General features: G+C 37.8%; 1 protein-coding gene, 1 non-coding gene and 1 pseudogene across 14 annotated transcripts; 1 reads left to right on the top strand and 2 right to left on the bottom strand.

Annotated features, from left to right (window-relative positions):
• The first annotated feature begins 49,621 nt into the window (after positions 1-49,621).
• Positions 49,622-218,681, top strand: Tbl1xr1 (TBL1X/Y related 1). Of its 13 annotated transcripts, XM_063227189.1 has the most exons (18): positions 50,517-50,594; positions 105,432-105,500; positions 130,827-130,895; positions 142,106-142,150; positions 170,171-170,273; positions 180,808-180,953; positions 186,829-187,051; positions 187,724-187,856; positions 188,211-188,352; positions 190,767-190,830; positions 190,917-191,014; positions 192,055-192,115; positions 204,165-204,286; positions 204,389-204,463; positions 206,898-207,025; positions 208,053-208,218; positions 213,038-213,139; positions 213,959-218,681. In XM_063227189.1, the coding sequence occupies exons 5-18, from the start codon at positions 170,216-170,218 to the stop codon at positions 213,983-213,985; spliced, it is 1,545 nt and encodes a 514-aa protein (XP_063083259.1). In that variant the 5' UTR covers positions 50,517-50,594; positions 105,432-105,500; positions 130,827-130,895; positions 142,106-142,150; positions 170,171-170,215; the 3' UTR covers positions 213,986-218,681. The 13 variants fall into 13 exon arrangements, with proteins under 13 accessions (XP_063083266.1, XP_063083263.1, XP_063083257.1 ...); XM_063227185.1 differs by lacking the exon at positions 142,106-142,150; XM_063227188.1 differs by lacking the exons at positions 50,517-50,594; positions 105,432-105,500 and adding an exon at positions 51,228-51,367.
• LOC111756118 (U6 spliceosomal RNA) lies at positions 88,737-88,854 on the bottom strand (annotated as a pseudogene).
• Positions 218,682-255,198: 36,517 nt separating the features above from the next.
• LOC111756120 (small nucleolar RNA SNORA2/SNORA34 family) lies at positions 255,199-255,334 on the bottom strand. The gene has a single exon (XR_002790610.1). It is a non-coding gene; the product is annotated as a small nucleolar RNA SNORA2/SNORA34 family (small nucleolar RNA).
• Between the last annotated feature and the right edge of the window lie 159 nt (positions 255,335-255,493).

Genomic DNA, 255,493 nt, shown 5'->3' with positions numbered 1-255,493 from the left:
GTGGTTATATCAAATGGGAGAGCCGGTTTGCAATCCCAGCTCTCTGGAGGCTGAGGTGGAAGGATCCTGCAAGTTCAAGACCAACCTGAACTGCACACTGAGATCATTTCAAACAGTCAAATAAAAGAGAGAGAGAGAGAGAGAGAGAGAGAGAGAGAGAGAGAGAGAGAGAGAACATGTGGGAAAAAGCCTGCAGATTAGCTTAGAAGTATTTACTGTTGATGAAAATGGCAAGTGTGATGATTAACTTTATGTGTCATCTTGGCTAGGCTACAGTCCCCATACTTGGTCAAATGTTAGTCTGGATGTTGCTGTGAAAGTGTTTTTGGATGAGATTAACATTTAAATTAGTTGACTTTGAGTGAGAAAGATGGGTGGCATTCAATTAGTTGAAGATTTTAAAAAAGGAAGACTGGTCTCATGGAAGCAGTGACTATCAGTAAACTGTCTGCAGAGCCGCAGTGTCAACCGCTTTCTGAGTCTCCAGCCTGTGGCCTGCCCTAGAGAGTCAGGCTCGCCAGGCCTCACCATCTCATGAGTCAGCTTCTTCACAATCTCCCTCCCTATTTCCCACTCTCAGAAAAACAGAACTGTAACACAGACAGGCCTAATGTTTAACCATAATATGGATTAAGTTGTAGAACTATATGTGTCCTAAAAAGAACACCTTGCCTAATTTGGCCGCAGGACTATCACAACGGAAAACATAACACACTGTGCTGTCCTACAGGTCACTGAGTTTATTTCACTGCCTCATCACCTTTCTAATTACTTCCCAGTAAACAGAATGGGACAAATGGGAGGAGTCTGATGATTCATAGGACTCCAGACTCCAATATTTTACTGAGCTGTCCCAGGCTGGCAAAAGCAGCTCTTCCTGATATGCCTGAAGAGACAATGCTTGCCTTTCTTGAATTTCATGTAATGACCTACATGGAGCAATTAGCTTGCAAGGGAAATACACGTCTCCTCAAGCCCCTTCCTTGAAAGTCATCACTATCTACAAGTCTATAATGAAAAATTTCCAGAACCCTATTTCCAAATCAAAACACGGAGACAGCTCACACATATGCATATACGCAATGTGCGTGTACATACACAAGCGAAATATTATAAAGTACATCAGCAAAAACCTGGGGAACGCAAGTGGGAACTATTTGAAGGGAAGGCATTAAGTAGTATTTTTCAGTGAAGGTAGAACAGTATCTCCCATCCCATATGCTTCTCTTTTATAGTCCTCTCTTCAAGAGCGAAGGTCTATTTCTCCTTCTTTGGAGTGGGCCTGGGGCTGGCTTTGAGTCAGGGCCATAAAAGAGAACACAGTTCCCACCTGCCTCTCATCTAGATGTTCACCTTTGACTCCAACCACATTGCTGCTGGAAGTCCAGGCAAGCACATGAAAAGCTTTATTGGGCAGAATTTAAATAGTGCACCCTCAGAGAGAGTAAGGTTCAGGCCTTCAGGACAGAGGTACTTTATGGTCAGGGATGAGGATTTTATGTGGCCTCGGGGGTGTTCTTAAGATGGGTGGCTCAGGACGTGTGTGCCTGTGTCTCAGGTGACCCATCTGTGGGCTGTGTTAAAATACAAACCGTTTACACATGTTTGAAGCTGAAATATACTTCCTACTTCCTGTGGGAGGAAGCATAATTTATAGGTGAAAAGCACACGCCCAAGATTATCGTGTCTTTGACCCTCAGGAATCTTTTTTAGAGTGAGTTTCCTAGGAGGAAAAAAGTTACTTGGGTAAATTATGTGTCCTGAAGCCTCAGTTTTTCTTAAAAGTACAACTTTAAAATCATGATTTTTCCCTTTCTACTTTCTGTCTTTATTTTTTGTACCCTACTCCACTACTGTTGTCCTTTTTGTTATTAAAAGAATCAAAAATAAACAGCAAAAAAGTAATAAAAATCTCTAGGTCTCAAGAACAAAGACATGAGATCTGACAAAGTCTGACAACAAACTCCAAAGCCTGAGTCAGTTGACAGACCACAAAACTCATCAATGAAGTAGGAGATCCAGAAAACCCTTGAGGGAAAACCTGGCAATGAACTTGCATGTAAGTGCTGTATAAATCTTTCTCTGGCCTTCACCAGTGAGATATGCAGTCATTTTGCCAGGGTGACTGTATATTGTGAAAACAAGCAAAACACTGTTTTGGGCTTACTGAACATTGCCTCTCAGCCACTGTTTATCCTTGTGAACCTAGAAAGTTACCGTGGTTCACTGGCTACAGTGGGAGTTAATGGAAGCCGAGTGATAAGTCAGTTTTGAAGACTTAGTTTTCGAATGGGCCCAGCGCTCCCAGAAAACCACTTTGTTGATACTTTCTCTGTTTTCGAAATGGAGTTTGAATAGATAACACTCAAAAACTGCCCAAATCACATTAGACACTGGACCTCAGATTAAAAGTTATTATGGCAGAAACGGCTAGCTGGAAGCCCCTGGAGCTATCCTCCCTACCAAATGTTTAATCAGAATCAGTACCATATACCTGGAGTAATCACAGAAACTAGTGCCACATTAAATACTTAAAAGATACATAACTAGTGATTACTATCATGCTATCATCTAATTTATCTGCCTGGCCTTTCCAGAAAAGGGATTGCTCTTGCAGCAATGCATTATTTTAAATTTAATCAGGTTGCCATATCATGCATGCATCAAACATCATATCACAAAGATATTGTCATTTAAGAGAACATAAATCTAGCATCGGGAGATAGTTATTGATTCGATTCCTTCTCACCGGGTACATTTTGTCTTCCACCTGGCAGGGAGAGAGGAACACTTCACTGGTTTTCCTGCTGAAGAACAACACGAACTCTCTGCTTCTACCATAATTTAGTCCCCAGAACAGCGCAGTGGTTTATAAACTGATATTATACTAACACATCGCTAGACAGGAAGAGTACGTACCTAGATACTTTCACAAAACACACACCTACCAAACAGTAGGAGGCATGAAAAACATAGTCCCGTCACTTTGGTTAAATTTCTGGCAGGCCAGTGGTTTCAGCTTCTCCAAATGTCTCCTCCAACTTAAAAGAACAATGTTGCACCATGGATTTCCTGTCACCAAGAAAAGGAAACAATGCTTGCTTGGATTTTTTTAGTGTTTTGGAGACAGCTTGAGTGACATTTGGCTGTGCTTCTCCAAATAACTGAACAAGTCACCTGAAAGTCTTCCAGTTTTGCACATGGCATAAACAGAACAGGACACTCTAACAGATCTAGGCCATAGAGTGCCTCCAAGTTTTAAAGAACCCTATCCTTTTCAGTAAGTAATCATAGCAGTCTCCTTTTGAGAAACCTTAGGCTTGAAATTGGATCCTAGTAGAGACTGAATATGCATTACACCGTGTGACTATGGAGATTAAACTCCCACAAAACCATGAGTTATGTAATTTACTGAGTTAGACAATTCTTGCAAAATTCCACTCCCCCTTTAAAATTACTTATATATGAACAGGCTTAAAGTAGCTCCTGGAAACACAGGTTACAAGAGCAGGTGGCATCCGTTCCTGCAATGCTGCCATTGCTGTCTGGCTAAATCCCCAGAAGTATTGTATTATTTTTTTAATGCTGCTTTCAATCACTCCACTTGCAGAGGTGGGCTGCTGCAGTATGAAAATCCTACTCAGAGATAGCCTGAGGGTCAGTGTAGGAAAATAAATATCCTTAATAATAAATATCCCTAGTAGGCATTTTATATAGTACACTTCCCGATACCCTCATCTACATCAACTTATGGGTAATAGTCAATTTTAGCAAGTCAAGGACTTGAGAGGTATAAGGTTACAAGAATGGTGATAATGAGGAGTGGGGCAAAAATCTCTCAGCCTAAATGTAAACTCTGAGAATACTTGCATCCCATGTGAATAATTAAACAGACTGGACAGCTTTTAATCGAAGACTGGTCAAGATGATCGGCTTGACAATTTAGTCTCTTTTTACAGTCATTCTGGTAATTATCACGTGGCCTCATTCACAAAGTGGTCATCACTCCAGAAAGAGTTTGTGCTTGGACTTAGCCTTTCTTTTTCTGTTGCTCACACAATTTAAAGGCAGCAGTGGACAACCATGTGTCCTGTCATATGTCCGATATCCCAAAAGGAATAGCTAGCCCCCCGACGGCAGGTTAATTATACAAGGCCTCCTCCAACCTGGAGAGACTTGGAATCTGTCTGCTCTGAAATTGACACATTCTTGACAAGGATTTGTTACCTAGTCTACCAAGTTTCTGCCAGGAACACCATCTGTGAACTTATCAAATGTCACTTTAATTCATATCACACTGCTTCTGATAATGAATATTATTTTCTAGCAAAATGATTAGGCTATTGGATTGATTCATCTAGGATGCACTAAGATTTCTAACCAGAAGCAGCAGCTTTGGTGCCTATTGGGAGAGATTCTTCAAATTTGGATGCTTTCCTGCAGAATACAGTCTATGGTACACAACAAGCAATATAAGATATTTTTTTCCTTCTGTGGCTAGCACACAATGAGCTTAGGAAGCAAAGAGAGAAAACACGAGTGGTATTTCTCAGTATTTCCTCAATGGCTCACTAGTGACAGTTTTATCTGTGGCTGAGTTTAGCTCAGTGGAAGAGTACTTTGCCTAGCAGCATGAGACCCTAGTTTTAAACCCTGGCGTCTCACTAAATTTTTTATTTCACACTCTGTAAAACACCATGTGAACACAGAAAAATAGTTTTTATAATACTTTTTTTAAAAAAAAAATTTGTACCAGGAATTGAACTCTTGGCCTCACAGTTGCCAGCAGGCTCTGTGCCTCTGAGCTAGATCCCAGCCCAATACTAGCATTTTTATTGCATGCTTCTTGGTACCACCATGCTTGCTTGTGAGTGTAGATGGAAGACCTCACCCAGCCAAAACTACTAGAGATTCAAACCCCACGGAATGAAAGTTTGAGTTACTCCACTCCAACAAATGCCAACTAACTGAGTCAATATTGATTTGAAAATAAAAATAATATAGCAGGGTTAGTTAATGAAGAAACTTACAAACATCAACCAAAGGCCATTCACAGAAAACACAATTGATTTTCTATTTTGCCCTTACTTATTTAATATGCTTAATGGCATTTACCATATCATTTGGTCTACATATCATAAAATGTCAGGGCAGAAGTGCAGAAACATAATCATCATTCCATATATCAGACTTAGAAACAATTTTTACTAAATAAGATTCTTAGAATCTCTTTGCTTGGGGAGAGGGTGTTGTTGGGTTTTTTTTGTCAAGTAGGAGGTTACTTTGTTAAATGGGAGCAGAGTTTTTGGTGCTATTTATAAATTTGGAAAATGGATATATGTCCACACAAGGAGGAAATTGTAACAGACATCCTTTTTGTAATATCCCAAAATATTTTAAATACTGATCCTGCCTTCAGTTGCTTTTTATTATCTTATTTTCTTGAGTTAGAATTCCAAAAATTACATTTTTACAGATCTTTTTTAAAAATAATGAAGTAAAAACAAAATTGGTTTTTGCTATGCGGGAAAATGGGGTCTGCATAGGGAATTCATTTTTTGATGATATGAATGGCCCCAGAGACAGGGGAGTGACAGTAGCTTCCTCTTACCTCAGTGCTAAAATACAGTTTCAGAGTCATGTGGAGGGTTCTGGAGTCAGGAGTAGTGAGTGACAAATGACAGCTCTCTCATTAGCCCGGGTCTGTCCTGTGCCTCAGGGTGTTGTTCCTGGAAGCTTAATCTGTTTCCCCACCTCTCTCAATGAGCCTGTGTGTTATGACCTATACTTCATCACTTGACTAAAACTTATTTGAAAGTGAAAGGAATTCTATTAACAATTTCAAGGGTGAACCAGGATTGTACTGAGCAATAGGGTGCATAGTAATCCTGATAATGTAATTTACTCAATTATCGATTTATTCAATATCTGTCACTGCTTAACTTTAAACAGAATTAGCCAGGCAAGTTGGCACAGGCTTGCAATTGCCGTACTTGGGAGGATGAGACAGGAGGATCACTGTGAATTTGAAGCCATGTTGGCCTACATAGCAAACCGTGTCTCAAAAACAAAACAAAACACAGAAACAAAACACAGAATTAACTTATTTTTAATTAAGATCCCTAACCAAAATATTATCGAATTTTTAGGATTATAAATTTGGTCATCGGAATGTACTCTGTGTACTATATTGTACCTATCACATAGGTGAGCAGATTCTATATATGTATAAAGCAAATATAGACGAATCCTAATTTATAGAATCAATTGTAGTGATATTAACTGACTTATAGCCATATGCTTGCTGCCTAAAGAATACACTGACTTTAACCTAGGAAATGAAAATAATACATGTCATCATAGGGTTTTTATAGGCCGTGATTCACTGACACATAGGTAAGTTGAGGTTTATTAAATAGAATATTACTAGAAAAACTCTATACTTCAAGAAATTTATGTCTACTAAAATTGTCATAATCTAGTTTCTATGTTATAAATATGTTGTCATTCGGTTCTACATATATATAGCTATGTGTGTGTTCTATGCTATGAATATAAGTATTTGTTCCATAGTGCAAAAAGAATAAAATGCCAGTCTCATTCATCATTCCAATGTCTACTAAACATTAACTGGCACATTTTCATTCAACAATTCATATGGGCACTATGCCAACAATCTGAAAAAACAGTAAGTAAAATAGGATCCTTGGGAATGATTATGAATCTCAGAAAAGATGCATTAATCGAATGACAGTACAGATGAATGCCATGGAGAGCTTGAAGCTGAAGCTGAGGGTATGGGACGAATGAAGGAAGATCTTTTTGCAGAAGTGGTATTAGAACTGAGACTAAAAATGACTAAGCAATAACTAAATATGGGAGCGTATGGAAGAGACTGCACTAGACACAGAGAAAAACATGTAGAAGGACATGAAGCAAAACTGGGCACGGATTTCAGTGCATGGCTTTGAAAGGAAACCACGCCAGTGGAGCCAAGAGGAAGGGAAAGTGGGCCCAAGGGCAGCTGCCACCGCAGCCTGGCTCTGCGGGGAGAACAGGAAGGAGCCGGTGCCCAGATCCTCCCCCCGGCCTGGTGAACTGGCAGATCAGTAATGACGCTCAACACAATGCCCAGAGCAGAAACAAGTTCTGCGGTGGTAGCTAATATGACAATTCCACCAAAAATAGTAAAAAGCAGGGAACCTGGTGAGAGAAACTCAGGCCAATGTCCTTGTAGAAAAGGAAAATTAGGAGTCCAGGTGCCAAAATATAAAAACAAAGACAAAGATGAAGTTTAAAGCAAGGTGTCAGACTGAATACATGTAGCTATCTTTATCTCCCAAGTCCCTTTAGCCTACAATTTTGAAAAACTTCCTATTGTAAAGAGTAACTTTGGTGAAAATCAAAAGTAACATATCATCATCTGACCAGAAATTTAAAGAAAAAATAAAATGGCTCAAAAGTGAAGGGAAATAGCCAACATACTAAAAACAAAACAAACAAACATACAATGCACCTAGCCTAAAACACAAACGAGAGAAGAACAGTCCGATAAATTTGTATTTTCTAAGTGAAAATTGTTTAAAATCAGATTACTATTTACAGGGGATTTATATTCACTGTACTCTTGTACATACGAATGTTGTGCATTCTGCGTGTGTTACTGGGCATGGGTTCAGGAAGCCTGGGGCTGCCAGAGGTGAGTACACCTGCAAACACAGCCCCAGGCGATTGATCTCCAATTCACATCTTCTTACAACAAGCATTCAAGAATGTGTTGGGGTGGCAGGAGTTGCTCCGCAGCTGGTGAACACTAGAAACAAAACCTAAGTCTCCCAAACAATTGAAAGTGATTAAGAGGCAAAGCCTCTGGAAAAAGTGCAAAAAGAATTCTTCAAGACCCTGAAGCATTCCTTCCATTAACAGGTAGTGCCACCAGCAGCACACACCTCGGCACCTCACAGATGATGACAGCCAGGTAAGTTTTCCCTCTGACCTGGACACTGCTGGTGTGCCTTTTGCCCCAGATAGCTATCTGGATGGAGCAACTTACATCTTTTCTACTTCCGCTCAAGGTATTTGTGTTATTGACCTGAAACTTTGTTGTCTTGCAACCAATACAATCACTTCCATGAAAACTGCATAATTACCTGGTTTTTGTTTGTTTGTTTGTTTTGTCTTTTTCCTTTTTATCGGTACCGGGGATCGAACTCACGACTGCCTGCTTGCAAGGCAGGCACTTATGCTGCTGAGCTAAATCCCCAGCCCCTGTAATTACCTGTTTTTAAAAATAAGTAAATAAATAGAAACTATCTTGGAATAGCTCTTAAGAGAAACAAGCCGGATTTCACACCACTGCATCTGTCAAGTACAGCACAACCGCCTGTTTCTCAGCGTTGGATCTCGGTATTTCTTTGGTCGAACGATGCAACCCTTTGTTTACATTTAGAAGCCACGCTGTCAGCACAAATCATTTCTATCATACGAACTAGGGTGAACGTATTTACTAGAAGAGACACGTTGGATTGAGAGCACAGTAGATTTACATTTCCCACCCAAGATTTGCTCATTTTAGGACAAAATTTGTTGAAAGGAATGACAGGCGAAATCATCTATGATATTTGAACATTTGCTTTTCTTTATTTTTATCCTGACAGTGAATTTAGGACAATTAAATATAGTAGTATTTCACCACAAAAGTAAAAATCATTCCAGATATAATTCCAAGGCTATAGGCAACAAGAATAATAATAATAACAAAATAGTAGCGTGGATACAAAGCTTTGAGACTCACACAGAGAAGATATGTGGGTCGGAGTTTTCCTTTTCCTCTGCAATTCAGAAAGGGGACGCACTACCGCTTTGCCCTCCAAAGTGAATAATCTGCCTGGAATATAAACGTGATGAATGTTGGTGCTGGAGAAAGAACAGCATCCAAGTCACTCCAAAGTTCTGTCGTCACCGAGGGAGAGAAAGAAAGCAGAGAGGGAAGAGATAGACCTGACCATTGGCCCCAGGAGAAAAGCTTAAGGCAGCATGTTCTAAAGACATCTATATGGTACAGGAGGATCTAACTGGAACCAGACAAGCCATGAAGAATGCCAGAATATTTAAAATACCAAAGACGGTCGAGAACCTACCTTCACATCCAAAATCATGCTATTCATAGACCCTACCTAGACACTTGTGCTACACAGTTCTCAAAGAACACTGAGAACCACTAAGGCTTTGGGAACAAATACTAAAATTAACCTAAGGAAACATTACTAGGCAAATGAGAAACCTTCTAAGTCAAAAATATGTCTCTGGGGACACATCGCTATTATTGTATAACCAACTATGATCATTTTATTAGACCTTACCAGTGTTTTGGTTGGGGAATTAGGCATATCCGTTGGGTGACTTTTTTCTATTCCTTATGGCATTGAGGTCACTGGATTTTGCACAGCTGAGGAATGAGCCGGCCTTTTGGGCCCCAAATGGATTTCTTCACGTAGTTGGTATCTTGAGGGCAATGAATGAAAGAACGGATTTGCAACTGTCAACTAGCATGTCTACACATTGTTTTCAGGGTGGCACTCTCAGGGTAATCAATTTTTTATTTATTTCTTTATATTTGAGACAGGATCTTACTATTAGCTCAGGATAACTCCGAACTTGAAGTGATCCTCCTGCCTTAGCCTCCTTAGTGCTGGAATGACGGGTATGCACCACTACATTTTTTCCCCCAAATTTGTTATATAATAGCTGGCTGCCCCAGAGCAAAGATTAGAAAAGTCAAAGATTCCAAAAATCTTCGAATCATCCTGTGTCCAACTGGTCAAGCAAAACTAAGCCAACACCAGATTCAAAGGACAGGACTTAAGAGTCCATTTCTCAATGTGAGAAATAGGAAAGAACTTGTGACTATCTTGAATGGCTCAGAGATAGATGGTTTCCACTTCTAACCATGATAGAATAACTAGTACTAGAAAAAAAAAAACTTACTGTAGTGAACAACTAGATAACAGGAAAGATGTTTGTAAGTTGATATAAACAACTATTTTCAGACACTGAGAAAGTGCAGCGGAAGATTACAATCTCTGAGAAAAGGGATACAAGTAAGGTGAACCAAACAATTACCTGGTGCTCTCACCAGCGGAACTTCCCAAAAAGCGCTTTGGAAAGGTGGAATCTAAGCAGGGCAAATGGTGTTGATGAGCAGAGAAGGCAGAGACTGAACTTCAGGGAGACTGCAGTCACTGCAAATCACAGAGAGGAGGAAATGATGCAGAGAGAGAATCTAGAAATATGAGTAAGGGCTCCGTGGAACATTATTATAAAGCTCCACGGGGTAGGAACCCACCATACTGGGTAAGTGAGAGTAAGACAGAAGAGACTTACAGATGAACAACCATAGGAGCAGGCTGATAAGGTGGAGGTAATAATTTTGTGTGCCAGGAGATGTCTACTCTGCATGGATGCCGTGCTGGGGATTGAACTGAGGAAGTTTTGTTATTATTTATTCAGTTGTTCAATTGTTTGTTTGAGATGAGGTCTTGCAAGATTGTCCAAGGTGGTCTCCTACTGCTGGACTCAAGGGGTTCACCTGCTTTCGTATCCTTCCTGAGTGCTGGAACTATAGGTATATACCACCACACCTGACTCAGGAAAGCTACTTTAGATGTGACTGAAGTATAAAACAAGCTTCAAACAGGCCAAGCTGATATATATGCAAATACACAAACTAGGAAAAAAGTGTCAATGTTCTTTAAAAGAAACAACAAAATTAAAGGAAAACAAAGTTCAATTAGTTTGGAAGCATAATCACAATGTCTAACATCAAATTAAAAATGTTCTAAACATGCAAGAAGCAAGAAAATTTCAACAGAAAACAGCCTACAAAGGGGTTAAGGATGTAGCTGAGTGGTAGAGAGCTTCCTTAGTGTGTGCAAGGGCCTGAATTCAACCCTCAGCTCTTGAGAAAAAAAGTGTACAGAAAGAAACCGGAGATGACGGAGACTGTAGGCAGATAATTTAAGATGGGTATGAGTATTTCAGGACATAAAGGAAAATCTGAATCTAATGAAGAGAGAAATCAAATACAAATAAACCTTGATAGCAAAAAGGTGTATTTAGCTAAGGTGAAAATTACAGAAGAAATTCTTAAAAGGGAAGAAACTTCAAAACCCTCTGCCTACTCACAACTTCAGTGTACTCCTGAGAGACGGTAAAGAAGACTTAAGTATATGAAGAGATATAATATGTTCCTGAGTCAAGAAATCCAGTGTTGCTATGATGTAAATTCTCTCCAAGTTGGGTTTATTGATCCAGAGAAACTTCAATCATAATACCAGCAGGCTATTTTTCCTTTAGAAATTGACAGACTGATTGTAAAATTTACGATGAATTGCAAAAATCTAAAAGAGTACAGGGAATTCAAAAAGAACAAAGTGAGAGAACAAATTCTACCTGATTTGAAGGCTTATTATAAAACTATAGTAATAAAACATTTTTATGGTATAAAAATAGACAAATAGATCACTAGAGCAGAACATAGTTCAGGAACAGATCCATACATCCACAGGCAAATTATTTTTTATAAAAGTGCAAAGACACTTCAACATAGAAAGGACAATCTGCCCAATAAACTATGTGAAAACAAGCAGGTATCTATAAAGTATGACAAAAATAAGGTGACTACTTAAATTTTTAGGTATTACAGTGAGAAACACATTGCCATTAACTCTCTTAAAAAAACTCCCCCTCACTTTAAACACATCTACCCCAACATTTTTGCCACTTTCTTAAGCAGTTCTGGAAGTCCTCTCTAATAATGGTCTTTTTTTTTTTTGCACGATCATCTTTAGTTGCCCTGTCATGGCTGACTCTGTATTCTGAATTGGTTCAAAATGTTTATCTCTCATGGTCATTTTGACTTTGGGGAAGAACCAGAAGTCAGATGGTGCAAGATCTGGTAAATAAGGTGGATGACGATACACACACACACACACACACACACACACACACACACGTTTTGTTTTTGAGACAGGTTTTTGCTGTGTAGTTCAAGCTGACCTTAAATCCATCAAGACTGGCCTCGAAATCATGGCAATCCTCCTGCCTCAGCTCCTGAGTGTTGGGATTACAGAACACACCATCATATTTTTATGAGCCTGTCTTTCTTTTGGATGGCACTCAGGAATAGCATTGACAGCATGTTGATCATACCCCATAAAGACACTGACAAAAGAGAACTTCCATAATAGCTTCAAAATTTGCAAGAATGGTGGGATAAATGTGTCGAAGTGGGAGGGTACCTTGAGGGAGATTAATGGAAGATTATTTTATCAAAATAAAAATTTTTAATTTAATTATTTATCATCATTTTTATCACCCATTTACAAACTAACTTTATACTTCATACTATATATAAACACTAACTCAAAATGGATTACAAACAAATGTAAAACTCAAAAGCCTGAAACTTTTACAATAAACCATATTTGAATTAACAGATGTTATTTATAAATGACATCAAAAGTATAATCCACATAATTAAAAATTTGTGAATAGAATTTCTTCAAAAATTCAATGCTTCAACAAGTGTGTAGGACTGATAACCATATTACTAAGTCTTCGTTAGATCATTGAGCAGAGCTGTTGGCAATGTCACTATTTGTATGTCACTTTACATGCTTTGGTTTTGTAACCTGAACAACTGTTTCTAGGATGACAGTGTGTAGCTTGTCAACTGGTGATTTCTTACCATTTGTTTTTCTGTAATTCTGTATTGTTTCTACCCTTTTTTTCCTCCATGTATTTTTCTGTGTGTGTTTCTTTCTTTTTAAATAAATAAAAAAAATTTTATGCTTTGGGACTGGGGATTTAGCTCAGTGGCATAAGCACCTGCCTGGCAAGCGTGAGGTCGTGAGTTCAATTCCCGGTATGGAAAAAAAAGAGGTATTTGCAAAATTCAACACTTCTGTTCTTTAAAAGACACTTTCAATGAACAGATAACCTGAAGGTGGGGAGAAATAATTGAAATTCAAATATCTGAGCAAAGTCTTGAATCCAGAGACTTTGAAGTTTTAATATGTGCAAAGAAAATAAATAATTCAGTCAAAAGTTAGGCAAAAGATTTGAACAGACTCTTCATCAATGAAAATACATGGGTGAAAAATCAGCACATGAAAAGAAGCTCAATATTATAATTATCAGGGAAATGCAGATTAAATTATAATAATGCAAACCTATTAATGTAGATAAAAGTAATAGAAGTAACATTACCTAGTGTTGTTGAGAATTTGGACAAATCACAACTTCAGGATATTGAGGATAGACTGTAACATAATACAATCACTTCGGAAAATAGTCTGAAGGCTTGTTAAAAGTTAAACACACACCTGCCATATGATCCAGCCATTCCACTCATTAGTACTCACTCATGAGAAATGTATAAAATGTATCTATGTATAAAAGACTTGTACACAAGTTTCACAACAGTTTTACTCCTACTACTGGTAACAACCAAATTTGGAAACAACTCAGTGCTCCATACCATAAAATACTTCCCAGCAAGAAAAAGTGATGAACTTTGTATGTATGCAAAAGCACGGATAAATCTCAAAATAATTTTTTGAGTAAAGATAAAAACATATCACCCATATGATTTGTAAGGCTAGTGACTTTTCATCAAAAGATATTGGAAGCCAGTAGACAATGAAACAACTTCTCTAAAACTATCTAAAAGAAAAAAACTAATATCAAACTAGAATTCTATGTTCAGTGAAAATAATGGAGGCAACATAAAGACCTGTTCAGAAAAATAGAAGAGAAGCAGTATGTGGTGGAGCATGCCTGTAATCCCAACACTTAGGAGGCTAAGGCAGAGGATCGTTGCAAGTTTGAGACCAGCCCAGACTGCAAAGTGAGCTCAAGGCCATCCTGAACTGCACAGTGAGACTGTCTCAAAAAGACGAAAACGAAAAAGAAGAAGAAGAAGAAGAAGAAGAAGAAGAAGAAGAAGAAGAAGAAGAAGAAGAAGAAGAAGAAGAAGAGGCGATAATTTTCCACCAGCAGACCTATAGACTCACACTACAGAAAATCATAAAGAGCCAAATATGGTGGCACACGCTCATGTTCCAGCACTCAGGAAGCTAAGGTGGGAGGATCAAGAGTCTGACAGTAAAATCTGCTCTCCAAACACAAAAAAACCCAGAAGTTCTTTTGCTGGAAAGAAAATTATTTCAGACAGAAAAACACAAAGAGTGATAGAAATTATAAATATCAAGGTACATAGAAAATTTGTTTTCTTCTCATTTTTATTTCTTTAGATGACAATGAAAAAGTACAGCTAAAGTAATAACAATGTATTCTAGTGTTTAAAAACCTATGTAAAATGTGTCACAACAGTAACAAAAAGAATGAGAGAAAAATAACATTTTTACAGTATGTGATAGCCAGTTTTCAAACTGCCTTCCAATTACCTTCATCTTCTAGTATTTACGCAGTTGTGTAGTACCCTGTGTCACCAAATCTGGTACTATATAGCCAAAAGACTTCTAAGAAATGAATTTGAGCTACTTTGAAATTATGGAAGGTATTATGTTTTTCACTTGCTTTGCAGGACTATGTGCTCTAGGAATATAGGCTTCCCTCTATCATGAGGAAGAGGCCTATCTCCCTAGCCTTGTGAGTGTGGTACCTCAGAAACCTTCCCGATAACCCCTGAGAATACACAATTTCACAATAACTCCCATGAAAAATTCTCAGTTAACCCAATTGCAATTTTCTAAGCCACAAAAACTGAAATTATTTCTAAAGCCTCTTGTTTATGCCACTAAATTTTGTCATAATTTGTTACACAGCAGCAGGTAACTAATACAACTTTTGAACTCTACAATTTAATATGGGGAAATAATTTAAAAGTGATGTGGCAGTTAGCTAATAATCCCTATAAGGCTATTGTCTTTAGGTCTGGTATGGAACTTGACACCTCAGAAAGGCAGCTGAGAAAAATATAGGGAGTAAAAACTAATAGCAGCCACAAGTATAAGCTGGATGAACTAAACATTGCTGCAATCTTCTCCCCATCTCTAAATTTAATGCAACATTTTCTGAAAGGAAGGCGGGTACAGTTAGCAGAGAGTTAAACCCAAAGTTGACCAAGAGTGAGAACAGTTGAAGGGGATTGGAGCAGAGGAAGGAGCAGCTGCAGGTCTGGCTGTCACCTTCACCAGCAAAGTGAGCCAGCAGGTGAGAGACAGAACACAGCAGCCCCAGCTAGCCGGTGTCCCTACTCTGCTTTCTGCAGATAGAAGCAATACAGCTGCTGACCACCCTCTGCCTCCCACATCTCACTGCAAGGATCTTTCAGGGTACACTGGTGCCAGAAACAAACAGGGGAAACCGTTCAGCCTGGCCAATCCCGGGCATTGCAAAATCATTACATACAGCACAAGGAGGAATATATTATTTAAAGGTAGCCCATGAGGAGATTCATAGGGCAAGCCTCAGAACAAATTTTATAAAAATAAAGCAAAGAAGAAAGAAATAAAACAAGCCAGAAGAGAGGAAGTGGGAAATTAAAAACAAAACAAAGATTCAAAGTGAAACAAAATATCTCAGTTCACAAGAAGATAGGAAAAGAAGGAAAAAAGAAAGGAAATCACCAGGCTATGCTTAACTCCTGTTACTGATCATATTGTGACCTGTATGTTTACTTAAATTTACAGTGAATGCATTTTATACAGCTATCATTAAACATACATTTGCATAATTAGTTGCTTGGTGTCTTTTTCCCAGTGGATAGTAAGCTCCATAAAGATGTAGTTGCATGCTACCTATAGTTGATGCTGTCTGTCTGTCCAGGGGATTGGTTTTCCAGTCCTCTGGTGACAGCTGGTTTACCAGTCTCTCCTGGTTATACAGAAACCTGGCTGATGAGGTCTGAGTGGAATCGTGTACAGCTGTGGGTTGTGCTCTTAACGGAAACAGGTTTGAGCTTCACTTCTGCATTTCCTCTTCCTGATAGCTAGTAAACCAGCACACATCTCACTGAGGTTTAAGACAGAACACCAAGGCAGGAACAAACATCACTTTCACCAAGGTGCAACCTCAAGCCTGCCTTACTCTGTTTATTTGTGTTATGTGTGTTACTCTCTATCTCTTCTTGGATTAGTACATGATTTTAAAAAAACCCCACAGATCAAACTGCTGGGCAAGACTCTCTCCTGAAAAATACTACCCATCCTCCCAAAGAAAGAATTCTAGAATTGCCTTTCATTTCACTTAGGGTTGCTTATATGCTTTTTCATTTCACTCATGGGTTCCATAAATATTTATTATATTCAGTGATCTATTTATATAACCTTTCAATTTTTTATTATCCAGTTATCTGGATGTCCTCTATAGGACTCGCTCCTTCCACATTATCAACCTTAAATTATAATGCAGAAAGAGCACAGCTGTAGAATAACATCTTATGAATTATATTTGGAGTCTAAATGTGTCCTCATCTCAAGGAGAGATCGGATGTCCATGCTGAAGTAAGCAAAACTGAAACAGGATGGAAAGGTCTTCCTGTATTTTGGGCTTCAAGGTGGGTTAGCAAAGACAGCTTGACACGTAGACCTGGAAGGTGTATAAATTTAAGTAGGTGTAGACAACGGTAGTGCGGTCTTAACTTACCTATTTCCGCCAGGAATCTCTCAAATCTATCTCCAGAAAGATCTTTCTGAAGTGGTGCTGGGAACTGAACCAGGCCTTGTGCTCACTAAGCAGACACTCTACCACTCGGCTACAGTATACCTCAAACCCTAAAATAATCTGATTAAGTCTCTCCCTCTGCTTTAAGTCTTTCACTGTATTCCCACTGTTCCTGGGATAAGCACCGAAGTCCTCACTGTGGCTTATGATCTCTTTCTGGTCCTCTTCTTTGGCTTTCTCATACTTCTCCTTTTCTCTAGTCAGAGTATAGGTCTTTCCCTATTAATAGGCTTTACAAAGGTCCTTTTGTTTGGAATAGTCTTTCCTCTCCATGGCTCCCTCAACATACTTAATTCCTACTGAAATGTCACATTCTTAGGGAAGAAAGTCTTGCATTCTCAAATATACAAATTCATATTATTATACATTTTCATAAAACTCACAGTTATAGCTATGTATTGTAAGCTCACATGATTTACGTATGTCTTCTTCATTGGTCACAAGTCTCATGACAGCAAAGACCATGTATTTCTCATGTTTCATAGGAGGAATTAACTATTCTTTTTATTTTTTTAACTTTTAATTTTCATTTATTTTATTTACTTATTTTTTGAGACAAGTTCTTAAGTGTATTGTTCAGGCTGCTCTGGAACTAACTATGTAGCCCAGACTGGCCTCCAACTTGCAACAGTCCTCCTGCCTCAGCTTCCCACACGCTGGGATTATGGGTGTGCACCACCACACCTAGCACAAGTATTCTTGAAATAACATGAATGAAATTCAGGGGCTGTGGTATGAATCTGATATCTCAGCTACTCAGCTGAAGCAGGAAGGTCACCAATTCAAGGCTAGCCTGAGCTATAGAGGAAGTTCAAGGTTGCCCCATACTACAGAGCAAGACTGCCTCAAAAAACAAAAAGTAAAACAAAACAAAATAAATTTAAAATGATAATAACTTTTTCAGTGAACAAGGAGTGATCTGTAAGGTAAGGATAAGCAACAATCCTATGTATCTTTTCTACTGGTTTGTTCTCAGAGTCTGGAATTCTCTTTATTGATTTAATCTAATGAAACAACACAGATTAAGATATTTATAAAGGGCTTCTGAAATTTGACTCAGGATCCATTTCCATTTGTAAATACTGATTAGGACAATATGAAAGGTCAGTGCTTCTGGGGAGATTTTAGGCGAAGTCCTCCTCATGTATGTAATGTTTTGAGAGCAAAGTCAAGTGTGGAAAGGGAGGGTGAGACAGCGTGGTGTGGAGGTTACAAACGGACTCTCAGAACCAACTCTGGTTTTGAATCCTCCCCCGTCACTGATGAGCTATTACTCATAGGTGGTTTCCTGCCTCCTCTGTGCCTCAGTTTTCTCAACCGTAACACAAAGCTAAGAAGCATGAGAATTGTAGGCTTACGCAGATGCAGTTAGTATTGGTGAGTTGCTTGGAAGATTGCCTGACTGTGCCATAAGTGCTTGGTAAATAGATAAAACATGTTTCATGGGGGATGCTGTTCCCAGGAAAGTAAGAATATATTGCTAGTCACAGTGGCCAAGTATTACATAAATGTAACTTCAGAAGATATGGGTCAGGCCCACCCTCTTCCCACTATCTCCAACACATTGTTTTGGTTTAAGGAATTGTGTCTCTGAGAGTTTTTTGTTACACGCTGACGTCTTCTAGGAGCTATAACCAGGGAACTATTTTACCAGAGTCTCAGCAAGGTCCAAGTACAAGGTCTTGGATGATTCATTTTAATGAAAAACAGTGAGACAGAAACAGCTGATTTTTAGTCTAGTGAATATTTACTGAGAATGGCAGAGACTGGCCGGCTGGTCCCCTCCGCCTGTCTCCTTGCCATCCTTGGCACACTGCTGCCCTGCGCTGCCCAGGCCCTGGCATTGAGAAAGGCAGTGTGAGGAGCTCTTCCCAGCACACTGCGAGCAGAGCCAGGGGAGGCCTTGTTAAGCCATGCAGGTAACAGGTGTGCTGTTATATGCTTGCTCTCCTTCATCCCTCTTCTGAGTCAGAGCTGATGTCCTGAGTGCTGCAAAAGCCTCAGACAGAGGTCTCTAAATGACTGTACAGAGGAGTTTCCACCTCCCCTAATTCCGATCTGAGGTTTCTCTTTGTTATGTGGGATTAAATAGGAGCATAAGAGTTATTTTAATGGGGTTTCATTACTCAGAAGCTTGATAAATGGTTTTATATTGAAAGCTAGCTTTGCTGTTGAAGCTACAGGTTTGCGTGAGATTGTTATGTGGGCAAGACGTGAACTTTTGTTGTGTTCCAGCCACCGAGACGTGGAGGCCACTTTTGAGAACAGCCTATCCTGAAGAACATGCTGAGCACCTTCGACCCAGGGACTGGGTCAGGCCCCTGAATACTTCCTGTGACTCAGTTGCAACTGAGGTCTCCTCATCTATTCAATCCAGATACACTGTTCAAGTCAAATACCCTCCCTTGCGATTACTGAGGTATATTTGTGTGCTCACCTTCAGCACTGACCTCGTGGGGCTACAGAATTAGAATCACCTTAATACTCACGCCATTTCTCGAGCATGTTCTCTGCTCCTAGTAGCTTCAGCCAAACATGAAATGCAACCTCTACTCAATTGCCACCTCCCTCTCCCCTCTAAATGCCGCTTTCACAAGCTATTTTTTAATATGGTTGACTTTCCTGAATGTGGCAGTGTAGTCAGATGATAAAACACTCACCTTGTACAATCCAAGATGCCTGAAGAAGAACCCCAGGCCTCTTTTTTTTTTTCCACCTTAGGAATTATTTAACTCTAATACCCAGAGAAACTACCAGAGGGAATCTTCAGTTTCATGACTGGAATCCTTTTTTTCCCTGTTGGTTCTCCATCTCAGCCTAGCTGTGATTTAAGAACATCGAGTTTTCTACCTGTACATTAAATTCACTTGTACACCCAAGCTCACTTCTAGGCTCACTTTTTACCATGTCAAACGCACTAAGCCCACCTCCAGTATGAGAGGGTATGCTCAGGGTCCTCTTTGCAAAGATACAACAAGTAGATTGTTGCACATCACTAACCCGACCAGTTCTCTCCCATCCCACAGGATTCTGAGAGAAGGAGCCAAGCTGATAGTAGTATTCGTTTGCACTCCATTTACTCCACAAAACTCTGAATGTTGGAGGAATTGAAAAAGATTTGCTTTCACGCAAAGGGAAAGGATTTTGATCTGCAGTTCAGCTTTTTTAAGTTTCATGAAAATCTTCTTTTTCCCCATAAAGAGAAAAATTCTACTTCTCCACTCTAAACATTCAAATAGTAAATTGAGGTCATAAAGACAATTTTAAATCAAGGCTTTTTTGTTCTGAGAGCTTAAACTGGAGCTTGCACCACACTTTGCTGAGCAGAATTATGAATGGTTTTGTACTTAAAACTAGCTTTGTTATTGAAGCTATAGATAAATGCCTTGTGGTAATTCTGGTGTTTCCATTCTGTAATGCTACATTTTAAATAAAGTACAATGTACAAACCAATTCAGCACCTTAAAAGTCTTGACTTTATCCAGTTGCTAATTCTGAGCCAAACTGGGTCAGATGGTACAAATTAAAATCAGACTGCAGAGGAGAATATTGTACTGTTATAATCATCCAGTACCTGGTTGATATTTGACAGAAAATGTGAATTCATTTTCATTGTTGGTTATCCACTAAAAGTGCAAATATTACAGTAATATTACCTCTAAGTCAAAGGCTCAGATTTTTATTTGAATGTCATGGACAAATATTTCATAATAAATTGATAAAACTTTTAATTTGAAATGTTTTTAGACCAGGAGTGGTGGTACATGCCTATAATCTCAGTACTCTGGAGACTGAGGCAGGAGGATTGGCATGAGTTTGAGGCCAGCCTAGTTTATATAGTGAGTTCAAGATCAGCCTGACCTACACTGTGAGACCCCGTCTCTTAAAAAAAAAAAAAAAAGTTTTTAGATCTCAAAATCCTTGTGTGTTCTTTTGGCTTTTAATCATCAGTAGTTTTTTTTTTTTTTATCTTACTGTAATTATAAAATTTTATCATTACTTTAAAAGTAAAACACAAATTCTAAGTTTCTACTCTGAATCTTTGACTTTACATATATTTCTTTCAAGAAATGAAAAATATAGACTGGGAAGCTGAGGTGAGTTAGAAATATTTTATTTGCTATTTAAGAATGAAAAATGAAACTGCTACATATGCCTTTTCTATTAACTTCATTCATCAGATATTCAAAAACAGCTGAAAACACAAGATCTTAGATAAACCTTGTGTTCTAAATTATTATTGCTTGAATGACTATACCTGTGAATCAGTATATTATGCTTCATTCTTCCAGAAATAGCTGTATTTCAATAAATCTTTCATATTAGCATGTTCCCCACAGGGATAGAGTTGGACCTGTCAAGTGTGTGTATATTTTTCTAGCATCTATAAGATTATCTGAAATAAAATCACACATTTTAGGAACTGCAAAGGACTTCAGACCCTCGGTTGTAATCTAGACAGCCTATTTGCCATTTGTCTCCTGCTTCAACACCAGGAGAAATCTCAATGAGGCTTTCAAAAGAATGAAATGTAAGTTTTACAAAATCAGCACTGTATTAAACTGAGCAACAGATAAGGCAAAAGAATTAGTAGAAGTGAGATTATTTTATTATCTTGGCTTTAAATTGTTTTTTAAAAATGATTCAAGAGGACGGAGGATGTAGCTCAATGGTACATCCTCAGTGTATGCCTGGGGTGCATGCTGGGTTCAGTTCCTTCTACAGCCAAAAAAAAGGTGGGGGGGGGGATGTGTGTGTTGGGGTGGAATTCAAGAGAGTCCTTTTTTTATTTTTAAAAAAAGGGTAAAACTAAACAGAACAAAACAGAACAAAGCAGATCAGAAGCAAAACAATATAAGTGACACAGATTTCAAAGCAAGACAACAGGAGATCATCACTGGCTACTATAATATCTCTTGTTTTCTTCTAAATAGTTGTCTATATCCATATATAATGAATTCATATGAATCAAAATTATATAAAACTGATTAGAACAGAGTAATGAGGGGCTAGGGATTTAGCTTAGTGATATAAGCACCTGCCTTGCAAGCAGGTGGTTGTGAGTTCGATCCCCGGTACCGATAAAAAAAAAAAAAAAAAAAAAAAGAACAGAGTAATGAAGGTGTTACAGGCCTTCAAAACCAGACAATATGAAAATTGACAATGGCTGCCATACTGTCTCTTGTTCTCTTCAAAATAGCTGTCCATACCTTCATGTATGTTGAAATTAAACAATATAAAACAGACTAAAATCATTCTGAACAAAGAATAGAAGCATTACTGGATTTCACAGCATGATGACAGGGAATCAGCAATGGATATCATGTCTGTTTTTCTTCAAAATAGCTGTTCATTTCATATTATAGTCAATTCTCATAAATTGTTTAGGAGAATTTCTAGGCATGTATAAGCCTCTGCATATACCTATCCTTTCCGCAGTAGAGGGAAAAACAAAAACAACTAAACAAAACAATTAAAACAGATTACTAGAAAAATAAGAAACAAAAAAGACAAATAAATAACAATAGCAAAGAGTCCAAAACAATGATGATACAGGCTTTCAAAACATGGTGGTAGGAACAGAACTAGGGTTGATATTTTACATAGTGATCTTCAAGAGTTCCTCAGGTCACCTGACACAAACATGCAGAATTGTCCCAATCCTAAGAATATTAACTGCTTTATTCTACAAACTTATAGAACGTGTACCACAATCATCTCAGCTATCCTAAGTGTGTTTATACAAATTTAGATATTTTTTCTTTCCCCTTCTTGTTTTCCTCCTTTTCCCTGAGATATTATTTTTCCCCCCTTTGAGCAGATTCATACCCTTTCACTGCATTTTCAAGAGAGTCTTATTTTTAAATTAGTGCATTATTTTAAACTCTGTTTTTCCTATATCATTACATAAAAACTGGCTAGGCTACAAAGAAGAATGTTGAAAGCTAAAAGGATAAAAGGGTGGCAGGAAACTCAGGGCCTTGGGAGGTAACTGGTATCATGGCTTGGATGGAAGATGTCCCCCAAAAGGCTCACGTGTTCAGAGGTCGTGCTGTTGGAAGTAATCAGATCAGAATCCCACATCTGTGTGTGCACCCATCTGTGTGAGTTCACAGCTGAACAGGCTATTAGGAGGCGGTGCCTGTTGAGAGAGTTTGCCACGGGGCTGTCCTTTGGAGGATTATATCTTGTCCCTGGTCCTTTCCTCTAGGGCACTCTTTATGCTTCCCAGCTGCCACCAGGTGAGCAGTCTTCCTATGCTACCCTCTTCTGCCATGAGATTTAAGTGTTGTCTCATATACAAAGCAATGAGCAAGTCCAAATAAGCGTTTCTTCCTTTAAATTGTGTATGTCAGGTACTTTGTCACAGTCACCTAACACATCTGATCTAGTGTGTCCCAGCCTACAATGTAGTGGGAGATCAGGGAGTTTTTGAAAATTTAGGTTCCTAAGTCTTGTGCTAGAAATTTAAAGTTATAGATGTACTCAAGACAGAGGAACCCATGTTAACTTTCTCAGGTAATTCTAGTGAATAGCCAACTTGTCCATTATAACCCAGTTTCCCTATTTTAGAGAGTAAATAATTGGAGTTGGCTTTCACAAAATTAATTAGTAATCAGAACTGAGATTTAAATTCAACTATATCCCATGGACACTTAGTAAATGCTCTAGTTAGTAATCAGAATGGAGATTAGAATTCAAGTAACTATATCCCATGTGTTCCCGTAACCATACCTGACGGTTACCAAGGTTACCATACCTGACCAAAAGAAGGATAAAGGGACAGAGGGCGGGATGTGCAGATAGACAAAGGACCTAGTAAATGCTTTTACTTATGACAGTTCTGCTAACCCGTTCTGAACAATTTGACTCATTAATTCTGCTATATTTGTGATAATTAAAATTGAAAACAACTTAATTGACCAACAATGGCATATTTAATATATGAACTATAACACATAGTTATGACACAAAGGAAAAATATATGACCTTTAACAGTGATAACACCAATGTCACAATATATATACATAGGCACAGAAAAAAATTCTAGAATTTATACATCAAAATAATTTAATGGAATTCTCTGGATAGTGAGATCATAGAAAGGTTTTTAGGGTTATAATCACACTGAATCTCACGTATTTTGACACCCATCTCATATTAGTTATAAACCACACATACACAAAACACATTCACAAACAACTTCAAACTTTATAGCACTGGCAACAATTTGTTATAGTTCAGCAATTCTCTTTTGACCTAAACTTTAGCCAAAACAAAAATAGAAATAATGAGAAGGTTATAGGTCTTTCCCTAGATACACTTTTCTACGGGCTGTTTCGCATGTGTGACACATATATTTGAGTAAATTGTGTATTTGTTGAAAGTCTATGTCATGTCCAGATTCTCCCTAGCATATAAATGTAAGTTTTACAATAAAGTTAGTTTTCTTATCCTTTTGGAATTTGATTGTTGAGGTTTAAGAAGATGATTTAGCAGGGTTTACAGTTGGGTGTGGTGGCTCATGCCTGTAATCCCAGCACTCAGAAGGCTGAGGCAGGAGGATCATTGTGAGTTCAAGACCAGCCTCCGCTACAAAGTGACCTCAAGGCCAGCCTGAACTGCATGGCGACCTTGTCTCAAAAAGACAAAAAAAAAAAAAGAAAAAAAAAAAAAAAAGAAAAAAGAAGGACTTACAATAATAAAAATATTTAGCACTTTATATGAAGAAAAGAGTGAGATTTTGTAATTGATCCAATATTAGATCTATAGTTCTACTAAAGATTTTGTCTTCTACTATGTTTATTAATACTTTAGCTGCAGTGGTGCACAAAGGAAGTGGTTTGCATTTACAGAGAAAATATTGAAACCTCCATTGACGATAAGGTTATATGGTCTTGCAATAAAACTGCATGCATGTGTAATATATCACTACTTTTTCCGTGTTGACCACAGCTCTAGTAAGTCAAAGGCAGTTATTTTTTCTATGAGACAGAGTTGTGATGAAAGGAACACTTGTTGATTCTAATCTTGTTTCCGCTACTGAGTAGCGCTGTGACCTTGCATAGCAGTAAATGTAAAGCACAGAGCTGAAAATAAATCTAGCACATTCTATTGAAAGTGCTCCATTTATGTGTGCATATCTACATGGTTTTAGGTATTATAAACATGCAATATTTATCCATAAGCTTAATGAACAAAGTTCTTATATTTTTAAAGTAATAATTTCAGTTCATGACATTTTTATAGGTCATCTAAAAATACATTACTTTTAGTCAGATTCCTTGGATTGTTAAAAATTAAACATTAAAAGTATATGGGTGACAGAACAAAGGACCTTTTATGATATCACCTTCTCCGTGCCTTAGAACTATTTTTGCTAGCTATCTAATGCTAAGTATACCATTCTGAGGCAAAAGGTAATTTGGTAGCCTTAGGGTGTGACTTGATAGTGTTGGCTTTATGTTTTGAGAGTGTAGTTTATATGCTTCTGTGTATATTCTAGGCCTGTGGTCCCCAAAATAAGGAATACTTGTCGAGTGCTTAGTATCGTTTATCAAGTTCTAAATATTTCACATGTCTTAACTCACTTTTAAACATACCGATGATGCAATTAGGTTTTGAGAGGTTAACTAAGTGGTTTAAAGTTACTCAACAAGTAGGAGGCAGAGTCATCTGTCTGCAAAGCCACTCCTTAACAACGGCCCCTCCACCACCTCCTCTATGGGACAAGAGAGGCTGTGGATCAGTTATTCACTGAATCTGGTTCTGGGTGTGTGGTCAGTAAATAATGAATAAATAACATTGGTATTCTTCAAATCAATTGCAAAATATTTTGCTTTATCATATGCTCCACATGATAAAGTATCAAAGATTGCAAAACATCAACTTTAAAAAATTAAAAAAAAAAACTTTTTTTTTTTTTTTTTTTTATTTAAGAGGAAAAAGAGAAAAACACAAAACAAACCAAAGCGGTGTAAGGGTACACGTAATACAGAACTACAAAACAAAACAAAAAAAACAAAACAAACAAACAAAAAAAAAACATAACAGTAAGAAATCACCTGTTAGTATATTACATATTATCATCTTGAAAATAGTTCCTCAAATCACAGTATCAAAGAATACAAGGTGGACATTCAAACAGGTAGACTGCAAACAGCTGTGTTCAATGATCCAAAAACATTGATACAGTCAGCTATTTAACACCCCTAAACACACTTGCTGTTATATCCGTTAGAGCTCTTTTTTTTTTTCCCCTCTCTTTTTTACAACAAAATTCACACACTTTAGATTTCATTACTCCTTAGTGCTTATTACTTTTTAAAAAAAAAAAACTTTAAAAAATAAAATAGAGCAGAATCAAAGTTGCCTGGAAAATACACCATACTTTACTCATTTGCCTTCTGATGTGGTTTAAAAAAAACCAAGCCCAATTGTTGTATTTTAGTGGGCTTAACATGTTAGAGTTCATCTTTTACTGACACCAAATCCTCTGTAGGCTGAGCAAGTCAGCAAGGCAGCCATTCTCTGTACGATGCCTCTGTTACAGGGCCCATCACCCCAACTCAAAGACTCAGAAACCATAAAACTATCCAAGGGCCTGCATGTCAGCCATGCACATAACACATCCATTCACTCAGAAGTTACTGATTTGAATTAGTTACAGGGTCCCAGCTAGCCTTGTGGGACCTGAGAAATGCAGTCTTTCCTGTGCCCAGTTCTAAGAATGGCTTTCATGGAGAAAAAGGAATGGGTATTTATTTCTTTATTTATTGTTGGTACTGGGGATCAAACTCATGACCTTGTGCTTGCCAGGCAGGTGCTTATGCCACTGAGCTAAATCCCTGGCCCAGGAATGGATATTTAGTAGGCACTAAAATTGCTCATGACATTAGAAAGGCCTAGGAAATGTATCACACACAGACCAGGATTGCCTCTGGACTGGCAGAGGGGCATGAAAGAGCAAGAGGGATAATTTAAAACGCTTAGGAGGGCTGGGGCTTTAGCTTAGCAGTGCAAGTGCCTGCCTGGCAAATGTGACGTTGAGTTCAATCCTTGGTACCAAAATTTTAAAAAATTAAAATAAATAATAAATATGGCGGTGATCTTAGCCCTCTGAGAGGCTGAGACAGGAAGATCACAAGTTGGAGCATAGCTTGAGGAGCAAGTTAACAGGGCACTGTCTCAAAATAAAAAACTAAAGGGGTTGTGGTAGTGGTGGTGATGGTGTGTGTGTGTGTGTGTGTGTGGGCGCGCGCGCGCGTGCATGCACATGTGCCAGGGAGGTAGCTCAGTGCAAAGATCCTGGGTTCAATCTTCAGAACAAAAAAAGGGATCCGAAGCCAAGTGCAGTAGCACATGCTGATGATCCCAGCTTCCCCAAACACTGAGGCAGGAGGATCACACATTAAGACTCTGTCTCTAAATTAAAAAGAAAAAAAAATTTAAGGGTCAGGGATGTAGTTCATTTCAAGGTCTTGGGATCAACCCCCAATCCCACAAAAACATAAATAAAATAAAATGTGCCAGAGTTGTTACAATGTTGTCTTTCAGTTATGAGTTGGAAAATTTGTAATGTGTTGTACATACACGTAGACTGAAAACTACCTCAGTATCTATATAAACATCCTATTTACAGGGGGCAAAGAACCAAATATAAAGAGAAATCTGAAAAAGTATTTTCAAGCATAGGAGAGCATGGTTATTACCTTCAGCTAGAGAAGTCTATGTCATGCAAGATACCATGCAAAATTTACAAAGGAAAAAGACTGGCTTTTTAACTACCTGAAAATTAATGCTTCACTTTGACAAAAAACACCACAAAGTTGAAAGACAATGGATATACTAGGTGACTATATGTGCAACGTATTTAAGAAAAAAGAATTAAAATTTGTTATACACGAAGAATCCTAAACATAACTGAATTTTTGAAAAATAAAAAAAAAATGCATTGGAGATGAAATACCAAGTACTAATAAAGCTTATGAAAAGGAAAGTAATAATCAAGGAAAGCAAAATAAGACAATAATAATATAGCAAAAATTAAATGATTAAAGAAAGCCTTAGAAACAGTACACTTACACCTGTCCAAACAGTGCTGATGGGAATGCGAGGATGGCTCTCAGAATGTATTTGGCAGTAGTTATTAAAATACTCATCCTCAGTCAAGTAAGTCTACCCTTAGATTTCTATCTTATAGAAATTTTTATGTATACAAAATACATGAGCAAAACGTTAAGTGAAGCACTACTGATACAGAAAAAAAAGGAAAACAATCTAAATGTTCAACACTACTATAGTGTGAAATAAATTATAGTGCATCTATGTTGTAGATGCTTACACAGCAGAAGAAACAAAATGAGACAGAGGTAATTAGCAACTCTAGGAAAAATAAAACTCCATAACTCCATGTATGATGCTAATATTTTTAAAGATATCATGATCTTAAGCAGCTGGTAGAATGGACAGAAAGAATGTTCTAGTTTTAAAGAATATTCCAGTGTTGTCACCCTGGAAAGGTAGGTAAGCAAATACATCCAGTTGTTTTCTTGGCAATGAATAATATTTATAAAGTCATGATAATATAAGTTCTGTTCATTATTCTTCATCTCTTAGAATGTAGGAAAGTATTAAAGTTTTAAGGTTAGAAAACATTTAAAGATTTAAAATGTTATAAACAAATATTGTCACCAACCATGACAATATTATGATAAAAGAAACACCAGTCTCCTGTTAGTGACAGCAAGGGGCTGGGGGGACTCACCCTGTAAAGGGATTTTTACTTAAGCTTTGTTGTTTCAAATAACAGTAATATGAATGTGTACTCACAGTGGGTTTTGCAGTGTGTGCTATGTACGTACTTAAATTTTCATTTCTTAAGAAAAATATAAATTTGATTTTTTTGTGGTACTGGCATTGAACTCAGAGGTGCTTTATCACCTCTATTTTCTACTTTGAGACAAAGTCTCACTGAGCAGACTAAGTGGAATTAGAACTTGCGATCCTTCTACTGCAGCCTTTCACTGCTGGGAGCACAGGTGTGTCCACCACAAATGGCTAAGCATAATTTTTTAAAAGCCCTCTATACCTAGTTAAATACTACAATGTACCCATGAATGCATATTTTTATTTTAATTATCTGGAAAATTCTATCATCAGTATGGGCAGGTAGAGCAGAATCACTCCTTCATTTTTTCCTTTCTCGGGGGGTGAAGGGTCTGGGGACCAAACCCAGGATTGTTGCTCTACCAATGAGCTACATCCTCCGTCCTTTTCACTTTACTTTGAGACAAGGTGTTACCACACTACCCAGGCTGGCCTCAGACTCGGATCCTCTTCCCTTGCTCCCCTGAGTAGCCGGGATTATTGGCATGTACCAACACACTGAACCTAGAGTGGACTCATTATCAAATATACTTTTCAAGTATATCAATATAAAGAATCCAGAATGCCTCTCTGTAATTTCTCTATTCAGATCAATAGTAAGTAAAATGTGTAAAATTCCTATATTTCATACGATTTTTTTTTTTTTTTTTTTGGTACTGGGGATTGAACTCATAACATCGCACTTGCCAACCAGGTGCATGGGCCACTGAGCTAAATCTCTGGCCCTACTATGATTTTTAAATATTTATTTATCAAGTAAAATTATCTCTTAAGCTTATATTATACCATTTTACTTATAGAAAACCCAGTGATCCTGGGTCATAGATAAAAGAACATAAAGTTGGTAATGCTAATATCAGTTGTAAATACTAGCATTTAAAAACAACTCTGGGTTTGATAGCCAACTACTTATTTACTATTTAGAAACACCTTGGTCTCCTCCAAATTCCTGTGCTATGTTCTGCTATGTTCTTCCAATCTCATATTAAAAAGAAAGGGAAGGTTGGCATGTAAAAACATGTTAATGAGAGATTGTTTCTATTCTGACTTACTATTTGCTCTCTCTAGCCTCCCTGGTGAGCGGGGTGGTGCCGACATATCCTTACACAGAACATCAAAGCACTTCTGGCTTCCAGAGTCTGGAAGCTGCTGGAAACCTGCTGACTTTAAGAGTCGCCCACAACCACTAACAAAAAAAAGCCAAGGATGGTTGCTGGCTCTCTTCTGCCTTCCAAATCTCTCACTAATATAGTTACTTGGAGTTCAAGTGTGTCTGAAATCCTGCTAGAAAGAGAAAGTGAGAACTGTTCCCAGGTTTCTAGCCCTTACAAAACTGGGGAGACTCACGACAGATACTTGTTGACAGCATCTGACCCACTTGTGTATTAACAAATTAAACAAAATGCAGTGGGACCTCAGTTCATGAACTTCATTCTTCTCACAATCTTGGTTGCAAAGCAAATTGGATGAGAACTGGAGTAAATTTCCCCATAAGGTCAGCATTGGCCTTAACTGTTGAATATGATTTGATTGTTATCCAATTTAGGTGGTGACCAGAGACATGGAAATAATAAAGTTCGTGAACCAGGACACCACCGTCGCACTGACTAGAATAGAAGCATTAAATAGAGAAACTGATTACTGATAGGAGAAAGTTCATCCTAAAGCCGAGTAGATTAAATAGCTATTTAGTAGGGACACATTTTAGTTCTTAAACAGGGAAGTTGAATCATTAAAACATGGACTGTGTGATATGAGAATAGAAAGAAAAGAGGAAGGTAGAGACTAAAACTATGGAAACCTTTTGAGGAGCAATTTTAGGAATTGTGATTATAAGATTACGGAGACAACAGATCTCTGTAAAAATGGTGAGAATGAAGACCAAAGGGTATATGTGAGACATGTGACTCCACAGGCCCAGAAATATAACCTTGTCATTCAGAATATTCTAATGTCCATCATATGTAGCCACAGCACTGGACAGATGCATTGCTCCAGCACGACTGCTCCAAGGGGGCAGTAAGCCAACTGTGAAAAGCCAATAATGCTCAAATTTCAGTGATAAGAAAAATGGTGTGTTTTAATATTTTTTATAAATTCCTATTCTTCTTCTAGGACAACTCAATCAATTTGTTCTGGAGGAAAAATCCAAGAAATTTGTATTTTTGTTTAATATGTATTCCAAGAGACTCCTTTGATCTGGCAAGTTTGGCTAACATAGTTTGGCAAACCCAATGGCAATGGGCACCAGATTTCACTGTTTGTAATACTTTCTGGTTTTGAAAAGAATCATGAGTAACAGTGGTCTAGGTCTAGAATAATGCCAGCAAAACAGGTGTATGTCAAGTCCCTGACAGCTGATATTTGGAAGTTGTGGCAGAAGTACTGTCTGACTGGCAAAGAGTCCTTACAGACTTTCTTGCTGTGTTTCATTATAACAGCTGAAAAAAGCTAAACTTTTCCTAATATCCTTGCTGCAAGGCAGATTCATGTGACACATAATGGTCAATTAGAAGTAAGGGAAGGTTTCCTAGGGGCTCCTGGGAATGCTTTTGTTCCCTTGGTATAAAAGATAGACAAGTTAAGGGATATAGCTCAGTGGCACAGCGCCTGCCTGGCAAGTGCAAGGTCATGAGCTCAATTCCCAGTTTAAAAAACAAAACAAAACAAAAAAATAAAAATAAAAAAACAGAGAAAAGCCACCCATGGTGACACATACCTGTAATCCCAGCACTTGGGAAGCTGAGGCAGGAGGACTGCTGTGAATTTGAATCTAGCCTGGGTTACATAAGCAAGTTCAAGGCTAGCCTGTACTGCTCAGTGAGACCCTATCTTAAAAAAACAAAAATAAAAACATACAAAGACACAACTAGTTTTACTTGATGCTTTCCTCCTGGCTTGAAGGCAGGTTATGATTCCTTTCTAACCAAGCAGCCTTCTTGAGATAGAAGGTAACAAATCCAAAGGAAAAGCCAGAAGAGACAATGACTCTACTCTGGTAGATATCAATTGCTTATTGCTGAAGAAGAGTAAGAGTAACTATAATCAAAACAAGTACTGCTTAAAATCCATTTAAAAGTTGGTTTTTTATTACTTGCAACTGAAAATACACCTAAGTCAGTCAAAGGGAAAAACAGGCTGAGCCGGGTCCTGAGGCTTGTCTTTGAAATAATTGGCTTTGTTTTTCATGAGCAGATGAATGAGGGCAAGAATGCAACGATACTGAATCTTAAAATCTGAGGAAGAGTTCTGAAAAAGAAAGAGAACAGACAAAGTTGATACTTCAGACCTGCGCTGGCCTATTGGAAAATCTGTCTTCACGGGATATATCTTACAACTTCTCATTCCCTTAACAAAATGCAAAATTGAAACAAGGAAGACACGGTAGGAAAAGAGACTTGTGCTAGGAGGGTATCTGTTAGAGGTCTCACAGGAAAAGCAAGCCATCCAACCAACCAGTAACTCACAAGCAAGCTGTCTGCACATATGGTAGAGGAAACAACCAGAAAGCTGCTACTTAGAATTGGTTAGAATTTAATTCTAACCAAAAAAAAGGGGGGGGGGGACTAGTTATTCAATGGTGTGAGGAGAAAGTGCCTTAGATACGGGGATCTCTAACAATATAAAAAGTGCATTGACACCAGGAAAAAGAAAAAAGACACCAGGAAACTAGATTTTGAGGGGAAAAAATCAGATAAAATGCCTAAACTCTAAAGAAAAGATTATTTTTAAAATCTTTCAAAAAGGAAAATTTCGTCGGGCGTGGTAGCACATGCCTGTCATCTCAATACTGGAGGAGCTGAGGCTGGAGGACTGCCATGAGTTCGAGGTCAACCTGGACTACACAGCGAGTTCAAGGCCTTCCTACACTACACGCAAGTCCCTGTCTCCAAAAGGAAAAGAAAAAAAATTTTTTTCAATTCAAGAAATATATATTGACTACAAGCAAGAGGGCATAAACCCATAGTGGGGGCTGTAATTCTTACTCCAAGGAATTTAAAATCTTTGGAAGGAGCAAAATCCAGCTAACCATTTATTAAACATCTACTGTCAAAACCAATATGATTAATAATTTATATTAGAGTGATAGTATTTACAAATACTTTGCAAGGTAGATCTTATGCTTAGATAGTAAACAAAGAGGCTGCATGTTTAGACAGATTAAATAAATTGTTCACAAACTAAAAGCTCAGATGGAAATCGGAGGCCTAGCCCCTTTCCTCTGCACTTGCTGAGTCAGCCTGGTCCCAGCGGCTTGCGGTAGCCAAAGGAAGCCTTGCTCTGTATGTCCCAGCACAACAAGGGTTCACTTGTGTGCATTTGTCTCTTAAAACCGGAACCATTAACAGCTGACTGGGAAGGAATACAATGAGTCCATTTCTGAAATTGGGAATAACTACTAAACACCTGGCAGGAGAGTCCATGCATTATCCACTCTCTTATATTTAAATCCCCTAACACTATCAGAAACTTTGGAAAAATCATTCCTTAAAGTATAGCTGTCTAGGGGCTGGGCATTTAGCTCAGCGGCATAAGCGCCTGCCTTGCAAGTAGGCAGTCGTGAGTTCGATCCCTGGTACCGATAAAAAGGAAAAAGACAAAAAAAAAAAAAAAAAAAAAAAGTATAGCTGTCTAGGGACCGGGGATTTAGCTCAGCAGTGTAAATGCCTGCCCGACAAGCAGAGATCATGAGTTTGATCCTCGGTACCAAAAAAAAACCAAAAATGATAGAGGTTAAATGGCAAATTATGCAAAACTAACTTTTATCTCCTAAAACAAATTATTTTTTTCCTTTGATTTTGAAACAAGATTTCACTACATAGTTCAGGTTGGCCACAAACTCACAGCAATCCTCCTGTCTCAGCCTCCTGAGTAGTAGGATTACAGGCATGTACTACCACGCCTGGTGAGAAATGATATATTTAAAAAATAGATCAGTCATTTAGTGATGAAAGTAATTCAGTTGTATAATTGATTGGAAGCCTAAAATGTTAACTACTAGATAAAACTATAATATTTTTTTTGAGACAGATTTTTGCTGTATAGTACACCATCCCAGGCTGGCCTCGAGCTCATGGTGATCCTCCTGCATCAACCTCCTGAGTGCTGGGATTACAGACATGCACCACCATGCCTGGCAATCAAGTTATAATTTATTTTATTTTTTTGGTACCGGGGATCAAACTTATGACCTTGTGCTTGCCATACAGGCGCTTATGTCACTGAGCTAAATCCCCCACCCTTAAGTTATAATTTAACAGTCTTACTTTAAATGTTTACTAGGTCATATAGGAGATTAAAATAAATGGCTAAAAAAAGCAGAATACTTGATCAATTATATACTGATCAATCTGGAACTATATATGTACAAGACTTTATATTTGTATATTCATCTTGAGTGAAACAAGCTAAACATCTTCCTTCTTTGCAGTAGTTAACTGACTGAATTATTAGAAAATTAAATATACATTCCACATTTGTTTGCTTAAGTAAATTAAGTATGTTTTAGTTAAAAACAAGCTGCGTTATGTACATGGACCAATTCCCTTTGATAAATGTAATTACTACATTGAAAACTTGTTTAAATAAAATTTAAATTTTTAAAAAATGTGGCAGAAAATTATAAAGCCCATGAAGTGAGTAGACAGGAATGGTCCAGGAATTAGTCCACAATAATTCACTCTTCTCATACATAAGACAGCAGCAGAAAGATATTTCAGTCCAAGAATTGCATTGCATTAAAAAAGCCACCTCACTAGCTACCTGTGAATGCCTAGGAAAGGAAAACACCCAATAAACCAAACGTTACAGTAACTTCTCATGTACACAACAGCAGCTTTCCTGAAAGTAACTGAAAAGTTGCCGGGAGTTTTCTTTTCATGGCAAAGTCATGCGAGAAACTCACAAAGCACATTTCACCAGTTCATTTTATACAGAGATGTGCGTAGAATGCTCTGTGCCTCCCATGGCCCATGGGCTGTCTTGTTAGATGGCCTGGTACAGTGAGGTAGGCTGCAATGTAGCGTCCTCCCTTTTTCGAGACCTGTACCTGGTGCGGCAGTGGTCCAAGTGAGTCCTTGTTCCCACTGGCTACACGGAATGGCACAGAGGACATGTGAGCTGGCTGCGCCTCTCCACGGCACTGCAGTGCTGAGTGAAAAGGATCAAGGAGGTAGCTGAGAGAAGACTTTCTTATGAGGGCATGAAACCAAGTATTAGTATCTATTCAACGTGGCCTTTCTAGATTCCCTGTTTTAGACAGTGCAGACCTGAAAATGATAGCACGTGGGGCCACAGCATGTGCTTTGCTCAGATAGTGGGTTGAGTACGACCCAGTTCTAACGATGCAAGCCCATAATCATGCACTTGTCAGCCAGGAGCACTTCTGTGGTACTGCTGGCTCTCAAAGAACAGAACCTCATTTGTTTACCAAAAACCTGGCCTCAAATAGACTCCTGGTCAATATTGCACGGCTCTGATGGGGAAAGTATTCAATACTTTGCTTCCTTCCCACCTCCTTGCAGTCTTCCTTTTTCCTTTGACATTAATTACTCCCTGACCTAGAATCCCAGGGTGTTAGAAAGTAAAGGACCCTTTGAGACCAAACCCAGCAGCCTCTCGCTTTCTGCATGATAGAACTGAGGCCAATGTGTGCTTTCTGCCCCACTTAATTCTTTTGATATCTGCTTGCATTCTGCATCATTCACAAGCTCCTGGAAAGTGCAGACTAAAAGGATGCTCACTGAAATCTTGCTTTGTGTAGCTTCAACCAAAGGAGTAAGAGAGGTAAAAGGAAACAAGAAACCCACAGGATCTGAGAAATTAAGGCACTGTTGACATTCATAATTTTATTTGTATGCCATAAAATGCTTTTATTTCATTAGGCAAAAACTTATTTGAGTGTAGGGGCTTTATTTTTAAAATCATCTTTTAATATATATGGAATCTGGGACAGTATCATGAATGCCCAGGAGTTTAATAAATATTATGTGTGGATGATGAGCTAGTCTATCCCCTGGCCTACCAGCAGTATCCTACATAATCATCCCAGACAGATGAGAATTCATTTTGCTTTTAAAGACCTCGAGGGAGTAAGAATCTAAGCCTCCTTCCATCGCTCATCTCCGTATCTAATAAGCCTTAGTGTCTGCTAGAAGATTCTTTCTAAGACACTAGCATTTAGAGGTGCTGCATTGTGAAATCTGGATTTCCTCTGAAGGGACTGGAACCAATCATGTGAGTTACCAGGAACTACCCTCTGATATGGGATAAGTGCAGAACCCTGGAGAAGGCGTCATAGTGGGGAGACAGTCATACACAGAAGAAAAGAGGTAGAAAGTAGGTTTCTTTTTTCGCTCACAGGAAGTGGCATTATAAAAACTTGTTGATAGAACTGTGCATCACTGATAGGATTTGAGATGGGTAACAGGAAGTTTTAGAGTTGGGGAGAATTCTTTGTTGGTGGAAAGCAAGCCTGCCATTGGTTACCCAACTTTTGACACCCTACCTGGAGCAGAATCTCTTAGCAGATAAACTTACTGTTACTATCCCTCATTATTAACCTGTGCACATTAGGTCCTGTCAATAGAAAAGGAATCTGCATATCTGAGCCATGTAAAAAGTGATTGGAATACTTCCTCTGCAATGTGTATGTGGGTACAATCTTGAGTGTGCATTTGTGTGTGAGGATGTTGGGGAGGGTGCAGAGCTACAGTGACAAGAGGCAAATGAAAAAAGCATTAATAGGCAACTAACAACCTTTTGGGCCAAAACAGATTCAAAGGATCTAGATTAAAGCTGAAAATCAGAGCTGATGACAAAACAAACTGAAAGTACAGTAGAAGCCTTGTAGAAAAAGAGGGAAGTCAGCGTTAGTGAGATAACGAAGACTGATCCTAGGAAGAGAAAAATCAGAGAAAGTAGTGCTGTCCAGATATCTATAAAAGGCAGATTTGTCCCCAGGAATGGGGTCAGCAAGATGCAGTTCAAAAGTAGGTCTTACTTTTTGGACAGGATGCAGGTCAGGGCGTCCCTCACCCTATGACCATGTCTTGGGCTTCAGAAAGGGCAACACAAATGCTACGATCAGGGAATAGAAGCAAAACATAACACATATGTGGCTTGGCTCCCTACAAAGGGGTGTAAGTTGCCACCGGATAGATTTTTAGGAAATACTCAGATAGGGAACAAACAAGGCAGTTTCCGTCTGTGTTGAGCACTGATTAGAGGAAAGAATATGACCTTCACTGAGCTGGAAGCTTACTTTTGGGTAGCTCACAGCAGGGTAGGCATGCATAAAACAGGCATTAGTGCTTTGGTAGCATCTAAGCCACGCCTGACTTAGGAGAATGAGGTCAGTTTGGGTGAACAATGTCCTGGTCCGCCAAGTCTCAGCCCATCTTTTTCAAGGTCCCTACAAACAGAGAAAGCATTTGATTGAAAAACAGTGGGAAGCAGTGGATTTAAAAAGCTAGGGTAATGCAAGAAGTCCTAGTGAAATTAAGAGCTTGAAAGGAGTGGGTGGAAGGCTATGAGTCATAAATAGTGATCTGTGAGCCTTCTAAAGCCTGTCAGTTCTTTGGAATAGAACAAAGCCTCCGTACACTTGTTCCATCCTCTTTCATATTAGCCCCCACAAGTCATTTTTTAAAGCTCCGCAGGAATATGCTGTTATTTTGCTCAAATTGTAAATAATTGTTTTATGAATGCTGAACACAAGACTATGGTTGAAGAAAATAATCTCCACATAAAAGAAACAAATCCCTAAACTCTATTCTCCTCCCTCACGTGTGTGTGCATGTGCATTAATTGAGATGTCTGTTCCAGTTACCAGCATTTTTTTTTTCTTTTTACAGCACTAGTTTTGAGAAGGTTTTAGTTAAAAAACTTGAACTCAAATTCAAAGTTGGCCAGAGCCCTGGATACCATTCCTCCTTTGCTTGGCACTGTCAATTCTCTCTCATTCCTGTGGGGGGAAAAATGAAAGACTGTTCATTAAACTTTTTGGTTATTATGAATCCTTTGTAAGCATTTGCTTACATGGTATTATGTATCTGTTTTAAATTAAATCAAGCTGGAGCAGCTCATTTAAGGTGTTTACCAAAGCTGGTTGGCCATGGCTAATACACTGATGTATATCAGATGTGTATGTATTTATTCGAGATTTTCTACTTTAGCAAGTATTTTACTGCATGTTGACTCAGGGTGAAGAAATTGTTAAGGAATGGAGATGGATCTTATTGGTAGTAGTCTAATCTCACATATTAAAAAAGATTATATAGAGAAAGGATCCTTCCATATTTGGAATATGCTTTTATAATGTTCTCTTTTAAGCACTTCTTAATATTGCAGTACATTGGGTTACCCGCAGTGCTGGCATGCATGCTCTTGGAGGCTGACCAGGGCGAGGCAAGGGGATAGAGAGTCTGATGAGTATTCCCTAAATGTTTGGCCCATACCACAAAAATTGTTTTAAATTTCTCTTTTGTTTTAAAACTCCATGGTGTTTTCTTATGTTATAAAAATACTTCACCAAATATCCCCTCCCCCACAATAATCTAAGAGTAAACTGACTCTTCCAAGCAATATACAGTGTTTATCCAATAGCTTTGTTTTTCATTTTTCTAGCAATTTAGCAGACTGAGGAGCTTGCATCATGTGTACACACTGGTTAGTTGTATTTTTTTGTCAATTATATAAAGTAAGCTTATAGATAACATTCTCAGCAATTCCAAATGAAAAGCTGACCTGCTGTTCCAGTAAACATCATAATAGTAAGCGCACTTTGAAAGATTACTCTGCACCATACATTCCCGAATAAAAGGAGCATAATCTTTGTCATCAAGAAGTTCATGGTCTAGTGGACGAGATAAGATTATAAATCAAGTAATCAGACAAATACATGCCGAAGAGCTGCTGTGTAGAACTGTTTTTAGCATGGACAAGGAGCAGAACACATGAATCATAGAGAAATCAGGCCAGGTCAAAAAGTGGTCAGCGCAGACTTCCCACAGAAGTGGTGCTGGGACTAGGAGACCTGGAGGAGGAATGAAAGTACAGGGTTAACTGAAGAGGCTATGAGACCAATGAGGGGGAGGAGAGTGTCCCAGGCCATGGCTACTCCCAAGGCCCAGGCTTGGCGGAGGGAGGGAGCTTAGTGCTTGACGGACTGGAAGAAGCTCATGGGGGCAGAGTGTGTGCCTGATGAGATCAAGGGCTGGGTGGTGGCCAAGCACATGACTTCAGTGCAGCGAGGGCATTACCGGTTTGAACGCTGCCTTGTGCACATGATTTGGAGGAAATCCAGAAAGAATTCAGAGACATAGAGGAGGTTACTGGAGATGGCAGACACTGCAGAATTAATTTCCTTATATGTGTATTTGTGATCAATTCACTGGACTAGCAATTTCCAAGATAAAAATTAGTTCAAAGTTCCAGGTATGAATTTTCCAGCATACCCCAAGTAGATAGCCTCTTATTATCCAAATACTCCAGAAAACATAATCCTAAAATTTATTGTGGTGCAATTCTTTTTTTACTGTCTGAAGCATAGTAGACATGCTTTGGTCAATACAGTAGCCTTTATCAGAGAAATCTCAAAAGGCTGCTGGTCAAAGGGCAGGGGAACAGGCTCAGCAGGTGCCTCCCCAGAAAGCCTTCAGGCAGACTCCAGGCAATGGGTGGATAGGTGAAACTGTTCCCAAGGTTTTTTCCGTGCCAGGTCACTAAGCTACAGGAGATCCAAGCTTCTCCCCTGAGAATTTGTCTGCATTCCTCTTTTTTCTTCCTAATCTTCATGCTCCTATTAAAAACGCTTCTGTCTTTAGCCTCATATCAAAAACCTTCCTTCATTTCATTATAAGCAGTCACTTGGACACAATAACTCAAGTTAAATGCTTTGGAAAGCTCTAACAATTATTTGAAAGTCATGACTTTCTATCAGTTTTCAGTAAAAACATTTTTAAAGAAACACTCTCCCCGCCACCTCTCTATCTTAAAAGCACTCACGCGTGTAGAATTGTGGTAATTAGTGAGTAACTATTATCCCAGCACTCTGGGAAGCTGAAGCAGGAGGACTCCAAGTTTGAACACAGCCAGAATAACTTGGCAAGACCTTGTTTCTTTTTTTTTTTTTCGTCTTTTTCATTTTTATCGGTACCAGGGATTGAACTCACGACTGCCTGCTTGCAAGACAGGTGCTTATGCCGCTGAGCTAAATCCCCAGCCTCTTAAGACCCTGTTCAAAATGAAAAATTTTAAAAAGGGCTGGGGATGTTACTCAGTGCAGAAACTCTGGGTTCAACCCCCAGTTCCAACGCAGGGTGGGAGAGGCAGTGATTAGCACTCACTTTCAAGAGCAAAGTGAAGACTGTTTTATGGCTGGGCGTGGCACAGAGTTTTGGACCGAGTTGCTGGTCCTAATAGCTGTGCTTTCTCATTGCAAACCTGGGGTCTTTTAAAGGGGATATTGCAACTGGAAGTTAATTTACTACGAGGTACATTGTCTTCATTCGAGCTCTTCCAAAAACCTCGTGACATTCAGGCACTGAGAAGGAAACGTTGCTACTCCATTTTCCCGCCTGTAGAGTAATGCTGAGTTTCATTGCTCTGTGATGTTGTCTTGGGCACTGGTTCCCAAATGGAATGTGGCATGAAACATAATTCTTGCAGAGTTGTTCATGTGTGCAGCTGTGCATGGCATAAAAATCTCCAAAGCAAACCTCTGGGTTGCCAAACAGAGTTAGTCCTGAAGCGCCTCAGTGGAACATACCGTGGGTTTCACGAAGCAGCACCACAGTCAGCTTTCACGGCCTTTTCCTCATCCGAGAACCTCTCTCTAATAAATGATAGTGTCTCCCTAAATCCAGTAAGCAGTCAACACTGATTCGGGCTTACAAATCTTTACAGCACAAATCAGCAGAATCTAACCCATAGAACCAATCTAGCTCCTTAAAAATGGAAAGGACAAAGGGGGGCAACAAAGAAACACAAGTCCCCCCAAATCTAAAATAGTTGACATCACACAGGACAATTTGGCTAACCCCAGTTTCAGAGGTTCTTACTGGCCTTTCTCTGCCGTGGTCTATCTTCCACCCTTCTTCACCCTCTCTAGAAAGGACAGACTGCCCTGGTCTCTGCTCCAGGGTCATTTCCTCAACAAGCAGAGTAAAGTTCATCAGACTGAGTGCTATTTCCCAGCTAAAAGGAAGAATCACTGATTGTTCCCCTCCCATTTTCTCCAGGAACCTTCTCCTGGCTTCTATCACGTGGCTAAGAACAGAGCTGCCTGTCCCCAGGCTGTGGGTACCCACGTCCTCACCGTCTGGATCAAGGGTTCCCATCTGCCAGGAGCTTCCGGAGCTCAGGACCTTGTGTGTTCTCTGCAGCAACAGCAAGAAAGGTCTGCTCTTTGGGACCCCTTTGAGCTATGACATTTGTGGTCCCTGTGAGGCTTTGTGCAATCTCTGTGCTCAGCTTGGTGATCCACAATGCCCTCTGGCTGCCAGCACCCCATCAGCTTTTCCCCACCCTCGTGCCAACACTGGATCTGTCTGTTGTGTGTACTGGTGGTTACAGGCAGGAGCTTCACCTGGATGAAAATTCCATTCTCATGTTTACTAGCTGGGGGACCTTGGCCACTTACTTGACCTAAGGTTTGGTTTCCTCGTGTGTAGAGACGGGCTAATAACAGCTCTTACTTCACCAGGCTGTAGTAACAATTCAATGAGTTAATCTACATAAAGTTGCTTTGAACAAGGCCTAATACCTGCTTAGTACTCTGTAAAATGCTGTTGACGTTCTGATGTTAAACAGTGTCTGGCTGGTCTCTGCCTGGACCTCTACTTCCTTATAAACAGCCCAAGGCGGAGGCTGCTCCTAAGTTCCACTAGGCTACTGCCCCAGGGTGGGCAAAGCTGCACAACTAGTGAAATGGGCCTAAGAGGCTTCTCACCTTCTTTGTGCTTTATGTCTTTTCGTACATAGGATAATAAACTGACTAAAACAATTTTGTATGGAGGTTATGATCTAATTTGACAAACATTTAGTTTAATGCACACAACAGTCCTATGAAACAACTGGCTGAGAGTAGGCATCAGTAAATGTGGACTAAATGAGGGACACCAACTATGAGGTGGCCACTTAGCAGCACGGTCTGGCATGCTATACCTGCTATGCATTCTGTTGGGCTGGTGCCACACAGAACTGGTTGATGAATATTTTGAGTATCCTCTCTGGAACAATGAAGTCTCAGTTTTATCAATAAGAGAAACTTGGCTTCTGAGTTGTTCGAAGCCTTGCCTAAGAACTCACAATGAGGGAGAGGATGACCTAGGATCCAATTTCTCTGCTCTCTCACCTGTCGCTGAGACTGTTGTATCTGCTGCTAAATATGTGTAAGACCAAATGGGTTTTGTTTATGACAGGAGACTCAGCACTGGCACAGTCTTCCTGGCTAGTTGCTTTTAGAACTCTTACAGTGACAGAATGCCATCCACAGAGGTCAGTGCCCTCCTGTCCCCCCGCAGTGCTTCGCTGACTTTGCATTGTTTTTTTTTTCCCCAAAAGAAGGGAGTACAAGGTGTTAGTGACGTTACAGTCACTTTTTGGAGAGGCCTTGTCTTGGGACATAGCACACTCTTGCTCTTTACCCCCGGGGGAGGAGTCTCCCCTGCTGGGAAGCTCTAACTACTCAGTTCTGCTGATGGCTGCACAGGAGAAGTTGCATGATGGAGAACACTTCAGAGCTTTCAGTGACACAACCAGCCCACTGTTGCACATATCCTGAAGGCTCACCACCACTGGACTTTAGGGGACTAAAATATTCCTAAAATATTAGGAAGCCCATTTGATTGCATATCTGAACCTTGATTTTAAAAAAATAACATAAATAATAAATGACCAAGAATTAAAAACATGCAGTGTGGTGGTGCACACCTGTAATTCCAGCATTTGGGAGGCTGAGGCAGGAGGATCATTATGAGTTCAAGGCCGGCTTGTACCACATAGAGAATTCAAGGCCAGCAGGGACTACATAGTAAGACCCTGACTCAAAAACAAACAAATGAACAAAACACAACACCAACCAAACAAATTCTCATGTCAAAGATGACGGTGGTGGTGGGGGTGGGGCTTTGGGAGTTCTCATGAGTAGATTAGTGGCCTTATTAGAGTCACGTGAGAGAAGCTGGTGTGCCCTAAGCAGGAAATGGTCCCTCATTAGACTGCAAGTCTCCCAGCTCCTTGGTCTTGGACTTTCCATGCTCCAGAACTATGAAAAATTAATCTCTGTAGTTTATAATCACCCACCTTATATATTGTGTGATAGCACCTTGAACTGTGATAATACCCCAATTCACCTGAGCCACAAGAATTAATAAAACCTAAGTTTCTTTTGGATTTGGAAAAGCACAAAGCTAATGAAAGCAATAAAACAAATTAATGTTTACAAATATCTGTGCAAATTTGTAGTTGGCATTTTAACCCTTTGTAATCTTTAAGAAAATTTAACATTTCAAAATGACTAATGGATTATCCTTGTGATACCAGATTGAAACATCTAACTTAGAAATAATTGATTTAGATTTGTGATTTTAAGTGAAAGGATATGAAATTTGTAAACATTTTTGAGATGTTCAAGAGATTTTAAGATTTACATTTTATATTTATGAGCATTACTTAACTACTTACAATTCTTTTGTTGAACAAGTATTTTTAAAAGGAGATTGAATGCGTTGAATGTATAAATGCAGTTTAATAATTCAAGGGAATTTAATTAACCAAATTGTAAACATCCTCTTAAAATAGAGTTAGAATTGCAGCTTGAGTTTCTAAAGAAAAACTAGGTTTTCAAACTTGTTAACAAATGAAACTGAATTGCTGTATACTGTCTTCTTGCTGCAAAACCTTTCTTCAAAGGCACATCACACCCCAGTTGTCACAGAGGCACAGGTTAGCAGTGAGAGGTGGGGCTGAATGAACAAAGATCTTCTTTCCTATTCAGCAGGTACACTAGTCATCTCCAGAAGGGCATCGGAGGAAATCTGATTGGTTACAGCCACATCTGCGTTCAGTTAATATTTTTAAGATGCTAATTTAGGAAATGTGGGCCACATAAATGTGATTATGATGTGGTTCTTCCCCTCAAGCAGTTCCTTTTTTTTTTTTTTTTTTTCCTGCTTTGCATTTCTCTGCTCTCCTTTAGAAGTACTTTTTGGCAAACACTTCCACTTTCTTGCCTTGACCTGCTTAATTCCACTCAGTGGAAAAGCAGACAATGCATTCAGAAAGTTTGAGTTCAAGTATTTATTTTGCCATTTGCAGCATGACTTTAGACAAAGTATTTGATCTTAACACTTCAGTTTCTTTACAAATCAAGCCAAGATAATATAATTTACTTGTTTTTGTTCCCCGAGTTCATATGCTGAAACCTTAAACCCCAATGGTATGGTATTAGGACATGTAGTCTTTGGGACATAATTAGGTCAGAAGGGTGTAGATGTTATAATAGGTTTAATTTCCTTATAAGAAGAGACAGGAACATATGCCTGTATTCCCAGCACTCAGAAGGCTGAGGCAGGAGGATTGCCAGGAGACTGGCCTGACTACAGGAAAGCACTTTCTTTCTTTCTTCCTTCCTTCCTTTCTTCCTTTTCTTCCTTCCTTCCTTTCTTCCTTTTCTTTCTTTCTTTCTTTCTTTTTCTTCCTTTCTTTCTTTCTCTCTCTCTCTCTCTCTCTCTGATATTGCCTTTCTAGGTTGCTGAAAAAAATCAGAGATGATAAACAAAACACCTTGGAAAGTACTTGGCAACATGTTCAATAAATGGTAGCAATTAATATTTTCTATGTTGCCATCAACATCCTTGCAGTTAGAATGTTACTTTGTGTTGACCTACAGTGTGATAAAATACATTTAGGCTTTTGATTATATTGAGAGAGGAACACTGGTTGTAAAATACTTGGGGCCAGAGACAACTGGAGTTAACAAGTAACTCAAAGTTTTACCAACACTTACACTCCAGTTTATTGTATCTAGGTCCATGTCTTCAAACATTATTACTTTAGTAATGAATCTCAAATTTGTATCTCCAGTTCCAACTTCCTCTGACACTAGATTTGCATATCCAGCTGTCTCTTCAACGTTCCTTGGGATATTTCATAGGTTCCTCAAACTGCAAAACAAAACTCTTCATTTCTCCCTCATAAACTTTTCCCATCTCAGTAAAGACAAACTTTATCCTTCCATTTTCTTGGTCTAAAATCTTGGAATCACCTTTTACTCTTGTTTTTCTGTAACAGCTTCCAAAATATATCCCACCTCTTTCTGGTAAAAGGTACACAGAGCCTCACTCTTGCTCAGTTCCTGCAAACATCTCCCTGCCACCCATCTCACTGGGCCTCTTGCACTGGTCCCCTAACCAGCCCTGCTCACCCTGGGTGTCATGTACAACAGCAGTCAGCAGCCTTCTCTTGATACAGAAGGTGAACCAAGTTGCTTGTTTGTTCAAAACCCTCCAACGGCTTTCCATGTCACCAAAGGAAAAGGCCCTTTCCATCTGATCCCTGACCCTCCTCTTCCACTCCTGTGAGTCATACCAGTCAACTGATACTTTGTCATTTCTAGGAGACAACACATTTGCTTTTACCTCTGTTCCTTTGCACTAATTCATCTGCCTGGAATATTCTTTTGCTGATAGCTGCACTCCCCTACTTCATTTTCTTGACTAAGCAGACTTCTGCTACTCTCTAAAAATAACACAGGTCCCAGTCAGCTCCCCAGTTTATTTAAGCTTATCACTCACCTGACTTACTAAGCTAGGAAATGCAATCATCTGACAAATCTTCTGGCCACTCAGCTAAGAGTAATACATGCAACTGGCAGGTCAGGTATTCTGAATGGGAAGACATAGCCCTCTATCTATCTTCTTTTTGTCCCATCAACTAGGATTTGCATATGATGGCAGGAGCCAGGAGACTCATCTTAGACTACCAGATAGAAGATTCGTGTTGACATATGGAGCAAGATGGATTTTAGGCACTTTACTCTGGAACGCTTGCATTGGAACATCAGCAATACAAACAAAAACCAAAACAAACTTTTATCTGATTTGGACTATTTTAAATGGTCTTTGTGAGATCAGTCAAACAATAATTAATACAGATACTTTCACTTTTTGAACGTCTGTCCATTCTAATCCCCACTCAACACGAGACTGTGCTGTAAATTCTGCGAAGAGTAGAGCCGCATTAGCTCATGTAAACAGTTTCCTGGGCCAGGGGTATAGTTTACTGGTACTTTCCTAGCATGTGTGAAGCCCTGTGTCTCATCCCTAGCACAGCAACTACAACAGCAACAATAAACACAGCTTTCTCAACAGAGACTTGCACAAGAAACACTCAACAAACGTTTGCTGGGTTTATGAATGAACAGCAGCACCATCAGCACAATACGAGTGCTTGAGTGCTGCCTGAAGAAATACTTGCCTGGTCAATGTAAGTAAGTGATTGATGGGGAAATCTTTTGTGTATGCGGTTGGTTTTTCTGTTCTGACTAAAAGACAAACACAGGATACAACTTGCTATTTCCATATTTTGAGAGACACAGATATGCATAAGATAGTTATGCTGGGTGTGACCATGCTTTCCTATGATTCCAGCACTCTGAGAAGCTGAGACCGGAAGGTCACAAGTTTGAGCATAATCTGGGCAATTTGGTGACTCTGTAATACTGTTTCAAAATAAATAATAAAAAAGGGCTAGGGATATAGCTTAGTGTGAAGACCCTGGGTTCATCCCTACTACCACAATAACAAAACCGTAAAACATAGTTGTGTGGGGGTTTTGTGGCTAATTTTTTTCTTTTTGAGATAGGGTCCCACTATGTAGTTCAGGCTGGTCTTGAGCTCACTTTGTAGCCCAGGCTGGTCTCAAATTTGCAAAAATCCTCCTGCCTCAGCCTACCCAGTACTGAGATTACAGACATATGCCACCAAGCCTGGCTTCCTTTGTTTTTTTAGACAGTGCCTAACTATGTAATTTAGGCTCGCCTTCAGTTCTCTTGCCTCAGTCTTTGAGTGCTGGGATTATAGGCATCGGTCACCACACTGGCTGTTTTATAATTTAAATGAAGACTCCCAAGGAAAGTTTACGATTGTAATGAAATCAGGTCATAGAGGTGTGGAAAACTGTGCCAAGGCTCACAATGATGAGGAAAGGTAAAAATTACTGTGCTCTGCACAGATGGAGAAGAGGAGCTCCTGTGCTAAGATCTAGACTTCATGTGGCCAACAAGCATGTCAGTCAGGATGGCAAAAGTTGAGAGCCAGAAGAACCACAGATGAAGAAACGCACAAGTCAAAATGAAACAGAAACATGTAACAGGGTATCAGCAAGTTGCCTGGGAGTAAACACCACAGACATTAAACTCCTGAGTTCCAGGGTGAGTAGACAGTATAAAATAAGTTGCAGTACTAGTAACTCTTGTTACTGGATATTTGTGGTATCATATGTCTTTTCATTCTTTTTGTTTTTTTGAAGATTTATGTCAGTTAGTGTAAACAATATAAAATATCATGGTGGTTTAAAATATACATGATCTTATAGGTCTGGGATTAAGCCATTGTTAACTTTTAAATGTTCTGTCTTGAGTGAATGAAACTGTGTAGATGAAATCTTGTCCAGCGTGTAAGATTACTGTAGCAAAAGAAAGTAGGATTTGTTTGTAGCCACTTTACAGCACACAAATAATTTCTGCTAACAGTTACTGGTAAGAGGTCTCTTATTGTCGTGATTAGCTACAAAGTTCAAGAGAACTTCCTTAACATTGTGTCTCATTGCTAGAGAATTTCTTTGTAACAGTAATTTCTCCTTTCTAGAAACATATTAACATTTAAACTGAAAACACAATGACAGTTTTTAGATTAGGACAAAGCACTGAAAATTAGTAACAATAGTTAATTCTTTGTCCGTATCTCCCACAGTGGGCCTAACTTTTGCTTGAAGTTTGGTGCAGCCTCTGTCTGATCTTGTGTGCTGGATACTTTGGAATGACTGGGGGCTGGGGGTGGTGAAGTAAAAGCACATGTGACCTTTGTAAGGCAGCTCATTTATTCTAGTATTTTATCCAAGTATTTACTGTCCAAGTCACACAGTTGTTTCACATGGGTTCTAGAATATAAACTGGTCAAAGTATGATCTCATTCATTTAGTTGAAGGAATCATAATTATCATAATTAGGATTTTGTCAAAAAGTACTACGGGTCTCCAGTGAGCGTGATTTAATAATAGTGAAGTATGCTTTATTGGAAAAAAAGTTTTGGAACAAGTCCTCAACATCAGGAATTTTTATCATGATATTCAAATGAAATGATTCCCATGTAGAAACAGCTTACAAACCACAAATATGTAAACAAATCCACGGATTATTATCATCACTGTGATAAATTTCAACAGACAATGAACAAGTTCAGGAAGTAGCTTGGTATGTGGGGTAAGAACTTTAGCCTGGAAGCCTTGACCGGATGAACCTCAGGAAGATGGGTCCTCTGTTGCGGCAGCAAAGATCTGGGGGCCGTTCAGGGTGAGAATAAGTCTGTGGCCACAGATGTGGAGAAGACCTGGTTGGGTATCGTTTGGGGTTGGCCAGTCTTTAGGCACCGGAAGAGTGGTTTGAGTTTTCAACAAATAATTGTTGTCTGGAGAAGACCCATCTGCAGCAACAAGGGGCTCCCCTGTGAAACTTCTAAAAACAATCTAGGCCAGGAGCTCAGGAGCAAGCTCAGGGGTTCAGCGTTTGTCTAGCCTGTGCAAGGCCCTACATGGGGACCCTTAGCCCTACAAAAAACAAACCAAACAGAGGCAACAGAAACAACAATCTAGGGCAATAGCTTAGTTTCTTTGGGTGGCTCTGATAAGGAAGTCTACCTACCTAGATTATTTACTGAGGAATGTTGTTAGCGATACACAAATGTCATTAGTCAATCCTTGAAAGTACTTAAAAAATAATATGCTGTTTTTTGCGTTTGAAATAAAATCACCATGAAGGTTCTAGGTTGCAGTAAATAAACACCTGCTTTAGGACCCTACTGCAGCACAAAACTTGCTTTCTGTGTGCTGTTTTCCCTGAATACACTGCACAGTGTTTTGGAAACCTGCAGTAATCTAAATTCCCATCAGCTGACATTCATTCCCTCTTTCATTTATGAAAATAACTCTAGGGACACACCACTGAGACACTTGCTTTGAACTCTCTTTCTGGTGCTTGGAAGGGAGTTTCCAGGCCCTCTTCCTTCTCTCTAATGTTTTCCTGCCCCTGCCCACCCCTCCTGTGTCAGGAAAAGGCCTCTGGCTGCTCCAGCCGCCGCCCTGGGCCAAAATAGCTCTGTTTATTAGGGGGCCCGGTGTCCTAACCGGTGAAAGTTACTTCAAATACCGTGTGTGTGAGAGAGCAAATGTAGGTTTCTGACCCTGAAAGGAAAGGGCCATTGCTTTTCCACGATGACTATTTCCAAATACCCTGATGACACTATGAAGACGGCCTCTCACCTAAGCAGGGATCCAGAATATTATTTACTTCTAAGGCAGTGATACTTGCAAATAAAAACTAAAGTTTCAGGTAAACCTAAGATGCAGCTTAAAATGCAGCGTGCCTCCCCTTTAGTCCTGGAATTACACGAGGATCTGAGAAGTGCCCTTCAGCCCAGCTCGCCAGGCGCCTCCGACAGAGGGGCACATTTTGCTTTAAACACTGCCTCCGTTTTCAAAAACCACCCTCGGCCTCGGCCCCGCCGTGCGCTCATCAGTCACTGAAGTTACACTTTACACCGCCTCGGTGAGCGCACTCGGGCAGGAAGTACCGAGTGGGTAAACTTCCACCGTCGAGCCGCCTCCGAGGGATTTAGTAAACATTCGGTGACTTTATTTCTGCGGGGACTGATCGGCAGACCTTCCCGCACACCCACCGGGTAATAAACAGCACCATCCGTCCCTGCCGCACGCTCAGGCAGAAGCAGCTCGCGCCGGGCCGCCGCGCCCCAGCCCCCCGCGCGCCGGTCTCTCCACCGCTCCTGCGCTCCGGGGCACGCGGGCGAGCCGCCGAGCCCAGCCGGAGCACCTCGCCAGGTACGCTTCCCAGAGCGACCCGCGTGTTCGCGCGCCGAGATGTGCGCCGCCGCGGCGCGAACACGCGTCCCCACGGCCGGCGGCGCGCTCGCTCCCGCCACGCGCGGCCCGCGGAAGTTCGGCGGCGGCTCCACGCGGCTCCCCTCCCCCGCGCCCGGCCGCGCGGCGGGGGAGGGGCGGGAGGCGGTGGGGGCGGGGCGGGGCGCGGCGCGGCGGGGGAGGGGCCGCTCTCGCGCCGCCGGGCCGCTGGCTTTTTAAAAGAATGCGCCGCGCAAGCCCAGCCCCCAGCGCCGCCGCCCCCCCGCCGTGCGGCTGCCCGCGCCCCTCCCCCGCCCGCCGCCCCTCCCCCGCCCGCCCGCCCGCCCGCCCGGCGCAGGCCGCTCGGGTTTGTTTTGCTGCGCGGCCGCCGCCGCCGCGGGCCCGCGAGCTCATTTGTGCCTGGCTGGTCCCCATTCCTCTCTCCCCAGTGTTGAGTGTCTGAGCCGTTGGCTGCTCCGAACCGTTTGGCTCTTTCCCTTAGTAACAGCTTTTACCTTCTGCCTCAATTCCTCTCCGCGCTCGCGCCTCCCCCGCGCCCCCCCGCCGGCCGCGCGCCCCCGCCCCTCCCCCGCGGAGCACCTCGCTCGCCACCTGGGGACCGCGCCGCCCGCCCCCGCCCCCGCCCCCGCCGCCCGCGCCCATCCCCCGCGCCCGCGCTCCCGGGGTTATAATTGCCTCGCACCCCCCGGAGGGGTTATTTTGGGGGTGGTTGGAGGCGGCGGCGGCGGCGGCGAGGAGGGGAGTTTCCTCGTGCTCCATTCCCGGGAGGGGGGAGCGGAGTCGCAGGCCGCCGTGTCCAGGTAAGCGCAGGGGGCCGACCCCGGGTGGGGGCGCCGGGCGGCCGGGTGGGGGTGCGGGCTGAGGGGGAGGGGCGCGCGTGGAGCTGCGTGGCCCGACTCGGCCGTCTGGGGGGAGCCGGGGCGCGGGTGGGGGAGGGGCGGGCGGGCGTCTCGGGCGCCCCCATCCCCCTTTTTCTCGGGTGGCTTTGAAACGCTCACGTGCCTGCCCACTCCTCCCCATCCCCCGCTCCCTGCTCCTGGGTCTGGGGGGATCCTCACCCTAATCATGTTGTCTCCCGAAAATGTGCATCTCGGCCTTGTCCCCCTCTTGCACCCTTCGTGCCTTGACACCCCCCCTTTTTGTGCGTTGTGGATGTGAGGCGGGGAAGCTTTCGGGAAAGAATTCGCAGCAAATTGAATCAAGGAGCCATCATGAGGCCGACTCCTTTATAGCCTATTTTTAGCCGAGGAGAAAGCTCCTCTCGGTGCACGCGATTTTCCCTGAGCCCCGGGCGGCGATGCAGACGCGCTCCCCCGTCCTCCCGTCCCCGCCCCGCAGGGCGCGTCCCCAGCGCGGCGACCCCGGCGGGCCACCGGGCGCGGGCGGCTGTTGGGGGCCGCGCGGGGCGGGGCGGGTGGGGGCGGGGAGGGCGGCCGGGCCGGGCCGGGCCGGGCCGAGCCGGGACGCGCCTGGGTGCGACCGGGCGCCCGTGTCCGCGGCGGAGGCGGTGGGCAGAGCTCTTTGAAGTTGGGTTCAGAAGTGTAGAATTGGCAAAGTTACTACCAGCTTCCTGGTAAGTTTTGGGTGGCACACGGTCGCATTATTTTCTGACAGTGAAAAGGCCACGTTGTGAGAGGGTGGTTTCTCCGTAACTTCCTCTTTGCAACCGATGTCAAGTTCTTTTTATTTTTTACATTTTCTTGCTTTTGAGCAGGAGCAGAGTTTTATTTAAGTGAAAGAGTCATCGGTGGCAGCTCCAGGGAGGCCATGCGTGTGTTAACGTGTTGAGTATTTTTGGAAGTTCTTAATGTGCTAAAATACCCGTGTCTCTGCCGTAGCGGAGGGCAAAAGATTTAGGTTGTGCAATGGTGTGTTTTGTGTCGAATTTGCGTTGTATTGGCTGGAGAGAAAGCTGTTAGGTTACCTAACGCTGAAATTAATTTTGATGATTATACAGGGAAAGTGCTTGAACCTAGTGAAATTAGATTTCTTCATTGTCCAGAGTTACCAGGGATGGGCAGTTTCAGTACCTCTGTGATTTACGGTTGATTTAGGGAAGTTTACTGTTGACTTTCTTGTTTTCCAGTCGAGAACCTTGTGCTCTTCCAAACATTTTGTTAATAAAATATGGTGGGTGAAACGATGTGTTATTTTTAGCCTGACTCTTCGGTCTGAAAGCACCCCTCCCCCCAATATAATTATCTTTCCTTTTCCCCTTAAAGACTCCTTCACTAGTTTGACTAATATAAGGTCACATCATGGTGTTTTTATCCACTTACCCAAAATATTACCCAATAAATATTCCTGTTACACACTGAAGACAGCCAGTGACTTTTTGAGTTTCCAAGCGTTGATTTTTCTTAAGTAAAACCCATAGTCTTTCAGTCATCCTGACTTCTTCGGACTGTAGGTGCTCACTTTTTTTATGGCGTGTGGAAGTAGGGCAGCTTTGTCTGCATGAAGAAAACATGCTTGTTGGATTGTCTTCTGGGAGTGGATGGCAGGGCTCCCAATTATTGAGGGTACTAGAAATAGTTTGCCTTTACCTGTGGGGGAGGGGTTGCAGAAAGTATGCAAGAGAGTGGTTAAACATGTGATGTGTGTTTATGTTTTGCTTTTCTGTCGAGGTTTTCCTGCTTACGTGGATATAGGGGGGTGCCTTTTGTTTTTCATTTCTGCTGTACATAGTCACAATCATTAAATCAATAATTGGCTTTTTGCCATGTGCACGGTTAGATTCAGACCTGATACAGGACAAAATACAAAGTATGGGGGATGAGAACAGTATATGACTGAAAAAAGTTTCTTACCTTGAAGGAAGATAATTAAGGACTTACAAATGGCTTAAAATTGTTCAGAGCTCACCAGGAGTTTGACATTTTTGTTCTAACATACCAACTTTGGTTCTTAATATGGAAAATTCAGTTGGTAAGTTGAATGACTCCTTGCAGAGACTGTAGTTTTGTATTACTTGTGTCAACAAAGTGTTAAACATTTCAGTAACTTTTTATATGCGATATGTTCAGGAATCTTTTTGAGACTTGTGTTCTCACAACCAAATTAAGGCTTTATCATGATTACCATGATACCTGTCTACCAAGAAATGACTGCTGTTACTGTAAGCCTTTCAAGCAAATGAGGGGAAAGGCAGTAAACAGAGGGAGGGGTTACTGATAAAAGGGGATGTGATTAATAAACCTCTAGAACATCAACCTGTTGAGAAATATATTGGTTCATATAGTAATGTAGAAATTAGTGCAGCCTGGTCAGAAGAGTAGCTGACAAAGAATCCCCTTTCCACAGCTTATGGTAGGACTACTAAGAATTTCTGACTCAGCACATTTAGATGGAGTGATGTGAAAAATGTGTTGTTTATTCAATGCTGGAATTATTTATATAAAAAATACCTAAGAACATGAATTGGAAGTTGAGGGAAGATATGGCAGAAATATCACCCTTTCTGGGACTTAATATTTTTCTAGAGCATGTGAATTAGACTCTTCAAGTAATATTTACAGCATTAAAGCACTGAAATGTAAAAAAAGCAGCTTACATGAGACATTTACATTTTGTACTCAAACATTTCCATGGTAGAGAAGGGTTGGGACCCCACAGCCGTATGTATAGTAAAGAAATGATTGTTCACTCTGCAGAGCACTCTGGCACCAACTGTACCTTACAGTTAAAAAGCAGAGCACAGCAACTGTCCGTGAGAGCTGGAGATCTGGCTGCTTACTGCCTCTGGGATTCTGTTCAGTAAGACTACAATGAATAGAGCCAGAAGAAAGGGATCTGGCTGGGCTGCCCTGTAGGTGGTGTGAGGTGCTTTTTATGTCACTTACACCACAGGCTAATCCTTTGAGGTCAGTAATGCTGAGCTTTGTTTGTGGCTGATGAAACAGAAGTGCAAAGAGTTTAATTCACTTGTTCATGGACACAAAATGATTATGGAGGATGTGTCAGGATACAGACGTAGGTCTGGCTGACCCCTAGTCCATGTTCTTTCTAGATGAGCATATTTGTGACGTTGTCAGTGTTGGCACGTAGGTGGCCTTACAGAAACCTCATGTGTTAGTCAAGTTTGTGTTTCTGTAGTTGGGCCTTTCTGCTAACTAGGTCAAATGAGTGTATGGATAAATGAAATTCCTAAGATTCATATCACTGCGCTTAACTCCTCCCTAGCACTATTTAACAAGATGCAATCTTGTTGTAAGCTGGTGTATTTCCTACCTTAAGATTGGTAAGGTTGAAAGAAGCCTCTACGAAATACTGGTAAAAAATATTCCATGCGTTAAATTAAGGTGGAAAATCAAATAAGCATGCACTTAATTATCCTGAGAGTATGTATTCCTGAACACTTGTGTAAGAAAAGTCATTTTTTTATCTTTTTTTGGGGGGGAGCGGGTATTGGGTATTGAACTCACAACCTGCACTTGCCAGACAGGCCCTTGTGCCACTGAGCTAAATCCTCAACCCTGAAAGTCATTAAAGTTTTTGTGTTGTGCAGTGACAGGCTGTATTCCTGAGTCCCTGTGTGACCTTGAAGTGATTCCTGCTTTGTCCTGGTTTCTTTACTTGTGCAATGGAGTCAGTCTACTTCATTGATACATTTAAGTGAGTAAATATGTGTGTGAGTTGAATAGATGAGCATCTTAGAGCAGTTATATAGTGCAGATGAGTTTGATTTTGAAGTTTCTTTGTATTTTAGTTGGTACTAGTTTTAGTGGAGGCCTAATGTCATAGAAAACATTGGACAGTTTCTTGAGTTTTGGGGCAACATACTTGAAATAAAGTTAGCGTGATTTATTTACTGTGAAAAGTTGTGATTTTAGACTTACATACGTAGTGAAGAATTAGATGGATGTTATTGCTGGGGATTGAATGTAGCTACTTGATGGATGGTGGTGTATTGGTGACTCTTGCGTGCTTTTGTCGCTGCTGTGTAAGGTTTGGATTTTTAAAAATTACTGCATTTGAAACATTTTTGAATTCTTTAGATTAAAAGAGAGCTCAATATGATTTGCCTTTTTTAAAAATTTAATTTGTCTTTTTTGAGACAGGGTTTTACTGTGTAGTACAGTCTGACCTTCACCTCACTTTGTAGCCCAGGCTGGCCTGTAACTTGCAGGAATCTTCCTGCCTCAGCTCCTGGTGCTGGGCTTCCCGGTCTGTGCCACCATGCTGGGCTTTGATCTGCTTCTTAGGCTGGACTGATCACTTTCAGGAGGTCTGTCTTTCTCACCCTCCCGCTCTTCTTTCCTTTCTCCTTCTCTGCTTTCCCATTTTCCTCCCTCTCACTCTGGCCCTGGCCCTCCCCATCTCTGTGTCTGGAATTGAACCTGGGGATATCACATTGAGTGAACCTTCTGCTCCCTAAATAGAGGTTGTTTTAGGGAAGGGTCTCCCTAAATTGCCTAGGCGAATCTTGAATTTGGAGATCTCTGGCTTTAGCCTCCCAAGTAGCAGGAATTCGGTGGCATTTGCCACCGAACCTGATGCACTTGAGTTCTTATTCCATGTTTTCCAACTCAGTTAATATCTTTTGTCTAAAGTATCTGTGAAACTTGGTTTATTTTTCACTTCTTAGTCTTTTTAAAAAGATGTTTGTTTTAAAAGGAAGAAAACAAAATGAAATAAAAATGATAAGACAGTAGAAAATCCATAATGGTTACTGTATTGCATAATGTTAACCTCTAAATAGTTGATCAGATTGCTGGCTTTGGGTTTGCAAAGTCAGTCAAATAATGCAAGCATTAGGTTGTTTCTTCAGTTGTATCATCTCAGCCTGTGTTCCTCTGAATCAGCCCGTTGCTCATGGAGTGGGGGTGGTGACTCCCTTCTTGGTTCTCCCTGGCCACCATGGCCACCACTGGCGCAGGGGTGGGACGGCGCTGTGTAGCTTCCTTCCTGATTTCTCTCTCGCTGGCGTAAATTTTTTTTTGTCCAGTAATATTTGCTACTGGTGGAGTTTTTTTCATCAGGGCTGTACTGGGCCTTTAACAAGTACTCGTGACAATCTCAACAGCTGATATTCTCAGTTTAACAGTGAAGTAAAGGGGCAAGGACAGGGATTTAGGCCCAGCTTGGCTGAGTGACCCAGCAGTCTGCTGTCCTCAGTGAATGAAGAACAAGTGAGTGGTTTTAGGTTTTGGTTATTGCGTTAATTTTCTAGTTGGTTGTCCTAAGCAACCTTTTTTTTTTTTTTTCTTTCCTGTCTTCCATAACTACTGACAGTGTAATTTCTTTAAAATACTGGCTTCATCATGTCAGCTTCCCTGCTGGAGAACCCATAATGGATTCCTTTGCCAACTGGATTGAGTTCATGTGCTCAACTCTGGCTTTTAAAGCTGCCTTCTACCTAGTCAGCTGTGTTTCCTGCCCTTCCCTAGCTGGGATGGATTCTTGCCTGTCTCATATTGTGCAGCTTTTCCATGCTCATTACTTCTCTGATTTTGTTCATGCAGTTCTTCCCTTTGTCCTTTTTGTAGCTTACTTTCAGCCCTGCTTCTTTTATGAAGCCTTTTGTGGTATTTTGACACCGGTTACTTCTGAGATTCTGTTACATTTAACGAGTAGAGCAAATCCCAAATCTCATCATTCTTTCCTGGGTCTGTGTCATGTTGCCTCAACTACATGTTATGCTTCTTAAAGAAAGAGAATATTTCTCTTATTAGTATTTGGCAGAGTTCTTGCCAAGTACTTTTGGTTTTTGTATCAAGGTCTCTGTACACTTTTCATGTGCAAGGGCTTACATTAGCACAGTTTATGTTAACATGAGAGCAGTGATAGCCCTGTTCCACATTGATGGTAAGACAGAATTTATCTTTCAGACTTTGAAAGTTTAGGTGTATTACTCCCATGTAATTGTTTACTTCCATTGTGATGATGTCAGAGTTGACAAGGAAGAAAGAGAAAAGAAGTGCTGGAGTTAAATGAAAATGAATAATTTGTCATTTTGATTCTAACACAGTGTACAGTAGTACTGGTTTTGAAGCCAAACCTAGTTAGGAGTCATGTCACAGTAGGTTGACTTCAGTTGTGGTGAACCTGCGGTACACATCGTTCTTTTACGACAAAAGATGTTGACATGAGTTGTTTTTTTCTGAAACCTAAAGATTCAGGTTTAATTGCGGTTTTTGTTTTTTTTCACTTCACAAAAACAAATGGGTTTGGGTTGCAGTTTGGGCACCCCTAAATGTTCCCCATCACTGACTTAACTGGTTGTAGAGGTTGGTTATTCCTTACCAGAAAGACGTGGGACCCAGAAGCATTTAGAATTTTTGATTGTGTCAATTTTATGGTGTGCTCTCTTTGGAAGAAAACTCAAAACAAATGTGAAAGTTACGTTTTGTGTATGCATTGTGCAAATAGCCTGAAATAATTTTATATAGCGTTTGTATTGCATCTTGTGAGATGCCCCGTGTGGAGTTTTCCACTTGTTGGATCATGTTGACAGAATGTTGTGGATTTTGGAGTGTTTCGGATTTCCAGATTAGGGACGCTCAACCTGTTTGTGTGCTTGGCGTTTGCATTTCCTTTTCGTCTTTACAGCTGTTTCCTTAGTAGTATAAATGAGGCTGGACTTTTTGTTTTTATTTTTTATGTTTTTCAAGTTCAAATCTAGGGCCTCAAGCATGCTAGGCAAGCACTCTACCACTAAGTTATACTCCCAGTCCTTTTTAAATTGTATTTTGAGCCAGAGTCTGGCTCATTTAGGCAGGTTGACTTCAAATTTGTGATCTTCCTGTGTCAGTCTCCTGTGTAACTGGGATTGTAAACATTCACCACAGTGTCTGGCTAAGATTGTGTTTTTACTCTGTTATCACTTTGTGTGTGTGTGTGTGTGTTTCTTTTTATCGGTACCAGGGATTGTTACCACTTTCTGTTCACATTGGAATCTCATTTGAGCCATTACTCTTAATTTGCTAACAGTTAGTTTGGGGTGTCTGTATTACACAATGTAAATAGGTTTAATCTGTCAGAAGAATGTCATTTTACCATCTTCTTCAGTAGGGGTTTTTTTTTTTGGAATGGGGATCTAACTCAGCGACCTTTCTCTCGCCAGGCAAGCACTTGTGCCGCTGAGCTGAATCTCCAGCCCTCTCAGTAGCAGGTTTTTATTGTAGGGCTGTACCATATTAATTCCGACCAACTAGGGTAATTGACTCTAAAGGCAACTAATTTGATGCTACAGCCCTTCAAAATTTTTAATACTTAGTTTTAAAATGAAATTTTCCAGCATTATTTTGAGTTGTATAGAATGAGTTAGGTGCTACCTTCCTTTCTGAGTTTAAGTGTATAACTCCAAATTGATAAAAACCAGTTTCAGTTCTGTAAGAGTCATAAAACCAAGTTTCTGTAAATGGGAGAGAATACCTAGATTAAGGAAAAGTGTAGGTGACATGGATGTCAGAAGGATGAGGGAGGAAGAATGGGTATTGTGTTTAAACTAGAAAATTTGCTCTTTCCCTGTCTACTGAAGGCTTCCCTCGGTGGGTGTTTGAAAACCAGAAAGAAACTTGTTGTTCAAAGAACAGAGATGGTCATTTCTTAATAGAAATAGTCATATGCAATTGGGTTCTGGGTGTTTTTTTTTTTTTTTTTTTTTTCTTTAAAGGCAGAATGTTGGTGTGTAACTCAGGGTCACTCATACCTCACTATGTAGCTTGAAGATTACAGGTGTGCACTTCCAGATCGCCTTGTGGGGGCAGGAGGAGGGGCTAGGGACTGAGTCCCGAGCCTTGGACATGCTAGGCAAGCAGGGATACCACTGAGCTATCCCTCCAGCCTAACGCTTTTAATTACTTTAATACAGTGAAGCTTCTTAGAAATAAGATACCAATCCATTTGATATTTTTGTTTTGTATGAGATCAAAGGTATCAAATTAGCACTTATTTCTTTGTCCTTTTTCGCTCTCTAAACGGTAGAACTTGGTAAGAAGGCAATCAATGACTCAGTTAAATGTGATGTTTTGTGTTTTTTGTTCTTAGCATGTATTTGTTAGAAGGGCGGGTAGTGTTCTAACATGGATCCAGTAGTAGTAAGTCATCAGATAATTTTTTTTGGTGGTACCAGGGATGGAACTCATGACTTCACACTTGCCAGGCAGGTGTTTTTGGCCACTGAGCTTAAATCGTTGGCCCCAGACAATTTCAAAATAATTTTTTGCAAAGCCATGCATGTGCAGGGAAATCACTTAGCTTCTGTAAGGTGTATGTATTGAGATGATAAAATGAGTCGTGTACAATAGTTCAGACTATAATCCCAGCTGTTTGGAATTATAAACAAGTTTCAGGTCAGCCTGGGCAAGTGAGACTTTGAAAGATAAATTAAGAAAGATTGGAGATGAAGCTCTGAGGAGTGCTTGAATGAGGATTTGAGTTCAGTCTTCGGCACCGCCAAAAAAAAGTTCTTAAATTTGTTTTAGAATGACTATATTCAGTATTTCATGTACTGTATGAAAATTGTAAGAATTTGCTATTTGTATGATTTTTGGTCGAGAATATCTAAAAATCTACAGGTTAGAGTAATAATACAGAAATCACTTGACATTAACAGTAACAGACATCTTGCCCAGATGTGTAGTAACTGTATTTTGGTGGTTATTTTCAACTATATGTAGAACACAGCCTATGGACTAGGCTGGGTTTTATGTTTTTCTTTTAATTTGAACAGACCAGTTGGGCAGAGTATATACTAATCTTGCTCCATTTCAGTGTAGTGGCCGTGTCATGTCATTAACACATAGTGGAAGGCACATGGGTCATCTGCTTTGAGTTTCTGAAATAAGGTAATGGGAATAGGTAATAAATTTCCTTAGTAGTTTTCCTGTTTCTTGTTTTTGTTTTTTTGATGTTTCTGAGACAGGATCTGGCTTTGCAGTTCAAGCTGGCCTTCAATTCACTTTGTAGCCCAGGTTGGTCTTGAACTCGCCATGATCCTGCTACCTCAGTCTCCCTGGTACTAGGATTACAGGTGTGCCCCACCATACCCAGCTAATAGTTTTTTCCTTGCATTTTTATGGAATGGAATTTATAAAAATTTATAAAAATATGTATGAACTTTAACATATTACTGATAGCTTTAGCAATGTACTTCAATATTTTTCATATAAAGTATATAGTACATAATGGTTTCTTCACAGTAAATGGTGAATTTTCTTTGAATTGTCCTTGCACTGTACAGTCTGTACAGTATGCAGGTGGGGTTAGGAGTACTGTATAAGCATTTTTTTTTACATTTAGGAAGTAGGGTTTTCTTATTCTGTGCAAAAACAAAACTAACAACAAAATAGACCCTCATCGGGATTAAATTTTGACTTTAGATTTCTTGAAGTCCTGCCAGTGGAGGTCACCAGCTTTGACCGCTGGTGAGAAATGTTTTGCTGTGAATTGTTGTGTTATAGACTAGTCTATGTTTAGTGCTTGTGACTTTCTTGGCACTACTTTTAAAAACTTAACATAGATGTGTGGAAACACCAAAGTAAAAGGACAGGAAAAAAATCCTGCTCTCATTTTATTTAAAAAGGGGAGGACAGTGGGAAGGAGGGTATGCAGGGAGTAGGTTTATGTGGATATGCTGAAATTTACCCTGGAAAGACCCCTAAGAGACCAGCGCTGGCGGCTGGGTTAGTCAGATCATTGTGTCACACGTGGGGAGACTTACTTTCATGTAGAATGTTTGAACTGTTTGGGTATGTCCCCTCTCTGCTCCGTGCGACGTGGATATGCATCTTTACTTTTGTGTTTCTCAGTTTTCTTTCTTTCCCTTTTGGAGACACTCTCACAGTGTACTTTAGGCTGGTCTTGAACTCCGCTTCCCCTGCCCCAGCCTCCCGAGTGCTCCATTACCTTGCCTGGCCAATTTTTACTTTTTATTAGTGTGTGCTTATAGTGGTACGTGGCAAGTACACCATGTGGAAAAAGTGATTGTGAACAAGTGAAGCAGCTAGTCAAGAATTTTTATTCTTTCAGCTTCAACAGTGAAAAGATGGGAAAGGTGTGTTAGTTTCTCTATGCTTTTAGTTATTAAAGAACTGAATCTTGAACATTTTTGGTATTGCTTAGTCTCAGATTTCTGCATTTAGTTTCAGATTTCTTGACAGAATTTGAATACTTACATAATTAAATAGTGTTGGTTCCTTTTTGATACTGGGTCTTCGGAAAAGTAAACTGGTGATTTTTGAGTCTTTTCTAAGCTTCATAATTAGAAGTAATTCAGTGAAAACCCTAAAAGGGGGATTTTGATTTCTTATTTTAAAGCTTTCCTAGGAGTTTTGGAATCAGGTGAAAATTGAGGTTCTCACAATTTAATAGCTTCTTTTAATAATCATGACAGTTTTCGGTAAAATGGGATTTGTTCAACTATGCATTTTGTTATCAAATGGATCCTACTATAACTTGTCAACTTTGTTATTGACTCCAGTCAGATTCCAATTCTATTTTTGGTTCAGTTGGTTCCACTTGCAATCTCATTGACTGTTTAGTTTACCACTAACGGGACATCCCTTCCAGTTGTGCTCATCATTTACAACTTCAGCTGCAGCAGCTGCAGAGAAAAGTGCCACCTGTTTTTGTGCGTTAGGTCTGCTGCCCTGTGAGTCAACACCTAGCCTTCCCTGAGGCAGTGACCCTCTCAGCAGTAACAGGATCTGTCTGATCTAGCAGGAAACTCACTGTAGGATGTTACTGTGCCGAAGAGCTGCAGCCAGATATATCTGGTTGAATCTTGTCACTTCCACTTACTGTGTGTATGACAGAATTTATATAATCGTTCCAGTTGGTTTCCACTTCTGAAAAATGGGAGTAAAAGTTAATTTCCTTCACTGAGCAGTGACTTGGGACTTGCATGTAAAGTGGCATGGGGAATACTCTGTAAATGCTAGCTGCTTCCGCTGCTGCTCGCTATAGTAGCAACAGCTCTAGAGAGGGGCGAAACTAATACCTCTTAAGGGTATTCTGTGAACTTGCTGTGGCTGCTGTGGCAGCTACGATTAGCATAGTTAGAATTTCCAATCAGAGGACTGGGCCTGAGTTTGCTAACTGAGCTCTCCTTACTCTAGAATGAGATTATGTACAATGAGTAGGCTTTGTTATTTGTCTGATACATATGTTAAGTAGTATATTGAATTTTGTCACACTTTGATAAGATGTCTAGTGAAATATGGTTGCTACTTTTCTTAAAAAAAGAATGTGTTCCTTTTCTCCAGTCCCTAACTCGCATACAGTTGATTTCGTGGTCCTGCTTGGGTCAGTCATTTCAAATTTGTAATTTAAATTTTTTTTTTAAAATGATAACATGAGATTTTAATAAAAATATGCATGACATAACAGAAAATGCATATTGCAAAAATAAAAGTAACTTTTTAAGAGTAGATACTTATTTAGCTCAGCGGCATAAGTGCCTACCTTGCAAGCAGGCAGTCATGAGTTCGATCTCTGGTACCCATAAAAATGAAAAAGACCAAAAAAAAAAAAAAAAGTGGATACTTTGGGGTGGAGACTGTAATTTGGTAGAGCCTTCCCCTAGCATGTGCAAGGCCCTACATTTAATCCCTGCCGCCCCCAAAAAGAGTTGACTTTAAATCCTGATATGTTCTCATGTGCTCTTCTATTTTTCATTAGAAACATGCTTTTATAAACCTGTACATTGATTTTATTTAAAAATAATGATTTTATTCAATGAATTAAAAAATATACTTAGAAGAGTACAGAGTTGTTTTTTGATACTAGGGATCGAACCTCGTGCCTGGCAGGTGCTTCTGCCACTGAGCTAAATCCCTAGCCCTTCCTTGCTTTGTTGTTTTGTTTGAGACAGTTTTACTGTGTAGTTCAGGCTGGCCCAAACTTGTGGCGATCCTCCTCCCCTCAGTCTCCCAAGTGGTAGGATTACAGGAATGGGGCAGTAGGCCCAGCTCTGTAATTCTTTTACAGGTTAGAGGCAGTATTAGCAATGAGAAACTTGTTGAAATACTGCATGACAGAACATACGTAAGTCACATTAATTGTTATGTGTTTGAGTAGTGTTATGAGACTACACTGTATTAGGATGCTGAAGTTCAGATGCTCAGTTTTATAAGGTGTATTTTATAATGGTTATTTTAATTGATGTTCAATGTAAAGTGTAAGACTGAGAGAAAATCCACATGCAGCTCTAGATTATGGACCTTGCGCTTTTCATAAAGGACAGTAATTAACAGTAATGAACATTAAACTAAGTATTTTATATCCTATTAAAATAAAAAGTTTGGATAAGTATTTTATTGTTTTAAGCATGTTATATAACATGTAGGCCGCATGACGCTGCACTGCTTGACAGTTGAGTCTCTGTGTGTGATGGTACTAAACTGACATTCTGATCTATGCCTGTGTCACCTGTTTCTGGCACAGATCTCTTCTTGATCAAGAATTATTTGTTAACTTGTATCTACTAATCAGGAGTCTTTGTCTTCACCCATCTTTATCCCTTGATAGAGTGTCTGGCACACTGTAGGTGTGCCATTCATGTTGAGTTGAATGCATGAAGCTAATTGTCCTGAGTTTCCTAGTACAGTAGAGCCTTTCCTTTCTGAAGGTGACTCATACATAAAAATAGAAAAGCAGACATCCACATTGAAACATGCATTGCCTCTTTGACTGGTTTATATGGTAGAAATTGTGAGGATCTGCTTTGATAAACTAGTTTTCTGCTCTGCAATTTTTGGCATGTGTACAATCTTGCAAACTTCATAGCTACAATAGGAGACACAAGAATTATTCTCGACTTCCGGGAGAACATGGCGGACAGATAACAGCAACTACCGGAGGCTCTCTGAAAAACTAGGCTCAGAAGCCAGGTATGGTGCGGACTAAAGAGACATAAGCAGGTGGAGTTATGCTCTGCTGACTCAGGAACGAACTCGGCTGAGAGAAACCAACTTGCAATGCAGTCCTAGTGCTAAAACAGGAACAGAAAAGTCTCGCTGCTGAGGCTGGACCCTGCGCCATTGGAAGCCGCGATTTGGGTTTCCCACCGCGCGGTGGCTGGCTGCCTCTACATCGGCTCGTCAAGGAGAGAGACGCGCGGAAACTCTGAGAACGGGAGTCTGAGAACGGAGTCGAAAACAGGACAGGCAGGGAGGCGTGCACTGACTTGTGGCGAGGTGAGTGAGAGAAACTGACACTCCACTACAGTTTGACTCCAGCGGACTTTCAGGGCCCGAGCAGTCCTGCGGGAGCAGGGCGCAGTGGTGACTCCAGCGACACATTCCCCTCTCGGGCGGGATTGGTGAAAAGTGCCTGGCCTGCGTGACGCTGCCGGCGGACCCCGTAGGCTGGCCCAACCCAGATCCCAGAGCCTGACGGACGCCGGGAGGGGCGGGCCCCGCGTAGGCTGCCTGGTGCGCAGTGGTGAGTGGGAACACCTAACCGGCGCAATTCGATCAGACTGTGGCTGACAGGGAGAGAAGCTGGGCCTCTCATATAAGCTTGCATATATAAGGAACAGAGAATATGGGAAGAGGCAGCAACAAGAAAGGCTCCTCGGCCCCCAATTCTGAGAAACAGGCAATAGCGGACACCGCACCAATACACATAAAGCACCATATAGAGAGCCTCATAGACCAATTCAGGAATGAAGTTATCAACGACCTGAAGCTAGAAGTATGCAAAATAGTTAGAGAAATGCTAAGCCCCACCCAAGAAAAAACAGATGGTGGAATGGAAGAACAGAAAAAGAGGGGAGAATTGTTTGATGGAGAAAACAGGGAAAGCATAGAATACGTGAAGCAGGTTCAAAGGGACTACCAAGATACTAAGAAGTCTATCGAAGACTGGCATAACAGCTTGAAAGAAACTAAGGACAGACTATCTGAACTGGAGGGCAGAATTGTAATATGGGAGAATGAAATGAAAAACTTCTTAAAAATAACAAAGAAACAAACAGCAATAATACAAAGACAAGAAGATGATAAGAGGATCCATAACTTAAGGATTAAGAACATAGAAGAAGTAGGGACACAAACAAACAAATGAACTACAAAAGCTACTCACAGAAATAATCCAGGAGAATTTTCCTAATTTAGCAAAAGGTAAAGATACTCAGATGTATGAGGCATACAGGACCCCAGCTACCTACAACCCAAACAGAGCCACACCCAGGCATATAATAATAAAAATTCCAGAAATTCAATACAAGAACAGAATATTAAAAGCTGTCAGAGACAAGAAACAGACCACTTACAAGGGAGCACCCATCAGAATTACAGCAGATTTCTCTGCACAAACCATCAAATCACGAAGAGCGTGGGGGGAAATAATTCAAGCTTTGAAAGATAATAATCTCCAGCCAAGATTGAGATATCCTGCACAACTGTCCCTGGAAATTGATGGAAAAACAAGGTGCTTCCAGGATAAAGAGGAACTGGGGGAATTTGCAACCACCAATTCAACCCTACAGAGAGTATTGCAGGATATTCTAAAAAAAGAAAAATACAAAGAATCCAGAAATAGTGGAGGCCACAACTAATGGAGCAGAGAACAAAGTGAAGAAGACAAACTGACAGCAACTGACAGAATAAGAGCTCAACAGAAATGAGACAGAGAAGATTGGATGATAGGAAAAGCTATTTTGGAGAAAATGACATCTTAATAGGTAATACTGATTTAGTATCATCTTGTTTTGAAGTCTCATCTAGCTTTTGTCCTTCTGTCTCCAATGGTCTAAATAGGTTGTATCTTACTGCATTTTATTATGTACGATAGTATAAGCAAAAACCTTTTAAAGACAAGGAGATTATACAGAAACCATTATTCATTTTCTGTTAGTCGATTCTAAATACTCTGTAATGCTGTCATTCTCTTAAATGGTTTTACATTGTTTTGATATACTTAATGCTACAGTATACGAAGTTGTACTCAAGGATTTCAAGGAAAGAGACAATATGGTAACTACTTTTAGGTCAGGATTATCTGGTGGTGAAACACTATTCTGCTTAAATGGTTATGTTTTGATCTGTGCTGTTTCGTTGTTATGCCCTCTTTTATCTCAATCTCCACTCCATTATTTACTTTTTTAATACTTTTTAAAAAATTTTTATCCTTTTAATTAAAGGAAAAAAATAGCAGGATATATTATAGTAACCCACTTTGACTTTCCATTACCTCGATTTAAAGCCCTGTATTACTCTCACCATCTGGTTTTTAACTGATGTTCCCCTATTCTGTTTTGCTGGATAGTATCAGGTTCGAAAATTTAGGCATCAGCTGTGAAGATAATGAGATTCATTATAACGCCCATTCTCGTTGACTTTTCTCTACTTTTGAAGACCTACAATGTCTCCAATGGTTTGGTTTTGTCGGTTTTGTTCTTTACTGTTTTGTTCAATTGTATTAAAACTAATGGTATAGGCAATTCTATTAGAGATAGCGGGAGGCATTATGGTAACCATTATTGATCACCTTGTATTATGTTTTCACATTATCTATTATGTCCACCCTTTTGCCTTGACCGATTCTGTTCTGTTATGTCACATTTGGTTTTACTCTCTTCCAAAAAAGTAATAAGAACCGTGAGAGCAATGAAACCCAAAATGTGTAATAGTCATTGTACAAAAGAGAGGAAAAGAAAGTGCTCTAAACTATATAACTGCATGTATATTTAAGTGTATAAGATAGAATATGATATCACAGAGTTTTATTGGATCATTGAACAGAACTGTTTGCAGTATCATTGATGGAATGTCCACTTTACAAGCTTTAATTTTGTGACTTGAACAATTATTTCTAAGATGACAATATGTAATCCATTAACTAGTGATTTCCTACTGTTCATTTTTTTTCTGCAAATCTGTATAACTTGTACCCTTTCTCTGCTTTTTTTTTTCTTTTCTCCTTAAATAAAATTAATAAAAAAAAAAAAAAAAAGAATTATTCTCAAAATCTGCATAGAAGAAACAAAGTGTTACCTGAACATTAACAGTTGGGTCTGAATTGGGATATTGTTTGAATTTTGTCCACTTGTTTCCTGTACTCTTGTATATACTCTTTGGAATTTATTCCACCTTGCTCTTTTTCCCCTTCCCCACTTTAAAGCAATTTAAAGCTTGACCTGATATGATCTGCTTATGTTCAGTGGCTGTAATTCTGGGTTTTTGGATCACAGTATGAATTTTTAGTCCACACACCTATTGATCCCTTTCTCACAGGTTTCAAGTATCTGTTCACTCTATATTTTTTGTTGTGTTAAACCAAACTTTGGTTCATAAGTGATTCTGTGGCTCAGATTGGCTCTTAGTTCTAAGTTGTTCTTTTCCTGATCTGCTACCCAGTCTATCATGGAAATAACTTGTACTTTCTGTGTTTCTACTTTTAAATGTAGAATGCAGTAGCATTAGATTTTCATTTGATAATGTTGAATAGCAACAAGAACAGAATTGGAGAGGCTGGGGGTTTCGCTCAGTGGCTCAAGTGCCTGCCTGGCAAGCATAAGGTCACAAGTTCAATCCCTAGTACTGGCCCCCGCCCCCCAGTGCCCTCAGTTGGAATTGGAGTGGGTGCTTGTGATACCAAGTTGTCATGGTGAGCTGGGGAACACTCTTTCTTGTTAATGATGAAAATATGCAAGAGAATTGAGACATGCGGTGTTTAGGTAAAGGGTGTTGGATTAAGAGGTATGGGTTGATTTGATTGCATTATCATTTGGAGCCTTCCCAGATTCCCTGTGTGAGAAGGGAGATAGTTGAGCTGCTCAATGGAAACTAGAATTTTTGGCTTAAAACTGAACTAGTAAGGATTACTACTCTATTTTGTACTATATTAAAAGACTACTTAAAAATGAGTTTTGTTTTTTTCTACCTTTTATTGATAGTCTCCCCCCCAATCCATTTATTTCATTTCAAAGAAAAAAAAAAAAACCCAAAATTTCAAAACACATCATGGGGCAATCATGGTACATACATTGGGCATTGTCATTCCCAAACTGTTCATGCAGAACACAAAATATCTTCATTCAATTGTCTGAACAATACCAGCATAAATATTTCTCTTTAGTGGACTTCTCAGTAGTGTAACTATGTTATTTTTTAAATATACATGTATATATACATATGCATATGATGTTTCTTTCAGCTTCTCACACTAGTGAGACAATCCTATATTTACACATATGTGTCATATTTCACTTAAGAGTGTGGGCTTAAGTTGTATCCATTATAAATGAGTTTTAAAAATCCATCAGTAAATTTACCTTTTTTTTTTTTGTACCAGGGATTGAACTCACAAGCTTGTGCTTGCCAGGTAGATGCTGTGCCACTGAGCTATATCCCCGGCAATTCATCCGTGAATTTAAAATCATCAAGGATACTACATCTAAGAGATTAGCGTTTCAACTTTCCTCTGAATGTTAAGGCATACCAAGTGTTTCAAAATGGGAATATGTTCATCTTACAGGCCTTTCCTGCTCTTATCTTTTATTTACTTATAGGATGAGGTAGATAACTGTGTGTGTGTGAGTGTGTGTGTGTGTGAGTGTGTGTGTGTGTGTGTGTGTGTGTGCGCGCGCATGTGGTGTCTGTAGGCACATTACTGCCATTGCTTTCCTGCCTCCTGTTTGTACCTGTTTTGGTCACACACTTTTAAGAATCCGGTTGCTTTGTTTCTTCTAGCCTGCATGCCCGCATTTTCTTCCAGGTGACTCTCAGCTGTTTTACTGGTGGATACCTTGGTTGGTTGGTTCCTTTGGTCTGGCAAAACAGCAATCCAAGTGAACTTTGTAGAAGTGAGAACTGGTAGTGACAGGAAAAGTGGCTTATAAAAACTGTAATAGCATACTAATGATCTTTTGAAAAATATGATGAATTAACATGGTATAAATTAAAGGCTGTGGTTTGAAATCTTTTCAAGAATAGATCTCACTGTGAATAGTCTGGAAAAAATCTGGTTAGTAATAAACTCTGCGTCTTTTGAATACATTTTATTTGCCTCTGGAGTTTGAGGTAAGTTTCAGTCCTCTTAGTTACAAAAAGTCAAACTAAATAAAAAGATTTAATTAGAATGGAAGAGATAATGTCAGTTAAAGGGAATTCCTACTTGGTTATGCTCCAACCAGTATGTGTCTGTGTCCTGAGTGGGCTTTTATTTGGTGATAAGTAGGGGGGTTTATGTCAGTCTAACAAGGAAGTTGCTCTGGTTCTTACAATGTTTACCCCAGCATATTCACATTTTTGCACCGAGTAAAAAGAGCTGAGCTCAATGTTCATTAAGCGCTGACCACAACAAGTCGTAAGGGTCACCTAAGTTCTTCCTTTTGACCTAGTTTGGCCATGTTTTCAGTATTGAAAGTTACTAATCACAGCTCTCCCTAATCTTTTTGCCTGAGTTAATTGTGAAGCCTTAAGTATTCTTTAATCAGTTGCCCAATGTGGTGGCTCACAGCTATAATCCCAACCCTCTTGGGAGGCAGAGACAGGAGGATCCTTGTTGAGTTCGAGACCAGCCTGGGCTACAAAGTGAACTCAAGGCCTGCCCGAATTGCATAGAGAGACTCTGTCTCAAAAAGACAAAAAAAAAAAAAAAGTATTCTTCAATCCTCTTATTTTATGTCTCCCTTGCACCTTATTTCCTCATAATGCGTTGTTACTTTTTTAAATTTTTTTTATTTTTTATTTTTTTATTGCATTGTTACTTTTAATGTGACTGCATGAAGTAAAATTGCCACAAATGCATTTATGTCTTATAAAATGTGTACCAGAAATATTTATGTGTATTTTGTCTAGCACAAAAAAGTGCTTAGGAAGTGTCAGTGTACTTTTCTTTCCTCTTCATCAAAAAGGGTTCCATCATACTAAGTGTGAAATTCGAAGGTCCTTCCTTAGCCTAGGATCCCTCTTTCACGCTGCCCTTCCTTCCCCTGCCATGTGACCTGTCCCGGTCTCCTCAGAAGCCTCACTGAACATTTTCACAGTACCTTGCCCTGGCTCGTGTTCTCGCCACACCTGCCGAGCACGCTGGGTCCCGGCTCCTCATTGTAATTGCTTTGTTCTTGGCTTACTCTGTGCTGAGATTGTTGTGTGGGTTAGGCTTTTTTGTTGAGATGTCAGTTTCAGTACTACCACCTTAGAGTTCCATTGAAGTAGCTTCCAGCCCCCAGCCATTTCAATCACAAGAGCCTCTTCCCCCGGTAGTATTTCTCTTTTCCTTTATATTTGTGCTTTGTTCTTTTGGGGGGAGGGGAAGACTGGGTTCAGCCTGGCCTTGAACTTGCAGCTGACATCCTTGTGTCAGCCTCCCTTTACAGCCTCCCTGTCACCCTCTCTTTAAAACAGCTATGATCTTTGGGGTTTTTGTTTGTTTGTTTTGCTTTGCTTTTTTTTATTTTGTCTTTTTTCTTCTCTGCAGAATTTAAACTTTACGAGAACAAGAATAATCTGTCTTGTTATCTCCAGTGCATAGAACAAGACCTGAGAGGTGCTTACTATTTGAATGAATTAATATCTTAGGAATTTTTTTTGTAATTAACAGAAAGCCTTATTAAGTTGGGTCATCCTTTCAGTAGAATATGGGAAATAATTTATTAAAAGGTTAGCATGTAGAGGAGGGTTAGAAGAGATTTTAGTAAAGCTTAGTGACATGTGAGTGTTTTCTGCTTTTCTTCAAAGAATGTGCTTACAAATGATATTTTAATCAGTCTGGGAAAAACAGGTAATGGAATAATTGATAAACCCAATCTTAAAATGTGATTTGTGCTAATCATAAGTGTTAGACTTTCAGAAGTTAACATTTTGTTTTTCTTCAATTGAAGGTACATATTCCATCATTGAAGTAACATGACAAGAGGTAGATACCACCACACATACCATTTATGTTTAAGGTGGAGGTTCAAAAGATTTTGTTGTTTGTTTTTAGCTGTGTTTACCTTGATGGTTATTTCCATTAATGGTACTGAATTGATTTTTGGCTTATTTTTTAAATTTTTTGTCTTTTTGTTTTTTATCAGTACCAGGGATCGAACTCATGACCACACACTTGCCAGGCAGGCACTTATGCCGCTGAGCTAAATCCCCAGCCCCAATTTTTGGTTTGTTTAAGAACAGGCAATCATTGGCTGCATGTGGGCATATGGAATACAGACATGGGTTGAATAACTCAATAATGGGAGGAGCATTAAGTCAGCTGGACTTCACTTACAGTCAGCATCAGACCTATTTGAATGCTACCAGGAATCTATCAGCAGTTCTGCTATTTTAATAGTTTGATTTCATTTTTTCCTAGTAGATTGACTTTCTTTGTATGGTAGAAACATTACTTGACAATGCCTGAATTTTTGTTTTCCCCTTTGTAGTGACTACTTATTTATTTCATTTGGAAAAAATTCTCAAAGGACTTTGCCCCACTTGATTTGAGAAGATGCCTACCGTAGCCATAGAAAAATTGGTTGCTTCCAAGTATTTGGAGGGAGTGGGAAGGGCAGTGGGCACGAGAACTGCTAGGGAGACATACTTCTTCCTCCACTGGAATATGTGTCCTTGTATAGTTAGGAAGGTGGGGCCTTTAAACATGGCAAATACAACTTAAGTTTTTCTGTCACCTGAAAGTGACACATGTTTTGATTTATGGTTCCATGTCTTATCTTTTTTTTTTTTTTTTTTATTGGTACTGGGGATCGAACTCATGACCACGTGCTTGCAAGGCAGGGCGCTTATGCCGCTGAGCTAAATCCCCAGCCCCTCCATGTCTTTTCTGAAAGAGAGAACTTATTCCAAGGACATGGAGAGAAGTCCATGACCGTGCCATCTACCTGAACATGGGTTATGGGATATACATACAACCTCTGACGGGGGCTGGGGGTGGGGTGGGGTGGCGCTCAGCGTGGGCATTGCTTACGCTTGAGGAACGGATTGGAATTTTCTTCACACACAAACAGGAAGGGGAGTTACAGGTAAGGCTGAGGAAGAACCTGAAGTGGTAGGTGTTGCCACATTGGCTTTGCGCCACGTTAGACCACCCCTATAACCCTGCAGTAATGTGTACTAGGGCAAGAACCTTCCATTTGCAAGTAAAGAAACCATTTTTAAAAGAAAGGATCTCATGTCATAATTTTATATACTCTGTCTGTGACCAGCAGGGGAGTTCAGATGAATTGTCTTCTTAAAATGAAACACAGTAAAAAATACATTGCTGCATATTTTGATTTTTCTTTTATTGTTTGTGGTTTTGGTTTTGTGAGGCAGACAGGTTAGGCTCTCAGTCTGGCCTCCTGTCACCTAGGCTGGCCTCTTGGCTCAGCTTCCTGCGTGTTGTGATCATGTGTGTGCTACCTCACCTCCCTGTTTTGGTTTTGTTTGTAGTATTACTTCTAATTTAATAGTTTAGTGAAGCTGATGTTTGAAGATGCTTGGATAATTGTCAGCTGCTCCTTGTACTTTTAATCTTTGAGGAAGATAACCATCTTTATCCTAACCAGACATTGAAATAATTTTAATGTTTGACAAAATTAAATTAAAGATACTTTACTAGCTCACCAAAATAATAAAATAAGTAGCCATGTAGAAGAAGTCTTTTGTGCTCTGCTAGGTATTTTGAAGATTATTTGCTTCATCTGTAACACAATGGACTGGGTCTCTGGGGTACCTTTTGGTTCTGGTGCACACTGACGTGTGATTACCTGTATAATTTAATTGTCTTGAGCCAAGTAACAAGGAAAAGTAGAGTGATAATGTCTGCTTGTATGGATTTTTCTTAAAATAATTCCATTTTTCAGACATCTTAATTAAAATTGGCTTCAAAGAAAACGTGTTTTAGATATTTTAAGAAGAAACTTGTATTCATTAATATGTGTTCAGGTACATTAGTTACATCCCATTACATTGTAAAAGGAATTAAAATAATTACCATAATTCTGAATACTTTTTCTATTTAATACTCTGATTTTCCTGGAATGATTTCAGAAAGTAAGAACAAGTTTTGTCAATAGTTGAAGTTTTTGTTTGCTGTCAGTGCTGGTTTTTGAGGTAGTCTGCTTTTGTAGTTCAGGCCAGCCTTGGACTCAGGCAGTCCTTGTTCCTCAGGGCTGGGATTGTGAATGTGGGCCACCTTGCCCCGGAGCAGTTAAGATTTTATCTTGCTCTGTGTCCTACACATTTTAGAAATTGTGTACTAAAAGTGTATTTGTTGAATACTTTGAGGAAATGTTCACATTTATAACTTTACTAGAGTTTCAAGAGTATCTGCATATGTTAAAGTAATTTAAACTAAAAATTAGATTCATGAGTTTTAACGGGGAAAGGATAACAAGACATAGAGTCCTCAGACTGTCTCTTCTGATATATTGGTTTGTGGATAGCATGAGGTTTGTAAGTTAGAAACAGACCAGAATTAGGAAAGGTAAGGTGGAACTTTGCTATGCTGAGGTTAGACATTTATTTGACAGGCGAACTAGTGAAGGATTTCAAGCAAAACATGAATGTTTCAGCTGTAAATGCAGTGCGTGTAAAGAATGCGAAAAGGGTCTGTGAGGGAAGAATGCTTTAACTCTGTGCAGGAAAAAGTTGAGCTGGTAGGTATGAATGGTGTCACCTATTTCTGGCAATATTGGAAAATGGTCATCTTTTGCTAAAAAATGGTTGGAAATTAGAGAATGATGTTGAAAAGCACTAAGCATCTCCGCTTTTTTCTGTCTGATTTTCATCTCCCTGGCTTGCTACTGATCCTCCATTTAGGGAAGCAGAATGTGCAGATTGGGAGTTTATGGGGATGGAGAATTGATTCGCTATCTGAATAGCTAATTAACCGAAGCAAAAGCCAGCGACTGAGGAATGGGAAATTGCTGTTTGAGAGTAAAGAATCAATCTCCTTTACTTTAACCGAGAGACAATTAAATTAGATGCATATTTGAAAATACACACAAGAAAAATTGGTGTAGTGCTAAGATTCTAGTGGATTTTTTTTATTAAAGTTGAGTTTAATGACTTTTCTATGTGTTAGATTTTTTGGGCACTGTTGAGACAGAGAGACACAGAGGCCTTTGTTGAGGCACGTACAAGACTCCTCAGAAAGGGGAGCTAGGAAATGGTTTTTATGGAGTTGGACTAGGAGTGGAATGCTTGGGTGATTGTGGAGTCTTGGGATTGGAGAGGGCTCAGTGCACACGCTAAAATGGAGCAGGAGGGGTTCTGTTTGTTTGTTTGTTTCTGTTTTTAATGGAACTAGAACCTCACAGAAGTTACTTTTGGAGACATAAATTGTTTCTCAGGGCTGGTGCCCAGCCAAGTTCCAGGCTTCAAAATCTCATCACTATGTATTTTTCAAAACTTTATGAAGGTTTTTACATTAATATAAAAGTTACCATAATCTGTTTGATGACTTAGTCAACCTGTGATGTATAATTATATAAAATGATTACTTTTGCATTTATATACTTGTGAAATAATTTATATTTTTTATTTTAAAGAATAAAAGCAAAACAACAAAGCAGAGCAGAGTAAAACAATGCAAATAACAGGATTTTAGAAGAAGACAGAAAGTAAACAGTGGCTGTGTCTCTTGTTTTCTTCGAACACTCATGAAATAATTTAATTAATTTTTTTTGAAGCAAAGGTCTCATTATGTATTCCATACTGGTCTTGAATCACTTTATTCCACAGGCTGCCCATGATGGCCTAATTTGCTTTGAACTCACAGTAATCCTGCCATCTCAGCTTCCCAAGTACAGGGATTGTTGGAATTTGCAGGCCTGCGCCACCATGCCCGGTATTGTGAAAGAATTTTAGACGTGGAGAAAGAGGGCTTGCAAAGGTAATGCTAAGTTTACCTGTCCCTGGAGCTACCCTAACCTGTCAAGCTAGATTAAAACATTATGTAAGGGTACTTGTATTTAGTAAACTACACTGGATCTTCTCCGTTTACCTTTCCAGTTTCTTTTTTTCTTTTTCCTTTTTATCGGTACCGGGGATCAAACTCACGACTGCCTGCTCACAAGGCAGGTGCTTATGCCGCTGAGCTAAATCCCCAGCCCCTTTCTTTTTTTCTTTCGCTTTCCCAGTACAGGATCCTAATGTTCCATTCAGTTGCTTTTTTAGTCTCCTCTGATCTACAGTAATTCTTGCTTTTCCTGATTTTTATAACCTTATCAGTAATTTATTATTGAATCTTGTCTGGAGCAAGGGTTATTGTGTTTTTATTTTTTATATTTATTTTTTGACATCCTGGGAATTGAATCCAGGACCTTCACACTGAGCTACGTAGCACTTTATTTTTTAAAAAATTTTTATGTATGTATGTATATATGTATGTATTTATTTATTTTGAGCCAGTGTCTCGGTAAGTTTCTAGGTTCAAAGTTTCATTTCTCCTGCCTCAGCCTACCAAAGTCCTGGAACTACAACTGGGAGCCACTATTCCAGGGTTGTGATTTATTTTCAATTTTGTGATGCTTATGATCTCCAACCCAGGCCTTGGGCCTAAGAGCGAGAGTCTGTCTACCACTGAGCTATAACCCAACCCAATTATTGTTTCCCACTGGGTATTTTCTTGTTCCTTTGTTTTGCTTGGAGCTCACATTTTCCCAGGTTCATTCTTTTCTGTTTGCTGTGTTTTGTTTTGGTTTGCTGGGGGTAGACTCTGGGGTCTTGCATGTTCTGGGTAAGTAAGCACTCTACCACTGAACTACATCTCCAGACCCTCTCCTCCTTATGTTTTTGTTTTCAAACGGATTCCCTTGTCGGTATGGACCTGGAGTATTTATTTTGTTCTCTGGGTTATAATGTAATATTATCACTACTTAACTTTGTTGTTCTACCTTATCTACCTTATCCTAGCTTTGGCCACTGAAAACTCAGATTCTCTTTCAACATGCTGTGTTTTGTGATTTTTTTTTTTAAGGGAGCTTTCTTTCCGACCCAGGTTGTTGAAGATTTATCATATAGTTTTATCTTGCCCAACCCTAGATTCAGTCTTTTCCCAAAAAGTCTTTTTATTGACATTACAGAAAACTTTTATTCTGTATCAGGAAATAATATTTTTGTATAGATTTTTACGAGGTCTTTATTGGTTTTGTGAGACTACAATAGCTCTAATTAGTTAATTGATTACTTATTACTTATATAATGGTGCTGAGGATCAAATCCAGAGCCTTGCACGTGCATGCTAATAAGCAAGTGCTCTGTTTCTCAGCTGTATCCCCAGTCCTACAACATCTTATTTAGGCTTCTAAAGGAGTTATTCATTCAACTTTTAAACTTCTAAAAGGTACTTGTTCTGAGTTAGCATTGTTAGACACTAGAAATTTAGGGGCAGAAAGGAAATGACCATTGATGAGGACTTTAAAATTTCAGTATGAGAAAGGTCTTTTTTTGTGTTTTTATCCCATTTCTCAATTACATTTTATCTAGTCTCTGTTATGTACTAGGCAGTGTGCACCAAGTCAGCAGAAGGTATAGTAGGGAAGAGCTGGATAGCACAGCAGGGGTGGCTGACGGAGCCCATGGGAGGGGTTACTTAACTGTTTTTCCAGATCAGAAGCAAATCTTGTGGGATTGAATGGGGAGGTGGTGGGTAAGGGTAGAAGAAAGGATATTCCAAGAAGTAGTGGAGGAATAGGAAGACATAATGGCAGTATCCAAATCAGGAGAGTCCTTTGGCTAGGCCAGGGCATTGGAACGTTGGGAGACCCTTTGGAAGAATTTGAATAGGGAAATAATATAAACCAAGCGTCCTGGCAGCACCCTGGTTGATACATTGGATCAAGAGGCTGTTGTCATGACAGTGGTAAGGAATGAAGGTTTAACCAAGAACCATGACAGTGGTTCTTAGGTTTTAGTGTGGATTGAAAGCACCCAAGAGGCTTGTTAAAATAGATGCTTGGTGGGTCATGGTGGCACAAACATGACTGTAATCCTAACCATGCAGGAGACTAAGGTAGTTACAAACTTTAGACCAGCTTAGGCAATTTAATGAGATCCTGGCTCAAAATAAAGGCTTTTGGGTATATAGCTCAGTGAGTGGTAAGATAGTGGCCTGTTCAATTTCTGGTACCATGAGCGAAAACCCAAAACCAGCTCATTCAGCCTCCTACCCCTCCAGTTTCTGAGAATTTGTGTTTCCAGTAAATTCAGGTGGTGCTCATACTGGTACTGCTGGTTTGGGGACTATACTCTTGAAGACATTGGAGAGAAGTGAATTAGGTGGAGGGATTTATATAACTGGTCAGTGGTGATGGATTTCTCTTGATCTCCAATTTTTTTTTTTCTTAAATGTACCTGTGCTTATTGGTCTTAGTCTCATATAAAGGCTTTAGAACTGCTGGTTTTTGTTTGTTTGCTTTTTTAGACTAGAGAAGAAAGAATGGGTATTAGTTTTTGGAAATACTCACTTGGATACGTGTACAGTTTTGTGTATTAGCAGTGCAAAATTTATACCATGACTTACTGAAAGCTTTTTCATTTCTCTATTGTGCTCCAGTTATATGGTTTTACAGTGACTTTACCTAGTATACATGTGTACATGTGGTACATAATTTCTAAATTGTTTAAACATTCTTAATTATTTCGAATAGTTAATTCATGATGTTTGTTTTGTTTTATTTTGAGACAGGGTCTCAGGACTCATGTATTCCAGGCTGGCCTAAAACTCATGGTGATGCTCTTTTGTCAGCTTCCCAACTGCAGGTATTCTAGACATGCTCCACCAAGTGCAGCTATAACATTCATTTTACTCGTTACATCTCTTTAATGTTTTCTGGAACCCTTGATATAGTGACTGAAATGTGAATTTGATTTTTTGTCTCTGTATCTGAACAAAATGAAGTATAGTACTTTCTGTTTCTTGAGGTACCATACATTGACCCAAGTCCTTTGCTCTGAGGTGCTTCCCCAGAGCTCCCCTTTATTTTTGCTTTTGACACAGGGTTTTGCTGAGTGGCCTAGCCTGGGCTCACATTTGGAATCCTCTTGTTCCGGTCTCTCAGAGTGCTGGACTTACAGGTGTGCACCACCAGAAGTAATATTTTTATAGAGTACAAATAATTATGAAATTTGAAGTTATAGCTGTGTATAGGTGGTTGTAATTGCTGCTATTTCTTTAGACTAATGACTACATGTGGTATAGTTTTTAGACTTTAAAGATTTTGAAGAAATTTTTGAAGTTTAGTTTCTACAAACATGAAGTATTGGGTATTGATTAATGAATAGTTTTATTCAAGCAGATAATAAAATGCACTCACTGTCAACTGATTTGACAACTAGCATTTTCATTTCATTGAAAAGGAGATACGTATGTATGTTTGTATGTAATATAAATGTGTAGTTAAGTTTGAGGGATTCAGGGATCCTAAAATAAGTTTAGAAGACAGAATGAAAAGCTGTTCGATTACTTTTAAGATTTTTGGCTGGTTGGGATACGGGTTAAGGTAGAGGCATAGGACTCGGGATATAGCTCAGTGGCATAAGTGTCTGCCTGGTAAGCACAAGGTGGTGAGTTCTATTGAGGTTACGTGGTGGGGGGCTTAGCCTTTCCATAGAACAAACAATAAAGTGGCTAACGATTTCAATACAGTGAATTGTTAAACAAATAATGGAGATGTTAGGTTTAATAAGTAATGTTATTTATAAGTAATTGGCTCTTTTTAATTGTAAACATTTTAAAAGTATATATTGGTACTATATTATTTAAATGTGTTAGCATCTAGAAAATAGCTTGCACTTTAGTTTTCTTTCATTTTGATGCATTTTCAATTTTTTTCCTGTACATTTTCCTGAGTAAGATGCATTTTCAATTAAAATATTATATTTCTTAGAACATTGTGCAGATAGGTGAACATTTTTAGTATGATTTTTAAAAAGGAATTCACATGCTGTTAATTTACCTGTGGTAGAATACTGGTTTCAAAAAAAAAAAAAAAAACAAAGACTGGGCTGGGAATCTAGGTTAGTGGCATAAGCACCTGGCTGGCAAACACAAGGTCATGAGTTCAATCCCCGGTACTGCCAAAAAAAAAAAGAATACTGGTTTTCATTATGTAGCATGCCTGATTTCTAATCATCTAAGTAGTTTAACTGAAACATATTGCAAGTTACTTTACATTTTTAAATTTTTTTAAAAATTTTTGGTCTGTTTTGAGACAGGGTTTCACTCTGTCAGGCTGGCCTTGAACTCATGGTGATCTTCCTGCCTTAGCTTCCTGAGTGCTGGGATTACAGGTGTGATCAGTACACCCAGCCCTTTTTTTGATTTATAGTGCCATAAATTAGTGTGCCCATAATTTACTTATTTTCTTTCTGTGTGATACTGGGGTTGGATGCACTTTTTCTTTTGGAAACATATGTTACACCAATATGACCACTAGGGAAAGCAAGATCCATAGTATTTTCTCCCTTCCCACAGCCTCCCCACTTCCCTCCTAGTCGGTGTCTTTCCCATCAGAGGTCATCCCTATGTGAAATGTCGTCAAAGATACGGTGAATGTTTAAGTTTAAAACCTTATTACAGTGAAAACACATTGCCATATTCCCCAGCAGAATACTTCTCCAAGCATTGAACACACATCCTGTCATGCTTAACCACTTTCTGAAGCACTTGTGAAGTCCTCTCGAGTGTCTCTGCTGTCATTGCTGCCTCAGCGTCGTAAGTCATTTCAAAATGCTTACTGTTCACAGTCACTTAGACTTTGGGTGCGAGGTCCAGTTAAGATGGGCGAGAATACACTGTAATGCTTTTCCACTGGATGCCACCCAGCAGCAGCAAACACCGCACAGAAGAGCATTTCTGGAACTGCTTCAGAAGATGTCAGGAGTGAAAGATTAAAGTGCATTTTTTACTGTAATAATTTTCTTTTAAATTTTGTATATTCCTCATATATTTTTGATACCTTGTACTGACCTGTGTTTGTTACAGAGTTCTTGGGTAAGTATTTTATCAGTGGTTTTTTCATGTTGTGCAGGCTGGTCTCAAACTCTGGAGCTCAAGCAGTCCTCTTGCCCCAGCCTCTAGTTTAGCAGGGACTGCGTGCATCATCTGTGTTGCATCAAGCAATACTTTGCATTTTTCTTAAGTCTCTTAATCATGCGTGTGTGTGGGTGTTTGTGTACACATATAAAAATAGTAACACTCTTTTAGGGTTAAGGAACATTTTAGTTTTCAAGGGCATTCTACATAAAATTGCTGTGAACATTTTAAATTGCGTACATATTTTTATGTATTAGAATGGAATTGATGGATAATTGAATGAAGTATATAACTGTTTAAGATTAGCAAATGCTAACCTAGTAAAACAAAAATGGTTGTATCAGATTGGAGTTAAGCTATCAATGTATGAAAGTTCAGATTGTTTCATATCTTGGTTGATACATAGTGTATGTTAGTCCTTTTTCAGCTATTTGAATGGAAGTTTACTGGCATTTCATTGTGGTTATAATCTGGATTTCTTTGGTGACTAGTGATTGTAATTTTTTATTAAAATGTTTGCTGTATTTTTCCTGAGGAACGATACATATTTACATCATGATCTTTTTTACTTTACCTCCTTCCCTCCTGCCCATCTCTTCTCCGTCACTAGCTCCTTTGTCCATTTCTGCAGATTCTGTCTCTCTGTTCCTATCATTTTCTTTCATTTTGCTCTTCATGTTTTGGATTTCTCATGTAAGAGAACAAAAAATGTTGATAATCTTTTCATGTGTGTGTTGCTACATGGTTCTGACGTGGGTGGTGAGTTTTAGGTTTTTTTTGGGTTTTGATTGAATTGGATTTGACATGGTCTCATAATTGTAGTGCAGACTGGCCTGGAGCTCATGACAGTGCTGCCTCAGCCTGGGATTACACATGTGTACTGCCACGTCCAATTGAGTGAACTGGGTGGACTGCGTGATGAAGTTTAAAATGATTTCTTTCATCTATAAAATGCTTTATAGATGAGAGAAATTGAGTTTTTTGTGATACAAGCCTACAAATATATTTTTTAAAGTTTTATTTATTTATTTATTTTAGTGGTAGTGCAGAGTTTTATTAAAAGAAGGAAAAGAAATGGGCTGTGCAGAGCAAGTTTGGACCAAGTAAAAGCAGAGAAAAGGTGCACCCTATGGTGTGAGAATGGTCCAGCCTGCAAGAAAGAACATGGTGGCCTATGTGTTTTTAATGTGTTTTTTTTTGACTGGTGAACTCACAGTTTCAGGATTTAAACAAATTTTGTCAAAATTGCCATTCTTTCTAAATTACTTATTTTTGTGATAGCACATTTGAAAAGCCTCTAACCCATTTTGAGAGTATCATACTTTCATGAATCTAATGTACCATCACATATATTTTGTTATTTTGTATATCCTTATGAGATAGGAAAAATGACTTCATTTTCTTCTCACTTAGAATCTGAATTTTATGCTTTTAGGTTTAGTATTTTCTGCCACACAATATATATGTGACAGGGAAAATATTAGTGAAATAAATTGGTTAAAGTGTTTCCTCTGTTTGACTCCCAAGTTTGTGTTTTTTCATGAGTACCATTGTTAACTGCTGATGGGAGGCTATTTCTTTAAAAATTTGGAGAGCTAGAAGTCATTGGTGCTCTACCATTAACCTGACTTTGCATTGTGGGATTAGCTTATTTTTAAATTCTAGGCTTAGGAATTTTGATAAACATTCATGGTTTTCCAGCTCAAACCATCTCTCCTTAACCACTTAAAATAAGTAAGGTTAGGAGGATAGACCACTGTTGTTGGGATTGTTTCCAAAATGACTTCCCATTTGTAAATGTGGATTCTGTTTGCCTATTTACAAATGTGATGTGATACTAGTTGGCCAATATTAATTGTAAAATCAGTCTTCGTTTTAGATTATGTCTCAAAGTCAATGATACAGTATGAAATAAAAGTGATGTATTTTTTCCAGATTGTTGTATTTGAAGTAGTATTGCCCTAGCTTAAAGAAATCAGAATATTTATCCATTTCAATAACTGTAGTTTTGTGTATTAAATTTTAGTTGAGAAAAATAAAATGTAAGTCATCATATGTAGTCATACTGTGTAGTATCTTCTAAATATTTATGACTTAGGCATGTTATCTTCATTTATGTAGGGTTTTACGGACTTCTGAGTTAAGAATCTTTTACTTTGTTAATTTGTTAAAACCTAACTGGCTCATAATATGCATAAAAATGTGAGACCAGCATGGGAAATAATTGGTTTACTTACTGCTTGTAAAAAATCTTTTTTTAGATAAAGTTTTGGGGGAAAATGTTAAAGGATGTATAAACTAGCCAAAACAGCCTCATGAAAAGTGAGGATGGCAAGAATTTGCTAAAAAGTTATTCAAGATAATGGGTAAAATCATCAGAAAAACTGGAAAGTATATATAATAAGACTATGAAAGAGAATTGTGAAAAAAACCTAAGTGTGTTTGTGTTAATTTATGTTAACTGGCTAATATTAACTGGCTTTAGTTGTGTAGTGTATTTAATATGTACTTTTTTTTTTTTTTTTCTTTTTTTCCAGTATTGGGGGTCGAACTCACGATCGCCTGCTTGCAGGGCAGGTGCTTATGCCGCTGAGCTAAACCCCCAGCCCAGTGTATTTAATATGAACATTAAACTTTGAAAAAGTGTTTGTGAAGAAAGTTTTAGGTCTTTAAATATGTTTTACGATTTAGGATGCTGACTTTCAAATTCAAATTTCTCAGCTTGGTCAGGAAGAACTCATTGGAAAGTATTTAATGAACATTGGAAACAGAGTGCATTCTGAAATTGGGAACAAAAATGGAAATTAGGGACCCCACCCTCGTGGAACCAAATAGAAGAAGTATCCAGTATGCAGAAGAGAGACTGTGAGAAGAGCAGGAACTTTTTTTAATTTCTGCAGTGAAAAGGGTGTTCCTTTACTTGTGTGGTACTTAGCTGATTTAGTAATGTACTTACCTGGTTCTCTAGCCATGCTATATTCAGTTAAGTTATATTTAAACTGTGAGATTAGATATATTAATGTGGTGATATCAATGAATTTCAACAGCGTTTCCAATTTTTTAAAATAAACATGCTAAAATTTACTGATACAAGCAAAATATGGGGTCTTTTGTAAAGCCAGTATCTTGAAATGTGGGGGCCAGTATAGCATGTCTTAAAGATAGAAAGAGTCATTATCTGTCTTGGGCGAGCCCTGTGCTGCACACAGGTGGCAGCAGTTACTTGCCTAGAGACCTTTTCCAGCCCAAGGGAGCTGTTTGCACCCTGCCCCATTTGTTATACAGGTTAATGGGCTTCATGTTGGCAGACTTTGCATGCACATAATACGCTTTGATCTTTCTCATGCCCTACCCCATCAGCCCTCTTGTCACACCCCCACCCCCTGTTGTCACACTTTGCTCCTCTTCATCTACTAGGAGCTGGTACAGCTGACAGTTACCACTGAATATTTACTTATTTTGGTGACTTTTCATCACTAGATTAGTAAGTACTGATGCATCTGTAGTGATTGAAAAGGGCACTATAATGCTTCCTTTTCATGCTGCTATAAATTTGAGAATTTTATGTCTTGGTATTTTTAACTAGTTACTTCTATAAGACTATCAGTTTTACATGTGTAAATTATGTGCATTGACTTAGCATTTTAAAATAAATCATGCAATCTTAGATCATTGGACATTTCTATTTTAAAAAGTATGTACTTCAGATTGTGTTATAAATCACTATTTACTGCTTTTGAGGTAATCTTTCTAGCATTAGAAAATTACGTATTTTCAAGAAATTAGTATACAGTATTCAATTTTGTAAGTGACTTATGTATTTGCCTCAGCAGCATCAGGCTCTTCAGTATTTTAAACTAAGATGTGAGCTGACGCTTTCCTTTGCCCTTTGAAAGATTCAGCTAAGTACCACAGAGTAAAAATCCTTCTCACTGGGGAGTTAAAAAAAATTTTCCTGCTCTTCTCACACTTTAGAGCAGGAGATTTAAAACTTACTAACTTTTTATCTCTCAGTATAAACCATGTGTCTTTTTACAGGCAGTAGTAGTTTAAGTGTGGTCCACAAGGATGAAAGTTCCTATACTTGACTTATTTTCAGTTATTTGTAGAAGAGTATTTAGGGAAGTTTTTCCTGAGTTTAAATATCCTTAAGGTTGTCAGTGGTTTTCAAGGTAGTGATGATCAGTTAGGGTGTTTGAAGCACCACAGACGATTTCCTAAACACATCAGTCTAGGACTTTGTGGCTTCTCACCCTCTTATACTTTTTCTGGACTGTCTCTTAGGCACAGTGTCATAGCGACAGAATTTCTTTCTGTAATGTATAATATGAAATTCAGGATTGTGTTGTAAAGATGAATGACTCCTCTGCTAGGATATTTGCCTTGTTCTGTGGTCCTGTATTTACACTGGAATTTGCATTTTGTAGTTTTACTGCATTTGCCTTCTTCTGTTCTTATTTGTATTATGTGTTAGCTTTAATTAAGTATTATGTTGTGTGTTCTTATATATCTCTCTAAATTTACTTTTGAAATAAGTGTTGATATTTTAGATAAGATGAATTCTTGGTTGGAAAAGAATTAGACTTATTTTCTATTAAATCTTGGCCTGTCTTATAGGTCAATCACTGCTTTTTTTTTAATCTGTCAAAGGTAATGATACTGGCATATATCTTGATTATAAACTGTACTTCAAGCTGTGTAGTTCCTTTGGGACTGTAAGAATGTGAGAGGAAATGAAGGGCTAAAGAGGCTGTGTGAAAAAAATGAGAGATGGAAAACAATAGTAATTCCATTTGTGCTAATAGAGAACAAAGTAAATGGTATATCAAGTTGAAGGAAACTAGAATGATAGAGAAAATTTTATAGAAAGTAAAAGAGAAATACATAAAAATGTATACAATCCTGGGTCATATCCAATAGGTAAGGGAAACAGACATGAAATGACAACTTCCTGCAAAAGATAAGACACGTGGATCAGGGGACCAGAGAGAGGAGAAACGGATAGTGCCCTATACAAAGCATAGGGTAGAGTAATGTAACAACTTAAAAAAGGTACTATAGACTGAAGAAGAGAGGTCACAGCTAGGACTGTGAAGCAATTTTTCTACACAGCTAGACCAAACGAACTATAAATTTGCTATAATTTTGTTTAATGTGTTCCTGAATTCCTTCACACTGTTACCTATTTGAATAAACTTAGAACAAGTTGGGTTTAGCAGTATTTAGGACAAGAGTTCAGTCTCTCATGGGAAAGCCCCTTTACTCGCGGGTCCTGAAAGATTATTCTAGATTTCACAGTAGTTAAGACAGGAAATACACTGCAGATGTTCTGGGTACAGCTGGCTTCACACTCGGCTTGTTTGCTGCATTATTATGTAAACCATCAACTAACAGAGTCAGATGCAGCTGTTTATTAATACAGCTGCGCAGACATACTGGTAAATTTATACTGAGACATACATACTTAAAAATGTAATTCATAATAGAGATGGCTCAATCTGGAAAATGTGTGGCTGTACCATAGATCTGGCTCCTTCCCAGCTCTGGTTTTACATGCCCCTGTGATTCTGGGCAAGCGATCCAACCTTCTCCTCTCTACAGCTGTTACTGTAAAAATAAAGGAAACATCTTTAAATTGTCTTCTGTTTCTGTGATCTTGTGAGTTTTGCTGTTCTTTATTGTTCATTATTACTAGCATTTCTGATGAACTACCTTACGAATAATTATATCATACACAACCTTATTTCCAGAAAAGAATGTGTTTTAAATTCTGAACAGCCAGCTCACATTCCAAAATAGTGAGGTCAAAGCTCATAAATTCTCACAGGTGGTTCTAATTTGATCTTGATTTGGGGGAAAAAAGTAAAATGAAAAACATTGTGACTATTTTTCTTTACAAATTAATACCATCATTAGTTAATTTGCAGCCTTTAAAGTAGGATTTATGTCAAAATGTCTGTAGGTGATTACTTTGTTGCCTTCTCTACTGCAGAGCACTTGAACAAAGGCTTTTATTTTTACCCACAGGAAGTCACTCTGGGATTGGGGAGTGGTCAGATAGAGCTGGAAGTACTGCTAACTAAGGACAGGGGAAAAACAACACTTGAATAAAAGAGACAGGAGTAAGCTTTGATAAATACCCTATAGGGTATTTATGGTAACTATAGCTAATCTCTGAATTTTGATATGTGTTTAAGGCTTCCTTTGACATGACACCGTTTGCTCCTCTCTCAAATCTTGTTCTGTACCCCTCTTTAAAAACTCAGTGCCATTTACTTCATTTCTTGTAGAAGTCTGATTTACTGCTGGCCTTACCATTTTCTAAGGAATTCTAGGAAATAAAGATGCATTTGGCTCTTGGTTTCCAGCTTGCGATTGTTTAGAAGACAGTTCTTCTTGTCACTACCTCCTAGTTTCCTATGTCTTCCTTTGCTGTGGAAGCAGAAAAAAGAAAAGAAGAAAAACAAAAACAAAGTTAATAAACCTTTTGTGGATTAACTTCATTGTAATTAATTCATTAATTAATTCATGTATGGTTTTTTGTTTAAGGACACAGTCTCATTATGTAGTTTAGGTGGGCCTTGAACTCACTGTGTAGCCCAGACTGGCCTTGAACTTGTAGCAATCCTCCTGGCTCAGCCTCTTCAGTGCTGGAGCTTCAGACATGTGCCACCATGCCTGGCTGCTTTGACGTGGTTATTGATTAAATTGTGTGGCATGTTGTATACTGTATGTTATAAGTAGAGAACGAGGGTGGCACAGCTATCCATACTGTACGCATATACTTTTGTTTCTGTGAGCACTTCTTAACAGCACACTGTTTAAAGCTGACGCCAAAGGTAAAATACAGAAATCTGCTATTGGAGTGGGATCATAGACCATAGTTAAATGAATAAAAATGGCTGTCTCAGAATCAAATTTTATTGTGTCAGATACTAAGATTGAAATCTGATGATGGTCACTCAGAAAAACCTGAGAAACTATTCTTAGCTTATGTGCTGAATTAAAGCAGGTTGTATTGGACCCATGCACGGACTTGTCATTTGCCAACTCACATTTTAGAGTAATGATGATAAATTTCAGTTACTTTCCCAGTACTATTTAAGTAATTGTAGAATTGGTGTAATGTAAATAAAACAGATCTTGAAACCTTAGAAATTGCTTAGCATTTTAAAGCTCAATTTTATTATATAAAAAGAGAATGATAGTCACTACAAATTATAGTTCATTATAAACAACAAAAGTCACTCAGCCTATTGTGATAGAGTAAGGATTTATTAAAAATAGTAGGCATTCTCAGAGTCATAGGGGAGTGCTAGAGATACAGACTGAAATCCGAGCTTCTCGGAACATTCCCAAAACCATACTGCAGATCAAGGCTTGGGAAAGCAGCTGATAACTGGTTCTGTTGCAGATGCTGCTCTGCTGGCTCTAGTGTTTCATGTATAGGCACTCCGCAATTTCAGCTGCTGGGGAACGGCTGGCACTGCTGCTGCCACCATCCAAAACCACATTGCTTTGCTTAGTTGGAGATTTCTTTTAGGGACTAATTAATATGCTGTGTCCTTAGCTGTGAGAGAAGTTTAAAGAGTTTTGAATTCCAGTATCTTTGTTAAGTCATAGATATCACTAGCTAATGGAAATAACAGGAAAATTCAAAGGTCTTTTCAAACTTTAGCAGTGATAAATAGGATGGATGTCCACAACAGTAGTTCTTAACTACTGTTTAAAAAAGAGATAAATATATTTAATAAATATATATAACTTTAAAATTAAACTTTAAAGTTTAAAAATAAACTTTAAAATTAAAATTAAATTGTGACTTGCAGACTACAACTTATGAAAAATTTGAGTTCCAAGTTGATGTGTGAGTTGGTTATTTGAGACCTAAAACTCATTCTTCACTAAAAAAATTGTAAGTGATGGACTTGTTTCCACAGCAGTCAGAATAAGATTATTTACAAAGTCAAGTGTCTTATTTCATAGAGAAAAGTTTCTTAGAGATAGATCCTGAGTATTATCTTACCAGCAGATGGCTGCTTGTGCTCTGTAAAATATGATTCTGTTTGGTGTGAAGATGAAAACTTGTTAATTATTGCTTATCATAGATGGTATTATTCAGAAGTATTTCCTTCTCTTCTTTCCTGGGGTTCTCCCAGAGGGCCTCCTGTGGTGAGTACTTCACTTTTCCCATTGGCATTGAACTTGGCCATGGAACTTGCTGTGGCCAGTGGTAAGTGAGTAGAATGCATATACATGTACCTAAGCAGAAACTTCAGGAGCCATTGTTTAAAGTGATATTTGCTATAAGAAAAACAAGTGCCTGATAAAATCTATTCTTTTACCAGATTCCAGAGTGAAGAAAATTCCTGTAGCTAACCAAAATTTGACATTAAAAAAAAGATGTCTAGTTTTGTCTTAGTTTTAGAGTTAACTGAACATTACTAAGTGTTTTCTTTTTTTTTTTCTTTTTATCGGTACCAGGGATCGAACTCGCGACTGCCTGCTTGTAAGGCAGGTGCTTATGCCGCTGAGCTAAATCCCCAGCCCCACTAAGTGTTTTCTTTTTTACTGTGTTGACAGTTGTACTGTGGTTCAAAAGTGGTTCAAAAAGTTGTAGCCATTTCATACTGTTGGTCCTTACTGTCATCACTTACTTATTGTAAAACAGTGTTTTGCTTAAGAATTTTCTTGTTGAAGCATTAAAAAGTTACTATTTTAAAAACTCTGTGAGTATTTATCTTTTTACCAGTCTTTGTGATTAAACAGGACTTGTTCATAAGACCTGTAAGTGCAGAAACATGATGGCTGTCACACAGAACTGCTCTTGTGCAAGTGAGTTATGAGCTGGACTGAGCTGTTTTCATTCTCACTTGAACTGACTCTGACTGTCCTGACGTGAGTATCTCATAGATGCGTTCTTAAGTGAGTGAAGTGAGCCTTTGCTTTTAAGGAAAACAGCTTGACAGTGTGTACTTGTTGATCATGATAAAATCTGAAATTTCAAGTGAAAATTGAGATTTTTTTGGAAAATTATCAGTTGCTGTGAGCCTCTGCTTCAACCCTTTTAATGTCATTCTTGTACAGGGGCCATTGCTAATCCCTGTATCATTTCAGTTTTAGTACATGTGCTGCTGAAGTGAGCACAGGCCTTTCTACAATGAATTCGCTAGTGATCGCGAATTTTTGTTGTTGTTTTTGTTATTGTGTAGGCTGGCTTCAAAATCAGTATGTAGCCCTGGCTGGCCTCAAACTCAGGGCGGTCCTCCTACATTAGCTTTCTAGGAGCTGAGATTACAGGCATCTGCTACTCTGTGTGGCTAGTGATAGTGAATATGTTAAATTTTGGCTTCTGTACAGTGAAATGCCAACATTTTGTAGACCTGCCTGAGTGAGTGTACTTTTCTAATTAAGGTCCTCCTGTTTCAGCCTGCCAGAATTTTGGAATTATAACTGTGCACCACCACGCCTGGCTTGGACCAGTGAATCTTAATGTGGCAATATGAAAAGTTCTTTGATAAGGTTTAGGATTTCACATTGTGATGAACTGTTAAGAAAATTATTACTTGCTGAGTTTTGCAATAGTGTCAGAATAATCGTAGTTATCTAAAACAGCGGTTTGACAGTAGTGTAGTGTCTTATTTTCAGTGAAATGTCTAAAGAAGGCAAAAGCAAGTGCTATTGGTTAGGTGCCTTGTTAAAAAGTTGCACATTTGCACAAAAAAAGATTCACAGAGCCAAGAAATGATGGTGATTCCATTAGTAAAGTGAAAGTTGTCCTGCACAGTGACCCTCCTCTTTTCTCCCTCACACCAGCCATGAATGTTTCCCAAGATAAATGCAAGTTAATTTGTTTCTTTTTGTTTATGTTTTTTATTCTCATTATTTTGTGTGACAGTTTGGTAATCAATTGTATATGAATATTTTGGGGTTGTGGAACAAATCACCTCAGTTTCCATTATTATGGGAAATTTGCTTTGAAATACAAATTTTTGCTTTGGATCACAAACTTTTTTCTTTTTTACAAACATGTGTTTGTAATGAATTATACTAAGATTTTACTTGTTTCTTTTTTTAGGACCTGAACTGGAAATCATGATTAGTACCTGTTTAATATGTTTGTGCCTCACTTTCCCCTGCTTGTTAGTGTAGACTATGATATATACTTCTTAGTGGGAGGATTTTTTTTTTCTTTTTTTTTTTAACTTTTAGGTACCTGGCCTGCATGTGCCCATAATCCCAGCACTCTGGGAGGCTGAGATAGAATCACAAGTTTGAGTCCAGCTTAGGCAACTGAGGAACTTAGGAGATCCTTTCTAAAAAAAAAAAAAAATTTTTTTTTTTAAAGGCCTGAGAATGTATCTCAGTTCAGGGACCCTACATTTACAATCTTGTATTATTGCCAAAACAAAACAAAAACACCTTGAGATGGTTGAAGGAACCAGTGTCTATATATGGTACTGTTGTATAATGCAGAATCATCTGTGATTGTAGCTCATAGTTTTTCCTTCTCACTTAGCAAATCACGGAGAATCCCCATGTAGTCAGTCATAAGCCTTAGTTGAGGAAGAAAAAGTAGTTTTATCAGGAGTAGTCACTGAAAATGTGAACCATCTGCTTATGCTTCACAATCAGTGAATGAATACTGTCCTGTGTATACCATTACCATGTAATAATAGAGTGTTCCTGTCAGATAGACTATAACTTGATCAGGTGATAATTCCTGAAGGGCAGTTGAGGTTTTATAGACACCTTTGGTTAGATTTCCATTCTTTACCAGTGTGAGTACAAAGCTGCCAAAACTTTTTCCAAAAAAGAGTCTTGCTTTGGCAAAGCAGAACATGACTTTGCCCTTCTAAGGGATCTTGGTTGTGATTCTTCTTGCCAGTGGTTCCTTATTGATACTCAGAGCACAGTTCAGTCATAGGGTCATTATGGTCTAGTGACAGAGACACTATAGTGACTGGGACACATTTCTCTCCCTTAGGGACACATTTAATAATCGCAGAATTTTAGAGGACTCAATGAATAGAACAGAGCAGCATGGACAGATTGGTATATTTTGTTTCCAGTGTCCAAAGACACTCAGCGAGCTGTTTGCTTCTTAAGTATAGTGATATAAGAGTAAAATGACTTTCCTTTCACCGTGGAGAGTATACCCTGACACTGCGCAGTCCATTGGTCCCTAGAAGTTCATTACTAGTGGTAGGCCACTTTTCTCTCCTGGTATTTACTTTTTCTTTTCTGGCAGCATGTCTTACCACAAAGTCCAGTGGCTTAATATTATCAGTGCAGTGAAACGCTGGTGCCTAATGCTGTGTTGTGGTAAAGTAATAAAAAATTATGAAAGTTGAATTAATCCAATACAACATGGTGAATATGTACTACTGTTTCTGGCAAATGAAAACCAATTGTTTCTAGAGTTCTCTTTGTAGAGAGAATCCTATTTGTCAGAACTATAGCCGCATGCAGGGTGAGATACTAAATAGATCAAATTTGAGTGCCAGCTTATTGCTACCACCCGCCCTTGGTATGTTGAACCAGGCTGTCACTGTACAGTCCAGACTGTCTTTGAACTCAGCATGTGGCACAGCGTGGCCTCAAGCTAGCAATCCTCCTGTCACAGCTTTCCAAGTACTGGATTACAAGCGTGCTCGCCATTAGAGCAGCTCAACTGTACTAATAGATTTTACATTTAAATTGTCATTTTAAAAGAAATTAGACAATGTTCCACATTAGACAAAGAGTTGTATTAAGTATATGTCTATTAGGGATTGCAGCTCTCTGAGCTGTACATTGATTCTTTGATAATTTCCCCAGAATTAAATATTTAGAGGAACATTTCTGAGGTCTCTCATGTCACCTTTTCTGATAACTACTGTACCTGTCATGGTATCAGTGTGGGATTTTGTCAGCTGGTGGTAATCTGAGACTCCCTTTTACAGTTAAACATTCAACATTCTGGGGAAATAACCATTAAATGGAAGGTTTTGATCTACTCTGATAAATATACTCAAGGTCAAGCATCAAATATTATCTGTCCACTGTTTTCCCTTGTCTGACAAATATGCCATAGTGGTGGTAGCTAGATCTTCAGGGATTAGTGTAAGAGATTTTATAGTCCCAGAAAGGTCTGGTGATTTCACATTCTAAGTGCATGGTTAATCAGAGAAGTAACTGTTCATCTTTTGTGAAAGCCAAGAAGAAAATCTTAGCACTTGTGACATAATTGTAGAGTCTTACATGAAAGATCTTTGTTTTACCTTTATTCTGGAAGTTCTGGGTCTGAGAATTTTGAGGAGTTGTGATTTTTGTCTCTTGGAGGCTTTCATTCCTTTGTCAGACCTGTTTTTGTGCCAGATGTAGTCGTCTATTTATGCAGACCAGCATAAATAGAGGCCAGCAGACCTTTTGCATACACGGTCACTGATAAAACTACCCAAAGCTGCCATTGGAGTGCGAAAGCAGCCATATACAGTACGTGAATGAGCATGTCTGTGTTTCAGTGAAACCATTTACAGAAACAGAATGGTTAGATTGGCCATGAGTTGTATGGAAATACCTCTGGTATGGATCATGTGGCGTTATAGAAGAATGTCCTTATGTTGTTGGATAACCAGTTGGATAACAAGGTTCCGGTTACTTTAACCTTAGTAATATAATGAAACAATAAGCAAAATCAGACAGTGCATTTGATTTTTGGCTTTGGAAGCTTAGACCAGCTGTTGACAAACTATAGTCTGCAGGCCAAATGTGGCCTGTCATCAGCTATATTTTACTCAATATTTTTAAATCATTGGGGGAGGGGAGAAACAGCTGGGCTGTAATCTCAGCGGTTGCAAGGCTGAGGCAGGAGGATTGCTGTGAGTCCAAGCGAGCCTGGAATCCACAGCAAACACCCTTCCTCAAAACCAAACAACACCAGATAATGTTACATTTCAAGTGAAAATTCAAATTTTCTCATACAAAATTTTATTGACAAAGCTACATTAAATGACTTACCTCTTAAACTGTAGCTGCTTTCATTTCAGAAGACAGTTGGGCACTTACAGCAGAGACCCATTGGCTGTGTGTGGCCTGTTACAGAAAAAGGTTTTCTGATGCTTGCTCTAGAGCAGTGATGGTGAACTGTTCAGAGGCAAGCGCCCAGACTGCAGCCCAGAACTCACTCATTTGTTGCAAAGTGCCAGCACTGCACTGAAACCTGAACACTGAGGTTTAGTTCAGAAAAAACCACTCCTACACTGGCATTCTTTGTAGTAAAAGAAAAACAACACATTTGCTGTAGGTTTGCTGCTCTAGAGGCTGGAGATTGTTTCATGTCATAGTAACTGCTTTTTTTGTTTGTTTGTTTTTTGGTCAGTGCTTTGAGTCGAGAATTTATACTGTGACTCTGTTACTTTTCTCTGACTCTCTTCAGTGCTACTCGAAGCTGTTGTCTTACTCCACTGTGCTTGTATAGCTGTGTCATGCTGTTTGTAGCCTTCTCCAGCAGTCCTTCTGGTGCTGAAAAACTTGTTTTCAGGATGTGCTTCATTACAGATGACCTCAATCGATAATTTTATTATATCTTGAATTAATTATGAGAGATCCATCTTTAACTGTGTCTTCATTGCATTTCAGCCTTACCAGTTAGATAGCATCATCATATTTCCACTGTGTTGAAGGTTTGCTCATTGACCTGCTTCACTGATTGATTGCAGGAATTTAGTGGGATAAATAATGATACTGTATAATGTGCAGGCTCTGGGCCAGGTGCTTTACACAGCATGAAATAGTGAAAATGCAGAGCACAGCGTTTGCCACGTAACTCTGTTCAGTAGAGTTGAGTGCAGGTAGTTGTTAGTTTGTCCTTTATCATCACTTCAGGTGCTATACAAACTTCGTTAGCATTAAAAGTTTCAGTGTCGCAGGGTAGAAGAGGTTGAAATAAATTAACACCTTGGCCTATAGTATTCTTTTTTGTGTGGTGGTGGCTGGGGGAGAATGTAGATTAAAAACAGTCCTGTGCTGCAGAGTTACTGCGGAAGCCAAACTGGCAGAGCATGTGTCCTTGCTGTTGGGACAAGTACAAAAGATTAAGGCTTCTGTGAACTCGTGGCTGTATTTCTGTCAGCTGGCCAATAGTGACCTTGTTTCCTGTGTTTCTGCTTAAAGACACTTTAATATATATTCTTGACTCATTAATACTGCACTCAATGTCAGCAACTCTGTATCTGATGTCTGAATGAAGCTTACCAATTACAAATGATTTCATAAAGCACAGCACATTCTTTTACCTACATACATGAGACACCGTTGCAGCGCTGTGGTTAGGAGCTATTTTTTAATCAACTGTTTATTGATACATTTTAGATATGCATACTGATCACATTCATCATAGGGAATTTGTGCCAGTATATAATACATCATGATTCTTTTTTTCCCCTCCCCACTCCTTTCAACCCCTCTTCCTCCACATTCACAAAAGCTTTGTTTCCATTTTTCCCTTCTTTTCTTTTCCTTTCCCTACCCTGTCCCCTTCCCATTTGAATATTTCCTTCCTATTTCACAATATCTAGTTTACATGTTGGTTCTTGTTTACACTTTTGGTTAGTCATACCAGAGAAACAGTGTGGGTTTAAACATGTGTGTCTGATTTATTTCATGTAAGAGTATGGTCTCAAAGTGCATCTATTTAACTAGAAATGGCTCAAGTTTATCCTTGTTTATGGCTGAGTAGTACTCTACTGAAGAAAACTGCATATCTTTTGGTTGATGAGCATTTGTGTTGTTTCCAAGATTGAGCTATTACAAACTGTGCTGCTATAAGCATGGGTGTGTATGTATATTGCTGTAGTATAGTGCCCGTAATTCTTGTAGGAATTAAAAGGGAAATAGATGGATCAAATGGAACTTCCAGCTTCAGTTTTTTGAGGAATCTTCACTCTTGATTTCCACAGTGATCACACCAGTTTACAATCGATAAACAGAAAAGGGTTCCATTTTTTTTAGGGACTGGTTTTTTCCGGGGGGGGGTGTTTATCAGAAATCAAACTTACGATATAGTTGTGAGCCTGGCATTGTGCTGCTAAGCTATATCCTGGCCTTTGGAGCTGTTTTAAATAGTGAACAAGTGATACAGCACATAAGAATGTGGGCCTAAATACACCATGTAAGAGAAATTTTTTTATAGTGCCATAGCTGAAACAAATGTGAACATTGTTAACATTGTCATGCCACAGTGTAGCTATTAGCTTTGCTTGAACTCAAGTGGGCAAGTGTGTGCAGTGGACAACTCAGGTTTTTTCTTTTTCTTTCTCATTTTGTCCATATCTGCTCATTACCTTAAAGTGTCACAAATTTTAATTTTGGGTACATACAGAGTTCAGAGAACAAATTTGCAAATATGAAATCCATGTATTAGGGATTGTCTGTGTTTCCTTTAATGCCACTAGGTTGTCATTTTATCTTTAAAGTTTTAGTTGTAAAATGTACCTAAACAGTTTATCATCTTAACTGCTTAAAATGTACAGTTCAGTAGTGCTAAGTATGCTGTTATGCAACCAGTCTCCATAGTTCTTTTCACCTTGGAAAACTAAATCTACACCCAGTAAAGAATAAGTTGTTATTCCTACTGTGTCCTAGCCACTGGCAACCAATTTTATTTTCTTCGTGAATTTGACTGCTCTGGAAATAAAATCATACAATGTCAGTTTATAAACTGCTTTATTTCATGTAGGCATATTATCAATATAGTGTGTGCTAGAGCTTCCTTTTTAAAAGCTGAATAGTGTTCCATTGGGCATGGATGTTTTCTGAATTCATTCATTCGTTGATGGATACTTGGGTTGAGTAATGCTGTAATGAATATAGATACACAAAAATACCGCTTTTTTTTTTGGTCTTTTTCGTTTTTATTGGTACCAGGGATCGAACTCACCACTGCCTGCTTGCAAGGCAGGCGCTTACGCTGCTGAGCTGAATCTCCAGCCCCAAAAATACCGCTTTTGAGATCCTATCGTTTTCCTATCAACAGTATATCTTTTCATGCCATATATGCATGTCTTATTCATGAGCCAGCCAACCAAAAGGACCAGACGCATACTGTAAAATGATGTACAAAACAATTTGGGGGCTGGGGATTTAGCTCAGTGGCATAAGTACCTGCCTTGCAAGGACACAGTTGTGAGTTCGATTCCTGGTAACCCTCTCCCCCCAAATACTCAATTTGAGGTCATTCTGTTCACCAAGGACACCTATTAGGAATTTGATGTTTAACCTTCCACAAATGTGTTTTTGTGCACCTTTAGGTATATATAAAAGGTGAAAAGTATTTAAAAGAACTGAGAACATAAGCATAGTTTTTATTTACTAACAATATATTGTAACAGTTATTTCAGGTAAATCCAGTTATATATCTTGACTGCTGTAGAATGTTTAATTTCTTTGTGTACTGTAAGTTTTTTAAGTATAAAGATAGAAGCGTACATGTGGTTGAAAAACCTCCAAAGAGTAGAGTAGTATGAAGAAGTCTGTCTTTATATCCCCCTCACCATACGCTTTCTAGGGGCAACTACTGCTACCATGACTACTTCTTTGTTCTATTTTAATTATATTAAAGATTTCTTAATATATTAAACATGGGGCGCGTCCACGAATGTGTTGAAATTGCTATGCTTACTGTGCCTTACATTATCTTTCCAATTTTAAAAGATCCATTATTTTTGTAAGTTTAAATTTTGCAACAACTTACTTTTGTACTTTTCCCCTGTGGGATGATTTATAAAAACTGAAAAACAGAATTACCAATTGTCCTTATTCTTACTTATTATGGAGTATTGGTTTTGTTTGTTTGTTTTTTTTTTTTTTTTTTGAGACAAAGTCTCACGCTGTAGTCCAGACTGGCCTTGAATTCACCATGTAACCCAGGCTGGCCTTCAACTTTTGGCAATCCTCCTGCCTCAGCCTCTTGAGTGCTGGGATTATAGGCAGGCATGTACCATCATGCTTGGCTTGTAGCAGTATTTTTAATGTCTGAAGTTGTCTATTTTGACTCAGTGGTTTATCTCACTTTTGAGAGCTTTGTGACCTAAGACCTTTATGACTTTATGAGCTTACATCCATGGTAGATGATCCACTTAGGGTAGAAGCTGCTTACTGCAGGCTGGTGACCCATTTGTAGCTTGCTTATTGGGGAAGCAATGGGTCACAAGAGTCTAGTTCAGAGTATTCCTCACTTAGAACATGAGTCATACTCCAGTATTGTCTTTTAGAACTGAAATTTTCTGAAAATGTGAATAATAATAATAATAATAGTTTCTGTCTGGAAGCTTTCTTGGCATTTTGAAGTTTCATGAACTCTTGATACCAGTTATGGGTCTTGTAAAATTTGATTTTCATGGTTACTTCTGTCTTCTCCGCGTGACAACTGAATTTTCAGTTTGTCACTTGATCATAGCCAAAAGACTTAGCAATTCTGCCACTTTTCAAGTTTAACTTGCTCCCTCTTCTCATTTAAATGAATTTTAGTCCATCTCTGTTTTCTATTTGGTGTTTTATTTAAGTAGATACTGGACTTCTGGGTCATCACATTTTGATTTTTCTTTTGGCCTTATTGTCTGGGAAACTACCTCAACCTTTTCTTACAATAAATAACTTGGTGCTTAGTCATGTCCATTTTATTTCTGACCTGTATTTACTTATTTACTATTTTATGCATTAATAATTTTGGTAGCCATTACTAATACTTCCTGACATTTGTCCTCATTGATCTTGCAGTGTTCTCTGCAGTCTCTCTAAGGATATTTGACTCAGTGGAGAATTCAAATGCAGTTTTCACTTGCGTGGTGTTCTGTTCTCCTTTCATCTTGTTGTTTCTCTTTTTATTAGGGTTTCAGCAGTATTTGGTGGGTCTTAGTTAATGATTGGCAGTTGATTTGTGGGAGAGTAGTTCTTTAGCCGTGGGCAGCGGGATCAGGTGTGGAGCATTCCTGCTTCTCCTGGGGAGAGTGTGTGGACAGCAAGCAGAGTGGCACATGGTTCACTTCAGAGCCTGTGTCTTTTAGAAGAGCAGCGCTTTAGTATATTTTGTTTGCACAGCACTGTGAGATCCCCCTTTCCCTTCTAGCCCCTTTGATTTCTTATTTTCTCTTGTTTTTCCTCTCTTCTACCCATCTTAAGGGTCCTAGGTTCCCTCTATCTTTAGTTCGTCTCATATCTGACTGCTCTCAGGACAGACTGACCTAGGCAGAAATGGCTTACACTGAATAGAGAGTGACTCTGACCATCCTGATGGCAGAACCTGCCGCAGCAGCATTTCTGTTTCCAAGGTGAGAGGTCAGGGTCTTTTGTCTAGGTCAGTAGCAATGTTGTGGTCTTCTGAAGATACTTCTAAATATTTCTTCCTCCCTATACTTGCGATTATTTTATTTTTTGATTAGTTTAAATTATAACTTGAAACTTTTCTACTTCTTTTCTCCCTTTTATTTGCCCAGAATTGTTTAAAATTTATGAACATTCAGTGTTATCTCACTTTGTATCAGTAGTGTAACTTCATTTTAACTTAAATCTTTTTCCTGCCATTTTGATGAGACCTTGGGAAGGGAAAGAGGTAAGTTTATTTAGTCTGCAGCCTTGGAACATAGTAAACTAATTTGTGGCTGATTGGAAAGTACCCCAAACACATCTATTAATATGCGTTCTTTCTTCTGGCCCAGTCTTAGAACAACTCATAAGCTGCTCCCTCACCCCAACAAGGAGATTCACTGTCCATGCTGTAGTGCTCCTTGTATTTCTGGACATTTGGCCTCAATAAAACATGCATTGCCATAATTTTACTGCTTGCCATTACTTGCTGGTTTTTTAAAGTATATAGTTGCTTTCCAGATCATTGCATTGATTGTCTATCATCTCAGATACCATTTGTGTCGGGAATGTTCATAATCCTCTCAGCTTTGAGATCTCTAGTGCTTTGTTACAAGCTGTGTGAGTGTTCTTTCTGCATACCAGATTCTGCAGTGAGTGAAGTGACTGTTTTCAAAGGTTAGTTTATTTCTGTGTGTTTAGGACCATAGTGGCAAACCTATGGCATGTGTATTACTGTTTTTCTTTGAAGACAAAAGATGTTAATTTATGAGTTTTTTAAAGAACTATTACCTCGGTATTCAAATTAATTGTAGTGTTGGCACTTTGCAATAAGTTAAGTGGGTTTTGGGTAGCAGTTTGGGCACTCGGCTCTAAAAGGTTTGCTGTCACTGATTTTTAGGACACTGAATAGAGAATTTCCCTGTCCAAATGCTGTTAAATCCAGGCTTATGGTGAAAAAGATTTGTTGGTGCATACAACAGTAAAAAAGACAATGCATGGGTTTCACACCTTTTTATTTTTAATACATTTAACATTGACATTGTGTGTGTGTATAAAACTGAAATTAGACTTGCATGAAACAGTATTTACACTTGTGATGTAGTCATTATTTGATTTAAAAGGAGATGTGACTCATTAAGCTTTCATTTTGTGATCTACAAGTTGACTGTGGCCTGCAGCACGAAAACCCCCGAATTAGATGGTCTTTTGGAATAATGAGAAAGTGGGAGAGATTTGGATTCAGCTACCTATAGCTTCTTCTAGCATAATGGCCTTGAATAATTTTTCTCTTTGAGTCTGTTTTTACCATTGTAAACTAAGACTAGTAACATTTTTTGTAGTTTGCTAGGATTAAAAATACAAAGCGCCTAGAATGAGTAGGAATGATATATTTAATAATTAGACACTATTTATTGTTAATTTGTTGTATGCCAGCTATCATATTAACTAGGCACTGAGATACAAACATTTTTGCTTTTTTTTTTTTTTAAGCAAAGTAACACTTCTATTATTATAGAACATGCAGCTGTCATAATGGGTGAGAAGAATATTAGTAGCCCATAAAAGAGGCACACAAACCTCAAGGGAAAAGTCAGAGGTAGAATTACAAATGTGGCCCTTCATCATCTTCCTTAAAGTGTTAAGGAATAGGATCTCTCAAATTACTCTAGCTAAATGGGATTTTTTTTTTGAAGGAGATATCATGGGAGATAAAGAAAAGTAGGAATTATTTTAAAACTGCAAAGCCAGGTGTTGAAGAGATTTCGCCGTAACTGGTTGTTTTGACTCTCTGGCTCCATTGATGATTGGCGTGTGTTCTAGAATGGAATACAGTGGCAAGGACTGAACTATCAGGTATCCTCTCAGGAGCAGCAGTCCTAGCTCGAAGGTCTTGCATTCTGCCATTAAAGCTCAGTTCTGGGGGCTGGGGATTTAGCTCAGCGGCATAAGCGCCTGCCTTGCAAGCAGGCAGTCGTGAGTTCGATCCCTGGTACCGATAAAAACGAAAAAGACAAAAAAAAAAAAAAAAGCTCAGTTCTGTTCCCAGTAGACCAGACTCTTTTCTGCTGCGTTGTGCCTTCTGCTGATCTGTCACACTATTAGTTTTTTAGCTGTTTTTCTTTTTGTTTGCAAGTAACACGAAGAGTCTTTAACTCGTGAATAAAGAGAAGTCATGCAATGGCTTACTCAAATATTAAGAGCAAAGAATTTAAGTTGTTGGTGTCAGTGAACTGATTGTAGTTAAGAATCCATTTCAGTGTTGTTCTTTATGGTTTCTCTCTTTACATCCACATATTTAGGAGCCTGTTTGATTTGCCCTGCCTGAGTTAGGTTTCCATGTTTTGGATAGGGGAGGAAAGGGCACTGCTATTGAAAATCTCAGACTATGGTAGAGATTGTGTAGTTCCTCTAAAGCAAAAAAAAAAAAATCAGACATAAAAGCAGCAGACCAGTACAGTGTTCCTCTGTATTTGTATGTACTTTTTGAAAGTTCAGACCCCAGAGAGAAGATACGTTTAATTCTCAGTGATTATCCTGTGTGGAGCATGTTTGTTGGGCACAGGTCTGGTGGAAAGGTGGCAGAACTTTGGGGTATTATGAGACTAGAGTTTATGGAGTATATATTTATGCTTATGGCTTGAAGGCTGGGAGATAGTAAAGAGAATATTGACCCAGGAATTTGGATTCATTTAGCTTCCGCTGTGAAATTTTCTCAGACCCTTCACTTTAAAGGCATTAAAAATGGAGTTTAGGACACAGGACTGAACAGATAGGGGCAGCAAGAACAAAAGAAAGCCATTGAGTTCATTGCAATCCATGTTTTGAAGGCCTCTGATCTGGCCCCACTTAGCTTTTTGATGTAATTTTCTTAGCAGTGTCTAACGTTCCTTTGCTTGGGTAGCACTTGTTCCCTAACCTCACAGTGCATATGAACTTGCTGTGGTTCTCTACTTGGAATCTCTTCCCTTGGTTTTCATATGCTTGGATTCTCATCATTTGAACCTCAGTTCATATGTGCCCTCCTTTTCTGACTCTTCTCTAATCCCATTGCTTCTGTGTTTTGCACTGTTATTTCATTTTGTTTTATTTGTTTCTATTAACAGTGGCAGTGAGGTAAAATGTGGTTGTTAGAGAGGGCTCACATGTTGAAAAAACAAGGCTCACAAGACCCTAAAATGGCAGTGTTTAAGATACCTGTTCTTTATTGCTGGGAAAGCAGCTGCTTTAAAAAGTAAGGCACGTGACAACCGAAGGCTGCCTCACAGCAGTGGAGTGAAGAGGCTGATCTTCAGGACCTTAGGGACATCTTCCCCTCTCAGACCATAATCCCTGCTGTGTTCACAGGCATCTTAGAACTAGGGAGCCTGCAGGGGAATCTCAATATGGGGCTCTACACGGTGACCCAGCCTCCAAGGGTCTCACCAAAACCAGGTGCAGTATTATTAACAATAAGCAGTGCTGACAGACTAGTGCAAAACATCATTGGACCTATGGTTTCAAAACCAAGTTTTGAATCGGTATGTTTTGTGCTTTGATCAGGTGTCAGTACCTTGCTTGTACAGTACTTTTCCCTTGTTTCAAGTGTATACTCAGGCCAGTTCCAGGCCTTCTGGATTATCCCTCGGTGTCTCCTGTTCACATGATGGCACTATGTTTTTACTCTTTACCTTCCACTAGAATGTTAATGGAGAAGGGTTTTTCCTATGTTTAAGAATTTTTTTTTTTGGTCTTTTTCGTTTTTATCGGTACCAGGGATCGAACTCACGATTGCTTGTTGCCACCCACACTGAGGTGGGGACTTGCAAGTGCTTACAAGGCAGGCGCTTATGCCGCTGAGCTAAATCCCCAGCCCCTTACAGTTTAAGATTTGACAAAGGGTATTCAGAATGACCCACAAAACTTTTACATTGAGAGTTATTTTTACTTTCTTCCAAATTGTAGTTGTGGGACTAAAGTATTTTTGGGAGGCCAAGCACTCTATGTAGTGTCGATTAGAAGGCAGTGAATGACAAATAAGGAAGGAACGGATGTTAAGAAGTGTGGTTCTCTCCCTGATTGGTCTTGCTCAGGTGTTTATGATTAGACAAATAAGGTAGTTTCACTTTTTAATAAGTAAACATGTAAAATATTCTCTGAAGAATCTCCTACCAAAAGAATTCTATCTTATGCAGGCTGAGCAGTGAAAAAGAGCTATCATTTCCTCAGTGTTTTGTTTTTTTTTTTTCCTCACCAAACAAGTAGTAAGTTTTTTTTAAAGTAAATACCTAATTCGTATGAATTTAAAATAAGTCCTAGTTGTTATACCACCAAGTGGATAGTAATATTCCCACTTTACATAGGTATACTCTTGAGGCTCAAAAATTAAGTACTGTGTTCAAGGATGTGCTTAGTGATTACTTGGCAAAAGTAGATTTGGCCTTACATTTTTCTGGTTCCAAAGCCATTCTTTTCAGTGTCATGTAATACATGATTATCCAGCATTTTGCTTTGTCTGGCCAAATTGAGTGAAGAGAAATTGTTTTGGGCCACATATAAATATACAGTGTTGTTAATGCATACAAGTAAAGAAACTTGCTTTTTATATTTTAGCTTAATATTTTATGATATTTAACACAAGCTCAAATTGAGTAGTTAAATAAGCAAATTAAATGTCTGCTTACCTTTACATGCATCACAGACCATGTGTAGGTAGATTGAAATGCTGTTAATTGCTGTGTTTTACTCTCCCAACTCACAGAAGTGCATGCAATGTCTAATATGTGTGAATTTTGATTTCATTGTATGTGGCAAGTGCTAAAGGTGGAGTTGGCACCGCATCGTTCCTTCTCCTGTATGGCATTCTTTTGTCACTAGTGCATCTGCTCCAGCACTGTGCAATCAAGTCATGAAAATATTGCTAAAAATCACATAATAATATTAAAAATGCATGATCTTGTGGAGCTGAATTGCCGTATAGGGCCACAGGTGGATATACCTGATCTAGTAGAAGATGGCAAGAACCTCATAGCAAATGCTAGTATAGCCTTTCAGTCTGTATAAAAGAGTTCTGTCCCTTACAGTTTGTGGGTTCCAGAATAACAATGATTTCTGGGTCTTTGCCTTGTTTATTCCTCTCAGTTTCTACTTTTAACACATCAGAATTCTTTGTCATCTATTGCTGAGATTACATCATATAGTTGTCATAAGATACTTTGAAATGGATGCCATTTGCTGAAGTCCTCCTTATTCTCTGAAATTTCTTACCATTGTGGTACTCTTTAGCTTAGTAAGTCTCCATAATTTGTTCACATTACATCTAAATCCAGATATGATGGCTGTCGGCCTTCTTTTCTTATTCCAGAGACTAAATACCCAGCACCTAAAGTTGGAGGAGGAGAGGTTTACATTACAGTTTGTTTACCTCACAGTTTGTAGAGGTTTCAGTCCGTAGTTAGCTGGCTGTAAGGCCCATCGTGGCAAGCAGAAGACAGCGATGATGCAGTACTCTGCCTCCTTTTGTGTCTCTGTTCCATTCAGGCTACAATCATATTGCTTGTTGCCACCCACACTCAGGTGGGGACTTGTATTATCACCACTCCAGAGCTGTGTTAGTTCTAGTGAGTGGACTAAGTACCATACACCATTAATCAGGGGATCACACGTCCTGCCATGAGGCTTTGCGGGGACGTCTAGATGCAAGCCGTAACAATGGCCTTTTCTTTCAAACTATGGTTAGATGGCTCTTTTCTGAGGAGTCATCAACAATTAGTTTAGTCTGTAGTCATTTCTTTATGGGTTTCTAGTGTTGCTTCTCTCACAGGTGCTTATTTTAAAACATTTGAGTATTTTATGTGGTTGAACTTGTGGTTCTTCCTGTTTCTGCCTCCCAAGTAGCTGTGACTGCAGACAAGTGCCTCCATGCCCAGCTCTAATTTTTCTGAATTATAAGTGAATATTAGTTTCACAATATTTTTATTTTTGTGTACATTTATAACTGACAGAGTTTATGCTATTTTGGCAAAATTGTATAGATTACAGAACAGTTCTTACACTGTGTTTACTTTCTGTGATTTGAACTTATATAATGACTTTTTTACAGTTTCCCACTACCGTCCAAAAAATGTGTAAACAAAAAACCAATTCCTTAATTTGACTGTTTCCTGCAGTGATCCTTTTTTTGGTCTGTTATAGCCTTGGAAGCCATTGTTGTAGACTAAATAGGAACTACAGATTTGTGATGTTTTTCTTGTACGTAGGATTTGAGTTTGTGAAGCTTCTCTGAATCTCATTTTCTTTTACTTTTCTAGATCTTACATAGACAGTAATTGTCTCATGGATTGTATGAGGAAGTCTGCAAGATCACAACAGCAGTGTTTTATTGTTTTGGTTTTTTTTTTTAAATTTTAGTACTGTATATGTTTGTAGCACATAACATTTATAATCTTATGTGAAGGTAAATGACACATCTTAATTCCTTTTTTAACCCTTTTTCTCTTCTCTTTCCATCTTTTTATTGTTTCCCTGTTTAATTTCCTATTCTCTTTTATTTTACTCTTTATTTTTACTCTGGGTTTCTTATGTAAGGGAAATAATGATATTTAATCTTGTATGCTTGATTTATTTCACTTGAAATGGTCTGTGTCCATTTTCCTACAAATAATGCGTGTGTCTTTACAGTAGTACTTCATTGTATGCGAACATATTTTCTTTATATGTTCACATATAGGCAGCTCCTAAGATTTAACCATTATGAATTGTGCTCCATAAACATGGGTGTGGATGTATCTATGTAATATGATATCTTTAACTCTTTTAGGAAGATACTTAGAAGGGAAATAGCTAGTGAAATGGAATTTCTAGTTATAGTCTTCTACTTTCTGATTTCCAAAGTGGTTGTACTACTACCTTAAATTTCTAACAACAGGTTAGAAGGGTTTTCTAAACCTCAACCCTAGCACCATCACACCCTTGCTTGTTATTATTTGATTTTTTAATGATGGCCATTCTTTCTGGGTAAGGCAGGGTCTCGTTGTTTTAATTGCATTTCTCTAACAACAAGCGATGTTAAAAATTCCTTCATATGTTTATCCTTTTGTACTGCTCTGTAGTGTCTATTCATTTCTTTTGCCCGGTTTTTTGATTTGATCTTTGATATTGGGTGATTTAAGTTCTTTATATTAGTCCTCTGAGGAATTGCTGGCAAATTGTTTGTGCCATTCTGCATGTAAGTTGTGTTTTCTTTCTATTGGCTGTTTCTTTTGCTATGCAGGAACTTTTTAATTTGATATGATACCATTTGTTGATTCTCAGTACTGTTTCTTGAGCAACCAAGGTTCTTTTCAGAAAGTCCTGGCCTGTGCCTATGACTGAGAAATTTTACCTATTTTGTCTTCCAGCAGATTAAATGTTCCTGATTTGTGTGGTTCATTGAATCCATTTTGATTTTATTTAATACCTGCTGAAAGGTAGGAGTCTTAATTTAATCTTCTGCATGTGGATAGCCAGTTCTCTGAGCACCATTTGTTAAAGAAGTTAACTTTCATCCAGTGTAATAGCAAGTGTTTTGTGTATTTCTATACTATGTACTTTATACCAGGCATTGTCTTAGAGGTTATAATATATATAGATAAGTAACAGTACTGCACGTTTTTCCTCCCTTCGTAGCATGGTTTTAGTTTGCTATGGAGCATATCAGATAATTTAAACATTTAAAATGTCTTGCAGAATTTTTTTTGATGGTGTATAATACCGGTAATAAAAGCATGATTCTTGTTTTCAGGGGAATCAATGGGAACTATAAACACAAGCTGATCTTTATATAAATCAAGTAGTAGCCATTCAAAATAACATGCCAAAACAGAGATATTTTTAATGTAACTGAGTAATTAGGGAGAGAATTTTACTTGGTGTCAGGTCCCATGGTAGATGAATTTTTAATTTTTATTATTAGTTTTGTTTGTTTTTGAGACAGAGTCTTCCCATGTAGTCCAGGCTAGCCTTGAACTCAATGTGTGTATTCTAGGCTGTCCTCACAATGTGGCAGTCCACTTGACTCAGCCTCTTGCATGCTGTAAATACAGGTGTGTGCCATCATACCTTGCTATGTCTATGGCAGATTAATCTTTAAAAAGTAATGGTCTAACTTGAGAACGATTGGTTGATTAAAGAATTATAGTATGCATCACTTTTTTTTTTAAAAAATAAAGTTTATTGAAAAGCAATTGTACTTCTACTTCATGGTGGCACAGACAGTTACTGTTGAAGGTAGGTTTGAACATTTTATTCTGTTGTCCTTATTCCTAAATCTAAATGGTTAAATATAATTTAACATAATGTATAGTGCTATGACGAGGATTTGATTTAGGCTTTTTTCTGTTAAAGCCTGACTCTTACGTCTTCTTTTTTGTTCTAGCATGAAGTCAACAATATATTTATTTAACTATACTCTTCAATGCATATTTATTCAGTATTTATGAAGAAGCTGTGCTCAGAATTCTAAGGGATATGAAAATGCCTGGCAGCAAGCTACCATGGAAATTAGCTTATTCAGTGAGATGAATCTTGTTATGAAGAGCCGAACGAACAGTATGGGTTGGCAGTCAGTGTCCTGGAAGTGTTAGAGGGAAGAGATTAGTGAGGCTCAGAGGAGTTGGCAGGGACGTCTGGCTTGGGAATTCCTGGATGCAAGACCTCAGCAGCATCTCAAGGTTGTGTTAGTGTGTGCTCCAATCGGAGCAAACCTTACTGAGGAAGTTTTAGTGATAGAAAAGCTACTCTGTCTTTATTTTCTAACCTTGTAATTTTATTTCTTCCCTTGGCAACTGAAGTTTCATACATTCATAGTGATTGTTGGGTCTTTAAGACTACTGTTTTTGTTCTCATAAGATATACTGTTAGATAATTCAAGATAGCAGTGCAGTTTTTAGAGTACGGTTCTGGCAGCATTGAGATCTCTGGGGAAATAGTTAGAAATGCAAATTTTTGGGTAAACTCTAAATATGGCATTGAATCAGAATGTCTGGGGGTGGAACCCAGCAATCTGCTTTAACAACTCTTGTTTTTGTCTTTTTGAGGCCCAGTTTCACTATGCAGTTCAGGCTGGCCTTGAACTCACATTGTAGTTCAGACCAGCCTCAAATTTGCAGGGATCTTCCTGTCTCAGTCTCCTGAGTGCTAGGATTACTCAGTGTGCCACATACCCCGCCTAACAGTTCTATTGTTTGTAGAGGAGGAGCTATTTCTAGTCCAGTGATAGTCTAATGTAAAATGTGGTATTTGTATCAACTTTATTAAGCTGATTATTAGCCCATTCCATTTGATTAAAGGTCATTACTCTTCTGCCACTATTTCTGTATATACTTTTATCAGTTAGAAAGGTAATTGTTTTACTTACTAGATTTAAAAATCTAGACATTGAATAATCTAGAGCTATTGCATTTGTCTTGCAGTTAATTATAAAAGAAAATTGCCGGCACTTTTTCCTTGGCACATCAAGTACACCGGCTGTTTCATTGCCACCTAGAATTAATAAATGAATTAATGTGGGAATTGTTAACACACACACAAACATGTCCCAATGTGTTTTCATATTCTTGTGAAATTTTGTCAGTTTTATACTAAATATTTTTGAAATTCTAATACTCATTACTTTTAATTCTAAAAATTGAGGAGCTGCCAAAGTTTTCCAGTGTGACAGCATCATTTTATATTTCCATCAGCAAGATACAAATATTTTAATTTCTCATATGCTCACTAATATTTATTACTCTTTTTTTATTGATAGCCATTGTAGTGGGTGTCGCGGCTATTGGTATAAACGTATAATATACAACTGCCAATTAATCCAAATAATATAAAGGAACTGTTAAAACTGTCAACCTGCTAGATGTGAGAAGCTCTCAGTTCATGTTCTCTGAAATCGAGGAATGAGTTCTAGGAACAAGGAAGGTTAGGGGTAGAAGGAATTTATTGAGATAAAGCTGGCTAACAGGGATAGAAAGAGCCCCTGGGAAATGGGGTACCCACTGACTCCACTTCTTAGGGGTGTTTTATTCAGCAAAGCCACAAGGTGAGGCAGGTTCAAGGTAGGACAGAACTATAATCTCTAAATGAGATTATGAGTGTAGATGCTTAGGTAATATTGATCTAGTGGAAAAAGTCACAGAACGAATGTGAGGTGGGAAAAACTATGGTCAAGCAATAAGATCACCACAAGTGTGTTTCTATAATACAAACTGGGAGGTCACAGAGCCAGCACACATGGGAAGGACTGGGACTCTTGGTAGGGGGGGTGTTTAGGAGGTTTTGTCCTTCATCCTGGGGGTGATTGATGCCTGTTTAGAATATCAATCACTGCTGCTCTTCCCTAGGGGAAGCACATATGTGTAGGTGTTCCTCTTTCCTAGAAATCTGGCCTTGTATGAGTGATCCCCCTCCGCAGTTGTCTTTTGTTTGGACATTTGAAGGCCCAGCCTGTCTAGCTTCCAACATTATTTCTAAATAACTTCCACTGTTTGTAATAATATCTTATTGTGATTTTGTATTGGATCTTTCTGTGACTGGTGATGTCAAACATATTTTCATGTGTTCCTTGGCCACAGATACATTTCTCTTTGACGTATTTGCTTAGATTTTAATTAATTAATTAATTTTTATCTTTTTGAGACAGGGTCTCTCTGTGCAGTTCAGGCTGGTCTCAAACTTTGAATGATCTTCCAGCCTCCTGATCGCTGGAATCACTTAGATTTTAAAATTGGTTTCTTTTTGATTACAGTATTTCGTCATGTGCTTCAGACAGGTCCCTCATGAAGTGATTTACAGAATTTTCGAGGTTGTCTTTAAAGTTTTTATGATGTTGGTTTACCTTTTTTTCTTCTGTTGCTTGTGTTTATTGTTTGGGTGTCTTTTGTTGGCACATGACTGTGATCCTGGCACTGCACTCAAGAGACTGACATATGGAAGCTGAGGCTAAAGGATCACCTTGAGTTCAAGGCCAACCTACACTATATAAAGTATTTTTGTCTGAAAAGTACCAAAACAGAACAAAAAACATTGCCTAATCCAAGATTGTAAAGGTTTATTGTGAGAGTTTCGAGTCTTACGGATCCGTTTTGTATGTGTTTTTAGTGTGGTATGCAGCAGGCTTCCCACTTCATACCCCTGCATGAGGGTATCCCAGCTGTCCTAGCACCATTTATGTGTCTCAGTTACGATGGCAACTTTTCATGAATTTTTACCTGGACTTTCTAGATTTTCTTATTAACAGTTGAATAGTTTGAATTTTACTGCACCTCATTGCACAAAGTAAGAGAATAAGCTGTAAGTTTTCCGAGATGTGAAAAAAATGTGAATCGTGTTGATTTTAAGGATCACATGAACTAGAGCAGGGTTATATTGCTAAGCTTTAAATTTTTGAAATGTTGAATAGGATATATATTTTGGGATAAGAGACATGGAAAAAAGACTTTTCAGTAGTTTGAGGCAGAGGTTAGCTTGTTTTCTGGAGGTTGCAGAGCCCGTAAGTGGAAGTTGCAGGTAGATTTTGATTCCCAGGGCAGAAGGAACTTAAAGTGAGAGTATAGAATAAAATGGGCTCCCCACACAGGAGCACTCATTGAAGGAACTGTAGTGCATTTGTCAATGACAGGTTGTCAGTAAAAGTACACGTTAGAGTTTTTGAGCACAATAAAGTGAAAAGTAAAAAAAAGAAAAACCGATTTATTGAGGATGTGGAAAGGAGCACACAACCCTGTGACAGCTGGGCTGTCTCCTTCAACTGGATACAGAGAAGCAGAGGTTTATATGACCTCTGATTGGAAGTGGCACATGGGGCAGATATTAATGACTTGTGAGGAACCGATTGGAATTCTCTTTGCAGGCGAACAGGAAAGGGAGTTGCAGTTAGGGCTAGAGAAGAAAGAGGAAGTGGTAAGCATTCCCACTTTGGCCTTCTATCATGTTAGACTACTGCCATAAATTTATAGTAATTTATACTGGGGCAAAAACCTTTCAGTATAGAAACGATTTCTGCACTGGAGCAAAAGTTTTAAGAGTTGTGCGGTTGCAGGTTATTCAATCAGGCGACTGTTAGAAGGTGTTATGGAGAGGGAAAGGAAAAAGGATGCGAAAAAGGAGTTAAGATGTGTTATGTACGTGTTGCAGTTCCTCACAAGGAGTGTAAGCATTAGGTGCTACAAGCATATGCTAATAAAAATATATTTGTAAAAAAGCTCAATTTCCATTTGCCAATGGTAGTTTACTTTCAAATTTGTGAAGCTTTTCTTTCAAATTTGTGAAGCTTTTCTTTCTCAGGCTTCTGTCAGTCAGTAGAAAGAGGAGGGAAAAGCAGATTGTTGTCTTGAAGGATTAAACTGTAGCAGTACTCCAGTTTTTCATTAACTGATATTGTTACACATTACCATGAAAGTTAATCTTTTTGCTTGAACTAGTTTTTTTTTTTTTTTTTTTTTTGGCTTCTCAATATTCTCTTAAGTAATGCAAAGAACAATGGAGATGGAGCATTGTGGTACCAGTGAACACTGAGATGGGAACTAGAAATTAAAGTGTTAGTCTAATATTAAATTGTTGCATGGTTGTGATTTGTAGCTTACAAACTGAAGAAAGCATTTACAAATTTCAGGAAAATTTAAATTGCGATGTTATAAATGGAATTTTATTGTCATCCTTTTAGGAAAATCAGAAAGTCACCTTTACTGATTCAGAATATGCTGTTTTAAAATGATCCATTAAAAGTATTCAAAACATACACACAAGTGTGTATTTGTACTTTTGATGGGTCCATTTGAATCATATTTTGAGGCGTAGAGAACCCTAATGATCATGTGATCTGATGAGCTATATGAACAAATTTAAACACCTGGCTTTCAGACAGAATAATTTAAGGATATTTTGGTTCTAAGGCTTTCTAAGTACTGTTGCTCAAAATAGATTCGAAAATAGATTTGGGAGCATGAAAAAATTAAATGTTGTTTTCTTTGAAGTAAGCCTTTTAAGATAATCTTTTAAATAGGGAAAACTTTCTGAACTTAGCCTGTTCCATGTTTTAAAAATTTATCCTATTTGCTCAATTCTTGGGGCTTTTCTTTGTTTTAACTATTTCAGATTCCTCTTTGTAGCCTAAAAGTTCTTGGCTGGGAACAATAATGCGTCAAAGGGAACCTTCCTGCAGTGTTGGTGTGGATGTGCCCCCGTATGCACTAGTCTAAAACAAGTCAGCCAATGTGACTCTTTAGGACTTAAATTTAAATTGTTGTTTTCATGTGTATGAATTAAATATGTACAAATTTATGATAAGTTTTTAAAACTATTCAATGTATGTTAAAATTTATATATAATTTATATATATATATATATTTATTTTTTGCTTTTTTGGGAGACAGGATCTTGTTAGTTTAGACTGATCTTGATCTCACATAGTAGCTAATTTTGACTTTGCTGGTGCCATCATGCCTGTTCCTTTCCCTGCTTTTAAATGGGTCACCTAAAGATTGTTACTGTGTGCAGATTTTTTTCCATGATCCCACCAGTAGATAAAAGACGTCATTCACCCCCTCTCAGTTACAAACACAAGACAACAGAAGGTAGGGGAAATGCTGCACATGTTGTTTTCCTGGGGCGTCTTTTGCTCATGATGGTTAAACAGTCCTACAACTTGAATTTGGAAAGAGTACCCACACACATTCAACTATAATAAGCTGTTTTGAATTTGTAAAATTTTATGGGGTTGAGAAGTAAAGATGTTAGTGACACTTGTTTGCTATTTATGGATGATAAACTTGCAAAAGCTAATATTTGGTCACTGGTCTGTTCTGCATATAAGTAATGATCTCTTCTTGATTTGCAGCTATGACCACTATTTAAAGAATTCTGTTGCAGTTTGCGGCTGCCTTATTTAGCCTTGTCTGCCAAAAGCCATTCATAGAAGATCTCTGCTTTTCTTCACAGTAGACTGCAATAACTATATGAAAGCCAGTTCAGCAAAATTAAGTTTCCAACAGTGTGGCTCCAGTGTTGATGGACTTGAGGTGGAACATTTTATTTTCTCCAAGATATTTACTTGTATCCAAATTTGACATTCCTCTTGAGGCAACTTAAGATATGTTAGGGACCAAACTGAGGGTTATTTCTAACTTTGCAGCAGAGGATATGCTGAACCTCTCAAAATTTGCTTTGTTGATTCTGTTGTATCACCTTCTCTGTTATACCAGCTTGGAATGATGTTCTTCTCCAAATTTCTAGAGGCTTTAACACAGGCTTACATCTTATATTTTAGAGTAGTAAATAATACTAATTTTTTAAACTTGTAGCACTTAACAGAATATATTTCACTTAGTAAACATTGTCTTATAGAAAAAGTGACTTAGAAATATATTACAGAATAAAATTTTGCTTTAAAATTCCAACTCTTAGTGATTTTTACCTTTACACTAATTAAAATGCTAGAATTATTATAATTTTTTCTTCTGTGGAATTGGGGTGTTAGGATTCTTTGTTGCATTTCCTTCAAGCCTTGTCTCACTAGATCTTTTGATGATTATAGGTTTTTGATAATTAATGACTTTGTTGCAGCTTTTGTAAATTGTGTATCATTAGTTAAGAACATTTTAAGCCACTTGTAAAATGTAAAAATATGTTAGGCATGAAGGCAGTTGAACAGAATCAGACTTGCTTTCCTTATATCTCACGAAGAACAGGATCGGTGGGATTGTGAGAATTTATTTCCCATGTGCTAAAGAGAGCCAGGGTTTTAACATCAATGACAAAAGTCTTACACAATCCCATTGCACCACAAAATTTATGTTAGTCACCGGAAAGACCCTTCCCCCTTTCCCCTCAGTTTTTAAGACAGTTGATGTATGTATATGTAATTTATGTATGAATTCTGTCTGGTTTAAAACTCGGACATTATTTTGAAAGAAGTGTGAAGTTGCATTGGGACTTCAGGAAGAGGTAGGCTGTGGAAGGGAAGAGATTGACACCTAGCAAGGTTTCTTTCAACAAAGATTTTAAATATTATAGGGAATTTGCAAATACATAAAACAGTAAAATCTCAGGTTTCTCCTTCTTATTTTCAGCAGTTACCAGCATGTGAAATTAGTTGCCATGTTTCTTTAACCTTCAGCGTGACATAGTTCCACAGCCATTCTGTTTTATGACATTGTTTATGGGTGTATGTTTTAGTTTCGTAGGGCTAAATTCAGATTATATTCATTCTGGTTTTAACATCAATATATAGGATTCTATAACAAGAAACTAGAGTATATAATAAAATTCTGGAGCAAGAACCATATCAGCAATCTTGATATTTAGTTCTTAGAGTTTGGTAGTAGTACCTCAACTCTTTAGAGTAACTATTGTAAATAATTGTATAATTGAGCAAATCGCTTAACATCTTAGGGTCATTGGCAAAATGTGGCTAATTTCTGCTCCTTATGTTGGTTTTGGAACAAAATGAGATAATACAAAGTACAAAGTTGGTACAGTATATGATATCAGCATAAATTTGGAAGCGGAAAAAAATATGAGTTAGGACTATCAAAAAATTTTTGGGTTGAGAAGATTGCAGTTGACTTGGAAATTGAAGAATATGTTGAATTTTGATAACTTAGGTGTGAAGACTCCACTGGAAATTTTTGTATATGAGGCGATACGGTCAGGTTAGTGTAGGCAATAATGTTCAACTAATGAAGTTAAAAGAACACATAAAGTTTTTATTTGAAGATCCTGATTATAGTTCAGCCTTTGCCATTAGTTGTTTTTATGATTTGGAGGAGGTTATTTACTTTGCCTGGACTCTGCTATCTAGCACTGTATAGTGACTAATATATTAACTGGCATTCTTTTTTTTTTTTTTTTTAATTTTATTTAAGGAGAAAAAAAAAGCAGAAAAAGGGTACAAGTTATACAGAATTTCGAAAAAATAGTAGAAAATCACTAGTTAATAGATGACATTGTCATCTCAGAAATAGTTGTTCAAGTTACAAAATTAAAGCATATAAAGTGGACATTCAAACAGTGAGACTGCAAACAGTTCTGTTCAATGATCCAATAAAACTCAGTAATATGGTTATCTATCTTATACACTTAAATATACATGCAGTTATATCCTTTAAAGCACTTTCTTTTCCTCTTTTGTACAATGACAATTACACATTTTGGGTTTTATTACTCCCACAGTTCTTATTACTTTTTTTTTTGAAGAGAGTAAAACCAAATGTGACATAACAGAACAGAGTCAGTCAAATCAAGAGGATGGACATAATACATAATATAAAAACATAATGCAAGGTGATCAGCAATGGTTACCATAATGCCTCTTGCTATCTTAAAAAGAATTGCCCATATCATCAGTTATAATAAAATTGAACAAAACAATAAAGAACAAAACCAATAAACCCAAAACATTGGAGACATTACAGGTCTTCAAAACAAGACAGTCAACCAGAATGTGGATGAATCTTATTGTCTTCACAGTTGTTGCCTATACTTTCAAACTTGGTACTATCAAGCAAAACAGAATAGAGGAAAATCAGTCAAAACAAGATGGTGAGAGCAATACATGGTTTCAAATCAAGTTAATAGGAAATCAAAGTGGGTTACTATAATATATCCTGCTATTTTTTATTTTTCCCTTAATTAAAAGGATAAAAATAAAAAAGTAAATAATAAAAAAAGGAGATTGAGATAAAAGAAGGCATAACAAGACAACATAGGTCAAAACATAACCATTTAAGCAAAATAGTGTTTCACCACAAGATATCCCGACATAAAGTAGTTACCATAGTGTCTCTTTCCTTGAAATCTTTGAGTATAACTTCGTATACTGTAGCATCAAACATATCAGACAGTGTAAAACCGTTCAAGGGAATGACAATATTACAGGGTATTTAGAACCAACTAACAGAAAATGAACAATGGTTTCTGTATAATCTCCTTGTCTATAAAAGTTTTTATGTTATCACATATAATAAAATCCAATAAGATACAACATGTTAAGACCTATGGAGACAGAAGAACAAAAGCTTGATGAGACTTCAGAACTAGATGATATTAAATCAGCACTATCTATTATGATGTCTTGTTTTCTCCAAAATAGCTGTTCCTATCATCTAACCTTCTCTGCTTCATTTCTGTTGAGCTCTTTTTCTGTCATTAGTTGTCAGTTTGTCTTCTTCATTTCGCTTTCTGCTCCATTCGTTGTGGCCTCTCTGCCACTGTTTCTGGAATCTTGGTATTTTTCTTTTTTAGAATATCCTTTAGTATTCTCTGTAGAGTCAAACTGGTGGTTGCAAATTCCCCCAGTTCCTCTTTATCCTGGAAGCACCTGGTTTTTCCATCAATTTCTAGGGACAGTTGTCAGGATATATCAATCTTGGCTGGAGGTTATTGTCTTTCAAAGCTTGAATTATTTCCTCCCACACTCTTCGTGATTTGATGGTTTGTGCTGAGAAGTCTACTGTAATTCTGATGGGTGTTCCCTTGTAAGTGACTGTTTCTTGTTTCTGACGGCTTTTAATATTCTGTTCTTATGTTGGGTTTCTGGTATTTTGATTATTATATGGCTGGGTGTAGCTCTGTTTGGGTTGTAGGTGGCTGGTGTCCTGTATGCCTCATACATCTGAATATCTTTACCTTTTGCTAAATTAGGGAGATTCTCCTGGATTATTTCTGTGAATAGCTTTTGTATTCATTTGTTTGTGTCCCTACTTCTTTTATGTTCTTAATTCTTAAGTTATAGATCCTCTTCTAGTCTTGTATTATTGCTGTTTGTTTCTTAGTTATTTTTAAGAAGTTTTTCATTTCATGCTCGCACCTTACAAATTTGTCCTCCAGTTCTGATAATCTATCCTTAGTTTCTTTCAAGCTGTTATGCCAGCTTTCAATAGAGTTTTTAGTTTCCTGGTAATCTCTTTGAACCTGCTTCACGTATTCTATGTTTTGTCTATTTTCTCCATCAAACAATTCTCCCTTTTTTTTCTGTTTCCCCACCATCTGTTTTTCTTGGGCGGTGCTTAGCATTTCTCTAACTGTTCTACTTATATCTTGCTTTATTTCTTTAAATACTTCACTTTTGAACTCGTCTATGAGGCTCCGGAGATATTGCTTTATGTCTATTGGTGCCATGGCTGATACTGCATGTTTTCTGTTCTCATTCTCCTTTGCTTTTACCTTTCCTGGATCAGTGTTCTCAGGATTGGGGATTGAGGACCCTTTCTTGTTGCTCCCTCTTCCCATACTTTTTGTTCCTTGGGTACAAGCGTATATAGGAGGCCCAGTTTCTGTCTTTGTGGGTTACAGTTTGTTTGAATCTGCGGGCTAGGTGTTTCCGTCCATTGTAGTGTACTAGGGAGACATAGACCTGGGCAGTCTCTGCTGGGCCCGCCCCTCCAGGTCAATCAACCTACTGAAGGCTTCACTCCTAGGGTGCACCGCCAGGCCCTGGGACCTGGTTTGGGCTAGCCTACTGGGTCTTAGTCCTTGGCGTCACCCAGGTCAGGTGCTCCCCACCAATCCCGCTTGAGAGGGGAATATGTGATTAAAGTCACTGCAGCGTCCTGTTTCGGCTTGTCTGCCAGGTCCCAGAATGTCCTCTGTTGGAGCCTCCTAGTATATGGAAGAGTCCCCATTCCTCTCACTGGCCACAGGTCGATGCAGCCCCCCCCCCCGCCCATCTCACTCTCAACTCTGTTTTCCAGTTCTTGCTCTCAGAGCTTTCCCGCGTCTCTCTCTCCCTGCTGTGCCGATTCAGACGCAGCAGCAGCAGCAGCAGCAGCAGCAGCAGCAGCAGCAGCAGCAGCAGCAGCAGGAAATTCAAATCGCGGTTTCCAGAGGCACGGGTTCCAGCTTCTGTGCTGAGAGTTTATCTGTTCCTGTTATAGCACTGGGATTGCATTTCCAGTTGGTTTCTCTCAGCTTAGTTTGTTCCTGGGTCTGCAGGGTATATCTCCCCTTGCTTAGGACTCCTCACACTGCACCATTGCTGGATTCTAAGCTGGCTGTCTCAGAGAGCCTCCGTAGCTGTTGTTATCTGTCTGCCATGTTCTCCCGGAAGTCCATATTACTGGCATTCTTCAGAGGGTTTTGCAGGAAAGAGTTGGATGCTGATGTTGAAAAATGTCTAGATAGGTCTAGATGGGGGACAGGAACATGGAAAACCATTAGAACAAACATACTGAAATAAATAAGGTACCACTGGAAGTAGTCCTGTCATATCATAGTTTAGGAAGGATACATGTTGGAGAGTAATGAGAAATTAAAATTACTGATTTTGTATTCTATAAATTGAGTCTTTATGGATTACATTGAATTGCTTCTGGAAAATGGCCTTCATAGTTACTTAAATAAAGGTTGATGAAGTACCTGTTGGTCTGGATTCATTTTCTATTGCATTTTGGGATCACACTTTGCGCATTCTGTTAGGAAATTCCAGCTGTCTTCTTCCTGAAATCTGGTGTAAGAGTAGAAAAGCATAGAGGAAGAAAAGAGTAATGACAGCACTGCAGTAAAATGACTTTAAGTAGTTGAAGTTGAAATACAGATTGACAGATGGACCCAAGAGTTTTTTGGAATGTAATTCTGGAGCTTCTAGAACCCAACCATCCAAGCATGTTACTGATTCTAGAGCAACAATATATGGTCGTAAAATGGTCTGCAAAATTGGAGCCAGTGCTGTTAATCTCCACCATTTGTATACCTCCAGTGCAGTACCTTGTTCTTGCCAGTTTAGAGCAGTTACAATAGTGTTATTGTGTGGTGTTTCATAAATAGTGTACCAATAATCATTTTTTGAATGTTGCTTTGCTTCAGGTTTGATAATCTTCCTTTCTGTAGTCATTATCTATTTAAAATCAAATCAAGTCAAATCAAGAGTAGACCTAAATATATAGGAATCCATTCTTTCACTGGAAAGTAAGGGAAGCAGGACCACCGCATTTAACCATAAGCTGTTGAGTTTCTGGGAGAAAACTTACTTGGGTAGTATATAAATATTTCTGGACATACGGACTATTGTAGTTTCTTTTCTCTCAAAACCTACTCATCCAGGTTTTATGCTGTTTTTTGAGTTTATACTTTCAATAAGTCCTGATTTTTTTTATAGTTGTTGCCTGTTGTTGCTATCTTGTGATTATAGTCAGTGTATCCAAATGGTTACAAACATAAGTATCTCTTGAAGTTCAGTTTAAGAAATACAGTGTATGTATATTGTTAGTCCTCCTTTATCTGAACATAAATCTCAAGAACTTTTCTTAACCGGGCCTGATGTTACAGGCTCCTAATCAGTGATTGAGGAGGCTGAGGCAGATCACAAGTTTAAGCTCAGTTTAGAGAACTTAGTGAGGCCTTGTATCAAAAATAAGAAATAAATAATGGGCTGGGGACTTAGCTCAGTACAAAGCCCTGGGGTTATGAAGGAATCTGACTTAAAAATACTCCAGACTTACTCTGCCTATTATCTCTAATGATTCCTAACAAATAGTAAGCACTCAGTAAATAATGAATGAGCAGTTCAGGTACTCGCAGCCTAGTGTGATTAATTGAGTCTATTAAAAATTCACAAATGGATGCTTTTCAAAGTCTTTCTAGTCCTCTTACTCCCTTTACCTCTCTTTTATGATCTTTGTTTTGAACTAGAAATGGTATGACAATCCATATCTTAATTTTATGTAGAAATCTAGTTATCTGGATTATCTAGTTAGGACTTTTACTTAAAACCCTTTAGGAAGGACTTCACTAGATCATTTATGATTTATTAGACTGTTAAGGATATCTGGTGATGGAAATGTTTACAAGAAAAGACAAAGTTTTGTCTCTGTAAAAGATGTGCATTTCTTGGCACTTGATGCTTTTAAAAATAGAAACTTTGGTGCCTCTTTGTGTTGTTCAATACTATGTTGTTTGAGTGCGTATAATGAATGCATGAAACAATGAGTTCTATTTTAACTGTACTTATTACTTGTGATATAGCAGTGTTAAAAACTTGTACTGTATAGCAGTGTTAAAAACTTTTTGTAGTTAATATTTGTGTCTTCAAGATTTCAGTGTTAGTATTCATGTACTTTCAACTTAAATAAAATGTGTTTGATAATGTCTTAGGAGCACTTTTCCATATATAATCTCTGTGGTTGTAACTGGGCTGTTCTCTCTTCCATTAGATTGTAGAATTCTTACTCATCCTTAAATAAGTTTGCATGAGTGAATGAATGAATGTGTGTGTGTTCAAGAAGATTGTAGATTTTATGATATTGAGTGATTTGGGAAGAACCTAATTTGAGATCCGAAACTTCTCTGTTGGCTTGGAATGAAACTACTGTAGTATAGTTAAGGTAGTTACCTCCTGAACATTCTACAAGTAAGTATTGAATTCTGGCTGGCAATTTTAGATAGAAAAGTAACCTCAAAGTATACACTATCAAGAAATCTATAAACGGCCATTGGCCCTAGACTCTTTTCAAATTGCTTACTACCTTGCATACTGTGAAAAATAATACTAAGATGATGAGCTTGAATGCCCAGTGGTTTTGGTTGATGTTCCTTTATTTTCTTCCAGGGAATCAGTTCTTGTCCTCAGTACTGTTCTTCTGCCTTTTGTCAGAAATAGTCAATTTTTACTTTATATTTCTCCCAATCAATGACATGCAAATAAAGTAGAATGAATTAAAGCTCTAAGTGGGACTTGCTGACTTCTCTCAAATGAGAAAGTCACTCACTGTACTAATGAGATTTAAAGTTAGACTGAATCAAACTGTAACATCTTTGTTACTGCATTAGGTAAGATGCAGGGTGATAGAATTTGTAGAGTGCATTAAATTATCCCAGGTAGCCAAACATCTGGAGAAATTGAAAAGGAACTACATTGGCAGGGGAGGGGGATCTGCAAGTTATTTCTTACTACTATTTTCAAGTTGTTTTGATATCATATCTAGAAGAAAATGTCACACTATTTGTATAGTAACCTATATAACTGTCAAAACCAAAATAAAGATACTATTTTTAAATACTGTGTAATTATGAGGAAGGGTTAGTAAAGCCTTTAAATTTGATGTCATTGAAAATATCTTCCCTAGGAATTCAGTGTTTATGATTTAGGAAATATTTCCATTTGCTTCTCAGGTACTACTGTATTTGGAAGCCAGGGGAAAGGAATAATAATATTGGACTGGCACTTGTTTTAAAAAATGGACATTTGAGTAACACAGTACTCATTATAAATGTTTGCTTGTGGTGCTAATTTAAAATTTAGAGAATTGTTTTTTATAGACCCAAACCTAAAATTATTCTTTTTTTATTACTATTATTTTTTAAGAAACAGATTTTGGCCACATTGCTCAGATTATCCCTGAATTCTTGGGCTCAGCCAGTCCTCCTGCTTTAATCTCTTTGAGTATTTGGGAATACATGTGCATACCCTTGAGCAAGCCTAGGGCCATAACTTGGATCCACTCCTAGTTTTCACTGCAGTAATCTTCATCACTTCTGTTTTTTAATCCAGTGTGTAATCTAGAAATGATATCCCCTTATCAGAATACTTATACCAGTGTTTAGAATCAGTGTCACATTTTTGTTTTCATAAAATAAACTGCTTAAAGTTCAATTTGATGTATAGATTGACAGTTTGTTATAGCAAATCCACAATTCTCCATAAAGCATCACTTGGTGTTTTCAATTACATACTAAAGTCCAGGAAAACCAGTGACTGCTACCATTTAGGTGCTTTTTAATTCCCAAATAGTATTACATGATATGCATTATCTTATTTAGTTCTCATATAATAACACCCTTTATTACAATTTCATTTTACAGAGGAGTAGACAAGTTTAGAACACCGAGGTAACCATGCTAATGTTTCATTCTCAGTAAGTAGTAGTCATTGTTTGTTTGGAGTTCTGTTGTAGGCCTTTGAATAATTTTTGTCTGCCTTAAAGAATGGATGAATCTGTGAAATGAAAGGGAGTACAAGTATTATTAAATAAGTGAATATGTACATGAAAAATTGTCATTTCTGTTTTGTATTTTGTAAAAGATTTACAGATGAAATGGTCTGACCTTAAAAAGGAGTTAGGGAAGGAACAAAGAATTTAGTTTAGTTCGAAAAAGGACATAAAATGTTAAGATTATTAGGAGAGGGAAATTAAAAAACAAGTATATGCAATAGAAGGAATGAGATAGGGATGTAATTATGAACTCTGTTGGGTTCTGTGTCATGTTAGCTACCAATAAACCTAAGACTTGACAATATTTAGCTGTATTCATTATGTAAGTGTCTGAGAGGCATTCACATTCTTTCAGAGTTTACTTGTTGTTGGCATGCCAGCAGACCAAATACGTCTTTCAAGTTAGACACTTTTTTTTTTTTTTTTTTTGGTACCTGAGATGGAACTCATGAACTCTCGCTTGCCAGGCAAGGGCTTACGCCGCTGAGCTAAATGCCCAGCTCCAAAATATGTCTTTCTTCCTGGGACCTTGGGGTTAGAGATTCATGGTAAAAGGAGACCCTGTGTGTGCAAAGCTATCTGACTGCTACAGTAGTCTGCCCAGTTTCCCTTCAGTCTCCTTGACATTAAAACTGTGAAAAAGAGCAGTAAACCTTGTATTATTTACAGTGAACTTCAGGCTGATTGTTAAATCCTGTATGTACTTTTGTCTTTCCACTTATTCTACTGTGACCTGAAATAATCATCAAGATCAAAATCAAAACATAAACTCTGAAAGGGCAAAGTTAGGGAATGTCTGCTAATAGTAATAGTTGTTTTTACATTTTAATATTCACACTTGCTACAGCAGCAGTGAATTAAAATGGTTTTATAATATTTTACCAAGGTGTTAATGATTAGTGTAACTTTAGGTAATACATATTTTACAGCTAAATGTGTCGGTTTAATAGTTGGTCATAGTTCTCATTCTTAACTTTTGGTACAAAAATTTTAATCCTGTTGTTATGAATTAGACATATGATTTGAATCAGTAACATCCTAATTCTTCCTGAAATTGATTTTGTAAGGGAATGAAAACAGTCCAACAAATGAAATTGATAGTTTGTTTTGTTTTTGTTGGTTTTTGAGACAGGGTCTTGCTCTGTTCAGGCTAGTCTTGAACTCACTGTGTAGCACAGGCTGGCCTTGAATGCGTAGCAGTCCTCATACAAACTACCTCCCGAGTGCTGGGATTGCATGTGTATGCCACCACGCCTGGCAAGTCATTGCTGTTTGTAGTACTACTTGTAGAGTTAAAAGTTTTCATTTTAATCCCTAACCCTTGTGGGAAGGGTACAGTTTAACATAGTCTGTTTGAAGCATCTTTCGGGATACATACCTTCCAGTGAAGAGAGACAAGCATATGTATAAAGAGAGTACTCACATTAGTTGTAAAGCTTAGATAGGGTGAGAGTGATCTAAACCTTAGCTATAGCTTACAGCATATCCTTAGAGCCATTGAAATATCAGTAGTTTGAAGAACTAAAAATAAATGTGCAATAGCATCTTAGAAATAGGAACTAACGGTGTTTGGTGATTGATAGCCATAGGAAATGAGGAAGGAAACCAAAGCTATATGCAGAGGTAGAATTATGAAAAAAAGTACAGGTTTAGGGAGGGAGATGAATGACATTTATACATGGTAGTTTTGAAATGCTTTGGGACAGAGAAATGATGTGTGGTTGGTTTCAGGTAACTAAAAGGCTGTTAAACAAGAACTGAAGGATCTAATTTGCTCGTTAGATTCAATTAAAGTTATAGAACGAGGAATGAGGAGTACAGGTGGACTGAGACTCAAGAGAGTCCTAGGTATCTAGAGGTCCTTAGGTTTGATAAAATCTGGTAATTGGTGTGGCAGATAGGGGAAGCAGGAAAGAGAGATGGATGACTTTCAGACTTTAGGGCCAGAGGGCAGGTATTAAGTAGTGAGACTGCAAATTAGTTTGTCCTTTCTAAGACTTTCTGGTAAACATTAAAGGAGGAGGATATGTATTTTATTTAGTTTTTATCTGAAATTCGTTTTATTCAAGGATAGAAAAGAAAAACTACAGCAAAATTTCAAAACACATCAGTCAGGGAGCAACAGTGGTACATTGTGCTTTGTCACACCCAAGTCAGGTATGTACTTTAAAATTTCAATCTCTTGAATGCTGGTTATATAAATTACATTTAATTTATGCATTATGCATATCTGATTTCTATATGTATCATTTTTAAGCAAACAAATAATGTTTTACAAACTAGTCACATAAAACACAATAGGCCCAATGAATTTGGAAACTTGCGTGAATGGTAAGAAAATAACATTTATTGGTTGATGTAATCATTTCATCCTCCGTTGGGTGCCCAGGATCCTAATGTACCTAGACCTCCTCCTCCTCAGTAAAATGATACTTCCCGCAAGAGTCTTTTAGCCGTGTGTGTGTGTGTGTGTGTGTGTGTGTGTGTGTGTGTGTGTGTGTGTGTGTGAGAGAGAGAGAGAGAGAGAGAGAGAGAGAGAGAGAGAGAGAATAGGACAGTTGGATGGAGGCTCAGGATGTGAAGAGGAGAATGGTCATGAACTTAAAGAGTTAGTGCTTGATGTCTCTTTTTGCCTGTTACTTGCATTGGTAGGAACTCCTCGGTTAACTTGTTTTGAAACAAAACCAGTAATAATTCCTGTAAAATTTGAGATTTGAACATACCAAGTGTACAAGCAATGTACAGCTGAATATTTTGTTTCTTGGTGGGAACAAGAACTCAGTCTGAAAGGCACTGAGCTAAGCTGCTCTTATTCCAGCATTCACATAATCAAAACAGGGTTTCTATGCTATTTATAATTTTAGCTTGTTGGTTTGTTTTTATTTCTGTGCTGTTTCTCAGAGGACAGGAGATATTTTATTTTGAGCATCTGGTTTTTTGTTTTTTTTTTTTTTTTTTTGTGAGCCTAGTTATTTTTTAGAAGGCTTCAAAGAGTCTAAGGTATCAGTCAGTCAGACCCAGTCTTTCTTTAGGGAAGTGAGTCAGTACCATGAAAGCTTAAGTTCTAAGCCCCAAGGGCATGGACATCCTAGAAGGCCGGGTTAGGATGAGAACCCAGTTTTCTTGTGAGAAAGAATTCACACCCCTCTTGTCTCTATGGTCAGATGACTGTAGCTTACCTTTTTTGAAGCTCAGATGCATTTGAAACATAGAAGCGAACTTTCAGCAGTATTCCCAGCCACTCTGGGGTGTGTAATGAGATGGTCTCTGAACGCAGACTCCTGCTGGGAAAGTGGGTACCTTCTTATAACTGAACATGTTGGTGGGTGAGGTTCCTTAGAAGCTTTGCTGATGAAATACTTGTAAGATGGTAGTGATTCTTAGTGGAGCTTGGAGTTTTTAAACCAGAGTTTGGTTTTGGGCAAGGGACCTTCTGCTTTCTTGTACCTGAACAGGTCGCATGGTGATGGTGGTGGTAGCATGGAGGAACACAAAAATGATAGCCCTTAGCTATCTGACTGACACTGCTTTGCCAGCCGCCTTGTTCTGTGTCCCTTGCCACAAACAGTGCCAGGTGTGGTCTACTTAGGTTTGTGCATTTGTCTGGCTTATTCTGAGTCATCATAGTACTTCAGCTGATGGATTAAATTAGACATGAGATCAAGGGGTCAGTGAAATATGACACACGGTAGAATTTTAATCTCTTTGCAGGAAAGCTATCTTTTGAACCTTATCTGGAAGACTTTCTCAAACAATATTTAGCTTTTTTTCCTTCTCATGAGGAAAAGGAAGCATTTTGTTGTCAAATTTTGCTAGTTTCAGAAATAGCCTTCCCTTCCCATTAAGCTCAGATCTCTCTTCTCTACCATCTTTTACTAGAATCCCAAATTGTGTTTTAAATATTAGAGTGGGTACAAGTTGCAGAGGATACTCTCATAATTATTCCAGAGAATTTACGGTTGAAAATGTTGAAAAAGTCCAGCCAGTCTCCTTATAATTCTAGCTGTGTGTTCTCAAAGTAGTCTCTTCGGCCATCTCTTTATTTTTCTTCTACTGAAGAATATTGAATACCGCAGGTATTGTCTTAGTTACTTTTTACTCTTTACTGAGACAAAATACCTGAAGCCCAAAGTTGGGAAAGGAAAGGTTTATTTCTTACGGTTTTTGGAAGTTTCAGTCCACACTTATTTGGCTCCAAGACAGGCGGGCATGGCTGGGCTGCAAACAGCAAGCAGGAACCAGCAAAGAGCAAGACCACCTTCTTCCTGCCATTACATCGCATCCTGACTCCACCCCTATGTGGGGGAGCACTGACACCATCATTTCAAGCACTAGACAGTGAACCATCACAAATGCACAATGCAAATGCATGAGTCCTGGGGGCCACAGACATAAACCATGACAAGTATTAAAAAACACATGACATAAAACCAGGAGAGGACTCCTTCAGTGTTTCAAGAAGCTTTAGTGATAGAGTATCTTTCTCATTCATTCGTTTGTTCAACCGAGTAAGGTATTTGAAGTAGTAATCGTGAAAGTAAGCACTTAATAGGCCCCCTGTAAGTGTTTGTTGGTACTAAAAAAATTGAGTCTGCCATCTGAACTGTAACAGAGCTTAAGATGATTGGACTATTTCAGTGACTTTTTGTTTTTAGCCTCCAATATCATGTCTTTGAAAAGTTTAGAGTTTTTTGAGTGCTTGTTTGAAACATAATTGGACTGAGAAGACTGTACAACATTCATCTTATGAAAAGTACTCTGATTCTCCATCTCTTTCCTTGAGCATTTGGTAACTTTATGATGGCCTTCCTCATATTCTAAATATTTAGATAAACCTATAATTTATAATGCCTACTATCCTTAGAATTGAAACTTTATAATACATAGAAAGTACAAAAAAAGGTATTTCAGAGACAAGCTTACAGTGACTGTAACCAAGTTTTGAACATAAATGTTCTAGCTGTGATTTCTAGCACTAAACCAATAACATCACAATAAGGTGCATTTTCGTACAGATTGTCTACAACAGAATGTAGGGCATAGGGTAGGTAACTTGCTCTCTTAGGATATTTGCTTTGGTTCTGACCATCCATCTTAAGATTGCAGCTAGATACCTTTTCAAAATAAAGAGGCTGTGAGTGCACAGGCACAAAGGTTTAAATAGCGGAAACTGAGGCAGCAGCCTCCAAAATCAATTCAGTTGCTACCTTAATTGAATTATGCAGATTGATCCTTCTGCATGTCATTCTCCCCGCATTTTTCAAACTGCTTTTTCCCCAACCTGGCTAGCCAGCTCAGGTTACTCACAGAGTTCCCACCATCCTCACTATGGCTCATCCTCGAACTACTCCCTTCTTCACAAGGTAAATAATTCTGAAAGAGGCCTTAGATTGGAGGCCTTTATCCACACATCCTCTCTTGGATTGGGTTTAGGACCGCTTGGCTGTGCTTTACTTTGAATACGTCTTGGTGTCTTTACTCTCAACGTGGTTGCATTGGAGGTGGTAGATTGGAATTAACTTGCTGAGATTCCAATAACGTCTCAGTGAGATTACAAATACAATTTTTTGGATTGTGAGAAAGACTGGAAAAGAGATTACAACACTCAACACTTGGTTTCACAGTACTGTTTGACATTTTTGTTTGTTTGTTTTCTTGGGGCATTTTGTTTGTGGTTTTGTTGTTATTTTGTTTTTTGAGATAATTTTTTTTTTTTTGAGATAATATAGTCCTATGTAGTTCAGGCTGGCCTTGAACTTTGTCCTCTTCCTGCCTCAGCCTCCCTACTGCTGGGATTAGAGGTGTGCATCAACAAGCCTGGCAGCTTTTTCTGTTTTCATGGCACTCGTCATCTAACATTACATGAAATTCCAGATTTCTTCAGAAATAAGGTTTGTAAGGGCAGAGATCTTAGTATTTTTTTTCAGCTGATGTGTTTTAGTAGGTTTCACTTCAATATTATTTGTACATAAGTACATAAGTAACTTCATGGGAATGGTTAGTGTGATGTTACCAATGTTTAGTAGAAAAATAAATTAAAACTTTCTTTCCTTGTTAAAAGAAATCTCCCTTCCCTTCTCCTCCTCTTCCTCCTCCTTTCCTCTCATCAATTCTGTTGCCTGTTGCAAAATAAATAAGTAATTCAAAAACATACATTTAAATTTTTAAAATCTGTCATTTAATTTTGCTTGACTATAAATACAGGCTTTAAATTATTTTTCTTACTAATCTCCTGGAGAGTAGTTTTAGTTTGTAGTGGTCATTTTCTTGAGTAACATGCATTATTAGCAGAGAGTTCAGTTATACAGATGCTTTTTTCTTGATGGAATCTTTAACTGTTTTGATAAGAGAATTTTGAAATTGGCAATTTTAAATGTAATTATCTGAAACTGATCTTATGAACTTGTTTTTAAAACTAATACAATTTACCTGCCTCTTCTCATGTTTACCTCTGGTGTGCGTAATAGTGTAGAAAATGTGAAAAGAGCTGGGTGTGATGGAAAAGTGAGGAGTAACATGAGCCAAGAGGATCACAAATTCAAGGCCACACTGAGCTCCATATTGAATTCAGGACCAGTTTAACACCAGGGAGACATTCTCTCCGGGCCAAGGTAGCACAGAGGCAAAGAGAGCACTGTTGGCAGTAACATTTACACCTAACCTTTGTAGAAGGCTTTTCTCCAGAAAGCTGAGGCATGCTTGTTTCCTCTTAGTTTGAAAAACACTGAGGCCAGGCCTGGTAGTGCGCATCTGCAATCCCAGCTCTCTGGAAGGCTGAGGCAGGAGGATCACCATGAGTTCAAGACCAGCCTACACTACTACATGTAGAGAGACCTGTTCCCTAAAAAGTAAAAATTCACTGACATTTCTTCTCACACTCTGCTTTGGTGAGCATTGGCTACTGTTGGCAAAGCTCACAGGCACTGTTTACTTTTGCTACCGTTTGCTCTCATCAGTAGGGGTCATTTTTAAAGTCATTGTGTTTCTTCATTTTTATTCCTTTGCTGTTTGTACTTTTAAAAATACTTCCATTGATTTTATAAAAATTTCATGGTAAGTCATCCCTCAGATTTCTTTTGGGTTTAGGGTCTAGTTTTTTGTTGTTATTGTCTTCATACACTGACCTTCTCTTTACCCTCATGTGCTTTTACCTATGTAAATAGCTATACTAAGTTGCTGTTTGTTAATATTCTGTGTGAGATATCTTTAGGGGTTTAAATTATAGTTTATTCCTATTTAATTTTTTAAAATTTAATAAAATTTTATTTAAATTTTAATTGCAGTTTATCCCCATTTAAATTTTTTTTTTTATGTTTTTAAGAGTTGCTGATTGCCAGTGCTAGCCTTGAACTTGTGGTCCTGCCTCAGCCCTTCCAGGTCTGGGATGTTTGCAGCTGTGCCTGGCTCTGTAGTTGTTTGTTAAGTTTGGTTGGTTTGTTGTCGTAGTTGTTGTTCTTTGTATAGTAAGCCAAACTGTTTCAAGTTTGTCTTCCAGGTATGTAAAGCATCATCTCAAAGTGTAGGATTACATAATAACTTCACTTTTTTCAGATGACAACACTGAGGACATGTTTATATGATTATGTATGAAAGACCTGATTTTTTTTTTTTTAAAGATAAAAAGTACAGGAAATCCTTTATTGTTTCCATCTATACTTAACTGCCTTTTAAGTTTCCGGTGAGCCAGAAGAATATTGAAGTTTTAAGATTAGTGTTAACGTAATACCTTACCTCTAGAGAGAGTGGTGAGAGACTCATTGACCACAGTAAAGCCAGGGAGAGGAGGAAGACAATTGGAATGATCTAATTTAATATTTTTGAAAGATAAGTATGTGTTGTATATGTATACATGGATGAAAAGAAGTATCTCTGTAGAGTATATTAGTGTCTGTGTTTGTTTTTGATTAGTTTCTAATATGTGATATGCACCCTCACTTGGCCTTATCAGAGCCATGTCTAACAAAGGCTGCAGTGTTGCTTGGAGGAGAGTTGGGGTCCCCCAGGGCACCAGTGGCAATCCTGTTTGATCATTTCCTGTCCTGGAATTGCCATTGTTTCAGCTTACTGCTATTCAGTTTACTTATGACTGATTACTTTGTGAATTATAGTATCTAGCTTTAACCAAGTCTCACTAAAAGATTCTTGCAAAGAAAGTCCATGTAAAAGCCACAGTAGGAAAAGTAAGACAGTGCTAGAGCTGATGCGGAATAAACTCTTTATCTGCTATGAAATATTCTAATAATTTTAGAGGATGTCAGAGTATCAAGAAAATTGTTCGAAACGTAGACCTATTCACTCTTATTACTGCTGAGTCTTTTTCTAACAGTAGATTATGCCCTAAGACACAAGTTAATAATCAGAATGTCATAAGGAAAAAAAAAAGGACTGTAGCCTATGGGAACAAATAAGACATTTATCTTTTATGTACTTTTGTTTGGTATCTATCCGTCTATTTTAGTGGCATACATTCATTATTTATGAATAAACAGTACATATTATAAAAAACTTTCTGATCATAGTACTTTTGGAATACAAGCAGCATTATGTAACTTTAGCACAAAATTATGAAAAATTTATGGTAAAATACATGATTTTCATGAACACTAATGCTGAATTAGATTCTCGTGCTATCTTGTGTTTGTTTGAAATTAAGTCATGATGTCTACAGAGCATTTTGCCAGTGGGTGTTAAAAGAATCCACCATTTAGCTCCTCATGTCAATAAGTATCTCATGCCCAAAAACCTTGCAACTCAGGGTTGGTAGGTTACTGTGTCTTAACATATCCATCTATAATTTCAATAAGCATGTGATAACATTTAGGAAATGTTACTTTAATCCCTGGATGTCCTTATGACTCAACTCCTTGAAAGTAGTGTAGATAGCACTGAAGTTAGTTAGGTTGGCCGTGGAGTCAGTCTTCAGAACTCATGTATATTTCAGTAAAAGATAAATGGGGAGGTTGTAGAATCAAGCTGTAGGGGATTTAAAATATTTTTGTCAGAAGCTGAGACCCAGGATCTTGAGTAGATGACTGATCTTGGTAATATGGTGAGATATCATCTTAAAACAACAAAAACCAAAACAGTTCCTTTCCCCAAATCAAACAGTTCTGCAGTTATTCAGAATATTTTAGAATTACCTTTTTAGTGTTTACTTAGTTGATTGACCACTTTCGTATAGGACAGAAAGGAGGGTTAACTCTCCTTTCTGTGGCATCAGCTTGAAAAATCCATCATTCTTGGAAAAAATTGTACCTCACTGTAGCACAGGGTAGAACATGTGGCATTCCACCTGAGAATCCCCTCTCTGAAACAGTATGTGAAGCATTAACTTTCACATTCTCATAAAGGGTAAATGGAGGGTAATGTACTGTCTTACTAGCTGAGAATGGTGAGATAAACCCTGTAAAAATGTAAACTCTGAAGAGATTACAGATTAACAAATTCTGATAGTGTTTTAAATGAGTTATAGTTTTATTAATCAAAATACATAGGATGCAAGATTACATCATTTTGTATCACTTGTGGTCATACATTATGACCACAACGGTAGTATATTGATCCCCTAATGCAATAATACTTACGTGAGTTGAGTTAATTGGGTTGGGAGCACCCTGTGTGCAAATTATCTCCGAGTCTCATTTGGTTCACTTCTTACATACTAAGCACTTAGTTGTTCCTGTTTTTTATGATAGCAGTTTTGCTTGGGGAAAGATTTTCACTGGTCAGGATATTCATGGCATAAAGATTATTTCAAACCCATAAAATTTGGTGTGAAAAATCTTAAACTGAATTTGTTCTAGGGTACACTGAATATTTTCCTTTCTTTATTCTCATCAGCAACTGCAGCTTGTGATTGGCCGTACCGGATACTGAGTTGCACATCCCCACATCAATGCACTGCCAATGGTAAGACTCCCTCCACCTCCCATGGCCAGAGTGTTTTCATAGCTATTTGTTATTCTTGTTTTTCTTGGGTCTTAAATTTTTTTTTTCAAATTTCCGTAACATTTTGACAAAATACAGGTTTTAAATATGTAATTCAAACTAATTAAAATGACTTGAACATTAAGCAAAAGAAACCCCTACTTTGAAATTTTCCATTATCTGTACTTTTTATGACTTCTTAGCTATGATTGTCTTGTTAAAAAGTACTCAGTGGTGATCTTGTGTTTTGTCAAATAAACTATTTTGTAAAAAAGTCTTGCTAAAAAATATAGTAGCTCTTCTGTTTTTGTTCATTTTATTAAGTTTTTGGGTATTGTGTTTATTCTGGTATTTTTACTCAGTGCATAGCTAAATGGCTAAAATTCTGCTTATTTTTATTTAATGAATAAGAGAGCCTTGTTTATCTTTAAAAAATTTTTTTTAAAAATCTTTCATTGTGGAGTATAAACTTCATATGATGAAGTAGAAAAACTACTGGTCTATAGTACCAGTACTGTAATTTACTTTATTTTCTGATTGTGGTAAGAATCTGTGATGACTTTTGATAAGTATTCCTGTAAAAAGTTCCTGTAAAAATTCCACTAGATAATGGAATTGGTCTGAAATTCTGAAGTATATTCTAGCTGTAGATGAAGTGAGGTTGCCCCTTTACTAGAATTGACAATGAGTTTCCCTTGTAAAAAAGTGACTATTTACTTAAATAGTAATGGTATGGATTTGGGAAGGGCTCACTAAGCAGGAGAATGAGGTTTTTTTTTTTTTTTTTTTTTTTTTTTTTATTTAAAGAAAAGGAAACGAAAAAAAAAATACATGGAGATTAAAGAAAAAAAGGGTAGAAAAATAATACTAAATTACAGACAAACAAAAGGTAAGAAATTGCCAGTTGATAAGTTACAAATTGTCTTCTTCGAAATGGCTGTTTAGGTTATAGAATTAAAGTATTTAGAATGACATTCAAAAAAGTGACCCTACAAACCATTCTGCTCTATGGCCGAACAAAAGCTCCGTAATATGATTATCAGTCCCACCTATTTGTTTTACATCTCTAAGAGGATAAGGTTAATCATATCAAAACAGAACAGAACATTAAAAAAAAAATAAAAAACAATTTAAAGAAACACAGATTTCAAAGCAAGTCCACCGGAGATCTACCTTATCCAACTGTCTCTAGCCTCTTACAAATAGTTGTCCCTAACTTCACCCACTTTCTATACTTATTGCATATTATAGAACTAATCAAATCATTACAGGATGATGGAGTCTCTTTAGGTCCTCAAGTTCCAAATTAGGGAAGACATTTCCAACTACTTTCGCATCTCTCATTCTCTTTGTGATAGCCGTCCCCATCTCTGCATATGCTGAAGAAACCAGTCCAGAGTCATTTTAATCAGCAAGCAATAGGTTGCTAGAATTTATATTATAATGCTACAAAATAAGCCTCGGGTTTTTCAGGTCTCTTCCTCAGAGTATTTGTTCCTATCCTCTCTGTATTATAGGGAAAACCAAGTCATAACAAGACAGCGAAACAATTTCCTAGATAAACATGCAATGGATAAGACTTACAAAACTATAATATAAATGATCTTCCGTAGCTACTATGTTTTCTCTTGTTATTTTCAATAGATTTGTCAGCAACACTGGCTTATTATAGTTAAATATACTATCACCTATTTTTATAAAAACTTATCTTTGACTGCATTGTAGTATTTGAGAGCTGTTACTGATTCATACCAGTATGGATATCCTTTACATCCTGTCATGCTCAGAGTAGTTTCCTCTACTTTTAGGGTTGATTCTAACACGCATACGGATTTCAAATAGGATCAGTCAAGGCCAACCAATAGTCTTATGATTCAGATACAATTAAGATCAGTCATAGTAAGACAATGTAAGTAATACAGGATTTCAGCTTAAGTCAATAGGAAAGTAAGGATGGTTACCATGGTATAACCTGCTATTTTTGGTTCTAGAGGTCTGTGTCCTCAAATCTGATATGAGTGGACAGACCAGAACAAATTTAATTCAATCTAAATATGGCACTAGGACTACTGTGTCTTTTAAATCGTTATACACCATTAGCAGTGACCTCTGCTTTTTTTTTTTTTTAAATATAGTTTCAGAGCTGTCTCTACCAAAGATTAGCTTACCGTCTCTGCCTCACGTCTGCTACTCCACTTTTCTGCTATAATTTGTCCACCTTATTCCCTCATTCCATGGTCTGCCCCGTACACTGAGGCCTCTCTGCCACTGTAGCTGTAATCCTGATATCTCTTCTTCTCTTTCTCTGTAATGTCCTTCAGCGCTCTCTGTAGGGTTGGATTGGTGGCCATGAACTCCCACAGTTCCTCCTTGTCTTGAAAGTATCTTATTTCTTCATTAATTTTTAGAGAGAGTTTTGATGGATATATGAACTTAGGTTGCATATTTTTTTCCTTCAGGACTTGGAATATTTCTCCCCACTCCCTTCTTGACTTAAGAGTTTGTGTTGATAAGTCTGCTGTTATTTTGATAGATTTCCCGTTATAGGTAACCTGCATCTTTTCTCTGGCTGCTTTTAATATTCTGTTTTTTTGGTGGATTTCTGGGATCTCGATTATTATATGCCTAGGCGTAGATCTGTTTTGGTTGTAGGTAGCTGGCGTTCTGTATGCTTCTTTTATCTGGATATCATTTCTTTTTGCTATACATGGGAAATTTTGCTTTAATATCTCTGTGAATATTTTTTGTATTTCATTTTTGGATGTTCCTGCTTCCTCACTCACATTCTTTATTCTTAGGTTATGCATCTTTTTATCATCTTCCAGTTTTAGAATTGCTTCTTTCTGGTTCCTTGTTATTTTTAAGAGGCTTTTTCTTTCACGTTCATAAGCCCTAAATCTCTCTTCAAGTTTCAGAAGGTTGTCTTTAGTTTCTGTCAAGGCATTTTGCCAATATTCAATGGAGTTTTTAATTTCCTGATTTTCTCTTTGGATCTGTTTCATGTATTCTAAGTTATGCTTAAATTCTTCAGATGCTTCTCTTTCTTTTCTGATTTCCTCAGTTCTTCCATCTGTGTTCTCTTGGGCAGGGCTTGTCATTTCTTTAATTAATCTCTTTATATCTTGCCTCACTTGGATCAGGAGTACATCTTTAAATTCCTCTATGAGATCATGTAAATACTTTTTAATTTCGGCTGATGCTGAGTCGAGCAATGGATGGTTACTGTGCTTGTTCTCTTCAGTGTTTAGTTCTCTTGGGTTTAATTTCTCCTGTTGAACAGCTGGAGATTTTTTTTTATTTTTATCTCTTGTCATGTTTCTGGTTTCTTTCAGACTGTCCTGGAGTTCTCTGGCCCTCTCCGAATTGCTTAGGGCCTTTCAGAAGCGTGCTGGCTTGAGTTTTTGCTGTCCTCCCCAATTTGCAGTTATCTGGGGTAGGCTGGGATGCAGGGGCGGTACAGTCTAGTCTCTAGCCTCTGTGTCAGTTAGTTCATAAATTAGGCTGTACTTTCTGGTTGTCACTGAGTTGTGACCATTCTGCATCCGCCCATTGGGCCCCAAGCAGAGGCCTGATCTAGCCCCAACAGCTCCTGCCAGTTCTCCCTGAATCAGAAGCAGCTGGGTAATGGCACAGGATTCTGCCCAGGTCCCAGCCGTTCTCTTCCAAACCTCTCTCGGAGAATGAGTTTTTAATCTGTTTTACTTTTTTGGTGTTCAGTACTGAAACTAGTGCCTTGTACATATTAATTGCACACTATCTACTGAGCCATAGCCTAGCCCTAATTTTTACATTTTTAAAAAGTTACTTTAAAAAATATTCTCTTCTGTTTAAAAATGTTTTCTGTAGTATATTACCAAAATGTTTAATCATTTTTACTTAATCAAATTTTAGTTTTAAGTGTTAAATCAGAGAGTTATATTAATCAATTAGTTTTTAGAGTGTTGAGAAATGAAAATATATCAGTATGAAATAAAAACCATTAAAAATTAGCAAGAGTTAGGATAAGTAAGATATCTATGAAAATATTCTTAGAAAAATGGTTCATTTTAAAGATGGACTGGTGTTAGGGATTAAAAATTGGAGGTGAGCTTAACACCAGCTGAATTAAATCAGCATGGTGCTGAGTGTAGATGGCCCACCTGAGGAAAGTTGCCAACATGAATAGAGATGTGGAGAAGAAGAAGCTAGGCATTGTAGGTTTCTCTAAGTACTCTTGGGGTTCTCAGGGGCAGTCTGTAAGGGTTGAATTGAATGGCTCTGGTCAAGAACAAATGAACTTAGCTAAGAAGTTTAAAGAGGTAGGGCCCTGTATAAATTAAAAACTGATGGTCAACTTTACACTAGCTGAATTAAATCAGCATGGTGCTGAGCATAGATGTTCCACCTGAGGAAAGTTGCCAGCATAAATAGAGACGTTGGGGAAGGAGAAGCAAAGCATTGTGGGTTTCTCTAAGTGTTGCTGTTTGAGCCATTGGTTCTGGAGGAGCTGTCATAACTAGCTTCCCTAGTGTGATTTTGACCATTGTTATCGGAGGAGCTGGGGACCTTGTTGGTGAGAGTGCCTGTGGTTCACTTTAGGGGAGCTCTGGCCCTTACATTGAGCATCACTTCCTGGCTCCAGAGGGGAAGACATGTGCCACTTAATCTCCAGGACAGACTTGTCATGCTGACTTTCTGGCATGTCCTCGACTGTTCTTATCATCAGAGGAGCTTGGGACCACTTGAGCCATCACTGAGGATGGCTGTGGGGCTTTTCAGGACAGCCCTGATCTTTATTGTGAGTGTGACTTCTCGGCTCCAGTGTAGAACCCTCAACCTGCCAGCACAGCTCCTTCACCCTGCTGGCATAGACTTCCTAGCTCCACTGCTGACCTTGGGCCTTCCCAGCAGGGATCCGTAAAACAGACTGGCATGAGTCCTTGTTGTGGGCTCTAGGCCTCCAGCTGGACCCGTGGGAGGCACTGTCATGGGCTCTAGGTCTTCATCTGGACTCATGCAGGACAGTGCTGTGGGATCCAGGCCCTTGGCTGAATAATCCGGGTCTTTAGTGTTGTGGACAGACTTCCTGCACTTTCTTGTGTTAACTCTGGGTCACTATCATAAAATAATACTGTAAATTTTGTGTCCTGATTGTAATTCTTCTCCTCACAACCCCTGACTACCACAACTTGTAAGAATGTTGGGTGGGGAGAATTTCCCTGGACTCAAGTTTATCTAATGAGTTCTTATTGGGAAAAGTGGACCCTTTCTTTACTGCCTGAGGCACTTCTCTGTGCTTTCTCTCCTTCCTTCCTCTTAACTCTTCCCACACTTCAGCAGTTGATAGAGGAAATAAAGTAAATTTTAAAGTATTTTTTCTTGGCTTTATGTAGCAGTAAAGATGATTTGGATTTTTCATTAATTTGTGAAATACGGTTTTTTAGATTGATTGGGTGACTCATTATCATGAAATCTGCTCTTTGCTCAGTTAGTATCACAGAACTTGTCATATAAGAAGCACCTGCATGCATAATACAATCAGTTTTGGCTATGGAGTGTCTGTTCTTGGCTTTTTCAAGTTCATACTCGAAAGCTGTTAATTTTCTTGATTCTTGGAGTCTTACTGTTTGTGTCATGTCCTCCCTGGAAGGTAGTCACAGAGGCCTGTTAGCTGTCCAAATTGTAGTAGATGCTATGTAACCATTTACTGTATCTCTTTTCTTTAATGAATTGTTGAAATGTATTACTCTGATAGACGGTCTGTCTCTCTTTCTGTCTGTCTTTCTTTCTGTCTCTATCTGTCTTTGGTTCGTTTGTTTGTTCTTTCTTTGTGCCAGGAATGGAACTCAGAACTTTGTGCTTGCCAGGGAGGCACTAAGCTATATCCCTGGCCCGCTGATAAACTATCTTGATTGTTTTGTTTCGGGACAGTTCAGAGACTGTTTGAAATTAGATCATCCCAAACACAATTACCAATTTGTTGAAAATCTGTGAAGTCATTTTTATATCACAGTCACAGAAATTTAAGCTTGTTAGGTGCTAATTAGTTAGTTTTAAGAGATGAAGAAGAACAAGGTTAAAACAAACATGCTTGTATTCTCACGGAGAACCCTGAAGTCATTTCTACATGTTTGTACAATGTGCTAGTAAGTGTATAGATACCGACTGAAAATGCTGCTTTTCCTAGGAATCTCAGAAATGCCTGCACATTCCAGGTTAAATCTGTGCTGCCTAATGCAGTGGTTTACCTTCATCCAGACTTTCACTTTCTGAGGTTTTGCTTATCTTTGGTCAGTCAGTCCCAGAAATAAACACTTCATGAGTGAACATGTTGTGCAAATACTCTTTGAGATTGTGGTTTTAATTCATTTGCAATTCTTTTTAAAATCCAGTAGGTGAATCTTAGGACGACATGGTAATTTTAGTATTTTTTTGTTTTTGTTTTGAAACAGGGTCTCACTGTGTAGTTCATGCTGAACTTGAATTCACTGTGTAGCCCAGACTGGCCTCGAATTTGCAGAGTCTCCTGCCTCAGCCTCCCTAGTGCTGGCATTACAGGCGTGAACCACCATGCTTAGCTAATTTATTTTTTGACAAATTTCCATAAGACTTTCTATAGCTGCTGCATTATTTACATTCCCATCAAAATAGTGCACCAGGATTCTAGTTTCTTCACATCCTGGATAATACTTAAAATTTTTCTTTTTCTTTTAACAGTGGTTATCCTAGTAGATGTGTGGTATTGACAAAAATTTGTTAATACTACCACTTTAATGTCCATTTAGTTGTTTATCTGAACTGCTCTTAAAACAGTGTCAACAAAAATCCGTACTTTATTTAGTTGCTTTGTATGTGTTCCTATTTATATAATATTTTTATCTTGTAGTAGATTGTTCTTTTTGTTTTTATTTTGTGCAGTTTTTTGCAAATCAGTAGTTAGATCTAACGGCTTAAACTAATTCAGCCACACCCATCCCCATTATTTGTTACTGTGAGTTTTTTGGATTTGAACATTTGATGTTTTATTGCATTGTGGCATTTATGCTTACCGATGACAGATTGTCTTGGCCAGAGGAGCCTTTTCCATGTTGACTCCTTGGTCATTTGGATGTGATTCCAGTAGCTTTTGATAATACTCTTGCTGTCTCACAAGATGTTCTTAATTTCATCTCATGCATGCTGTTCCTTAATCTAAAAGTCCTGTTTTTGTGGCTGTTACTTGTTTTATTTTGTTATTTATAATTTGTTTTTAGTGAAGAGTAGTCTTTAGAACTATGGTCCAGTGCTATTGGTGTTTATTGCTTTTGGTTGGAAGAAACAGTGTTTATGTAGGATGCTATTTCTGATGTAATTTGGGATTTTTATCTTTAGTTCCATATTTTCACTTCTCATGATGGAAAAACTCAACGGTATTTACATGAACATTTATTTTATATGTATGGGATATATAATATACATATTATATAAATTATAAATTAGGAAATACTTAAATATGAACTTTTAAAGAAATACAAGTGTATAAAACTTATTTATATTAATTTACATTAATATTAATTTAAACATCAAATATATAATTAAATAGATGCAATTACTTTACATACTGTGTTTTTTAGTATATTTAAACTAGCATTCCCAGTATTGTAACTGAAAACAGTTTTTGTTTTGTTTTGTTTTTTCCTGTGTTCCAATGGGATCTACTGTTGAAAGTGCTGTGTTCTAATGTACTTAAATTCTCATGTGTGTGCTCTCTGGCCCTCTACTTGACGTGTTGTTGAACCATTTGTTTCACTTTTAGTAACTAAGACTTTAAAATTTCAGTTTAATTTTGTTTTCTAAGTTAAGTATCTATACCACTTCAGATTGAGATACATTCTTTTTCTCCTGTAGGTAGTTATGTTGTTTTTTCTTTAAAAATGATGTTTATCTTATTATTTTAAAAATATAAGCAAATATAGTTATATAATTAATATTTGGGAGATCAGCTGATACCATCATGTAGAGGTAGTCCTTGCTCCTTTTTCAAGTTGCATAATATTCCATTGCCTATATATCCCATTGCTGTTTTAAGAGCTGTTGTATAAGAAAACATAAATGTGCATGTAATTTTCACTCTTTTTGCAATATTGTTCCAGGTAGTATATTAATGATTTTGAATTCCAGCAGTTTTTCCCATTCACTGTACAGTGATTTTTATACATCTGATAGATGAGAGAAATATCATGTCACTATAGGTCTAATTTACATCTTTTCAGTCTCTTTCCTTATTTTCTGATTCTGTAGTTGTCCCACAACTTCTAAAAAATCAATTACCAGGTTAGGTTTTGTGGTATTGAACTCTGTATTGTAACTATTTTGTTTGAAAGATGAAGTCAGAAACATGTGATTGGTGGTGGAGATTGAGAAGTGAGAAAGAAGCTAAAGAGAATAATAAAGGGTACCTTAAAGAGCAGGCTGTGGTCATAGGCAGTTGGGCCTCCAGCATGTGAGGGAGTCCCAAGGGACAGTATAGACCGTGTCTGGGAGTCGTTTATTCAAGGGGCAAGTAAGCTGGGGTATTGTCTACCAGGCTTGCTGGTTGTTAGTGGAGTGATGATGTTTTCAGGAGGAGCAAGTTGTCAGCTCCTTGCCACTTCCTCCCCTATGTGATCTGTGACAGAGAAGGCCTTCAGATGCTTTGTGGTAAGGCACTGTGTGTCTGCTCAGGACAGCTGATTGCTGAAGGTTTGTGCTGAGGAACTTACTGTTCTGCACCAGTAACCATTCTGTTCGTTCAGCTGAATTCCCTAGTATCAGTTGGTAAATCACCCCTTTCATTTGTAAGCTGCTCTGCTATGTTTTTAAGAATCATTTCTTCCCAAACTTGATTAACTTAAAAGTACAGGTAAAAATAATGTATGGTTTGTCAGACTTAAGACTTTATAGAATTGTCTCTATAAAGGGGTAGGTACCAAGAAACAATCTATTTTGTATTGAAGAACCAATGAATTGTTGCTGTCTGTTTCTAGAGTATAACAGCTATAAATTAATTCACTCTTCAGTTAATTGCCATTTTTATCATTTACTATTATGTGATTTTAGTGTGGTATTAACTGCAGAGAATGAATGACATTGCCATATGAACAAGACTATGTGAAGTATTCATTTCAATGTAGGCCTCTGGAGAACTGATTTTTCAAATCAGCAGTAAAAGGATCACATTAAAAAACTTTCTGTCTTAGGATTTTCTTTTTTAAAATTTTAAACAAATGTTAAAAAGCAGTGCACACACAAAACAGGATTTATTTAATGATACCCTGTATCTTTGTTGTTACATAACTATTATGTGATCTGCAACTGAAATAACATAATCTAAAATAGAACCTGAGTTATTGTAGTGTCACTTGAAAGAAAAAGACACTTTGGTTACTTACATGAATTTAATACTCATTGAATGCAACTTATAGGGCTTGTGATAAATTACTATTATTATTTAAAAATTGATTCTTCATGCTTCAGATAAATTTTGTGTCTGTTTCTTTTAAGTTCTTAGCATAGGCATTTTCATCTAGGAATAATACAGTTTTCCCCTTATTATCTCAAGGAACACAGAATTCTGTGAGAGCAAGCACATACATCATCTGTAAAGGGGGAGAATGTTTAGTGGAGTTAATGTTCGATGTTAAAGCAAAAGATATTATCACTGAATACAGTATGGCTTATTTTTAAGTTTCTCAACTCTCAACTCTATACTATACTGGCTTCTGACCATTTAGGGTGGATTTGTTGTTCTAATTAATATAACCATGGAACTTGCTTATTTCATATATGTAACAAAGACATTTGAAAGCTGCTTTTCTGTTCTTTCTTTTATCTATCCTCCCAGTGGGTAATATTGCATGCTTTTAAATTTTTGCTGCAAGAGAAGTTGGAATATTAGTGTTTAAAGGGGATTTCCAGTTTTATATGTCCTTATTTGTTTGCTTCCTTAAGTTCTGCCCTTTTACTTAATTGTAGTCATGTCTTCATTGGAACCTAGATTGTGCACCAAGCCTGTTTTGTTTTCTTTTATTCCTTTTGAGTATCTCCTCTAAGAAAAATCTTCTATTTTTTAATTTTTTATTTGTTTATTTTTATTTTATTTTAAAGAGGATAAAACAGTAAAACCAATCAAAACAGAGTGTAAAAGATACAGGACTTCAAAACATTATGAAATCAACAATAGTTACCATAATGCCTTTTGATGTCTTCAAAATAGCTGCAGATAACTTCGGACATAGTAAAACTCAAACAGGACAGAATAGAATAGAAACAATTAAAAGAAAAAACAATGAATGCAGTAAAGGACTTCAAAACAAGCCAATAGTAAATCCAAAATGGCTACCATAATATATCTTGCTATCTTTGAAACAGCTGCTCCAGCCTTCAGATTTGACATAATCAAACAAAACAAAAGAGAATAAAACCCAACTCAACAAAACAATGGAAACACCATAGGACTTCCAAAACAAGACCATAGGGAATCAATGATGGCTGCACCCCTGAGAAGGAGATCCCTCCTAGATGCCACACTGCGCACTCCTATTCTCTGAATCAGACCACTGGCCCTAGCCCTGCAGTGCTAGGGAAACACCAAAGCACCACAGGCATCCAATTGCATTTCACCCCCATAGCTATCATCACAGCCTGTGCTTCTTAGGATAAAAAGCCTTTTGCTTACTGTGGGAATGGGGTGAGGTGGAGTTGGGTTGGTACCTGTTTGCCAGCCCATGTGCTGGAAGGGGCTAGGGGCTGGCCGTTCCTAGTCTGGCAGTGGCCCACACGTGGCACTGATTCCCATACTGGGCTTGCTTCTTAGGGTGGCCTTGTTCTCTCTAGAAGAATCTTTTAAAAAAGAGATTGAAGTGCTGAAATTCTTACTTCATAAACATATGGTATTTTATTTCCTATTAAATTTTGATGGGATCAGCTTCTATACTCCCTGATATTTTTTTAAAAATGAGCATAAAAGTTTGTGCATTTGATAAGAGTTTCATAGAATCTAAATTTGATAAAAATGGTTTAAATGTGGAAACATCAAAAGGTATTTTTGGTAAATGAAAAAATAAAAGACTGAAAATGAAAAGGTTAGTATATGTTCTGTGATAGAATAAATATCTTAACTATTTAAAGTTGTTGTTATCCATACTTTATTGATGAGAAAACATTGTACTGCTTTAACTATGTCTTTTCCACAGGTCTGCCTACTTTCCTAAAACTGACCTCTGTTCCAGTATAAAGAGGTAGGCGCTGTGATGTTTGGAACTAGAATGAGATGCCAGATTCTCAGAGATGAGTTATTGATCTGTGTGTTACTTTGTTTGACAATTAGGAAAAAACTATCATAGCCTTCATGAAACAATTCAGTGAATTTAAAGAGAGGGTTCAGTGTTTGCCAATGTAAGCTTTTGATTGTTTCCTTTGAAGGAAGAAATTTTGTATTTTGGCTTACAAGAACTACCTTTTTCAGTTGCAGATAGAATAGAATAAGTTACTGTTTCCCTAAAAATAAATACTTGTTAATTCATTATTTTTAAACAATACCTATACATTTATCTACCATTAAAAAAAATTGTGGACTCTGGCCACTGAATTTGATGGACGTTTATTTCAGAAACAAACTTTCTGTGGTCTGGCCTCATCCATGTAACCAAAGCAGAAGCCTTTATTACGATCGGCAACATGTAGTTTTCTGTGTCTTTAGGTGAATATAAGGTGGTGGGCTGCGCATATCTACACACTGCTGGCTCTTTGCTTTGGGCTCTTCACTCTTTGACCTCTGACATCTGTGTGTGCTCTGTTCAGTGTGGTAGCATGCTAGCAATGCTAGGTAGCCATTGAGCACTTTAGAAATACGTATGATTAGTCAAAATTTATATGTGTTGTAACTGTAAAGCATGTTTGCTCTTGAAGACTTAATTTTAAAACACGTAAAACATGTCAGTTTAAAAATAATAGATTATAGGTCCCTTCCCCACTCCCTTGTATTGTAGAGGATGTGTTCTAAGATATTCCACAGTGCCTGAAACTGGATGATACCATCTCCTGTGTATACATTTACTATGTTTTTCTATATATACTTGCTTATGATAAAGTTTAATTTATAAATTTGGTACAGTAAGAGGTTTAACAATAACTAGTAATAAAACTGTTACAGGTATCCTATCTGTAAAAGTTATTCAAAATTTAATGGATTGAATTTTTTTTTTTTCCATTTAGTACTTTGAAACCTTGGTTGACTGTAAGAGAAGCTGCAGGCCGGGAAAACTACTATTTAAGAAAAGATAATATCCCATATATATTGTATTGAATGAATCCTACCAGGTTCTATCCCATCTTCTTGTTTTAGACTTACATGGTTGCTGTAAAGGTTAGAGGTGAAACTTTCAGGGACCCAGGAGGAGGTCTAGAATGTTAGGAATAAAAGCTCTGGGACTGTTTTTCCTGGTGACAAGTCTAGGACTTTATTTTCCATTACTGTTAAAAACTAAACACAGAGAATGTTACTTCATTAGATTTTCCTTTTCTTACATTAAAACATAAAATGTTGTTCTCATCTATTTGTATTCTCACTCAGAGAGAACCTGTGCTTTTCTTTTTATGTTTTATATTGTCTAATAATTTTCTTTCTTTGCACTTACCAAGCAAGTGCTTGAACCGCTAAGCTAAATCCCTGACCCTCCATTTGGTTCTTTTTCATAGTTTCTACTCCTGAGAACATCTCTTTCCTGCTGTTTTAAGTATCTGATAATCTCACCTCTGAATATTGTCAGGATTGGAATTGGTTATTGTTTTTTTTTTTTTGCTTTGAGTATTTTCCTGAGTCTTTGTACTTGGATTGTATCCTCTCTCTGTTAAAACGTTAATTTTCTTATTCTTAATTTTAAAAAAAATTGAAGTAGGTCATAATGATGGCCAGGCCCAGACTTAGGTTTTGGTTTCACCTGTCAGTACAAAGTTTGATATCATTTTAAAGCCTTTGTTGTGCTGAAATTGTTAGCCAATTGGAAATACTTGATTTTGTCTGCTAAATGAGTTTTGTGGTAAAAAGCAGTCAGTCACACTTCTGTGGTTTAAACATAGTGCTATTAAAACATTTCTATAATGAATTTTGGTATTACTTTATTCTTAAGAAAGCTGTTTTGATAGACTGGACTTTCAAATTATCAAATTGATATTTTAAGGGCTTTTCTGTTTTGTAACCCAAAGTAGTCAGATTTGGGCTTTTTTGGGTGGTCTTTTCATTGCTCCAAATGTATTACAGTAATTAACAAAAAATCACTATTTCTAGATGTTACATCCTTTTCAAAGTAAATGCGTTGGTATGTTATGTACAACTCTAACCATTTATATTGTCCCAAGAATTCTATATTACTAGTATCAAAATGAGGTATTTCTGTATTTCAGAAAATTATGCTATATACTGACCTTTGGGGGATGGTAGAAAGAGTAACAAATATGTGTTTATTCCCTACAGACAGACTTTGGTGGGGAGTTGGGGTGTAGCTGAGTTGTAGAGCACTTGTATAGGATGAGTGAGGCCCTGGGACCCAGGATGTTCATCTCTATCCCAAAATTAGTGGAGGATGTGTCACACAGCATACCATCTAGTTAGTTACTAGTTTCAGTTTTATCTATTAATTTTCATAACAGTACCTTCCTACAGGAATGTATTTTACCCAAGACAATCTTTCAGTCATTCTTTGATTTTTGGCAGGAGCTATTTTATCTGTCATATTGCCTAAAGATAGTGCCTTTAAAAATTAAAAAAAAGATAGTACCTTTAAAATTAAATATCTTGCAAATAAATATGTGAAAAAAGTGTTCAACACCACTGGTCATTCAAAAAGACGCAAATTAAAACAACATTGAGGTTTCACCTCACTCCAGAAAGAATGGCCAATATTAAGAAATAAAATAAGAACAAATGCTGGAGGGGCTGTGGGGAAAAAGGAATACTACTCCACTGTTGGTGGGAATGCAGACTCGAGCAAATGCTGTGGAAATCAGTGCAGAGATTCCTCAAAATCTAGGGTTGGAGATCTCATTCGACTTAGCTAATTCCTCTTCTGGGTATCTTTCCAAAAGAATTAAAAACATCATTCCACAGTGATATATGTGCACCCATGTTTATAGCAACACAGTTTATAATAGCCAGATGTTGGAAACAACATAAAATGCCCATTGACTGAGGAATGGATAAAAAAGATGTGGTATTTCTATACAATGGAATACTACTCAGCAATAAAAGAATGATAAACTGGAGACTTTTGTAGGTAAATGGATATGCCTTGAGAACATGCTTATTAGTGAAATAAGACACACATGTCATCATTGTATTGTTTTATTAGTGTGATAAGATGAAAGAAAAACGTATGTATATGTGTATGTATATAAAAATAGTTACGATGGTTTAAAAAAATAAGCGTATTGGCCTCCTTTGTCTTCCACGTGGCCTGTTCAGAAGCAAATTTAGTGCCTCCCTCCACTGAACACCTCTGTGGTTCTGCCTCCCTCCTACATCTTGTCCCAGTCTTTTTAAGGGTACCAGGGATTTAATTCACGACTTCACACTTGCAAGGCAGGTGCTCATGCCTCTGAGCTAAATCCCCAGGCCCCCTTGTCCCAGACTTTATGGCCCAAAGAGAATGACCTCAGCCAAAGCAATAACTCAGGTCACACCTGTCTCTGCTTTAACCCCTGTGAACCATTTTGAGATGACTTGGACGTCTTGAGAAATTTTTGATGTGCTGTAATAAAAGGTTGTTCCAGTATATTTATTGAAGGTTCGACCCTTATCCGCTTAATTGCTTTTGTGTCTTTGCCAGAAATCAACTGTCTGTTATGTGGGTGTCTATTTTGGGACTTTGTTTTGGTACCTTGGTGATTTGTCTACCTTGGTATCAATGCCATTTTGTCATGATTGGTGTAACTTTGATAAGTTGTGGGATTGGGGAGGGTTTAAGCTCTAATTTTGTTCCTTTGTCAAGTTTTTTAGACTATTCTAAGTCTTTTGTATTTCTACAGAAATATAAAAATTAAAATGTTAATTTTTATGAAAAATCATATTGGCATTTTGACAAGGGATTGTATTTTTTGATTTTATTATTTTCTTTTGTTTTCTGTTTTATTCCATCTTATTTCTAATTTCTTAAGGAAAGATATAAGAATATTTTATAACTTTTTAAAAATCTTCAAATGTGATTTTTATTTAAAGAAAAAAGCAAAACAAAAAATGTAGAAATAATACAGAATTTCAAAAAAATTAATGCTAGGAAATCACTAGTTTATAAATTACATATTGTCATCTAATAAATGTACTTGGTGTTAATAAAGTTGTTTAAGATATTTAATTTTTTTATAGAAGACTAAAGCTTTGTCTCTAAAAAGATGAGGGAGGAGGTGAGGTCGATGGAGAAAACTGCAGAAAACAGCCCCTGATCCAATTTGAGCCTTAAAGTGTTGTTTCCATTATTTGCCATTATGTATGTTTTATAACCAGCTTGTTTGGATTGCAAGTTATAATACCAAATTAAAATGGGAACTATATTATGTATAAGTAAAACAATTTTTTAGAAGAAATTACTATCTCAGGATCACTTGGCCATGAGAAGCCTTTTAAGATTAGCCGAGAACAAATTTCAATCTCATCAGTTGATTGCTTTATTTTTGCCTTTGTTTTTACTGAGAGAAATTTTATTAGTAATTCTAAATATTGCAATACCATGTATTGCCAACATGAATACTGAAATGACTGAGAAATGGAATTGTGTGTGTGTGCCAAGCTATTTTAAAAACACTTTAATTTCATTGAACATGTTTTGCAAAACAGTCTTCTTTTCATTGAATGTTTCATTATATCTTTACAGCTTCTAGAAGAAATTCTGATTAAGTTGCTTGTCAGATTTTTGGTAGCAGTATTACATTCATTGATTGTAAGACTGTTGGAGTTGGGGCTGGGGATTTAGCTCAGTGGCATAAGCACCTGCCTTGCAAGCAGGCAGTCATGAGTTCAATCCCTGGTACCGATAAAAAGGAAAAAGAAAAAAAAAAAAGACTGTTGGAGTTTAAGCATAGCATGTAACTTTAGCATCAGTGTAAGCAACATGTAAATAAATATAAAATAGAACATCAGTTTATTTTTGAATTTAAAGCTAGTAAAATTTATTAGACCCTGGAGGACAAGTTAGAACAAGTTAACTACATTTAGGAGATTACAGTTAGAAAACTACCAGAATTTGAAGAACTGGAGTCATTTGTTACACAGAAGCTTGACTTTCAATATGGGAAACTGAAGCACAAAGATGCTTTAAAAAGAAAAGTTCATGTCCCCGCCACTTAAGTAGATATATTTTTTTTGTTTTGTTTTTAGTTAGCCTTGTCATAAACAAAAGCTAGGTTCTATGTTTTGGGAGAAGAAAATGTTAGGCATAGGCAGAATAATTCATTAACACCAAAGGCTATCAATTATAAACCATAATTATTGTTATACTACATATTAGCCTTAAATAGTTGTCTAAAAGACTCTTACCATTTTCTTATTTTATTTTTTACCCAGATTCTTAAATGAGGATAGTTATGAAGTACTTTATCATTTAAATAGCAGTCCAAAAGTGTGTTCTACTTTGCTGTAGATGTATTGTACTTGTGTATTCTGCCTGGTCAAAGTGAATGTCTTTTTAGCTCATAATGTGGTCACTACTAATTCTGCCTCGATAATAATGTTAATAAGAATATTATGTCTGTAAAGTGTTTCAGCAGTTAAAGGTTACAAAGCAGTTGCTTTTTTAAAAAATTTTATTTTAAAGAGGGTAAAACTAAACATAACAAAATAGAACAAAGCCAATCAGAAGAAAGCAATGTTTCAAAGCAAGACAACAGCAGATCATCACTGGCTACCATAATGTCTCTTGTTTTCTTCTAAATAGTTCTCCATATCTTCACACACAATGAATTCATACAAAACAAAATAGTATTAAAATGATGAAAACAGAGTGATGAAGGCATAATAGGCCTTCAAAACCAGACGCTAGGGAAATAACAATGGCTGCCATAATGTCTCTCATTCTCTTCAAATTAGCTGTCCATACCTTCATGTATGTTGGAATTAAATAATACAAAGCAAGCTAAAACTACTCTTAAAGAATAATGACACTACTGGGTTTCACGGCATGATGATATGGAATCAGCAGTGGATACCGTAGTGTCTGTTTTTCTTCACAGTAGCTGTTCACTTCATCGTATGTTATATAAGTCTCTACATGTATATGTATCTTTTCTGTGTTAGAGGGAAAACAAAACTAAGCAAAACAGAACAAATTACTAAAAAACAAAACATGAAACAAAAAAAGACAAGTAACAATAGCAGAAAGCCCAAAACACTGACAATACAGGCCTTCCAAACAAGATGGTAGGAGCTTAGCGGGGGTTGTTATTTTGCATAATGATCTTCAAGAGTTCCTCAGATCACCAGACACTAACATACAAAATTGTTCCAATCCTATGAATGTTAACTGTTTTGTTCCAAGAACTTACAGATTTATAGCACAATCATTTTAGCTGTCCCAAGTGTGTTTAGGTATTTTTTTCTTTTCTTTTCCTTTTTCTTTTTCCCTGAGGTATTATTTTTTCCCCTGTTAAGCAGATTCTTATTCTTTCACTGTATTTCTTGAGGATTTTGTATCTTATGTACTCTTACCATATCTTACACTAGGGAGACTATACGTTATTTACACATTGAGTTTGATTTATTTCACTTATGAGTATGGTCTCAAGTTGCATCCATTTATTTATAAATATCTCAATGTGATCATTCTTTATAGCTGAGTAGTACTCCATTGTATAAAATACCACAACTTTTTATCCATTCCTCAGTTGATGGGCAAAGAGTTGCTTTTTGCAGTTTAAAATTTTGTGTCCCTTTTATAATTTGAAAATTGTTTTCATCCCTCCTGCTGTTTCCATAGTTTACAGTTATACATAGTAGCTAGCAAATATAGTGCTTTTCATAAATCTTTAGAATCATTCCGTGTACAGGAACCTTCCCTCTATCCATAGCAATACTACATCTCAAGACCTCCAGTGGGTTTCTGAAACTCAGATAATACATTACTAGTTACTATGCTATGTTTTCCTCCATGCAAATATGCCTTGAAAATGTTTAACTTGTAACATGGAAACCATAAACAACAAATTTAAAAGTAGATAATTATAGCAAAATATGGTAATAAATTTACTTAAAATGTATGAATTGTTTACTTCTGAAATTTTTCCATTTAGTATTTTTGAATTGTGGTTGACTATGGAAAACAAACTGTGGAGAGGGAAATACAGATAAGAGAGGGCTGGGGTATATAATTCAGAGCCTCGTTTTACAGATGAGGAAATTGACGTCTTAGACTAGCACAGAGGCCTCCTGACTTGGTCCAGGACGCTTTTTACATCATGCTGGTTGGTGTTTGTCTTTATGGAATTCAGCACCATCGAATACAGGGTGAGTGTTTTTTTTTTAAATAAATGACCACACAGAAGTAATTTGCTGATCTCGCCAACTGCTCTTCCTCATTTCTAACATTCATTTTCCTTTTTAAAAAATACAGGATTTTAATCCATTATGCCTTCCAATGACTTGATTTTAGATGTCTAAAGTTTTTATTTAAGATTTCGGATACGAGCTGGACATGGAGTGCAATAGTTAAGAGTACTTGCTAGCTAGTGTACATGAGGTCCTACGTTTTATCCTCAGCACTAGAAAAATTTTAAGGTTTTGGGTACTTTTTTATTTTGATACCACTTCTAGAGTGTGATGCCACTTCTACTACTTTTAAGGGTTGACCTTTTAGTAAGATGGTTTCTTGTCATTAGCTACTACAGCTTTGTCAAGGACCATAACAACAGCATACTAAAATCTATAACAGGGATGATTTGTAGAATTTTAACTTTAGATATATGAAGTGAATTATAAGTACGTAAGTACAAGAGTGTGGATGAGTTTTGAGATTAGATGTGATAAGTTTTTGTGAAATAACCAAAATACAGTCAGCCAACAGTGTGACATAATCGGAATAAAAATCAGCCTATCCCGTGAACACAGTAACTTAAACTTCTGTGTTTAAGATTGAATCTTCCATCTTGATGCTCAGATTGGTATCAAGTTGGCTCTTTGTGTCCTTGCACTTTTGGATCACTCACTTGTTCTGTGATTTGACAGGATATTGCAGTGTTAAATGGTTCTCAAGGGAACTCTAGGATCGTTTCTTTAAGGTTCTTTAAATCTGCTCTAGAGTTACTAAGCTTGGTTTCTATTCTGGCAGGTACTTGAGAAATTATTTCTGGTTTGATTTTTATTTTTCCAATTCATTCAATCATGTTGCTACCACTTCAGAGAGGCCATGTGGGTGGGTTTTGGATTGTCCCACCTGACGGTCCCCTGCATTTGCCTTTGATGAAATGGATTATTTTGGTTGCATCTGAAGTCTCTCTTTCCTCCCTTCTCCTCCACTCCCCACTATTCCCTCCTTGTCTCTTCTCTTCTCTACTTTAATTCTTGAATTGATGCTTGTAAATTGCTTATGGTGAGTTGCTTTATTGCTAGTATTTAGAACCCTTAGGCAATGACTATGTCTTTGAAGTGTCTTCCAGGTGTAGCTGGTTTTGGGGTTTTGACTGTTGTAAGATCCTACCTCTTTAATTTGTTAAGGGTGAGAAATTGCTTCCTGCTTGGCCCAGCCCTTGGTTCTTTGGCACTGTGTCACAGTATTTTTATGACTCTCAGTCAGTTTCAGTCTTAGAATATCAGGAATAACTGCTAGTTAGAACAGTTATGTCACTTTTGGCTAAAATACCATCAACAATAACAATAACATCAAATACAAATGAGAAACTGAAGTAACTGTTAATTTGCCACCTTTAACCGTATAACTACATTTGTGGTTATATAACAAAACCAAAAAATTATATGCAGTATGTAAGTCCTTAATATGTCAATTTTAGCTCTAGGGGTTAGGGAATAAAGTAGAGAAGCAAAAGAAGAGGAAGAGACTAGAAGTTAGGCTGGAACAAAGGGAGGGCTTGTGAACTTTGAGAAACTGGTACACAAGCCAGGAGAAAAAGAGAGAAGGAAGAAATACAGGGAAGAGCAAAGCAGAACCATCACCACGAAGGCTAGAAATCATGTTCACATTCATATATGAACAATATCAAACAGTGAAGGAGAAAAAAACAGACAACCAAAACCACAATACAAAACAAAACTAACAACAATAACAAATAAAAACCAAGAGAAGTCACTTCCATGTTTGTCTGTCTGTCTGTCACTGACAGACTGTGTGTGGAAACAAACAGTCCAGATCTGTGTTGGTTTATCCCGGCAAGCCAGCAGTAGCTGTGTGGCAGGGTAGTGGATGATCTCAGCAAGCCTGCCTCTCTATTTCCCCTGAAGTCAGGCTGTAATGTGGTTGTGGGGACTGAGACCAGACCCTGTTAGTGTGAAGTAGTAGTCTCTGCACCTTTTGTGGGCTTGAACTCAGCTGGGAGCTGCAAGATGGACCCAGCAGATTATTTTGAGTTCTGAGCTCAGCTAGCCACTCTCCAAGATGGCTCCTGGGCAGGTGCTGTCTCCCACTGGATGAATGGTGCTCGCGGTACTCACCACTCACTGCCAGCCAGTGCAGTCTTCCACTGCGTGTCTCTGCAAAGCCTCTGGCGTCTGGGCAGTCACTGTGTGTGCACAGGTGTGGACCGCTCCTCCAGCACAGTGAGTCCCAGCGCAGAGAGAAGGCTCCACCTGCTATCTCCTCCCTTGTAGGTGTTTATCTTGCACGAGAGAGAGAGAGAGAGAGAGAGAGAGAGAGAGAGAGAGAGAGAGAGATCCATCAAGGAATCCACTTTCACCTTGCCATATTCCAGTGTCTGCACAGCAACTGGCAGTTTCTTTCTTTCTTCCTCTGCTGCTTGCCACTCTGCCATCTTCCCAGAAGTCCTCTTAAAAATTCTCTTACCTGTGGGGTATGTGGGTTGCATTTTATTAGTTTTCATAGTGAAGAAACTGAGTTCAGAAAAGTAAAAGTGATTGGATTTAATGTCAAGAGCCCATAGCATTCTAAAGAAAATTTCAGTTTTCTGATTTGTGGTCCAAACATTTTTATTACTGTCTAGCTTTGAAATGATTAATAGGTGATAGGATCCCAGCATCCCCAATGGTAGGATTTGAATAGACAGTGTGACGTTTGAAGAATAGAACAATTTCAAAGTTGTAGTTGAAACAGAGCTAAAAACGTAGGAAAGGGACATTTGTGGGAACTGTAAGAATGATACCGATATGTTCGCCTGCAGCGTTAAGTACATTAAAGAGGATAACATATGGCTATCTAGGTTGTTTGAGACCGCAGGATGGAGAAGTGAGATGCTTCATTAAAGATTTTAGAGTGAAGGAGGAAGCTAATCCGTAGCTGTAAACATGTATGACATAGAGTTACATTTTATACCTATGTGTCAGAAATAGAGACTTAGAAGACTGGGGATTTTACGATAATGTTATAGGTACCAAAGAAAGAACAATATGACTGCAAGAAGAATTTTATAAGTTCCAGAAGATAAAATTTAAAGGATTGCAGGGACAGCAGAATGACGAAGTTGAATCCAACATGTTTCTAAAGTTTAAAAGCCTGCTAAAGTTAGTGTCAGTGATAACAGAGTTGGTAGGAAAACAAGAATTTTGGAAATGTTGAGCAGAAATTATCTCAGTGCCTAGTTTATGAGATTCCAAAAAGTTTTCAAGATTCCAAAATACAGTTACATATCATGCAGCTGAAAATGAAATGCCGGAGTAGGAAAGATCATAGGATGTGTTGATAGAGTCACGCATAAGATAGTAATTTTCTAATTCTTCAGAGTGGGTGGGATTCCGGAGTCAGATAAAGCCAAGAACAGGGGTTAAAAAACAAAACAAAAAAACAGCTGTCTGTCTGTCTAAGCCTGGATGAAGAATTAGTGGAGGAGATAAGAAGGGAGAGCCAGGAAATCACATGTTGAAAATTTAGAGACTTTCAGATTTTTAGTACACTTGATCTTCTAAATTCATAGATTCTTTATCCTTGGATTTAATAAGTCTTGGATAAGAAATTTGGGGAGAAAAATGCTTCTGTACTGAATGTATTCAGGTGTTTTTCTTGTTATTTTCTAAGCAATATAGTATAGCAGTGTTTATACTACATTACTTATTAAAAGTAATCTACAGATAATTTAAAGAATGTGGTAGAACTGAATACGGTATATGTAAACACAGTACTGCATGCATCCCTGGGATTTTTTATGTGTTGCCATCCTGAAATTGATCCCTTGCTCAAAGGGATGGATATTGAGGGACTTTTGTATTCTTAAATGCTGAGAATAGTAAGTGGTATGGGGTCAAGGAATATGAAGACTTGTTGAGTTTGGAGGTGATTAGATTGGTAAGTTATTTAGAGATATAAAGATAAAAAAATGTTTTACGGCAAAAAAGTCTTGTTCTGTTTTATAGTTGCACATTTATGTTTTACTTAAATGGACAAAATGATTGTGGTTTTCGTTGTGTACTTTTTCTCACACATTGGTTTATTTTTGGTGACTGATTACTGGTCAAAGGTGTGAATTACCATAATTTATTTTGTTGTTTCTTTTAGTGGACATTTACATTATTACTCCCGTCTTCCACCATTAAAAATAAAGCATTTCTAAAATGAGCGTTCTTGCAAACTTCTTTTATTTCTTTATATAACTTAAACATATGTGATATGTTTTATTTTTTAAACGGGTAATTTTTATGTGAGTCTTGTTTTTAATTTTAGTAAAAGTTGCCCAGAAGTCATATTGCACTTTAACCTTACATTCTTGTCAGCAATTAGCATAATAGGTATTTAAATGTTTACTCATTTTATGGGACTTTAAATTTTTTATTTTTTTTATTGATTTATTTTGAGATAGTCTCACTATATAGTTCAGATTGGCTTTCACGTAATTGTTAGCCTAGGCTGGCCTCAAACTCAAGGTGATCCTCCTGCATCATCAGCCTTCTGAGTGCTGAGATTACAGGCACCCTTATCCATTTTAATGAATACTAGTTTTCCTCTGTGTTCCTTGGAGAGTGATTTCCTTATTAACTAACTTGCTGGAGGACTTTGTTTTTATTTGCTGAACTTGTGGTTGAATGCAGGGCCTTTTTACTGCACTGCCCTGTAACCCCCATTTAATTTAAGACGGGCTCTCACTAAGTTACTTCAGGTATCTTAGGATAGGCTCAAGTTTGCAGTCTTTTGCCTCATTTCCCAGAAACCTGGAATTACAGGCATGTGCCACCACACTGGCTAGCAGTCAGTCATTATATACTCAGGTACCTATCTTTTCTTACATGGTTCTTGAATTTCCAATCGTGGTTTAAAAGGTTTAGCTTTCTAGATTGGAATGGTAGACTGGTATTTTGGTAGGAAATGTATCAATGACATGTGTATATGTACATAGTATAGATACACATATGTGTACCTATTTGAAGTATTGCTAAATCCATCTGGACTTTACCGTGATGGTAAATATATGGACCCACTTTTCTTTTGAAGTGACTGGATTCTTGTAGCAGCACCAATCTGTATAACCACCTATGCTATTCCCCCTGAATCCAAGCCCTCTAAGCCTGTATTAAATGTATCTCTCCTTCACTGCTTCTTCTGATGTTTTTCTTGGCTATTTCCAGTCATTTATTTTTCTATATGATTAAGTATCCAGGTATAAAACTTTTTTTAGTATAGTTATTATTTTTAAGGAATTATGTTTATGAATGCCTCTTTTTTTGCTCTTATAAAGTATCTTCTCCTTTGTATTTATAGGTAACTAAACACCGTAGTAGAGAAAAGTTGTGGTTTTTGTTTGCCACTGCCTTTTTTTTTTGTAGATGGCTAATTTGTTAATGATTTAGTATTTTCAGAAGATCTAACATTTATAGTACAGTTTGTTTTCTTTTATATCAGTTACTTTTTCAAAGAGTAGGCACAAAATAGGATAAGGAAAAATAAAGATCCTTGAGGTGAACAGAATATGGAGGCAGTTCTAATATGTAACCAGAGATCTCATTTGAGACAGAGGGGCTGTTAATTAGATGAGATCCTTGAAGACACATGTTGGAAAACTTAGTAAGAATGTAGTAAAATAATTGCCAAATGATTCACAGAGGCCGAGTGATTTTAGATACTGTGCTGCTTATCTTTTGGGTATAAGAGCACTTGGGCAGACTGGCAAGGCTGCTTCAGCTGAAGGGTAGGATCACAGCATTTAATTCTGAACATTCTCATTGGCAGGTGAAAATGGAAAGAAAGGAGTTACATTCCAAAAGAGTAGTATAGATTGGAGGAGTAACTTGAGGTGATTCTTAGGAATGTATCAAAGATACACTGTACAGTAAAAGAGTTTGTTGGTTATTTTAAATTTGTTTGTTTTTTGAGACTGTCTCACTGTGTAGTTCAAGCTGATCCTGAATTCACTGTGTAGCCTCGGCTGGCCTTGAACTCATCTGCCTCCGCCTCCTGAGTGCTGGGATTACAGGTGTATGTCTCCACACCTAGCCAAGAGTTTTCCTTTTGAACCAGATTTAAAGATGAAGTTTTGAAGAGTAGCATGATGAAAGCTCTGTTTTGTGTAACTTGAGGAATTTACTACTTGCTTGGGTTATACTTGTGTCTTGCTAAGTTTATGAAGAATTTTAGAATGGTCACAAAGTTTATGGCATTATTTTCAGAAAACTACCCTAGGTGACTTTAACAACATCTTTAAAACAACAACTTTACCAACATCGCTGTATAGAAAAACCACTAGAGGGGTAGAAACTGGAGTGTGGTTCTTTTTTCTTTCTTCTTACTCAATGTTAGAAAAAAATGAAGATAGAAGTTATTGAAATTGGGGGTGTAACAATGCTCAGTATAGGAACAGAAGACAAGAAACATTGAGTTTTATTCATTGAGGATTGTGTTTTGGTGTTTTGAACACTATTGGCTAGTAAAAAGAGCTATATTTATTTACTTTCAACAAATAATTGTTTCTGTAGTTATGCCGCATTCCCAGGCACAATGACAGTAGTAAATAAGAGGTAAGTATTTGCTCTCACATGGCTTTTATGTTTTTTTCCTAAGGGAGGGTATGTTGGCATCCTCAGAGTCTTGTTAATTGAGTCAACCCAATGTTTGAAAAACTCTCAAACCCTATGTGTTGAATGATCTCGTATTGTCTTTGGAGATGTAGAATATATAGCTAAAAAAGTAATTTTAAAAATGAATGCTTTTATTTGTTGTACTTAAGGTTCACTTCCTTTTATTGTTGTTAAGTATGGCCCTGCAAACTTCCTTTTCCACTAATGGACTGACAAAGAAAGAGGTGAGCCCATTGCCGTTACATGATGGTAAAGGAAGAACTTTCTTTTAGAGTTCTCTGCTGGTTCTTGAGTTTAGCACAGTAAGCTTCTTGAAGTACAGACCACTGAAAGGGAAATCATGGGTTCTTTCATACTGGCCATGAATAGATCAGAACCCTTCAGTTTATTAGATAATCCTGGAATCTGATCAGGTAACCATTGGAAACAGTAGAGGAGTAGAAGTCCTTCTTTGTTTTATATTCTTGTTTTTACTTTTCCAAACTAAATTCTTTTGATAAATTTCGAAAATAGAATAAATGCTTTGTAGCCAACAGAGTTTTGCATGATACTATTGCCATGAATCATTTTGTTTGGTTTGGTGCCCCCTTTCCTCTTAATTTTAAAGAGGGTGATTGTACATTTACTTTGAACTTTTGATTAAGCAACGTAGGACAGGAGAAAGCTTTATTACTAATTCTATAATATTCCGGAAATTAATTCAGAAGTTTTTGTACTTTAGTAGATAAGATACTGCTTCATCTCTCAGCACCTTTGTTCCTCTCTAGCAAAGACATGATGTTGAGAGCATTGAAAAGAAAAGCAGTCTGTATTCTGCCTCAGGGGTTAGCCTGATGCATCTGCTGTGATTGGAACACTTAATCTGCTTTCATATTTACGTTGACAGGAAGGGACTTCTCTGATACAGTATGTGTATTTAAAGAACAGTAAGTAATATGCAGTTTGATATTAAATGATATATTTCTGGTGAAAATGTGAATATGTCTAGATAAACCCAGCTAATCATCTTCTTCGGAGTTGTTAGTTTGAAGAGAAAACAGCTAGAATTTTTGCATTCAAATCAGAATCTTCAACTATTTAGGCAAAGCAAGGATTAGAAGACTGGCATACGTGCTGACTATGAAATGATAGGCTCGCTATCCTTATTTTCATACTTTTCCTACCCTCCATGAACATAGAGAAAAGGGTTAGATTTCGTATGTTCCAGTGGCCCAGGAAAGAAGCAAGGTCCGTGAAAAATTGGAAGAGGTAAAGGAATTAAATGATGCTGATGACTGATTCGTGGGTTCAAGTGGTGTTAGTCTACTATGTCTGCTGGGTCTGAATTCATCTGGTCCTTTAAAACACATGTGCTGCAGTCTGTCCCACATGTGTGGTTATTAAGAGGTGAACATTTTAGGAAGTGCCTGAGTCCAGGTCCAGGGTAAGCTCCTTTACTGCTGTTTTGCTCTTTTGTCACATGAAGATATGGTGACAAGGTGCCATCTGTTAAGTAGAGAGCTCTCACACACCAGTTCTGTTGAGAGCTTGGTCTTAGATGTCTCATCTACAAAAGTTTGAACTGTTGTTTATCACTTTTCAAGTCTAAGGTATTTTTTGTTATAGCAGTCCAAACAGACTAAATACAATCCATTATAAAATTCCGTATCATAAACCATTCGTGATTGTTTGTAGATCTGTTTTCTTAGAGATAACAAGATAGTTTTGTGTTTATATTATTATGCCTACTTTGTTTAGCTAGAATTCTATAAAGGACTCTGCTTAATGAGTATTGAGATATCCTGAAACAGCTGGTTTGGGGTAAAACCATGCCTGACTTACCGAGCACCAATTTTTAGGAAATGAATTGCCATTTTGTAATTAGCTCTCTAGGGGACAAGAGATACTACTTTTAATTTTTATAATGTTTAATATTATGTTTTATAATGCTAATAACTATGTTTAATTTGTATTAATTTACTGTAGTATTTTTTTGTGTGTGTGTTTTACTCAAATTGGCACATCTTTGACAGGTGAGTTTCCAAATTAGCTCTTCCTTTGATGTGACACCAGTGGTCTCTGGTAGTTTTATTCCCCCCCCCCCCCCTTTGTTTTTTCTTTATGTGACAGACACGGTGTCTCAGGCTTTCTGCTTCAGTCTTGAAAATTGATCATTTCTCCAAGGAGTTCTTGTTTCTCTTAGTAGAATATATTTATTTAGGAGGCCACATATCTTGCCATGGGGTGCTCATTACTATTTAATTGTCATTAATTGGTTTTAGGCTTTTTAGAACCTGATTTTGCATACTTTTAGTAAGAAAAGTAAATCACTAGTTTTTATGTACATTTTAGTTCAACTTAAGATAGCAGTGGCGTTTGAGAGCTTTGTATCATATAATAGTGGGTCAGGTGCCATGGAGGACATAACTCATTCTCATGGCGGAAGAAAAGAAAAGGAAAGCTGGTGTACACTCTAATCCTTAAATTTTGTGGTTGGATATAATATCTATCATTCCACTGGACAAAGCATGTCAGTTGCATGTCTCAGGTTATTGGGCAGGGACAAATAATTCTGCAGAAAAGGATGTTTAAAATTTGAGTAGTGATACAATTAGTGTCCCCTTGTATGCAGTTTTGTTTTCTGTGTTTTTAGTTACTCAGCGTCAATCACAAAGTAAAAATAGAAAATTCCAGAAATAAGTCATAAATTTTAAATTGTGCTGTTTTGAGGAGTGTGATGAAATCTTGAGCTTCCTTCTTTCCAGGTGTGACTCATCTTTTTGTCTAGGGTAGCCACTACCAATAATGTGCTGCTCTCCTGACAGTCACTTAGTAGTGGCAAGTCTGAGTCTTCAGATGAGCTCTGAGTTGCTCAAGGCTTGTGGTCAGGTGACCCTTATTTTTATTAACTAATGGATTTGGAGTCGAAGTGTAATGATGCTGGTAACTTTGTTTTGGTATATATTGTTAGAATTTTTCTCTGAAACTTCATCATAGATAGAGCTGTATAGGGAAAGAGGTAGTATAAGGTTTGCTCCTGTCTGCTGTTCAGGGATCTAGTGTGGATCTCATGGGATCTTGGAATGTGTCCCAGCAGATAAGAGGATACTGCCCTGTACTCCACCACATAGAGTGACTTAAAGTGTTTGTTCCCGTGTGTTTATGTCATTGTAGTTACCATAGTTAATGTTAATTTTGATTGTGTTTTAAAGGGATTATCTGAAAGCCAAATTGACAGCTTCCTGAAGGGAAGGAGAAGAAAGCTTTTGTTAGGCTTGTCTGAACCTTTTGTCTGCAGTATGAGAGGAGCAAAATGGTGGTACCTGTATCACCAATCCTGGGCTGCTCAGCTTGGTAGCTGTTGTGGATTGAACTGGGTCCCGAAGCTCCCCCTTATTTAAATAAAGGAGTCCTAATCTCTAGCACCTTTAGAAGTACAGTTATTATACTGGTATTTATGTTAAAATGAGGTCAGTAGGATAGGCCCTAATACAATATGACTGGCATCCTTATTAAAAAAAGCTATGTGAACAAGATAGCGGGAAAACAATGTGAAGAAATGGAGAACATGTCAGCATGGCTGGAGTAAGTACATCTGAAAGCCAAGCGCTGTGTAGAGTGAACGTGCCCTCCAAAATTCAGGCTTCAACAGAGTTCCCATTGGGCTGAGATTTAGAAGTGTGTCGGTCCTTTTGAAATGTGGTCGAAAGGAAATCAGCACTCTTAAATAAATGGGGGGGAAAGGGACTCCCTGACCCGCGTACCAGGTGGAGGCACTGTCCGCGAAGCAGCAGTCCCTCTCCGGACTGCAGATCTGCCAGCATCTGAAGCTTTGTAGAACTGTAAGAAATTTAAAGTTTCTGTTGTTTAATAAATCCATAAGTTGGAGGCACTTCCGCCTTCCCCCCTCCCAGTGTCCCTAAGGCCTGAGGCCACTGAGGAAGCCAGGAGGCAGGGTAGACTCGGAGAAGCCACCAGGTTAAGGCTTGGCTTAGTGGAGTAATTCCCCACCTCACTTGTACTCACAACAGTTTTTTCATTAAGCTTTCATGAGCTTCCACACTCACTTCAACTCATGTATGCGTTGGCCTTTTTGTTTTGTAAGTTGTTGTATTTTTTTCTTTTCTATTCTTGGCCAGCCTAGCTAGATATATGACATATATAAGATAAATTAATCTTAATATATAATGAATTTTTTCAATGAAATTACATCAGACGTTTCTAAGTCGTATGTTTATATCTGTTTTGGAAGAATTGAATTGCTAGGGTTATATATGTTGTAAGTGAATGAAGCTCTAATGTACATTGTTACTAAAATACATTTTTTCACCCAGTGTACTACAGTATGAGCATTGAAGTCATTATAATCATTTTCTTGTAAAATTAGGAATGATAAATTGAAAAACACAAAAATGCCTCCTTTCTCAACCTTGTTTTTATCTTCAGGTTTCTCACTTTATTTCACTTTTCCACCATTGTTAGGTCAACAAAGCAAGTGACAATCAACAATTGTAGATGTAGTTTGAATGAAGAGTTTCTCCACGAGAAATGCTAAGTTGTGGGGTATTTTCCTGGGGGGGGGCATATGGTAGTATAAAAATAAATGATTGGTATCTCAATAGATGGATGGATGTAGTGCATTTTGGATCATTTGGGTGACCATTGTAACAAAGTACAGGTATTTTTGATTTTATAGTTGACAATAAACACCAAAAACCTTGGTATTGATGCATAATTAATTTTACTTGTATTTTGTCACAGTTTAGTACCATAAGAAATATGTCTAGTTTTCACAATAAATTTTGATAAAATATGTAGTTTATTTTAAAAGAGACTGTTTTTCAAGCTTGAAACATTGAGCTAAGGAAATGTATTTATGTTTTTGCTGTAATATAATTTTGTTCCTTGGAAAGCAGAGCATTAAGCTGTTACTCATTAACGTTTTGTTATTTCAGGTTGTCTGACTTGTCATCTACCTGACTTTAACAGATGAAATGTATTTCTTGATGAGGAGGGCAGAAGATGTAGAAAACCTGAAATGTAGTACTATTTGAAAAAGGCAGTAGATTCAATTACTGTATTCGAGTTGAGTGGGGCTCTCTTGGAGTTCAAGAGAAGGTAGAGGAAGAAACTGTCGAGTGAGACGGTTTCATGAGTAGAAGGGGCTACCTATGAGGTATTTGGTGGGTGTACTAGATTATTGCTAGGAAGTCGTAGAAAGAGTTGTTTACTCACTTTGCTTCTGCTTGGGCTCAGGTTTCCCAAATGGCAAAAAGGCAAGGCAATAATAGAATTGGGGGGGGGGGTGTTAAAAAATAAAAAGCAAAATCCCCTTATATTTGGTTACCTTGTATCTTATCTATGACAGTTACTGATGTGGATTAGCAGTGTGTATGCACAAGACCAACCCTTTTTTGCCGTTATTAAGCACACATCCCTCCACGTTCGTAGGTCTCACTGCGCTGCACCTTTGCTGTTCCTTGTCTTCAGGATACATAGGAGCTGTTACGGACACTGCTGCTATAAATGATCTTCTGTGTTACTCAGCACCCTCTCTTTCTCAAGTAACTAATAGATTATTAGGCTAATTAATTCTCCAGTGCCACAGGGCTGTAGTCTTTATTGCCATATGTGTGGTAGCTACAGATACTTGCTTTTACAGTAGAGTTTATAATACTGTGTGGCATATGGTGGTGAACCCTACTCTTTAGGTTATCATTCTTTTGTGATCACAGATATATATATTTTCTGTTTTCAAGGCCTAGAACAACAACAGGCATACAGTGTAGAACTCAGTAACATAGAAGCTAAATGCAATGCTTTAAAAAACTTAAATTGCAGGAGAATCACTGACTCACTGGATGTATCTGGAAAGAATTCCATGTACAGAGGTGGTAGTCTCAGAAAATTTACAATTTTCACTTTTGTGATGTGATTCAAAGTTGGTAACATTTTAAAATCAAAACTAGAATTTTGATATGCTAATATTTGTGTTTTAGATACCTGTTTTGTTTATTAAATATAAATTTATTGTATACCTAATGTCTATTCATTCCAGCATGGACATGCACCAAACTAAAGATTCAGGTCACATTACATCTGAATATATTGTGGTCTGATGAGCCTCTTTCCCCAGGGAAAAGCTTAACTTTGACAAAAAGATGACCAATATTGCTAAAGACCTTTTGTTGATGTGGATTATAGTATTGATACTTACTGCATCAGACAATAAAACTAAAATTTTACATTTACCAACTTCATACATGTTAATACAATTCATGTATTTTTACGAAAAATAAGAATTTTCTAAGACACTTTAATGAAACTAGGATTGCTTTTACATTTTTTGTAAACCTTTTGTTCATCTCTAGTTTATTGAAAGACAACTGGGTTTTTATATCTTCTGCATTCATGAGTGGAGATTTGTTGTGATTTTAAAGCTTAGCCTTATAAAGATAATATAGTTGGAAATTTTAAAAATCACAATAGTTATTTTTGAAATACATCTGGGTAGTTTTTCTTTTCTTTTCTTTTGGCGCTGGCCATTGAACTCACAACCCGGCATTTGTCAGGCAGGGACTTATGCTGCTGAGCTAAATCCCCGAGCCCTGTATAGTCAGCTAGTGAATAACGTGTGTGTGTGTGTGTGTGTGTGTGTGTGTGTGTGTGTGTACTTTTTTATGGGGTTAGTTTCACTTTGCAATCTGAAACTATATTGATGAGTTTGTTTGTTTATGGAAGTTAAAGAGCCACTTGTCTTTTTCAAACTTCAGTGCACCTTTTACTTGTGCATAAGGTAGTGCTGGACGTTGGAAGTGACTCGCAGTTGAGTTAGGAAGTCACCTGTGTGTTCCTTGTACAGAGCATTAATGTTACCACTGGTCTCTCATTCGAGAGATTTTTATGTATTGGGAAGCCTTCAAGCTCATGACAATTTTGCAGAGTTGTAGTTTTTACTTAAAGCTTAAGTTTTATCCTTCTCAAAAAATATTGTTAATTATTTTCTTTGAAATCACAGTTTCATTTCATTCATTTGCAAGAAAATATCTGTCAAACTTGCAACCTGAATAGCCAGACTATTATTTGCTCTTTGAAGAATAAATGATATTCATGAAAAAAGTGGTTGGTTCAGATTGTGATTCTAACAGTGATTTTTCTTTGTGACAACCATTATTTTAATATACAACAGAAGTGCTTTATGTGGGCTCAATAGTTTGTTACATAAGATTTTTGGTTTTTTGAGATGGGATCTCTCTGTGGAGCCCAGGCTGGTCTTGTACTCATTGTGGGGGCTCAGGTTGGCCTCAGTCAACAATCCTCCTGCCTCATCCTCCCAAGTGTGGCATTATAGGCATGTGCCACCATGCCCAGCTGTTAACTAAGATATTAGAAAAACACATTAGATGATGAAGAATTTAATGAAGTTGATAATTGATGCTGCCTCATTCAAGAATATTCTTTAGGGAAGATACTTTTTTAATGCATAGTGATGAAAAAATGCACTGAATTAGTAGTGTGATAAGGTGCTTATGTCTTGATTTATACTAGGGAAGTTGTGAGTAGTTTTGTTTGTTCTGTTTTTGGTATTGGAGATCAAAGCCCTGGGCTTGTATGTGTTTAGGCAAGTGGTCTATCACTGCTTAACTGTATCCCTAACTGATGGATATGAGTAGTTTTAACCACTATTGGTTTGTAATATTGGTGTAAATGTCAATTTGGTGAAAAAGGTAAATAACACTATTTTAAAAATCCTATAACCTTATAGGTCTCTTAAAATTTCCAGAAGTATAGAGACCTTACTTTCAAGAACCAGTTCTATACTAACTAAAAAGTTGATCAAATTTGTCTTGAGCATGGCAAAAATACTGATCGTTAAAATTTGAGCACTTGAATAGAGTTAACAGCAAAGTACATTTATGGTGTGCAGCTGTAGTGTCTTTCCTGAGACAGTGTTGTGCAGAAAATGTGTGTGTGCAGGCGGACATGTGTAGAGTGATTGGTAGGATTCTTTACCAAAAAAATAGGGCCTCAGTGTGGTTATGAAGTGATGCATTTGTTGTGTTCCTCTGTGGTCTTTTTTGTTTGCTGCATGATTTTTAAACAAAATGTTATGGGAATAATGCTGACAACTGTTTATTCTTTTCCTGTGAAATTGCCCTGTGAGACTTTCGTGGTAGATTTCCCCCTCCCCACTGTTTTCAATGAAATTTGATAGTGTGCTCCAGTTTATACGTGTCACCAGTCTCTTACTCCAATTTCCTATATATTTTGTATTTGAGGTTTACTGATATCTGGAGATGGGGGAGGATTGTCTGTCTGTCAATCTGTTATCTGATTACTAAGCTTGACTAAAATCTTCTTCACATAATTTAAAAGTTTATTGACAATTGGGGTGAATGTTCGTCTTTGCTTCATAGTTTTCTTTAACTATGGATGTTTAATCTTTCAATTGTGTATTTTATTGCCAGGACAATATTTTGTGCATTTCTTACTCTTTTCCCTCCCGAAAAATTTACTGCATGAACCAATCCATTGACACTTGTTCTGATTCACTTATGTCCTGGTATGTAGTCTTAATTTTGTTTACTTAGGTTCCTTCACCCACTTCTTTGGGAAACAAAGAATAACCTCATCTGCTTATCTAGTAGACTGTTTCATGAATATTGTTAGAAACAGTATTTATTACTCTCTCAAGTAGTTGCAGCTAGTACCCTTTCTTTACTTGTGAGTCAACTTTCTGCCCAGGCAGGTTGCTCAATGTCATCTTAAGCTTCAGTGTGCCATCCCAGTCTTAACGTTCCTCGTAAAACATCTGTTCCAGAGCTAGTGCAATACATTAGTTTGTTTTAATTGAGAAAGTTTCATTAGCTTTCTAACACTGATTTCCATTCAAAGTAATTTGAATTTTTTGTTCAGTGAATGGGGACTGACTAGATTGTTATTTTCGTACTTGACCTTGTCTGTTTATTCCCGGTTGACAGTCATTGAAAATCTCTACCAGAAATAGTGTATCTTCACTTCCCTTAGACATTTTATTTCTCCTCCTTTATTCCTCATCTCTATATCTTGACTATAATGTTATTCAACATATCTTCAGTTCTTTTCAGAATAATGCAGTTTTATATTTTAAAAGGATGTTCAATATCTCTGTTAACAACCAGTCTTTTATATTAAGTTTTGCAAATTGAAGTCAACATCCATGGACAGGTCTTTTGGATACAAAGAGAATTAAGACTGTAACTAATACCAGTTGCATTTAAAGTTACATCATTACAATATGGGAACTGATTTACTGTTCCCAATCTAGAGATTTTGCTCAGACCCTTTAAAATTGCTTGAGATTTCACAAATTAGTGTCTCCTATCATTGAATCAGTGGAAATGTTGTGCTTGTTTTTTAAGTGTTATGTAAAAATTCTTACCAGTCTAAAAATAGGCTGTATAAAAATAGATAACATGTTGGATTTGAGATGTAGGCTGTAGTTTGCAAATCTACATTTGATGTTGAGTATAAATGAATTGACACCAGCAGTCTCAGTTAATAATGAGTAACTATTTTGTTACACCATATTCCTATTTAAAAAAATAAGTTCTATTAAGATTCTTGTACAATAGATACTTAAAATTCCTTAATGAGGTAGGGTCGTTTTCCATTTTCTTAATTCCTGCAGCTATCCACTTTAGGTCTGACCATTAAAATACACTTCTTAGTGTATTTTCATAACCTTTAAAAACACTTTAATAAAAAATATTGGTATTCTTTGGTATGATCTGGGTTCTTTTTGGTGGTCTGTAAGGCTCATGCATAGTACCTTTTGACTTGTACCAGCTCAAATCATTGAAGTTTGCGGGGGAAGAAACTATAAATTGCCTTTTCTCTTTATCAACAAGAAAACAGGCCCAGCAGTTTACATCACTTGCCTTAGATCACTCAGGCTACTTGAAGCCTTACTTTTCTTTCATGTTATTGATAATTTATATCTGAGACCATTAGTAAGAAGGAATAGGAAAATAAAAATAATTTAGAAAAGTTGACCTTAAGTTATTAATATGCTTTGGCTCTTAAAATTCATCAGTTGTGCAACTGTGCTAACCATTAATCAGCTAATAGAACCACAACAGCTGCCCTCCCACAAAAGAACCCTCACAGCACAAACATTGCCTCTTAAAAAAAGAAAAAGTACCCTTTAAGAAAAAAGGTACACATTGCCAAGCATACTGTTAAGAAATTTAAAGAGGCTTATATGTCAAAATGGGCAGGTAAAAATTAATGCTGGTAATGCTGATTTGCATTAATATACTATCTTGTCTGCCTGTTTTTTTAAACCTGCACTGGTTTTTCTGGAGAGATGAAAACACCTGAAGACTTCTTACTCAGACACTATATTCAAATTATTACAAAATATGTTGTAAAGAATGTACAGAAGAATAAGATCTTTTGAGGAAATATGCACTTCTCTTTGAGTTTAATATAGTAAGCATCCACAAGAAGATGACTTTAAATGTCTTCAGATAAACTGTAGTTGCAATTTTCAGTGCCAGTACACTAAAAAGTAAATAACACTGTCCCTGATGTTTTAAGAAGTTAGTCATATGGTTTGATTTTGTTGTAATTTTTTTAGTTTACTTTTATTGGATTACTTAATGTATTAAAATAAGTGAAATACACTTCACTTAGAACTTATTTCTTCTTGAGATTGTCTCATTGTATATGAAATTTTACTGTTGCATTTGATTTACAGCTAACAAATGTATTTTATTTAATGTCTGTCACATTTTACACTGTCTTTCAAAAGATGTTAATGGTCAGTCTTAAAATTTATGTTCTGTCAGTGTACCCTGTTTTATACACACAAAGTTGGTGTTACCTAATGTGACTTTTTAGTAAGGTAGGAATTTGAGAGAAGTGCATTTTGGGTGCTGTTCTTGAGTGTTACACTGCTTGGCAGAGCATAGATGTTAACATATCACGATTATTTCATCATCTTCAGCAATTTCTCATGCGTGGAATAGGTTCGTAAAGGTAAGAGTCAGTTTCCTGAAAGGCACATTCTGGCAGTTGGGAGTTTAACTTACATAGAAAGAAAGTTTTATAGAATTTGTGGTGATAAAGCCAGCCACAGTGGTACTGAGGCAGGACAATCACTTGAGTGCATAAGTTCATACGAGTCATATAGTGAGACCCACTCTCCAAAAGAAAAAAATTCTGAGGATAGGTATTGTCAAAAACAACAGGCTAGTGGGCGTGATTACCAAAGCCTGTTCTCCTGCAGGCTTGACAGCTGTGTATTCAAGGTGTCCACAGGGTTGGTTTCTTCTGAGGACTGTCTTGTTGGATCAGAGATGGGGGTCTCTTCCCATTGTGTGCATATGTCTCTTATATCTCTTCTTAATAAGGGCACCCATCATATTGGATTAGCAGGGGCACAAAACTATGGCACAAGTGCTGTAGTGGGCTGTTACTGAAAGCTCTAAAGGGTTCACCATTACTGGATTAGGCTATACCCAGGTGGCCTCATTTTAACAGACTGACCTCTTTAACGACTCATTCTCCAAACCAGTCACATGCGGAGGTAACTTGTCTCCTACGTGCACGCATACTTTTTGTTGGTTATAATAATATGAGTTTGTAGTTAAAAGGTATAATAGCTCCACCATACTGGGGAAGCAGTAGTGTCACAGTGTGCACTGGTTCCAACAAGACAATTTGACAGGAATTTGCTGTCATAATTCAGTAGGCTTCATGGTGAACTGTTATGTGGCTTCACAGTAGGTTGAAAACACATACTCAACCGACAGAATAATTTTAGATGAGTCTGTGTTTAAGAACTGTTATTTGATGGGAGTTGTCATAGTCTGTGTGTGACAGCAAGGTCTGGTTGATCATGGGATGTCACTGATAATACTACGATGTACAGTGATAGCTTGCACTGTTCCTGGGCACTTGACAACATATGACTTGAAATTAGTAACAGGATCTGCTTGTGCTGAGAATCCTTTATACTCATTTTAATTTTTCCCTTCCACTAATAGAAGTCATTAGAGTTTAGTATTTAAATAAAAATTTCTGAATACATCAATATGTATAGAAATGTTCTCATGTCAGTATTGTTGCCTTAAAATGACATTATCCTGAAGAAAGTAAATTGTGTATAAAAGGGCTACCTCTGTACAGTTATGTAGTAAGTACTCTATAGATGGGAATAATCTTCTCCTTCATTTGTCTTAAACATATCGATGAGTAACGTACACATAGACAGAACAAAGATAATTGGTTATACTTCAGACATTTTGAATTAAAAATAAAATTAGCTCTGCCAGCACTGTACTTACTACAGAAGTGTACTTCTACCCTCAGCTGTAGGCCGTATGTGCCTCTTAATTTTCTTTTTTTTTTTTTTTTGTCTTTTTCTTTTTTATCGGTACCAGGGATCGAACTCACGACCACAAACTTGCAAGGCAGGCGCTTATGCTGCTGAGCTAAATCCTCAGCCCCATAATTTTCTTTTTCTTATCCAAGTTTTAATTACCAAATGCCTTTCTCCTCAACCAACTTTTGAGGTCTGGCTGTAGTCTCTTTATTCATATCTGCCTTGATTATATGGATACTATTTGAAATGCTCAACCGTAGTTCTGAGTACATACAGTAACTTGATCAGCAATTGGTGCTGTAGTACCATTTTTGGTTTTTTGGGGGGTGGGGGTAGTGTTTCCTATTCACTTGTCACCTAACCTTAATTCAGCACTCCACATTAATTCAAGGAACTGAAAATTTGAATTTGGTAGGGCAGCACAACCAGAAATGCCACTCGTCCCACATCGTGCCAGCTAGTGTTTCATTACTCTGGAGCACCTGTGCAGGCATGGTTTCTCTTTATCTCTGCTTCAGCATTTATAAAGCATGACTCTGGAGCACTGTGCATCACAGACTGTACCAAGGCAGGACATCAGGCTGGGTCTGCAATGCTAGGTGTTCCTTAACACTGCGTGGGTCCCTTCTCCATTCTCTCTCCTGCCTCTGCCTTGTGCTAGGGACTCACCTCATAACCTACTCACGGAGCCACTTTCCCAATTTTTTTTGGAAAAATTTTATTTGTAGGACAGAGTCTTGCTAAATTACCCAGCCTGTAATCTTCCTGCTTTGCTCTCTTTAGAGTGCTGGGATAATAGGCACATCACCATTCCTGTCTAGTATATCATTTGAAGGCAGATACATACAGCTTTTCTAAGCAGATCAATAAACTACATTTCTGGGCCACAGGAAAAAAAAGCTTTTTACAGTTTTTAAGTGCTTGGGGGAAATGAAAGAAAGCAAAAATCTGTGACAGTAATTACAAAGTTGTTGTTTCACTATATAAATAAAATGTTACTGATGCTTAGCAGCACTCATTGGGTGACATTTCACTGCTTTGGTACCACACAGAGGACTGTGGTGCGTGAGGCCTAAAGTATATACTACCTGGTTCTTCACAGAAAAGTCTACTGACCTCTTTAAGTTGTTTTGTATAAGGATAAATGAGTGTAACTAGATACATGTAGGTTCTGTTTGTTTTCTTTTTCCCTTTTGTGTTCAGGGATTAAGTCTGTTCAATGAAAGTTTCATTGAATTTTGAGAACTGTAGGCCATCTTCTGTGTCTTAACCATAAATATAGAGTTTTTAAGTCTTAGCATTGCACATTAGATTTGAGTAGATAAGTCAAATATTCCAAATTATGTAAATGAGCAGATGACTTGTGGTTCTTCTCATTGAATGTTCTAAAAACCATTTTCCCTTAACTAATATTATTGATTTTAAAAATCCATTATGTTTTCTAGTTAAGGAGAATAAAGGAAACAGCTATATACTATTTCATGTAATTGTGAAAATACAATGCTGAAGCCCTCATAGCTTTGATTTTTGCCACATACTACCTTGCAGAACAATGGCACCGGCCGTGTTGTGGTTATATAATCATTTTACTGACTATGAAAGTGACTTTGTTAGGGCTTATTACTAAGCAACAAAAAATCTTCATTTTAAATCATTTAGTAAATTCAATGCTTTTACAACATTGTTTACATTATGTTTAAAAATATTTTACTGAGAAAATAATTAACTTTGTTTTATTTTTAGGGTTATATCCTGTGTTGTGACCTCATGGTTTAAGTGGGAATAAAGATGAGTATAAGCAGTGATGAGGTCAACTTCTTGGTATATAGATACTTGCAAGAGTCAGGTGAGTACTTCTATAAAGTAAATAGGCCTCAAATTACTTTAATATTCTCAAAATAATCTCTTATGTATTTGAAATTTGTATCAGTCCAAACTGTTGAACTTTGTATGTTTCCCTAATGTCTGGACTGCTATTTTAAAGCTGTTTTACTGCATGGTTTAACTCTCTGACTCTTTCAAATATGTTGGATTCATCTCAGGCAAATACTTGTTAACGCTTTCTTTCACTGTCCAAAAGCCATTTATTATGTTATTGAGTGAGCTTATAACACTTGTTTAGAAGGAACATATAAACCTCTTAGATACTATCAGTTTGATAATGTATATTAGTATCCTCATTTATTGTTATTGGTCCATTTTACTGTTAGCATTTTAGAAAGCTAAATTAACAGTGTTTTTCCAGAATGTTTTCGTAAGTTATCCCAGTTGATGAAATGAATCAGAATTCTGATTAATGTATTTGGGGTGATTATAAATATAGATCATTGAAAGTCTTGAAGTTAATAGATGTAACTCAGTGATCATTCAAGTTTTTAGATAAGAAGTAATGAAATAGAAGATCTGCCTATGATAAGGGAAAATGTAAATGAAATAGGAAAAAAATACAAAAATAGAAGGAAACCTGGGTACTGTAGGAAGGTGAAAAAGTTGGACTGCGTTCTCTGTGCAGTCAAGGTAGAATCATTTGGTGGTTGAAAATTATCAACTGAAATTTAGAGACTAAGTTTTAGAAATTATACCTTAAAATTGTTATACAGATTTAGTACCAAATTTGAGATGTGCTGTGAAAAAAGATAATTTTGTTAGTGCATATGAAAGAAGACAAAAGAAACAGAAGAAAAACCCATATTTATAGAGCGTTGAGCTCTCAATTTATGGTTTTGAAACTTGAATCAGGACTTAGCTACTGTCCTTTCCTTCACTGGAAACATAAATGTGGCTGTAGACCGTAGTTGTCATTGCTTGCCGAGATGTTCTCTGCTGTCCTCCAGTTCTGAGTCTTTTTTCTTGGGGTGTGCATTGCTTATTTCCAAGAACCGTCACTGCTACTCTGAATAGCTGAGATGATGTCCAACAAGATAGGAAAGAAAATGAAAGGAAACAAGAAGCTAAACCAACAGAGAAAAATTTTGTTACACGCTTTGAGATTAGTAGGTCTTGTTGGTTAACTGATAGGAAAGGCAGATTGAAAGAGGACTTCCAAAGACTGTTTTAAGTAAGATAAGATGTAGTCATCTTAAAGTGAAAAACTAAGGCCCAGGAATTGTTACATGTGTAATATATAAACTTGCTTACTTTTTGCCAAAATAGAACGTTGCTGGTCAAAATACTGCTGCTGTGGTGGCAAATGCCTGTAACCCCAGCACTGGGGAGTTGGAGGCAAGAGGATCAGATTCACTCCAAGTTCAAGGCCAGGTTGCATAGTGAGTTCAAGGCCAACCTGAACTGCATAAAGAGACACTGAAAAAAACAAAAGCAAAACAAAACTATGCTTCCTTCTTTTAAGTCTGTCTGTCTTTTTAACCAGAATTTTAAACTATTGGACAGGTAAAAGTATTGTGAAGGATTAGGTAAATTGGAAATAACAAAAGTTTACTGGTCTATTAGAAAACCAACTATTTAGGTTGAACCGTATGAAATTACTAGCTTTGGAGATCATGTATAGACAGTGGAACAATTCACCACTGTCCTGTCATTCATTCAGCATGTGGTCAGGGGAAATACAGCAAGGTGAGGTCAGAGTGTTAGTGCTAAAATTTTCCTCTTTCCAAACAAAATCTACAAATTTATGTTTTATGTTCTCACAATAAAATACATTAAAAGGAGTAGTAAAATGAAATTCTTGATTAATCCTGAAAAACTAATAATACCTTGTTATTCAACATTATCAAATCTCGGTAAAGTTCCTTATGTTCTCAGAAAAAACATTTTTAAATTTCATGTTTATATGATTTACAGTAAAAGAGAATTGTAATAATTATAATTGTATTCTTTTTTTAGAAAATTGCACGTTAGACTGTGTTTTATGTAAGTCCTTTATTGCTTACAACATTATTAGATATGCTTTTCGTATTTCTTAGGATTTTTTTTTAATACTTTTTAGTGTAATGGTGATGAAGTGTGACATTGTTACCTCTCTAAAAAAAGGAAACACTGGTCCCTTAGTAAATATTGTAGTTTCCTATATGTCTTTTGATTTGTGAGGAAAAAGGAGACACTACTGATGACACTTTTACTTATGGCAGTTTTTCTAGAAATCCAGATTGCCATAAATTCAAGAACTGCCTATATGAGAGTTCAAAAGTCTGATCTTCTGACCACCTGTGTAAGAATCACACAGCAAACAATTGAGTGTTTCGGAAATCTGTGTTTTCCAAATGCCCCTGGTGATTCGTAGACTTATGTAAAGTTTGAAAACCAAGGGTCAGGGATTTAGCTCAGTGGTGTAAGTACCTGCCTGACAAGTGTTAGATTGTGAGTTCGATTCCTGGTACCCCACCCACCAAAGTTTGAAAACCACTGATCTGTCTTAGTTGTAGGATGATTAGAATTTGACAAGAAAGTTGACACTAGATGTATAGAATTTTTGTAATATCTTGTAAGAAAAGCTGTAGTTAGTAACTATTCAAGGTAAAATACAAAGCATGAAACACACTCTGAGATTTGGAGTGTGAAAATACTAATGAGGAACTGCCACTTAAAGTCATGTATTTGTGTTTGTATTTATATTTGAGGGCAAGGATTAAGCAAGAAGTGATGAGACATTTTTCTCATAAGGGATACTAAGAGACATTCATTTGAAATAACATCTAGAAATAGGACATAGCAGAGTTTTATGAATTTTATTGTTCTCTGAACTGAAGACAGACTAAAGATAGAACCCAGAATTTCAAATGTAACCAATTCCCAGAGCAGTTGTAAATTTGGACACTTGCACTGTATTCTACAAGCTCTTTCTTGGTTCTGATCTCTAATTACATATTTAAAAAGCCAGTTTTGCAGTTGATTTTAATTTGAATTCCCCTGATCTGGGTTTCTTCTCTGGGTTTTCCTGGGGATTCAGTGTTTTCAGCACCATAACTTACAAGGGATACTTGTTGAGCATGTCATTAAATACTTAAGAAATACAGTTTTAGGTTGTAACTGTTTCTTAAAGGATTTAAGCAATGGGAAAGAAACTGTAATGTACTACTGCGTTTATGAAAAAGCACTGAATTCAAGTGAAAGATTTTAGTTGAGCAGAGAAGGAGCTGAGAAAGGGTATGTGCAAAGATATCCAAAGATCTGACTTATGAAGCCTTACCTAGGAAAATAAACTTTCCTGTCTGTGTAAAGGCTCTCAGAATGCTCAAGAGCAACCTTCTGAAAGTATTGTTCTGTTTTGATAGGTATATATGGTGCAGAAGTAGTATTTTTCAGGAAGTTACTTTTAATATTGTGTTTTGGCTATAGTTCATTTTGATTGCACTACGGAATCCAGAGGGAATAAAATTAGTTGAATTGTTTTAAATCTTACATATTTTATACTATTATCAATTCTAGAAGATTCTGTTTGCTTAAGATCTCTTTCCTTCCCCTAAATCACATTTTCAACAACTCATTTTTCCCCATCTGTAAAATATGTTCCTTGTTGAAAGGGATTACATTGTGTTATTCAGCCTCTAATGTTTAACAAACTTACTGTTTCAAAGAAGCCATCCTCTGGTACATCAGAACCAGTTAAGAGAAAAGTGTCTTTATCACTGGGTTTTTTATTAATTGTTGGTTTTTTTTTTCCTTAATTTTGTCTCTAGAAAGTCACCCTAGGCAAGTTACTTTTATCTTCACCATTCTGCACTTTATGAAGTAGACTCATTCAACAAATACTTCTTAGGGAATAAAATTATTTTTTTTCCTTTTGAGTAGATCACTGAGTTTGATGAGTAATACTTTTAACAATTGAGTTAATTCACTAACCTCCGTTTAATTAGTGTTCACCCAAGGGCATTAATTTGATTGTCGTAATAACTCATTTGAGCAACTATATGCTGGTAAGTACTTTGTGGTACTAAGTTACAATAGTAGCACCTAGTAGTTGTAGAGAGCTTGTTGGGCCTTCTAAATTTCCCGCTTCCTTAACTCCTTTTTCCTGTTTGGTACATCACCTTTGGCTCCTGTAGTCATTCGGTTTTAGCTTTTTTCCGAAGAAATAGTTCTTGGTAGTTATTTATAAACATTCTGGTCCTTGTCCTTTTGCTTTGTGTAAGATTTTATTTTCCTAAAATTGTGTTTGATTTGTATACTTGGTAGACTTTACTGTCATCTGTACATGTTTAAGAGCTCTAGAACTTCTTTCTTCTTACATATTTGACTGTTGAAAGCCATGAAGCCATTACATCTTATAGTTGAAAGACTAAATGGAAGTTGCCTGACAAATGCTCCTTGCTACTAAAATGAATTATATTCTCAGTTGTCATTGTAAATACCATCATATTAAAAAGTCTTTACAGTTTCAGAACAAAAATTCAACTTACATACAGTCATCATTTATTTGCAGATGGTATCATAGAGGCTTAAAGTGATTGGTTGGTGAAAGATAATCTCATCTCCTTCTGCCCACAGTCCTCCACTGTTTACTTTTCTAACCTTTACAAAGAGATACGAAGTCTTTCTGAATTTAGGCTTACTCCACACCAAATTTTCTGAGATGGCCTTTATTACTTGAAATGCTGTGTAAATTGAGCATCTCTAATCTGAAAATCTGAAATGTAAGGTGGTCAGAAGTCTGAAACTGTCAGTATGATGCAAGTAGAAAATTCTGTGCTTCGCCTCACTGAAAATGCAAGGACACTAAAATACTGTATAAAATTATCCCCAAATGATGTATGTAAGATATGTATGAAAAATACAAATGAATTTAGTACTGGTCCCATCCCCAGGCTATCTCAAGTATATGCAAATATCCCAAAATACAAAGTCTGAAACACATCTAGTTCCAGACATTTCAGATAAGGAATTCTTAACCCTCTCCAGTACAAAAAACCTTCAAAATCATGATGATAATGGACCCCCCCCAAAAAATTCCAAATACCTATAATATTAGGGTTCTGAACTACAGTATCATATAACTCATTTATTTGCTTTTTTCTTTAATTATCTGTTAAGACTATTTTGATGATTAAAATATCAGCAATCAAATGAAAGTACAGTTTCTCTTTACTCAAATGAAAGATAGCTGGGTTGGGTAACCATTCTTTCCTAGATATCTCACTTCTGGTGCTGTTTAAATGGACTAACAGTGAATTAGTTGGATGGAGTCAGATGAACCTGGCAATTAGTAGTTGCCTTGAGCGATGAAGAACAGAAGTAAGGGAAGCTCAGAATTTGATGTGTTCACCTTGTCTGCTTATAATTTTTAAGAGTAGGTGATGGCCACAAAAGAGCTAGTGGGAGCATAATTTTGTTTTATAAAAGGATGTGTGGAATAACTAGAGTTTAATACATATAGTTGTATACTTGATCAATTAACAGTAAGCAGCAAGCAGTTGTCAAACACTCATAATTAACTATAGTTACAGTTCTAAATCAGTGTTTCTTCTCATTTAATAAACTCAGTAACCATTTTTTGCTAACAGATTTCCTTCTCCACACTTGTACACATTCCTTCCATCACAGATATACAGAACAAAGCTCTTTTTTAAGAGTTGCCAAAGGAGCCAAGTGTGGTGATGCTTGTAATTCCAGCACTGAGGCGGCTAAAGCAGGAAGAGCATCATAATTTTGAGGCCAGCCTGGACTACTTAGCAATACCCTATCTCAGGAAACCCAAAAGGCAGATGGGGAGTTGCCAAAAGAGAAAACTTAATTAGTAATGTTGTTTTCTTTTTTTCTTTTAGGGATAGTGAGGGTATAAACAACATATATAAATTGCCAGTGACAAATTTGCATAATTTTTTAAAACACAATTTAGTAATCATAAACTTTTAAAATGTTCATGTCCCCTTTTCCTTTGAGGGAATCTTTTCTAAGGAGGAAATATATAGCAAATGATCATTCATTCAAATTGGAAGTAAGATTCTTGTAAAATAGCAAACATTTGAAATATCTAAAACATGAAAGTATGGTATAAATAATTACTGACCAAATACATTTATTGACTTCATATAATGGTAGTATTGAAATCATTTTAGAAAAATAAAATTTAAATAAAAAATTCTTTTCCATTTCCAGTGTTTAAACCCAAGACCTCTCATATATTAGGCAAATATTCTCCCACTAAGCCACTTCACACCTCATTTATTTTTAAGGCAAAATAGTGTAAGTGCCGGGTCTTATTCTTCAGTGCCCAAGATCTGCTGTAGCAGTGATCCTGACAGCCACTACCGCCCATGGGACACAAGATTCGCCACCACTGCTCTGTAACATTTCCCCCTGATCTCTGGTTTTTCTAAAATCTAAATCTGAAGGCCAACATTGGAAATAGACTTGGGAATAAGATAGTGTCTAAATTTGTGAACAGGAATAAAGTTTTCTGCACTTTTTGACCAGAAGCTTAAATAAGACCTTGAATAAATCAGTCTTCCATCCCACCCTTCATTTTCTTGCTCCTGTTTTCTCTGTTTGTGAAGTGAAGTTGGCAGGTGCTGGAGAACATGATCCCTGATACCCCAAAGGAAGGTGCTCTAGGCACACACACATATCACATATTCACACCCCTCCCACTGTGGGTCTTAATCATGGATTCCTGCCTACTGAACTTGATGGTTTTCAGCCTTATGCCTCTCTAGGACCTCTCTCCTCCTCCTCCAATCTTTAATCACTCTAGTGACTATTACAGAAGTACTGTTCATTTCAGATTTGCTTACTCCTGAACAGAATGATTGCTGTTTTAGGCAGTCATACTGGGTTTCAGCTGTTCACAGAGTTAGATGATCTTTTTTACCTTCTATGTAAATCAAACTTGTTCCTGAAAAAATACTTCCTGAAAAAGTATTTACAGATAAATGAGACTTTTCTTTTGGTATAAACTTGGTTCAAGTTTTAGATAGTTTTTCTAGGAAGGTTAAGTTGCATGCTTTTTGAAGTGACAGACCACGATATTCCAAAGTTTTTTTACAGTACAGTTGCATTCTAGCTTGACAAATATTTACTGAGGTGCTTGATAGTTTGTCAGAGTTAAAGTGTTGTTACTCAACTGTTTCCTTAGGCAGTGGAGTATATTAGATATACACAGGTTTAAACCATTTAGGGTCATAATTACCATATGCACAAAAATCGTTGGATCAGAAAAGAAAAGACTTAATCTACTGGTTAGTGCGCAAGGTGGTTACCCCTCCATTCTGGTAGGAGAAAAGAGCATGAGGATGGAGATAGAAGGCTCAGAAATGTGGTAGAGAGTAGTGTGTTCGTGGTGTTACATGTGATTTGCTGTCACTTCAACTTAATGTATAGTGGGAACAACCCTGGATATGTGGAATTGAGAGGGGTTGAGAAATGTGTAGGACCAGAATACAAGAATAGCAGGCACAGTGCTTAGGAATTTAGCCTTAACTGTGCAGATCAAAAAGACCATTAAAAGTATTGAAGGAAGAAGTGATACACTATACGATGAGCTTTAGTGTTCTGCATACTATGTTAGCAGCAGTGTGGATCAGTGCCCTGAACTTGAAGGGAGGAAAGGGGCCCTGTTGTAGTAAGTCTTAAGCAGAGGACGGCGAGGACTACACTCAGGGATGCAGAAAGGAATAGGTGATTGGGAGAATCTAAGGAAATGTGAAGAGGATAGAATGTGGAGGTAGAATGATAGGATTTGGCAAATGGTCGAATGCCAGGGATCAACAGAGATAAGTTAGTATGACTGTGACTTGTAGGTGTAATGAAATGAGGTCAAGTTTGTTTTGTTTGGCTTTTTTTTTTGAAGTCTTGAAACAAAGTTTTGAAACAAAATAGTTTTAGTGGAAGGAGGAAGAAGTAGATTTGAGACCATGATTTTAAGCTGACAGGCAGTGCTATGACTAGAAATAAAACACAGTTAAACTGTATTTATTTAAAAGGTGTGGAGGTTCTCGAGGGTTAACATTAATGAGAAGTGGCAAAACAGTGCTAATGGTACTTCAGGATTGTTTGGTTGCTATTCTGAGTACATCTGCAGTACCTTGAGATGCATGGAAAACCTGGTATTGCTTCTCTCCAGGTCTGGCAGAACGAACTCAAGACATGTATAGTGTTATGGCCAGAAATTCATAGGATATTCTTGGGCATATTACTCTGGGCTTAACCTCTGTAAGTGATTTAAATAGAGTATGTATGTAACTTTTTTTGACTTTTAAATTATACTCATGAACAGAGTATATAAAAAGTATGGATTTTACATAATTTATAAGTCTTACGTGAGCACCTAACTTTAAAAAACTCTTAATGCCGGGGGCTGGGGATTTAGCTCAGTGGCATAAGCGCCTGCCTTGCAAGCAGGCAGTCGTGAGTTCGATCCCTGGTACCGATAAAAAGGAAAAAGACAAAAAAAAAAAAAAAAAAAAAAACCTCTTAATGCCAAATGTGGCTGTTAAGGTGCCAGAATGTTTCCTGCATGTGTGCAGGAAGATCCTTAGTCGGAAGGAGAAGAGTGACGGACTCTTGGCCTAGCTGTCAGGAAGAGGGTGCTCACTCTCCACCTTAACTGTACCATGTTTTGACTTTTCAAGAGGAGGAGTAGGGGATATCTTGAAGTGATATGAAATCTTTTTTACTTAGTGGCTGGGATTTCACATCTGTTAATGCAAATTAAAGCATAATAAAATATGTGTAGAGTGTTCTTAAGTGCTCTCTTCTATCTCAGAGTGTTTACAGATCTCTGAACCACTTGGGTGTTAAACGTTTTTAAATCCTATTTATGATTTCTTACTGAGGGAGCAGTATGCAATTAAAAACAAGAGATTTCATGGATTTCATTGTTGTACCTTACGTCATTTCTCCCCATCACTGCCAGTCCTTAGTTTTACCTTTTCAGTTGTAGAGGGTTTTTTTGGTTTGGGTTGATTGGGCTTTTTTTTGTTTTTCTTTTGTTTTGTTTTGTTGTTTGTACCAGGAATTGAACTCATGATCTTGTGCTTGCCAGGCAGGCACTGTATCACTGAGCTATATCCCTGGCCCTAGTTGTAGGTTTCTTGTAGGGACTATTTACACATATCCCCCAGCCCCACTCCATTGATATTTTTCTCAGCCATCTTTGTGAGCTCAGGTTAAGATGAAACCTGTACATGTGTTCAATAGTGATCTTGCCTGTGAGCAAAATCAGAATGTTAAAATCAACATCTTAAAAGCAACAGCTTTTCGTTTCTTCCTTTCCCACTGTGGGTACAGGTAAGAAATGGTTTTATGTTCTAAAGAAGAAAGATGGAAAATCAATTTAGGTATATTTTTATTATCTATAACCAATAAAATAATTCCAAACTATATGTTATTTGTGAGCCTGAGGTACTTTATCATAGACAGTCTTAAGTGCCACAAGCTGTCTTAAGAGTTGGGAGCACGGCAAATAAAAAGACATGTTGTAGGGCTGGGGATGTAGCTCAGTGGCTCACTTATCTCGTAAGTGCAAGGTTGTGAGTTCAATCCCTGTTATATATATATCTCCCCTACGCACTACAAAACTAGGATGTAAAAGGCTGGGCAAAAGAATTGTTATGTAGATTATATCAATTTATCCAAGAATCAAGCTCATGCTCATTTACTTAAGTCTAAAAATTCCTAACATTCTGTATGACACTTGCAATTTGAATTGTTTTTAAATATAGCAATTACTGTGAGAAAGAGAATACTACCCTTGGGGGGTCTTTCAGTTTATTAAAATTTTACTTTTGAATTTGAACTAGGTTTTCATAGAAAACAAGGCCAACATACAGAGATTTTTATTATGTGAGTGTGTGGCTTTAATTATTTCAAGTTAAACAATTATTGGTGGTGGTCTAGAAATTGGAAAAAAGTTTTTCATTTACTAAAGTTTATTTAAAGTGAATTACTACTGAGTGGTGAAGAATTAGTTTCATTTTAAACAACTCACACATTCAAATGGGATTAAATTGTTAGGATATCTTTTGTTAAATTTTTCTCTTACAGTTACCTTTTGTTTCTTAATGTGAAAAAGTGCAAAATACTGAAGGCAATCATTTGTGTGCAGAAATTTAAATATGTCAAAAAACCAATGTCCTTTTATCTTGGACTCAATTATCTTGAGTGAAGCAGTTGAATCACATGATTTCCAAAGACTTTTTCAACTTAAGATTGATGTTTTTCATTGAGGAAAGTTAACTGTTACTGGAATTTTAAAGCCATGTAATCAAGTGTATGCAAGAAACTTTAAACAGAAGATTAAGAAGAAAGAAAAAAATATAAAGGCTAACATGTTTAGGTTTTCATATTCTTTAAGGACATACTTGGCTGCCATTCTAGGATTTTACATGATGGAATGTGATTTTTGAAAGGTTGTAGAGATTTATTTATATGACTTAGCATGTTTCTGCTAGGAAAATAAATCCTCCTATCTTTTCTTTTGCTTTTAGGATTTTCTCATTCAGCATTTACCTTTGGTATAGAAAGCCATATAAGTCAGTCTAACATAAATGGTGCACTTGTCCCACCTGCTGCATTGATCTCTATCATCCAGAAAGGTCTACAGTATGTAGAGGCAGAAGTTAGTATCAATGAGGTAAGGCTGGCTTGCTTTAAATATTAACCTGTACTCGTATGTGTGTGGTTAATTAGTTGTCTTATTTGCTTATTTGGTATCTGCCTTTAGCTTCACAAGATTAAAAATTAAGAGTATTAGATCACACAGGCAAGGCACATGATGACTTACAATTCCAGGCAACATTATCCGTAGTGTATGTCCCTTATTGTGTTTTTATAAGTAAACACTAGGAAGTAATTTTTCTGAATACAGCATCATGAGGCCAGATTTAGGTGTAATATTGGAAACTCAATGTTACTTGCATATACCCTAAGTTGCCAGTTTATAATTGAGTGAATCTACCTCTTAACACTATTGCCTGTCTAATATAGCTTATTTCAGGTGTTATATTTACCCTGTTAGTAAGTCTGTATTTACATGACAATACTAATGACTCACCAAACACATGCCTATCATATAGTAAATCCAAGCCCCTGACCACTTACAGGGACATTAGCTACTCTTGCTCACATCGGGCAGTACACTGTGGTACGTGCATGAAGCAAATCCTACGAGCTCCCTCATTTTGTAAACTTGATTGGAACACAACCACAGTCATTTACATATTGTCTCTATGGCCACTCATGGCAGAATTGAGTAGTTGTGACACAGACCTTCTCTGGGAAAATTGATATATGGCTTTCTGTAGAAGTAGTTTGTAAATTTCTGGTCTAACTTAAATTTACCATGTATGACCAGGATGCAGGACATGTAGAGCTTTCTCTTACTTTCATTTAAAAGATTAACATCTTTGCCTCTGGCAAGAATTTTAACTGAAACACTTGTGGTGCTTGTGTCTATGTTACAATAAGTATATAGTGTACTAAAATAGATTTCTTTCTGATTTCCTTTCTGCGACTGAAAAACTCCCAGTACTAAGTTAATTATGTCTTGATAGTCTTATACTTTGTCTTTTTTTTTTTTTTTTTTAATTTTTATTTAAGGAGAAAAGAAAAGAAAAAAAAACAGTGAAGGGTACAAGTTATACAGATTTACAGAAGAAAAAAAATGCGCAGTAGGAAATCACTAGTTAATAGATTACATATTGCCATCTTAGAAATAATTGTTCAAGTCACAGAATTAAAGTTTATAGGGTGGACATTCCAGCAATGATACTGCAAACAGTTCTGTTCAATGATCCATTAGAACTCTGTGATATCATTTTCTGTCTTATACATTTAAATATACATGCAGTTATATAGTTTAGAGCATTTTCTTTTCCTCTCTTTTGTACAGTGACTATTACACATTTTGGGTTTCATTGCTCCCACTGTTCTTATTGCTTTTTTGGAAGAGAGTAAAACCAAATGTGACATGACAGAACAGAATCGGTCAAGTCAAAAGGGTGGATATAATAGATAATATAAAAACATAATACAAGGTGATCAACAATGGTTACCCTAATGCCTCCCGCTATTTCTAATAGAATTGCCTATATCGTTAGTTGTAATACTATTGAACAAAACCGTAAAGGATAAAACCGACAAAACCAAAACATTGGAGATATTGTAGGTCTTCAAAAGTAGATAGAAGTCAACGAGAATGGGCGTTATAATGAATCTCATTATCTTCTCAGCTGATGCCTAAACTTTCGAACCTGATACTATTCAGCAAAACAGAATAGAGGAACCTCAGTCAAAAACAAGATGGTGAGAGTAATACAGGGCTTCAAATCGAGAAAATAGAAAGTCAAAGTGGGTTACTATATTATATCCTGCTATATTTTTCCCTTTAATTAAATGGATAACAATAAAAAAGTATATAATGGAGTGGAGATTGAGAAAAAGAAAAAGAGGGCATAACAGCGAAACAGGGCAGATCAAAACATAACCTTTTAAGCAGAATAGTGTTTCACCACCAGATATTTCCGACTTAAAAATAGTTACCATATTGACTCCCTCCCTGAAGTCCTTGAGTACAACTTCATATACTGTAGCATTAAGTATATCAAAACAATGTAAAACCATTTAAGAGAATGACAGCATTATAGAGTATTTGGAATTGACTAACAGAAAATGAACAATGGTCTCTGTATAATCTCCTTGTCTTTAAAAGGTTTTTGCTTATACTAACGTACATAACAAAATCCAATAAGATACAACCTGGTTAGACCATTGGAGACAGAAGAACAAAAGCTAGATGAGACTTCAAAACAAGATGGTACTGAATCAGCATTACCTATTAAGATGTCATTTTCTCAAAAATAGCTGTTCCTATCATCCAATCTTCTCTGTCTCATTTCTGTTGAGCTCTTTTTCTGTCAGTAGCTGTCAGTTTGTCTTCTTCATTTTGTTCTCTGCTCCATTCGTTGTGGCCTCCCTGCCACTATTTCTGGGTTCTTTGTATTTTTCTTTTTTTAGAATATCCTGCAATACTTTCTGTAGAGTTGAATTGGTGGTTGCAAATTCCCCCAGTTCCTCTTTATCCTGGAAGCACCTCGTTTTTCCATCAATTTCCAGGGACAGTTGTGCAGGATATCTCAATCTTGGCTGGAGATTATTATCTTTCAAAGCTTGAATTATTTCCCCCCATGCTCTTCGTGATTTGATGGTTTGTGAAGAGAAATCTGCTGTAATTCTGATGGGTGTTCCTTTGTAAGTGATCTGTTTCTTGTCTCTTACAGCTTTTAATATTCTGTTCTTGTATTGAATTTCTGGGATTTTTATTATTATATGCCTGGGTGTTTCTCTGTTAGGGTTGTAGGTAGCTGGGGTCCTGTATGCCTCATACAGCTGAGTATCTTTACCTTTTGCTAAATTAGGAAAATTCTCCTGGATTATTTCTGTGAGTAGCTTTTGTAATTCATTTGTTTGTGTCCCTACTTCTTCTTCTATGTTCTTAATCCTTAAGTGGTGGCTCCTCTTATCATCTTCTTGTCTTTGTATTATTGCTGTTTGTTTCTTTGTTATTTTTAAGAAGTTTTTCATTTCATTCTCCCATATTTCAAGTCTGCCCTCCAGTTCAGATAGTCTGTCCTTAGTTTCTTTCAAGCTGTTATGCCAGTCTTGTATAGACTTATTAATTTCTTGATAGTCCCTTTGAACCTGCTTCACATACTCAATGCTTTCTCTGTTTTCTCCATCAAGCAATTCTCCCCTCTTTTTCTGTTCTTCCATTCCACCATCTGTTTTTTCCTGGGTGGTGTTTAGCATTTCTCTAACTATTCTGCATACTTCTAGCTTCAGATCATTGATAACTTCATTCCTGAATTGGTCTATGAGGCTCTCAATATGGTGCTTAATGTATACTGGTGCGGCGTCCATTATTGCCTGTTTCTCAGGATTGGGGGCCGAGGAGCTTTTTTTGTTGCTTCCCTTCCCCATATTTTTTGTTCCTTATAAAATGCAATCTTACAAAGGAGGCCCGGCTTCCCTGCCTGTCAGCCACAGCCTGATCAAATTGCGCTGGCTAGTTGTTCCCGCCCACCGCTGCGCACCAGGGAGTCGGAGGAGGCAGCCTACGCGGAAGTCAGTCGCTCCTCCGGGCCATCGTCCGGCTCTGGGATCTGGGTTAGGCTAGTCTAGCCTAGAGAGTCCGCCAGCAGCGTCACTCAGGCCAGGCACTTTTCTCCAATCCCGTCCGAGAGGGGAATGGCGCCCAGAGAGATCTCCGCTAGAGTCAAACTGTGGTGGGGGGTCAGATTCTCACTCACCTCGCCACCAGTCAGTTTTCGTGTACACCTCTGTCCGTCCTTTTTTTTCGACTCCGTTCTCCCGTTCCCAGAGCTCGGCGCTCCCAGAGCTCGGCGCGTCTCTCCTTGCTGAGCCGCTGTGGAGATAGCCGGCCGCCGCACGGCGGGAAATCCAAACCGGTTTCCGATGGCGCGGAGTCGAGCCTCCACACCGAGATTTTTCTGTTCCTATTTTAGCGCCAGGACTGTATTCCAAGTTGGATTCTCTCAGCCCAGTTCGTTCCTGAGTCAGCAGAGCATATCTCTACTGATTCGTGTCTCCCTAGTCCGCATTATTTCTGGCCTCTGAGCCGAACCTTTCAGAGAGCCTCTGGTAGTTGCTGTTGTCTGTCCGCCATGTTCTCTGGTCTCTATACTTTGTCTTTCAAAGTATGCTTTTTAGGTTCTGCCATTGGCTAGAGGTGATCTCATTTGGGGGAAAACACGTTGTCTAAATTAAACGTAATAGGTCAACAACGTATCTCTGTGGTTTTACTTACAATTTATTTTCTCCTGTTTCTTTAATACTCTAATTGTTAATTAAGAAAGGTGTGTTGTAATTTCATAATTCAGCACACTCTATCAAGACACTGTAGAATATCAAGAGTGTAAATTCACCAACTTAAGTGAACCACCATTTACACATTCTTGGCTAATTTGAATTGATCGTATTTCTGGCTTGTTCTGTGCTTATAGCACTTTTCTATGCTCACTGGAGATTTTGTTTTTACATTAATGATGAGCTTCATAATGTCAATAAATGGAACTTTGGAAAATTTAGCAGTTTCACAACATGTAAAAGCAATAGCACTCCCGTGTTAGCTAATAGGCTTCTGAATGTATCCTCCACAGAGAAGGCTGGAGAAGGTAGCAAGGAGATGCTGTACCAGCCGCTACAGCCTAAAAACAAAGTTGGTGTCTCTTTGAACTTTAAACTTGTTCCTATGCAGCTTATTTTATTTTTGTTTATTCAAATAAACAGGAGGGGTTTTCCATGGGGGGGGAAATAAAAAGCGATAGTTGCCTTGTGATGGTACTTCTCAAACATAACTGTAGGTAAGACTCATATACGCAGCTTGATGAACACTGGTTCCTGAGCCTCCCTTCAGATTCCATAGGTTTGAACCCTTCACACTTGTGCTAGAGATGAAACACAGGGGTGGTTGCTAGGCAAGTGATACACCACTGAGCTGCACCCAGTTCCTTAATCTGCATTATAATTCACAAGGGGCAGCCTTGCTGCTGGTTCCGGGTTCATACTTGGAATGGCACTGACATGCCATTCAGTAGCGCACATGCAGTACTATCACACGCAGCTACTATCTGTGTATCAAATCTTTAAACCTTATTTACTAATGTCATTTCATCGTTAGTGAAACAAGATGATTATAATGGCACAATAATTAAAGTGTATTTCTTCTTTTAATAATTTAATCAAATCTCTAGAAAATTTGAGTCCAGCAAAACTTTTGTAAAAGTTTCGGTATTTCAAAGAAATACAGCACCTTCTTGGTGTCCTTGAAGATTATTTCCATGAGCCCCACAAAAACCATTTTCTGCTAATGCTTATTTATTTGAAATAACATAATGTTTGTATGTGTTACACACATCCTTCCTTGCAGTTGAAATTATCACTAAATTACTCATAATACATAGTGTGATATAAATGCTATGCAAGTAATTGTTATTATGTATCATTTGTGAGATAATGACAAGAAAAAAGTGTACAGAGGGTTTTTTTCCCCTTCAAATATTTTTAATCTGCAGTTACTTGAATTTATAGATTCATACAGAGAGCAAACTATATTTATGATGCAGGGACAGACTTCTTGTTCTATTCCCTGGCCTATTTCTCTTGAGTTGTGTTTTTTGCCTGACAGAATTTCAAAACTAATAAATTTTATCATGTGGTGAGTCTGTGTGTTATCCTCTTGTTTTTAACAGTGACCTTTCAGCTATATGCGTGCAGCATTTAACCACATGAACTAAGTGAAGGGCAAAGTTTAAATAGCCATTTATAGTTAAATAGTCTGTTAGTTTCCTCCTTTTTCTCCTTTTATGAATTTAGAAAGTTAACTACAAACAGCTTTTTTGAAATGAAGATTTTCACTTCTGCTGTTCACTGAATTCAAGTAACCCTAAATGCTGTCTTTGATTTGTCTTCCTATGATTTTCCAAATCCAGGATGGTACCTTGTTTGATGGTCGACCCATAGAGTCTTTGTCCCTGATAGATGCCGTAATGCCTGATGTAGTACAGACGAGACAGCAAGCTTACCGAGATAAGCTTGCACAGCAACAGGCGGCAGCTGCTGCAGCTGCTGCAGCTGCAACCAACCAACAGGGATCTGCAAAAAATGGAGAAAATACAGCAAATGGAGAGGAGAATGGAGCACACACCATAGCAAGTGAGCTAAGAATTTTTAAAAGCCCCCTTTTAGGAGAATTTTTGCTTTGCTGAAGCATCCTATCTTCAAGCTGAAATAACTTCATTTGCACTAAGTTTTTTTCCTAACTTGTATTACACGGTTCCAGATTTTTATTCCTAAAGCTGCAGAAAGCTAGATTTACTTTATTAACTATTTCATTTAAAAATACTTAGCCCTTTTCTATTTTTAAATGAATTTTTGTATCTGTGCTTTATCTCCAAATAAAATTCAAAACATTTATTATTAGCAAATACGGTAGAGCTCTGATGTTGAGATAGAAGGTGACTGTAATGTAATATGAATGATACCAGCAGCCCCTACTGGCAGAAACTCAGAATAGTATCGCTGCACATCAAATTTAATTCAAACCATTTTATCACTTTGCTCATGTGTAGGTCTAACCTTTTGAAGCCCTTCTCTTCCTAACCCTCACCCCTGTATCCCTTTGATGTGTACGTCTAAAGATAATACACTCATACTTCAGTTTAGAATTTATTTTCCATGTGATACTATGTAGTCATGTTCATATTATCCTGTTAGTGGTCTTTTAAAGTTATATTATGTATTATAAAGGAAAATTAATTGCCAAGGTCTCTGCTCTTGTTACAGTATTACCTAACTGGAGTTTCTCACTTGTTTTTCATGATGTAGATAATCATACTGATATGATGGAAGTAGATGGGGATGTTGAAATCCCTCCTAATAAAGCAGTTGTGTTACGGGGCCATGAATCTGAAGTTTTTATCTGTGCCTGGAACCCTGTTAGTGATCTCTTGGCATCGGGGTATGTTTCTCAAAGTGATTCTAATGTGGCTTTTTAAAATAGTTTGCTGAACTGTTATACATTCTGTTAACATATTATTTCTATTTCTCTGGAGTTTGTGTTGTTTTCTTGTGTTATGTTGCCTCAGGAGATCTTTACTCCTTCATGAAATAGTTTTAGAACTTTCAATTAAACCTATACTTGAAGAATGTTTTGAGTGTCCCAAAATGCAAAATGGGGGAAAATATTAGAAATGGAAATCCCTGCTAGTTTATTTTCTGTTTACCTTTTTAGTGATGATACAAATGTGTTGCTTTGAGTTTTGAGATACTTGAGAGTGTGATGAAGATTCAAAATGTATTGCATACTTTGTAGGTCAGGAGACTCAACAGCAAGAATATGGAATCTTAGTGAAAATAGCACGAGTGGTTCCACACAGCTAGTACTTAGACATTGCATACGAGAAGGAGGACAAGATGTTCCAAGCAACAAGGATGTAACATCCCTAGATTGGAATGTGAGTATCATTCTGCTGTCCACTAGTATATGTGGTTCCTTGGAGCTAAAACTGATAGTGGGACTTTCCTATTCTGAGTTTTTTAGATTTCACTAATAACAAACCAAGAGTCTCCATCTCCAAATGTGATGTTAAAAGCCAGGGCTGATCCTAGAGTAATCACACTTAGTGTTTCAGATTCCAGCCTTTGGGTTATCTAGCAGTATAACCTTGGTATAATTATTACTTAACCATTCAATGTTTTATTTTCCCTATGTGTAAAATGGAAATATGGAAGTGGTACCTATGTAAATGAGGCAGTAGGTAGAAAATGTCAGCATAATAATAGGTAACATACTAAAACCTTAACAGTCCTTTCTTGGGGGTTATGAGATACATGTAAAATTTTCTCATTTTGCTGGTTATGTCATGAACTACCCAAAGTTCATTGCCAACTACTCTTTAGAGATTATTAATTAGCTTGCATCCAAGATTTATTGTAGCAATAAGAATCTGCCTATCAAAAATTTGATATTATTGGTATATCTTGACCATTTTAATTTCAAATACACCTCATACTTGTACAGCCCCTCCCACTCCCCACTCCCCCATGCCAAAAACCTCTTAGACTGTTTAATCATTGCAAAGAATACCGAGGGTCATGTGTCTTTTCCTCAGCAAAGGAACTTGCTGTCCTTTGCTGGCCAACAACTTTTTTGTTTCAAGTCTTACTCTGAGGAATGAAATCAGTCTTTTAAGATGATTATTCTAGATGAGGTTCTTAGTTCATTTGAGATCCTTCCAGAATTCATAGCAGGATCTTTATACTTCCAAAATTTCCAGTAATGCATTTGTCCTTCCTGTCAAAGTACATACTGGCAATTATATTATTATTATTTTGGTTGTAAGATTAGGACTGAGAATTAGCTTCTTATTATGGACACTTGTTTCTTAGGTCAAAAGACCCTAGAGTTTTTTTACACTGATTGTCTCAGTGACTATATTTAATGAAATTTATAGTTTACATTACAAATGATAGTTAATTAAAGATCATTGGTTTGTTGAGTTTGGTGATTCACAATTGCAAATTACAGTTTTGAACAGTGGGGTTTTCAGAAATGTATTATTCAATTGTGAACTTGAATGTCTTACCGAAAGGGGAAAGCCTTATCCTTAATTAATGGTTCTTTTTTTTTATTATTGAGGTAAGGCCCCATGAGATGTCTCTTTAAAGTATTTTTTTGTTAGTTGAGTGGCTCATGAATGAAAACTTTGAAACTAGTTTAAAGGAAACGACATTGCATAGATTCTGAAAATAAGAACTTGATTTTGGTTTCAACAAACTCCATTTTAGACAGAATTATAAGGGATTTTCTGTATCCCAAGCAGGGCTTTGTCCTGTAGTCCTTGCCTGTATAGCTGAATGGCTTATGAGGTTGGAAGTAGGTGATCTTATTTTGAATGCCCTTATCAGAAGCATTAAGAAGGCACAAAGTGAAGCAGGGTTTACCTACCCCAGCAGCAGTCTATTTAAGATGTTGTTCTGTAATGTACTTGTTACAGTAAGGCATAGGAAGGAAATAGTTTAGACGAATTTATATGGAATTTTCCTCATGGTAAAATCATTAACTACAGGCTGCCTGTCCTCTTTTTTTTGGCCCTTCTTTTTGTTGCTCCTTTTATTGGTAAATGTGACATAGTTGGGAAGTCCTCAGTGTTGAAGAATCTGTTGATCTGAAATAGTATTGCTTGAAATATACACACTTTGTCTAGACAGTAAAGGATTTAGAAGAAAGGCCTTGACAGCCAGAGGCTTAGCTCAGTGGCACAAGCATCTGCCTGGCAAGCGCTAAGTCTTGACTTCAATCCCTGCTTACTCCTCCCCACCACAAAAAAAACCACACACACAAAATAAGAAGGGCCATATCACAAGATCCAGCTATATTTAAATGTTTTAGAAGGATTTTTCTTTTATTAAATCATTTTAAAATTATGATATTAATAGCCTTCCCAGTCCACTACCTGTGTCCATCCTTAGGTGTATCTCTGAGGATAGAAGGCTGCTGGACATGCTGGAGAATTTTATTATTTTTTTATATCTTTTTTTTTTTTTATTGGTACCGGGGATCGAACTCGCGACTGCCTGCTTGTAAGGTAGGCGCTTATGCCACTGAGCTAAATCCCCAGCCCCGAGAATTTTATTATTGATGGTGCCCACAGAGCAAGTACTATCATTGTTGGGTAAGAAGCTTCCCCAAAACACCACCTTTTTTTCAGCAGTGTAGGTCTTTCCTAGCGTTTATAGGTAAAAGAGGTAGGTTTTGAAGTGAAGAAAATGTGGTCTACTGTGCTTTGGGATTTAAACATGAAGTATTTAAATAATAATTAAATGGGATTTTTGTGTATTGTAATGAAAAAACTGTGTTTTTCAACAGAGTGAAGGCACACTTCTAGCAACTGGTTCGTATGATGGATTTGCCAGAATATGGACTAAAGATGGTAAATGAAGCATTTTCCTTTTTACTTTGTGGTTGATCTGATTTTTAAAGTTTGAAGAAATTTGTAAGTCTCTCTTTGAATTTCAGGTAATCTTGCTAGCACCTTAGGGCAGCATAAAGGCCCTATATTTGCATTAAAATGGAATAAGAAAGGAAATTTCATCCTAAGTGCTGGAGTAGATAAGGTAAATGGACATTATTCTAAGTTCTGTAAAGGTTCATGTATTACAGAGTGTAATTGAAAGTAAATTTTTTTCCTTTCCTAGCAATCATGTAAACAGAACATTAACATTTGAGAATTTCACATACAAATTTATGATCATAATAGAATGCTTTCTGTCTATCTGCTCATTCAGGAATGTGCTCACTTGATCTTTCATGTTTGTGAACTATGCTGAAATGTCATATTCCTGTATTTTTTGATTCCCTACTTTTCACAAGAATGAATCTGGCTCTGGAATGACTCCTTGGAAAATCTTTGAGCCAGTTTGTTGGTAGAATCCATAGTAATTAATTGAAACTAAGAAATGCAGGAATACACTAGCTTTTATCACCTAAGCAGTCTGAGAATATAGTAAAAATAGAGTTTTGTCCCCTCTACAACAGTCTTCCAAAATAATTAAGGGTGTATGATTTTTTTTAATGTAGGGAAAGTTATGCTAATAATTGACTGTGCTATGAGGGAAATGGAGAGAAAACTGGTTCAAACTTTATATTCATTAAGTACAAAAAGTAAGAAAAATGAAGGTTGGGGACGGAGACACAAAAGCCCTGATAATAGTCACTGCCGTGAATCATCAGTTAGGTTCCTGTTTCAAGTATTGTCAGCTGCCTGTGTCTGGTGTAAGCTTTACTCAGTATTAAGAACTAGCTAAATTCACAGTCAATCAAATGTTTGTCACCTTATAACAAAATACCTACAGAGTCTTAATATTAAATGCATAAGTTCAGTAAAGTTTGTGCGACAATCTAATATAAACATTTTGTTGTCGGTTAATTATTGTTATTTGAAGTAAAATAACTGAAAAATCATTAGGGAAAAATTGAACTGTGTCATAATTTCCTCCAAAAATGGAGTATAGCTTGTACAGTTTGCAATAAAATAAATGTTTAAAGTTATTTCTACTCTGACTTACATACTGCTTTAATGAATTTAGACACCCAATTTATGATAAACTCCATTTTACTTCACAGCAACTTACTATTCTTTTCCTTTTAATCTCAGACTACAATTATTTGGGATGCACATACTGGTGAAGCCAAGCAACAGTTTCCTTTTCATTCAGGTAAATCTTTACAGTTTACACAAAACTGGAGCTTTTCTGTTTTTCTAATTAAACCTTTAGAAGCATACATAGCTCACATAAAATCTTGAAATACCAAACCTTGGTCTTATTAGTATTGCTTTCAGGATTTGATATTCCATGCCATTCACATTGTTGTTTGTCAGAGGTGTTCTCTTTAAAGTGTATGATACTGAAAGCATTTTCAGCCTGGCACAATTAAAAATGCTATTAAAGGTGGTATTATTTAATGGAAAGAACACAGATGTTCGAATTAGATCTGGCATCAACGATTCCATTTTATTTAAGCTTGAAGACTGAACAAGTCACTTAACCTTTCTGGGGCTCATTTTTTAAAATCTGTAATTGAAGGATAAACCTATTTGTGAGGGCAGTAAAAGTAAATGACATGTATGAAAAAATTGTATAAACTCTTACAAAATTAGATATTGCCATTTTTTTCAGATGGGTATGTCATTCCTCCTATGTCCATAAAGTAGAAAACAGGCTTTCCCAGTGTTACTGGAATTTTGTATCTCAGATGAATTTCTCTTTTAAGAAGTACCAGTACCCCTTCCACAGCCAGGTTCCAGTGCACACAGCTTGCAAAGAGGCAACCAAGTTATTACCCTCACTCATTTCCAGCCTTATCTTTGTGTCTGTTTTGAGTTTCCTGACTGCAGTAACCAAATGCTGGTAACTGTAATAAAATGCCTACACGTAGATTTTTGTTTGTTTTTTAGACAGTATCTCATTAAGTTACCCAGGCCAGGTAAGAATTTGTGATCCTCCTGACTCAACTTTCCAGTGTGCTAAGGCAATACTGTGTACCTGTAAAAATAGACCAGTAGTTTTAGTACTACAAGTTTAGGTTGCTTCTTTCAGGGTAATCTTGTGGTTAGAAACAGTTTTGGTTTGAAAACTGAGTAACGTCGGTTATTTGCAAGTCCCTGATAAACCTGGTTATTTGCGGATCTTCGGTGACATCGTTTTACAAAGAGACTGTGGCACATCACCTTTAAATAATACTGGCTTGCCACATCAGAGACTTTGGTTTTTCAGCCTTTGTCATTTAGTGTTGCTAAATAAGCCAGATATTAGAATGTAGCAAAACTTAAGTTTGCAAACATTATATTCTAAAACATTGATTATAACATACCATCTTAGTAAACATTTATTCCTCAGGTTTTGCTTGCCTATTTTATTTCCTTTTTACCTTCTCTTCCATTCCACCACCAGATAGAATTTTAATTCTGACTATTCCTTCTACAGGTTTCTATTATATTCCTAGGAGTGATACAAAGTTGCAAAAAATGTTTTATACATATGTGTAACCACCTTACTAGCTATTATGTAATGAGTATCACTGCATTATAGATGGTCCTTGTTGTGTCCTGACTAGAACCTGACTGAATTTCCATGTACACCATTGAAATTCCTACCACATTAAAGAATTACATCTTCAAAAATTTCCACCTGTCCCTTTGCAATATCATACCCCCTGGTGACCACTACATAGTTTATATTGTACAAATGGAATCACTGTGCATACTTCAGACTGAGCTCTGGCTGCTCTCACTTTGCATGATTTTAAAATCTTTCATGTTGTAATAAATAGGAATGCTACATTTCTTTTATTACTGATAACAGTCTTTTATGGGGCTGTACCACAATTTATTTATTTACCTACTTTTGCTATTGAAATAAATTTGTGTTGCTTCTAGTTTGGGACAATTACAGATACAGTTGTTAAAAACATTCATACCCAAAGTCCTTACCAAGGCATGTATTTTAATTTCTTTTGTGCAGATTACTGCTAGAATAGCTATATCATTTGGTAGATGTACAGTTTACTAAGAAACTGCCAAACTGTTTTCAACATGGTTTGCTTTCTCACCAGCAGAGGATATTCCAGCCCTTCTGTCATCTTTCTAGTAGTTGGTGTATGTTCATTCTTCACTGTAGGCCTCTGTGATAATCTGATTTTAATTTGTATTGTCTACTGACCCATGATAATGAGTATCTTTTCATATACTTATATGCCGTGTATGTATCTTTTTGTTGAAGTACTTGCTTAGGATCTGTTATTTGATTGGATTATTTTCCTACTGGTGAATGTTTACAAATCATATATCCTGGATACAAGTTCTTTATCAGGTATACTTTGGAAATATTTTGTTCCAGTCTGTGGCTGATACTTATTTTTCTTGTGTCCATCAAAGACCTGAAGTTCTTAATTTTGATGAATTCCATAATTTATTAATTTGCTGTTTAATATATTGTGCTTTGAGCATGAATCTAATTTGTTCTTTTTCTATTTTCTTGAAGTGGACACATGTTCATTTTTTTTTAGTACTTCCTAATATGATGTTCAATACTATAAATTTATATTTAATTACTATTTAATGAAGTATTTACATTTTTTTATTAATTTAAGACTTGATTTTTAAAAAATTTGGAGAGGGGCTTCAGTGTTTATTTTACGTGGTTTCTGAGTATCTGGGGAATTTTCTGAAGGTCTTTTTGATACTGATTTCTAATTTAACTCCTGTTTTTCTTATTTTATTTTTTATTTTATTTTCTATTTTGAAGAGAATAAAACCAAGTGAGACCTAACAAAATGGAATCAGTCAAAACAAAAGAATAGTATCAGACTTGATACTATCAAGCAAAACATTTTTAAAAAACAGTCAAAACAAGACAGTGAAAGTAATACAGGGCTTCAAATTAATAGGAAATCAGAAATGGTTACCATAGTGTATCCTATCTTTGGAATATCCATCCATGCCATCAAAACTAATATAAGTAGACAAACTGGAACAGAATAATAACCAAACTAAACAGCGATAAAAACAATATGGGTTTCAAATCAAGATTAACAATAACCACTGCCTTCCCTTTGTGTGTGTGTGTGTGTGTGTGTGTGTTTCTTTTTTACCGGTACCAGGGATCGAACTCACAACTGCCTGCTTACAAGGCAGGCGCTTATGCCGCTGAGCTAAATCCCCAGCCCCAAATGCCTTCCCTTTTTAGAGAATCTTTTTAGGGAATCTTTTTAGACAATTCCTCTCCTTTCACTTTTCCAGGGTGCATTGTGTATTTTGCATCCCACTAACTCCTTTAGTTTTTAGATTAGGGAGGCAACCCACTATTCACCCAAGTGGTTCAAAACCTTTTTAACCCTGAACTTGATCTCAAGTTGGTATCCATTTACCTACAAGAGCCTCAAGGTTTTCCTTCCTTGCAGCTAAGTAGTTCTCCATTGTATAAAAGTGTTATGTCTTTCCAACCAATCTGCAGCTGATGGGTGAGCTACTCCCACTTTTTTCTGGTTCCCTGTCACAGAGAGCATTGTTTTTTCATCTTTGACTTTTATTCTCTAAACCCTCTTTCCGGTTAATTATATTTCTTAAGAGCATCTTGATGGACCCTGTCTCCTGATCCACTCTGTCTGTGTTTCTCTTTATTAGCGTATCGAGGCCATCTATATTAGTGATTATGGCCAACATTCTCTGCCTCATCTCTGCCATGCTATTTTTCTGCCACTGGTTGCCTACTTTTCCCCTTCATTCCACTGTCTGCCCCGTTCAGTGAGCCCCCTCTGTCGCTGTTCCTGAAACCATGGTCTTTTTTTCCTCTCTCTCTCTAGAATGTCTTTAAGTATTTTTTGTAGGGTTGGTTTGGTGGTTCTGAACTCCCTTAGTTCCTCTTTGTCATGGGAGCATCTTGCTTCTCTATTAATTTTTAGAGATAGTTTTGTAGGTTACATCAGTCTGGGTTGGAGGTTATTTTATTTATTTATTTTTTAAATTTTTTTGGCCTTTTTCATTTTTTATCGGTACCAGGGATCAAAATCACGACACGACTGCCTGCTTGCAAGGCAGACGCTTATGCCGCTGAGCTAAATCTCCAGCCCCAGAGGTTATTTTCTTTCAGAATTTAGAATACCTTACTCTAAGCTCTTCCTGATTTGATGGTTTGTGTTAAGAAGTCTGTTGTGATTCTGATGGGTTTTCTTTTATAGGTGATCTGTTTCTTTTCTCTGACAGCTTTTAATATTCTGTTCTTGTGTTGAATTTCTGGGATCTTGATTATTATATGTCTGAGTGTAGATCTATTTTTGTTGTAGCTGACTGGAATTCTGTATCCTCATTTATCTGAATTTCATTTCCTTTTCCTATGCTTGGGAAGTTTTCTTTATTTCTGTAAATAGCGTTTGTGTTTCATTTGTGTTTACTCCTGCTTCTTCCCTCACAGTTTTTATTCTTAAGTTATAGATCCTCATATCTTCTAGCCTATGTATTGTTACATTCTGCTTCCTTGTTAGTTTTAAGAGATCTTTCCTTTCACAATAGCAAGCTGCAAACCTGTCTTTAGTTTCTTTCAGTTTTGCCAGCTTTCAATGTAGTTTTTAATTTCTTGGTAATCTCCTTGAATCTGTTTCATGTATTCTAAAATATTTTTATATTGTTCTTTGAAGGTTTCCCTCTGTGCTCCTTCATTCTTTCATCTGTGTTTTCTTGAGAGGTGCTTAGCATTTCTTTTATTATGTTTCTTATATCTTCCTTTACTTGTAACAGTATTTCTGTTCTAAGTTCTTTTATAGCTTCATGGAGTTGTTTCTTTATTTCAGTTGCTATTACTTTAGAAACTTCAGGTGTGCAACTCCCGATCTCTTCTGTGTTTATCTCTCCTGGGCCAGCACTGCTTGGGTTGGAGGCCAGAGACTGCCTTTTGCTTCTTCCTCTTGTCATGTTCCTGTTTTCTTCCAAACAAGTGGGTAGTACAGGGGCCCCTGGCACTTCCTGTATTGTTTATAATCACTCTGAAGCGTGCTGGCCAGGAATTTCTGCTCTTCAATCTGCTGATGACTGCTGGAGTATAAGCAGGGGCGGGGCGGGGCAGGGTAGGGCCGGCCAGGCCAGGCCAGGCTGGGGCCTCCCTCTGGAGCTTGACCACAGGGAGTCTTCACCACTGTAGTGTTTAGTGTGCATTGCGCTGGTTGGCTGTGGTAGGTTAGGGATAGCTTTAGGGAAACCTCAACCTTGGCTATTGGACCGAGCACAGGGGTGGGACTCAGTCCAAGCAATTAAATCTGACTGAAGCCACTGCAGTTCTGGCTCTGAGCTTGTCCTGCCCAATTCCAAAATGTCCCAGTCAGTTGCCCACTCGCATGGGAGGACTGAGACCCCACACACACACACACTTAACTTGCAGCCAGCAGTTCTCCAGTCTCCTGTTCCCCTCCACCACCACATCTCCATCTCCCAATTGAGGCCTCCAGGCTTGACAGCCACCTGCTTTCACTGCAACCATATGTCTCCAGGTTCCAACAGCGCGTCTCACAGCTACCGCCTTCTGTTTTAAGTTTTTCTTTTTCTTTTTTCTTTCTTGCTTTTTTTTTTTTTTTTTAAATTTTCTCTGTGGGCTTCAGTTCTCACTTCAGTTTCTTCCTGTGTCGAGGGGACCCATTTCTTTCCTTCTGGTCTTCTCCAGAATGCTATATTGCAGCATCTGGGCTGTTTCTCTCTCAGAGAGGCTGTTTACTTTGCTGCTTTACGGTTCTGCCATCTTCCCAGAATCTAACTCCTTTATTTCTTTTTTTTTTTTTTTTCCTATCGGTACCGGGGATCGAACTCACGACCGCCTGCTTACAAGGCAGGTGCTTATGCTGCTGAGCTAAATCTCCAGCCCCTAACTCCTTTATTTCTATAGCTATCATTTAGACCACTGTGTTTGATAGTGTTCAGATCTTCTATAGCCTTGCAGATTTTTTGGTCTGTTCATTCCGTCAGTTTTTGTAAGACAGACACTGAAATCCTCAGTATTTATTCATATGTATGTATGTGTGTATTTATGTATTTTTGGCTTGTCAGGGAGGCACTGTGCTGCTGACCTACATCCCCCCACTTTTTTTGTCCCCAGTTTTGGAAACAGTAATTTGTTTCCTTTGAAATTGTGTCAAGTTTTGCTTCATATATTACTTTGAACTAGTACTGTGAGATACATGAACATTTAGAAGTATTTTGCATTGATTCTTATTATCATATTAAGAACTTTTTTCCTCCTGTTAATAGTCTCTGCTTTGAAATCAACTTTCTCAGGTACTAATATAAAGCCATTCCAGCCTTTTGATTAGAATTTATATATTTCTATTATTTTATTTTTAGTCTGTTGATATCTTTACTTGTAAAATATAGACAGCATAGAATTGAGTTTTGTTTTTTCATTCAGCCTCACCTTTTTCTTTATAATATTTAGAATTATATTTAATATGATTAATGACAAGGATACTTCAATTTCTTATATTTATGTTTATTTCTTCTGTTTTTCATTTTTGCTCCTGTTAGGACTAAATAAATTTTATGTTTTCTTTTTTTTCTCCTTTGGACTATTCAACTCTTATTTTAGCAGTTACATTAGCATTTATGATATATACTTTAATTACCTCTACTTTGAAGTAACATTTGAAATGGGATATGTGATAGAATAATCTTATTTCATACTTAAGGCACCATTTCCAACATTCTTAATGTTTTGTGTGGGTAAATAATTCTGTTTCAATATTCATTTTCTTTTGCTTGAAATACGATGTTTCTTCCACTGCAAGAGTGTTGAGTTTTTTCAACTTTTGTAGTTCTGTAAAAGTCTTCATTTCACCTTTGTTTTTGAAAGACAGTTTTGCTGGTTATAGAATTTGGGTTAATAGTTTTTTTTCTTCAGAACATTAAATACATTGCTCTACTCTTCTCATTTGCTTTACTCTCAGTTTGAAATCTGCTGCTGTTTCTTTGTTACTGTATAAATAATTTGTCTTTTTTCCCTCTGTTTTTAAGATTTTCTTCTGGAAACTGATTTGAAACAATTTGAGTATGTTATTCCTTGGTACCATTTTTGTTGCTCATCATTAAAATTTCATGAGTTTGAGTATATTGGCTCAAAATTTTCTTCAAATTTGGAAAAACTTTGACCATTTTAAAATATTTTTTCCATCCCTCCTCCAACACGTACTTTTTAAATCCACAATTTACTTACATCACACAAATACAAAGCTGTTTCACATTGCCCTCCAGCCTACTGAAATTCTGTCTGTTCCCTGTCCTGTAACCCCTAGGCTTTCTTTTATGGCTTTTGGTTTCGGGTGAGTTTTGAGCTGTCTTGAGGTTCCCATGTTTTCTTTAATGTAACATCTAATCTAATGTTTGTTCCATCTAGTGCATCTTCATTTCACCTGTTACAGTTTTTAATCTCTACAAGTTTAACAAATTTCATGTCTTTCCTTAACTTTTTAAACCTGTATATAATTGCAAGGGTTTTTTTTTGTTTTGTTTTAACTAATTTTAACATTTGTGTCTGTTTTAGATCATTTTCAGTGACTAGATTCTTCATTTTTTATGTCATTGCATGCCAAGTTTGTTTATTTTTTTAGTGGTAGTAGTGATCCACCTCGGGGGTACTCTACCACTGACTTATATCACTAGTCCTTTTTTACTTTTGAGAATTTCTTGCTAAGTTATCTAGGGCTAGCCCTGAGCTTAGAATCCTTGCCGTAGTCTCCCAAGTTGCTGAGAGTATAGACTTGTGCCGCTGTTCCTGGCACCTGGTTACTTTTGGCTGGATGTAAGACACTGTGAATCTTTGTCTTGTCAGTCCTTGGATGTTTTTGTATCCTTTTTTTTTTTTTTTTTCTTTTTTCCAAACTCACGACCGCCTGCTTGCAAGGCAGGTGTTTATGCAGCTGAACTAAATCCCCAGCCCCAATGTTTTTGTATTCTTGTACATGTGTGTGAAAATTACTCTGCCACAGTTAACATTAGTTGGAAATGATTTGATCTTTTTGGGTCTTACAAGATTTGTTAAAGTAGCACTGAAACTATTCTCCATAAGGCTTATTTTCCCACTACAGTCATAAAAACCTGATGTGTACTCTTAACTAGTGATTCACAAATTGTGAGGCTTTTCTAGATTAGTTTAAGGATATAGACACTATTCTCAGCCTTGAGTAGTAGACATTTTTTCTTCTTTTTTGTAGGTCTTCACTGATCTCAGCTAGTTTATTCACATACTTGTGTTTCTTAGCTGAATATGAATACCTGAGAAGGACCTACTGCATATTTTTAGATTTCTCTGTCTGCATAGCTTTCTCCCTGTTAATACTGGGTCCTGTGAGTCCTGCCTGGGCTCAGCTTTGTCTCAGCTCAGGCACTCCATTGATCTCTCCCTAAGCAGATTCCTCTTATTTGTGCTAAGACCCGATCGTTTTTTCCTTCCTCAGAGTTTGTTGCTGTTTTGGGCAGGAGGGCAGTCTGGCACCTGTTACTCCATTTTGGCCAAATTGTTAGTGAGTACACGTTGCTAGTGGATATATAAAGTAGTTTAGCTGCTTGGAAAACAGTGTGACCCGTTCTCAGCTAAACTTCAGAATTTCCATGTGATACAGCAGTTCTCTTAGGTATGTACTCAAAAACCAGGGACTTCAGCAGATACTTGTACATTGCTGTTCAGGACAATATTATCCAGTTGAAGTATTACTCAGAATTGTCAGTTACTAAAGTACTGGAGAAACAATATTGTCTGCAAGAATTGATCAAACATTTGGTTTGTTTAGGTAAAAATACATTACAATAAAAGACACATTTCCATTAATCCCTTTTAGAACAGTTCCTCTTGCTTTGGACATAATGTCATCATTCTTTACTTTCTGAAGCAGTTTTGAAACTTTCTTTTGTGAGTGTTCTTATGGGATATAACCACAAATACAGTGCATGCTGCTGCCACCAGCCAGTGCAAAAGCCGCTTGTAAAAATGTTATGGTGTGTCTACATCCACCTTACTTACTAGATCCAGCACAGTGTAACTCCTGACTCTTCCTCAAAGTCAAAAATAACTGTGAAAAGTAAGCACTTTGAATCATTTGAGAATATCCGGGCACTTGTGGCAGTGCTGCTAAGCACACTCAGGAAAGAGGATTTTCAAAGTTGCTTCAAAATGTAACAGGAACAAGGGGATAAAGGTATTCAAGTGGAGTATTACGAAGGCAGAGGTAATGGCAAATGTGTCTTTCACTATAAGAAATTTTTAAATTTAAACATTCATCTTTTTGGTCTTATCCTGTTTATCATAGAATTTTGGTCATATAAAAGAAGTCCTTGTAGTATGCTAAGCATCAGTGACCTTGAAGACTTTGTAGTAAGTGAAGGCAGACGTAATGGGCAAATAACATGATTCCTCATATATGGTGCATTCATAGTAGCAGAGACGGAATAATACATGAAAACTTTGAGGAGCTGGTAAAAGAAGGGAATGGAAAGTTAAAGATTATTGAGTGACTGTTAAGACCAGGGGTGGTGAATGTATGGCTGCGTGTCACAGTGAGCTCTTTGTAACACTGAAGGCTCCAAAAGGTTTGCCAGTACTGGTTTACAGTGATAGGAAAAATTTTACCAATACAGCGGTAGTTGCACAGAACTATATACCAGTGAGGTGCACACTTACAAACAATCAAATTGACAAATTTTGTGTTATGGTTTGACCTAGAATTTAAAGTTAATAGAAAAATATTTCAAAACTGAATTTTATACTTTAAATGGTGAATTATATTTCAGTATTTTTTAAATCTGTAATGTGCTCTTTTCCTCTTGTAGAGAATTTTTTGTAAATATTATGGAGACTTTCATGGGTTAGTAACAAATCAACATGAGAGAAACAAATTTAAATTTTAGCTCTAGGATTTAAAAAAAATTGCAACCCTGGGAAAATGAATTAACTTTTTTACCATTCATTCATTCATTTTTCATTAGTATGTGTGTATAGGATGGAGTGTTTATACTCCTTTGGTAAGTTGTTTCCTGTACATTAGCACATCTTAATTCCTTTTTTCATCTCCTTTCTCTTAGCTTCTTTTATCATGTAAAAATGAGACCATAGGGCATGTTGGTGCACGCCTGTAATCCCAGCATTTGGGAGACTGAGGCAGGAGGATCAGCTGAGAGTTAGAGGCCAGCCTGGGCTACACAGTTGAGTCCAAGGTTAACCCAGACTACACAGCAAGACCCTGTCTTAAAGGGGGGGAAAAAAAACCATAATAGTAAATCAACTTCTTTCTTCTTGGGTACATTTTGTGTTACAAATACATTCCTAAAGAATTCATAGTCGATTATTTCATTTTAGAAATAAGTTCAAAGTAAGGGTGAGGGGTGTGGGTTCTTAGATGGTATCGGGTTGTAACCATTGTGATTGACTGATTGATGTTTTGAGTTTTGTTTTGCTTTGTTTCGTTTCATTTTGTTGAGATGGTTTACCTGGCAGTTTAGGCTGGCCATGAACTCAAGGCAGTTCTTCTGCTTCAGCATCCATGAGCGGGCCATCACTCCTGGCAGCTACTATACTGTATCAGCCAGGCATATCACAGACGCAGTACAACTCAGGTTGCAACAATTCCCAGCACTCAGAATCTTTTTCCTGTTTATGCAGTTTTTTTTTTGGTTTCCTAATGGTATTGTTTTAATGGCACTTTTAATTTTCTAGTCTCCTCACTCATACTTTGCAGACTGCTTAGAATTTTGACACATGATTTTTTTATACATAGCATTTTATTACATATTTTACTGTCCTCTAAATTATTTCTAGCCATCACCTGCATTTCTCAATTATTTATTAAACATTTTAAGTTGTTTTAAAATGCTATTTTATGTATTGATATTTAAATGCCTAGTGATTCATTTTGGGGACCCCCATAGCAATAGAACATAGTGCAGTGTGTTCTCTCCTTAGATTCTTGTCCCTTGAAGTTTTCTAGGTAACATGAATGTCATGCAAAAATTTTTAAAATGCCTGTAATCCCAAAGGAGTAGCTTTGTTTTCCTTCCCTCAGCCACAAGCCTAGATTTCCTTTATTAAATGCTTTGTGTTGCAAATAATGAGAAATATATAACCTTGTTTTTCTCTTGGTCTGTTTTTTCTCCTAAATCAGGCTGACAAACTCTACAGTCAGAAGAAAATAACAGTTCAACTTGATGAGCCCCAGGCTCTGTGTTGAAACTGGTCACCTCTGCCCTTAGAGTACAGATGTAGCCTTAGACATATGTAACCTGATGAGCTTGCTGGGCTTCGAGAAAACTTCATTGTAGACACTAAAATTTACATTATGTAGTTTTCATTTTATGATCTCTTCTTTTGATGTGCTTTCTCACCACTGTCCTCACTAATATGTAGAAACCATTCTTGGCTCATGTGCCAAAAGTTTGCTTTAAATCCAGTGTTCTTTGTATATAGTACTCTTATTGCTTAACTCAATTACTTGCTGTCACTCCTAAATATTGCTAGTTATAGGAAGCTTTGTACCTTGCCATAGGAAAAGCTGAAAGGAAAATTATTTAATCATATCAAAATGAAAATCAGAACTATTAAATGCCAGACAACTTTTGGACTTTTGAGGTTTTAAATTCAGTGATTTTTTAAGAAGCATTTGAGTTTTGAGAGATATTTGATAATTGCTTAAAAATATATTTGCAGATTTTATGTAGTGTTCAATTTATCACTTGAATTAACTTTTACAATTTGTGAAGTTATTCTGCTCACATCATCTCACTTGATCTTTACAACATCTCTGTATGCTTAGAACTGGCATTTACTATTTTTTAGATGAGGAATTACCACGAAAGGTTAAGTGACTTGCTTGGCTCAGAAACTAGGCAATAGTAGAATCAAGGATTTTTGTCTATTGGTCACTCAGGGAATTTTAGAAATAAAAATAGTATCAAATGAACTATCAGTATACAAAAGAGAATGCAAAAGCCAGTGCTAATAATTTATAGATTATTAAGCCAGGGTAACTTCATTTTAGCATGTGTCTCACATAGAGATAATTTAACTGAAATCTATTAATGTTTGTAATATTTATATAGCATTGATTTAATATTTACTTTGTAACTTAAAGTGTGTAGAGTCCTTCAGTGCTGTCAGCATACTATTCAGCCATAGTTCAAATCTCAAGGTCCTAAATCTCAGTGTGTGTATGATAAGTACAGACTGAACCTTTGTTCCTTTCCAGCACCAGCACTGGATGTTGACTGGCAGAGCAACAACACCTTTGCTTCTTGTAGTACAGATATGTGCATTCACGTCTGCAAATTAGGACAAGACAGACCTATTAAAACATTCCAGGGACATACAGTAAGAAACCCTTTTTTTCTTCGTAACAGTTTTGAAATAAGTATGTTTAATAGCCAAAAAGCAACCTGAAATGAAAATGTGAATATTTATGGTTATTTTTAGAATGAAGTAAATGCTATCAAATGGGACCCAACTGGCAATCTCCTGGCCTCTTGTTCTGATGACATGACTTTGAAGGTAATTTTGGTAGTGGGAAAAATGGGTTGGGTGTGGCTATTCTTGCCATTTTAAGACCATTTTTCTCTAGTAAATGTTTAAAGCTTTTTAATGCTTAATCACTGAATTTTTACATTTTATGTATTTTTTCTGAAATGCATGAAAATACTTGAATACAGTAAATAATTTCTATTAAAGAGTTGCTGTGTGGTGTGAGTTTTCCAGAGAAATAGAGTCTGGAGGAGAGATGGAGGGAGCAGTTGATCCAAAACAGACTTTTACAGAGAACTGGTTTGTGTGCTTAGTGGGCTGAGTAGGCCCTCTCTCTGCTGGCTGCTGGCTGCTGGCTGCTGGCCTTGGAAAACCAGTGCTTTAGTTCCAGTCTGAGAATCAGAGGTATCATTGGTGGTGCAATCGAAGGGCGCAGGATCACTGTGCAGCTTAACAGTCAGGCTGGAGGAGTGAAGCCAGCCAGGCTGTCACCTCATCAGATCCAGACAGTGCTCTCCACAGTAGGGAAGGCAAACTGCTTTCCTTGTTTCTAATTAAAACGTACCAAGAAATAATGTTTAACCGAGTACTTGCATACACCGTAAGTTGGTCAAGCACAGTTATCCTTCAAAAATACTAAAAAATGTAACACTGTAACTTACTTTCACTATTAGGAAGTCATGTGGTAGAGTTAAAATTCATTCACACCTGTAAAGATCTGACATCTTAAGTCTTCAAGATCTTTGTAAATTTGTGGGTTTGACTGAAATTTTATGAATTGTGTTAATTTGATTTTAGTATCATATGAGTGTATAATATCCTCAGAGAATCTCTTAGCTAGTGAATCTCATAGCTAATGAACACACCCAACACTCACATCTCCACAGGGAATTTTTTTCCCCTTGTTTGACAAAGAAAAACAGGTACCCTCATCCAAGCTCATCACCATAGTTAGGAAATGAACAGTTCTGAGGTGAACAACAGTAATCTCAAATGATCTCTACTGTTTTCATCTTTGATTTTTTTACAGTACCAGTGTCCACAAGTTTGATGATGTTTACAGTATAATCGTGAGGGAAAACTACTTTTTCTTCTGTCGCATACACTAAATGAAGCCTGAGAATCTGGTTGATTTGTTACTTTGTTTTTCTTGAAATACTTGCTGTGGTTTTGGATAGAAAGTTCTTAAGCATAAGGTCCCATGGAAAGTTACTAGTAAAAGTGCTTTTCTTAATGCTTTTGCTTTGGAGTTCTTGTGTGCACATGCACTGATGCTTGGGGAAAAAAATCTAGTGGGAAGAGCATGTGGCATATATGAGGAACGATAAAAGATGCCAATCTAGAGACCCTTGTACCATGGTAGAGTTGCAAGCTAGAGAGATTGGTTGGAATTAGAAATTACTTGAGACTTTTTTCATCCTAAGAATAATTATAATTCATATACTATTTTGAAGTAGAAACAAGATAGATAAAATGTAATGAAGCCATTTTGTGAGAACAGAGAATAACAGATAAACATTAAGAAACTCTTTAAGAATTACCAGCGTGATGAACTTTCAAAAGGAAACTGAAAAGACCAAAGTGAAGACAGTGTGTATACAGAGCAGAATATTTCAAGGAGTCACAATGTCAAATATTATTGAAAGATCCAATAAGTTCTAGAAACACGTTTTTGATTAATTTACAGATGGTTACAAAAACCTAAGATACAAAAACACTATGATACTGCTTTATTATCTCTTACTAGTTACATTCCTAAAGTGAATTCTAGCTAATTTTTGTTTCTTTATTGGCTGCTGGAGTTATGTGCATCTGGCAAAATACTGCAGAATCTCCCCAGACCCTTGTCTGTATTGAATGATTGCCAGAAATACTCTAGGTATTTTGTTCAAAAATAATGCATACTTTTAAAAAATCTTAGGAAAGTTTTTTTCTGCGCTTACCTGGTTTTTTTAAACTGTAGTTGTCACATCTGTTGCTTTTCATTTGGGGGTGTGTGTGTATGTATGTATATATGTGTGTGAGATTCACCATTCTGTTATTTGTAAGTTGCTTACTTATTTTCACATCTGCATTGTGAAATTTTCTTCATTCTACATTGTAAGCAATTTATAATATAGCACTTTTATTTGAGAAAGCATAGAAACTGTGTTTAAACATTCGAACTTCAAGGAACTTCTTGAATATAAAATTTGTTCCATCTGACACTACTGTCTAAAGCAGTTTTGGAGCAACTGCAGTTAGTTGTTTTCAGACCCTCACAATTGTATTTTTTTTAAAGAACATAAAAGTTTTTCATTCTTCATAGAAAGATATATATTACATATTTTCTGGTACATTCATTCCTAAATATTCCTTTGACTTTTATTATTGTTCGTTTAATGTCATGTATTTTAGACTGCCAAGATTGATTAATTAAACCTGTTGTTATGAAAAAAATTATAAATTTCTCTTTCTTGTTTAGATATGGAGTATGAAACAAGACAACTGTGTCCATGATTTGCAAGCACATAATAAAGAAATCTATACTATTAAGTGGAGTCCAACAGGACCAGGGACAAATAATCCAAATGCCAACCTTATGTTAGCAAGGTGATAATTTCTTAACTCTTCCTTTCATGACTCTTTTATAAAATAAAACTTTTTATAAATATGACAGAAAATTAAGAAAGATTCCATGAAATGGGAGCATGTCCCACAAGGAATATATTTTTAATAAGAACCTTTAAATGTGGAATTTTATTAGTAGTATTTCACATGATATCTGAATCAAATATTGATCAATACTGAGTTCTGGTTACAATTCCTGTGATTGAAGCATAGTATAATAGCTTTATCAGCATTTTATAAAAAAGAGATTAACTTATACAAGAGAAGCCATGTGATATTTAAGCCCATATGTCTGATTTATTTCACTTAAGGTACATCCATCCATTTTCCTACAAATGGCTCAAGTTTATCCTTTTTTACTCTGAAACCCAAAATACAAAGAACAAAATAAAAGCTAATAGGGAATAGATCTTTTCAAGTGGGAATGGGACTAAGATGCAAAGAGGAGAGGGAAAGGGAATGAGAAGCAATTGTGATGTACCGTGTGTATGTGTGTGCGTGTGTGCCGTAGCTCCCCACGGGCCATTGTAGTCATGTGATAGAAGTGTGTTGGATGGCCAGGAGAGGGGATTAAAAGAAAGAAGGAAATTATGTTATGTCCATGCACCTGCTCCCTACAATGAATGTAAAGTATGTGTACAGCAAGTGTCCTAATCAAGAATAAATTTTAAAATATACTAATAAAACATTAAAAAAGAGACGAACTTTAAAATATGTTCAGTTTGGTGTTGACAACCATGAATCACTAAGCAAGGGATTATTCAAAGGAATACAATAATTAACTCATTGATACTTCCTAATTCGGGGACCTGGATATTCCTTATACCTACCTTTTTCTCTTAACTTCCAGTTTTCCAGAATACTAAATCTTACAGTCCAGTCCATTTCTCCTAAATAATTTATTAGCTGTTTGGGAACAGAATATGGGAAGTTGAGGGACAGGGCTAGAAGAGTATTTTATTGCTTATTTTGTTTATATTGTATTTTCTTATTTTCTTTCCCTTTCCAGTGCATCCTTTGATTCTACTGTTAGGTTATGGGATGTAGACCGAGGGATTTGCATCCATACTTTGACAAAACACCAAGAGCCTGTGTATAGTGTAGCGTTCAGTCCTGATGGCAGATACCTGGCAAGTGGTTCTTTTGACAAGTGTGTGCACATCTGGAACACTCAGGTATGTCACTTAGGTGGTTGTGTGCTCCTGTTAAATGAGAGCCTTTCATCTATACAGTTTAATTCCCCATTTTAGTTATTCTGTGTGTGGCATTTAGGTTAATGCTTAGTTTTTAAAGCGTGAGAGTGTATTTCGGGGGAATTTACAGCTAAATATCAAAACCAAGCAAAATTATTTTTTATATGAATATCAGAATTTAGATAGAGTTACAGTATTTATCATTAGAGTTTAGGATGCATTTGTTTAGATAAATAGAAATGAGTAAAATAATGTATTAAAGGAGAAGATTTTTTTTTTTTTTAATTTTTTTTTTTTTTTGGTCTTTTTCCTTTTTATCGGTACCGGGGATCGAACTCACGACTGCCTGCTTGCAAGGCAGGTGCTTATGCCGCTGAGCTAAATCTCTAGCCCCTAAAGGAGAAGATTTTACAGCTAAATATTATTTAGTAGAGACATAGAACTATGCTACCTTTTCATGGACAGTGTCTAGAAATTCCTGCAGGTAGAGAAAACAGCCTATTGGTTTGTTGGTTTTTTTAAAAAAAAATCTTTTTTCCTGCTCTACGGTTTATAATGGCAGTCATTGCACTCATCCTTTTCTTTTAGGATGAATGGAATTAAATTCTTTTGAGTCACTTTCTTGTTTGTAGCTGACCACTGCCATTTTTTATTTCACAAATTAATTTTTATGAATCATCACTTTTGGGTATTTTCTGATTAAGTTGTACATTCATATGGTTCAGAATAAATCTAGATGTTGTATAAATCTATACACTGAGAATTTTGCTTCCTTTCCTGGCTGTATCCTCTACAAGGTAGCCTTTTGTTACTAATTTTCTTTCTGAGTTCTTAAGCAAAGCAATCTGTGGGGTTTTTTGGTTTTTCTTCCATTTTGTAGTTTCTCTAATAATAATGTCCAATTTACAAGTGAAAAATTAGACCTATTTTTTTAAAAATTAGAGTATTTATTTATTTGGTACCAGGGATTGAACTGACAACTCAAGCTTGCCAGGCAAATGCTTACACTGCTGAGCTAAATCCCCAGCCCTAAAAAATTAAGACCTTTGTATAGCCTTAAATTTATATTTTTCTTAGGAATGAGATTTAGAACCCTTTGAATAATGTCAGGGTACAAATCCCCAGCCCTGAAAAATTAGACTTTTGTATAGCCTTAAATTTGTATTTTCCTTAGGAATAAGATTGAGAACGCTTTTAATGTCAGAGTTCATGTTTTCTGTGCATTCTGATCATGTTCTTCCTTTCTTGTATCTGCTTTTATATTTTCTGTGCTGGGTATATTCATTAACTATAAAAAACATGTTTTAAAAATTATTTCCAAATTACAGCTTTGTGCTTCTCAGAAAAGTATCTGCTTTTACTTTTTAAAAACTGAATAATAACTGAGTATTTGTGAAAATCAGTCTACATATAAATAATGCAAATCTTAATGTACATGTTAGTCTTTTGTTATTCATTTTCACTTCATAAAATATTTCAAACATACATTGATATCCCAGTTCTTTCCACAGTTCTGGCAAATGAAAACTGGATGAGAATCTAATCAAACTTTCCCATAAGGTCAGCATGATCCTAACCATTGAAGTTGATTGTGTTCTCATCCAACTCGATTTGCAACCAGATTTGTTGAAAGAATCAAATTTATGAACTGAGATACCGCTGAAATAATATTACAGATACTCATATATAGAGTGTGTGTAAATTTGATAGTAATTTTTGATATACTTTTTTTTAGACCTTAACTACTTTTAAAGTAAAATATTATATAGATATAGCGGAGGTGTTTTTTCTTTTTCCTCTTCCTTTATAGAGGTTATAGCAGAAGAGGGTATGTTATTCCCATGAGAAATGACATACTATTACTTTGTGTGGTAAAAAATTGTATATAAATAGTAAAGTATTGTATATATCTTTTCAGGCTTGCATTTTTCACCCTTTTTATAATTTTTGGATTAAAATCACATGAATATAGGTCTAGAATGATGGTTTGACTGCATAGAGGATTGAGTAGTAATTTGTTTTTGTTTTGGTGGACTTTGTAAAATGTAGTACAGTTACTGTGAACATGCTTGCATATTTTCTGTGCAGATGAATGAAAGTTTCTGATATAACTATGTGTGTGTATAAATGGAAATTAGGAACCCATTAATGAATACATGCCAAATTGTTCTCCAAAGTACTTAACACAATTTACACTTCTAATGATGATGTTCAACAGCCAAAGACACGTTTCCTGTTTTCATCTGTTCTGAGATTACCCAACTATTAAACATTTTTCCAGTTTGATGGATATAAAATAACGCTTTGTTTTTAAATTTGTTCTTCTTTGATTATGTATGAGTTTAAATATTTTTGCAAATGTTCAAGTATCCAATTGGACATTGTCTTTTTCAAGGTACAAAATTTATAGAACATCATCCCCTCATTTTCCCATGTGTTTTCTTTTTTGCACTATTAATTAGCTGGTCTCTTTGCATTCTTTGTTGAATGGATTGTAGCTATCTCCCAGGTCTTTCATTTTCTGTATAGAAGCTTTTTAAGTCAGTGTTCAGATCTACCAATTTTTTTACTTGATTAGTACTTTTCATAGTTTTTCATAAAGTATTTTAGCTGTTTTTGTTTTGTGTTCTAAGCCCTTTGGAATTGATTTTATATATGATGTCAGGGTCATAGATGCTGTCTTTCTATATAGAGAGTTATCTCGGGACCAGTCATTAGTTACTCCTCAGAATGCCACTTCCATCTGTTCCAAGTTTATAAGCCAAGTGTGTGTGTATGGATTTTCTTTTATTCCATAGATAACTTTCATATACACCTGAATCTAAGGCATAGTTTCAATAACTCATAAGTCTCATTTTTGTCAAAGTTGCTTTTCTGTTCTTGGCACAGTATTTAGTGTTTCTGAAAAAAGACTGTACAGTTCTGGATTTTGTTTATGATTCCTTTGAATTTATAAGTGAAATTATTAGTTTTATCACCCATAAATATGGTTTGTCTCCATTTCTTTTATTCCTTCAGTAAAGTTTTATAATTTTCCTGTAAAATTTGTCTACTCTCTTTTCTTAATTTACCCTGAGGTACTTTATATTGCTGTGAACAGCGTGTCTCTCAAAATACATTCCCTTTACTTACTTGTTGTTCTCAAATTTGAAACATTTTCAGGTACTTGCTTAGTACACTTAAGACAAAATCCATTTTCATGAAATTTGGATATTGAAAGATTGCGTGGTAATGGAAGATACTGCTAGACCTTTAACAACATTTGCCCATACATTCATAGTATTTGCTGTGTAGCTAGTGTTTATAAGACTCTTACTTTACTTGGTTTGAAATTTAAATTTGAAAGTAGTGAAATGGATTGAGTAAATGACATAAGGAAGTAATTTTCCTTGTGACATACCTACAAACAGTTTTATTTACCTTTCGTTACTTGGATAATGTTACCTAAGCACTTGATAGATAGTTAAGTCTTATTTAAATATGTACTAATTCGGTCATCTGATCCATTAGCCTTTTAGTATCTTAGCGTTGACTTATTGATCATACGTTGTTGGTTTATTATTGCCCAATTTAAGCTTAGTAGTTAGTGCTTTTGAAAGAAAATTACTTGTTTTTAACCCCAAATTCAGATTATAGGTCTATAGGTCAACTACAGATTCTGCTTTCTATACCTTAGCAGAATTTAGATTTTAGTGATACCATTCCTTTCTTTAGTAACTGCAGATATTCAAGGCCTATTGTACTCAGATTTTTTTCATTAATCTCACATTGTGAGAACTTTTAGATGGTGGGAGGGGGAAACAGTTGGGCTTCTCAGTCTAGTCTATAGTAGTTCCTCTATGGTCTGTGCCACCTGAAGTAGACTGAATATGCAGAAGACAGCAAAGGAAACCAGCCTAGGAATTAAGAGGTGGGTGGGCGGGAAGCTGTGTGCAAGGTACATGACTCAGCTGCTATGCTGTTTTTAAGTAGCTTTGTCTGCTATCATCTCTAGCTTGAATTTTGAGGTTGCCATAAAACTGTAGGCATCACTTCAGAGTTTGTCCAGAGCAAACTCCGGAAGCAGAATTTTTATGTTTTTTAGTTCTCACAGCGGGGACTCTGACATCTTGCTATACTTATTGCCTTTATAGTATATATTTTGGGGCTGAGTTTTAATTCTTTAATGGCAACTCAGTGTTGTTTATTTTTATTGCCAAAAGAATCAAGTAATTTAGTTATGATTCAGCTAAATTAATGATAGAATTGTTAGTATTCCCGTTTTTTCAGCTTGTAACATCTTTCAAGAATAATTTGTAAACCATTATATTCTTTAGTTTCTTCTCTTCACTGTCCCTGATCCACATATGGTATAAACAACAGACTTATATTGGGGTTATCTTTATTAGTTTGTTATACTTTCTGTAGAATGTTTTGTCAAAGAAATTCTGAATTAATTTTGTTCCTGGGTGTATTGGCAGAACTCATGCATCCTCTAGTTTAACAACAAAAATGTATTTTATGTTGTACACTGAACAATTACTTCTAGATTTCGTTAGCTGTGTTGGTAAAGCCAGCAATACCATCAGCCAAGAGTGGCCCTTAGCACTGAAGAAAACTGAGTATGTTACGGTGATCTTTTGAGAGCAAGCTGCTACTATTTTATAAAAGAATTGTATCACCTTTTCACATTTTGGAACTTGCACTTACTGTGTCTTTGATGCTATGTCTCAGCTCTCTTCAATAAAAATAAAGCTATATAGTATTTTTTATCCCACTGTTTGCACTTGGAATAATTTTGACACTCTGTTTCCTTTTTTAGACAGGTGCTCTAGTTCACAGCTATAGGGGAACAGGTGGAATTTTTGAGGTTTGCTGGAATGCAGCAGGAGACAAAGTTGGAGCCAGTGCATCAGATGGTTCAGTAAGTGTAGCACAGTGTTTCTAAAGGGTGGTGGTGTCTGTAGGTGCACACTGGGGCACGCTTTATTGTGGTATGGTCTCTTTGCAAAATAGATTTAAAGAAGATGGGCCTACTTTCTTTTCCTCTGAAGTTACTTGCATTCAAATAATGTAAGCAAATTAAGACCACCTTGCCAAATCGGTGTTCTCATTATCCAGTAATGAGTTCTACGCAGATCTTTATTAGTGAGGTTGAGTATGGTGGGGCATCATTCTGAGAGTGATTTGAATACTACTTCTACTCTTCCAGTAGAAGTGTTGGCTTAGGGAAGAGATGATAGGGGTAGTTGATTCCTACATTCATGAATATATGTTGCTGAGTTTTCAAAATGAAAATGGCCTTAAAAAACAAAAGAACAACAAAAAGCCCTTACAAAATTACCATTTACAGCTTCTAGACTTCTAAAAGCAAAGAGAGCATGGAAAGAGAATAACAGTTTGCTGTTTACGGAAGCCGTACTTAACATGTGATATCATTCAGTAGGGTCCTAGAAAATTTTGAGTGAATTTTTCCCCGTACTTTTTAATGAACAGTAATTCCTAAAAGTCTAGCCAGGTTTTTTCTCTTGTAGTGTTAGCTCGTGGTTGTTTCCTTCATTTACTTCGACCATACGTCTTACTTCTGTTGATTAAGTCCCTATTTCCATGATAATACTTAATTGGTGTTATGGACTCAAAACTAAGAAACAGATTCTAAATTGTACTGTAGGAAAGCAAAGTTGAACTTGAAATGTACAATTAAATTCTGGATGCATGTGTTGATTGTTTTAATTTCTTACAGGTTTGTGTATTAGACCTTCGGAAATAGCGCTACTAGTTGGAAGCCATGGACCGACTATGAATGTGTACATAGCCAAAATGACTGTCCCTGACCCATGTACTGCTATAGTCCCACTTGAACCATGGCCAGTCCACTACAGCCAAATCTAAAAGAAATATATACATACAGTGTATATAAACAAAATTGCACCCTGAAGATGACAGAGTGTTGTCACAGCTTGTGAATTCTGTTCACCAAGTGCTGGAATCTAATCTGCTGTGCCCCTAAAATAGCGTTTAGAAGTTTTGGATATGAAAAACAGAAGAGAGAAAGAAATATACGTTATAAAAGCAGACCATACATGTACCAGTTTTTGGATACTAATGACAGCCTTGTTTCTCCCCTTTGAATCAGCAGACACCATGGATTATATTCTTTTTTTCCCTTCAGTAGTGAGCAGTTTGTATGTACAGAGAAAATGGACTTATAAAAACTCGCAGCAGTAGTTTGTTCTTGCTTTTAAATTTTGTTTTTGGTTTAGATTATGGATGCATGAAGTAAGGGAGTGAATCAGTTTCTTTATATTTTTTTCACCTTTTAAACAACAAAAAAAATTCTTAATACTTTTATGCATTCTTTTGAAGAGGTAGATGTTTGGTACATTTTATGGCTCTCAGAGCATATATTCAATTGGTGCATATTGTGAAAGAGGGAATTGGAAAGTAAATGAAAACATGTGACTTCGGTCATGTCAATCTAAGACACAGTAAAAGGGTATTATGCTCTATTTTTTTTTGTGTGTGGTTTTTTTGTTTGTTTTCTTGTTTTTGGTGATGTGGCTTAAATACAATAGCTTCTTTTTGGGGACATTTCTGCCAATTAAAGACTAGAAGGGCACAAAATTTTTTTTTTAAATACCATAGAGAAGATACATTAAAAAAATCTTCTGATGTTTTGTAGCCATAACTGAATTATGGTTAAAATGTGCACTATTGTGAAAAGGAGCAAAGTAGTTTCGGACTTTTTGTTTGTTTGTTTTGCTTTGTTTTCTAAGAGATTAAAATGTTTCTGGATAAGGATTAGCTTCTCAAAGTGTCCATCATTCTGTATAGAAGCTTAACTATGTAATGTAACCAAACTCCAGTATTAAAAATCTCACATGTTATTTTTCTTTATACAAAGCAAGATAACGGCGTATAACACTGCCATTACATGGCAAAATGTTTGCTACCTTAGTTTGAAAAACAATCTTTAAAATAAAAGACTTGCTTCAAGGTGTTTTTAAATAGCAGTGATTCTGAATTTTTTTTCAAAAGTATAATTGCACTAACCTCCCTGCTGCTCTGAATCTGCATTTGTGGTACTTGTGACTACATTTTTTCAAATATAGATAGATGTAAGCTGCTATTTTTTTTCCAGTAATCACTACTATATCATGTCTTTTACTCTGTTTATATCAAATATTTTCTTAAAGAAGTAGGTATCAAATCTTGTGCTCATGCAACTGAAGTACAATATACAGATAAATGTTAGCATGAGGCCATGTGTATGTGTATTAACAGGGTTTGTCATGATTAATATAACCCGGAGTGTCAAGTTTGAAAAAGATAGTTTTCAAATTTATACCTTAAAAGTTTTGATTAAGCAATTGCTTGTTAACAAACTTAGCAAATTAAAAACACTATTCCTGTCACTAGTTAGTTTGAGGCCTTTACTACTAAAATTTTAACCTGAGTTCTAGGTTTAAGTAGAAACTGATTTAACCCAAGTAATGCAGCTTTGATTTGCAGCATTTGTTGTTTTGCTATTTTTTACAAAACAGCATTGGTTGAAGCAAGTCTTGGTTTTACTAAGGTAGAGTAGCATTTGCTATTGGTAAGAGAATAAATACACTTAATTTACAATACATTGTTATATGTGCCCCAGCTGTTGTTAGTGGGGACTATGATACTGTAATAATATTTTTTAAAATTCATATCCAGAGAGACAGTCATTCATGATGGTTTTGTGCCAGCTGTTTATAGGGTTTTGGATCACATTAGAGATATTTAGAACTTACTACCCTGTGACTTATGTAGGAAACTTAATATGCTGAGTATCTGGCACTTGAAATCCTGCTTTTCTTTCTAGAGGTCCGCATCTGTGGTTGACCTCTGTTGTTGTTTAAAAAAATAAAAATAAAAATTTAAAAATCTGTGCAATAATTTTTAAATGTGCTCCCAGGAATAGACACAAATGTTTTGAGTATGTTTAAGCTGCATTTTCCTTTAGTGATGCATTTGTCAATTGCACTGAACTCAAATCTGAAAGTCAGAGGTGGTTAGTGGTAGTACTTTTGTATTTTGATAAGGACAGTTTATTCATTTGCATACAGTTATTGACCTTTTCCCCCCAGCTGATTAAAAGACAGCAAGAAATTCTGCAATATAGCTGCCAAAATAACAGCTAGCTACATTTTTATGATATTGTCATCTTCTCTGTTTTTTAAAAATTCTTTAGCTATTTTACTTTAGCATAATAGTCACAATAGGGCATATAAAAGATTATAAATGCAGAGCTTTATTATCCTGAAGTCTTGGGTCTTTTTAAGTATGAACTTCTCTGAAAGGTATCCATTTTGTAGGCTTGGGTTCTTCACGAACATACAATTGCTTGTTTTTGCTGCTGTTCTCAACATCATCATTGCCTGCTGATGTGCCACGATGCTGCTCCAATATAGTGAAAAAAAATGAGATCGTCTCTAATTGAGCAGTAACATACTTGCAAGAGACGAAGTTTCACAGCCTGTAAAGTTCTATATTTGAGGTTCTTACTCATTTTTCCTATTTTTTCCTAACATACTCCTGAAGATCAAGGTGAACCCAGTAGTTTTTCTGTGGTGTTCATTACAGACCATCATCTTATACACTACTGTAAGAAATCTACAAGGAAAAACAGGAAGGCAAGTGAATGAATACTCCTTGATTAAAACAGAATACAGAAAGAGCAGCTGCCACTCTTAAATGTTATAAAGGAGTATCTTTTTCTCCATGTAGGAAATTCTTTACTTACATTTGTTCCAGTCCCCTATAATGAACCAGGTAGCACTGAGTTTCAAGTGGCTTTTAGAAGTGGTAACTGGTAATTTCCTAATAGGTCTTAGAGTATATCAAATTCTGTTTTAATTAATTGTCCTCTAGGTAAGTATGTCTTAGGATTAAACATCTTTTACAGATACTGAAAGTGCCTCCTTTTGTGGTGTAAAAAACAAATTATGGTGCAAAAAGTAATCATTAGATTGAATTACATGAAGGTTTTTTGCTTTTTGACATAAAAATGTCGAGAAAGGCCAAAGATTTGTACTTTTTCACTTAACTTATAAAGCACTCCTTTTTTCCTTGAACTTCTTTCTGTCAAATTAGATTTAATGAGAGAGTACTATTTTTAAGGAGCTATCTGTTTATGTAGAGTGGTTTTGTTAAGAGTAATGTAAACTATAAATGAGTAGAGGCCTAAAGCGGACTGTGCATTTTTGCTATTTAAAGGAATCACAAATGATCATACTGCAGCAAGCAAAAATGACAAGCTTTACTAAGTAGAACATAAATCTCAAATGCAGTGTTTACTCTTTTAAGACGATTTTCATTTTCTTAAGCACACTGTACCTTTGTACAGAACCTGTGTTTATTCTCATGCTAAGGATAGTACTTGCTTATGGTGAGTTACTGTTGACAGTTTCCGCAGAAGTCCTGTTTCAGTGGACCAACATTGTGGCATGGCAGGAAATGCCAACATTTTGGGGAATAGCAGCAAAGCCAGAAGAGACCCTGGTTGTTTTTGTTTGTCTGTTTTGTTTTTTTGTTTTCCCCTCTCCTTTCTGAACCAGCAGGGATGGAAGGGAGAGTAGGAAGTTATGAATTACTCCGTCCAGTAGTAGCTCTGAAGTGTCACATTTAATACCAAGTTTTTTAAAACATGATTCTAGGTAAATGTAGGAGTGGAAAACAGGAAGTGTTCACTTTTTAAATACACTGATTTAGAAATTTGATGTCTTATTTCATTATCTCTGAGTATATTGGTAGCATTCTTTGTTTCTGCCTTTCTGTTGACAGTGTTGAAGCAGGGTGAATAACTAAGGCATATTTTTTCCTAGTAAGCCAGCCGTTCATGATGTTTTCTTTGGAATTTCTGGATAAGTTCAAGAAAACATTCTGCATGTTAAATTTAGTCTGATGTACTTACCCATCTCATTACAAATAAAAACATGCAGACTGCATTTTTAGCTCTGTAATCCTTGAATACAGAAACTAATCTTTCCTGACTTTGACATTGTAGTTACATTTTCATTTTGATTTTTACAAATCCTTTGGGTCTAATTCTGTGAGCCTACCTATAGCACTGGATGAAAATGTCTGCATCATTTCTTTAGTTATCCAGTTAACTTTAAAACTGTTGTAAAAGTGTAAACCAGCCCATGACAGTTTTTTGTACATGTTAAAGAACTTTATTGTTCAGTTTTCATGATTATTGTGTAAGGAAGACTGATATAGATGTTCTATGCTGTCCTGGACCATGTTAATTAATTACACTTATGATGTATTTTGGTTTCACATCACAATGATTTGTCCCTAATAACCCTTTTTATCCTTTCCAGGCACATTTTTTGTTGTTGTTGTTGCAGTTTCCCTTTGCATTGTATTGCTTTGACAACTGTAATTTGAATCAGATCTGAAAGAGGTCCAGAATAAAATATATTTTGATATTATGTTGGCTGTGTACATATATAAAACCTTTGATATCTATGTAGTTTGTATAGACTATTTACTAGTTAAGAGAGAGGGATGGTATTGTTTACAATTTTCTTGTTTACATTCTAATTGCTTTTATTTCTCTAATGTTCTGTAGAATAAACCTCTTTGCTCTGAGTTAGTTTTCATATAACATGTATATTCTCCCCCTTCCTGATGTTACCGATTATAATAGCTGTCATCAGAACCCAGACCATTGTTTTTCATAAACATTGTTTTCCAATTCATGTACCTTAAGCCCTTAGATAAAATTAAAATTTTGCTATTTTATTACTTCTTGCAGGGAATAAGATTTTTTAAAATGAAGGGATTATTTTCTATTTTTATTAAAAAATAATAGAGCATCTAATCAGCTAAAGGATAGCTACTTTGAATTATTTTGAAAAATCAGTATTGTATTTAAAAGATACTGTCTCACAGACTAAAAAGAGACTTGACTCATTTGTCTGAGTAGCATGCGGTTGAGCACAAAACAATATGTTGAAGATACTTAGGGTGGAGGGTCAACTTCCTTAATGGCATTGTCCCCTTCATGTAAACCAATTATAATTTAATTATTTTTGTTGTTAACTAGTTGTTTGTATCACTACAAACTTAATAGTCCCTGAGTAAAAGATACCAGACACCTTTGAGGTTTAATTCCAATTTCTTTAGCATTACTTAGAGACTTTTTTAAAAAAGAATCATTTGAGTATGGTTTTTTTGCTAACTTGCTTTTTAAAATTTTGTCTTTTCCACACCTTCTACCTTTCCTTTGCATTTCCTTAAACAGAAATAAATACTGGCATATCCTTCCATGTTTTATTAGAGATAAGCCACTGCAGCTGCTAAAGCTAATAGCTGCTCATCTTCAAGGGGTTAACTTTTATTGCATGGCATAGATTGTTAATAATCTGTATTTTATACTTTCCCAACATGTACTACTAAGTATTTGAATCTATATGAGCTTGAAGTTAAATTAATTTGAGCAGTCACGGAGAGAACTTTTTAATTTCATAGTTCTAATACTTTACCATGGATTAGATTTCTTACGTATTACAGTATGTAGCCATTTAGTCTAAAGTTTACTGTAATTCCACTGTATTTGTTTGAAAAATACAGTGAGGGAAAAGCCCCTTGGACAGTGGTTTTATGGTGCTTTTCTCTGCTGTACCAGAAGTCTTTGTCAACAATGAAATGTTAACCCTATGCTACTTTTCTGCATGCTTCTTAAATGTCATATCTCAATACCTAATTGTCCTAACTTGTAATATTTTTGTATTAAATTTTTTAGGATTTCCTTGTAACTTCTTTATAACATTAAACACAAAGTGTTTAGTAAAGTACAGATTACAATTACTAATGTTTCTTGGCTGTTGGGTTTATATGATTATATTTCTTAGAACTAGGACCAGTGGAATCTACACTGAACAAGCTACTAGAGTTCTGTTATTTAGCTTTATTCACAACTATTTTTGAAAACAGCTTTCTAGCAACTAATCAAGTGGTGAGTGGTGCTGTGGTATCAGAACAAAAAAGCATAGGTTGGATAGCCCCTGGGCAGCACTGCTGTGGAGAAACTCGAGCTCTGAGCCAGAACCTCAGGTAGTCGAGCTCTTGGTTACAATCCAGTCACACTGGGCTCAGTCTGAGGTCAGATAACTGAAAATATCAGTTTCCAGAATGTTCAGTTCGGAATATTTTTGAAAGTCTTCACATTGCCAGGGCCTCTTCATAGACATATTGGCTTAATTTGCACACTCTACTGGTTTCACGATCTGAATTTCTACTAGTTACATGAGGAAGTCTGTCCTCATTAAGGCCAAATTCTGTACTTTTGCCGTGGGTATCACAGTGGTGGTATAAAGTCACCAAAGAAAGTTGAATAAGGACAGTGTATTTTTAAAACTGCAAACTGAAATGGGTGAATCTTTAAATGTGTGAGTATAAACCTTGCGTCGAGCAGGTCTGCTGTTGAAGTAATGAAATATAAAGATAAGTCCGGATTAAATTAGAGGTAAGTTAATTTTAACTTTGGAAGAATGTCAGTTAATTTGGAGTATGCATTAGAATCTTAAAATGCCTGGCCCTGCCCCTTGCCTGTTGACGAGGTGGAGGTAATGGTAGCTCAGTGTACTTACATTCGTGATGGGTTAGGGGCATTGTTGGTGTGGTATATTTATAACAGAAAACATAGCCTTACAAAAAAATTCACACACAACATATAATAGATTCCCTTTCCAAATCCTTTTCCGGTACACTGTCTACTATTAACACTTTGATAACCATCCTTAACGTTTTTGGTACATAATTTAGAGAAAAATAACAATATAATGACATATTCATTAATTTCATTTTTTCACTGAAATCATCAGGGTGTCTCTATACTGTTAATGTAGCAGAACTGTAGGATTTAATAATATGCATCAGCCTAACTTGTCAGAATGAATTTGGGCACCACCTTTATTACTATTTGACTTAACATTTCCCCACCCATTAAATGAGGTTAGTGGTACTGCATTTCCCTGGAAATAAAACCTCCCTAGAAAACAAGCTTCCACTGTAATTAATAGCTGGCCTTTATACCATGGAGATGGCCAGCATCTTGCAAAAGATTATACCTCACTGTTGTTCTGTTACTCTATAATGACAAGGATAGGCAGACATTTTTGATCTCTAGTTACATCTTATTTTTGGTGAAGCAAGATAGTAATTAGTTTTGTTATAAACATAATGATTTTAATCTCTAAATCCCTTACTGAATAATTCTGTGATGTATATGGTGCACTGTATGGTACCATTTTATTTTTTCATGGCCACATTTCATTTTGCAATAAAATTTAGAGTCTGATATACTTTATTTTTTCACTGATTAGTACTACAAGCAGTAGGCAATAAATACTTGTGCATATGTAAGGAAAGTTTAATCTGATGTACCCCTGGTTAATAGCCACTTCAAAGAATCTGTGAAACTTGCTACCCCGCCACTTTGGAATATTAACTGAATCTTTTATTTTAAAAGATAATTTAGGAATTTGCAACAGGGAAATTTGGGTGTGTTATATACCTAATATAGGTATAAAAATGAGAAGAGATTTGAATCTGAATGACAAATGAGGCAGGAGTTAGAAAACTGTTTAAGCCTCAAAATCATTCAGTTACTAACCACTAAACACACAACTAAGATTTTGTTAAATGTGAATGACTTTTTTCACCACCAGGCACAGTATACACAATCTTAACTGCAAACTTCATGGAACGTGAGACTTAGAGCATGTACGAATCCTATTCAAAGCCATGTTTCTACTCTGTGTCAAGTGAGCAGACATTCTTTTCAGCATATATTTGCGTATCTGATATTTTCCAAGAATGCTGTCTGGCACTGTGTATACAGTAGTGAGGTTTAGAGAAAAAAAACGGGCTTCGTCCTTGTGAAGTGTAACGAGGAAAGTAACATTTAGGGAAAAAATTAGATTGAAGCATCTAAAATTACTTTCTCTAAGTCAAAAACTTGGAAGTGGTGGCAGGATTCAGGCAGCTCAACCTCATTTCAGGTACAAGTTTTATAGAAAGGGAAGGGAGTACCTAAAAATCAAACCTGAGGGATGAGCTGTTTAGTCTCTGTCTTTTATGGTTGAGGAATCCATGGATACTGTTTGAGAGGTAACATGATTGACCACCGGGAGAGACACGTAATTGCAGGTGCAGTGGGCACTGCACAGGGCAGGGTTGCGCACATTTCATTTTCACTTACTAAAAATGATTGGCATGCTTCTACTGTTCTGATTTTATAGCCAGGAACTCAGAGATGCTGGACACTTGTGCCGATCCCTATTTGTCCCCTTCCTGAAAATCTCTTGCCTTGCAGTTTTTTAAAGAAACAGTATGTGCATTAAAGTATTTCATTAATATAAAATAATCTGAGTTTTATCATCCATCTCAACTCTCTTCAGAAGCTTGTTTGAAGTTGGTGATTTAGGACTTTGCTAGTCAAAAAGGTAGCAAATCAGCCTTCATCTACAAACTACCTAAAAATCATCTCAAGCGCGTGGTTGTGAGTTCAATTCCCAGTACAAAAACAAATGATCTCAGGTCCTATTGAAAGACCTGGACAGAAATTGCAGTTAAAAGTCTCCCAAATCAACTGTATGCATGTGAAAGTTTTATAAGTGTTAGTTTAGGATCCAAGTCAAAATAGAGTATCTTACACTTAACCTCTCTGTGACAGTTCCTGAATTCCACAAGACTACCATAATAGAGTAAAGCAAAAGAAGTTTTGAAAAGCAACCCTGGCACTAGAACATGCAGTGGAGAAACACCACCATATCTAAATTGCTTCAAAGGATTCTCAGTAATCCCACTTTGGTATATGTGCTGCAGAAGCAAGCACCTAGTAATCTCACTTCAATAATGTCGCAGTATGTCAGGTCCTGACTAATTGGTCAGGTCAACTTAATAATCTGTAAGATCCCTCTCTGCTTGTGTCCTTGTCCTATAAACTGAGCAGTAATAACTCACCCAGACAGTAAGGGTAGGTAAGATGGTGCCTGCATGTGTTTAAGCTCTGGGCCCATCACATGAAGTGTGAGAAGGATGACCGTGCTCCTAATGGTAGAGGAAGCTAGGAGGGTCTGTGAGAAGCCAGAGTTTGCATCTCCTTTTGTTTATTTATGACACCCTTTGTAATCCCGGTTCTTCATGTTCAGTTTTATGTAACAGTACTCACTTTATCTCTTCATTTCTTGGAACCATTCTGAGGATTTCATTTACAGTTGAGGCCAGTGAGTTCTATCATGGGTGCATCCTTGGATATTAGAGGTTTGTGTGTTTTTTTTAGTACAGAAACAAATACTTGCTAACAGTATATTATTAACGTTTTCATCCTCTTACATCTCATTTGATTGTCAAAGAAAGTCAAGAACTCCTTAGGTGAAAAGTTTATTCCACCCTAGACCTGCTGCCACAGAACGTATGTAGGCTGATGATTGTCCATCTGCACTTTACACCAGCTCCCCACATGTTCCCAGAGCACACGAAAACCAAGACTCGTGCTTCAGTGCTCTAGTGCCCTCTGCCAATCACCACTGCAGCGACGTCTGAGGCCAACATGGCCTTTTCCTCCTAAGTTAAAAGAAAAACACCTGGGTTCCCAGAGACGTGGCCTAGAAATTCGGTAATCTCTTAGGACGTGTCCAGGCATCGATCACTTCTGAATCTGTCCTAGAACGTGGTTCTCTCCAGCAACACATTCTCTTCCTTTTAAAAAAAACAACTTTGTGTTGTTTTGTTGATTCCTTGCTGCAGGCCCAGCTGAAATGGATAGCTGTGTGTACAAGCATGGTGTCACAGTTTGCATCAGTATGATTTTTATTTCTGCGCTAATCTAACTAGAGCTGCAGAAGTGGATAACTTAGGTGTTAACAAAGACTAGCTCTCTATAGGGAGTATTTTAATCCATTTTACAAAAGAATTAGCACCACACATACAGGTGCCATAAGTATAGATGATATACCAGGACACGTTTTGGTAACACTTGGAAGTTTCTGATGTCGGGAAGACTCCCATGTCTGGACGCAACCCGCTATGGGCTGCCTTGAAAGTAACTGTCTCTGGTCTGAGCTTAGGTATGTCTACGGTGTAGACTCCTGGGATAGATTCGAAGCTATGCTACAATGAGGAGCCCCATTATAAAGTTGGCAAGACTTTTGTACTGGGTGGAGACTAAGTGGCAGGGGACTGCGGGGTAGCCTCTTAGAAACTGAACTTGAGTAAGGAAGCTTTCTCTCCACCTTCAATCACGTTCTCCTCTAGCCATCCCGAGATACATGGTCTCCTGAGTGCTGACATGATAGCTAAGTACTCCTTCACCTGGCTTTCCCAATTCTTAATTTTTAGATTCAATTTAGGCTTCAGACAGGCCAACCACCTACTCATTCCCCATCTGCTCCTGCTCTCTGCTTGGTGTCCCCATTTCCCTCTCAGCTGTGTTTGTAGAATTCTTTATTGCACTATTTTTAACAGACTAGATTCTTAAAAAGCAAAGACTATCATAATTTCCTTTAGATTCCTCGGTCTAATACAGCTCCTGAGAAACAGACGTTTGATTGGTAGGAGGTGCTGAGGAGGGGAAAGGTGCCCATAAATATGACTGGTGATGGAGGAGCTTATGGTAAGGCATTCCTGGAGGGTAGATTGTGAAAATGAGAAGCTGAGCTACCACAGTGAAGACCTACCTTTTGCCTGGGCCATGAGCTTCAGTAAGTTACTCTGCATGTGACCAGCAGCTTCCTGTTTGGAAGGAGTATCTGCCTAAGATAATTGGCTTTTCAGGATTAGCACACTGGTGGCTTTCACGTGTGGCGTTATCACTATTTTTACTGTTACAAATATGCCAGCGAAAACATTTAACAAGATGATTTGTTGAAAATAATTTGTTTTATTTAACAGTGCTGATATGGATAAGACTTCACACCTCTGTCTTGCAATGAGTGAGACATTTTAAACTATGGAATTGTTTTTTACCTGCAGCCATTATATAATTTGTGTGTAATTGGTTCTTTTATGTTACTTCATCTGTATTTTTTTATTTGCATTGTCAAGAACTGGGAAATGCATTTGTAAAATCATCTGCTCTAAACATCCATTCTGTAACCTATTATTTATTCATAAACATCTGAAACTTAGTATTAAAAATCAACGGTTCTAAAGAAGTACCATTGAAATTTCATTTTCTCTTAGCTTGCATTTCAACTATGTCTCTTAGACTTCAATTTTGAAACATGAATCAAAATTAAAATGGCACTTTCTTTTTAATCACCTTTGTCTGGCATAGGCCTTTTTTCTATGTAATTTTTATTTATTATGATAGTAATACAGATTCATTTTACAAAATTTCAAGATAATGCAAAGTCTGAGTACCTGTGTGTGAAGAGAAAGCCTCAGTATAAATTTTATCTGCCTTTGAGCAGGATTATTAGATGCTGCTAAATAAACTGTTGAGCCATTTCTGTGAGGAATAGATTTTAGGGTGTATAGGAAAAATGAGAAAGAAATTAAGTCACTGAGATTTTGCTACAAATTGTTGTAGCATAACCATGCAAATACTGATTGATACACTCTACATATGCTAAGCTGGAAGTTTTTCTTTATAGAATTAGCCTCTCTTACCTATGTAATAGTCTAAACACTTTACTGTGCATTTATAAACCAATAAAGTATGTTTTAACATAAAGGGTATTACTGTATATTTGTTTTTGTATACTTTAATTTTATTTCAATTAAAATACTAAAACATCTTTCCTTGATATTGAAACAGTTTTATTGAGCTCTAACAAAATAAAACTATGACTTTGAATTGTGCATTCTGTATGTTTTATCACATGCATACACACCTGAAATAATTAAGGTGTTAAGAAATGAATGTGCTCTAACAGATGACCATAGACCTGTAGGGTCAGGCTGTGAACATCTCTGGGCAGGGAGAGTTGTGTAATTCTGCCTAACAGATTGTCATATCTTTTTGAAAAAGCTTGCTTGGTTTTTGGGTTTTCTGAGGTAGGGTCTTACAACCAAGCAAAAGTCACTGTGTCCCAAACACAGAAAGTAGCAGCATTTCGCCAAATATAAGGAGGAAGTAAATATAAGTGTAAATTCAGGGAGGTGAGGCCACCTGTTCACCAACGAAGGATTAGTAAAGAAGGTACCCTGTGTGTGCTTTGGCAGCTTGGAAGGCCCTGAGGCTGGGGCATCACCCAGAGGAGGACCTTCATAAAGTCCTGAGGCCTTTTGATTCATTCATTCATTGATTTATTTGGTCTGACCTAAGTGGGATAGAGTCAGATTTTTAAAAATTCTAAGAGAAATGCTATTTTTTTAGCACCCTAGTTTGTCAAATAACATTCATACCTGGTACATCATAGTTGATTTCCTGAAAGCCGTTTATTCTACCTAAGATAAATTTATGCATTCAGCAGCACTGGTGAAAAACATAATTGTTTCTCAACAGTCTTATGAGAAATGAAACTTAAAAACAGGGGATTTAAGTGGGATTTAACTCAGCATAAGTGCCTGCCTTGCAAGCAGGCAGTTGTGAGTTCGATCCCTGGTACCGATAAAAAGGAAAAAGAGAAAAAAAAAAAAAAGATATGGAAACTTAAGAGCTACAACTGCAAATATAAGTCCAATGTAAATTATGCTTTGGCAACTGATTGGTTTCGATACGTTTTAGGTGAAGTAAATAGTTGTAGTCAGAAAGATCCAGGGGAGGTTTAATCTGACCCTGGTTAAAACACTTTTCTCTGTAAAGCCTGGTAGTGTAATGTGATAACATTTACATTGCAAATCTTCCCTTTCCTTTCTAAGAAATTCTCTGCAATTGCTTCTTGACAGGGAATGACATCATTTTAAACAAATACCCTGAGATAGTGCTGCTTCATTTTTCAATATCATGTTCCAAAATGAAATTAGTGTGTTTTAGAGTGAAGATTATTTCCTGAGCACTCACATCTAAGTGAGGGAAAGGAAAACATCCTGGTGAGTTTTACAGTATGTTTCGAGAATCTTTTCATCATCACTGTGTACTAAGTAAGCTGGTGCAGCTGGTGCTGGTACACAATTTGGCTGCAACCTGAATCAGACAAGAAACATCAAATTTCCCCATAAAACATGGAGCCTAACCACTGAATTTGATTTGGTTCTCATCCAATTCAGTTTGAGACCAGAACCTGGAAAGAATTTGATTCATGAACTGAGACACCACTGTACTTTTCAATGACAAACATAAATGCCATGTTCATTATAGTTAATAAATTGACTACTATAAAACAGCTATTATAAAACCATAAACTGTAGCAGAATAATTTCTTTTTCATATTTTTAGAACATACCATTGTTTCACATGACATACATTTAGAACGTGCTTGAAATAAATGACTTCCTGAATCACTGAGTGAATGAATGAATGAACTGAATAAATGTACTTTGTCTCACTTCTAGATAAGGAAGTACTGTGCCTGATAAGTGTTTAGTACTTATCTACAGTCTTAGATTGAATGAATGAAAATGAACTAAACACGGTGACTGCTGTGAGTAAGCGTGGCTGTGGGTGACCTCCTCATGGCTGAAGATTGCCCTGTGCTCAGACAGCTTTTCACAACTGCACCAGCTGGCGCGTTGGCTGGGTACATCTATGGGTGCCTCCCTGTGTTGTGAACTCTAATGGTATAAAGCAGAGAGCGCAGCTGGATTTGGTTCAGTGTGGCCTAGCAGTTTTCACCTAACCTCTCAGAAATTGTTCCCCACTTTGTGACATGTCAGTCGATAGATGTACTATGTTGTGTTTTTCAGGGATTACTATTATACAAATTAGAACTGCTCCGGCAAGTCCAAACCATATCATTGTCAGTCTCTCTTTGTTACCCATAGTTCTTTCTTACTCCAAGTCACTTAGCCAACTTGTTCAAAAGTTTGATAATGGAGAAAAAATAAATCAGTTATTATCGAGATAGATTACCTAATTGCTTATGGGACTTCAGGCCATTCTCCATTAGTAGCTTCTCTGTGCATTTACTAAGACGAGAACACAAAATTACAAACTAATGACAATATATTAAGGGTGGAATTAAAAGTATATTTTGCATCAGTATTTTAAATTATGAACCTAAGTAAAATGTCGTTTGTGAGTTTAAAGAACTAAAAAATATTAATGTAAAAAACGTGATGTGTTTGTTCTGAGGAAGTTAAAATGACACATTATAGCTTTATTATCTTATTAAAAGCTGCCTTGGCACATGAATTTGGGGATTTGGAGTGGATATAAAAGTTAACCTTTAAACCCAACTGAGCTTTTCATAGATGGAGAAGGCTGAGGGCCAAGAGAGATTAAATGATAGGTCCAAAGCTTGGCAGATGAAAGTAAATAAATATTTAAAACCTGGTAACAAATGTCAGGCAATGACAGAAACAAACATAAAATCCACGAAGTCGGGACTTGATCTACAGTATATGTACTAGTTTGGTACAATATTTAATTGTAGTTAATATTTTCTCCAATTCACTGAAAACACTATGGTGTAGTAGACATTTGACTCTGAATGTAACATTGTGTATAACTTTTGGCAATTCTTGTAGTCTTCAAATTCTTGGTTTATGAAAAATAATTGATGTAGTAAAAAAAAAAAAAAAAAAGCCTCGCCTGTCCGGTGATCACAAGGTATAAGCAAAATATACCTTGGAAAGTAATAACTGATGCGTGTCCCATGTGCCTTCTGTCTATTAACAATGCCCTTACCTACGTGGGTTCCCATGTGCTGGACAGGTGGCAATGATGTGAGGTAAACTGCTAATTATTGTTTGGCCTTTAGTCGGGTTAGTGCGGGGATGACGTGGGGACACCTGTCCAAGGTCCCTCTTCATTTGTTGGAGCCCTGCTGCTTTCCCTTTCTCTGGCTTGTCTCAAGACACCTGCGCGGGATGATAAATTTACAGTGACCCAGACTGGAGAAGATCAGTTTCTCTTAAATGACTATGGGAAATATGCGCTTACAAAAATACTGACATTTTAGCAACATTAAAGACAGTCTTTTACTCACATACTGGAGCGGCTTTCAAGAGAAAAAGCCCTTGTACTGTTCTCCTGGAGGCACTGGAAAAAAATATGAGATGCTGTCACCGTGACCTGGTGACGCTAATTGTTTACATTAGGAAAAAGCCTCACACAGGGAGGAACTGGCCCTCCCCGAGTGTGGGGCATGTGCACTTCGGCTTTATCTTTCTCTGAGGAAGAGTGGTGTTACATTTGAGAATCAGAAGTCCAGGGCTTTCGGAGTTCTGTGCCCCTGAGATGGTGGGCTTCAGTGCACAGAGCATGTCTGTACTTAACCCAATGTGGTTTTGAAATGTAAATCAACCTCTCCTAGCTACAGGACATTCAGCAAGTCAGTTTCTTTAATGCTCTGAGGGTTTTTGTTTGTTTGTTTGTTTTAGTGTGGTTTTTGTTTGTGTGTATGATTTTTTGCCATTTACAAAGGTAGGATGGTGTTAGGGCTGATACACTGTGTCAACTTGAGTGAAGTTTATAAGTTTAACTAAGAGATTCAGCAGGGAGCCACAGTTACTACTTTGTAAACATCCTCATCCTTTGCACAGAGATTTTGTGATTGCTACACTGCCTAGCGGGTGGTAGCACGCTTACAATATAAGGGAGGAAAAAGGGCTTGCTCTCCCTGCCTCCTTTGGCTCTGGCTGCTGCTGCTGGCTGCTGCCTTCAAGTGTTCCCAGTGCTATGCCACCCTGCCTTGGAGCCAGCAGAGTATGTGCTGAAACCTCCACAAGCTGTGAGCTAAATAAACCTTTCCTTCATTTTGGGTATTGGATGTTTTGTTTCACCAACAAGAGAAAAGTGACCAAAACCGATGGCTAGGCAAATTTTCCAAGCTGTGAGAATAGGAGCAGCTTGATAAATGTTGATGTCCACACAAATGAAAACGATTTTGCATCGGTACCAGCCCTAGAAAGAGATGGAGAGCCCAGCGGTGTCTACAAATCCACTTCATTGTAATCACAGTTCCTACTAGACCTCCTTGGTTCTTCTGCCACAGACTAGAATTCCACTGGCAGTTTTTAGGAAGGCAGGGAGGATCAAACCTTCACCCTCTAAAGCATTTCCTCTGAGTGTGACAGCAATTTTAAAAAGTCCCTTGTCCCGTCCTGTGGACAAGGCTGCAATGTGTGTAGGATTCTTGTGCTCCCCCATTTTTAGCTCTCAGTATCACCTAAGAATAGTGAAATCAGAGACCACAGCAACTAAACAACCTTCAGTTGGGGGTGGGGACAAAGGCAAGTGTGGGCAGTAGATTATGCTGGCTGGGGTGAAGATGAGATCCATATTCTGAAAGAAAAAATTGGAAATCCGAGTTAGTAGAGGTTAAATGCAAATCAAAGCTCTCCATAGGCCTCCAACAATAATCAAATTCCTTTCAGTAGCTTTGAATCATTTGTAGGGCTCTGACCAGAAACCACATCTCCAGAATCATCCTCTTCTCCATACAATTCGTGCTTCAGACAAAGTGCAAGAATTTCTCTCTCTCTTTTTTTTTTTTTTTTTAAATCTCAAGGCTTATTCTTTGGTCTTCTTGTCTCTAGACTTCTGCCAAGGCCCATTTTTTTCCCTCCTCAGGATGCTGGCAGCACTCCCAGTTTGGCCTGGTGACTGCCTTTTCTTCTTGCAGGCAATTCCACTTCTCCCTGGTCCCTTTAGGGTCAGCTTTTCCCTGCTGCTCATGTGGTCTCAAAGGCCACCAGAATCTTGGGTGGTTGACTTGGTCTCCCTGGATGTGACCCTCCACACCTCTGACTCCCTGCCAGCTCTGCTGGATAATGGGGTGGTCCCAGGACCCTTCCCTCCCGGAGGTCGCCTTCTCTGCAATCCGAGTCTGCTGTGGATCAGGTGGAGAATGCTAGCTCTCCTTCACTGGTCCTCACTGTCTCCTCACAGAGAACATGCAAGACTGTACTGTCTTTCCTGCCGGCTCCCAGGTGTCGCAGCTTGGTGTGTGCTGTGCTAACAGAATGCAATGGGCTGCATAATCTGTGATGAACTGACACTTACTTGACTCACCCTTCTGCAGACCGGGGAGTCCAGGATGGAACCTCATCTGAAGGCCTTGGTGCTGCATCATGACGTAACTGAAGCATCCTGTGGGCAAGAGCTTGAGACTGAACCCTTTCATAGTCAGCACTGAGCAACTCATGTAGCTGAAGCCCTGTGAACAAAACACCTACAGTTCCACCCTCCAGTGGTGCTGCATTAGAGATTGAATTTCCAACATGTGACTTTTTGGGGACATAAGGAATTCCCCCCCCTGAGGTGGTGCGTACACAGCCAGCTTCCTATTTGAAGGATACATGGAAGGAAAACAGTAGTAGAGAATAAGAGCCCTGTAGTGTCCCCAGTATTACCTAACCACAAGTACACGCTCTTCACTGCTGAGTGCAGGGACGTAACATACGTATGCAATTGAAATATATTCTTGTTAATCCAAGCCCTAGAGTTTATCATATATTAAATTTATTCCATTAGTTTTATTTTAGTATTTATTTATGTTGTTCGTATCGCGCATTCTCATCTCCAGGCGTCTTTAAATGTCACCACAGCAGCTTTCACTATTTGAACAAATTGGATTATGAAAAATAATGCAACTATTGGAAGCAAACTGGAACTCTTCCATCTTCCCATCACTTAAAGGAGATTTGGTTTCATTTTACCTTGTGGATTAAAGAATGTCTTACAAATCATGAGACTAAAAGGTATTAAGGGGTAGGGGCATGTTTTCATGTTCTCTTTTTGATATTATTTTGAGAAAATAAGCAGCAATGAATACATTTGAAAGTAGATTTCATTTCTTTTTCAATTACACATTGTGTTGTTTTAATTATCAAGCTCAACACTGCAGCATGTAAAGTTCTCTGGGTTTTGTTGTTGTTGTTTTAGAGAATACTAGCATCCTTTAGTGCAGCTCGTTTGTTCGTTCATGCAGTCTCTGCAGTCTCGCTCAGGCAGCTGGGGCAGGCAGAGCACTTCCTGGGAAGGTACTTAGTTCGCATTTATGTGCATATTAATGAAACTCTACAGCTTTCCTGTTTTAACCTCAACACTCCTCCGCCACTTCAGCTGATTATGGCCCTTGGATAATTGCCACAGTGAATCCCATATTTAGTGGAAACAAAATATATTGATGACAAACATGTTTCTTATCAAAAGCCAGAAAGCTGGGTCTGCATTCAGATTGTGCAGTAGAAACGGGTATGTAAACTCCTTAGACAAGATGCAAATTTACAGAGCCTGAGAAAAATGATGGGGATGGTTTCAAATCCGAGGGAAGAGGCAACCAGGCCTCATTGCTGTAAAACCTTGGCTAGAAAACAGGCTTCTCAGGGCGTGCTTGTTGGTGGTAAAGACTGCGTCACCTGGCCCGGAGGGAGCAGAGTGTGGTGGAGCCAATAATGGACTGGAGCCATTGCAGCCATGAATGTCTTTTTCGTTGTGTTTCCATTTCCATTCTGCCTAACTAGAGGATTAAGCAGAAATTTGAGGTCATAGGTTTTGTTTTATAGGCCTTACAGCTAAACAAAAATCCCAGTTTCACATACACTGCACCTACTCTCAGTTAAATTCTGTCCAGATATGGATTTCTGATCCCAAACCAAACCTATACTAGACTATACTAGAGAGACAGAGAGAATGCACGGGTGGTTGTAATTCTTACCTAAGTCACATCCGAAAAGTGACTTCTTTGGTAGGCTGAACAATGATTCCTCAAAAGTATCCATGTCTTAACTCTTGAAACCTGTGAATGTTACCTTAGATGATAAAATCAGGGTGTTAGGAATATAATTAAATTAACCTTGAGATGGGAGATTATCCTGAATTATTTGAGTGGGTACAAAGTTCCAGGACATATCATAAGAAGGAATAGATACAAAAAAAAGCAATATGTGTAGGGAAGAAGAAAACACAGTGATGAGGCTGCTAGCCAAGGAGTGCTTGCAGCTACCAGAAGTTGGAAGAGGTAAGGAACAGATTTTTCTCTGGCACATCTGGGTACTGTGTAGCTGTGCTGAACCTGGATGTCGGCCCCCTGGTTGAAGCCACAGGCCTTAGACTGCACCTTGTGATGAGAATCACTAAAGTCAATGGTTATCGTCATTCTAATCATCATGGGAAGAGATGAATCGTGGGGTGGTAAGAAGTAGGGACTGATGACAGGAGAGCTTCCCTACTTTTGGACAGGACTGAGTTAGACCAATATAGTTTTAGGAATTACACAGCATAGCTTCCCAGCCATCAGGAGGCTTTCTGAGAGCACAGTCAGATCTCTGCTGTTTGGCCACAAGTACACAGACAATGGGTGGCTTCTAACATAGCCAGTACGTAAAGAAATGGCTGTGAAGCCAATACCCAGAGAATGGTTCTGGACACAGGAGGACACATTTGATTTTGGACTTTGTTAGTAATGATAAGAGTAACTGGGCTGGGCATGCTGGCATATACATGCCTGTAATCTCAACACTCAGAATGCTGAGGCAGGAGGATCACTGTGAGTTTGAGGCCAGCCTGGGAGACACAGTGAGACCCTGTATCAAAAAACAAAACAAAAACTCCAAATAAATAAATAATAAATGAAGAGGAACTTGGAACATGAGTAAACAGTCATGGAGATTTGGAGATCAAAGAACAGGGGCCTGGAGAATAACCAAATTTCCTGCTAATCTGTGTAATCAAAGTCTTAAAGTTGGTGCTTGTTAAGTTCCCCCTGCCCAACCCAGGAAAGATGAATGTTAGGGCTGACAGCTTTCCTGTGGGGTTTGTAACCAAAAAACTAGGGTTTCCCCTGGGTGAGTGCAAAGCCAGTAAGCATGGTCACAAGATCAAAGAGTGAAGAAAGGCTCGGTACTTAAAGCAAGGGAACAAGTCCCAAAGCAGGGTCCCCCTGAACAAAGGAAGCAAGAACATTTTGTTGAGAAAATGTATTTATGTCTTTATTTTACCTTATTTTTATTTATTTATTTTGTACCAGGGATCGAGCTCACTACTCCATGCTTACCAGGCAAGATTTTGAGCCTCTAAGCTAAATCTCTGACCCTCTTGAGAGAATTGATACACATTCATAATGAAGAAAATTGTCATAGCTTATACAGAGGCAGGCACATCCCCCTGTATGGATAGTTTGAGATCAAACTTCTTTTATTAAAAATTAATTTTACAAGTGCACTTGAGGTATACATAATGATCACATTCATCATAGGAAATTTGTACCTGTATATAATATATCTTGATTCTTTTTCCCCAATTCCTACCACTCCCTTTACCCCCTGCGCCCTTATTTATAAAAGCTTCTCTGTACGCTGTGTGTTTAAATGGCAGACAAGAGTTAGCATTGTAATGAGATTGTAATGAGCAGAGCTCAGTCTCGGTTACCTAGAAGAGTGGGTGAAACGTTGGGTGCTTTAAAATCACTCAACCTTAATTGCATGATTTCTCTTATATGAGAGGCCCTAACTAGAAATAAGGAGCAAAATAAAAGATAGGTAATAGGAAGTAGGACAATTATTTTCAAATGGGAAGAGAATCAAGAGATGGAGGGAGGAGGGAAAGGAGATGAAAAAAGGAATATAGATATGTGGTGTACATGCACCAACTCCACCCAACCAATGGAAACATTATGTACCCATAAGGAAAATAACCTGGAAAAAAAAGGACCATTTCCTTGTGTGTTTTTTTTTTCCAGAAAGCCTTATCTGAAACAGAAACAACCTCAAGCAGACAGCAACTTCTTCCTCAACACAGATGTTTAACTCTATAAATTCTTGCCTACGAACTAACACAGATTTCCCTGCTGTTTCTGGAAGTGTTTAGGGATGGAGGGGCGGTGGACCATCGGGTCACCACTGGCCTGACATAGGGACACTTTGGGTTATGGCCAGAATTTTAGTTTTAACTTATGACCAATGTCTTAAGTTATGACCCCAATACTGGTTGTTTGTGCTTCCAGATGGTCTCAGATACAGATTTAACTTTTAAAGAGTTCGGAAAAAGCATTGCAATATCCTTTCTCATATGGAGTAAGTTGAGAAATCCTGAGTCAGTGTGTCTCTAAGGACGCTGAGGTCTGCCTGAGTACGGGAGAGCAACTTTGTTTTTTTTTTTTTTTTTTTTTTTTTTTTTAAGAGGAAAAAGAGAAAAACACAAAACAAACCAAAGCGGCGTAAGGGTACACGCAATACAGAACTACAAAACAAAACAAAACAAAACAAAAAAAACATAACAGTAAGAAATTACCTGCTAGTAGATTACACACTATCTTCTTGAAAATAGCTCCTCAAATCACAGTATCAAAGAACACAAGGTGGACATTCAAACAGGGAGACTGCAAACAGCTGTGTTCAATGTTCCAAAAACATTGATAAAGTCAGCTATTTAACACCCCCAAACACACTTGCTGTTATATCCGTTAGAGCTCTTTTTCTTTTTTTTTTTTCCCTCTCTTTTTTACAACAAAATTTACACATCTTGGATTTTATTACTCCTTACTGCTTATTACTTTCTTTGGGGGGGGGAAGAATACAGTCAAATATGGCAAAATAAAGCTGTCAGTCAATACCAAGGATAGACATAGCACATGGTGTAGAACAGAGTACAAGTTTATCAACAATGGTTATCAACGTTGCCCCTTGTTTCCTTAAAAAGAATTGTCTATCTTATTAGATATTATAAAGTTGGACAAAACAGTAGAGAACAAGACCAATAAAACTTAGGCATTGTAAACATTACAGGACTTCCAAAGAAGACAATAGTCAAACCAGAATGGGTATCTTAGTGAATCTTATTGTCTTCAAAGTAGTTGCCTATGTCTTCAAACTTGATACTATCATATAGAATGGAACAGAGTCTAATCAGTCAAAACAAGATCGTGGGAGTACTACAGGACTTCAAAACAAGTTAATAGGAAATCAAAAAGAGTTACTATTTATATATCCTAATTTTTTTGAATTTTTTCTTTAATTAAGACAAACATAAGAAATGACTAAATAATTTTTTTTGAAACAATAAGGGGGAGATTGAGATAAAACAGGACATAACAATATAACAATAGAGGTCACAGCATGACTGTTTCAACAACCTAGTACTTCACCACCTTATAACCTGACTTAATAGTAGTTACCATAGTGTCTTTTTCCTTGAAATATTTGGGTAAAACTTCATATACTCTAGCTTCAAATATTTTCATATCAAGAAGCCCAGAATAAAGCCTTTCTAATTAATGAGTGAAAACTTTATAAGGCTTCAAGGCCACCTAATGGGGAATCATGATTACCACATATTTTTATATATTTGAATCATTATTTACATTAGGGAAACTATTCGGTATTCACACATGCGAGATTGATTTATTTCACTAATGAGTATGGTCTCAAGCTGCGCCCATTTATGGATAAATATCTCAATGTGATCCTTCTTTATAGCTGAATAATACTCCATTGTATAGAAATGCCACAACTTTTTTATCCATTCCTCAGTTGATGGGCACTTGGGTTGTTTCCAAGATCTGGCGATTACAAATTGTGCTGCTATAAACATAGGTGCACATATATCACTGTGGTATGATGCTTTCAGTTCTTCTGGGAATATGCCTAGAAGTGGAATAGCTGGAATAAATGGGATTTCCAGTCCCAACTTTTTGAGAAATCTCCAGACAGATCTCCACAAAGGCTGTACCAGTCTACCAGCAGTGCAGGAGAGTTCCTTTTTCCCCACAGCCTCTCCAGCATTTGTTGTCGGTTTTCTTGATCCTGGCCATTCTTTCAGGAGTGAGATGGTATCTCAGTGTGGTTTTAATTTGCATTTCTCTAATGACCAATGATGATGAGCATTTTTTCATGTATTTATTTGCCATTTGCATTTCTTCATCTGAGAATTGCATATTCATCTCAGATGCCCATTTTTGGATTGGATCTTTGAATTTCGGAGGTCTGAGTTTCTTTAATTCTTTATATGTTTTAGACAAGAGGCCCTTGTCTGAGAGAGAGTTCACTAAAATCTTTTCCCAGTTTGTGGGTTTTCTTTTCACTATGCTGGAGATTTCTTTTGACATGCAGAAACTTTTTAATAAGAAGTGGTCCCAGTTATTGATTCGGGGAAGTATTTCCCGTGCGGTTTGAGTCCTGTTCATGAATTCTTTACCTACTTCTATGTCTCCAAGGTTTCTACCTATTTTGTCTTCCAATAGATTTAGTGTTTCTGTTTTAATATTCAGATCTTTGACCCATTTAGATTTTAATTTAGTACATGGTGATAGACATGGGTCTAGCTTTAGTTTTTGGCAAATGGAGAGCCAGTTTTTCCAGCACCATTTATTAAAGAGACTGTCGTTCTTCCAGTGAACCTGCTTGGCTCCTTTATCAAAAATAAGGTGGTTGAGTGTGTTCGTAGTTGTGGTTGTATCTTCTAATCTATTCCACTGATCTTCAGCTCTGTTTTGATTCCAATACCATGTTGATTTTACTACTGTTGCTTTGTAGTATAACTTCAAGTCAGGGATTGTGATGCCTCCTGCTTTGTCTTTGCTGCTTAGAATTGCCTTTGCGATTCTAGGTCTCTTCTGGTTCCAGATGAAATTTAGGAGTGATTTCTCTAGATCTATAAGGTATGTTGATGGTATTTCTATTGGGATTGCATTGAATCTGTATAACAGTTTTGGGAGAATGGCCATTTTCACAATGTTTGTTCTTCCTATCCATGAGCAAGGGATGTCTTTCCATTTTCTGAGATCATCTTCAATTTCCTTTTTCAGTGTATTATAATTTTCACTGTATAAGTCTTTCACTTCTTTCGTAAGAGTAATTCCTAAATATTTCATTTTTTTGTTTGCTAATGTGAATAGTCCAGTTTCTCTTATTTCCCTCTCTGTAAATTTGTTGTTCGTGTATAGGAATGCTATTGATTTCTGAGTATTGATTTGGTATCCAGCCACATTACTGAATTTATTTATTGTATCTAAGAGTATTTCAATGGAGTTTAGGGGGTCTTCTATGTAGAGTATCATGTCATCTGCAAACAATGATAATTTAACTTCTTCTTTTCCTATCTTTACCCCTTTTATTTCTCTTTCTTGCCTAATTGCTCTGGCTAGTACTTCCAGTACTATATTAAATAGGAGTGGTGATAAAGGACATCCTTGTCTTGTACCCGATTTTAAAGTAAAGGCTTTCAATTTTTGGCCATTTAGTATGATGCTGGCTGTTGGTTTGTCATAAATGGCCTTTATTATATTGAGGTAAAGACCATTTATTCCAATTTTCTGTAAAGTTCTTATCATGAATAAGTGTTGGACCTTATCGAAGGCTTTTTCTGCATCTATAGAGATGATCATGTGATTCTTATTTTTGGCTTTATTGATATGGTGGATTACATTTATTGATTTGCGTATGTTGAACCATCCTTGCATTCCTGGGATGAATCCCACTTGGTCATGGTGTATAATCTTCTTGATGATTTGCTGGATCCTATTTGCCAATATTTTATTGAGGATTTTTGCATCTGTGTTCATTAGGGAGATCGGTCTATAGTTCTCTTTTATAGTTGGGTCTTTCTCAGGTTTTGGTACTAGAGTAATATTTGCTTCCAGGAATGACTTAGGAAGGATTGCTTCCCTTTCAATTTCATTGAATAGTTTGAGGAGTGTTGGCACTAGGTCTTCTTTATATTTCTTGTAGAATTCTGCAGTGAATCCATCTGGGCCTGGGCTCTTCTTGGTGGGCAAGGACCCAATTACATTCTCAATTTCATTAGCAGAGATTGGGTTATTCAACAATTTTATATCCTCTTGATCTAGCTTTGGTACTTCATATGCTTCTAAGAATCTGTCTATTTCTTCTGTGTTATCAAACTTTTGAGAGTAGAGGTTTTCAAAATAGGTGTTGATGATCCTCTGTATTTCTATTGGGTCTGTAGTGATTTCTCCTTTTTCATTTCTTATTGCATGAATTTGAGCTTTTTCTTTCCTTTTTTTAATAAGGTTGGCTAGGGGCTTATCGATTTTATTTATTCTTTCAAAGAACCAAGTCTTTGATTCGTTGATTCTTTGGATTGTTTTCTTAGTCTCTATTGCATTGATTTCTGCTCTGATTTTTATAATTTCCTCTCTTCCTTTGGCTTTGGGCTTGACTTGCTCTTCTTTTTCTAGCTGTTTGAGGTGTAGCATCAAGTTATTTATTTGTATTCGTTCTGTTTTCCTGATGTGGGAACTCAGTGCAATAAATTTTCCTCTCAGAACGGCTTTCATTGCATCCCACAGATTCCGGTAAGTTGTATCTGCATTTTCATTTTCTTTTAGGTATTGTTTGATTTCTTCTTTAATTTCTTCTGTGACCCACTGATTACTCAAGAATGTGTTATTTAGTTTCCATGTGTTTGCGGAATTTTTGCAGTATCCTTTGTCATTAATTTCTAATTTCAGAGCGCTATGATCCGATAATATGCAAGGGATGATTTCAACTCTTTTGCATTTGCTTAAATATGTTCTGTGAGCTAATATATGGTCTATTTTAAAAAATGATCCATGTACTGCTGAGAAGAATGTGTATTCTGATGTTGTTGGGTGGAACATTCTGTATATGTCTATCAAACCCATTTGTTCACAGGTGTGATTCAGTTCTGTTATTTCTTTGCTCATTTTCTGTCTGGTTGATCTGTCCCTTGGTGTCAGTGGTGTATTAAGGTCTCCTGTTACAATTGTGTTACTGATAATTTGAGTTTTCATTTCTGTTAATAATTGTTTTATATAACTGGGTGCTCTGGAGTTTGGTGCGTATATATTTAAGATAGTTATCTCTTCCTCTTGGAGTTTTCCCCTTACGAGTATGTAGTGACCTTCTTTGTCCTTTATGGTCATTGTTGGTTTAAAGTTCACGTTGTCTGCAAACAGAATGGCTACTCCTGCCTTTTTTTGGATTCCTGCTGCATGAAGAATTGTTTTCCATCCTTTGACTTTCAGTCTGTGAGTATCTTTCTGGGTTAGATGGGTTTCCTGTAAACAGCATATGGTTGGATTTTGTTTCTTGATCCATTCTGCTAGTCTGTTTCTTTTGATTGGTGCATTGAGACCATTTACATTAATGGTTATTACTGTTAAATGCTGGTTAATTGTAGGAATGTTATCTCTCTGCTGTTGCATCTTTATCTTTCGGTTCTGTTTAATTATTTGCTTTGCTTAGTGGTTTTTTCCTTTGTGTATCTAAACTGTCTTTCAATATTTTTTGCAGGGTTGGTTTGGTGTTCATGAAGTTCTTCAGCTGTTCTTTGTCATGGAAGTATCGTATTGCACCATCTATTTTGAATGATAGTTTTGCAGGATATATCAGTCTTGGTTGGAAATCATTTTGCTTTAGGATCTGGAATACTTCACTCCATGCTCTTCTTGACTTTATCGTTTGTGCTGAGAAGTCTGCTGTGATTCTGATAGGTTTTCCTTTATAAGTGATTTGTCTTTTCTCTCTGACAGCTTTTAATAATCTATTCTTGTGTTGGATTTCTGGGATGGTGATTATTATATGTCTGGGTGTAGTTTTATTTTGGTTATGACTGTTTGGAGTTCTATATGCTTCACTGATCCTGATGTCAGTTTCTGATCTCATGCTTGGGAAATTTTCAGCTATTACTTCTCTAAATATCCTCCTGACATCCTTCATGTTGTCTCCCTCTCTTTCATTAATCCCTATCATTCTTATGTTATTCTTCTTTGCATCGTCTTGCAGTTGTTGAATTGTTGTTTCCTGGTTCCTTGTTATTTTCAAAAGATCTTTCCTTTCCTGTTCACTAGCTGCAATCCTGTCTTCAAGGTCTGAAATTCTATCTTCACTTTCATTAAGGCGGTTTTTACAACTTTCAGTGGAGTTTTTTATTTCCTGTATATCTCTGTGCATCTGCATTATGTATTCTGTTTGTTTCTTATATTGCTCGTCTAGGGATTCTATCTTTTTGTTTAGTTCCTCCAATTTTTTATCTGTGTTTTCTTTAGATATATTTAGAATCTCTTTCATTTCTTTTATCATTTCTTCTTTTATCTGGGAGATTATTTCGAGTTTGAATTTCTTTAAAGCTTCCTGGAGTTGCTTGTCAATTTCAGTGGCTATTGTGTCCGATATATGAGGTGGATGGGATATATTTTCTTCTATATACATCGCTCCTAGGGTTTCTTGAGATGGGCTGGAGGTTTGAGGTTGTAATTTGGTCTTTCATTTTGTCATTTTCCTATATTTCTGTGTTTCAAGTGTTATTTGAAAGCTTCCTCAGGATCTGTTGAAAATCCCCTTCTATGTTTGGAGTTACTGAGACTCTGGCGCCGCGCTACCCCAAGCCATTAGGCCTACAGAACCAGTGGCCCTCCTCTGCCTGCTCAGAACTCCGCAGTTCCAGACAAGCTGGGCCTCAGGGACACTGTGCGCCCACCTGCCCCTTGGAAGCTCCACAGTTCTTCAATCGCAGCCGGGTTAGGGTACTCACCACAGGCCGCAGTGCTTCAGGAACCTGTGGACCCTCCCTGGTTGCAGAGATATCCACAGTCCTCCAGACACATGGAGAGGCCGATGCAGGCACCCCAAATCTGCCCAGCTCCTCCTCTGCAGACCAATGGCCAGGCGCGGCAGCTAAACAGGCTGGGCTAGGCTGGTAGTGTGGGCCAGCCCACCTATCGGGAGCTCAGCAGGTCTCCAAATGAAGCCGGGAATGGGGAGGCTGATGTGGAAGCCTCAAACCCACCTCTCTCCTTCACTGCACCTGGAAGCCTGAGGGAACTCCAGCAGTCTGGGCGCAGATATCCAGAGTCCTCCAGACACGCAGAGAGGCCAGTGAGGGCACCCCAGATCTGCCCAGCTCCTCCTCTGCAGACCTATGGCCAGGCGCGGCAGCTAAACAGGCTGGGCTAGGCTGGTAGTGTGGGCCAGCCCACCTATGGGGAGCTCAGCAGGTCTCCAAGTGAAGCCAGGAATGGGGAGGCTGATGTGGAAGCCTCAAACCCACCTCTCTCCTTCACTGCACCTGGAAGCCTGAGGGAACTCCAGCAGTCTGGGCGCAGATATCCAGAGTCCTCCAGACAGGCAGAGAGGCCAGTGAGGGCACCCCAGATCTGCCCAGCTCCTCCTCTCGGGAGAGCAACTTTGAAGGCTGTGCAGAGGAGCCTGAGCCTTCAGTTGACAGCTGGAGCTACAACCAGCCCTCGGGAACGAATGAGTTCGAGTGTCAAGGGTTCACAGTAATTCCTTGGAAACTACTGCCTGCTGTGTGTGTGTGTGCGTGTGTGTGTGTGTGTGTGTGTGTGTGTGTGTGTGTGTGCGTGTGCGTGTGTGTGTGTGTGTGGGTATGTGTGGGTGCGTAGGGGCTATTGTATCCTCCTGAGGTAAGAGCCTCAAAGCTCTGTTGCTAAAGCAAGTCAGATCTTGGGATCGTCAGGGGTGGTCTGCAAGGGTTGAATGACTCTGGTCAAGAACAAATGAACTTAGGTAAGAAGTTAAAGAGGTAGGACCCTGGTGGTCAACTTAACACCAGCTGAATTAAATCAGCATTGTGCTGAGCGTATAGGTTCCACCTGAGGAAAGTTGCCAGCCTAAATAGAGACGTGGAGAAGCGAGACATTGTGGGTTTCTCTAAGTGTTGCTGTTTGAGCCATTGGTTCTGGAGGAGCTGTCATAACAGGCTTCCCTAGTGTGATTTTGACCATTGTTATCGGAGGAGCTGGGGACCTTGTTGGTGAGAGCGCCTGTGGTTCACTTTAGGGGAGCTCTGGCCCTTACATCGAGCATCACTTCCTGGCTCCAGAGGGGAAGACATATGCCATTTAATCTCCAGGACAAACTTGTCATGCTGACTTTCTGGCATGTGCTCGACTGTTCTTATCATCAGAGGAGCTTGGGACCACTTGAGCCATCACTGAGGATGGCTGAGGTGCTTTTCAGGACAGCCCTGGTCTTTATTTTGAGTGTGACTTCTCGGCTCCAGTGTAGAACCCTCAACCTGCCAGCACAGCTCCTTCACCCTGCTGGCATAGACTTCCTAGCTCCACCGCTGACCTTGGGCCTTCCCAGCAGGGATCCGTAAAACAGACTGGCATGAGTCCTTGTTGTGGGCTCTAGGCCTCCAGCTGGACCCGTGGGAGGCACCGTCATGGGCTCTAGGTCTTCATCTGGACTCATGCAGGACAGTGCTGTGGGATCCAGGCCCTTGGCTGAATAATCCGGGTCTTTAGTGTTGTGGACAGACTTCCTGCACTTTTTCTGTTTAACTCTGCGTGACCATAGTAAAGAATATTATAAATTCTGTGTCCTGATTCTAATTGTCCTCTTCAAACCCCTGGCTACAACAGGCCCTCAAAGAAAGGGTAATAGTAGGACTAATTAGAGAGGCTGCCCTGTTAGAGTGAGAAACCAAGCAACAGTATGAAGCTCTGACTTTAAAGAACGACTGTCCTGATGGCTAGAAAACCATAAAGCAATAATAACTAAAAGTCTTCCATGCCAAAGCAAGTCTTACAACTTCTTTAACCTACCTATGGCAGTATGCAAGTCTCATTGGCTATAACATAGATGCACTGGAAACGATCCCAACCTTCTGGAAAAATACAAAAGGACATAACCAGGTAGAAGATCAAATTATGCAGATAAACAGACCAACCAGGAGAGTAGGGCAAAGAGAGATTTACTGCTCAGGGCTCACCTGGGTTTCAAGATGCCTGGGCTCCTTTACTATGATGAATTTGGGGTCTTACATTTGTAACTTAAGAGAGGAATGAGTAATTAGTGAGATTTCATAAAGCCTTGTCCAAGTTGAATTACCCTGGTCCTGAGGGGGTCCTGACTTCCAGATTATTAAATATACCAGACTCCCTGAATTAAGAGGTGGGAATTTAACTTGGAGGAGCTAGAGTATTTAGGGTTACAAACGTACTAAAGGCAGACACTCTCTGCCCTTATTCGGTATGCCTTTCATTGCCAGTCCAGCCTCTACATCGGGGTGCACTCTAGAGAGCTCTTCTTAGGAAAGACTGCATATCACATGATGGTGCTGAGCCTGAGCCCTCCTTAGGGAGTGGCCCTCGGCTCATAGGAAGGCCAGAGCAAAAGGTGAGAGACATAATCAATTTTCTTGAGCTGTGTGGTGATTTGATCAGGGTAATCCTGAGTGTGTGCTGTCATGCTCCTCCTGTTTGAATCATCTGGGAAACCCCAGCCATTATTTTTGAAACAAAGGCAAATCCGTTGTCATGCTGGGTTAGATGGACTGAGCAAATCCAAACTTCAGGAGGATTTCATTTAGAAGTCCTTTTAGAACCTCTCTTAATTTTTCTATTCTGCAAGGAAAGGCCTGTATCACCCAGGAAAAGTATCCACAAAAACTAAGAGATACTTCATCATCCTGAGTGCTGGCATGACTGTAAATCCACCTGCCAGTCTGCTCTGGGCAGCATGCTTCGGCCCTCACCAATCAGGGTACAAATGGCCTTATTGGAATGTCGTTTTGTTGGCATTGGTCTGTTAGTATAGCATGGCTTCTTCTAAGTGTGTGTGGGGGTCCTTATTCCAGAATGAAGTTGTACAGAGCCTCTCTTCTAAAATGAGTTGAGCAAATGGGCCAATTTAATAGATGACTCTGGTCACCTTTTTTTGGCAACCGGACGTTCCTTTTTATGTCTGTCTGAAACAGGAAATGTCTTAGAGTCCTGCCCTTTTTGCTTCCTCCATACCTTCTAGAAAGCAAAAGACAAATTTATAGATGCAGAGAGGAAATCCAAGACAGCTGGAAACTCTTTCCCATCATGGCCAAACATTAGTTCCAGGGTCAGCTAGCTGTATGGTTTCCTTTTATTCTGAGTCTTTTCTCTGATGCTTTGTGCAGCTGCTTTTTTAGGGTTATTGACTGCCTGGAGCAGTTGAGAATCTGATTTCTATGTTCCATTTCTTGGTTGTCACCACTGAGGAAGCTTTTTCTTTTCTCTTTTTTTTTTTTTTTTTTTGTCTTTTTCCTTTTTATCGGTACCGGGGATCGAACTCACGACTGCCTGCTTGCAAGGCAGGCGCTTATGCCACTGAGCTAAATCCCCAGCCCCCAAGGAAGCTTTTCCTTTACAGACTGCCCAAAGTCTTAGGGCCTGCGAGTATGAATCACCGAGATGGTATAACTGCAATTTGTGTATGTAGTTACTGTCCTTTCCTTTCCTACTTTCAGTGGCTACATTAGGACACTATTTCAGTCTTCTAAGCTGAACTTGTTGGGGGAGGAATTTTGTTTCCATGGTCCCCTGGAGATGGACACGTTTTATCAGCCCGATGTTGACCATTAACTATGAAACTCTGTCTATAAACAATGCTTTAGCACTGGGCAGGGGCTTATGCTAAGGGTATTTTCTGCTGAGGCACATCTGGTCTATTAGTTCTAAGCGCTCATATATATACTAGTGGTCTGTGTGATGCAAGCAGCAAAGTGGCTGGACCAAGTATCTGGAAGGTTCGGGGCGGGGGGATCCAGCAATGAGACCTGGTAGCATCCATCCTGTTTTCAAACAGGGATGACTTTTGGTCTCCAGAACATTGGAGTCCTGTTGTGGGGTCCAGACTGGGCTGGCCCATAGTTAGTTTTTCCTACCTCATTAATTGACAGACAGTTTGTAGTGATGGTCTTCAAGCATGGTGACCATTCCCAAGACAGAGTGTCTGTTTAAAGAAATAGATCCGCATCCCTCTTAAGGGACCCCACATCGGGGTCAATACACCAGCATCAGTCTCTTGCCTTTTGAGCATGTATAAATCAAATACTTTATTGAAGCCTGGGAGACCTAGAGCATTCATCAGCAGCTCCTTGAGCTTATTAAAGACTTGGGTACACTGTCTGTTCAATTTAAGGAAATTAGCCTCTCATCTCTGCAGTTTGTCATAGAGGGGTTTTGCAACTGACCTTAAATTGGGAATTCAAATATGACTAAAGCTAGCTGTAACTAGGAATCCTTACAGCTGATTCAAGGTGTTTGGAGAGGCTGACTTGGAAAAGGCAATTTTCGTTTTGCAGGAGGGCTACATTGTCCTTGAGATATTATAAAACCCAGATATTTTACTGTTCTTTTCTTAGAGACCTTGCAACATTTAACCAAGAAATGGAAAGCCTTTCCTTTTTTTATTGTAAGTCTTCTTTAGGTGAGCCTACTACTAGTATATAATTAACGTATTATAGCGAAAGACCCACTTTTCAGACTTATTTTTCTAAGTGCCTGCCTAGGATTTCTCCAAACATGGTGGTAGAGTTTTGAATTCCTGTGGAAGTACAGTTCCACAATATTATTGTTTTCTTAACTCTTTGGATCCTCCCATTTGAAGGCAAGAAATTCCTGAGACCCGGTGTTTAGCAGTTTAAAAAAAAAGTCTTTTTAATGAAACCAGAACCATGTAGTACTTACTAAGCCCAAAAAGGTTGGGTAGTGAGGTGCAGGAACAATAAGCAAATGTCTTGCACAGCTTTTTTACTGCCTGTAAATCCTGCACATGTTTATATTCTCTCCTGGCCGGTTTCTTAACTGACAGCATGGGAATATTACAGGGTAACCTGTAACGCTAAACCCTGCTTGAGGAGCCAAGTCAAGCAAGGTTTGATCCTTGTTGCAATCTTGGGTTTCAGGGAGGATTGTTTTACTCAAGGCCAGATATGGTAGAAGTTTGTGGGGTTTTTTCCTCTTGAGACAGGGTCTCCCTACATTGCTCAGGCTGGCCTCAAATTCCCAGTGCTCCTCTTGCCTCTGCCTCCCGAGTGCTGTGATTACAGATGTGCACCGCCATGCCGGGCTTCTTTCCATTGTTTCTGAGCTCAAACTTCAGTTTGACTTGAGCCAGGACACTTTCAGTGTTCGGGGACTGCTGGTATTTCATGCCGCAGATCCACGGTCTCTATCACTGTCAGGAATCTGTATTTCCATCTTATCCTGCTGAAGATGAATGATTTCCCCAAGTGTGGTTAACAGGTCTGTCCCTAACAGAGGACCAGGTCATTCAGGAATATACGAAAATGAGTACTTTAGGGCCAGGGATTTAGCTCAGTGGCTCAAGCCTTTGCCTGGTGTGCACGAGGTTATGAGTTCAATCCCGGTACAAAAAAAGAGAGAGAGTACCTTAAAACATTTGAACCCACTTCACAGGGAAGAGGCTTCAAAAGCCATCTGATTTCTGCCCCCTCATACCTCACTTGTAGTGTGTCCCTTCCTGAGCAGTGTGCCCCTCTCTGTGGTCTACATGGAGTCTGTGGCTCCGTCCAAAGTAGAAACTTAACTTCCTCTTGGTCTACATCTACGGTAGCCTAGGGCTCCTTCGAGGAAATCTGGGCTGTGTTAAAGCATCCCAATGGGGAGGGCTTGACCCTGCCAGCCTCCAAGGGGAAGCTGATGGAGTTGTGTGTGTCCCTCACTGTCACTCTCTGGAAGTGATTTGGGCATTCCCTCTTCGTGTCTGTCTTGCTTGCAAGACGCACACCTGGTCAGAACCAGCTTTGCCAGCTGCTCAGGGCTCATCCTTGGGGCTGGGGGTCCTTCCCACAGAGCCTTCTCTTTGCCTCTCCCATCACCTGGACTGGAGCGGAAGACGATCACCTCCAGGGCCCCCTGGTTCCCCTTCTTGTTTATTTTTCTTCTTCAACCATATCTGTATGACTGAAAACCTTGCCGGCCATCTCCACCATTTGAAAAAAGTTAGTTTCTGGGCTAAATCAAGCTTTGGAGTTTTGGGGGGTATCAGGGGCAGTTTAAATCCTGGGTTCCCAGACTATCTGATTGCAGTTCCTTTCAGAATCACCAGGGGCGCAGCCTTGGAAACATCCTATAATCTCTGCGTGAAGGCCAAATGATTTTCATCTAGCATCTGCTGGATGCCTCTCTTTGCTGCAGTCAACTGGGAGTTCTCTAGCTCCTGGCATCCCTTGGAGGGGATATCTCTGTACAGCCTGAATGGGGCTCGCCCTGCAGCTGTGTCTCCGTCCCTGTCAGGAGGGCCTCCTAGGCAGTGGCCTGTTTAGCAGGCAGCCAAACCTGGTTGTCAGCCTGATTCGCATGCTGCTTCTCAGCTTCCTCTTCGGCTTCTGCCAGCACAGCTGTTTTTTCTTTTCTAGTCAGTACCGTGAATGGAAGGGTTTGTGAATTTTCTCACATACGGCAACAGATTATAAAGATACATTTCCTAAAGTGATAAATTCTCGTGGGTCGACTCTCAGATCTTAACTATGTGCCTTCTAGTTGTTCAAATGGGAGGAACTGCGAGACTTATGTACATTAACAAGGTCTCTCTCTCTCTCTCTCTCTCTCTCTCTCTCTCATCTTACATATGAATGAAACTCATTGGAGGGGAGAATCTCTGCTGCTAGTGATTCATCTTGTGTCAGGTGAGGTTATAATGAAGAAGAGAAAATATAGATTAAAAGCCAGTCTAGGCCCAGAGGTCCTGGAAGAGGACTTCCAGAATGGGGCCAGGTCAGGGTTGTAAGGAGGAGGCTCAGCTACCTGCTTAGCAGGGACCTGAGCTGGGGCCTGAAAATCTTTCTTCTTGGATCTGGAAGAAGGCAAATGCAGGTTGCCATCCAGAAGACTTTCAAATAGCAAACGAATTTTTACTTTCTTAGTCAAAGTTTTACCCTTCCCTTTCTTTGATACAAGGCCACAATGTACCGTACATGGGGAATTTTGTCCCATTTCCCCTCCCTTTTACAAATTACATCTAGTTGCAGACTACTATTGGCATTTAGGGACCCATGCTGTGTTTGTCCTGGTTTCCCAGTCTATACTGTTCCCCTTATGTATAGTAGAGAAAGACCATGTGTTTGTTACTCATTGACAATCAAATGTCTGCCGGTGGTGAAGGGGACACCCTAACGAGCTGACCTGGGGTATGGACCTTGTTTCCTGCACTGGAGATCTGTTAAAAGCTTGTCTCCAGCTACCTAAGCAAGGGTCAGCAAAAATGATTCCTTGGAACACCAATCCCACAACACTTTACTGTCACATGACATTCACAGTTGGTCTCTTGCCAAAGGATTTCAGGACATTGAAGCAGTACAATTTCACAGCTGGGAATTCTGGAATGTCAAAAAGCCACGCTTCCTTCTAACCTCCAAGATTTGATTCCCTTTGTCCTTAAGCAGATCTGAAAAACATTCTGTAGTGAGACTTTCTGGGACCAGGCACCCCAGCTAGCCTTTCCTTCCACAGGGGTGACAGTGTCTCCCATACCTGTAATTGGTAGCAGCCATGATGGAAGTATCTCATAATCCCCCAGCAAGATGTCTCTGTCCCTCAGCCCTCTAGTTGACATTTCAGGATGCTTTTTGAGTTAGGTCCTTTGCCTCTTCATTACTGGGACTCTCTTAGACAACCTGAGGTTCCAGCCCTACTCACAGATCTAGAGGGAAAAGGGTTGAGCGGGTGATGAGTTCATTTGGTGTGATCGCAGCACAAGACTGGCATGCCAGACACTAAGGGGTTGCTTCCACTTGCTACTCAGGACTCTTGCAACAGGAGATCTGCTGTTGGGCATTGATTCTGTTGGGAGCCAAGTCCACAAAGGTCCATGAGACTTCAAGGGAAAGGCTGCTCATCTGGGTCACCAAAGTTTGTAACCGGACACACTGGGTGTTCCTGTGACAAGTGTGAAGTCAGTAAGCCCAGGCACAGGACAAAGACCGAAGGAAGGTTAATTACTTAAAGCAGATAAGGAGAACACTTGAGACCACTCCGAAGTTGTGTCTCCCTGAACAGTGGAAGTGGAGGCATTTTACTGATGGGACTGACGCATAACCCTGGGGGGGGGGGTTGTGATCACCTATAGAGATGAGCCCATTCCTGAGGCCGTATGCTTCCAGATCATGCTGGGTGTTTAAAAATGTCAGACTAGACTTGCCCTGGGGCACAAAACATAGCTTTGTTATGAGTAAACTTCACCCTAGGTCACTTGGAGGAGGACTGGTAGGTTTTGGCTACTTTAAGTTGGTTCCTGTGGCTCTCACTGGCAGGCCTTATCTGAATTTGAGGGGATGCTGGTTGTCAGTCCAACTTCCCCCACACACACATGTGCGTAACCTTCCTGCCTACTAGGTGACAGGATCGGTCCGTTCTCCTGCCTCTTTCCCATGGTGCCCGTGGCCAAATGATGCCCCTCGCTATTTCCCTTTCCTTTCTCTTTATTGTTAGCTTTCAATGAGAGGCTGTGTGATGCAATTCGAGTCAATGGCACATGAAAAAAATATTGACATATGTGATTTCTACTTCCTAAAGAAAAAAGAAGCTACTATTCCTGGACTTTGTTTTACTCCTTGCCATAGTTGGGTGTATTGATTTAATGTTGAGCCAACTTCGCAATGTAGGGCAGGACCCTAGAGTAATGAAAAAAAGATGGAAAGAACTCAGGTTCCTAAATGATGGAGAGGAGTTTCACTGACAGCTTGGATTCACTCAGGTATTAGGAGAAAAAATAGAAGTCAGTGTTCTTGAAGCCACATGTTTGCTTGATTGACTGATTGACCGATTGGCACTGGGGAGTGAAACCAGGGCCTTTACAACAAGCCACCTCCCATTCTTCTTCTTCCTTTTCCTCCTTGTCTCCCTCCTCCCCCTTCCCCTCTCTTCTTCTTCTTCTTCTTCTTCTTCTTCTTCTTCTTCTTCTTCTTCTTCTTCTTCTACTTCTTCTTCTTCTTTTCCTCCTCCTCCTCCTCTTCCTCCTCCTCCTCCTCCTCCTCCTCCTCCTCCTTCTTCTTCTTCCTTCTCCTCCTCCTCTTCTGTTGAATATGAGAAACTTCTGCCTCAACCTCAGAGTGCTGGTATTACAAGTGTATGTCACCATGCCTGGTTTGAAATAACTTTTGATGTGTTTGTCTTAGCACCTAACTATTATCTTGGGTAATAAGGATATTGATACAGATCATCACAAAAACCTTAAACGTGTGGCCTTGTCCTAGACGTGGGCAGTAAGCAATAGAAACGTAGACATTGCAGAGATTGGAGAGCTGATGAACTGTGTAATGTCAAGGCAACATTTGGTAAAATTACCTTCTGTAATTAGCCAGAAAAGAAGACTACATGTCTAATCATTGCCTTAAAGAAAGCAATTGAAAAGAGCCAGAATATCTATATGTTGCTTGTTCTGTGCCATTTCTCATAAATCATTATAAGAAAGAAATGAGAACACATTAAAAGCAACCAGATTAAAAAAAAAAAAGCAACCAGATTGCAAGAATGGCTGGAAGAGCAGACAACCCATGTGGCTGGAAAAAATCAACTACTCTGAATCCCACAACAGCAGGTGATTTGATGTTGTAGGTATTCTTCAAGGACCTCCCATTAAAATTCTCTACCAAATTGGGGAGTTACACCCAGCAAAAAAGGTCAGATTAAGCCTCTTGTGGCAGAAGGCCTTAAGGGAACTGTCTTCAAAGCGGAGAGAGAGAGCGGTAGCTAAACTGAAGCTGGTGAATCAGGCAAGCTTGAATATGCACATGTACAGAACTCCGGTAGTTATCGACACATTAAATCTGACCATAATCAAACAGACCAGAAACCTAATACAGTGCTAAACAAACCACAAACCTGGCATTGCTTAACCCTAGCACAACCCTCAGGCTTACAAAACTGCACCCATAGGGAGAGAATGAAATGTTCCTCAAAGCCAAGTGGGGAAGGAATGTCTCCAAACTCACGTGTGGTGCGGGGCGAAATGGAAAAAACCACCTAAAGGCAAGGCCGTGGGTTTGTGGGACCTGGATGAGGGAATCCCCTGTGAAACCAGAACCAGAGTCTGAGGAAGGAAATCCTCCCCTGCCAGGAAAATGCCCTTCATAATTACTGCATCACAAGACTCCGTCACTGCCTGGGGCACAGGGCATGGGAGGTGGGGGATGGGCAGGGACTAGCATGAGTGGGTAACTTACCTTCTGCGAGACACCCGGATTTGATGAAGGAAACTGTGTACTGTGCAGACATATTGTAAGCAGGGTGCAGTGGTTAGACGGGACCCTGAGCTGACTCTCTTAGGAAGGGGTGAACATTTTCTCTATGTGTGTATGGGGGTATATGCAGACTTGGGGGAGGCAGTGTGGGATAGTGGGAAATAGCCATACCTTCTACATCTCACTTTCCAGCTAGCTGTGGACATGACAAATTGTAAAGGTGAATGGCTAAAGTGGTATGTGAGTCTTTGTGATATTTTCAACCTAATGACAAGCATCACTTTCTGGATTTCACTTTCTCTCTTGCCATGGCTTATAATGCAGGTGTTATGATAACCTACCCTGAATAGTGTTCATGAGGACAGCGTCTTCAGGGATGGTGTGACAACAACTAGAAAGAAACTACGCTTGTGACCTATGTCTCTCCGGCTTACATTGGACATACTTTTCAAAAGGGAGCATTGTTATTTCTATAAGCCATTATATGTTGGAGGCTCTGTTATAGCAGCTCAGTCTTAGTTACTCACATTGATGTGCCTCAGTTTACAATGGGTTGTGTCCTTATCAGTCCATCTACATCGAAAATATTACAGGAAAAAATGCAGTAGTACAGCTTGCCTGTCAAATAACATCACCTGACCTCATCTACCTTAAATATACTCAGAACACTCACACTAGCCTCAACTGAGCCTCAGGACAGACTAGTGGGCCACACTGTGGTACTCTGGGAAAAGCAGAAACACAATTTGACTATGGCTTCTAGTGAGTTGGTAATGCTTTTGCACCATCATAAGGTTGAAAACTTCTATACCAACTCACAGTAAACTGGGGACTACCTTTATTGGGGTTTTTTGTTTTTTTGCCTAAATGACTGGACACATGAAAACTGTTCTGGATTATTTATGGCTCCATTTTAACCAAAGGGTTAGATTTTAGAGTGGATGAGCATCAGAGTTTTCTCACAGTGTTACTGGAGTCACAATTGCCTGGTATAGAGCATTCCTGGGCAGGCTCTCAAGTCCCTTTTCCAGGAGAGTTGAGGTAGGGTGGATGTTGAAGAGATGTCACTACTAACAATTTACTTGTCTTGGTTCTTGTGTCTGAATCAATAGATTTCACGCTGAATCTATTCAGAGAAACCTTCGCTTTCTGGCTATGCCTTCAGCATAGCTATGTAATTTGTAAGCATAATGGAAAAGATTGATGTGCGAGCTACTGTAAAGCCTCGAATCATCCAAAATATACTCAAAATTAGTGATCAAACAGCACTTAAAGCCTTGCTTATGCTGGCTCTCTCTGGTTAAAATCCTCTCACAATCCCTTCCTGTGTGGACTGTTCACTTACTGCGTTGTGATATCTGTAAACCTGGTCATTTGCAGAGAAACAAACATTTACTTCTTTCACTATTTTGTACCTACTACATTACCCTTATTTTCAGTGAGATTTCTTAAAAACTGAAATCACAGGGATCTACCAAAATGCTTCCCCATCTCCTTGCTTTTTCTTTGGGTGCTTCTAGCTCTTTATTCTTTAAATTTTGGGCTGGGATTTAGCTCAGTGGCCTAAGTGCCTGCCTGGCAAGTGCAAGGTCATGACTTTGATCCCTGGTACCAATAATAATAATATTCTTTCAAATTTTTACTTGTACATATTTGCAATACATAATGATTATATTCATCATGAGGAATTGATACACAACAAATCTTAATTTTTTTAGCCCCCTACCTCTCTCTTCTTTCCAAGTTGCAATTTTTAACCTACCCTCTTTTCCCTTACATCTTTTTCTTTTCTTCATAATATCCATCTTCTATTTTGAGTTTCTTACGTAAGAGAAAATATGCTATATTTAAGGTTGTGTGTCTGATTTCACTTAACAACATAGTCTCAAGATGCATCTATTTTTCTACAAATCACTCAAACTTATCCTTCTTTATGGCAGAATACTTCTCCATTGTATGTAAACACTACATTTTTCAATCCATTCATCTATTATATAGGCTGTTACTAAGATTTAGCTATTGTGAATTGTGCTGATATAAACATGGGTAGGCATATATCACTGTAATGTAATGTTTTCAACTTTTTCAGACAGGGGGGGCTAGCTAGATCAAATGGAATTTCTATTTTTAATTTTTTGAGGACTCTTGATATTGATTACCATAGTGGCTGTACTAGGTTACATTCTCACCAACAATGTGTAAGTGTTCCTTCTTCCCCGAGAGCCCACCAGCATTTGTTGTTAGGTCTTCTATGTTTGGGGGAATGGCTTTAACTTTTTTTAGGTCTTGATGTATCCAGGTGTTAGTCCTTTGTCCAAAGAATAGCTGGCAAATTTTTTTCCCATTCTAAATTCTCTTTATTCACTCTGATTTTTTTTTTCCTTTGTTGTGCAGAAGAATTTGAATTTGATATGATCCTGTTGGTTGGTTAATTCTTGGTGTTATCTCTTGTGCAACTAGGGTTTTGTTTAGAAAGTTCTTTTTTAAAAAAATTTTTTTTATTTTAAAAGGGGTAAAATTAAACACAACAAAACAGAACAAAATAGGACATAAGAAAGCAATGTAAGAGATAAATTTCAAAGCTAGACGACCTGAGATCTTCACTGTCTATTATATTGTCTTTTGTTTTCTTCCAAATAGTTGTCCCTGTCTTCACATATAGAGAATTCATACAAGCCAACATAGTATAAAACTGATCTAAACTGAATGAGGAAGGTGTTTTAGGTCTTCAAAACCAGACAATAGGGAAATCACTAATGGCTGTCTTAGAGTCTCTCATTTTCTTCAAAACAGCTGTTCATACTTTCATGTATATTGAAGTTCAACAAAACAAAACAGGCAGTGGGGGAAGGGTTGCTTGGTTTCCTGGTGCTCCAGGTCCCAGCATGTCTCGGGTCCTAGTCAATGCTGGAGGCTCCAGTCCTGAGCTGCTCGAGCCTGCCACGCTCACAGCTGCTCACAGCGGGTGGAGGGGTGTTGCTTCAAGCTGTTTCTTTCTAATGAATTGACCATTTCACTGCCGAAGTTCTGAAATGGCCAACATACCAAAAAAGACATCTCTATAGGCTCCTGCTTGAAACCAACAGCCTCAGCAAGCTGCCGGCCTTGATTCAGGGCCAGGGAGAAAGTTCTTGCCTATGCCTATATCTTCAAAAGTTTTGCCTATTTTATTTTCTGGCAGATTAAATGTTTCTGCTTTAACATTCAGATCTGTGATTGATCTTGATTTTAGCTTAGTGCATGGTGAGAGATATGAGTCTAGATTCAATCTTCTGAATG

Source organism: Cavia porcellus, unplaced genomic scaffold (genome assembly GCF_034190915.1).
Source record: "Cavia porcellus strain 051 isolate PalLab524CR breed Dunkin Hartley unplaced genomic scaffold, mCavPor4.1 scaffold_17, whole genome shotgun sequence".
Lineage (NCBI taxonomy): Eukaryota > Metazoa > Chordata > Mammalia > Rodentia > Caviidae > Cavia > Cavia porcellus.
The sequence above is the reverse complement of the archived record's forward strand: the minus strand, read 5'-3'. Positions and strand labels throughout refer to the sequence as shown.

What these genes read in the sequence shown, in the direction of transcription:
- Tbl1xr1 (XM_063227187.1), top strand. Translation starts at nt 170,216, where the DNA reads ATGAGTATAAGCAGTGATGAGGTCAACTTCTTGGTATATAGATACTTG. An exon ending in TAGATACTTGCAAGAGTCAG is followed by an intron (nt 170,274 to 180,807) that starts GTGAGTACTTCT and finishes TTTTGCTTTTAG; the next exon opens with GATTTTCTCATTCAGCATTT. An exon ending in AAACATTCCAGGGACATACA is followed by an intron (nt 204,287 to 204,388) that starts GTAAGAAACCCT and finishes GGTTATTTTTAG; the next exon opens with AATGAAGTAAATGCTATCAA.